At 46.0% G+C, this 288,358-nt stretch overlaps 5 protein-coding genes across 5 annotated transcripts in view; 2 read left to right on the forward strand and 3 right to left on the reverse strand.

Moving 5' to 3' along the window:
- Positions 1 to 5,843: 5,843 nt before the first annotated feature.
- cfap100 (cilia and flagella associated protein 100) lies at positions 5,844 to 47,480 on the forward strand. Its single transcript, XM_078543104.1, has 14 exons — positions 5,844 to 5,908; positions 12,490 to 12,590; positions 13,808 to 14,000; positions 15,266 to 15,333; positions 21,843 to 22,006; positions 28,426 to 28,506; positions 29,615 to 29,808; positions 32,568 to 32,652; positions 35,941 to 35,998; positions 38,613 to 38,764; positions 44,375 to 44,510; positions 45,195 to 45,397; positions 46,690 to 46,783; positions 47,062 to 47,480. The coding sequence occupies exons 2-14, from the start codon at positions 12,498 to 12,500 to the stop codon at positions 47,176 to 47,178; spliced, it is 1,638 nt and encodes a 545-aa protein (XP_078399230.1). The 5' UTR covers positions 5,844 to 5,908; positions 12,490 to 12,497; the 3' UTR covers positions 47,179 to 47,480.
- Positions 47,481 to 51,025: 3,545 nt separating this feature from the next.
- LOC144681478 (zinc finger protein ZXDC) lies at positions 51,026 to 83,920 on the reverse strand. Its single transcript, XM_078543097.1, has 10 exons — positions 82,557 to 83,920; positions 81,340 to 81,492; positions 80,759 to 80,837; positions 79,996 to 80,126; positions 78,505 to 78,675; positions 76,472 to 77,142; positions 66,729 to 66,813; positions 62,938 to 63,107; positions 55,896 to 55,997; positions 51,026 to 52,803 (listed from the first exon to the last, which is right to left on the reverse strand). Exons 1-10 carry the CDS (start codon positions 83,893 to 83,895, stop codon positions 52,720 to 52,722), a joined length of 2,985 nt encoding a protein of 994 aa, XP_078399223.1. The 5' UTR covers positions 83,896 to 83,920; the 3' UTR covers positions 51,026 to 52,719.
- Positions 83,921 to 93,957: 10,037 nt separating this feature from the next.
- On the reverse strand, positions 93,958 to 204,519 carry uroc1 (urocanate hydratase 1). Its single transcript, XM_078543100.1, has 20 exons — positions 204,310 to 204,519; positions 198,597 to 198,727; positions 190,749 to 190,842; positions 189,166 to 189,225; positions 186,965 to 187,093; positions 185,584 to 185,645; positions 176,975 to 177,041; positions 163,770 to 163,913; positions 141,538 to 141,626; positions 136,913 to 136,975; positions 134,567 to 134,746; positions 133,472 to 133,569; positions 126,739 to 126,811; positions 121,818 to 121,939; positions 115,150 to 115,223; positions 112,289 to 112,387; positions 107,706 to 107,805; positions 105,615 to 105,696; positions 95,658 to 95,757; positions 93,958 to 94,160 (listed from the first exon to the last, which is right to left on the reverse strand). Exons 1-20 carry the CDS (start codon positions 204,433 to 204,435, stop codon positions 94,020 to 94,022), a joined length of 2,034 nt encoding a protein of 677 aa, XP_078399226.1. The 5' UTR covers positions 204,436 to 204,519; the 3' UTR covers positions 93,958 to 94,019.
- Positions 204,520 to 227,580: 23,061 nt separating this feature from the next.
- LOC144681481 (netrin-4-like) lies at positions 227,581 to 259,761 on the forward strand. Its single transcript, XM_078543101.1, has 10 exons — positions 227,581 to 228,144; positions 232,237 to 232,784; positions 236,992 to 237,267; positions 239,773 to 239,899; positions 241,690 to 241,878; positions 249,604 to 249,817; positions 252,052 to 252,185; positions 253,971 to 254,039; positions 256,797 to 256,967; positions 259,094 to 259,761. The coding sequence occupies exons 1-10, from the start codon at positions 228,078 to 228,080 to the stop codon at positions 259,228 to 259,230; spliced, it is 1,932 nt and encodes a 643-aa protein (XP_078399227.1). The 5' UTR covers positions 227,581 to 228,077; the 3' UTR covers positions 259,231 to 259,761.
- An 18,800-nt stretch (positions 259,762 to 278,561) lies between these two features.
- The window catches only part of LOC144682321 (mitochondrial intermembrane space import and assembly protein 40-like), an 11,210-nt gene continuing 1,413 nt past the window's right edge, over positions 278,562 to 288,358 (reverse strand). The window contains exons 2-3 of the mRNA XM_078544795.1: positions 285,841 to 285,939; positions 278,562 to 279,330 (exon numbers count right to left, since the gene is read on the reverse strand). Coding sequence (XP_078400921.1) covers positions 279,026 to 279,330; positions 285,841 to 285,939 — 404 coding nt within the window. The 3' untranslated portion in view covers positions 278,562 to 279,025. The remainder of the gene's footprint in view (positions 279,331 to 285,840; positions 285,940 to 288,358) is intronic.

Below are 288,358 nucleotides of genomic sequence, written 5' to 3' on the forward strand. Positions count from 1 at the left end.
CACTGATCACAGATTTTGATACAACCGAGTTGCTTGCTGGGCCATTTCAGAGCGCAGTTAAGAGTCAACCACATTGCTGTGGGTCTGGAGTCAGTCCAGTAAGGATGACAGATTTCCTTCCCTGAACAAATATTTTGTGTTTCCTATTGTGAAGACTGACACAAATTAGATTTCAAAATCTAGGCGTACCACAGAGAATCAAGAGAGTGGGCAGGAAAGTGGAGTTGAGGCAGAAGGTCAACCATGATCGTATTGAATGATGGAGAAGGCTTTAGGAGCCAAATGGTCTACTCCTATTTCTTAAGTTCTAAAGGACGCCAATGAACCAGATGGGGGTTTATATCAGTCATGATCACCATCACTCATACTAGCTCTTTGTTCCAGATTTACTTAATTAATTGAATTTAAATTCCCAGCAGCTGCTGTGGTGGAATTTGAACTGATATTTCTGGATCATTAGATCAAGCCTCAGGATTGCTTCAGTAACAATCACTATGCCATCCCTGTTGCCGTAGATGGCTGTATCCTGACGTTAATTAGACGTTAATTGCTGTTTCTGAGGGAAATTTGTCCTCGGACTGGCAGCTTCTCATAACCTTTCAGCTCTGTCCCTTTTGCCAAAGGCAAGTGTTGAAGATCAGCAGAAATCAGAGTAAATGATCAAGTGTCTTTTCTAAAAATGCTACTTATTCACTGACATGTTCGCATGCTGTTCTAGAACTGAGATATTCAAACCATTCAGGTGCAGGTGTGACTCATGTTGCTTTTGGGGGATCTTGCGGTATGCAAACTGGCTATGAGCCCTGCTACATTGTGTGGTTCTGAGTGGGTTCAGCATTGCTGGAGGTGCCATTTGAATAGACTGAGGCTCTAGTTTGGGCAGATGCCAAAGATCGGGAAACTTTTGTGGCCAACATTCATCCCTCAAACACCAGTGCTAAAAAAGCAAAATCCACTAATCGTTTATCTCGCTGCCATTTGTGGGATCTGGTGGGCGAGCCCCAGGCTCTAGAATTCCTCAACAAACCTCTCTTCCTTTAGAACAATCCTTAAAACCTACATTTCAGCAATGACTACACTTCAGCAAGTACTCAATTGGTCTTAAAATGCTTTGTGATGCCATTAGGTGGTGAAAGGCACTATATAAATGCCAGACTTGTATTCTTTCTTTTTCCAAGCTTTTGGCCGCCTGCCCTAATATCTCCTTATGTGGCTTGGTGCCAAAGATTGTCTGATTTACACTCAGGTGAAGTATTCGGAATGTTCCTACTATATTAAAGGTGCTATTTCAATGCAAATTATTGTTGTATTTCTCGGTTTAATATTTGAAGTTTGTTTTTGTTGCTACCCGTACAAAATGGGGCCTGGGTACCTAATTGGAAAAGGAGCTGTGTTTTTATAGCGCCTTTCACAATCATAGGAACATAGGAAATAGGAGGAGTAGGCCATTCAGTCCCTCAAGTCTGCTTCCCCCATTCAACTAGCTCATGGCTGATCTACCTCATTTTCCTGCATTATTCCCATTTCCCTCGATATATTTAATACCTAAAAATCTACCGATCTTGAACATACTCAATGACTGAGCCTCCACAGCCCTCTGGGTTGAAGACTTTCAAAGGTTTGCCACCCTCTGAGTCAAGAAATTCCTTCTCATCTCATTCATAAATGGCCTAGCTCTTATTCTGAGAGATTGTGTCTCCTGGTTCTAGACACCCCCCACCCTGCACAGCCAAGGGAAACATCTTTTCCCCCATCTACCCTGTTGAGCCCTTTAAGGATGTCCACCAAAAGATGTTCAAAAGCATTTTACAGACAATAAAGTACTTTACTGAAATGTAGTGATTGTCGTAATATAGGAAATGCAGCACGATTTGCATATGGTAAGATCCCACAAACAGCAATGCGATAATGACCAGATCTGCTGTTTTTGCAATGTTGATTCAGGGATAAATATCGGCCCGGACACTGGGGAGAACTTCCCTGCTCTTCTTCTAAATAACATCATGGGAACTTCTACAGTCAACCAAGAGTGTAGGCAGGGCCTCAGTTTAAGGTATCGTCCAAAAGACAGCACCTCCAAGGTGCAGCTCTGTCTCAGTACTACACTAGGAGTTGCAGCCACTCTCAGGAGTGGCCTTGAGCCAGATGACTTTCTGACTCCACTGAGAATGCAGCGTGAGCAACTGTCCCTTATTTTGGCTGTTTATTCCGTGTTCTTTAAAGGATACCTTTTGCCCCATATTTCTAAGACAGCCTGTGGGGGACTGAGCCTGGGGGTCTCAGTTGAGTGATTTGAGCGGGTCTGAGTCAGCCAACAGAGGGATGATAATCTTGTAACTCCTCAACGAAGATAAATTGTAACTTTTGACAGCTTTAAATGACCTCCCACTGATGCTCTTAAGGTTGTCAACCCTCCAGGATTTGAAGATCAATCTCCAAGAGACTGCTGTGTGCAACCCTGGAGAAAAATCATTGGGACGTTAAAAGTGATTTTTTTTTTAGCCATTTTCTCAGAACATTTCTCTTTAGCAGATATAAAAATATTGAAAAGAGCAGAACGAAAGGCCGTTTGGCCTTCAGTCAAGCATCATCCAACTGGGTAACGGGTCGTCTTGTTGTCCAGTGGGTGTAGGGAGGCAGGATGTCACAAGGATGGGTCAGTTGGCTGGAGAGTGGGGGTGAGTCATGTGATTTATAGTTGGCAACACGAATGGTCAGCAGCACTCCCCTTCCCCCAGGCCCACCACCTGGCTGAGAGGCGCCTGAGGCTCTGGCTGGCAGCAGCACATCTCCGGCTGGATGATAAACTGAGAGGGCTTGAGGCCTGAGGCCTAGTTTCCCACAAGAGGCACCTAAACTGAGGGAAAATAAACAAGTTCAAAATTCCACTGCCGTCTTCCCAGATTCAACATTTCAGGAGCATTAAATAATGTTCATTTCATTTCCCTTTCCAAGTAAAATTTAAATCTTTTTAACCGAATGGGCTAAAACCGTTAAACAGCCAAACGCCCATACAGACCTTTGACCTCACCCCCCGCCGTGACGCAATGGCCGTGACGTCACACACGTCATATTACGTCAAGTCGACGCGTCGTCCATCGACGTCATGTGCGCTCGGCGCCGAGGCGCAAGGGCCACGTGACACGCGGGTGGGTGGGAACTCTTTCCCTGTGCGCAATTAATTTCTTTATCGATAAGGGATGGGATTTGTCATAAGTCTGGAGAGATGCCGAGGCATGAAATATGTAAAAATAAAATGGTTTCCGGCGCGAGGGAACCTGGCGTTGCTAGGCAGCGAAACAATCCACGGTGGCCATGGTAACCAGACAAGGACGCTTCTTCCACCCGGAAGAGAGGCACGTGCTCAGCTCCTGGTCCAGGCATTGTGGCTACGGATCTCTCACTCTGCCCTGAGTTAACACCGTGTGCATCACTCTTTAACTTTCCTCTACATAACTTTTCCACTAATATTTGCAGTACCTCTGAATGCAAACTGCCCTGATCATCGGCACTGCAGCCCCGTTAAACTGGAGTAACTTCCTCTGCCCATCCCCAGGTATGTATTCACGCGAATGGTGCTAATGAAACCACGTTGAGGGGGGTAGGTGGTGGCAGAGTGATCATAATGTCGCTGGACCAGTAATACAGAGGTCCAGGGTAATGCTCTGGGAACACAGTTTCGCATCCCACCAAGTCAGGATGGTGTGTGGCCTTGGAGGGGAACTTGCAGGTGGTCGTGTTCCCATGTGCTTGCTGCCCCTGATGTCCCTTAATGCTAGAGATTGTTCATGTGGGTGATGCTGCTAAAGAAGCCCTGGTGAGTTGCTGCCTGTACCTGTGGATGGTACACGCTGCTGCCAGTGTGTCGGTGGTGGAGGGGGGGAATGTTGAAGGAATGTTGAATGTTGATGGGCTGCTTTGTTGTGGATGATGTCGAGCCTCTTGAGTATTGTTGGAGCTGCTGTAGGCAAATGGAGAATATTCCATCACACTCGTGACTCATGCCATGTAGATAGTAGACAGGCTTTGGGGAGTCAGGAGATGCATTACTCACCACAGTATTCCCAGTTACTGACCTACTCTAGTTGAGTCTGTGAAGCTAATTACCACACTGTAGGAGGCTGCTCAGTGTGATCACCAAACTGAGCTACTGGCGGAGCTCGTGCCTTATCCTTTAGTTACATTCCCCTGCCAGCATGGGTTTTTGTTTATGTTATCGAATGTTTCTGCATCTCAGTCTCTGTTTGTTCCATTTAGATAAACAGTTATGGAGGAAACTTCACCAACCAAGGCCTCTGATTCACACGGTCTCTCCTTACAGCCTCTTGAGACACAGAACATTTCAGGTAAGAATGTGAATGTATTTTACTTAACTGTTTTGGTTTTTCTTCTGCCAACCAATGAATTTAATTATTTTATTAAGCTCCCTCTACACTGTCCCCATCAAACACTCCCAGGACAGGGACAGCATGGATACAGTTAGATACAGGGTAAAACTCCCACTACACTGTCCCCATCAAACACTCCCAGGACAGGTGCAGCATGGGGTTAGATACAGAGTAAAGCTCCCTCTACACTGTCTCATGAAACACTCCCAGGACAGGTACAGCACAGGGTTAGATACAGAGTAAAACTCCCTCTACACTGTCCCCATCAAACACTCCCAGGGCAGGTACAGTACGGGGTTAGATACAGAGTAAAGCTCCCTCTACACTGTCCCCATCAAACACTCCCAGGACAGGTACAGCACGGGGTTAGATAGCAAGTAAAGCTCCCTCTACCCTGTCCCCATCAAACACTCCCAGGACAGGTACAACATGGGGTTTGATACAGAGTAAAGCTCCCTCTACACTGTCCCCATCAAACACTCCCAGGACAGGTACAGCACAGGGTTAGATACAGAGTAAAGCTCCCTCTACACTGTCCCCATCAAACACTCCCAGGACAGGTACAGCACAGGGTTAGATACAGAGTAAAGCTCCCTCTACACTGTCCCCATCAAACACTCCCAGGACAGGTACAGCACGGGGTTAGATACAGAGTAAAGCTCCCTCTACACTGTCCCCATCAAACACTCCCAGGACAGGTACAGCACGGGGTTAGATAGCAAGTAAAGCTCCCTCTACTCTGTCCCCATCAAACACTCCCAGGACAGGTACAACATGGGGTTTGATACAGAATAAAGCTCCCTCTACACTGTCCCCATCAAACACTCCCAGGACAGGTACAGCACGGGGTTAGATAGCAAGTAAAGCTCCCTCTACCCTGTCCCCATCAAACACTCCCAGGACAGGTACAGCACGGGGTTAGATAGCAAGTAAAGCTCCCTCTACTCTGTCCCCATCAAACACTCCCAGGACAGGTACAACATGGGGTTTGATACAGAATAAAGCTCCCTCTACACTGTCCCCATCAAACACTCCCAGGACAGGTACAGCACGGGGTTAGATACAGAGTAAAGCTCCCTCTACACTGTCCCCATCAAACACTCCCAGGACAGGTACAGCACGGGGTTAGATACAGAGTAAAGCTCCCTCTACACTGTCCCCATCAAACACTCCCAGGACAGGTACAACATGGCGTTTGATACAGAGTAAAGTTCGTTCTGCAATATCGAAAGTACCTCGGCTGTTAGCTCAGACAAGCTCCCCACTCTGTGCTGAGTGGCAGTCGCCAACATGTGGTTTCTGCTAATAACCTGTGTGGTTGGACTGTGGCTGTGTAAAAGCATTTCATGTGGTTTTGTAAAAAAAATGCAATATTTCCTTACAGAGAGTGATGAACCTGACCTGTATTTTCAGCATTTTCTTTCTCACGATCATTATCTTTGTTACTTATTCAGGGTCACAGATTGACTTTCAACATTCTGTGGACCAAACTGCTGAGCCCGAGAAGTCTGTAGTTTCAGGTAAATATAAGCTCCCTGTTCTCTCTGATGGCAAGTGTCATGAAGATTTGTCCTTAATACCTTAGATTTTATTGGGAATGACAAATTTGCATTATTATGGGGAAGGAGCTCTTTGATGGAGCTGGCCTGGCTCCCATGCTGTATCATTCTCTGTGAGTCATTTAATTACTAAGATTCTGCTTCAGTGTCAAAACTAGTCACAGGTGGGGAGGTGAGCACGTGTGCCACATGCTAGTGAGATCAAGAATAGGAGAATAGATTAGATCAGTGTGAGGCTGGAGGGAGGGATTTAGATTCCTGAGGTATCGAGACCAATTCTGGGGAAGATGGGACCTGTACAAGCTGGACAGGTTGCACCCCAGCAGGACCGGGACCAATATCCTCGCAGGGGTATTCACTAGAACTGTCGGGGAGGGTTTAAACTAGAACGGCAGGGGAATGGGAATATGAGTGGGGAGGCACAAGACGGGGAAACGAAGATAGAAATGAAACTCAGGAAAGTCGAAAGCAAAAGTGGAAGGCAGAGGAAACGAGGGCCAGCAGCAAGTAGGGTCAAAGTAGAAAAAAATGTTAAAAAGACAAGACTAAAGGCACTGTATCTGAATGCATGGAGCATTCACAATAAGGTAGGTGAATTAACAGTGCAAATAGATGTAAACAGGTATGATATGTTTGCGATTACAGAGACATGGCTGCAGGGTGACCAAGGCTCGGAACTGAATATCCCAGGGTATTCAATATTTAGGACAGACAGGCAAAAAGGAAATGGAGGAGGTGGGGCGGCGTTGTTAGTTAAGGATGAAATCAGTGCAATAGTGAGAGAGGACATTGGCTCAGAAAATCTAGATGTAGAGTCAGTCTGGTTGGAGCTAAGAAGCAACAAGGGGAGGAAAACATTAGTGGGAGTTGTCTATAGGCCTCCAAACTGTAGTGGTAAGGTAGGGGACAGTATTAAACAGGAAATTAGAGATGTGTGTAACAAGGGTGCTACAGTAATCATGGGTGACTTTAATCTACATATAAACTGGGCAAATCAAATTAGCGATAATACTGTAGTGGATGAATTCCTAGAGTGTGTACGAGATGGTTTTTTAGACCAGTATGTCAAGAAACCAACTAGGGAACAGGAGTATCCTAGATTTGGTATTGTTCCAAGACAAGGGTTTAATTAATAATCTTGTTGTGCAGGGTCCTTGAGGGAAGAGTGACCATAACATGATGGAATTCTTCATTAGGTTGGAAAGTGAAGTAGTCCAATCTGAAACCAGGGTTCTAAATCTAAAGGAAAACTACGAAGGTATGGGGTGTGAGTTGGCTAAGATAGATTGGGGAACTTCATTAAAAGGCATGACAATGGATAGGCAATGGTTAATATCTGAGGAACGAATGTCCGCATTGCTACAGTTACACATTCCTTTCTGGTGCAAAAACACAACAGGAAGAGCAGCCCAACCATGGCTAACAAAATAAATTAAGGGTAGTATTAGATCCAAAGAGGAGTCATATAAGGTTGCTAGAAAAAGTAGCAAGCCTAAGGATTGGGAGCAGTTTAGAATTCAGCAAAGGAGGACCAAGAGATTAATTAAGAGGGGAAAAATAGAATATGATAGTAAACTTACAAGGAACATAAAAGCAGACTGTAAAAGCTTCTACAAGTACTAAAAAGAAAAAGATCAGTGAAGACAAATGTAGGTCCCTTACAGTCTGAAACGGGATAATTTATAATAGAGAACAAGGAAATGGCAGAGCAATTAAACAACTACTTGAGGTCTGTCTTCACAGAAGAAGACACAAATAACTTCCCAGAAATACTAGGGAACCAAGGGCCGAGTGAGAAGGAGGAATCGAAGGAAATTAGCATTAATAAAAAAATAGTGCTGGAGAAACTAATGGGCCTGAAAGTTGATAAATCCCCAGGGCCTGATAATCTACATCCTAGGATACTAAAGAAGGTGACCATGGAAATAGTGGATGCGTTGGTTGTCATCTTCCAAAATTCTGTAGATTCTGGAACAGTCCCGGCAGATTGGAGGGTGGCAAATGTAATCCCACTATTTAAAAAAAGGAGGAAGGGAGAAAACAACGAATTACAGACCAAGTAGCCTAATATCAATAGTAGTGAAAGTACTGGAGACTACAATAAAAGATCTGATAACAGGACACTTAGAAAATATCAACGGGATTAGACAAAGTCAACATGGATTTATAAAAGGAAGATCATGTTTGACTAACTTTCTGGAGGTCTTTGAGGACGTCACTAATAGAATAGATAAGGGAGAACCGGTAGATGTGGTGTATTTGGATTTTCAGAAAGTTTTTGATAAAGTCCCACAGAAGAGGTTAGTCAGCAAAATTAAAGCAGATGGAATTGGGGGTAATATATTGGCATGGATTGAGAATTGGTTGGTGGATAGGAAACAGAGAGCAGGAATAAATGGGTCTCTTTCGGAGTGGCAGGTGGTGACTAGTGGGGTACCGCAGGGATCAGTGCTTGGGCCCCAGCTATTCACAAATATATCAATGATTTGGATGAAGGAACCAAATGTAATATTTCCAAGTTTGCTGACGACACAAGACTAGCTGGGAATGTGAGTGGTGAGGAGGATGTAAAGAGGCTTCAAGGTGATTTAGACAAGTTGAGTGAGTGGGCAAATACATAACAAAAACAGAATTACCTGGAAAAACTCAGCAGGTCTGGCAGCATCGGTGGAGAAGAAATCAGTCAACGTTTCGCGTCTTCATGACCCTTCGGCAGAACAAATACATGACAGTTGCAGTATAATGTGGATAAGTGTGAAATTATCCACTTTGGTAGGAAAAACAGAATGGCAAGGTATTATTTAAATGATGATAGATTGGGGAATGTTGATGTACAAAGAGACCTGGGTGTCCTTGTACACCAATCACTGAAAGCAAGCATGCAGTTAGGAAGGCAAATGGTATGTTGGCCTCCATTGCGAGAGGACTTGAGTACAGGAACAAGAATGTCTTGCTGCAGCTGTACAGGGCCTTGGTGAGACCACACCTGGAGTATCGCCTGCAGTTTTGGTCTCCCTACCTAAGAAAGGATATACTTGCCATAGAGGGAGTGCAGCGAAGGTTCACCAGACTGATTCCTGGGATGGCAGGATTGTCATATGCGGAGAGATTGGGTCGACTAGACCTATATTCACTGGAGTTTAGAAGAATGAGAGGGGATCTCATTAAAATGTATGAAGTTCTGACGGGACTGGGCAGACTGGAGGCAGGGATGATGTTTCCTCTAGCTGGGGGGGGTCTAGAACAAGGGGTCACAGTTTCAGGATATGGGGCAGGCCACTTAAGACTGAAATGAGCAGAAACATCTTCACTCAGAGGGTGGTGAACCTGTGGAATTCTCTACCACAGAGGCTGTGGAAGCCAAGTCACTGAATATATTTAAGAAGAAAATAGAATAGATTTCTAGACTCCAAAAGCGTCAAGGGATATGGGGAGAGAGCGGTAATATGGCATTGAGATAGAGGATCAGCCATGATCATATTGAATGACGGAGCAGGCTCGAAGGGCCAAATGGCCCACCCCTCCTATTTTCTATGTTTCTGTAATGGCTGTCGGCAAAATTGCATTCAATATATTATAATTTCAGAATGAAAATCATGATTGAAATTTCCACTTATCAGTATGTTTCTTTTATTCTTTCATTGGATGTAGGTGTCACTGGTAATGTCAGTATTTGTTGCCCATCCCTAATTGCCCTTGAGAAGGTGATAATGAGCCACCTTCTTCAGCTACTGCAGTCCGTGAAATGTAGGTACACCCACAGTGCTGTTAGGAAGGACATTCCAGGATTTTGACCCAGCAACAATGAAGGAACGGTGATATATTTCCATGTCAGGATGGTGTGTGACTTGGAGGAGAACTGGCACATTGTGCTGTTCCCATGCGTCTGCTCTCCTTGTCCTTCTAGGTGGTAGAGGTCACAGGTTTAGAAGGTGCTGTCGAAGAAGCCTTGGTGAGTTCCTGCAGTGTATCTTGTAAATGGTACACACTACTGCTGCTGTGGTGGTGGAGCGACTAAATGGTTAAGGTGGTGCGTGGGTGTCAGCCAAGCGGGCTGCTTTGTCCTGGATAGTGTTCAGTTACTTGAGTGTTGTTGGAGCTGCACTTATCCCGGCAAGTGGGGAGTATTCCATCACACTCCTGACTTGTGCCTTGTCAATGGTGGACAGGCTTTGGGGAGTCAGAAGGTGAGTTACTCACTGCAGAATTCCCAGCCTCTGACCTGCTCTTGTAGCCACAGTATTTATATGGCTAGTCAAATTCAGTTTCTAGACAATGGTAACCCCCAGGATGTTGATAGTGGGCGATTCAGCGATGGTAATGCCATTGAACATCAAGGGCCGATGGTTGGATTCTGTCTTGTTGGAGATGGTCATTGCCTGACACTCGTGAGGCGCGAATGTTACATGTCACTTATCAGCCCAAGCCTTAATGTTGCTATTGAGGAACAGAAAATTAGGCACGCAATCATGATGATTTGGATTTTCTTCCAATATTTTGATTATACTTTCAGTGCAAAGAGGCAGCTCAGCACAAGAAAACTGAGGAGGAACCTAATGCTCACCTTGAGGCAAGTTTGGAGGTGGGGCGGGCATTTAATCGGTGGGGACAGAGGCACGTGGTGACCCTACTGCCCTCCTGCATCTGCCCCGAGTAAGCCCAGGTCAGGAAGACGCATGGACAGCTTTCCGGCTCTGTCACCAACGGAGGCCCTTATGTGGGTAATTCAGGTTCACCAAAGGGCCTGGTCCTATTGCTGCTTGTAACCACCCAGCAGTGGCTGGGGGACATGTCAAACGAAAAGCCTGAAAAATATACCCTGTTGGGGGGTTGTCTGCTGGCTCCCTGGGGTCCCTCGGCCAAAGACGCTCAGTGTCTGATCAAGAGACCCGGCATCAGGAGTGGGGAGACCCCACTGAAAGCCACCTCTGCCCTTGCTGCTGATCCACCTCCCTCTTCCCACCTTCTCATCCACCATCACTCACCTGTATCTGGGACCCACACTCATCCTGGGCCTCTGGCTAATGTATTATTAGCTGCAGCCACTGCCTCAGCCCCCACCCCCACCCCCACCCCCACCGCAAACTGGTGATGGCAGCAGCGGTGGCAATGAAGAGCTGCCAGCCTCTGAGTGACTGGTACCTCTGGGCAGGTGGGACCTCCGCCTCGGGGTTCCTGGATGCCAGGGACGTCTGCTGCTTCTGCCCAGTTGTGCGCCTGAGGTGAAGGATGCGGTGGGCCTTCCCGGAAAGAGGTGAGGTGGGGTCTCCAGTCAGCGGGCGAGACCCCTGTCGCCTACATTAATTTCTGCCCTTAGAACCCAAACTAACAAAAATTTGCAAATTCATGCAGGCATTGACGTTTTCTGTCTGACCTAAGGGACAGAAAACCTTCATGAGTGCTCCCCCCTTGTTCTACTGTATCATGTGACATGGACACTGCTTCACTGTTTTCCAAAACGTCATAATACTGAGTAACACTCCCTCCACACTGTCCCCATCAAACACTCCCAGGACAGGTACAGCACGGGGTTAGATACAGAGTAAAGCTCCCTCTACACTGTCCCAATCAAACACTCCCAGGACAGGTACCGCACGGGGTTAGATACAGAGTAAAGCTCTCTCTACACCGTCCCCATCAAACACTCCCAGGACAGGTACAGCACGGAGTTAGATACAGAGTAAAGCTCCCTCTATACTGTCCCCATCAAACACTCCCAGGGCAGGTACAGCCCGGGGTTAGATACAGAGTAAAGCTCCCTCTACACTGTCCCCATCAAACACTCCCAGGGCAGGTACAGCACGGGGTTAGATACAGAGTAAAGCTCCCTCTACACTGTCCCATCAAAGACTCCTGTCACTTTAAGAGACAGGTTAAGCTCTGTCTAACTTTCCAGCCCTGAACAAGCATCCTGACTGTACTTTTCCAGTTCCTGCAAAATGCCTCCTGAGGTCCCCTTGAACAAAACCCCCTGGGGGCCAAGGTAGAAGTCTGATATAGCCTACTTCAACAGATAGAGCACATTCATCCAATCAATTGACAACCTTGACCAAGTGGCATCTGTTGTTTACCCCAGACCCCACAATGGTGACGTGACTGGGAAGAAGACATCAAAGCTTGCGTTGATGATACTCCCAGTGCAGTACTTGGGGAGTGCTGCACCGCCAGAGGTGCCGTCTTTCATTTGAGACAGTGACCTGCAGCCCTGTCAGGTGGAAGTTACAGAAATCAAAGCCACTGTTTTCAAGAAGAGTCGAGTATTTTTCCCTGGTGTCCTGTCTGGTAGTCACCTCGCAATTCACATCATTGTTTGGACATTATCAGATTGGTGTTTGAGGGGGAGGCTGCTGCTGCAATTCCCTACATTATCACGGGATTCACTTCACTCTGGTGCTAAAGCGCTTGGGACATCCTGCGGCTGGGAAAGCTGCTGTAGAAATGCAAATTCTTTCTTTCATGGCTACAGAAGAAGGGATAGGGAAAAAAAAGGAACTTCAATAATGTTCCAACCAAAACAAAACAATTTTTATTCTTCTCTGCAGCATGTTCTATGATGCAGGATCATCGAGTAAATCCTTTCAAGATACCTCGGAATTGTGATATCTTCGTGCTTCGAGATATTGAGAGGGAGCGGAAGAAAAAGGTAACATTTTAATCTTTCCTGCAAGGCAAGTTCTTGCTAAACAATTTAGAAAACAATAAACTCTGGTATTGCTGGAGATATATCACAGATCAGTCAGCATTTCAACAGACAAGTGGAGGATTAGAATAAACATGTGGAAGTAGACCATTTGGTCCATTGATTCTGTGCTGCCTCTTTATTAGATCAATCCCAAATTTATCCCACTGCCCCACTCTCTCCCCATAGCCCTGTATCAATCCTCAAACAAATCACACTGCCCTGCTCTCCCCATAGCCCTGTATCAATCCCAAACTAATCCCACTGCCCCACTCTCTCCCCATAGCCCTGTATCAATCCAAAACTAATCCCACTACCTCGCGCTCTCCCCTTAGTCTTGTATCAATCCCCAAATTAATCCCACTGCCCAGCTCTCTCTCCTCAGCCCCTGTATCAATCCCAAATTGATTCCACTGCCCTGCTCTCTGCCAATACTGTCATGGACAGATGCATCTGGGACAGGTAGATTGATTAGGGGGAGGTCATGTATGTTTTTTCTTCTTGCTGGTTCTGTTACCACCTGTGGCAGACCCAGTCTAGCAGCTATATCCTTTAGGACTCGGCCAGCTTGGTCAGGAGTAGTGCTACCGAGCCACTCTTGGTGATGGATATTGAAGTCCCCCACCCAGAATACATTCGGAGTCTTTGCCACCCTCAGTGCTTCTTCCCAATGGTGTTCAACATGGAGGAGCACTGATTCATTAACCGAGGGAATGTGGTAGGTGGTAATCAGCAGGAGGTTTGACCTGATGCCATGAGACATCATGGAGTTTGGAGTCAAAGTTGAGGGCCCCCAGGGCCACTCCCTTCCGACTGTTCCCACTCTGGAACTGCCTCTGGTTAGTCTGTCCTCCCAACTTTAGCAGGGAAGGTGATGGAGAGATCTGGGATATTCTGGGTATGGGAGTAGAATGGGAAAGTGGAGTTGAGATAGAAGGTCAGCTATGATCTTTTTGACTGGTCTACTCCTGGCCCAATTTCTTATGAGCTTGCGAATGTTCTCCGGTGTCTAATTGGATAACTCTACCAAAGAACTGGCATTCGCATGAGGGGCTGAATGGCCTGTGACATTTAATGATTCTATGAATTGGCTCATGGGGCCTACAAAAGTCATGAATTAAATAATTAATTTCTCTTCCTCCCATCTTTCCATGCTCAAACATTTTGCTTCCGGTCTCCAGGAACAAAACGAACAAAAGAAACTCAAGATTCATGAGAAGGCCACATATGCAGCTCGCATTAATAGAAAATATGGCAGCCAACAAAAGCTGGTGGAAGAACCAGAGAAAGACGCAGAGGGAGAACATCAAGCCAATGTGAAAAAACTCTCTGCTCTCAAAAGTGACCCATCGTGGAAGGTCAAAGTCACAAGAGGTGCTGCCAATTCCTCCCAATTACATGAATTCTGTGCTTATAATTTTCAGGATCTGGTTCAAACACTACCAGGACAGGTACAGCATGGGGTTAGATACAGAGTAAAGCTCCCTCTACACTGTCCCCGTCAAACACTGCCAGGACAGCTACAGCGCGGGATTAGATACAGAGTAAAGCTCCCTCTACACTGTCCCCATCAAACACTCCCAGGACAGGTACAGCACGGGGTTAGATACAGAGTAAAGCTCCCTCTACACTGTCCCCATCAAACACTCCCAGGACAGGTACAGCACGGGGTTAGATAGAGAGTAAAGCTCCCTCTACACTGTCCCCATCAAACTCTCCCAGGACAGGTACAGCACGGGGTTAGATACAGAGTAAAGCTCCCTCTACACTGTCCCCATCAAACACTCCCAGGATAGGTACAGCACGGGGTTAGATACAAAGTAAAGCTCCCTCTACACCGTCCCCATCAAACACTCCCAGGGCAGGTACAGCGTGGGATTAGATACAGAGTAAAGCTCCCTCTACACTGTCCCCATCAAACACTCCCAGGACAGGTACAGCATGGGGTTTGATACAGAGTAAAGCTCCCTCTACACTGTCCCCATCAAACACTCCCAGGTGTTGGCGATCTGGAAGGATAGACTGGGGCAGGTTTTCAGAGTATATTCTGGTGAAGCAGAGAGAATGGGACAAAGAAACAATCCATTTGTGGAAACCAAGACTGTGCAGCAATATAGAGCCAGTCATGGATTTGAAAACAATCTTAACAATGACTTGTGGCTGCTTGTACAAGTTCCAAGAGGGATTGTGTTGCCTGGGGAATGTGACCCTGTGTTGGAGTCTGCCTTTTCAAAGGGAGTGCTCACATTTTGACTGCCCTTAAAACACCCTTCAGACAACCCAGAGTGCTCCATATCCAATGAATGTATGTTTACAGGACAGGGGGAAACAGCAGGGAGAGTGGGATTAATTGGATTGCTCTACAGAAGAGCAGGCATAGGCATGATTGGCTGAATGGCCTCCTCCTGTGCTGCACCATGGTCTGAAGTGTAGTTAATATATATTCAGGAGAGGCAGCTGGAGGTTTACAAAGAGCAGAACAGATTATGCAGTGAACTGAAGTAAAGTGAGATGTTAATTGGCCTCTCTCTCTCAATGTCTCTCCCTCTGTCTCTCTCTCACTTTGTTTTTCCACCCCTCTCTCTTTCTGTCTCTCTCTCTCTTGTTGTAGATCAGTTTATAATTTTCTTTCATTACAGATCGTCATGTTGAGAAAGAAACCTTGAATGATTATATTAGCAAGAAAAGAGAGATGTTTATCTTGCAGGTAACTTTCTAGTTATTATAGAAATAATAATATTTATTTTACTTGAAGGCTTCCTGCTCAGCCTCTGTTTTGTCTGTTTATTCTTTTCCATCTCTCACTCTTGACCCCTTGCCCTTGTCACCAGTTGTGACCATCTTCCATCTCTTGTTGTTGACATCTCTCTCTCCCTCTTTGTTGGCTCTTTAATCAATCATGCTTTGCTCTTGGTTCCTTGCAAACTACAACCATTCTTGTCCTACAGTATCTTCCCCTTCCAGGCATCTCCACTGCATTCAAATCAACACTCATCGTCCTCATAAAATGTTAAAGCACAGAAGGAGACCATTTGGCCCATCGTGTCTGTGCCAGCTTCTTGAAAGCTATCCAGTTGGTTCCACTCCCCTTGCTCTTCCCTTGTAGCCTTACCATTTTTTTTCCTGCTCAAGTATTTATCCAAATTCCATTTTGAAAGTTATTATTGCCGAATTGATAATCTTAAACTGGTTGTTAGTGTAATTCTTAACACACTCAGGATTGTTCATAAAGTGTTGTCCAATCACTGATTCACATCTAATGTTAGACACCATGGGCCGGATCTTTAGGTCGGCTAGCGGGGGGTTCAGGGGCCCACTCGCCGACGCGTAAAATGACCCCCGACGTCATCCCGAGTCATCTCCATTTTCAGGTCGGCGGGGGCGCAGCCGAATCAGCTGTGTGCCCACTGACCTGTCAATGGCCAACTGAGGCCATTTAAAAAGCCATTAACCTAATTGATGGACCTGCCCATCCAACCTGGCGGGCTTCAGAAAAAGCATGAAACCTCATCCACGGGCCGGATGAGGTTTCATGAGGGTTTTAAAATTTTTAATAAAGGTTTGAGTTTAAATGATGGACACGTCCCAACTCGTGTGACAGTGTCAGATGAGGGGACATGTCAGGGAAATTTTTCAAACATGTACGTTAAAAGTTTTAGTTCTGAGCCGGTCTCCCTGAGGCAGCACTTAGCCTCAGGGGGATCAGTGTGCTCTGTCGCGCACGTGTGGGAAAGAGCGCACTGTCGACTGAGGGAATCCACCCCCCACCCTGTCCACACAGGCAGCGCGTAGCACTTCCTGGCGGACGTCACGCTGGGCGGGCCTTAATTGGCCCGTGCACGTAAAATGGCGGCGCCCCCCCGCAATCAATTGGGGGCACAGATCGGAGGCACGCCCGCCCGCGCCAGCTCCTGCACTCCCCCCCCCCCCCCCCTCCAATGGGGGGAAAATTCTCCCCCACGTTCTGAGTTTTGAAAGCACAGGCCGGTTGAGTACGGTAAGCACTCTGCCTATTGCGGACAGCCAAAGCGAGGTGCTGTTTGATACAATCTGTGAGTCGTTGGGTACATATGGTCAACGTACCAGCATCACATAGGCAGCGAAATTCAGATCCCAGCAGATGTTGATAATGGGCAAGTCTGAAAATTGCCTTGATAGATCTCCTGACTTATTTTTTTTAGAAACCGTGGAGGTTAGTTACTGAACAAATTCACAGAGTCTGCTGATGAATTTTTAACACAAAGCATAAAACGTTTATTAAACAAGAAAAAGTGAACGATGCGACACTAGATTAAAAGACTGGAAAGATTTCAATACAAATATAAGTAAATAATTCAAATCATACTATTCCTTCAGCCCAGCTACACTGTTACAGCTATATACAAAGATAACACAACTTACAATGTTTATCTTACTCGCTAACATTCAGGGTCAGTACGCGGTACATGTGAATTAACTGGTGAACAGTGTTGGACACACCAGCCCCAAAACAAGTGACAGATGCCACCAAAGCAGATTCCATGGATTTCTCAGCAAGACTCCCAGACACTCGTCAGTGTGTGAGCCAAACAAGCTCACTGAAACTTCGTCTTTCACACGAGGGCTTCCAAACTCCACGTTCAAACTCGCCTGGAAATTCTCTCCCAAATGTCGCTCTCACTTGGAGGGATTCACCCCGAGGGTTTCAATCTCGCCTTCTGAGATGCTTTTCTCCTAGATCTCTGTATACACTCAAGCTTCGCCTTCCAAGCAAAAGTTCACATCTTTGACTGTGCCAGGGAGAACAGCACTGGGTACCTCTGCCCTTACGGCCCGCAGCATGGAGTCACCAACCTTTGGCTGCCCTCTTGCATCTTCTAGGCTTCTCTCGAACCCACTTTGCATCAAGTCTGCTCCCTGCAGCGCTCTCTCTCTAATTCTTTTCTTTAAATTAATTCATGGGATGTGGGTGTCGCTGGCTAGGCCAGCATTTATTGCCCATTGCCCTTGTTCAGAGGGCATTTAAGAGCCAACCACATTGTCTGTGGGTCTGGAGTCACATGTAGGCCAGACCAGGTAAGGATGGCAGATTTCCTGAAGGACATTGGTGAACCAGATTGGGTTTTACAACAATCGGCAATGCTTTCATGGTCATCATTAGACTTCAAATTCCACTATCTACCGTGGTGGGATTCAAACCTGGGTCCCCAGAGCATTTCCCTGGGTCTCTGGTTTACTAGTCCAGCGACAATATCACTATGCCATCACCTCCCCCATTCGAAGTCTCACGTTCTGCTCCTTTCTTTCAGCTTTGTTTAACAGGATTTATTCCTGATCTCTCTGTCCTTGTCCTTCACTTAGGACTGTCTTCTGGGATCTGTTTCTGTCCCACTCCCTTGTTTGGGACCTTCTCCCTGTCCTGCTCCCTGTGTCCTGCTACCTGGGACACCTCTGCAATGATGCTCCTCTTCAGATCACTTGAGATGCAGTTTCTACTTTTTCTCCTGCGCAGTTCCCAGGCTAAAGCTGTAAAAGCAATGAACTGTGCATGTGTGCAGGGCCAGTTCCCGGCCTGAAGGCGTGAAAGACACCAACTGCCCATGTGCAGCCCTTTCCCGGCTGACGCATGCGCAGAAGTCCTGAGGCCTGCTGGGAAATATAGTTCCCAAAACTCAAACCCCTGATTAAGGTGAGTTTTTTCTCTCTCTTGAGTCAGAAGAACACTACAGTGAAGATTTCTTTACAATGGCTTTACACTTTCTTTACAAGATCTTAACATCATAATCTTCTAACAAAAAGCTTATTTACATTGTATAGGAATAAACTTATCCTTTTGTTCCACAACTACACATGCCGTATCATATAATTACAAAGATTAACCAAAACAAAAGTCAACACATACAACAAGTAGGATTAACAGAATCTAAACATCATAGAATTATCATAACTCAATACTTCTTTTCTTCTTCCCAGTCTTTAACTCGGCAAAGAATGTCTCATTTAAGTCCACAGACCAAATGTCATTCTTTTTGTTTGCTGTAGGCATAATTCCATCATCAAGCTAATTTTCCAGACTCAAGTGTAGCAAATTCTCATTTGGAGACTATAAGGTCAAATGGCATAATTGTGCATTAACAAATCCTTTATCCTCTGATTAAAATCTCTTTTAGCCCTTTCAATGATGTTATTGAGATGCTTTTTATGCTCAGACAAATTTCATACTCCTGCTTGGTTTGATCTTTGAACATTTTAAGATCTTGTGGTTTCTCATGGATCATTTCAAATGGGTCTTATTTAATTCTCTTCGAGCAACATCAACCATTTCCTCCCTCTGGAGTTTTATGGTTCGTCCCAATACTTCAATCTGTTTCATAATTCACAAACCATATCATTCCACTCCTCTGCAGGTTTTAAATGGTCGTTTGTGGACAGTCCCTTTGCCTGGATTCTGGCTGCTGTACCTTGTGTGTCAACACTGGCAAGCATTTGTAATTCAGTGTCTCTGGACATTCACCCTTCCATACCAAACATTTCATCTTTCATTTTCTCCAAATTCCAATGAGGTTCAAGAATCTCATTGCTCTTTTCATGACAAAGTCCTAACAGTTCATTAGTCCTTGTTTTTAATTCTGCGTTCAACTAACTGTTCTGATTCACAGTAATTCCTTTATTTGTTCAAGGCATTTTTCGCTTCGTAGAGGCTTCTGATGCTTGAAGTTCATCAAGTTTTAACTGAAGATCTATCTTTGTTAAATTTACTTCTACAAATTTATCACTTAGACCTTTCAACTCCTGAGTCAAGTGTTATACTTCCTGTGACTGATGCTGAATTATTCTCACCAATTCTCGTTTTTCATTAGCAAACTCATCCTTTGCGTGTGAAAGTTGGTTCTTGGCACTGATCAGGTTTTCCTTCAAAGAATAAAACATTTATTAAACAAGAAAAGATGAACTATTTTACAATACTCCTTCACCCACAACTATACCTTTACGGATATATACAGATTCGTAAGGATCACACAAGTTACAAAAGCTATCTTAAACTCTAACACTCACAGTAAGTACACAGTCCATGTAAACCAATATGCGATTCAGACACGCCATTCTCTGAAACCAAGTAACAGATGCTATGGATCTCTCATCATCTCCCCCCAGCGCTTGTCACACTGTGAACCAACTGGACTCGCTGAATTCCATATTTTACATGAGGGTTTCCAATCTCCACTCTCAAAGATCCCGCTTTGGAATCTTCTCCCAAGTGATGCTTTCTCTTGGACACCTTTCACAAGGGTCCACCTCCAGGATTTTCAACTCTCCTTCCGACGTTTCTCTCCCCCTGGATCGCCACATGCATTCAATTTGCCTTCCACACACTCTCTCTCAGATACTCAGCCGTGCCAACAGAACACGCTGCTTCACAGGCCCGTAGTAAGAGTTACAGACCTTCAGCTATCTCCTTGGATCTTCTGGCTTCTCGCAAGCCTATTTTGCTTTAAGTCTGCATCCTGCAGCTTTCTCCCTTTAAGCTTGGAGCCTTCCGCTCTGCTCCATACTTTTAACTTCACTTAACAGGACCTTTTCCAGATTCCTGTCCTTTCCCTTTGACTAGAAGGTCTTCTTGGGACCCCCTTCTTCTGTTCTTTGGGGAACCTTGCTTCCTGCAGCTCCCTCCTATCCAGCTTTTCCTAGCCACTGTTCCCAAGTTTTGTTTGGGAATTGCTATCTGTCCCTCTCATATGCTGCTTTCTGCTGGCAGCTGCTTTCAACTGAACTGAAACTACTTTTTCTGTCTCTGTGGGCCCGTGTGTGGGCCTCCTGTTGCTAGGCAACAGCCCAGCTTTTCCTACCTTGTGTCTGTTTTAAGTCCCCTTCAAGTGTGGTAAAATCTCATTAAAATGCAGGCATGTTTTAAAGTGAAACTAAAACTCAAGTTCCCCTTTCTTAATACACCAATACAGAATCACAAATCAAACTTAAACTTAAAGCTAAAAGTCATCCCTAACACCCACAAGTACAAATATAACTTGCTTAAACTATCTCTAATTCCTAACACAAGCTGTATAAAATGTTGTGATCATTTGAAATTTGCACCTGTCCTGATGAGTGCAAGATGAAAAGCTTCAACAACATGTCTGTTCTTTCAGCAATATTCAAGTTCTGTACCACCAAGCGATTATCTGTATACCCGAGACCAGAAAGCTTACAGTGACTTCATTCACTAGTGACTGACCATATGAATGAAGGACTTGCATTTATATAGTACCTTTCATGATTGCAGGATATCCAAAGCCACTGTTGTTTTTTTTTATTCATTCATGGGATGTGGGCTTCGCTGGCTGGGCCAGCATTTATTACCCATCCCTAGTAGCCCTTGAGAAGGTGGTGGTGAGCTGCCTTCTTGAACCACTACAGTCCATTTGGTGTAGGTATACCCACAGTGCTGTTAGAGAGGAAGTTCCAGGGTTTTGACCCAGCGACAGTGAAGGAACGACGATATATTGCAGGTGGTGGTGTTCCCATCTATCTGCTGCCTTTGTCGTAGATGGTAGTGGTCGTGGGTTTAGAAGATGCTGTCTATGGAGCCTTGGTGAATTCCTGCAGTGTATCTTGTAGATTGTACACACTGCTGTCACAGTGAATGTTTGTGGATGGGGTGCCAATTAAGCAAGTTGCTTTGTCCTGGATGGTGTCAAGCTTCTTGAGTGTTTTGGGAGCTGCACTCATCCAGGCAAGTGGGGAGTATTCCATCACACTCCTGACATGTACCTCGTAGATGGTGGATGGGCTTTGGGGAGTAATGTAGAAAAAGCAGCAGACAATTTGTGGAAGATCCCTCAAAGAACAATATGATAATGACTAGTTAATCTGTTTGAGTGATGTTGGTTGAGGAATAAATATTGGCCAGGACATGGGGGAGAACTCCCCTGCTCTTAAAAATAGTGACCTGGGATCTTTTATGTTTACCTGAGACAGACGGTTTAACATCTCATCCAAAATACGGCACCTGCACCCGTACAGCACTCCCTCAGTACTAGCACTGGGAGTATCAGCCTGGATTGTTGGGATCAGGCTTAAACCTTCACCTTTCTGACTCACGGATGAGAGGGAGGGACTGAGACTCCTGAGTGCCTTGGGGAAAAACTGGAAAGCTGAAAGGAAATATGGGAATGGGTGTTGGAGATAGATGTATTTTGTTGCTGGTTTCCTAATGCCTCTTGGTTGGTTGTTTCTGTCCAGTACTCACTGACCATGAAGAAGGATGAGATGAGGAAACTGGATGAAGTGGCTGCAGAAGAGGAGATGAAGCTGGAGAAGGCTGAGCAGTACCTTGAGGAAGATGCAGCCATGTTTGACGAGTTCCTGAAAGAAAACGACAAGAATTCTGCAGAAGCGATGCGAATGTAAAAATTGAACTATTTTTTACTACCTGACAAGAGACTAAAGATTCATGACGAATTAGAGAAATATCTAGTTGTAGCCACAGGGTAATGGGTTTGTTATTGATTAATAGGGATTTTTTCAATCAGAAAGCATCGCTTTGTTGCTACACAGATCACTGGTCAGACTGTACCTGGTTTTGATCCCATCCCACGATGGATGATATTGCGATCTTGGGGACAGTCCAGAAGAGAGATAAAAGAATGATTCCTATTTTTAAAGGACCTCAGCTATTCAGGGACCTTCTAGGTTACTTTAGAGTAGCCTTAGAGATGACCAACTGGGAGTTTCAGGATTTTGACCCAGCTACAGTGCAGGAACGTCATTATAGGTCCAAGAAAAGATGGTCTGTGGCTTGGAAGGGATATAGCTGCTGTATCCTGTATTGTAGCTTCACCAGGTTGAAATCTCATTTTTAGGTGTGCCTGGTGCTGCTGCTGACATGATCTCCTGCACTTCTCACTGAAGCAGGATTGATTTTCCTGACTTAATGATAATGATGGAGTGGGGAAAGAGCTGGATTCTGAGGTTACAGACTGTGATTGAGTACAATTCAGCTGCAGCTCATGATGACTCACACAGCACCTCATCTTCTGACTAGGTACTTTACAGTCTTCCAGACTTAATATTGAGTTCAACAATTTCAGATCATGAACTCTCTCCTCCATCCCCACCCCCTTTCCGATCCCCCTTTTTCCAATAATTTATAATTTTTTATAAATATATATTTTTTTTCCCTCCTATTTTTAAATTTATTTAGATCTATTGTTTTATCTCCATCTTTTAGCCCATTTTGATCCCTTCTCCCCACCCCACCCCACCCCCACTAGGGCCATCTGCCACTAGCTTGTCCTGCTTGCTACCCTTAATGTCCCCATTAGCACATCCTTTAGATAATATCACCACCGTCAACACCCCTTTGTCCTTTTGTCTATGACATCTTTAGCAATCTCTTCTTGGCCTCCACCTATCACTGGCCCCCTATCGAGCTCTACCTGCCCCACTCCCCTCTACCAGCTTATATTTCATCTCATTTCTATATGTCTTAGTTTTGATGAAGGGTCATACGGACTCGAAACGTCAACTGTATCTGTCTCCACAGATGCTGTCAGACCTGCTGAGTTTTTCCAGGTATTTTTGTTTTTGTTCTAAATTTCCAGCATCCGCAGTATTTTGCTTTTACTTCATGGAGGCCCAGTTTCAATCAGTTAGATCTATCTTGTATCTACCCCATTTAGCATGGTGGGAGTGCCACACAACACAATGGAGGGTATACTCAGTGTGAAGACAGGACTTTAACCTCCAGGTTGATAAACTATTTCAGTTTAACAGCCTGGGGAGGAGCAGGGGATAGAGTTTAAACGATGTAAGTGTTTGAATAGACTGATTATCGGGTGATTCATCTCTTTCCAGAGAGTAGTGAGCCTCTGGAATGTGTTGCTGGATAGTGTTCTGGGTGCTGATTCTCAGTCTTTAAGAGGGAGCTCGAGTGGTTCCTGACTGGAGTTTGTCTGATCTCCTGGACTGGTTTTCATTGCCTGAGGGGTTGGGGTGAAATTTCTCAGGGTATTTTATCACACATGATCTTGGGGTATGTCTTTATCAGAAGATGACATGGCTGCAGGGGGATAGGGGATTGGAGATGGAAAGGCAGCTCTCAAAGAAACATAGAAACTAGGAGCAGGAGTAGGCCATTCGGCCCTTCGAGCCTGCTCCGCCATTCATTATGATCATGGCTGATCCTCTATCTCAACGCCATATTCGCGCTTTCTCTCCATACCCCTTGATGCCCCTAATATCCAAAAATTTATCAATTTCTTTCTTGAATATACTCAGTGACCCGCTCTCCACAGCCGTCTCTGTGGGAGAGAATTCCACAGGTTGACCACCCTCTGAGTGAAGAAATTTTTCCTTATGTCAGTCTTAAATGGCCTGTCCCGTATCCTGAGACTGTGGCCCCTGGTTCTAGACTCCCCAACCAGGGGAAACATCCTCCCTGCATCCAGTCTGTCCAGCCCTGTTAGAATTTTATATGTTTCAATCAGATCCCCCCTCATTCTTCTAAACTCTAGTGAATACAGGCCCAGTCAAACCAATCTCTCCTCATACAACAGTCCTGCCATCCCCGGTATCAGCCTAGTGAACCTTCACCGCACTCCCTCTATGGCAAGTATATCCTTTCTTAGGTAGGGAGACCAAAACTGCACGCAATACTCCAGGTGTGGTCTCACCAAGGCCCTGTATAACTGCAGTAAGACATCCCTACTTCTGAACTCAAATCCTCTTGCAATGAAGGCCAACAGACCATTTGCCTTCCTAATTGCTGGCTGCACCTGCCTGTTTACTTTCATTGACTGGTGTACAAGGACACCCAGATCCCTTTGTACATCCACATTTCCCAATACATCATCATTTAAATAATACTCTGCCTTTCTGTTTTTCATACCGAAGTGTATAACTTCACACTTATCCATGTTATACTGCATCTGCCATGTGTTTGCCCACACACACAACTTGTCTAAATCGCCCTGAAGCCCACTTGCATCCTCCTCACAACTCACAACCCCATCCAGTTTTGTGTCGTCAGCAAACTTGGAAATATTGCAGATAAAAGCAAAAAACTGCGGATGCTGGAAATCCAAAACAAAAACAAAAATAACTGGAAAAACTCAGCAGGTCTGGCAGCATCTGCGGAGAGGAACACAGTTAACGTTTCGAGTCCGAATGACTCTTCAACAGAACTAAGTAAAAATAGATGAGAGGTGAAATATAAGCTGGTTTAAGGGGGGGTTGGGACAAGTAGAGCTGGATAGAGGGCCAGTGATAGGTGGAGATAACCAAAAGATGTCACAGACAAAGGGACAAAGAGGTGTTGAAGGTGGTGATATTATCTAAGGAATGTGCTAATGGTGACATTAAGGGTAGAAAGCAGGACAAGCAAGGTACAGATAGCCCTAGTGGGGTGGGGTGAAGGAATCAAAAAAGGCTAAAAGGTAGAAATAAAACAATGGATGGAAATACATTTAAAAATAATGGAGTAGATTATCAGGCCCTGGGGATTTTTCAGCCTTTAACCCCATTAATTTCTCTAGCACCATTTTTTTACTAATACTGATTTTCTTCAATTCCTCCCTCTCACTAGACCCTTGGTTCCCTAACATTTCTGGGAAATTACTTGTGTCCTCTTTTGTGAAGACAGAAGCAAAATATGTTCAATTCTTCTGCCATTTCTTTGTTCCCCATTATAATTTCCCCCATTTCTGACTGTAAGGGACCTACATTTGTCTTTGTTAATCTTTTTCTCTTCACATATTTATAGGAGCTTTTACAGTCAGTTTTTATGTTCCCTGTAAGTTTACTCTCAAACTCCATTTTCCCCTTCTTAATCTTTTTGTCCACTTTTGCTGAATTCTAAACTGCTCCCAATCTTCAGGCTTACTGCTTTTTCTGGCAATTTTATATGTCTCCTCTTTGGATCTAATACTATCCCTAATTTCTTTTGTAAGCCGTGATTGAGCCACCTTTCCTGTTTTACTTTTGCGCCAGACAGGAATGAATAATTGTTGTAATTCATGCATACGTTCCTTAAATATTAGCCATTGCCTATCAGCCCTTTAAGTAAGTTTCCCCAATCCATCATTGCCAACTCGCACCTCATACCCTCATAGTTGCCTTTATTTAGATTCAAGACCCTAGTTTTGGATTCAACTTCTTCACTCTCCATCCTAATGAACAATTCTATCATTTTATGGTCGCTCTTCCCCAAGGGACAACAAGATTGTTAATCAATCCGTTCTCATTGCACAATACCCAGCCTAGGATAGCCTGCTCTCTAGTTGGTTCCTCGATGAATTGGTCTAAAAAACCATCACGTACACACTCCAGGAAATCCTCCTCCACAGTATTATTGGTAGTTTGGTTTCTCCAATCTATATGTAGATTAAAGTCACCCATGATTACAGCTGTACTCTTACTGCACGTGTCTCTAATTTCCTGTTTAATGCCTTCCCTTACATCTCCGTTACTGTTTGGGGGCCTATAGACAACCCCCACCAATGTTTTCTGCCCCTTGGTGTTTCTTATCTCCACCCAAACAGGTTCCACATCATGATTTTCCAAGCCAGTATCCTTCCTCACTATTGCATTGATTTCCTCCTTTACTAACAATGTTACCCCACCTCCTTTCCCTATTTGTCTGTCCTTCCTAAATATTGAATACCCCTGGATGTTCAGTTCCGACCCTTGGTCACCCTGCAGCCATGTCTCTGTAATTGCAACTATATCATAACCATTTATATCTATTTCCACTGTTAATTCATCTACCTTATTGTGAATGCTCCGTGCATTAAGATACGATGTCTTTAGACTTGTCTCTTTAACCTTGTTAGTCACCTTAGCTTTATTTTGCACTATGACCCCATTTGTTTTTTGCCCTTGTTTTTTCTGCTTTCCACTTTCGCTTCTTACTTTTCTGTCTTTTGTTTCTATCCTAGTTTCCCCCTCCTCCTGTCTCCCTGCTCAGGTTCCCACCCTCCTGCCATTTTAGTTTAAACCCTCCCCGACCGCACTAGCAAACACCACCCCCCCCACCGAGGACATTGGTCCCGGTCCTGCCACCACCACCTTCTCAAGGGCAATTAGGGATGGGCAATAAATGCCGTCCCAGCCAGCGAAGCCCACATCCCGTGAATGAATATATTTAAAAAAATGTCCTGTCTCAATGCTCCAGCCATCATGGTTTGTGGGGCAAAATTAATGCATCAGCTGGTCTTTTCCTACCTGTGTATTTTATATGTTTGTCGAGGAGCTGGAATTGTTTAACTTAGAACAGGAAAGATTAAGTGGAAATTTAACTGTGGTGTTCAAATCTAGGTCAATCAAATTAAGGTAACTGGCACAGGCACAAGAGGGCAAAAGAGGACACAATCATATCGAAACTCTCAGCAAGTCCCATTTATCCATCATCCCCCAAGCTCGCTGACCTAAACTGGCTCCCAGTCCGGCAACACCTCAATTTTAAAATTCTCACTCTTGTTTTCAAATCTCTCCATGGCCTCACCCTTCCCTATCTCTGTAACCCCTTTCAGCCCTTCGGCTCTCCGAGATCTCTCTTCTTCCCTAATTTTGGCTTCTTGAGCATCTCGGATTTTAATTGCTCCACCATTGGTGGCCGTGCCTTCAGCTGCCTGGACCCTAAGCTCTGGAATTCCCGATCGAAAGCTCTCCACCTCTCTCTCTCCACCTTTTAAGATGCTCCTTAAAATCTGTCTCTTAGACCAAGTTTCTATTTATCTACTTGATGTCTCCTTACATCACTCAGTGTCCAGTTGTGCTTGATAACCGCTCCTGTGAAGCGCCTTAGGAAAGTTCATCACATTAAAGGCGCTATATAAATACAAGTTGTTGTGTTGTGTGGTTTGGTGTCTTTTTTTTGATAGCTCCTGTAATGTGTATTTGGATGTTTCACTTCACTAAAGACATTTTATAGATGCAAGTTATTGTTGGCGATAATCCAAGTCCTATTCCTTTTAATCTAACTTCTGATACCCGGAGTGGTTTTACTTTGGACTGGGTTCCACTGTTCCCCATGTTAGAATATCATTTTTAAAAATTCATTCTCTTGCTGCTGGTGAGGCCGGCAGTTATTGCCCATCAGAGCCCCAAAGGAGAGTCGTATTGGACTCGATACACCAACTCTGTTTATCTCCACAGGTGCTGCCAGACCTGCTGAGGTTTTTCCAATGTTTTCTGTTTTTAGTTCTGATTTCCAGCGTCTGCAGTATTTTGCTTTTGTTATTATTTTATTGCCCGTCTCCAGTTCTCTTGAGAAGGTGGTGGTGAGCTGCCTTCTTGAACACACTGGTAGCGGTTTTTGCTACAACCTTGTAGCTCACTGTCAACTTCAGGGGGCAGTTGACAATCAACCGTGTTGGTGTGGGTACTGGAGTCACATATAAGCCCAGACTGGGTAAGGACAACAGGTTTTCTCCCCCAAGGGACATTAGGGAAGTGGGTTTATACAGCAATCACACACCTTCAAGGTCACATTTACTGAACCCAAATCTTTTTACAATTGGGTTTTCTTTTTCAAACTGCCTCCGTGGGATTTGAACTTTTTTTTTCACTCACAGGATGTGGGCTTCACTAGCTGGGCCCAGCATTTCTTGCCCACCCCTAATTGCCCCTTGAGAAGGTGGGGGTGAGCTGCCTTCTTGAACCGCTGCAGTCCCTGTGGTGTAGGTACACCCACAGTGCTGTTAGGAAGGGAGTTCACTGTTCTCTGGAATATTCTATATTTAGACCTATAATGCCTGTGACATACCACTGGAAAGGAGTATCTTTGCTCTGTAAGTTCCTGGTTTGATTGTGTTTCTGTTTACAGAGCTGAACAGGAAACAAAACTGAAGCTGGAAAGAGTGGCTGAAATAAAGAAACTGACAACGCAAATGATGGCGGTAAAAAAGTGAGATATAAACGAAAGGTTTTTATACACGATAGAGAAACCGTTTCCATTGGCCGGGAGGGAGTGTTGGCAACCAGAGGACACTGATTTAAGATAATTGGCAAAGAATCCATAGTGGGGGAGATGAGGATCAGAATATTTAGGCAGCGTGTTGCTGTGATCTGGAATGTGCTGCCTGAAAGGGCAGTGGGAGTGGATTCAATAATAACTGACTTAAAGATGTCCTATTTGCATGTCCGTGGGGAAGAGCAGAAGGAATGGGAATAACACAGAAGCTCTTTCAAAGAGCGGGCACATGCATGATGGGCTCCTTGTGTCCTGTAATATTCATTAATGTATAGAAACTCATCTGAAAAATTCAAATGTCCACCAGCGATTGGCTCCTCCCCTCACCAGACTTGAGTGGTTTTTGAGTCTTCATTATTTTTTTTCATTCATGGTCAGCATTTATTGCCCATCATTAATTGCCCCTTGTTCAGGGGACAGTTAGAAGTCATCCGCATTGCTGTGGGTCTGGAGTCACATGTAGGCCAGACAAGGGCGGCAGATTTCCTTCCCTAAAGGGGCATTAGTGAACCAGGCAGGTTTTTACAACAATGGTCATCATTAGACTTTTATTGAATTCAAATTCCACCATGTCCAGGTTTCGAACCCGGGTCCCCCAGAGCATTCCCCTGGGTCTCTGGATTACTAGCCCAGTGACAACACCACTACGCCATTGTCTCCCCTGTGTGGAGTGTGGTTTCTATTCACTGATTTCCATCATGCCAGCTGAAGAGACCTGAGGGAAGGGTTTATGATATTGACTTTAGGATTAGAGAGTGGGTGGAAAAGTAAAATCCACATGGGCTTTAGCTCACAAGCCAGCGACTCCTGAGAAACGTCAGCGTCGGGATAGAGGCAAAGATTTAGGGAACTGTGGACAGGATTGAGCTGGGCTATGCTGCCTTCCTTTGCCAAATAGCATGCATGGTCTATCTACGTTCATCTTCCCACTCCCACTCCCCCCCCACCCCCCCCTTCCCTCCAGCACCTTCTGAGAGAGAGGAACTGGCCCCAATCTAAAAGCATTAATTTATGTTTTTCTTGTCCTCATTTAACCTGCTAGTGATATTGTCAAGTTTGAGGAGACACTGAAGGATTACCAGATTTACAGGGACTTTCTGGTCAAACTCTCCCCCAAGGATTGGAAAGAAGAAAGGGAGAAAAGAAGGCAGGGAAGGAGGCTGTCAAAAAAAACCGCGAAGGTAAAACCCAGGGAGTTAGTCGTTAAAGCATCTCTGCATTCGTCCATCACAAGGCGTGAGTATTCGGCATTTGTCAAAGGGATATTGTATTGGATCAACCTGCTAAAGTTTTTTGAGGATGTAACTAGTAGGGTGGATAAGGCAGAATCAGTAGATGTAGTGTATTTGGATTTTCAAAAACGTTTTTTTTATTTTTTTGTGGGGTGTGGGTGTCCCTGGTGAGGCCAGCGTTTGTTGCCTGTCCCTAATGGCCCTTGAACTGAGCAGCTTGCTGGGCTATTTCAGAGGGGCAGCTAAGAGTCAACCACATTGCTGTCTCTCTGGAGTCACATGTAGGCCGGACCGGGTAAGGAGGGCAGATTTCTCTCTCTAAAGGGCACTAGTGAACCAGGTGGGGTGGGATTTTACAACGATCAACGATAGTTTCACGGTCACCGTTACTGAGATTTCAATTCCAGATTTTTAAAATGTATTAATTGAATTTAAATTCAATTAGCTGCTGTGCTGAGATTTGAACTCGTGTCACCAGGGCATTAGGCTGGGTCTCTGGACTATAAGTTTAGCGACATTACCATTACACCAGCACCTCCCCAAATTCAAGGTTTATTCAAGACTCTCACAATTCCATAAGGTGCCATACAAGAGATTATTAAACAAATTAGGACTCCATATAATTGGGGGTAATATATGAGCGTGGATTGGGCACCAAGGGGGCTGGGTGCATCACTGACCTCGAGAACAACATTTTACTTTGATTTTGATAAGTTTCCTTGAAGATTTTTGTTTCTAGTTACGACGTCCCTTATTCAATTTGTTAACTTGTTTTATTTATTCAATGTGTTAGGTTGATATACTCATAAAAGATTCAGTGTTTGGGTTTCAGCAATTTGCAATCTGTATCAATGACTGAGGTGAGGGGACAAGTGTAATGTATCTGAGTTTACTGATGTTATGATCCTTGACCAGACCCCAAGTCGTTGCTAAGGTCCGGTTTGGGGTCAATAACGTTTTGTTTAAAGTAGACAAAGCTTGAGATTCAGGACACTTGCTCAGTGAAGAAAGCCACAAGATTTCACGGGTTTTGAACAAACAAGATAAACTTTACTATACAAGATCAGGAAGATAAAACAATTTACAATGTCTATCCTGATCTTATCAGACAGACACTGTTGACAGTGCAGCACTCCCTCACTGACCCTCTGACAGTGCAGCACTCCCTCACTGACCCTCTGACAGTGCAGCACTCCCTCAGTACTCACCCTCCGACAGTGCAGTGCTCCCTCAGTACTGACCCTCTGACAGTGCAGCACTCCCTCAGTACTGACCCTCTGACAGTGCAGCACTCCCTCAGTACTAACCCTCTGACAGTGCAGCACTCCCTCAGTACTGACCCTCTGACAGTGCAGCGCTCCCTCAGTACTGACCCTCTGACAGTGCAGCGCTCCCTCAGTACTGACCCTCTGACAGTGCAGCACTCCCTCAGTACTAACCCTCTGACAGTGCAGCACTCCCTCAGTACTGACCCTCTGACAGTGCAGCACTCCCTCAGTACTAACCCTCTGACAGTGCAGCACTCCCTCAGTACTGACCCTCTGACTGTGCAGCACTCCCTCAGTACTGACCCTCTGACTGTGCAGCATTCCCTCAGTACTGACCCTCTGACAGTGCAGCACTCCCTCAGTACTGACCCTCTGACTGTGCAGCACTCCCTCAGTACTGACCCTCTGACAGTGCAGCACTCCCTCAGTACTGACCCTCTGACAGTGCAGCACTCCCTCAGTACTGACCCTCTGACAGTGCAGCACTCCCTCAGTACTGACCCTCTGACTGTGCAGCACTCCCTCAGTACTGACCCTCTGACAGTGCAGCACTCCCTCAGTACTGACCCTCTGACAGTGCAGCACTCCCTCAGTACTACACTGGGGAGTGTCAGCCTGGATTATGGATCTCTGGATTGTGACTTCTGCTACCCCCTGACCCAGGAGGGTCTGAGCAATGTTCACTGAGGAAATGATGACACATCTGAGCCACAGGGCAATGCAATCAGTGGGCTGCAAAAATATTTCCTAAGGCAGTAAATAAGATGTTTGACAGGAAGTCTGCAACAAAAATTGACTCCTGCCGTATGAAAAGGAAATGTAGCAGCAAGGTTAGAAAGTTGGTTAATGGGCAAGAAAGAGTTGAAGGGTTAATTGACGATGTTTGGATTTGAGGGAGTTTGTAAGTGGGGGTGCCCTTGGAGTCAGTGTTTTTAATCTTGAGTTTAGGTATATAGCTGGTTAAGACACAATATTGCAATTTGTTAATGAACACTTGAGTGGGTTTGTGAGTGGGGTTTGTGAGTGGGGTTTGTGAGTGGGGTTTGTGAGTGGGGTTTGTGAGTGGGGTTTGTGAGTGGGGTTTGTGAGTGGGGTTTGTGAGTGGGGTTTGTGAGTGGGGTTTGTGAGTGGGGTTTGTGAGTGGGGTTTGTGAGTGGGGTTTGTGAGTGGGGTTTGTGAGTGGGGTTTGTGAGTGGGGTTTGTGAGTGGGGTTTGTGAGTGGGGTTTGTGAGTGGGTTTGTGAGTGGGTTTGTGCTTTGTTCAATCATTGCTCCATTGCTGATGAGGTCAGCATTTATTGCCCATCCTAAGTTGCCCCCTGAAGGTGAGGGGAAATGGTCACTTGGCATATGCGGCCTTTGAGACCACATATTGTGAGAGAGAGGGAGAATTTATTCTTTAATGTTTGTTGGGCTGAATGGCCTCCTGCATGAATCTGTGATTCCGTAAGAAGAGTTTTCAATGTATTTAACACTTTGTTCCTCCTCCCATCCAGGGCAGATCAGCAAGAGCAGCATCCAATCCGGCCAAGACCTTCAAAGTGTAAAGTTGGGCGCAAAGTCCGGCTTAGACCGGAGGAAGTAAGTTCCGCGTTTGATTCGACAACGTCAATATCGATGAGTGAGCGAGGGAGACACAGGTGGAAGAGGGAATGTAATAGAGAGCAGAGAAATTTGGTTAACGGACAGGAAACAAAGGGTTAATGGGTGTTTTTGGGATTAGCAATGAGGTACCCCAGGGGTCAGTTCTATATCCACAGATATACAATGATATAAGGCATTAAATTAAAAATGATGATAACACAAAGTGGGATTGGGATCAGGCTGAGAAACAACAGGACAACAAAAGTTCCATTTCCATTAATCTAAATCCTCTCCACATCTCGCTCCATAAAATGTGGGTCCCACAGGCACTGTGGCCACTCACTCACTGCTCAGAGTGCCGGAGGTCAGTTCTTGCAGGACCGAGTGGGTCCGTGCGGAACCGGGTGAGGGACTTGGACGGTTACTGCAGGACTGGGTGTGTCAGTGTGGGTCAGTGTGGGAGTGGGCGGGTCTGGGCCAGTCAGCGTGGGTCTGGGCCGGTCAGTGCGGCTCCTGGCGGGTCAGTGCGGGAGTGGGTGTGTCAGTGCGGAGTGGGCGGGTCAGTGCGGGAGTGGGTGGGTCAGTGTGGGTCAGTGCGGGAGTGGGCGGGTCGGTGCGGGAGTGGGTGGGTCATTGTGGGCCTGGGTTTGGCTGTGCCTGGGTGGGTCCGTGCTGGACTTGGAGGGGGTGCCAGATCAGGTGAGGCAGTGCAGGACCGGGTGGGTCAGTGGGGGACAGGGTTTGGCAGTGCTGGGCTGGGAGGGTCAGTGGGGGACTGGGTGGGTCAGTGGAGGACTGGGTGGGTCAGCGGGGGACCGGGTGGGTCAGCGGCGGTCTGGGTGGGTCAGCGGCGGTCTGGGCGGGTCAACGGCAGTCCGGTGGGTCAGCGGCGGTCCGGGTGGGTCGGTGGGGGACCGGGTGGGTCGGCGGCGGTCCGGGTGGGTCAGCGGAGGACCGGGTGGGTCAGCGGGGGACCGGGTGGGTCAGCGGCGGTCCGGGTGGGTCAGCGGCGGTCCGGGTGGGTCAGCGGGGGACTGGCTGGGTCAGCGGCGGTCCGAGTGGGTCAGCGGCGGACCGGGTGGGTCGGTGGGGGACCGGGTGGGTCGGCGGCGGTCCGGGTGGGTCAGCGGCGGTCCGGGTGGGTCAGCGGCGGTCCAGGTGGGTCAGCGGGGGACCGAGCTGGTCAGCGGCGGTCTGGGCGGGTCAGCGGCGGACCGGTGGGTCAGCGGCGGTCCGGGTGGGTCAGCGGGGGACTGGCTGGGTCAGCGGCGGTCCGAGTGGGTCAGCGGCGGTCCGGGTGGGTCAGCGGCGGTCCAGGTGGGTCAGTGGGGGACGGGGTGGTCAAGGTGGTGATTGTCTGAAATTTTTCTTTCTCCCAGCTTTAAAACAGAGCGATAGGAATAAATCTTCTCTGATTATAAACCAGAAACCAATCACTGATGTGGCATTTTCTTTATTCATTCAAGGAATACCGGCATTGCTGACCAGGCCAGCATTTATTGCCCATCCCTAATTGCCTCTTGAGAATGTGGCGGTGAGCTGCCTTCTTGAACCGCTGCAGTCCATGTGGTGTAGGTACATCCACAGTGCTGTTAGGGAGGGAGTTCCAGGATTTTGACCCAGCGACAGTGAAGGAACAGCGATATATTTCCAAGTCAGGATAGTGAGTGGCTAAGAGGGGAACTTCCAGGTGGTGGTGTTCCCATCTATCTGCTGCCCTTATCCTTCTAGATGGCAGTGGTCGTGGGTTTGGAAGGTGCTGTCGAAGGAGCCTTTGTGAATTCCTGCAGTGCATCTTGTAGATGGTACACACACTGCTGCTACTGTGCGTCGTTGGTGGAGGGAGTGAATGTTTGTGGATGGGACCAATCAAGCGGGCTGCTTTGTCCTGGATGGTGTCAAGCTTCTTGAGTGTTGTTGGAGCTGCACTCATCCAGGCAAGTGGAGAGTATTCCATCACACTCCTGACTTGTGCCATGTAGATGGTGGACAGGCTTTGGGGAGTCAGGAGGTGAGTTATTCGCTCCAGGATTCCCAGCTTCTGACCTGCTCTTGTAGCCGCAGCATTTATATGGCTAGTCCAGTTCACTTTCTGGTTAATGGTAATCCCCAGGATGTTGATAGTGGTATGAAGTCCCTGTCTTGGGAGTGTTTGATGGGGACAGTGTAGAGGGAGCTTTACCCTGTATCTAACCCTGTGCTGTACCTGTCCCTGGAGTGTTTGATGGGGACAGTGTAGAGGGAGCTTTACCCTATATCTAACCCCGTGCTGTACCTGTCCTGGGAGTATTTGATGGGGACAGTGTAGAGGGAGCTTTACTCTGTATCTAACCCCGTGCGGTACCTGTCCTGGGAGTGTTTGATGGGGACAGTGTAGAGGGAGCTTTACTCTGTATCTAACCCCGTGCGGTACCTGTCCTGGGAGTGTTTGACGGGGACAGTGTAGAGGGAGCTTTACTCTGTATCTAACCCCGTGCTGTACCTGTCCTGGGAGTGTTTGATGGGGACAGTGTAGAGGGAGCTTTACTCTGTATCTAACCCCGTGCTGTACCTGTCCTGGGAGTGTTTGATGGGGACAGTGTAGAAGGAGCTTTACTCTGTATCTAACCCCGTGCTGTACCTGTCCTGGGAGTGTTTGATGGGGACAGTGTAGACGGAGCTTTACTCTGTATCTAACCCCGTGCTGTACCTGTCCTGGGAGTGTTTGATGGGGACAGTGTAGAAGGAGCTTTACTCTGTATCTAACCCCGTGCTGTACCTGTCCTGGGGGTGTTTGATGGGGACAGTGTAGAGGGAGCTTTACTCTGTATCTAACCCCGTGCTGTACCTGTGCTGAGAGTGTTTGATGTGGACACTGTAGAAGGAGCTTTACTCGGTATCTTTACTCTGAATCTACTCAAGAAGTGTGTTGGGGGATTTTTTACATCCACCTGAGTGGGTAGACCGGTCCTCTATTTAACCTATGAACTAATAGATGGCACTGCCACAGTGCAGCACTCCCTCAGTACTGCACTGGGAGTATCAGCCTGGTTTATGGAGTCAAATCTCTGGAGTGGGACTCAAACCCACAATCTCTGATCCAGGAGCCAGATGTGCTGCCCATAGAGCCATAGCTGACACTAAAGTTAAAGGTGTTTAACTCGGAGAAATGGACTGGTTTTTGTTGATGTTTGTCCAGGATAACTGAGAGGCCAGGGTGGTTAGATGCAGAGATGGGGAGTTGGGAGATTTTGAACCCTGCGGTTCGTTTCTCTGTTAACCCTTTATATCCTGTTCCCTTTAAAGGAGTGCCGCTGTTCCTGCAACAAGAGATGCTGAGTCCGACTGGTCTGACAGCGATGAGGTTTGTACTGCGTACGATTCCCGCGGCCATTAAAAGGCTCTTTTACCAATGGGTTGTATATTTTCCATCCACCTCCCTTGGCAGAATACCTCTACTGGGATTTGCCCCTCCTAATTGGCCCAAGATTCAATGAGTTGTTGCACCTTATTGGACCCTTGCTATGCCTGCATCTTCACACGTACTCTGGCAAGAGCAACCCTGGCTGATGTTTTCTTTTTGTTCCCTAAAGGTGGACGCTAAGCCCAATTCACAATATCGTACAATAGAGAAGGAGGCCATTCAGCCCATCATGCCTGTGCCAGCTCTTTGAAAGAGCAATCCAATTAATCCCACTCCTCTGCTATTTCTCCTATAGCCCAGCAAATCTCTCCTTGTCAAGCATTCATTCAATCCCTTTTGAAAGTTATTCTTGAATCTGCTTCCACCGCCCTTTCAGACAGCGTCTTCCAAATCACAGTTTGGTGCATAAAGGAATTTTCTTCAATGGCAAAAGAAGCAATAGCGACACAAAGAGAAACCTTTCACGCAGCGAGTGGTTAGGATCTGGACTGCGCTGCCTGAGAGTGTGGTGGAGGCAGATTCATCATGGCTTTCAAGACTAAATTGGATAATTGTCTGGAAAGAAAAGGTTTGCAGGACTATAGGGAAAGGGCGGTGGGTGTGGGACGAGGTGAATTGTACTTGCAGAGAGCTGGCACAGACTCGGGCCAAATGCCAGCCTCCTGTGTTGAAACCATTCCGTGATCCGTCTCACCTCTGGTTCTTTAGCCAAGTATCTTCAATCTGTGTCCCTCTGGCTCCCCACCCACCTGCACTAAAAACATTGTCTCCTTATTTACTCTGTCAAAACTGTTTGAGGAGCTGGAACCTGAAGCCCCACTAGGATCATTGCCATTCGAAATTTATATAACAGTTCAGACTTTGGAATCTAAAGTACAATTTCTAAATTTGTGAATGACACCAAATTTGGAGGATGCTCCACACTGAGGATAACAAATTACAGGAAGACATTAATAAACTTGGAACAAAGAACGGGCAAACAATTATAAATGAATTTCAATTAAATGTGCATAATTACATTTTGATAAGAAAAATAAGGAGGTCACATATTACATAGAAAATAGGAATCAAAATGGAGAAACAAAGGGTGTACGCATACACCCAGTAACTAGAAGTTGTGTCACTGATTAGCAAGGCCATTAACAAAATCAAACCAAGCACCAGGGTTTATTCCTAGAGGAACAGAGTTGGTAAGTTATGTTAAGCTTTAATTGAGCCTTGGTTAAATCACACTTGGATTATTGCTGAAAAAATGAGACATTTTGTCTTGCACTCATCAGGACACTTCACAAGAATACCAATAATGGGGAAAACAACAACTTATCCTGCATGAGAAGAGAGTGCTGATTGGTCGGCATGTAGCCTCTGAGTCCACTTGCCAACCAATCAGCACTCTCTTCTCAGACAGTATAAATTGTTGTTTTCCTCATTATTGGTATTTTTGCGAAGTGTCCTGATGAGTGCAATTTGAAAAGCTTCAACATGTCTCATTTTTCAACAATACTCAAGTTCTGTCCTACCGAATGACTACTTGGATTACTATGCAAAGTTCTGGTCTCCACATTACAAAAAGGACAGAGGCATTGGAAAATGTGTAAAAAACAAAAAAGTCACAAGGATGATATCAGAAATGTGTGGGTAGACATTTCAGAAAAGGATTGACAGGCTGTGTCTCTTCTCTCTTTAAAAGAAAGAGGGGTGATCTAATAGTGACCTTTACAATTCTGGAATGTTTTGATTGAGTGGATACAGAGAGATTGTTTCTTCTCCTGGGGAAGAACAGAACTCGAGTTCATCAATATAAGATGGTCGCCAAGAAATCCAATAAGGAATTCAGAAGAAATTTCTTTACCCAAAGAGTGGTGAGAATGTGGAACTCGCTACCACTAGCAGTAGCTGAGGTGAATAGTATAGATAATATATAATAACATGGATACATTTAAGGGGCAATTAGAAAAGCAGAGGAGGCAGAAAGGAACATAAGTACATGTTGATAGTTGAGGGAGGATGTGAGGAGGCTTAAGTGGAGCATGTCTGCCAGGAGTGGATGGGCCAAATAGCCTGTTTCAGTGCTGTACATTCAGTGTAATTCTATGTAATTACAATTCCATGGCCAATGACTCTCACAGAGGTGGAGGTTCCAGCAATTACAGGTGAGAAGAGAGGGAGGGACAGAGAGGGAGAGAAGCAGCATCTGCGGAGAGAGAAACACAGTTAATGTTTCAGGTTGATTACCTTTCATCAGAACTACCCCTAATTGCCCTTGAGAAGGTGGTGTTGATCCGCGTTCTTAACCCACTGCAGTCCACATGGTGTAGGTATATCTACCGTGCTGTAACGGAGAGAGTTCCAGCATTTTGATTGAGGAAAGGTCATTGACCTGAATTGGTCACTCTGTTTTTCCCTCTCCACAGATGCTGCCTGCCCTGTTTTTATTTCAGTTTTCCAGCCTCTGCAATATTTTGCCTTTGCCTTGAGAGAAACTGAAGAGTGTTGTGCACCAGGTTCTGGTGCTGACTTTGATTCAGCGAGTTTGTGTTTTGATGTTCTGCAGGAGCATGAACTTTACTTCACAGATCCCAAGCAGCTGCTGAACATCTACACTGAGCTGGAGGAACAGAACCTGTCGCTCATCCTCAACTCACAGGAAACTGAGGAGGCTGTGGAGGAAATCAAACAAGCCATGGCCAACGCCCAGCATAAGATGTAAGAAATGCAATCAATCAGCGTCCGTCAGTCGCTCAGTCCCCATCCCCGCCCTGTCATAGAAACACTAGAACTGAGGAATCGAAACAGATGCAAGACTTTGGTGGACGTTGTCTGGGACCTCTCGATTTTTTTTTTAGTTATTTGTTGATAGAATTTGAGGATCCTGGGCAAGGCCAGGAATTTAATGGGGGTGTCGCAGACTAGGCCAGCATTTGTTGCCTGTCCCTAATTGCCCCCGAGAAGCTGGTGGTCGCTACCATCTATGCGGTGTAGGTACATCCGCTGTGCTTTTAGAGAGGGAGTTCCAGGATTTTGACCCAGCAACAGTGAACGGACAAAAGCTGAGTTAAACGAGCAGAGCCATAATCATAAAGATCTGAGAAGTTTGTCGCCAAAACAGAGTCTTTATTAATGAGTGATTTTAATTTTGACAAACTGGAAGATGCAAAACTGCTTGAGTCCTAAAGTTAGCAAATTTTATGAATTTTTTTCTGAAACAATATGTTCTTGAACAACAAGGGGACAGTCTGTACTAGGTTTAGATGCGTTAACAACCTCTGTTATTCAGTATGGATTTCAAAAGGGAAAATCTTGCTTGGCCAACCTTATTGAACTTTTTGAGGAGGTAACAGAGAGAGTAGACAATGGTAATGCAGTAGATGTAATTTATCCAGATTTTCAAAAGGCCTGTAGCAAAGAGCGAGCGTCTGTGTTGCCTGCCCAGGGCCAGGGTTCGGGACATCAGCTCAGGGCTGGAGAGGAACTTGTAGTGGGAGGGGGGAGGATCCAGTGGTCATGGTCTATGTAGGTACCAATGACATAGGCAGGATGAAGAAGGAGGCTCTGCATAGTTAATATGATGAGCTAGGCACCAAATTAAGAAGCAGAACCTCAAAGGTAATAATTTCTGGATTATTACCCGAGCCATATGAAAATTGGCATAGGACAAATAAGATTAGGGAAATTAATGCGTGGCTCAAAGCCTGATGTGGGAGAAGTGGGTTCCAGTTTGTGGGGCACTGGCACCAGTATTGGGGAAAGTGGGATCTGTACCGTTGGGACAGGCTACACCTGAACCGTGCTGGGGCTGGTGTCCTCATGAGCCGCCTAACTACGGAAGTAGAGGCGGTTTTAAACTGAATAATGGGAGCAAGGGATCAAATTTGGGAAGATATGGTAAACCAAAGAGTAGAGACAAGACAAGAGAGACAGGTATTAATATGGGAAACAATAAACAGACTGTGACAATAAGGGACAGAGAGTACAAATCTAAGAGTAAATCAGCAGATAAGGATAGACGCTACAAAAATAATAAAAGGACAAAACTAAAGGCTCTGTATCTAAACGCACATAGCATTCAAAACAAACAGGTCAACTAATAGTGCAAATAGAAATAAATAAATATGATCTGATAGCCATTACAGAGATATGGCTACAGGATGACAAAGATTGGGATCTGAACATTGAAGGGTACGTGACATTTAGCAAGGTCAGGAAATTAGGAAAAGGTGGAGTGTTATTTAATGATGGTATTAACACATTAGAGAGGGATGACCTAAGTTCAGGAAACCGGAATGTAGAAGTAGTTTGGTTTGAGATGAGGAATGATAAAGGCAAGAAGCCACTTGTGGGAGTGGTGTACAGTCCCCCTAATTGTAACTACACAATAGGACAGAGTATAAAAGAAGAGATGCCAGAAAGGTAGTGCAATAATCATGGGGGATTTTAATCTACATATAGACTGGAAAAATCAGATGGGCAAAGGTAACGTAGATGAGGAGATCATAGAATGTTTTCGGGATAGTTTCTTAGAACAGCACATTCTGGAGCCAACCAGGGAGCAGGCTATACTAGACCTGATATCGAGCAATGAGATAGGATTAACTGATACTTTATAGTGAAGGCACCCCTAGGTAGCAGCGATTGAATTTTACATTCATTTTGAGGGAGAAACGAGTACGACCAGTATTTTAAACATAAATAAGGGCAATTGTGAGGGCATGAAAGCTGAGCCAGCTAAATTGAACTGGCAAAGGAGGTTGGGGGATAGGTCAGTAGAAGTTCAGTAGCAGACATTTAAAGGGATATTTCATATTACACAGAATTGGTACATTCTAATGAGAAAGAAAAATTCCAAGGGGAGGGTCTACCATCAGTGGTTAACTAAAAAAGTTAAAGACAGTGTCAAACTTAAAGAAAAAGCATATAATTACACAAACACTGATCGCAGGTCAGAAGATTGGAAAGAATATAAAGAACAGAAAGAATAACAAAAAGATTAATGAGGGAAAAATTAGAGTATGAGAGAAAGCCAGCTAGTACTATAAAGACGGGATAGTTTGAGCTTCGGTAGATATTTAAGTAAGAGTTAACAAAGTAAGCGTTGGTCCTATAGAGAGTGCTTCTGGGGAATTGATAATGGAAAGTAGGGAGATAGCGGATGAATTAAACAGGTATTTGCTTTGGTCTTCACTATAGAGTAACACAAGTAACATCCCAGAAATAGCTGTAAATCAGGAAATGGAAGGGAGGGAGGAACTCAGGAAAATTACAATCACCAGGGAAGTGGTATTGTGCAAATTGTTGGGGCTGGGGACTGACAAATCCCCAGGTCCTGATGGACTTCACCCTAAGGCCTTGAAAGAAGTGGCTAGTGAGACAGTTGATGCATTGGTTTTAATTTTCCAAAATTCGCTAGATTCAGGGAAGGTTCTGCTAGATTGGAAAGTAGCAAATGTAACTCCTTTATTCAAAAATGGAGGGAGACAGAAAGCAGGAAACTACAGGCCAGTTAGCTTAACATCTGTCTTAGGGGAAATATTAGAAGCTGTTATTAAAGATGTTGTAGCAGGGCACTTAGATAAATTCAAGGCAGTCAGGCAGAGTCAACATGGTTTTGTAAAAGGGGACATCAGGTTTAACCAATTTGTTGCAGTTCTTTGAAGGAGTCACATGTGCTGTGGATAAAGGGGAACAGGTAGATGTACTGTACTTAGATTTCCAGAAGGCATTTGATAAAATGCCACATCAAAGGTTATCACAGAAAATAAAAGCTCATGGTGTAGGGGTTACCTTATTGGTATGGATAGAAGATTGGCTGGCTAACAGGAAACAGAGTTGGCATAAATGGGTCTTTTTCTGGTTGACAGGATGTGACAAGTGGTGTGCCACAGGGATCAGTGCTGGGGCCTCAACTTTTTATAATTTATATAAATGACTTGGATGAAGTGACTGAAAGAATGATGGCCAAATTTGCTGATGATACAAAGCTTAGTAGGAAAGGGGGCTATAAAGTGACATAGATTAAGTGAGAGGGAAAAGATCTGGCAAATGGAGTATAATGTGAGAGAATGTGAAATTGTTCATTTTGGCAGGAAGAATAAAAAAGCTTATTATCTAAATGGAGAGAGATTGCAGAGCTCTGAGATGCAGAGGGATCTGGGTGTCCTAGTGCATGAATCACAAAAGGCTAGAATGCAGGTACAGCAAGTAGTTAGGAAATCTAGTAGAATGTTACCATTTAATGTGAGGGGAATTGATTACAAAAGTAGGGAGGTTATGCTTCAGTTATACAGGGCACTGGTGAGACCACATCTGGGGTATTGTGTATAGTACTGGTCTCTTTTAAAGAAAGATGTAAATGCATTAGAAGCAGTTCAGAGGTTTACTAGACTAATACCAGGAATGGGCGGATTGTCTTATGAGAAAAGGCTGGATGGTTAGACTGGAATTTAGAAGAGTAAGAGGTGACTTGATTGAAACCTTTAAGATCCCGAGGGGTCTTGACAGGGTGGATGTGGAGAGGATGTTTCCTCTTGTGAGAGAATCTAGAACTAGGGGTCACTGTTTAAAAATAAGGTACATTCATTTAAGACAGAGATGAGGAGAAATTTTTTCTCTGAGGGTTGTGAGTCTTTGGAACTCTCTTCCTCATGCGGCAGTAGAAGGAGAGCCTTTGGATATTTTTAAGGCAGAGCTGGATAGATTCTTGATTAACAAGGGGGTGATAGGTTATCAGAGGTAGGCAGGAATGTGGGTTTGAGGTTACAATCAGATCAGCCAAGATCTTATTGAATGGCGAAGCAGGCTCGAGGAGCTGAGTGGGCCGCTCCTGCCCCATATTTGTATGTTCGTAGGCCTTCGATAAGGTGCATCATGATAGACTAATGAATAAGGTCAGAGAATGTGAAGTCAGGGGACAAGTGGCAGGATGGATTGCTCGCTGGCTTCAAGACAGAAAGCAGAGGCTGGGAATAAAGGGTAGTTATTCAGATTGGCAGAAGGTGGGAAGTGGTGGTCCACAAGGATCAGTGCTGGGCTCACTGCTGTTCACAATTTATATTAACAATACAATTTCAAAGTTTGAGAATGACACCAAATTGGGGGAATAGTCAATACCAAGGAGGACTGCAACAAATTACAGAAGAACATTAATAAACTTGTAGAATGGGAAATAATTGGCAAATGAAGTTCAACACAGATAAATGTGAGGTTGTACATTTTGTTAGGGAGAATAGGGAGGTCACTCATTACTCAGAAGGTAAGAGTCTGGGGTAGAGGAACAAAGCGATCTCGGGGTATAAATATACCAATCACTAAAAGTTACTCCACAGTTTAGCAAGGTCATTAAAAAACAAACAAACCAAGCACTGGGTTTTATTTCTAGAGGATAGAATTAAAAAGTAGGGGACTTAAACTGAACCTGTTTTGAACCTTGGTTAAACTTAAAAGTTCCGTGTGTAGTTCTGGTCACCATAATATAAAAAGGATATAGAGGCATTGGAGAAGGTGCATAAAAAATTTACAGGGATGATCCCAGAAATGTGTGGGTTTACAGATCAGGAAAGGATTGACAGACTGGGTCTCTTCTCTTGAAAAAACAGGCCTGGGGGGTGGTGGTGGTGGTGACCTAATAGAGATCTTTAAAATGATGAAAGGTTTTGATTAAGAGGATAGAGAGAGAATGTTTCCTCTTGTGGAGAAGAGTATAACTAGAGGCTGTCAATATGAGATAGTCCCCAAGAAATCCAGTCAGGAATTCAGAAGAAACTCCTTTACCCAGAGAGTGGGGAGAATGTGGAATTCACTACTACAGGGAGTGGTTAAAGTGAATAGGATAGGGATACTTAGGGGGACGTTAGACGAGCATATCAGGGAGAAGGGAATAAAGGGTTACGATGGAAGGTTTACATGAGAAAAGATGGGAGGAGGCTCAACTGGAACATAAACACTGGCATGGACAGGATGGGCCGAATAGCCTGTTTCTGAGCCATATTCTTCTATGTAGTCCTATGTAACTAGATGGCAGAACAGGTACTGGGGACATATGGCCTCCTCCTGTTTCTATATTACAGACTCTAGGGGCTGAATGGTCTCTTTCTCTGCTCCACTATTGCCATCCAAACAGATCACAACAATCTCAGAACATCCCAGTGACAGGAATCTAAAGTTTTTCTGGTCCCACAGCAAGCACTGAGTTTGCCGACAGAGTTTCTTGAAAGAGTTTCTATAATAATTTTATTGGGGGAGGGGGGGCTGTTGGGTAAATAATTCTATTTTTTTTATTGTGGAACTGTGACCGGTAACTTTGCTGTTTGTGTTTGGCAGGAACTGTGAGACCGATTTTCTAAAGCAGCAGCTGAACCTGCTGAATGAAGCTGTAGCCAAGGAGGAGAGCAAGGCTGCGGAACTCGAACTCAAAGCCAAGATGTTCTCATTCAGCCAGAGTACCATTGAAGATCAGGTACCAGCAGCTGCCCTCTGGGCATGGGCATTTTCTTTCACATTCCTGGGTACAGTTAGTAGGACATCCCCTACATTAAATACCCGTTCCCATACTCTCCATTTGTCTGGACGAGTGCTGCTCCAACAATATTCAGTAAGTTCAACACCATCTAGGACAAAGCAGCCCACTTGATTGGCATCCCATTCACCCCCTTCAACATCCACTACCTCCACCATTGAGGCAGCAGTGTGTAGCATCTACAAGATGCACTGCAGCAACTCACCAAGACTCCTTCAGCAGCACCTTCCAAACCCATGACCACTACCATCTAGAAGGACAAGGGCAGCAGACACAAGGGAACACCACCACCTGAAAGTTCCCCTCCGAATCAAACACCATTCTAACATGGAACTATATCACCATTGCTTCATTACCTTTAGTCTCAGACTAAGGGTTCAGCCATTTAGGGCTGAGATGAGAAATTTCTTCATGCAGAGTGTTGTGAATCCTTGAAATTCTCTACCTCGGAGAGCTGTGATGCTCAATCAACGAAGATATTCAAGACTGAGATCAATAGATTTTTGGACACTAAGAGAATCAAAGGATATAGCGGGGTGGGCCCAAGGGCTTGTCATTGTACTGCTGTTCCTATTTGTTACATTAACTGCAGTTTATTTCCCACCAAAATCCCCCTTGCTCCAGGATAAAATGCTGGAAGTTCTTGATCAGAAGGTGGGAGAGGTTTACCGCGCCTGTATCGGTGAGAACGAGGCCAACATGAGCACACTACAGATGCTGACCAGCATCGAGAACTACCTGGAAGACTTGTTTGAGAATCTGGAGAAGCTGCCTCGGGAGAAAGTGGAATTGGCCCAACGGAACAAAGAGAAGGAAAAGAGATTGAGGTAGAGATGGTTCAGCAGAGATTGTACCTGATGTGATTCCAAAACACCCGGCATTTAGCAGAAAACTTATAAAGTTATGTGGGAACGTAAGCTGTGAGGAGGATGCAAAGAAATGTGTCTTTATTGTCTCCTTATTGAAGGAAGGATATACTTGCCTTAGCGAGGGTGCAGTAAAGGTTCACTAGCTGATTCCTGGAACGATAGGGCTTGTCCTCTGAGGAGAGATTGAACAGAGGACCTTTATTCTCTGGAATTTTGAAGAAGAAGTGATCTCATTGAAATATACAGGGTTTGATAGATCGATGCTGAGATGATGTCCCCCCCCACCACCGGTTGAAGAATCTAGAACTAGGGGTCTGAGTGATGAGCCACATGCTTGTGTTGTCATTTCCTACTGCAGGAATCACACAGCCAGTTACAATCAGGAGTCACTAAGGATGCAAAGCTAAGTCAGCTATGGATTTATGAAGAGGGCGGATGGGGAGAGAGGTCGCTGTGAATGCTCTGCCAAGCGCAATCTGGAGAACACAGGGGGATCCTCTGCTTAATTCCTGGTGTGAGCTGGCTTTCTGTTGACAGTACAGTAACACAGGCCGGGGGTTTTCCAGCCCCACCGTGGGCGAGGCGGTGCCCCAGCCATAAGTCCATTGACTTGCGGTGGAACTGGAAGACCCTGGTGGTGGGCGGGTGTGGAAAATCCCACCCATAGTGTTCATGTTACTGGACTAGTAATTCTGAGGTCTGGACTAACACGAGTCTAAATTGCACCACAGCAACTGAGGAATTTGAATTCAATGAATTGAATAAATCTGGAATAAAAAGCCAGTATCAGTAATGGTGGTCATGGAACTATCAGATTGTTGTAAAAACACAGCTGGTTCACTAATGTCCTTTAGGGAAGGAAATCTGCCGTCCTTACCTGGTCTGGCCTACATGTGACTCCAGACTCTGGCATATAGCTGCCTCTTAACTGTCTTCTGCAGTGGCCCAGCAAGCCACAATTGTACTCAAGAATGCAGCTCACCACCAGCTTCTGAAGGGTAGTTAGGGATGGGCAATAAATGCTGGCCTAGCCATTGTTGCCCGCATCCTGTAAATGAATTAAAGCCAGCAGGGTGTTAGAGCGCTCTCCTTCCAGGCTACAAACCACTAACTCTGCATTGAGCAAGGACGTGAACCTGGGACAGCTGTCACCAGCCCCATGGAGCAGGCAGGGGACCATCTAAAGCTCAGGAGCAACCACTGTTACTGAATCGTGTGGAGATATCACTGTGATGCTGTTTGTTCCACAGGGTAAGGGAGGCGCGACTGATGGAAGAGAAGCTTCACCAGGAGGAGCGAATCCACCGGGCAATTATCAGATCACAGGCTGAACACCAGAAAAAGGTATAGCTCACAATCACGGAACTCCTTTCACCCACCCCGCGCTGACTATATTGAGCTCATCTTAAACCCTGCTGCCCATTTAGCATCTCATCTGTGAGATGGCCCTTCCAACAGTGCTGGCACTGGGACTGGCAGGCAGGATTTGGTGCTCAGGTTTCTGGTGTGGGGTTTGAACCCACAACCTTCAAACTGAGAGGTGCAGATATGCACCGAGTGGCATTGCAGGGCTGGGCGAAGTCTTTGTGGATTCAGACACTAATTTCTGCTCATCTTCACAGACTGTGAGGAAGCTCGTGTATCGATCAAACCCACCTTTAATGAAGGAGCTGGAGAAGGAGAGCCAAGTCACCACTGACAAGGAGAAGGAGGAGACTGAGTATTACTTTAGCTATTAAATGTACAATTTATGAATGAATGAAATCCATGTGCACACACATCATTATGTTAAAAGGTTCTGCTTCGATCACTGCTTTGTGCAGTTTGGCCACAGCTCAGGGTTTACCATGTTTTATTTCAAGCAGCCACCATTGACTTGCTTCCTTCCAACCTGCACCAACCCACCAAGGCTCAATCTGCGGCCATGAGCATCCAAAACAAGTCTGAGCAGTTTTAGCTGTTTTGTTTGTATAGCAGTGTAAGTTTGTATTCACAGAAATGGTATGAATTATTGAAATAAATATGACTATTTACCTTCCTCTTTCATGAAGTGATGCAAGTTAGTGCTGTGAGCAGTCTGACAGAAAACATTCATTTGAAACCAGGTTAAACAATACAAGACGACCAGATTACCCGCACTACAACAGTAACTTATTGCACCATTAATTTAATAGACACCTTTCCAGCCAGTGAGAGGCTTGGATCGGCATTGATTTTACTGTAGCACATTTAAAAAAAACAATTTTCTGCCAACAATTTATCCCAGGTCCCAATCTGTGATAGGATACCAACATCAATGCTATTTTATGTGAGTGCTGCCTCCTTAAGATGACATAAGGCTTTGTCCAGGGAATTTCTACACACCCCAGGTAGCTCAGTTGGTAGATAATGGGACTCTAATTCCAGGGTCAATATTTTTTTTCTTAAATATTAGTCAAAACCCTTGATTTTTTTACCAAAAAGTGTCCTTAATCTAAATATTACAAACAATTCTCCCCTTTGGAAGTTGAGAATCTCATTGACTAAAATTTCCTGATTATATATTTATTATGTACTGAGTCGTTATCAGCATGCTTTACAGAGGAAACAGTTAATAAATGATAGATGGACTAGATACAAGACCTTGCAATTGGTTAAGGACTGCACCAATGTAAAAGTGCGTAACTTGAACTTTGTTAGCCTGTGTCAAGCCAATTTGTTTATTTGAATGCATACAGCTGGCACACTGAGTCTGCAATGGCGCATGTATAAGAAATGCTCCCTCTAGTGTTACAGCACAAATAAACACAGCCTTTAGTAAGGTACTTCATAGGAGCATAAATCAAAAAACTGACATTGAGCCACATGAAGAGATCGGGATAGGTGACCAAGGCTTGATCAAAGAGACAGGTTTTAAGGAGAGTCTTAAAAGAATGAGAGAGGGAAGACAGTATATCCTTTATGATAATTTTTCAGGATCCTCTCTTCTACCTGACACAGCTAACATTTACTGGAGATAGCTGCCTTTACACAACACTGCAGAACTGTCAGAGAGGTCATGCCCAACTGTACGTCAGTGCACTGGATGTGCCATCAAGCTCGGTCAGTGAACTACAGGCTGCAATTACATTGAAGTTAAATACCTTCCCTACTCAACATCTAACTTCTATTATCTTAATTCATCCCATATCCTCTCCATCACCAAGGTAGTGATGGGCCTTCTTGAACCCTTGGTACTGGTTTTGATACAAACAGAATACATTGCTAGGTCACTTCAGGGGACAGTTAAGAGTGAACCACATTGGTGTGGGACTGGAGTCACATATATGCTCTGACCTGGTAAAAGGACATTAGGATCAAGAGTAGGTTATTCAACCCCTCAATCCTGTTCTGCCATTAAATGAGATCATAATGCCATGGCTCCATATCTTTTCAGAACAAAAATCTATATGTTTAAAATGATTAATTGAGCCCCAGCATCTGTTGTTTTTAGCAGGAGGGTTCCACACTTCTACCATTCTTTGCTTGAACAAGTGTTTCCTACCATCTCAACTAAGTAGCCTGGCTCTGATTTTAAGGTTCTCCTTGTACCTTTGTCTTTCCCCCTCCCCGATTTCGCACCCCCCCTCCGCCCGCCCCAAGATGTGGTCTAACCAGGCTGTGTAGATGCAGCAAAGCTTCCTGCTTTAATAGGCTAGCCCTCTAGTCATAAAGGCTAACATTACATCAGCCTTGATTCCTCTTTTTGTACCTAATACATTTTAGTGATCAGTGTACCCCTAAATCTCTTTGAACCTCCACTGTCTCTAGCTTTTCACTCCAGATCTGTCTTTTAGTCCAAAACGGATGATTACCTGTATTGAAGTCCATCTTCCAGTTTTACCCAATTACTTAATCAATGCTTCCTTGTAATTTTATGTTCCCACCTACAATACTTCCAACGTCATCAATCTCTGTCACTGGCAAACTTAGATATACAGCTCTCTGTGCCATTGACAAATATAGTGAATAATCGAGGCTGTAGCATAGACACTCACGGGATACCACTCCAATTCAAGTGGCTTCTGCCCACTAACCAATCATCTAACTTGGTCAATAATTTGCCTTCAATTCCATGAGCTTTAATTTTGGCTAACAGTCTCTTCTGTGGTGCGTTAGCACAAGTCTTGTGGAAGCCCATACAATCTACCTCCATAGCCATTCCCATCTGCCATCTTAATTATTTCTTCAGAAAATTCAGTTAGGTTTGTTAGACATGACGTACCCTTTACAGATCCATTTTGGCTTACACGCTTCAGCTCCAATTTCTCTAAGTGCTCAGTCACTTTGTCCTGAACTATAGATTCCAATAATTTTCCTATAAGATGTTAGACGAACGAGTCTATAATTTCCTAGCTTCCCTTCCGCCTTTCTTAAGGAGTTACATTTGCAATTTGCCAATCTAAGGGACAATTCCTGAATTGAGAGAACTTTGGAAGATTCTGACTGAAGCAGCTGGAATTTCTTCAGCTACTTTCTTTAGAACTCTGGGTGCAAACCATCAGGTCCTGGGGATTTGTTAGTCTTTATTGCCCCAATGTTTCTCTAAAGCTGTTTTCCTGCTTACATTAACTTCAGTGAGTTCCAGTCCTTGTTACATTCTTAGTTTCCCCGGACTGTCTGGTATATTATCCCCTTCAACTGTGAAAACTGACAGTTATTTAACAAGTCTGCCATTTCCTTATTTCCATTTGCAACATTACCTGCATCTGTTTTTAAAGGGCCCACATTATCCTTTCTTTTCTAATATAACAGTAAAAATTGTGTTAATCTTGACATTCCTTTTTTTAAATCACGCATGCTGTCCATTGGCTCTCTCCCAGTCCACAGAAACTACTGTTCTTTATGCTTTGCTATACACTTTCCTTGAGTTATGCTATCTTGTCAAGTGTGGCTGTTGTATTTGGTTACTAGAGCTTTTGCCGCTTAGGGATTAAACAAAGGCCGGGATTTTCCCTCCCTGTTGCGGGTGGGACCTGCCGTGGGCGAGGTGGTGCCCCAGCCAGAAGTCCACGGACTTGCAGTGGGACCGGAAGATCGCGGCACCCACCGATAGTCTTGTATTAAACCAAAATGTTTTCAAATACTCAAATACCTATAGTTTTACTCAATCACAGCATGTCTGTGTTTCCATTGTGTTAAAGTTAGCATTACTGAAATCTAGTAACTGTGGTAAGTTTCTCCCCTCTGTAAATGATGATTGAATTCAATCATATTCTGATCACTGTTTTCCCTCACTGTTATAATGATTAACCAAGTCTGACTTGCTACTATAAACATTAGGTGAACTAGTTGGAGTTTTTAACAATCCGCCAGTTTCACAATACAAGCTTATTTCCAGGTTTTGAATAAAAACTGAATTAAAATTCTCAAACTGTATTACTTTAGACTATTCCCATTACACTAAATACTTAGTTTTGCTATTGGAAAAGCAAAATCAAAGGACAGACAGGGTGGAAAAAAACAGGAATAATTAAAACAAGATAAAGGCTTATTTTGCAATAAACGCTTGCTACTGTTAAAAAGGTTAAACTGCCAAGGAAAGGTCAATAACTGGAGACAAATGCCAAAATTCCATTTTTTTTTAATATAAATCTGCTGCCTTGCATGAGCTTGGGCCAGACTGCTCAACCCATAACGCGGACAAACAAATTATAGGAAGTTTTAAGTTTCAAAATCTTAAGCATTAACCAGGCCATTAAGTAGTTTTAACACTTGCAGTTGTACACAGAACATACAGGGTCTGTGTAGGAACTGGTTTCATCAAAGCAAGAAATGGAGCAGTATTTTCCCCTCCCTCTCCCAACAGTTTTAATTGTGAAAATTAAAAGTTGTCAAGAGTCCATTTCTATCCTCACCGAGATTTAATGCTCAGTAAATGCACAAACCCACCCCCCCACCCCGACCCCACCGAATTTCACTGCCTTCATGGTGTGTAATTTATGCAAAGGCAGTAGAAATGAGTGCAAATTCAACCATATCTGCTCACTCAAAATCTCCTCCCACAACAAATATTCTTTAGAAATGTACAAAAGAATAAATAAATATACATACTGTACAATATAAAAACATTTAAAATATACATATTTAAACTTCTGTTAAGGAGGCAAGGTTTGTGGTGACAAGCCACCACAGCAGAAAGTTCACATTCCCTGACAAAGTGTCCAGACAGCAGAGAATGATGAGATGGACTTTATACACACTCCCCAGACTTACTCACCCAGAACGAGACAGACTTTAGACACGCTCCACAGACTCACTCACCCATCGTAGCTTGTGATCCAAGCATCTCAGCTAATCTGCAGTCATTCTTACACAATCTCACGCCAGCCAGCACTGGGAGGCCAAATAAGGTGCATTAATGGCCGCCAGTGATCTCCAGAGCCAGGCGACAGTTACTCACTGACGTCTATGCCACTCCATTTTTAGAATGCAACACAGGGCTCCTCGTGATTGGACCTGGGAGGAGGCTTAATAGATTTTTAGTTTCAAAATCTCAGCAGTGATCTTAAGAAATGAGGCTCTGTATCCCGTGCACACTGTGGTATAGTTCAGTCATTTAGAGATTTGACAGCTCAGATCGGAACAGCAGGAATTGGACACTATCCAGTAAGTTTTATTGAGATGCTATATTCCATCCCCAGCTGAACCCAGGCCACCTCTTTAAGGCAGATGTAGAAAGAAATGTAAAAGTCCAATGCACACCTCTCAGAGATCAGTTAAGCTTTGTTGCCTTGATAGCTACATATGTTTAGAAACCATCCGTGTTTGAAAAAGGAGAGAAAAAGTACGTAAATGAAGGGCGGTAATGATTTACAGAAGCGCTCTCTCCACCTCTCTGAGGGAAAAGAATCTAAATTACACAGCCCTCATGTTAACTTTAGAATTGCAGCCTTTTCCCACAAGTTACCATTGCAAAAGTGGAAGCTTAAACCCAGACTCGACATGCCAGGTTTTCCTCGTTCCTCCAGCAGCAGACAGCCCCCAAAGCTGCAAACTCCAGGAGCCTGAAATTCAAAGCTCAGGTTTCAGTTGGTCCCCAGATTCTGGGTATGGAATCGCAGCCTGTGGTCTTGAGGAGATTGCACTTTCAGCAGCACAGTTAAACCATTATATGATTTTGTGATTTCCAACATTGGGCCACCCAACATGTCCCAGAACCACAGTCTGAACCTCCCAGTTCCTGGGCTGTGTCTGGCTCTGTAGGAAGTGCAAATTTCATCAGCTGGACCTGAATCCCACTGTCAGCTTTTCTGATTATGTTACTCCAAGTCCTGAAGATTTATAGTGCTTCCAGTAAACTGGGAATTGCCAGTACTGTCATCTTCAACTGACGGGTGAGGCTCCTGTAAGGATCAAATTAAGCATCAGTTACCAACACTAATCCTACACCTAAAGCAAGACACACATTTATACAACACCTTAAACTAAACAGGCCAGAGCTTCTTTTGCAAGAAGAACCCTTTTAGGTTATGGGGAGAAGGCAGGGGAATGGCACTAGGTGCATTGCTCATTTGGAGAGCCGCTGCAGACACGCTAGGCCGAACAATAGTTCTGTGCTGTAACCATTCAGTGACTGTGGAGAGAAGGCTAAGGAAATCTCTCTACTTCCAGCATGTCGAAAATTAGGGGCTATAAATGTAAGATGGTCATTAATAAATGCAAGAGGGAATTCAGCAGAAACTTTTTTTTATGCAGAATGTGGAACTCACTACCTATGGGGCGATTGAGGTGAATAGCACAGATACATTTAAGGGGGAAGCTAGATTAGCAGATGATGTTAATAGACAGGAATAGAAGGATATAGTGATAGTGTGTGATGAAGTGGGATAGGAGGAGGCTCATATGGAGCTTAAACACCAGCACGGACAAACCAGGCTGAATGCCCTGTTCCTGTGTTGTAGATTCTTTGTAATTCTAACATTGAAATATCTTAAAAGTGCTTCCCCCACCATAAAATAGTAGGGAAACAATAACCCATTAAGTGAAATGACCGGTTAACCTACTTTTTGGTGTTGGCAAAGGATGTATGCTGGACATAGGACTGCAAGAACTTGCTATCCTTTAAATCACGGCATGAGATCCTGAAGGCCACACCAGCAGCCAATGCCTTCAAGATCTCATCCAAAGGACGGAGGTTCCATCAGTGACAGTCTAGATTACCAACCAAACCACCCCCAGTGGAGCCCAAACCCAAATAACCTTCTGACATAGAGGCCAGCGGGTCCCACTAAATCCACCTGGATCCCTCAAGCAAGAAGGGAGCAGTAGTATAACGGTTCTGTTATTGGACTTGTAATCCAGAGGCTTGGACAAATGACCCAGAGACCCGAGTTCCAATCCCACCATGGCAGCTGAGCAAGTTAAATTCAACTAATTAACTAAACCTGGAATAAAAAGCTGGTCTCAGTAACGGTGATCATGAAACTACCAGATTGACATAAAAGCCCATCTAGTTCACGAACGTCCTTCAGGGAAAGAAATCTGCTATCCGATGTGATTCCAGTCCCAGATCAGTGGGGTTGATTCTTAGCTTCCCTCTAAAGTGGCCTAGCAAGCCAAGCATGGGGGAAATGGCGATGTAGTGACTAGTAACCCAGAGGCCCAAACGGACACGGGTTCAAATCTTACCACAGCAGGTGAATTTTAAATTCAATTAATTAATCTGGAATAAAAAGCTAGTATAGTAATGGTGACCATGAAATCATTGTCGATTGTAAAAACTTTGTCTGGTTCCCTAATGACCTTTAGGGAAGGAAATCTGCCGTCCTTACCCAGTCCGGCCTACATGTGACTCCAGACCCACAGCAGTGTGGTTGACTTTTAACTGCCCTCTAAATGGCCTAGCAAGCCACTTAGTTCAAGGGCTATTAGGGATGGGCATCAAATGCTGGTCTTCCAGTGACACCCACATCCCATGGAAAATTTTTTTAAAAAACCATTCAGCTGTACCAAATAAAACGGGACAGATCAGATGGCATCAGACATGACAAAGGGATACCCAGAACTATCATCCCTGCAACTTCTTCCACCTCATGGAGACTGTTCCATGAATATCCTGTCCTCAATGATGGGGGAGCCCAGCATATCAGAGCAAAGGCTAAAGCCAAAACACTTGCAAGCATCTTCATCCAGAAGAGCCAAATGGATGATCCACTGTGGCCTCCTCCTGAGGTCCCCAGCATTAGAGATGCCAGTCTTCAGTCAATCTGGTTCACTTCACGGGATATCAAGGAATGGCTAAATGCACTGAATATAGCAAAGGCTATGGGCCATGACACCATGCTGGCTGTAATGCAGAACAGCTGTGCTCCAGAACTAGCTAAGCTGTTCAAGTATAGCACCCTCGCCTTTGAATCAGAAGGTTGTGGGTTCATGTCCCACTCCCGGAAACCAAGAACTGTGAATGTACTCGAAAGAGTTACATGCGATCTGTTGATAACTCGAAAGAGTTACAATACTGGCATTGATCCAACAATGTGGAAAATTGCCCAGTTATGTCTTGCCCACAAAAAGAAAAACAGAACAAATCCAATCCAACCAATTACTTCCTCATCAAAATGTTGGAAGGTGTCATTGATAGTGCTATAAAGCTGCTCAAACTCATCAAGAAGCTGCCATTCATGCTCTGCTTGGGTTCCTACAGGGACGCTCCAGACCTCATTACAGCCTTGTTCCAGAACATGGACCAAAGAGCTGAATTCCAGAGGTGAGGCAAGGGTGACTGTCCTTGAAATCACAGCAGCATTTGACAGTCTGGCATCAAGGAGCCCTAGCAAAATTGAAGTCATTGGGAATAAGGGGGACATGTAGCATAGCTCAGTGATATAAGTATAGCGATGGGTTTCCATGGGCAACAGAAACAGTTATAACACGTTGATCAGAGTGTCATCTGGTTGCAACTCCTAAAGCTATTTCAAGAGTATGAAAGGAAAGTATGAAAGGGAACAACAGACAAGGCTTTAGATTAATGGGCCAAGACGATGACCTATTTCAAAATCAAGATCTGATAGCACAGGAGACCATTTGGCCCTGTGTGTCTGTTCTGGCTCTTTGAATGAGCTACTTGATCAGTCCCACTCCTCTGCTCTTTCCTCTTAGCCCTGCATATTTTTCCCCTTGAGTATTTATTCAATCCCCATTGAATGTTACTATTGAATATGTTTTTACTGACTGTCCTTTCAGATGGAGCATTTCCGATCACAACTCTTTGCATAATTCTTTCCTCCTCTCTAGTTGCTTTGCCAATTACCTTCAATCTGTGTTTTGCTGGTTACTGGTCCTCCTGTCACTGGAAACAACTTCTCCTTATTCTATCAAAACCCTCATGATTTTCAGCACTAAATCTCCCCCATTAACTCTTCTGTTAATCTCTTTGCTCTAAAGGAGAGCAATCCAAGAGAAGGCTTTATGAAGTAACATCTCTGCAGGGTGGTACCTGTAGAATATTGACAGGAAGATCAACAGTGAGCTGTGAATGAGACGTCGTAGACTGTGCTGTGAGCTGGAAGGCCAGATCCCCATCTCCCGATGGATCATCCTAAAACAAAATGTTTAATAACATACATCAGAAGTAGAAGCTGATGGAAGGTGGCCTTTCGGCCCATTTATCAAAAACAATCCCTACAATCCACATCAAAGCAGTCAACCACTTCTGAAATGATGGCAGAGTTTTTGCTTCCACAACCCTACACGTGATCATAGTCAGTGGAGAGTCCCGACACCAGCCTTAGAATTGTCCACCCTCAGTTTGAAATGGTGTCCCATCTGTTAAGTAAAAGGGCACCGAAGGCAACAGCAACTCTTCAAGTCCAAACACACAGGCTCCAAAGTCATGATCAGACTTAACCTGTCAACATCATATCCCCCAGTCTGTGCCCTACTGATTGTTTCTACTGGCCAGCCAATCTTTCACTGTTTACTCTCTCAAAGCCTTTCGTAAAGTTGAAACCCTCCCATTCCATCTCCCTTGACAATAAAGTAATTAAGTCCCCATTTTAAAAGCCTCCCTTCACTGCTGCCTTTCCACGGTTTCAGTATCCTACTAACGTGGCAACTGATATAAATAAACTGATAATTTTCAACTGAAACGGCCAAGCATCAAGCAGCAACTGACTGAAATTAGTCATTCAAGAATTTCCAGGGAGAGATTCCAAACAACATCATCAAAAATAACACACAAAACATTCAAAAGAATTACCCCCCACTGTCAGCAAACTTCCAAAAGCCCATGAGAAATCCATTGCAGACAGGAGCCAGCATTAGGCTATGATGAGCCTGTCGGATTGTGAATTTAAGGCACTGCAATAATATATATTTTCACCCTAGGTTAAGAAAGGTGAATTGAATTTTCAACATTACAGCTGCCTTATAAAAACGGTGCCAGTTCCAGAGACACATCCTGATGTTTTATTTAGTCTACTCTGGAGGTGAGACACTCCCTCAGGCTCACATCTCTGATATTCAAACTGGAGCACACTCTGTTCCTCAGGGTAGTGTCCTCGGCACAACCATCTTCAGCTGCTTCATCAATGACCTTCCTTCCATCATAAAGTCAGAAGTGGGGATGTTCACTGATGACTGCACAATGTTCATTCGCAACTCCTCAGATACTGAAGCAGTCCATGTCCAAATGCAGCAAAACCTGGAAAATATCCAGGCTTGGGCTGACAAGTGGCAAGTAACATTCATGCCACACAAGTACCAGGCAATGACCATCTCCAACAAGAGAGAATCTAACTATCACCCCTTGACATTCAATGGCATTACCATCACTGAATCCCCCGCTATCAACATCCTGGGGGTTGCCATTGACCAGAAGCGGAACTGGAATAGTCATATAAATACTGTGGCTACAAGAGCAGGTCAGAGACTTGGAATCCTGCGGTGAGTAACAGCTCCTGACTCCCAAAAGCCTGTCCACCATCTACAAGGCACAAATCAGGAGTGTGATGGAATACCCTCCACTTGCCTGGATGAGTGCAGCTGCCACAACACTCAATAAACTTGACATCATCCAGGATAAAGCAGCCTGCTTGATTGACACCACATCCACAAACATTCATTTCCTCCACCACCGACGAACAACACGGGCAGCAGTATGTACCATCTATAAGATGTACTGCAGGAATTCACCAAGGCTCTTTCAATAGCACTTTCCAAACCCATTATCACTACCATCTAGAAAGACAAGGGTAGCAGACACATGGGAACACCAACACCTGGGAGATCCCCTCCAAGCCACTCACCATCCTGACTTGGAAATATATCACCATTCCTTCACTGTCACTGGGTCAAAATCCTGGAACTCCCTAACAGCACTGTGGGTGTACCTACACCACATGGACTGCAGCAGTTCAAGGCGGCAGCTCACCACCACCTTCTCAAGGGCAATTAGGGATGGGCAATAAATGCTGGCCTAGCTAGCGACACCCACATCCCATAAATGAATAAAAAAAATAAAATGACTGAGCTGGACATCACTAATGGATCTGGCTGGACCATCTCAAGTGACACCACTTCTTCCTGTAACTAAATCCTCCTAACCCAGGATTTCCCCAAAGTAGTCAATCCCAAAGTACAGGTCTCAAACTGCCTCTTGCAATCCTCTTCTGCTCCATCACAGCTCCAGGTATGAGAAGCCCACTGGTTTAAGACCATCTGTCCAGCCGCCTAGGCCCTCCTGTTCTAAATCCATGCAATTCTGTAACTTCTCTATCTCCCCATCATCCCTGTCGTGTTTAATCCTTTGTCGAGGTCCCCTCCTGTTCCCTCACAGCCATCTTTCCTTGTCCTTTTTCTCACAAACAATTCACATGCGCAACTAACGTTCCCCTCTCCTTCACAATTGCCATCACCCACCTCCTAAAAAAAAAATCTTTAACTGCCTCAGTCTTCAAAAGTTACTGCCCATCCCTCACTTTCTCTAGGGTCCTCAGACATAGCTCCAAACAGCTCCATGTTTATACCATAGCCACCACTCCTTCAAATCTCTCAGTCCATTTTCCATGCAATCTGCAGGTATTATCAAAGTTTACAGAGAGCAGAATTACCCCCATAAATGTCTGGGAGAATGAAAACACACACTGTGACCCCAAAAGCAAGTTCCATATTATTTGTAATACGAAAATTAATAAATTAACACCAGGCCATTAATACGAGCATGTAGCTAGCCAGCGCATGGAAAGGTGAAGGGTAGAACTACAGGAGGACAACAATCCTTACAATTCTTAGATGATTCTTGTGAAGAATGCACCAGGTCCAATGTTAAAACCTGAAACCATAAGGATGGTAGGCTGCACTGCCTGTGACCGGTCTCATCCACGTACTGGGAGGGGGCTGAGTCATTGGTGCCGGTCCCTCAGAATCGAGGATGGCGTCCGTCAGGCTTGGTGAAACTTCAGATGAAGGAAGAGCCCAATTCTGGATCCACATGTTCTTCTGCAGTGGGGGCACGTTGTTGCACAGAGGAATGGAAATTGCAGCCCCAGGGTTGGCTTCCTTCTTCCCCTGTCGCCGCCACTCCGCCTCGCTGTCGAGTCGCTGAGCCTCAAAGTGGCTTGTGCCTTGATGGCCCAGGTGGTGCCATGCTGAGCGATCGGCAGCATTGTCCTCCCAGTCAGTGTTATTAATGCCTCCGTGCTTAAGGGCGACCTTGAGCGTATTCCTTATAACTTTTCCTTGGCTGCCCTTTTAACATTGGCCAATGGAGAGCTGTGAGGAGAGAACCTGCCGAGGGAAGCAGCTTTCGGGCATCTGGGCGCAATGGCCTGTCCATCGGAGTTGATTTTGCAGGGGCAGGGTTTCAATACTGGTAGACACAGCTTCATGGAGGACGTTCGCATTAGTCTGGCAGTCCTCCCATTTGATCCCCAGGATTCAATGCAAGCTGAGTAACCAGCCCAACTCCAAAATGTGCTAATAGTTTGGGGTGGATGAGACCCTGGAGGAGGACAGCAGGAACCTCAGTGAAGGAAACAGCTTCTAAACGATCAGACAATCAGCCTCCACAAATTGTAAACTGTGACCCAACCGCAGTAAACAACTGGAGTCCATCTTGCAATAAGGGCCAACATTCCACTTGCCTTCCTAATGACTTGCTGACCCTGCAGGTCTTTCTGGACCACAACATTCTGCAGTCTCTCAATTTAAATAATATTCTGCGTTACTATTCTTCCAGCCAAAACGGACAACCTCACATTTTCCCACATTATAAGCCATCTGCCATTTTTTACCCCACTTATATTCCGTCTATATATCCCTTTGTGAGGAGGATACAAAGAGTCTGCAACTTCTTTCCTACCTATCTTTGTATCTTCAGGAAATTTGGCTACAATATAGTCCCTTTACTCAAGTCATTAAGATAATGCATAAATAGCTGAGGCCCCAGCACTGATCTCTGCAGCACTCCACTATTTGACAGTCTGCCAACCTGAAAATGACCCATTTATTCCCAATCTCTGCTTCCTGTTAGTCAATCCTCTACCCATGCTAATATATCACCTCCATGAACTCTTATCTTGCACAATAACCTTTTATGTGGCACCTTATTGAATACCTTCTGGAAATATATTCATCAACTGAGCATCCATAACTCTCTGGAGTAGAGAATTCCAAAGATTCACAATATCCTGAGTGGAGAAATTTCTGCTCATCCCAGTCCTAAACAATTGACCCCTTATCACGAGGTTGTGCCCGTGTTCTAGATTGCTCAGCTAGGGGAAGCAAGCTTTCAGTGTCTACCCTGTCAAGCCCCTTCAGAATCACGTACCTTTCAATGGGATCACTTCTCATTCTTCCAAACACCACAGAATATAGGCCCCATGTACACAGCCTCTCATCATAGCACTACCTTTCATCCTATGAACCAATTCAGTGAATCTTTGCTGTACTGTCTCCAAAGGCAAGTTTATCCTCCTTTGATATGGAGACCAAAACCGTGTTGAGCACTCTCCAAAATCCTATACAATTGTAGCAAGACTTCCTTACTCTTGTACTCCAATCTCCTTGCAATAAAGGCCAATGTTAAGTTTTACTTTTAAAGAAACATACAGCAGTGGTGTTTAGGAGTTCCAAAAATGAAGCTTTTTAAAAATTCATTCACAGGATGTGGGCTTTGTTGGCTGGGCCAGCATTTATTTCCCAACTCTAGTTGCCCTTGAGAAGGGGGTGGTGAGCTGCCTTCTTGAACCACTGCAGTCCATGCAGCCCACAGTGCTGTTAGGAAGGGAGTTGCAGGATTTTGACCCAGCAACAGTGAAGGGACAGCAATATATTTCCAAATCAGGATGGTGAGTGGCTTGGAGGGGAACTTCCAGGTGGTGGTGTTCCCATCTACCTTCTGCCCTTGTCCTTCCAGATGGTAGAGATCATGGGTTTGGAAGGTGCTGTCTCAGGAGCCTTGATGAATTCCTGCAGTGCATCTTGTAGATGTACACATTGCTACTACTGGTGTCAGTAGTGGAGGGAGTGAATGTTTGTGGATGGGGTGCCAATCAAGTAGGCTGTTTTGTCCTGGACGGTGTCAAGATTCTTGTGTGTTGGTGGAGCTGCACTCATCCAGGCAAATGGGGAGTATTCCATCACACTCCTGACTTGTGCTTTGTAGATTGTGGACAGACTTTGGGGAGTCAGGAGGTGAGTTACTTGTCACAAGATTCCTAGCCTCTGACCTGCTCTTGTAGCCACAGTATTTATATGGCTAGTCCAGTTCAGTTTCTGGTCAATGGTAACCCCCCCAGGATATTGATAGTGGGGGATTCAGTGATGGTAATGCCATTGAATATCATGGGGTGATGGTTAGATCCTCTCTTGTTGGAGATGGTCATTGCCTGGCACTTGTGTGGCACGAATGTTACTTGCCGCCTGTCAGTCCAAGTCTGGATATTGTCCAAGTCTTGCTGCATTTGGACATGGACTGCTTCAGTATCTGAGGAGTCACGAATGGTGCTGAACATTGTGCAATCATAAGTGAACATCCCCACTTCTGACCTTATGATGGAAGGAAGGTCTTTGATGAAACAGCTGAAGGTGGTTGGGCCGAGGACACTACCCCAATGAACTCCTGCAGTGATGTCCTGGAGCTGAGATGACTGACCACTAACAACCACAACCATCTTCCTTTGTGCAAGGTATGACTCCAAACAGTGGAGACTTTTCCCCCGATTCCCATTGACTCCAGTTTTGCTAGGGCTCCTTGATGCCACTCATCAAATGTGGCCTTGATGTTGGGGGCAGTCAATCTCACCTCACCTCGGGAATTCAGCTCTTTTGTCCAAGTTTGGACCAAAGCTGTACTGAGGTCAGGAGCTGAGTGGCCCTGGCAGAACCCATGGCGTCAGTGAGCAGGTTATTGCTAAGCAAGTGCCTCTTGAAAGCACTGTTGATGACCCCTTCTATTACTTTACTGATGATGGAGAGTAGACTGATGAGGCGATAATTGGCCAGGTTAGACTTGTCCTGCTTTTTGTGTACAAGACATACCTGGACAATTTTCCACATAGCCGGGTGTATGCCACTGTTGTAATTGTACTGGAACAGCTTGGCTAGGGGCGTGGCAAGTTCTGGAGCACAAGTTTTCAATACTATTGCCAGAATATTGTTAGGGCTCACAGCCTTTGCAATATCCATTGCCTTCAGCTGTTTCCAGATCTCACATGAAGTGAATCGAATTGGCTGAAGACTGGCATCTGTGATGCTGGGGACATCTGGAAGAAGCCAAGATGGACCATCCACTCAGCACTTCTGGCTGAAGATTGTAGCAAATGCTTCAGCTTTATAAGACCATAAGACATAGGAGCAGAAATTAGGCCATTCGGCCCATCGAGTCTGCTCCGCCATTCAATCATGGCTGATAAGTTTCTCAACCCCATTCTCCCGCCTTCTCCCCGTATCTTTTGCACTGATGTGCTGGGCTCCCCCATCATTGTGGATGGGGATATTTGTGGAGCCTCCTCCTCCAGTGAGTTGTTTAATTGTCCACCAGCATTCACAACTGGATGTGGCAGGACTGCAGAGCTTAGATCTGATCCGTTGGTTGTGGAATCGCTTAGCTCTGTCTATCACTTGCTGCTTCTGCTGTTTGCCACGCAAGTAGTCCTGTGTTATAGCTTCACTGGGTTGACACCTCATTTTTAGGTATGCCTGGTGCTGCTCCTGGCATACCCTCCTGCGCTCTTCATTGAACCAGGGTTGATCCCCTGGCTTGATGGTAATGGCAGAGTGGGGGATATGCCGGACAATGAGGTTACAGATTGTGTTCGAGTACAATTCTGCTGCTGCTGATGGCCCACAGCACCTCATGGATGCCCAGTCTTGAGTTGTTGGACCTATCCCATTTAGCACAGTGGTGGTGCCGCACAACACGTTGGGTATTACTGAATGCCATTGCTGAAAGTAGACTTTAGACAAAGCTGAGACACCAGTTGTTCTATTGTACTATGCTGCCACCTCTTATGTTTTGAGCCATCGGGAAATCCTACCTGCAATAGCTGGGTCTGGACGTAAGGAGCTCCCGTAGTTGGGTCACGGATCGTCAGGCCACCAGCGGGCATTATAACATTACCGAAGCGACAGTTCTGGCTCACAGCAGTGGATGGCGTGGACTGTCCCCTGTTGGCTTTCTTCCTTTGTCCGGCACTGTTGGCATTCTCTTAAAATGGGGCAAAAAAAAACTATTGTGAGCTAGCACCTAGGGAGCAGAAAACTGGTAGATGGGGGAGCATGCAGTGGGAAAGAGGAAAGAAAAAGTGGCCCTTGCACATTTTCTCACAGAATTACACCATTCCTCTCACTTGTAACTCCCAACCCAGCATGTTTCTGACGATGGCTACTCCACAAAGGCATTTCCACAGGAGGATAATGAACAACGTGTTGGTCGTGCTTTATCCGAATCAAAAGATTGTGGGGTCAAGTCCCAAACCAGAGACTCAAGAGTCATTCACACTACAGAAGGAGGCCATTCAGCCCATTGAGTCCATGCTGGCTTCCCATGGAGCAACCCAGTCAGTCCCACTCCTCCATTCGATCCCTGCAAGTTTATTCCCTGCTTCCATCACCTTCATGGGCAGTGAGTTCCAGGTCATTGCCACTTGCTGTGTAAAAGAAGTTCTTCCTCACATCCCCTGGTATTTGTTGCCCAAACTCTAAATCTGGGTCCCCTAATCCTTGTACCACCACCTAATGGAAGGAGTTTTTCCTTGTCTTCCTTATCTAAGCCTGTCATAATCATGCACACCTCTTATCAAATCTCTCCTTAATCTCCTTTGTTCTAAGGAGAACTACCCTAGCTTCTCCAACCAAACCTTGTAACAAAACCCCCCACCCCCAATTCCTGGAACCATTCTATTAAATCTCCTCTGGACCCTCTCAGGGATCTTCACCACTTTCCTAAAGTGTGGTGACCAGAACTTCCCTGCTTGTGTACTCAATGCCTGCATTTATGAAGACCAAGAACCCATATGCTTTGCTAACCACTCTTGCATTTATGTCCTACCGCTTCCAAAGATTGATACCCATGCATGCCTAGGTCTCTCTGTTCCCGCACTCTTCAGAACTGTGCCATTAAGTCTATATTGCCTCTCCCTATTCCTTTGCTAAAATACATCACTGAACACTTCTGTATTAAATTCCACTTGTCTGCCCATTCTGCTAGCCTCTGTCCCATTGCAGAAACTTCTGTGTCATCCTCACAGTTTGTCACTCCTCCAAGTTTGGTAGCATCATCAAATTTTGAAATTCTACTCTATATCCCAAGATCCAAGTCATCTACACATAGCAAAAAAAAAAAGTGGTCCCAGCACTGAGCCTTGGGGAACACCACAGTCGACCAGCTCACTGCTTTCTGTCCTTCAGTCAATTTTCTACTCAATTGGACTTCAGCACCATACGCAGGCTGACAATCTCAGGGCAGGACCGAGGGGGGCGCCGCATGGTCAGAGGGGAGGGACCGAGGGGGGCGCCGCACGGTCAGAGGGGAGGGACCGAGGGGGGCGCCACACGGTCAGAGGGGAGGGACCGAGGGGGGCGCCGCACGGTCAGAGGGACTGAGGGGGGCGCCGCATGGTCAGAGGGACCGAGGGGGGCGCCGCACGATCAGAGGGACCGAGGGGGGCGCCGCACGGTCAGAGGGACCGAGGGGGGGCCGCACGGTCAGAGGGACCGAGGGGGGGCCGCACGGTCAGAGGGACCGAGGGGGCGCTGCACGGTCAGAGGGACCGAGGGGGTGCCGCACGGTCAGAGGGACCGCTGCACGGTCAGAGGGACCAGACTGAGGGGGGTGCCGCATGGTCAGAGGGGCCAGACTGAGGGGGGCGCCGCATGGTCAGAGGGGCCAGAATGAGGGGGGCGCCGCACGGTCAGAGGGGAGGAACCGAGGGGGCGCCACACGGTCAGAGGGGCCAGAATGAGGGGGGCGCCGCACGGTCAGAGGGGAGGAACCGAGGGGGCGCCACACGGTCAGAGGGGCCAGACTGATGGGGGCGCTGCACGGTCAGAGGGGCCAGACTGAGGGGGCGCTGATGACACAAAACTAGGTGGGAACGTGAGTTTTGAGGAGGATGCAAAAAAGACTTTAAGGGGATTTGAGCAGGTTCTGTCAGTGGACAAGAACATGGCAGGTGGAATATAATGTGAAAAAAATGCGAAGTTATCCACTTTGGAAGGAAAAACAGAAATGTAGAATATTTCTTAAATGCTGAGTGTGGAAAGTGTTGATGTGGAAAGGGATCTGGGTGTCCTTGATCATAAATCAGTGAAAGCTAAAATGCAGGTACAGCAAGAAATTGGGAAGGCAAATGGTAAGTTGGCCTTTATCGCAAGAGGATTTGAGTACAGGAGTAAAGATGTTTTGCTGCAGTTGTATAGAGTCTTGTTGAGACTGCACCTGGAGTATTGTGTACAGTTTTGGTCTCCTTATCTAAGGAAGGATACACTTGCCATAGAGGGGATGCAATGAAGGTTCACCAGACTGATCCCTGGGAAGGCAGGATTGTCCTATGAGGAGAGATTGAGGAGACTGGGCCTGTATTCTCTAGAGTTTAGAAGAATGAGAGGTGATCTCATTGAAGCTTTCAAAATTCTTACAGGGCTCGACAGGGTAGTTGCAGGAAGGATGTTTCTCCTGGCTCGGGGGTGGTGGTGGGGGGGGCAGTCTCGAATCAGGGGACACAGCGGCAGAATAAAAGCTAAGCCAGGAGATGAGGATGAATTTTTTCACTCAGAGGGTGGTGTATCTCTACCCCAGAGGGCTGTGGAGCTCAATTATTGAGCACGTTTTAAGACAGAGATCGATAGATTTCTAGATATTAAAGGGGTCAAAGGATATGGGGATAGTGTGGGACAATGGCGCTGAGGTAGATCAGCCATGATCTAGTTGAATGATGAGGGGCCAAATGGCCTACCCCTATTTCCTATGTCGGAGGGGCTGTACTGAGGGAGCGAAACGTTAAAACGAAGCCTCATCTGCCCTCACTGTTGCTAGTTAAGGAACGCCTTGATTTTAAAATCCCCATGCTTATTTTCAAATCGCTCCATGACCTCGTCCCTCTCTATCTCTGTAACCTTCTCCAGCCCACAGCCCTCTAAGATATCTACACCTATCAAATTTTGACCGTAATATCTATCACCACCCTTGGTGGCCGTGCCTTCACCTATCAGGACCCTAAGCTCTGGAATCCCTCCCTAAACAACTCCGCCTTTTTCCTTCTTTAAGACGCCCCTTAAAACATACTACTTTGACCAAGCTTTTGGTAATCTGCCCTAGTATCTCCTTATGTGGCTGAGCGTCAGATTTTATTCGCTAAAGCAACATGCTGTAGTAAACGATCCCATGACTGTAATTCAAAGTAGTTCAGGGGAGTTATCCCTAATGTCCTGGCTAATATTTATCTGTCAATCTACATCACTGAATGTCATTTACTCAATGCTGTTTGCGGGAGTTTGCTTTGTATAAATTGACTGCCACATTTCCTACATTACAATAGTGACGGATATTAAGGATTTAAGGACATCCTAAGGGTGTGAAAGGCACTGTATAAATGCAAGTCTTTCTTTCTAAAGGTGAAACTCGACTCACCTCACGCAGCCGCTTAATCGGCAGCGCGAGTAGTGTTCCCAAACCACCTTCCTACCAGGTGATGGGTGTGTGGCTCAGGGAGATGACAAATGGAAAGGAAAAAAAAGCTGTAAACACACCTGGTAGACATAGAACTGGAGCCAGAGAACGCATCGCTCCTCATTTCCTCACAGTCAACTTTGAAAGAGTGTCCCTTACCTGTGCTGCCTCCAACTCCTTTCTGTTTCCTCTTCTTAGCAAGCTGTATAGCTCTGTAATCTGTCCTAGCCGATCCCCCGCTTTCCTAGATAACATTTCATTAATTAGCAACAGTTTAAAGCAAATGGAACAGCACACGCAGGTAGTCATAATAAACAATGACCGAAAAGATAAACTTTGTGCTGAAAAGCTGTTTCTAATAATACAGTACCATAATTTCATGCTTCTTCTGTCACTCTTGCATGTGAATCCTAATGTTGAGTTCAAGCCCCACTACAGACACAAAGCATAGGAACAGGAGAAGGCCATTTATCTCCTTAAGCCTGCTCTGCCATTCAGTGAGATTGTGGCTGATCTACGACCTAACTCCATATAACCACATTTGCCCCATATCCCTCAATGCCTTTGGCTAACAAATATCTACCAATCTCAATTTTTGAATTTATAACTGATCTAGCATCCATTACCCTTTGAAGAAAGTTCCAAACTTAAGGAAATAAACTTGCAGGGCTACAGGGATAATGCAGGGAATGCGACTGAGTAGACTGCATTGGAGAGCCAGCATGGACCCGATGGGCTGAATGGCCTCCTTGTGTCATAGTATCTTTATGAGAATAACTCACTGCATGAAATAACTTCTCTTCTCCTCTTTTGTGATTTTGCCAGTTACCTTAAATCTGTCTCCTCCTGCCAGTGGAAACAGTTTCACCCCATGTACTCATCAAAGCCTCTCAATTTTGCCAGTAAATCGCCACACAATCTTCTCCACTCCACGGAGAGCAATCACATCTTCTCCAGTCTCTGTATCTACCCAAATTACCTCATCCTTGGTAAAATCATTCTGGTAAAAATGGCTGCTGCAATGTTGCATATCCAAGCCTCTAATGATATAAGACAGCGGTTCACACCCAAGGATTTGCTGTGGATTCACCGCTGTTACATAGTGAAACCCAGCCGACAACTCTCCAGCAAACCTGCTTTCCTGAATTTATTATGGACGATGCCCATCAGGTAAACAACTCCCTTCCCCTGTGCACCTGTTTAAATAATTCTACCAGATCTTTCACATTCACTTGAACAGGTCGATGGGAGCACTTAATATCTGAAATACTAAAGATGAGAGGGTGCCAAGTTAAGCCCCCAACCCTCTCCTTAACAGTGCAGACTGAATGGGAGATTCCCCCTGCCCAGTCCAATGTCCAAATGGCTGATCCTCCCAAGCGTTTGAGGGAGAATATCATTGAGCTTTGGGGTTGAAATTGACCTAAACAGGCTCAAGTGAACCGGCAGCCTGGGTTCTTTCTCCACTGAAGTCAACTTTTGCTGTGAGTTCTTTCGTGCCACAGGCATTGACTGGATTCACTCATCTATTTGGCCACAGGATGCACCACAACTGATCCAGATTCCACCCTTGCTAGGCAGGAGCATTTCCCGGCAGTGTTATCTTGTGACCATCTCCTGCAACCCTGAATGTGATAGGCTCAGCATAGAATGGGAAGCTATCCTGGTGCCTAGATTCATCGAACGCAGGAAGCCAGCATTCAGTCCATCATGCCTATGCTGGCTCTTGCAAAGAGCTATCCAATTAGTCCCACTGCCCTGCTCTTTCCTACAGCACTGCAAATTTTTCCCCTTTTTAAGCATATATGCAATTCCCCTTTTTAAAGTTACTACTGAATCTGTTTCCAACAGCCTTTTGGGGGCACATTCCAGATCGTAACAACTCGCCTCAACTATAGTTGGGAATTTGGTTCAGGTGGGAATTTGGTGCAGAGGGGGCAGTAAGAGGTGCTCCTTTATCTATTTTTTTTTCAGCCTCCAGTATTTGGTGAGTATCCTTCCTTGTCTCCAAACTAGGTGAATCCAACTTTCTATTACTATAGCTGTGTAAATTATTAATTAATTAAATAAATAAGGTTGGAGAGAAATGGCAGGGCAGGCGGTGCCATGGTTGCAGCATGTGGGAATCTGTGGAATGCACTGCAGTCCGGGACACCCATATCTACAGAAAGTGTCTGCAGCTTAGGCAACTTCAGCTCCAAGTTGCTGAGCTGTATTCACAGCTGTGGAGATTGCGGGGCATCAGGGAGGGGGGAGAGCTACCTGGACACGTTGTTCCAGGAAACAGTGCCACCTCTTAACTTAAGCAGAGCTTGAGAGCTGGTCAGTCGTCAAGGAGGGTGTGACTGCAAGTCAGGCAGGTAAGGGGAACCAGCATGTAGTGATGGAGAAGCCTCAGCCACTGACTTTGTTCAACAGGTACCAGATGCTTGCTACCTGTGTGGGTGAGGACTGCAAGGTTGATGAGCAGTCTAAGCATGGCACCATGGTAAAGGATGCCATTCAAGTGGGGAGAGCGAAGAAGAATGTGGCAATAATCAGAGACAGCATAGTCAGGGGGATAAATACTGTTCTCTGCAATCGAGAGCACGAGTCCAGATGGCTGTGTTGCCTGCCCAGTTCCAGGGTTTGGGATATCTGCTCAGGGATGGAGAGGAGCTTGCAGTGGGTGGGAAAGGATCCAATGGTCATGGTCCACCTAAATACCAAGGAAAGAGGTTCTGCAATGGATAGTGTGAGGAGTTAGGCACTAAATTAAAAAAACAGAATCTCAAAGGTAATAATCTCTGGATAAGGGTAAATAAAATTAGAGAGATGAATGCGTGGCACAAAGATGGTGTGGGAAAAGCTGGTTCTGGTTCATGGGGCACTGGCACCAGTACTGGAGGAAGTGAGGGCTGTACCATTGGGATGGTTTACTCCTGAACCATGCTGGGGCCAGTGTTCTAGCAAGCCATACACCTAGGGAACTAGACAGGGTTTTAAATTGTGGGAACAAGGGATCAAATTTGGGAAGATGTGGTCAATCAAAAAGTAGAGGCAAGGCAATGGAGAAAGGTATTAATGTGGGAAAGGATAAACAGACTGTGACTGGAACGGACAGAGTAAAAATCTAACAGTAAATCAGCAGATAAGTCTAGAGGTTGCAAAAATAATAAAAGGAAAAAACTAAAGGCTCTGTACCTGAATGTACATAACATTGGAAACAAAACAGATCAACTGATAGCTCAAATAAAAATGAACAAGTACGATCTGATAGCCATTGCAGAGACACGGCTGCAGGATGACACAGGTTGGGCCCTGAATATTGAAGGGTACATGACATTTAGGAAGGATAGGAAACTAGGAAAGATGGAGGTGTGTCTCTGTTAATTAATTATGGTATTAGCACATTAGAGACGGATGACCCAAGTTCAGGAAACCAAGATGTAGAAATGGTTTGGGTAGCGATGCGAAATGATAAAGGCAAGAAGTCACTGTGGGAATGGTGTACAGGCTCCCTAACAGTGCCCACACGGTAGGACAGAGTATAAAGTAAGAAATAATGGGAGCCTGTTGGAAAGGTACGGTGAAAATCATGGGGGATTTTAATCTACATATAGACTGGGAAAATCAGATGGGCAAAGGTAGCCCAGATGAGGAATTCATAGAATGTTTTCAGGATAGTTTCTTAGAACAGCACATTCTGGCACCAACCAGAGAGCAGGATATACTGAACCTGGTATGGTGCAACGAAATAGGATTAATTAATGACCTTATAGTGAAGGTGCCCCTAGGTAGCAGCGATCATAATATGATTGAATTTTACATTCAGTTTGAGGGAGAGAACAGCGGGTCTAAGACTAATATTTTAAACTTAAATAAGGGCAATTATGAGGGCAAGAAAGCAGAGCTAGCTAAAGTGAACTAGCAAATTAGGTTAAAGGATAAGTTAGAGATGCAGTGGAGCACAGGTAAGGGGATATTTCAAAATAACAGAATAGATACATTCCAACGAGAAAAAAAAATTCCAAGGGAAGGACCCACCATTCATGCTTAACTAGAAAAATTAAAGATAGTATCAAACTTAAATAAGCATATTATTGCGCGAGAATGGGTGGCAGCTCAGAACATTGGACAGAATAAAAAAAGCAGCAAAGAATTATTTATTTTTATTCATTCATGGGATGTGGGCTTCGCTGGCTGGGCCAGCATTTATTATCTATCCCTAGATGCCCTTGAGGTGGTGGTGGTGAGCTGCCTTCTTGAACTGCTGCAGTCCATGTGGTGTAGGTACACCAACAGTGGTGATAGGGAGTTCCAGGATTTTGACCCAGCGACAGTGGAAGAACAGCAATATATTTCCAAGTCAGGATGGTGAATGACTTGGAGATCTTCCAGGTGGTGGCATTCCCATCTATCTGCTGCCCTTGTCCTTCTAGACGATAGTGATCGTGGGTTTGGAAGGCGCTGTTGAAGGAGCCTTGGTGAATTCCTGCAGTACATCTTGTAACTCTTGTAGAGTTAAAACAATTAACTAAATTAACAATAACAAGGGAGAAATCAAGCACAGCCCCTAAGTCAGGTATGTACATCTTGTAGATGTACACACTGCTGCTACTGTGCATTGGTGGTGGAGGGAGTGAACGTTTGTGGATGTGGTGCCAATTAAGTGGGCTGCTTTGTCCTGGATGGTGTCAAGCTACTCGAGTGCTGTGGCAGCTGCACTCATCCAGGCAAGTGCGGAGTATTCCATCACATTCCTGACTTGTGCCATGTAGATGGTGGACAGGCTTTGGGGAGTCAGGAGGTGAGCTACCTGTCGCAGGATTCCTAGCCTTTGACCTGCTCTTGTAGCCACAGAATTTATATGGCTAGCCCAGTTCAGTTTCTGGTCAAGGGTGTTGATAGTGGGGAATTCAGTGATGGCAAATGCCATTGAACGTCATGGGGCAATGGTTAGACTCTCTCTTATTGGAGATAGTCATTGCCTGGCACTTGTGTGGAGAAAATGTTACTTGCCACTTGTCAGCCCAAGCCTGAACATTGTCCAGGTCTTGCTGCATTTGGACATGGACTGCTTCAGTATCTGAGGAGTCACGAATGCTGCTGAACACAGTGCAATCATCAGTGAACATCCCCACTTCTGACCTTATGATGGAAGGAAGGTCATTGATGAAGCAGCTGAAGATGGTTGGGCCGAAGACACTACCCTGGGGAACTCCTGCAGTGATGTCCTGGAGCTGAGATGACTGACCTCCAACAACCACAGCCATCTTCCTTTGTGCTAGGTATGACACCAACCAGTGGAGTTTTCTCCCCCTGATTCCCATTGACTCGAGTTTTACTTGAGCTCTTTGATGCCACACTCAGTCAAATGCTGCCTTGATGTTAAGGGCAGTCACTCTCACCTCACCTCAGGAGTTCAGCTCTTTTGTCCATATTTGAACCAAGGCTGTAATGTGGTCAGGAGCTGAGTGGCCCTGGCAGAACCCAAACTGGGCGTCAGTGAGCAGGTTATGGCTAAGCAAGTGCCACTTGATAGCACTGTTCATGGCCCGATTACTTTACTGATAACAGAGAGTAGACTGATGGGGTGGTAATTGGCCAGGTTGGATTTGTCCTGCTTTTTGTGTACAGGACATAGCTGGGCAATTTTCCACATTGCCAGGCAGATGCCAGTGTTGTAGCAGTACTGGAACAGCTTGGCTAGGGGCACGGCACCGTTCTGGAGCACAAGTCTTCAGTACTATTGTGGGAACATTATCAGGGCTCACAGCCTTTGCACTACCCAATGCCTTCAGCTGTTTCTTGATATCACATGGAGTGAATCGAATTGGCTGAAGACTGGCATCTGTGATGCTGGGGGTCTCCAAAGGAGGCCAAGGTGGGTCATCCACACAGCACTTCTGACTAAGGAATGTAGCAAATGCTCCAGCCTTATCTTTTGCATTGATGTGCTGGGCTCCTCCATCATTGAGGATGGGGATATTTGTGGAGCCTCCTCCTCCAGTGAGTTGTTTAATTGTCCACCACCATTCACGACTGGATGTGACAGGGCTGCAGAGCTTAGATCTGACCCGTTGGTCGTGGGATCACTTAGCTCTGTCTATCACTTGCTGCTTATGCTGTCTGGCATGCAAGTAGTCCTGTGTTGTAGCTTCACCAGGCTGATACCTTATTTTTAAGTATGCCTGGTACTGCTCCCTAGCATGCCCTCCTGCACTCTTAATCGAACCAGAGTTGATCACCTGGCTTGATGGGTATGCTGGACTATGAGGTTACAGATTGTGTTCGAGTACAATTCTGCTGCTGCTGAGGGCCCACAGCGCCTCATGGATGCCCAGTCTTGAGTTGCTAGATCTGTTCAAAATCTACCCCATTTAGCATGGTGGTAGTGCCACACAACACGATGGAGGGTATCCTCAATGTGAAGGCGGGTCACTCCTACCTATATTGTCAGATATCAGGACAGATGTATCTGCGACAAGCAGGCTGGTGAGGATGAGGTCAAGAATGTTTTCCCTCTTGTTGGTTCCCCCACCACCTGCTGCAGACCCAGTCAAGCAGCTATGTCCTTTAGGACAAAAATAAAAATACCTGGAAAAACTCAGCAGGTCTGACAGCATCTGCGGAGAGGAACACAGTTAACGTTTCAAGTCCCGTATGACTCTTCAACAGAACAGTTCTGATGAAGAGTCATACAGACTCGAAACGTTAACTGTGTTCCTCTCCGCAGATGCTGTCAGACCTGCTGAGTTTTTCCAGGTATTTTTATTTTTGTTTTGGATTTCCAGCATCCACAGTTTTTTGCTTTTATCTATGTCCTTTAGGACTTGGCCAGCTCGGTCAGTAGTGGTGCTACAGAGCTACGCTTGGTGATGGACATTGAGGTCCGCCACCCAGAGTACATTCTACGCCCATGCCACCTTCAGCGTTTCCTGCAAGTGGTGTTCAACACGGAGGAGCACTGATTCATTAGCTGAGGAAGGGCGGTACCTGGTAATCAGCAGGTTTCCTTGCCCATGTTTGACCTGATACCATGAGACTTCATGGGGTCCAGAGTCGATGTTGAGAACTCCCAAGGCAACTCCCTCCTGACAGTATTCCACTATGCTGCCACCTCTGCTAGGTCTGTCCTGGCAGTGGGGACAGGACACACCCTGGGATGGTGATGTCTGGGACCTTATCTGTGAGATATGATTCCATGAGGATGACTATGTCAGGCTGTTGCTTGACTAGTCTGAGAGACAGCTCTCCCAATTTTGTCACAAGCCCCCAGAGAAAGGAAAAATTACAGCATGGGAGAAAGCTAGCTAGAAATATAATGGCGAATAGTAAGAGTTTCTATAGATATTTAAAAAAAGTAAAAGTGAGCATTGGTCCTATAGAAAATGAGTCTGGGGAGTTAATAATGGAAAATAAGGAGATGGCAGGCGAGTTGAACAGGTATTTTTCATTGGTCTTCACCATAGAGGAAACAAGTAACATCCCAGAAATAGCTGTAAATCAGGAAATGGAAGAGAGGGAGGAACTTGTTGGAGCTGCGGGCTGACAAGTACCCAGGTCCTGATGGACTTCATCCTAGGGTCTTAAAAGTGGCTAGAGATAGTTGATGCGTTGGTTTTAATTTTCCAAAATCCCCTAGATTCGGGGAAGGTTCCATTAAATTGGAAAATAGCAAATATAACTCCTTAATTCAAAAAAAAAGGGGGGGGTGGACACAGGGAGCAGGAAACTACAGGCCAGTTCGCTTAACATCTGTCATAGGGAAAATGTTAGAAGCTATTATTAAAGATATTATAGCAGGGCACTTAGATAAATTCAAGGTATTCAAGCAGAGTCAACATGATTTTGTAAAAGGGAAATCATGTTTAACCAATTTGTTGCAGTTCTTTGAAGGAGTCACATGTGCTGTGGATAAAGGGGAACCGGTGGATGTACTGTATTAGATTTCCAGAAGGCATTTGATAAGGTGCCACATCAAAGGTTATTGCAGGAAATAAAAGCTCATGGTGTACGGGGTAACATATTGGCATGGGTAGAAGATTGGCTGGCTAACAGGAGCTAGTTCGCATAAATGGGTCTTTTTCTGGTTGGCAGGATGTGATGAGTGGTGTGCCACAGGGATCAGTGCTGGGGCCTCAACTTTTTGCAATTTATATAAATAACTTGGATGAAGGGACCAAGGTATGGTTGCTAAATTTGCTGATGATACAAATATAGGTAGGAAAGTAAGTTGTGAAGAGGACATAAGTAGACTACAGAGGGATATAGATAACAGGTTAAGTGAATGGGCAAAGATCTGGCAAATGGAGTAAAATGTGAGAAGATGTGAAATTGTCCATTTTGGCAGGAAGAATAAAAAAGCAGCTATTATCTAAATGGTGAGAGATTGCAGAGCTCTGAGATGCAGAGGGATCTGGGTGTCCTAGTGCATGGATTGCAAAAGGTTAGTATGAGGGTACAGCAAGTAATTAGGAAAACTAATAGAATATTATAATTTATTGCAAAGGGAATTGAATACAAAAGTAGGGAGATTATGCTTCAGTTATACGGGCATTGGTGAGACCACATCTGGAATACCATGTACAGTATTGGTCTCCTTATTTAAGGAAGTAATTGCGTTGGAAGCAGTTCAGAGAAGGTGTACTGATATCTGAAATGTGCGGGTTGTCTTACGAGGAAAGGTTGGACAGGCTAGACTTGTATCCTCTGGCGTTTAGAAGACTAAGAGGCAATTTGCTTGAAACATAAGATCCTGAGGGGTCTTGACAGTGTGGATGTGGAAAGGATGTTTCTTCTTGAGGGAGAATCTAGAACTAGTTTAAAAATAAGGGGTCACCCATTTAAGACAGAGATGAGGAGAATTTTTTTCTTTCAGGTCGCTGAGAGTCTTTGGAACTCTCTTCCTCAAACAGCAGTGGAATCAGTGTCTGTGAATATTTTTAAGGCAGAGGTAAATAGATTCTTGATAAACAAGGGGGTAAAAGATTATTGGGGGTAGGCAGGAATTAGAGTTGAGGTTACATTAGATCAGCCATGGTCTTATTGAATGGCGGAGCAGGTTTAAGGGGCCAAGTGGCCTACTCCTGCTCCTAATTCGTATGTTGGTACGTATGTAGTATATATATTCGTTCATGGTATGTGGGCGTCGCTGATAGGCCAGCATTTATAGCCTATCCCTAATTGCCCTTGAGGTGGAGGTGAGCTGCCTTCTTGACCGCTGCAGTTCCTGTGGTGTAGGTACACCCACAGTGCTGTCAGGAAGGGAACTCCAGAATTTTGACCCAGTGACAGTGAAGGAACAGCGATATATTTCCAAGTCAGGATGGTGAGTGGCTTGGAGGGGAATTTGTAGGTGGTGATGTTCCCATGTATCTGCTGCCTTTGTCCTTCTAGAGGGAAGTGGTCATGGGTTTGGAAGGTGTTGTCAAAGGAGCCTTGGTGAGTTCCTGCAGTGCATCTTCTGGATGGCACACACTGCTGCCACTGTGCGTCAATGGTGGAGGGAGGGCCTGTTTGTTGGTAGTGTACCAATCAAGTGGGCCACTTTGTCCTGTTGGTTCAAGCTTCTTGAGTGTTGTTGGATCTGCATTCATCCAGGCAAGTGAGGGGCAGTCCATCACACTCCTGACTTGCAACTTGTAGATGGTGGACAGGCTTTGGGGTTAGTCAACTGGTAAGTTACTTGCCACAGGATTCGTAGTCTCTGACTTATTCATCCACTGAACTCTTAAACCTTCAATTTCAATTAAACCTGAATTACACAGAACTTTGCAGCACAGAAACAGGCCATTCAGCTTGATTAGTCTATGCTGGTGCTGATACTCTTCACAAGCATCTTCCCACCCTTACTCAATCTCACCCCATCAGCATAACTGTCTAAGTGATTGGAAGTCTGCAACACAATCAATACCTACCAGAAAGGGGCAGCAGGGCACCATGTTTAACTCTAGTTCTTTCTGTGCGCTGAAGTTGCCAGTCGGAGGGTTTAAACTGGAGAAGACAAACTGAGTGACCACCTTGCCCGTCTCCTGCTGGCTCATCATATCGGACACACTCAGCACGTGCCGTTCCACTTTAGTTGGAGTCAACAGTTCTGGGACGTGGCTTCCCCCCAGGCTGCAGGAAGGGGTCAGGGCTCCACTGGATGACAGTCCCTGCAGCTCCTGACAGGTCCCCGCAGACCGCATTGACAGGGAGCTCAGGGACCCCAGCGCCTCCGTACTGACCGGCTGCACACCTTCTAAATTCAAGCTATTTTGCTGCAAGACGCCAGCAGTGAGGCCCAGAGTGCTGTCTATGGTGTGTGACATGTCCGTGGTGGCTACTATAAGAGGGTCTGAGGCTTGCGCCATGGCGTTGCTGCTAACAGAAACCGCCCCTCCAAGAGTGGATCCCACAGAGGCAGCGTCAATTGTCAGGATTCCAGAGCTCACGAGCGATATGTCCGGTGAGATGTTGACTGGATTGACAGGGACAGTGGTGAAGAGCGATGCAATGTCCACGTTGCTGAGGTCGCCTTGGCTTGGACTGGTCAGCTCACTGCTTGGGGTCAAGGAGCCCGTCATCTCCAACTGGGAGAACAAATCTGAAACAGAGACGTTTGGCAAATCTATCAGTTCAGAGTAGACACTACCAATTCTATTTAAAATTGCAGAAACAGTATGAAAGGAGGCTATTTCAGCCCATCTTTGGTAAAGTTACCCAATTTGTCCCACTCTCCTGATCTTTCCCCAGAGCCCTGCAACTGTCTCCTTTCAAGTATTTATCGAACTCCCTTTTAAAAGTTTCTACTGAATCTGCTCCCACCGTCTGTCCAGGCAGTGAATTCTAGATCTCTCTGAATAAAAAATATTCTGTATCCCACCCTGGTTCTCTTCCTAATTGCCTTAGGCTTGTATCCTTTGGTTACTGACCCTTCTGCTACTGGAAATAGTCTCTCTTTATTTGCTCGAACAAACCCTTTATAATTTTGAACATCTCTATTAAATTAATTAAATCCAGATCGTGACATGTCACGGACAATAACTATGTTCAACAAAATAAAATATCCCAAAGTGCTTCACAGGAGAGTTCAAACAGGTAGCCAAAAACTTGGTCAAAGAGCAAGTTTTGAGAGATTTAAAGGAGTAGAATGAAGAGGGTTAGCAGGCGAGACGAGACAAAGGAGGGATTTGAAGAGAGAATGAGAATTTTAAAACTGAACATTGCCTGACTAGTCAACGCAAGTCAGCAAGCACAGGGGTGACTGATGAACTGGACTTAAGATATCAGCAGAATTTTGAATAAAATGCGGTTAAGGCCAGTGGAAGACGGGGGGCCAGCAAGATAATTGTTGGAATAGTCAAGTCTAGAGGTAACAAGGTCACGGATGAGGGTTTTAGCAGCAGCTGAACTGAGACAGAAGCAGAGTCAGGCCATGTTTTGGAGATGGACTTAGGTGGTCTTGGTAATGAAGTGTATATAGGGTCAGAAGCTTATCTTGGGGTCATACATGACACCAAAGTTGTGAATGGTCTGATTCAGACTCAGCCCCAGAAAGGGATAGATTGGGTGGCTAAATCAATAGAATGAACACTAAACGGGCCCAACGGCCTCTCACATTCTCATATGTAACGACACAGAGCAGAAGCTAATTCCAGGTGTTATGTTCTAGCCAACACTGACAGGTGTAACCACAACTGTGCACAGCGTGAACATTCAGAACGACCATGGAGGAACATTGCTTCTGAATCTTTCCTCAAGGGCAGAAAACATCGCTGACATAGAGGGGGACAGGGGCTCAAACCTCTTTAAAATCAGCTCATTTCAACAGCCCATTGTTAGGGTGTCCATTGAAACAGGCCAGTGGGAGGGTACAGTTCCTGGAATCCTGCACTGCCCAGTAGCCAAGGCCAGGAAACACTACCACAATTAGAAGTAGAGGCCCAGCGAGTCAAGGTGACCATACCAGGGCTGATATTGTGCTGCTTCATCATGTGGGTCTTGATGCTGTGCTTAGAGTTGAAGAGCTTGCTGCAGTTGGAGAGAGGGCAGCGTGTTTTCACCTTGTCCGCATCTTCCAGGTGTTTCTTGGAGTGGATGTACAAGCTGCTACGCGCAGAGAATCGAGCTTCACAACCTGAGGACATGGGAAACTCGCATTATGTAAAGACAATTCATTCTAGAAAAACGACCCAGGCCTCCAATACCTTCATCTGAACAAATAAAAAATACAGAATGTATACAGATAGAAAATGTACACTTATATAAATACAAAAAATATAGAAGGTACAGCACAGAAACAGGCCTTTTCCTCAACTTGTCTATGCCAATGTTTATACTCACCATGAGTGTCCCCCAATCCCTCTTCATCTCACCCTTTCATTCCTTTCTCCCTCGTGTTTATATCCAGCTTCCCCTTAAATGCTACTACACTAGTCACCTCAACCACTCCCTGGGGTAATGAGTCACATATTCTCCCCACTCTCTGGGTTAAAGAAGTTTCTCCTGAATACCCTATTGGATTTATTAGTGACCAGATTATGTTTACACTCCCACCACCCACAGCTGGAAACATCTTTTGTAGATCCACTATACCAAACCTTTCATAGTCTTAAAGACCTCGAATCAGGTCACCCCTCAGCCTTCCCGTTTCTAGAGTAAGAGACCCAGCCTGTTCATTTTTTTCCTGCATGGTAAAACCCTCAGTGCTGACACCATTTTTGTAAATCTTTTCTCCAAAACTTCTATCTCATTTTTGTAATTCAACTCAAGTGATTTGTTTTGTGTAAATATTAATTCTAAAGTACTTTGGTGGCAGAGAAGAGATGGGAACATGACGGTACAACCAATATGTTGTGCTACAATGTATGACCCAATTCAATTGATACATAAAAATGGGACTTGAATCCCAAAAATCTGATATAAAATTGGGGGAATGGCAGAGAACGATCTGTGTTTATGTAGCACCAAGCATAAGTGCCATTTCACATATAATCAATTACTTTGAAGTCCATTGACTGCTACATAGGCCAACATTAGGAGACAGCTGTGACTCAGGAGGGAACAGTCTCACCCCAATCAGAAGATTGAGTTAGAGTCCCACTCCAGAGACTTAAGCCCATAACTTACTGAGGGAACACTGCACTGTTAGAGATGCTGTTGTTTGGATGAGACGTGAAATCAAGGCCTTGTCTGACCTCTCCGGCGGATATAAAAGATTCCACAGCACATGCAGGATAATTCTCCCCAATATCCTAGCCAATACTTACCTCAGCAGCTTTACCCATCCACGCAAGTGGAGAGAATTCCATCATACACCTGCTTCAAGTCACGCATCTACACTCACATGACTCGTGGGCTTTTCTTTCTGTCCACTGAGCACTCAGTCGCTCTTCTAATTTCAAGGAACTTTGACAAAGTACAGCTCCTGTACCCACACAGACTAGCTAGGACGCACCTTCAACAGGACAAACAAACGGCCTCGTGCCGAGGTGAGTGATGCTGTGCCCTTTCAGGTGCTCCGCCCTCGTGAATGATTTTCCACAGCCATCCACAGGACAGACAAACCTCCGATCATCTTCGTGGGTCCTAGAGAAAAAAAACCAAACTTTAGAGCTCATCGCATTGCAACTTCAGGCTGTGAAAGGACTGCACCGGAAACTTGGTGCAATTTATTCTGAGACCTGGGTGGAGTACTAAAGGTCACACACGAGGAATGCACCAGGGCTGTAAAGGGGAAAAGAGAAGATGGGAAATAAGGATATTGACTAGCTAACACCAGGCTAGTTTTAGAAGCAGGGGGCCAGTCAGCTCAGAAACCTGTTCGCCATTCATTATATCATGGTTGATCTGAATAACATTTTAAAATGTTTTAGCTTATAAGAGAAGACTGAGGCATTTCGAGATCCTGGGAATGAAATGAGATGTTTAAAGCATACAAGTGGGGGCCATCTGCCCCCATCATGTGTCAGCCACAGCTCAGTGGGCAGCACTGTTTTGAAAAGCAGGGCAATTTCCCGATGTCTTCAGCAATAAACAAATCATCACACTGCTGTTTCTGGGCCCTGGTTATGTACAAATGGGCCTCTGCGTCTCTTACGCTACAACAGTGACGACGCTGTATTACACTTCAATTAATAAAATTCAGCTTCGCACATGCGGCCTGATGTAAATTAAATCCCTACGAAAACTAACACTGATTTTTGGGCTTTTCAATTTACCTTTTGTGTCGTAGTAATTTTGACATGCAGGTGAATGACCAGCCACAACCATCGAAGTCACATATAAAGGGTCTTTCACCTGCACAAGAAAGATTGTCCTTTTAAAAATCTGCGGTGACATTTATTCCAGTTGAGCTAAAATATTTTACAGCATTCCAACCAAGCTAAAATTTTAACATCCAGCAATGATGATACGACACTGAGAAAATATTCTCATAGCATTAAACGCACCAAGCCCATAAGACTTAGGAATTGTATGCATTTAGCATCTGTCTGTGACTACAGTACAGAGCCAACAAACAGTAGAATAACAATAACTGACACCAGGCTGCAGCTGGAAAAGGCCAATCAAATTTAAGGAAACTGTTAATGTGATGGCAGTGTCCACACAAGGGGGGTGAGTGCCAACGCTTTCAGTCACTGAAAACAAGAGTTGTTTTGACAGTGAACACCGACTCCACAATGACAGCCAGTTTTAAACAGTACAGTCCTGTCATCAACAGTTACCCAGAGTGAGATCCCTTTAAGAGCTTTAGTGAATAAGTCTTGGCTGAACGAGACCGCTCCGCTTATCACCGTACCCGTGTGGCTTCTCAGGTGAATCTTCAAGCGGCAGGCTTTGTCATAACGTTTGTCACAGCCTGGGAAAGAACAGGTGAAGTGCTCCTGATCCCGGAAGTGGGAACGGTTGTGAGATCCGAGGGCACTGATGGTGATGAACGTCTTCTCGCAACCTGCAACAGAGAATGAGTTTTGCCAACTTTAAAACAAAACACACATGCCATATCTTCCACCTCGAGATGTTGGTCCACATTTACAATACAAAACAAACAAAAAAAAAAGCATCCACTTGAATGTCTCAGTCAAACTGCCCATAGAGCTGCAATAAAATCCTACAGACATGCACCTGCACGAGAACTCCCACAGCACTATCCATGGGTAGCCTCGTGTCTGAATCACAGTAATGATATTTGTGTCTCTCCTCCTTAAAACCTATCACTTTAACCAAGCTCTGAGTCAAATTCATGTTCCCTTGCAGTGCCACGGAACAACGGTCACATTGTTGTTGAGAAACTAGCCTGTCTGGTAAACTAAAGCCGCCAATCGAGTGGGCCTACTGCTCTCTTAACATCATTCACAGCGAGGCTGAATGGCCTCATGTCATAAAAACTGATATGTTGCAAAACACTCAAAAGGTCAGGCAGCGCCTACAAAGAGAGAAACAGAGTCCAATGTCCAAGGTTGACGACTTTTTGTCCTGATGGAAGGTCATTGACCTGAAACGTTAACTGTTTCTCTCTGTACAGGTGCTGCCTGACCTGCTGAGTATTTCCAGCATCTACAGTATTTTTGATTTTGGTCCCTTTCTGTGATTTACGATTCTAGTGCACCGTTGCAGGCCACTCAACACAACTGGTTTATGGCTTTGTCTACGCTGTGCACAATGCAGCCTTTGTGTCATCAGCAAAACATCAACACGTGCTTTCCCATCCCATTATTCTAACAAAGAAGGCGAAGACCCGACACAGACCCTTGCGAGACACCGACAGTCACATCCCACCCACACCCTCATTCCACCTTCCGTTCAACCAGGTCAATTCCACAGGCTTAGTTAACAAGTCTCTCATGGGGAACTTTATCAAATGCCTTCCGGGAGGTCGCTTGCTGACCGTCCCTCACTATCTCCGGCCGACCCCCCAGTGTGTCCCTTTGGGCTGCCGCTGTTTGGTGGTGGTTGTTTCCCCCCGCCCGCCAACCCCCCACCAACTCCCCGCCCGGGAATGTGGCTCCGGCTTACCCGGGACGTCGCACTTGAAGGGGCGCTGGGGCTCGAAGTGGCTGCGGCGGTGCCCGCTGAGCTTGAGGGCGGTGGCGAAGGGCTGCGAGCAGACCTCGCAGACGAAGGCCAGCTCCTGGACGTGGGCCTTCATGTGGGCCTTGAGGTTGTAGACGGTGGTGAAGCGCTTGCCGCAGCGCTCGGCCTGGCAGCCGAAGGGCCGCAGCTTGCCGTGGGAGTGCAGGTGGCGCTTGAGCTTGTAGGAGGTGGTGAAGGCCCACTCGCAGCCGGGCACCGAGCAGCGGAAGGGCCGCGGGCTGTGCGACAGCAGGTGCACCTTCAGCCGGTGCTTCTTGTCGAAGGCCTCCCGGCAGTCGTGCTCGGGGCAGGGGTAAAGCGAGCCCGGGGCCTTGCCGCGGCCCAGCCCCAGGCCCTCCGACAGCTTCATCAGCACATCCCCGCTCTCGGTTAGGATCAGGTCCCCGTACGAGGCGCCAACCGCCGGCCCGGCCCCGCACTCCAGCCCCAGGCCGCCCTCCTCCTCCTCCTCTAGGCCCGGCGGCGGCTGCTCGAGCCGCGGGGTGGCCTGGTCGGTGTAGGCCGCGGCCGGCGGCTGGATTTGGGCCTGGGCCTGGGTGGGCTCCTCCCCGGCCGGGCCTCCCCCCGCGGCCTCCCCGTCCCCCGGGCCCGGCCCCGCCACGATCAGGAGGCCGTTCTCGATCCGCACCACCAGGTTGCGGTTGTTGATGGTGATGGTGCCGGACAGGCCGCCAGGAGAGGCCGAGGCCCCGGCTCCGGCCCCGGGGAGGCCGGGCGGGTTCTCGGCCGGGCTGAGGAGAGGGGCCGGGGGCGGCTCCAGGAGGAGCCCGGGGCCCTCGGGAGGGAGAGGCGGCGGCGGCGGCTCCTCCGCCTCCAGGCTGTGGTGGGCGGGCGGGCGGCCCGCCGGAGCCACTCGAGGCCGCGGCTCGGCCTCCAGGCCCGGGCCCAGGTGGATCCCCGGGCCGGCCTCGCCCTCCCGGCCCAGCTCCAGCTCCGCCTCTCCCGCCAGGTTAAAGACGACGAAGATCTCGGGCTCGGCCCGCCCGGCGCCCTCTCCGCCCGCCGCCCGGCACTCGGCCGCCTGGTTCAGGAACAGCGAATATTGGGCGCCCGGCCCGCCCTCGCCTGGAAGCGGCGGGGCCTCGGCCTCCAGGGCCCGGCCTCCCGCCTCCTCTGCTCCGTGTGGCTGTGTGTGCGGCAGCTGCTGGTACTCGAGGCCCAGGCTCGGGCCCGGGCCCAGCCCCTGCTGCTCCATCCCCGGTCTCCCCGCGGCTCCCAGCGCGGGGGCGGCGGAGAAATCCCGGAACGGATTGTAGCCCATCCGGATCCGGATCAGCAACCGGGCAGTGATAAATCCCGGAGCGGATCAGAGCCCATCCGGATCCGGACTAGTAACCGGGCAGTGATAAATCCCGGAGCGGATCAGAGCCCATCTGGATCCGGATCAGTAACCGGGCATTGGTAAATCCAGGAGCGGATCAGAGCCTTTCCGGATCAGGAACCAGGCATTGAAAAAGCCCGGAGTGGTTTACAGGATCTGAATGACTTTGCATTTTAATATTCAAGTGAATTCTTATATATATTTGGTGGCGGCACATGTTAAGAGGAGCGGTTAATAAAGCAGGACAACACCCTCTGGTTTTATTCATGGAGTACAAGAAAAAGGAGATTAAGTTGAATTTGTGTAAGACACTCGTTCAGCCTTTGCTGGAATATTGCATTCTGTTCTGGCTGCTACATTTTAGGAAGGATGTGAAGCCCTTGGAGAGGATGCGTAAAAGAATCGCGAGAATGGTTTCAGGGATGAGTATCTCCAGTTAATGAACTTAGATTGAAGAAGTTGGAACCGCTTCCCTCGGAGATAAGAAAGCTGAGATGAGGCTTTCGTAACCATGAGGGGTGGGACAAAGCGAATAGGAAGAAAGTGTTCCCGTTCGAGAGAGAGAATTGAGAATGAGAGGCAGCAGATTTAAAGTAATCAGCAGAAGTAAGCAAGAGTGAGATGAGAAAAGGCGTTTCCACACAGCAAGCGGTTCAGGTCTGGAATGCACTGCCTGAGAGTGCGGTGGGGGCAGGTTCAATCGAAATGGAAGAACGTACAGGGTTATGGGAAGAAGGTGGGAGAATAGCACTAAGGAAATCGCTCATTTGGAGAGCTGGTGCAGACACAATGGGCCAAATGGCCTCCTTCTGCGATATAACATTTGTGATTTTCAAATATATTCTGTATTCAAATCCTGTACTTGTTTTTTTTTATCTGATTGTTTCCTATCTTCACACACTTTCCCCCCACAGCTCTGGGGAATAGTGGGGAAATGCCGGAGGGATTAGTTAGAAGGAAATCTGCCATCCTCACCTGGCCTGGCCTACATGTGACTCCAGACCCACAGCAATGTGGTTGACTCTTAACTACCCTCTGAACAAGGCAATAAATGCTGGCCTAGCCAGTGACACCCACATCCCATGAACGAATAAAAAATAAAATTCACAATCTTCTGAAGTAGAGAATTCAAAAGATTCACAACTCGTTGAGTGAAGTGATTTCTCCTCAATTCAGTCCTAAATGATCGGCCCCTTATCCTGAGACGGTGCCCCTGTGTTCTAGATTCCCCAGCCAGGGGAAACAACCTCTCAGCATCCACCAACATGCCATTTGCCTTCCTAATTGCTCGCTGTACCTGCATGCTGTTGCAAATATATGGTTCATCGTTCATGGTCATTTTTAGTCTGGAAAGATTAAAGTTGTAACGTTAAGGTCATTAAAATGCTGAGCTTTAAAGATTGCCAAAGCATCTCAAGAAATGGCAATTCAAAAGGTGACCCACGCTTGTTTAATAGAGAAGAGATAGAGTTATAAAACAGCGAGTGGGTTTACTTAGCTAAAGACCTTGCGAGAAGGGCATTCCACAAAAGTGTTTTTGTTTTGGGAGGTAGAGCTAAGTTAATTTTAGAACATTTAGTAAACCCTGAAAGACTATAAAACACATTAGCTTGATCAGAGCAAAAAAAAAATGAGGGATAATTAATCTAAAGGTTGGTTTGAGGACAACCCCAGAGCAGGCAATGTTGTCATGGAAATGGGTGGAGATTAGAGAGATTTTCTGGTTTCAATTTATCAGGGTGTTTGCTGAGAGAGTTAGTTGCAATTTGGACCTCGTGTGGTTTGCTGATCACTAAAAGAAGATGGCCAAAGTAAATGACAGTAAGATAGACCTGTGCTGTAAGCAGAGTGAAAAAAAACTAACTTCACCATTGAATGTGTGGAATGTGGATGAGGCTTAATGTCATTTAGAATTTTGTGAGGGACCAGAAGCTTGAAGATTTCCTATTTTGAAACTAGTGAGAGAATCTGCAGTGGTCCTCAGTGTCTTGTGGCAAAGAAAGCAACAAGCAGATTAGCTCGGACGTATTGAAAAGTAACCAGAACGAGGGACTGAGGCCTCCACAGTCAAGAGATGGGAAATGCAAGTTTTAACTCTGACAATAGATGGAGCCGAGGAGAATTCTCCAGAAGACTGGCATACTTATGGTGGTCCTTATGGAAGTAAATAACTTCAAGATTGTTGTGTATTATAAGAGAATTCTTGAGGGAAATGAGAAGTAAACCCAAGTGCATAACATAGGTAGTTATAAACCATATTGTTAAGTTAATAGTGATTGTTTTGTTTAATTTTATATACAATGAAATTTGCTTTGTTTAAAAAAAAGTGAAATCTTGTGATGTGGCTCTATTGGTTAAACGCAGTATTCAAATTTCTCTTTAAATGTTCATGGTCCCTAACCAGATCGTAATGGTGTTAACATTGTTAATTTTTTGTGCTCCTTGTACAAGCACGTCCCGGTTCTCTGAATGCCAACATTTACAAGCTTTACTCCTTTGTGAAGATGGACTTTTAAAAAATATATTTTTGGGAATATGGTGTTATTCTGTAAAGAAGGTTGTGGTGTGTGTGTTTCCATGATTAATTAACCTGGGGGGAGGTTAGTAAAGACAGCTTGTCTGTGGGAACTGAGAAATGAAAGGTAAAGGAGCTAGATGCATGCATTTGTAATGAGAGGCTCTGGAGAAGTTGGATTTCAAATAAATAGGCTGGGGTTTGAAAATTTACATTAGGTGATAGGTGGGGATAGGTTATTAAATTTTATTTGACCTGAACAGGGAGGCAATAGGAAAACATGAAAGATTTTTATATTTTGGAAAATTTGAGTTCAAGGAGGTGCTGAGGACAGTTGGAATCAAAGATGAAAGGGGGAAAGGGATATTTGAGGAAAGATGTTGAGCTGAGTTGTGGTGGCTGCATGGGGGAGATGTCCTGGGACCAGCTCTGTGCTGAGAGATCGGAAACAGCCATACAGAAACCAAAAATAGTCTTTGCTTTAGAAAGCAGACTTGTCTCTGAATATTCCTGGATTTCCACAGCAGAGTGGAAGAGATTGAGAAGTCATAGAACCATAGAAAAGTTACAGCATGTGGTACACCATTACTAAAGTGACAGCAGTTTTGCCTTGGGTAATATTCCTGGATTTTTAAAGCTGAAAAAATCTATAAGGGAGTGTCGCCAAGAAGGTATTTACTTGTGTGTTTTGACCAAGTGGGTTCTTTTGGGGATGTTTTGTAAAACTGTTTTAACTTTAATCTTGTGTGCTTAAATTATCTTCTTGTTAATAAATCTTTTAGTTTTAAAATCACCGAAGCATTACTGGAATTCTATGCTTCTGGGATCGGTAGAATTTTTAAAAAAAGATTATAATCAGTAAGACAAGTTTCCCTCTGGGATTTTGCTTGCTCAGCGACTAACACCAGCTGGGGTTGTAACAGCCTGTTCAAATATACTCTGCTTTTCTATTCCTATGACCAAAATGAATAACACTCCCCACATTATGCTCCATCTGCCATGTTGTTACCAAACTCACTTAATTTGGCCAAATCACTTTTCCGCCCTCTTGTAACTTCCTCATAGCTTCATCATCAGCAAACTTAAATATATTATTTGTGTTTTCATCTAAACCATTAATATAAATTGTAAATAGCTGAGGACCCGACACTGATCCTTGCAGCATTCCACTATTCACTGCCTGCCAACTTGAAAATGTCCCATTTATCCCTACTCTCTGCTTCCTGTCTGTTAATCAATGCTCTATCTGTGCTAATATATCACCACAAACTCTATGAGCCCTTATTTTGTGTATGAACTTTTTGTTTGGTATCTTGACAAATACCTTTGGAAATCCAAGTTTACTACATCTACTGGTTCCCCTTTATCTATCCCACTAGTTAAATCCTCAAAAAACTCAAATAAATTTGTCAAATAGGATTTCCCTTTGATAAAATCATGTTGACTTGTTTTAATCATTCTATGCTTTTCTAAGGGCATTATTAAGACTTCCATAATAAAAGATTCCAGCATTTTCTCAATGACTGATGTCAGGCTAACTGGTCTGTAGTTACCTGTTTCCTCTCTCCTTCCTTTTTTCATTAGCGGTGCCACATTTGCTAACTTCCAATCTTTTGGGACCGTTCTAGAATTTGAGAATTTTTTACTCTGGCAGTGCAGCACTCCCTCAGTACTGACCCTCCGACAGTGCAGCACTCCCTCAGTACTGACCCTCCGACAGTGCAGCACTCCCTCAGTACTGACCCTCTGACAGTGCAGCACTCCCTCAGTACTGACCCTCCGACAGTGCAGCACTCCCTCAGTACTGACCCTCTGACAGTGCAGCTCTCCCTCAGTACTGACCCTCTGACAGTGCAGCACTCCCTCAGTACTGACCCTCCGACAGTGCAGCGCTCCCTCAGTACTGACCCTCTGACAGTGCAGCACTCCCTCAGTACTGACCCTCCGACAGTGCAGCACTCCCTCAGTACTGACCCTCCGACAGTGCAGCGCTCCCTCAGTACTGACCCTCTGACAGTGCAGCACTCCCTCAGTACTGACCCTCTGACAGTGCAGCACTCCCTCAGTACTGACCCTCTGACAGTGCAGCACTCCCTCTGTACTGACCCTTCAACAGAGCAGCGCTCCTTCAGCACTGAGCCTCCGACAGTGTAGCACTCCCTCAGTACTGCACTGAGAGTGTCACCATCATTTGGTGTGCAAGTCACTGGACTGGGTTGCAATAACAACTTGAATATGGAACATATTTCATTATGTAAAACTTCCCAAGGCACTTTATAAGGGTGTTAGTAATCAAATTTTGATACCAAGCCACACATGGAGATATTGTTTAGTCAAAGGGTTAGTTTTTTAGGAGAGTCTTAAGGGAAGAGAGAATGGTAGAGACTAGAGAAGTGGAGAGGTTTGGGGAGGGAATTCTGAAATTTAGGGCCCAGGCAGCTGAAGGCACAGCTGCCAATGAAGGCCCCAGCATTGATCCTTGTGACAGTCCATTGATCACATCCTTCCCACTTGAAAATACCCCATTCATCCCTGCTTTCTGCTCCCAGTCTATTAATCAATGCTCTATCCATGCTAATATATCGCCACCAACTCCGTGAGCCCATATTTTGTGTATGAACCCTTTCTGTGGTATCTTAACAAATACCTTTGGAAATCCAAGTTTACAACATCTACTGGTTCCCGTTTAATCTACCCTACTAGACAAATCCTCAGAACACTCAAACAAATTTGGATTTCCCTTTCGTAAAATCATGTTGACTTGTTCTGATCTTTCCAAGTGCGTTGTTAATGGAACGATTATAATTGAATATGTGCAAGAGGTCAGAATTGGAGATCTTGGGAGGGTTTTAGGGTGATTTCAGAGAGAGGCCATGAAGCAGTTTGTAAAGGTGAAAACGCTAATGTCAGACCATCATTGAGCCAAGATCCTATGTATGTTAGTGAGCACAGGGCTGGTAGGTGAATGAGACTTGGTGTGAGTTACGGTGAAAGTGCTGCCCCCCTGTGTTGCAGCAGGCAATAGCAGGGGGAAATGGGCAATGTTACTGAGGTCTTGGTTACTGTGGTAAGGTCCAACAACATGGAGGAGAGAGCAGGAGCAAGGGGGTTAGTGACCATTCTGTAATGAGGCAGCCTCAACCTATTCTTCGTCACAACTGAAGGGAAACCTGGAGTCTGTCCCAGCTGGAGGATCCGGATCAAGCTTATCACACATGGCGCAGCTGTGCAAACATGGACCGGATTCGGGCAGCTGAGCGAATCAGAATAAGCCCGGTCAGACTCTCCTGCTGGCACTGTGCAGGAATGAAAACATGGGATGGCCATTGAGGAGGTTTGGATTCGTTTCCTTGGTAACGATCTCCAAAATCAGTCTAGGAAGAAAAGGGTGCCACAGAGAGGAACATCTTGATGGATCCACTGGAGAAGGTGCAAAAGAGATTTACAAGGATGCTATCAAAACGCAGAGGTTATAACCATCAGGAAAGACTGAACAGGCTCAGACTCTTTCAAAAAGAGAAGGCTGAGGGGGTGATGTGATAGAGACCCTTAAAAATTATGAAGGGGGTCCATAGGGGATGTGTAAAGACGTTTCCACTTGTAGGGGAGACCAGAAATAAGGAGCCACCGATATAAGACGGTCACCAATAAATCCAATCGGGAACTCAGGAGAAACTTCTTTACCAAAGAGTGAGAAGAATGTGGAACTCACTCCCACAGGGAGTGGTTGAGGTGAATCGTGTTGATCCATTTAAGGGGAACTAGATAAATATGAGCAAGAAAAGAATAGAAGGATATATTGATATGGGGGAGGTGAACTGGAGTGGAAAAAAGCAATGGGGAAAGGTCACTGTCTAAGGACTTTCAGCTATAGTGCAAGGAGGGGCTGGAAATGATGCAGAACCACACAGGCTATGTGACTGACATGGGATGTATATTGTAAATATCAAGAGTGTTACACTTATATTGAGGCACTGCAGAGTGGGACATGCTGTATGGAGAATTGTTGAACTTTATTGCACTTTAGTAATATTCAATTAATACTGTTAATATTCAATTTGAAATGTTTTGTAATGTACTTTTATAAATTTTATGACTGAAGTATACCGTTGGAAAAAAGTATTGTAATCAGGAGTGCTGAAGAGGCTAGAATTGGAGGAGCGCAGAGATCTTGGGCTGTTATAGGTCAGGGGGAAATTACAGAGATAGGGAGGGTTGTAGGGGCTGGAGGAGGTTACAGAGATAGGGAGGGTTGTAGGCCAGGGAAAGGTTACAGGGGTAGGGAGGGTTGTAGGGGCTGGAGGAGGTTACAGAGATAGGGAGGGTTGTAGGGGCTGGAGGAGGTTACAGAGATAGGGAGGGTTGTAGGGGCTGGAGGAGGTTACAGAGATAGGGAGGGTTGTAGGGGCTGGAGGAGGTTACAGAGGTAGGGAGGGTTGTAGGGACTGGAGGAGGTTAGAGAGATAGGGAGGGTTGTAGGGGCTGGAGGAGGTTACAGAGATAGGGAGGGTTGTAGGGGCTGGAGGAGGTTACAGAGATAGGGAGGGTTGTAGGGCAGGGGAAGGTTACAGAGATTGGGAGGGGTGTAGGGGCTGGAGGAGGTTACAGAGATAGGGAGGGTTGTAGGGGCTGGAGGAGGTTACAGAGGTAGGGAGGGTTGTAGGGACTGGAGGAGGTTACAGAGATAGGGAGGGTTGTAGGGGCTGGAGGAGGTTACAGAGATAGGGAGGGTTGTAGGGGCTGGAGGAGGTTACAGAGATAGGGAGGGTTGTAGGGCAGGGGAAGGTTACAGAGATTGGGAGGGGTGTAGGGGCTGGAGGAGGTTACAGAGATAGGGAGGGTTGTAGGAGCTGGAGGAGGTTACAGAGGTAGGGAGGGTTGTAGGGGCTGGAGGAGGTTACAGAGATAGGGAGGGTTGTAGGGGCTGGAGGAGGTTACAGGGATAGGGAGGGTTGTAGGGCAGGGGAAGGTTACAGAGATAGGGAGGGTTGTAGGGCTGGAGAAGGTTACAGAGATAGGGAGGGTTGTAGGGCAGGGGAAGGTTACAGTGATAGGGAGGGTTGTAGGGGCTGGAGGAGGTTACAGAGATAGGGAGGGTTGTAGGGCAGGGGAAGGTTACAGAGATAGGGAGGGTTTTAGGGGCTGGAGGAGGTTACAGAGATAGGGAGGGTTGTAGGGCAGGGGAAGGTTACAGAGATTGGGAGGGGTGTAGGGGCTGGAGGAGGTTACAGAGATAGGGAGGGTTGTAGGGGCTGGAGGAGGTTACAGAGGTAGGGAGGGTTGTAGGGGCTGGAGGAGGTTACAGAGATAGGGAGGGTTGTAGGGGCTGGAGGAGGTTACAGGGATAGGGAGGGTTGTAGGGCAGGGGAAGGTTACAGAGATAGGGAGGGTTGTAGGGCTGGAGAAGGTTACAGAGATAGGGAGGGTTGTAGGGCAGGGGAAGGTTACAGTGATAGGGAGGGTTGTAGGGGCTGGAGGAGGTTACAGAGATAGGGAGGGTTGTAGGGCAGGGGAAGGTTACAGAGATAGGGAGGGTTGTAGGGGCTGGAGGAGGTTACAGAGATAGGGAGGGTTGTAGGGGCTGGAGGTTACAGAGATAGGGAGGGGTGTAGGGGCTGGAGGAGGTTACAGAGATAGGGAGGGTTGTAGGGACTGGAGGAGGTTACAGAGATAGGGAGGGTTGTAGGGCAGGGGAAGGTTACAGAGATAGGGAGGGCTGTAGGGGCTGGAGGAGGTTACAGAGATAGGGAGGGGTGTAGGGGCTGGAGGAGGTTACAGAGGTAGGGAGGGTTGTAGGGGCTGGAGGAGGTTACAGAGGTAGGGAGGGTTGTAGGGCAGGGGAAGGTTACAGAGGTAGGGAGGGTTGGGGCTGTAGAGTTACTTCTCCTCATTCACCAGCAAGTGGCAGCAAAGCACAATGAAGGGACAAATTCCAAACGCAGAAAACTGGGATGAGTGTAACTATCTCCCCAGAGCGCGCTCCCAGAGGATGAGGATCTGCCTCTGGTTTGCATGTTTGGAAACTCCGCCCATCGGGACTATTGCAAGGGAAGGTCACAAAAATACCTCATTAGCTGTAAAATCCTTTGGGCTGTCCTGAGGTCAGGAAAAGTGCTATACAAATACAACTCATTCACCTTTTGGGGGCCTCTTCTAGTCCTGGCTTCCCTGCACTTTGGGTTTGTCCTGACAGGAAAAACACTGACTCCAGTTGGTTAAAATAGGAACTGGGCCTGAAATTGGGGCAGAACACCCTGAGCTGGAGATTCAAAGCCGCACCTCACTCTTTCCAGCCCGGTTTCATTGAGCCCACTCTCAGACGAGAGGGTTAAGAGGGAAGACCACAGTCAGCACCAGTCCTTTCAAACCTCTGTCCCCCTGACATGGACACATGAAACACACCATCAGTTTGAGACAAATGTAAAACAAATGCTTCCCAGGTCAAAACAGATGTTAAAATTCTCGCAGAGCAATTTGTTAACAGACAAAACCATTAGTTACCTTTCGAACCCGCCCCCTTGGTGCTTGGTGTATATTACCCACGTTTAAAGAGACTATCACTGAGCCCATCGCACTGATCTGAAACAGTCGGCCTGACATGTGTGGTTTAAAACAGTGAAACAAGGCAGTCTTATGTAGTTAGAACAAGACCAATGGTGGCTGCACTGTGCAGTCATCATTCAAGGTCATTTACCCCGGCAGTTACCATACCGATCAGTCAGAATGCAACATCCCACAAAGCACTGCAATTACTCCAATATCCTGTGATAAATGGCACCTTAGAGAGAGGCAGATTCAGAAAAATAAAGATGGTAACAGAAGCTGTTGTGAACAATGTCTTGTTTATTCTCAGACCATTACACACTTTTGACTCCAGATAATTCACATTTATCTCAGTCAAGTTCAGAGATTGTTTGGATCTGACAGGGCGGCAGGGGGGGTGGGGGAGAGGGAGAGCGGGAGGGGGAGAGGGGAGAGGGGAGAGGGGAGGGGGGGAGAGGGGAGAGGGGAGGGGGGAGAGGGGAGGGGGGAGAGAGGGGAGAGGGGAGGAGGGGAGGGGGGGAGAGGGGAGGGGGGAGGGGAGGGGAGGGGGGAGAGGGGAGGGGAGGGGGGAGAGGGGAGGGGGGGGAGAGGGGAGGAGGGGAGGGGAGGAGGGGAGGAGGGGAGAGGGGAGGGGGGAGGGGAGGGGAGGGGGGAGAGGGGAGGGGAGGGGGGAGAGGGGAGGGGGGAGGGGAGGGGGGAGGGGAGGGGGGAGGGGGGGAGAGGGGAGAGGGGAGGGGGGGAGAGGGGAGGGGGGGGAGAGGGGAGAGGGGAGGAGGGGAGGGGGGGAGAGGGGAGGGGGGAGGGGAGGGGAGGGGGGAGGGGAGGGGAGGGGGGAGGGGGGAGAGGGGAGGGGGGAGGGGAGGGGAGGGGGGAGGGGAGGGGAGGGGGAGAGGTGGGGGGAGAGGAGGGGGAGAGGTGGGGGGAGGGGGAGAGGTGTGGGGAGGGGAGGGGGAGAGGTGGCGGGGGGAGGCGGGTGCACAGTCAGTTTGTGCGGTGGTCCTGCTTCCTACTTTCTCAGTGCTTTGTCCAGGATCCCATCATCTTCGACATGGTGAGGGAGCGTTACCCTCAGGGCACTCTGCTCCTTCATTGTTCTGCAAATCGCCTCGTGGGCCTTGCGACTGCCGGACCAGCAGCGACGAGCAACCTGCAGCACAAAGACATTGCATTTCTATAGCACCTTTCAGAACCTCAGTCCTGTCTCCCCCCCCCGCCCCTCTCTCTCTTGGGCATGTGAAAAATTCCTTGGCACTTTTTCAAAGAAGATCAGGGGAATTCTCTCCAGTGGCCTGGACAATATTTATCCTCAACCGACATCATGAATAACAGATTATCTTGTCGTCATTATTTAATTGCTGTTTGTGGACACGTGTTGGAAGGATTTGATAATCAGCCTGTGCTGTTAACACACCTTCCTGGACTATCAAATCCCGGGGTGGGAATTGAACCCTGAGCTTCTGACTCTGAGACAGGGAGAGTTCCCACTGCACCTCAGGACCTCCCTCTGGGCAGTTACTAGATCACAGACAATGGGATTAGTCCTCTTACATCAAAGAAGGTTAAGATGAGATTTAATTTTGAGGAGTTTGGATAGAGTAAATAAGGAGAAACCGTTTCCACTGGCAGTACGGTCAGTAACCAGAGGACACGGGTCAAAGGAATCAGCAAGAACCAGAAGTCAGTTCAGATGGTTTTTATGTAGCAAACTATTATGATATGGAATTCCCTTCCCGGGTGTCATATTTGACCCCGAAATGAGCTTCCGACCACATGTCTGTGCCATCACTAAGACCATATATTCCCATCTCCATAGCGATGCCTGACCCCGCCTCGGCCTCAGCCCATCTACTGCCCATTCACGCTTCTATTACCTCCAGACATGACTATTCCAGCACATTCCCTCTAGTCCCTAACTTTGAGGTCATCCAACAATCTGCTTTCCCACGTCCTAACTCACACCTTGTCCAGTTCAGCCGTCACCTCCGTGCTCACTGACCTGCACTGGCTGCTGGTTAAACAAAGCCTCGATTTTAAAATTATTATCCCTTTTCCCCAATTCCCCCTTGGCCTTGGCCCCCTCCCTAGCTTTCTATCCTCCCCCCAAACCTACAGCCCTGTGCACTCCTCCTCTTGTGGCCTCTAGTGCATCCCTGATTTTAATCGTTCCACCATTTTCTTCAGTTTTCTTCAGTTCCCTGGGCCTCGAAGTTCTGGAATTTCCTCCCCAAACCTCTCCACCTCTCTTTCCTCCTTTAAACCTACCTCTTTGACCAAGGTTTTGGTCATCTGACCTAATATCTCCTAATGTGGCTCAGGGTCAGATTTTACTTCATAACACTTATGTGTGGGATGCACTGGGATGGTTTACACGTTGAGGGTCCTATCGAAGTTGTTTTGAAAGTAAACACAACGGTAATAAAAGATATATACTTGAAAAGGAGGAATTCGGAGGACTTTAGGGAGAAAGCAAGGGAGTGGAGGTAATCAAATAGCTCTTTCAAAGAGCCAGCACATGCACAATGGGCCGAATGTCCTCCTGTGCTGTACCATTTTATGATTTAACACACAAGCAAACATTTGCTGAATTAATATAATTTCAATAAAGGAGAAAGTAGAAGCAAAGTGGAAAAAATCTGTCACTCACCCCATTGGAGACATCCCAGTTTAGCATCATCTTAGCTCGTTCCTCAGCATCCAGAGAACCATCAAGGACCAGCCCAAAGCCACCATTTATCACCTCTCCCCTGCGTACCAACGAGAAACATTCCCAGTCAGTGGACAGCTCCCTCTACACTGTCACATCAAACACTCCCAGGACAGGTACAGCACGAGGTTAGATACAGAGTAAAGCTCCCTCTACACTGTCCCCATCAAACACTCCCAGGACAGGTACAGCACGAGGTTAGATACAGAGTAAAGCTCCCTCTACACTGTCCCCATCAAACACTCCCAGGACAGGTACAGCACGGGGTTAGATACAGAGTAAAGCTCCCTCTACACTGTCCCCATCAAACACTCCCAGGACAGGTACAGCACGAGGTTAGATACAGAGTAAAGCTCCCTCTACACTGTCCCCATCAAACACTCCCAGGACAGGTACAGCACGAGGTTAGATACAGAGTAAAGCTCCCTCTACACTGTCCCCATCAAACACTCCCAGGACAGGTACAGCACGGGGTTAGATACAGAGTAAAGCTCCCTCTACACTGTCCCCATCAAACACTCCCAGGACAGGTACAGCACGAGGTTAGATACAGAGTAAAGCTCCCTCTACACTGTCCCCATCAAACACTCCCAGGACAGGTACAGCACGGGGTTAGATACAGAGTAAAGCTCCCTCTACACTGTCCCCATCAAACACTTCCAGGACAGGTACAGCACGGGTTTAGATACAGAGTAAAGCTCCCTCTACACTGTCACCATCAAACACTCCCAGGACAGGTACAGCACGGGGTTAGATACAGAGTAAAGCTCCCTCTACACTGTCCCCATCAAACACTCCCAGGGCAGGTACAGCACGGGGTTAGATACAGAGTAAAGCTCCCTCTACACTGTCCCCATCAAACACTCCCAGGACAGGTACAGCACAGGGTTAGATACAGAGTAAAGCTCCCTCTACACTGTCCCCATCAAACACTCCCAGGACAGGTACAGCACAGGGTTAGATACAGAGTAAAGCTCCCTCTACACTGTCCCCATCAAACACTCCCAGCGCAGGTACAGCACGGGGTTAGATACAGAGTAAAGCTCCCTCTACACTGTCCCCATCAAACACTCCCAGGACAGCTACAGCACGGGGTTAGATACAGAGGAGAGCTCCCTCTACACTGTCTCATCAACAAGAAAGTGTTGCTGACTCTGGTTGGACAGGTCACTGGTCATCACATGGCCTCCTGCTCTCAGCCATGAGCCACAGTCACGCCATTGGTTGCCTGGCGTTAACCACCTTCTTTGTCCCAGCTTCCCAATTCGATTGGAAAGTGACCAGACTGTTAACTGATTGGTTGATTCTTGACTGTCAGTCAAACAGCTTTTTTTCGCTTCTGCAACACGTTTAGAAATGACAAAGCAACTTTATTCAAAGGAAATGCTCCTATAATATTTCTGCTGGATAATTCCCAGCATTGACTGGAGATTGATCTTCAATTCCTGGGGAGTTCCAGCAAATTCCAGAGGGTCTGTGACCTATCATTGGATGAAAGCAGCCTTGTGCATCAGGGAGACATTGGCCTGGATTTGCACGGAGTGGGATGACTCCAGAGCTCTTTAAGAATGGCGGCTAGGCCTCGATACCGGGATTGCGACCACATTCCCTGGGCTGTGCGATTTTCAAGAATGCCTTTTAAGGGTTCGGGTTCAGGTCGCGAGCCCTCACCCAGCTCTGCTGACCTGACTGGCTCCACTGGGGAGATAGGGATCCCCTCCTCCTTCACCATTTTAATGGAGTTGGGCCTGGTTTTAAAGGGCCCGTGGTTCATGGCACCTCAAAGGTGTCGTGAACCACAGTCTGCATGAGGTAACTTTCAAAAGGTAAGTTCAAAAGGTCCTCCTCATGCCCCCATGCCAAGATATGCCCCCCACCCACTCCCCATGGTCCCTGATGACCCCCATGCCAAGCCATGACACTGCCATACCCATTGATGTACTATGCACTATATAAAACCAATGCACCCTATAGCCAAGAATATATAATGAGGCTTGGCTGAAAGCCCAGACATCCACTACTCTGATGAAACACCTGAGCCCCAGGGAGGACATTGCTTGATTGACAGCTCTGACTCTCTGATCTCTGCTGTCAATTGCACTGTTTATTTGCTCAAAGTTAAGGGATTTCAAGTGCCTGCAGTTTCTGTTATAGGAACATAGGAACAGCAGAAGGCCATTCAGCCCATCAAGCCTGCTCCGCCATTCAGTATGATCATGGCTGATCGAACACTTCAATGTCTTTTACCCACACTATCCCCATAACCCTTTACGTTATTGTTAATCAGAAATCTATCAATCTCTACCTTAAACATACTCAATGACTGAGCTTCCACAGCCCTCTGGGGTAGAGAATTCCAAAGATTCACAACCCTCTGAGTTAATAAATTTCTCCTCATCTCATTCCTAAGTGGCTTCCTCCTTATTTTGAAATTCTAGACTCCCCAACCAGGGGAAACATCTTACCTGCATCTACCCTGTCTATTCCTGTAAGTATTTTGTAGGTTTCAATGAGGTCACCTCTCATTCTTCGAAACTCTAGAGAATACAGGCCCAGTTTCCCCAATCTTTCTTCATAAGACAGTCCCGCCATCCCCAGAATAAGTCTGGTGAACATTCGTTGCACTCCCTCTATGGCAATAATATCCTTTCTGAGGTAAAAACTGCACACAGTACTCCAGGTGCGGTCTAACCAAGCTTCTATACAATTGAAGCAAGACTTCACTACTCCTGTACTCAAATCCTCTTGTGATAAAGGCTAACATCCCATTAGCTTCCTAATCGCCTGTTGCACCTACATGTTAGCTTCCAGCGACTTATGGACAAGGACACCCAGGTCCCTTTGTACATCTACACTTTCTAATCTCTTACCATTTAGGAAATACTCTGCACATCTGTTCCTCCTACCAAAGTGGATAACCTCACATTTTTCCACATTATATTCCATCTGCCATGTTCTTGCCCACTCACTAAGTCTGTCCAAATCCTCTTGAAGCCACTTTGCATCTTCCTCACAACACACATTCCCAACTAGCTTTGTATCATCCACGAACCTGGAAATATTACACTTGGTCCCCACATCCAAATCATTGATATATATTGTGAACAGCTGGGGCCTGAGTACTGATCCTTGCCGTACCCAACTAGTCACAGCCAATGCGAGAATGACCCTTTTATTCCTACTCTCTGTTTTCTACCTGTTAGCCAATCCTTAATCCATGCAGTATATTGCCTCCTATCCCATGTGCTTTAATTTTGCTAATCAACCTCCTGTGGGGAGGTTAATCGAAAGCCTTCTGAAAATCCAAGTACACCAAGTCCATCAACTCTCCTTTATCAATTTTGTTAATAACATCCTCAAAAAACTCCAACAAGTTTGTCAAACATGATTTCCCATTCACAAATCCATGTTGACTCTGCCCAATCAGATCATTATTATCCAAGTGTCCATTTATCACATCCTTTATAATAGATTCTAGCATTTTCCCTACAACTGATGTGAGGCTAACAGGTCTGTAGTTCCCTGTTTTCTCTCTCCCTCCCTTCTTAAATAGTGGGGTGACATTTGCTACCTTCCAATCTTCAGGAACCACTCCAGGATCTATAGATTTATGGAAAATGATCACCAATGCATCCATTATCTCTATAGCAAATTTTTCAATACCCTGGCAGAATTTCAGGTTCCGGGGACTTATCAACTTTCAGACCCATTAATTTCCCCAATACAACCTTTTTACTTATATTAATTTCCTTCAACTTCTCATTCTCCCTAGTTCCTTGGATCTCTAAATCTGGGAGATTTCCTGTATCTTCCTCAGTGAAAACAGACACAAAATAATCATTTAGCTTCTCTGTCATTTCTCTGTTCCCCATTATCAATTCTCCTGACTCTGCCTGTAATGGACCCACATTTGTCTTAGTCAAAAGCTTCCTTTTACATTCCTATAGAAGCTTTTACAGTCTGTTTTTATGTTTTTTGCTAGATTACATTCATATTCTATTCTCCTTTTCTTTACCAGTTTCTTGGTCTTCCTTTGTTTTTTTCTAAAAAACCTCCCATCCTCAGGTTTACTACTACCTCAAGCAACTTTATAAGCCTTTTCTTTTAATCTTATACAATCCTTAACTTCCTTTGTCAGCCACGATTGATTGACTTTTTTGGGGTTTTGCACCTTGAAGGTATAGGTGCTGTAAACTATGTAATAGTTCTTTGAAAGCTATCCATTGCCTCTGTACAGTCAAACCTTTTAATATATTTTCCCAATCCACCTCAGCCAATTTGTCCCTCATACCTTCATAATTTCCTTTATTCAACTTTAATACCCTTGCTTCAGAGTGAACTACCTCATTTTCAAACATAATGTAAAATTCTATTGTATTGTGGTCACTCGTCCCTAAAGGTTCTTTTACAACAAGATTATTAATTAACCCTTTTTCATTACATAATACTAGATCTAAAGTAGCCTGTCCTCTAGTCAACTCCTCAACATACTGCTCTAGAAAACTATCCCTAACACACTCCAGAAACTTGGCTTCCACAACATTAGTGCTCATTAGGTTTACCCAGTCTATGTGCAGATTGAAGTCACCCATGTTTACTGTATTGCCCACGCTACATGCTTCTCTCATCTCCTGATTAATACCATACCCCATATTACCATTACTATTTGGTGGCCTATAAACAACTCCAACCAGTGTCTGCTGCCCTTTATTGTTTCTTAGCTCCACCCAAACATATTCCACACATTGTTCTTCTGATCTGAGATCCTCCCTTATTAATGATCTGATCCCATCCCTTATTATCAGCTCAACTCCACCTCCTTTCTCTTCTTGTCTGTCCTTCCTAAACATTGAATATTCGTGAATATTCAGTTCCCAGTCTTGGTCACCTTGCAGCCATGTTTCCGTAAGGGCAATTATATCATTCCCGCTTACCTCTATTTGTGTCTTTAGATCATCCACCTTATTGTGAATGCTGCACGCATTCAGGTAGAGAGTGTCCTTAACTTTGTTCCTTTGACATCATTCTGTCTTCAAAGGACACTCAATGATCTGCTTTATTTTTCCCGCCTTCTGGTCTCATTACTACTTCCCTTTGCCAAGGGGTGACTTTTTCAGTTGGCGGGTGAGCTGTTCGAGAGGGGGTGCAGGCGGGCGTGGAGACGATTGCCGCCCGCGATGGGCTGCGCGCCACCATTTTACGCAGGCGGGCCAATGAAGACCTGCCCAGTGTAATGTGCGGCCGGTAGCGCTCAGCGCTCCCTGTGTGGGTAGAGGAGGAGGGAGAGTATGCATGCGAAAGAGCACAGAGGTCTCCCTGAGGCACGGAGCTGCCGCAGGGAGATCCGGTTGATAATGAAACTTTGTTACAAATAAAGTAAAAAATTATTTAAACATGTCCCCTCATGTGACAATGTCTCGGGACATGTTTGTGAATGTGGGAAAAATTATTTAATTATTTAATAAAACCTTCAGGAGACCTCATCCCGCCCGTGGATGAGGTTTCCTGGAAAACGCGAAGGCCGCTTGGGCTATTCGCCTGCCGCCAACATTAAGGCTGGACGGGCAGCGTTGTTAATGAGCTTAATTATTTTTTTAATGGCCTTAATGCTGACAGTTCGGCAAGTGCGCAACCGACTCCGGTGTGCATCTGCTGAATGAAAGATCGAAATGACACGTGATGAATCGGGACGCACGCCCGACGTCATCTTACGTCATTTTACACGTCGGGCCCACTCCCACACGCCGATGACAATATTCTGGCCCAACTTTACTTTCTTCCAATTTGGGCTACCCTTCAGGTTCCCACCCCTCCCTGACAAGCTAGTTTAAATCCACCCCAACAGCATTCGCAAATCTCCCTGAGACTAGATCAGTCCCAGTCCTGTTAAGATGTAACCCATCCACCTGCCCCAGAACTGGTCCCAATGCCTCAGAAACCCTGATGCCCTCTCTCCTACACCAGTCCTCCAGTCACGTATTTAATCGATCAAGCCTCCTATTCCTATGCTCACTAGCACGTGGCACTGGGAGTAATCCTGAGATTACTGCTCTGAGGTCCTGCTTTTTAATTTCCTTCCTAACTCCCTGTAATCTGCTTTCAGGACCTCATCCCTCTTCCTACCTATGTCGTTGGTGCCAATGTGGACCACGACTTCTGGCTGATCCCCCTCCCCCCACAGGATGTCCTGCAGCTGCTCCATGACATCCTTGACCCTGGCACCAGGGAGGCAACACACCATCCTGGAGTCACATTTACTGCAGCAGAAACACCTGCCTGATCCCCTGACTATGGAATCCCCTATCACTATTGCCCGTCCATTCTTCTTCCTCCCCCACTGTACAGCTGAGCTGCCCGTGGTGCCACAGGCTTGGCTCTGGCTGCACTCCCCTGAGGAATCGTCACCCTCATCAGCGCCCAAAATGGAAAACCGATTAACCAGCAGGATAGACTCAGGGGATTCCTGCACTACCTGCCTGGTTCTCTTAGACTGCCTGGTGGTCACCCATTCCCTCTCTGGCTGTACCCTTCTGACCTGCGGTGTGACCACCTCCCTAAATGTGCTATCCCTGTAGTCCTCTGCCTCGCGGATGCACAATAGTGACTCCAGCCGCCACTCAAGTTCCGAAACCTGGAGCTCAAGCTTGTGTAGCTGGTGACACTTCCTACAGATGTGTTTGCCTGGGACACATGGTGCATCCACAACTGCACACATACCGCAGGATGCACACTCCACTTGGCCGAGCTGACCTGCCATCCTGTAACTCTAAAAACTATTTATTACACTTAGAGTAAGTAGAATGAGTAGAATAAATTACTAACAACTTAGATTTACTACACTGACACTAACTTTATCTTACTTTGGTTTACTTAATTACTCTACATCACTTTGACTTGATTTAACTTTACTTTCCTATTGCTAGCGTTCCTCACTGAAATCCAACTAGCTACTGCTTTATAAATGATACGTTTTTCTAGTTTTAGGCCTAACAGCAGCTTCTCACCAACCAATGAACTTACAGTCTTCCTGTGATGTCAGCACTTTTTTTCAAACTCAGCCCCCTGCCCAGGTAGAGGTGTCCCTCATAGCTCTGGCTGTCTCCACCCTGGAAGGTGAGTGAAGGCCCCGAGCCTCACCCTCTATTTATGCACTGGCCTGGATGATTGACACTTTTATTGGACAGTAGTGGAAGGATTTTTTTAACATGGTGGAAAGTAATGACTGAATGGTTATTTTTAAGGCCTATTTTTTTACACATCCTATTGTCACTATAGGGTTCATTGGTTCTATACTGTGTATAGTGGGTGAATAGGTATGGAAGTGACATAGGTTGACAAAGGGGACATGAGGGGCAATGGGGGTGAGTGGGGAGCACAATCTGGCATAGGAGGAATGACATGGATGGGCCATGGGGAGTGTGTGGAGGGTGAGGGGAGGGGTGTGAGGAGTGAGGGCTAGAGGGCCTTACGTTTTACATTATAACTGGGGCAAAGACCCACAGCACCAAGATGGGTCTTTTAACCAGCCGGCCTCCGCACCCTGTGTCTGCCTCCGGCCCCTTTCCTGATCTGGCTGGCCCGACTCCAGCCAGCACCCATCCTCCGCCAGCACCCCCCGCAACCCCCACAGCCCCCGGCGATGAAAATCTCGCCTTTGTGGGCACATTCTCCCGTGTTGCACAGGCTGAGCCGGGAATTTCCCCAAATTCCTGCTCCCCACCTCGGCGATGAAAATCCAGACCATTATCCCTAAATGTACACCAGCTGCCCCTCCCATGACAGCGCTGGGCTGCCTTTTTGTGCTGTTGCTGCTCTGCACCAGGAGCTGGGCTGAGATTACTCAAAAAGTAATTTCAGTTGGGTCCTTTCCTCCAGTAAGCTTTCCTTTCACTAACCTGGAGTTAATTGTTGGATATTCTTCACTCTTTTATCAAAACGACTTTGATCAGTGCTCCTCTGACCTTCCCTCTCATCCCTCCTCAGCTCTCTATACCCCACCCTCACAAGCTGCCCTGCATCTACATCGCACACCTTCCCGCTTTTAATTCTTGCTTTTCCAAGGCTCCGAAACCTCAGAATCCCTCACCTCTTCAATCTTCCTTTCCTTCACAGGTCTACAGGGCTTAAAATCCAAGCTTAACATCATTGAAGCACTAATGCTGCATTTACTTTGCCTTTTCAGTGTTAATCTTCTCAGCTTGGCTGGCAACCCGTGTTGGAGCCCTGGCTTTTTTATCTTAGCAGTGTTTAACGATGAATGTAAATGTGGGAGTGATCCAGTAAGGTTCATACTGAAACGTGCGGAGCATTGCACTCTACTTACAGTTCACTGTACATTAGGAATTGAATTAAGTCTTCAAGATTCAAATATTCACTGCTGTTGAGAGTTAGGGTAATTGAAGCCACAAGTGAAATAACATTTATGGACTATTATGGAGGATATTAAAAAGAATCCAACAGTATCTGATATCACCAAAGCTTTCAATGCCAGAACCCAAGTGTTGAACAGATGCTGGATATCTGCAGAGAGTTTTTCATCTTCATCTTCTCTGTGTGAGAAGTAATCCCTTTTGGGCCCTTCATAGAACCTGCCGGATTATCATCCACTGATATCCCCATACAAAGGAGTTTGAATTATGCTGGAGTTGTGCAGAGCACTGGTTCAGTTCAGGGTACCTCAGGGAGGAGATGTTGGCCTTTGCAGGGGTACAGTGCAGATTCACCAGAAAGAATGCTTTATCCTCCCCCAGATCTCTGCACATCTTTCCCATTACTCTGTGTTTGATTATTTCTAATCAGGTTTCCGCACTGTCACAGCACTGAGATAGCCTTACCAAAGTCACAGCTGACACCTTGTGTGACTGTGGCTAAGGTAAACCCTCCCTCCTTCCCTTCTCAATCTGTCTGCAGCCTTTGACACTGTTGACCACATCATCCTCCTCCAAACCCTCTCCATTGCTGTTCACACTTGAGTCACTCACTAGGCGAGGAGTAGCTCAGGTTGTTTCCCATTGCCTCCCCTATGGTTTTATTTTTGGAGCACCGTCTCTTTTGATGGACTACCACCAAAGCTAAAGAGGCCCACCTTTATGATATGGAGTGACCAGAGAGCCAGGCATATTGACCTGCAGTAAGTGCTGGACATTAACCAGTATTCAGAGTTGGCACACTGACCTCCACCAGTTGAAGATGTCTGATGGGGGCTCGAACCCAACTCCCATCCCTCCGACTCGGAGACGATGGTACAACCGCCTGATCCAGTGGGCAGTCGTCTGGATGTGAGTCCTCGTTGGACAGTCTGTTCCATATGCAGGGCTATGGGCAAAGTGTAGAACCCTCATGGCTTCACCGATTCCTATCTTTGTAACCTCCTCCAGTCCCACAGCTTTCCGAGGTCTCCTCTAATTCCGGCCTCTTGAGCATCCCCGGTTTTAATCTCTCCACCACTGGCTTGTGGTGCCACTTCAACTGCCTGGACCTCTGGAATTCCCTCCCTAAAACTCTCTGCCTCTGCCTCTCTATCTCACTCCCCTCCTTTGAGAATCTCTTTAAAACCCACCTCTTTGACCAAACTCTTGATCACCTGTCCTAATATCTCCTTGTGTGGCTCAGCATCAAATTTTGTTTTATAACGCTCCTGCGAAGCACCTTGGGACATTTTATTACGTTCGAGACTCTTATATACGGACAATTTGTTGTGGTCATTAGCTCTTTCAAAGGGCCAGTACCGGCACAATGGGCTGAGTGTCCTCCTCCTGTGCTGTATGATTCTACTGCAGTCTCTGCTCACCAGGGTTTGAACCTTTCACCTCCTCCCAAGGTGGGCAACTCTGTCACTCAGCTAAAGGTTCAATCCTGAAGGCAGTGGACCTTCAGCATGTTTCGTTTCACACTCACCATCCCACACCTCCACCGTTGTGCAAAGCTACCCAAGTTGCTCCTCGGAAAGAATCACCAACAAAGTTCTGCACCGCCATGTCTGGGAATAAAGAGGGGAAACACGGGCACTGTTAGTCGTACTGTTCAGAGCCAGTGGTGTTTTGGCTTCTGATTAGCAAACGCCATCCCATTTATCACCCTTTCCTCCTGTTGAGCCTTCTCCTGTTAGTTTTCCGCGGATGTGTTTGGGACGTTCCGGAATGCTGTCAGTGGAGCTGGTGCCTGGGCATTCCTCATGTTTGGAGCGGGCATGGTCACTGGGAAGTCCAGCAGTAAACTGAAGAGGAGCAACAATGACTTGCATTTATATAGCGCCTTTAATGTCCCCCAAGGAGCTTCACAGGAGCGATTATTAAACAGAAAACTTGACACCGAGTCATGTAAGGGCGTATTCAGGTAGGTGACCAAAAAAACTTGGTCCAAGAGTTTAAGTTATAAGGAAGTCTTAAAGGAAGAGAGAGGTGGAGTAGTTTAGGGAGGAAGTTACATGCATAGGACTGCATAGGATATACGACACAGAAACAGGCCATTCGGCCCAACCAGTCCATGCTGCTGTTTATGCTCCACTTGAGCCTCCTCCCACTTTTACTCATCCAACCTTTTTAGAATTCTAGAGCTTAGGCCTTAGCAGCTGAAAGCACGACCACCAATGGTGGAGCGATTCAAACTGGTGATGCTCAAGAAGCTGGAATTGGAGGAACACAGAGATCCCACCGGATTGTAGGGGCTGGAGGAAGTTCCAGGGATAGAGAGGGATTGTAGGGGCTAGAGGAACTTACAGGGAAAGGGAATGGGGAAACCATTGAACATGAGGATGAGAATCTTAAAACTGGGGCACTGCAGGACCGGGAGCCAATGTGGGTGAACAATCACACGGGGGGTAATGAGTGAGTGGGGCTTAGTGCAAAGGGTCTGCAGCAGAGCTTTGACTGAGCTGAAGTTGACTCAGGGTGGGAAGTGGGAGGCTAGCCTAGAGTGTGTTGAAATAGTCAGGTCCACAGGTAATAAAAGAAGGAATGAGGGTTTCAGCAGCTGATAATTGCTGCAATGGGTGATTTTTGAACCCCCCCCCATGCCCACAATGCACCAGCAGGATTTCTAGACCGTCTGTCTGTCAATCTCCAGCTGCCAGAAGTCCCCCCCCACCCAAACACGCCCCCCCTCCCCCCTCCCCCCTTCCAGTCTGAGTGGCCTGCCCACAGTCCCTGACAGAAGTGTCTGAGCCATGGTTATTCCTGGGCCAAGACAGTAGAGTCAGGCGTGGAGAGACCTTGACATTTACAACACATGTAACCTGTGGCTTGTTAAAGGCCCACAGGGAAGGTCTTGTGGTGCAGTGGGTAGCATCTCTGCCTCTGATCCTGGACCACTGGATTCACGTCCCATTCCAAGATTTGATGGCCAAAGAAGGTGCGTTTGCAACCTGGCCAAACAGGTTGAATATCAACTTGCAAATCTTTCCAACACATGCCAATGGCAGGCGGTAAGAGCGGGAGAGATCCCTGGTCAGCCATGTGATGGAAAGGATGTTGGAGCCTCTACCATCACTGTCCATATCTCCAGACTACAACTTGCATGTAAAAGTGTATGTTGCCACAGCAACGGGGATGCCTTGGGCAGCTGCTAGACTCAGTTGGCTGGACGGCCGGTGTGGATCAGATTGGTGCTAATAGCATGGGGTTCGATCCCTGTTCCGGCTGGGGTGGATTTGGGACCTGCCTCCTTGCCCTACACGCGGTACATTGGTGCTGTGGGTCAGACTGGGCTTCGGGCAGGGAACTGAAGAAGAAAAGGGAAAGAGTGGGCAGAGTGGCAGTAAGTTGGACAACTCTTTCAAAGAGTCAGCACGGGTCCATGGTTCAAGGTCAACTGAGATTGATAGGTTTTTTTTGTTAGGTAAGTGTGTTGAGTTACAGAACCACAGTGGGTAGATGGAGTTCAGTCATGACCTAATTGAATGGCAGACAGTACAGGCTCGAAGGGCTGAATGGCCTCTTCCCATTCCACTGATGCTTCTTTTATAGAGTCCATTGAGCGAATGACACCAACCTGCACAAAATGCTGATCCATCGTAAATGTTCGAGGTTTCTCTGTACGGGCTGTCGGTCCCACTGACATCGTGGTGGTCCCGGCTAATCACCACGGGAGCCTGTTGAGTTAAAAGAGATTCTGTTAAACTGGAATGAGATGACTTTGTGTAAAATTAAACTCTGAAAGCTTTTACCTATCAGGAAAAGTTGAACAGGCCGGAGCGCTTTTTGCTAGAAGGGAGAAGGCTGAGGGGTGACCTGATAGGGACCTTTAAAATTAATTTCTAATTTAAAATTAGAAAGGATTTTGACATGGTCAATGTGAATGGCCGACTTCAGCTTTGTGGAGAGGCTGGAGAAGTTGTTCTTTTAGAGCTGAGAAGGGCAATTTGATAGAGATGGTCAAAATTAAGAAAGGTTTCAATAGAGTAAGTGAGGAGAAACTGTTTCCAGTGACAGGAGAGTCAGTAACCAGAGGGACACAGATTTAACATATTTGGCAAAAAATCCCAGAGCAGAGATAAGGAGAATTTTTTCTGCAGCAAGATTGATCTGGAAGGCTCTGTCTGAAAAGGCAGTGGGAGCAGCTTCAATAATAACTTTCAAACAGAACTGAGATACATACTTGAAAAGGAGAAATTGCCAGGTTATGGGAAAAGAGCAGGGGTGTGTGGAACTAATCGGGTGGGTCTTTCAAAGAGCCAGCACAGGCATGATGGACCGAATGGCCTCTTTCTGTGCTGTAAGATTCTATGATTTTTTAAAAATGTAAACAACATTTACACCACACCATTAACCTCTGGCAGCCTCCTATTTCTCGCCTGCTGTCCCTGGGTGACATGTCAGTTTTCTGATGTACCCTGACACTGCCTAGCTTTACCTCATCATCATACCTTTCAATCTCTCCACTGTCCCTGCTAATCCAGCATCCAGCACTAGAGGGACCAACATTTCATCCAGTTCAATTTGGGGAAGATCGAAGCCAGATTGTTTTGCAACCTTTCTGGGTTTTGACCCCGAAATAAGCTTCTGACCATATTTTGGCGCCATTACTAAGGCCGCCCATTTCCATCTCTGTAACATCGCCCAACTCCATCCTGCCTCAGCTCATCTGCTGTTGAAACCACTGTCCGTGACTTTGCTACCCCCAGACACCATTATTCCAATGCACACCTGGCTGGCTTCTCATGTTATACCCTCTGTAACCTTGAATTTCTTCAAAACTCTCCTGCTCATGTCTTAATTCACACTGTGTACCATTCGCCCATTGTTAACTGGATCTAAGACACAGCAGCTTTCTTTGCTGGAGAGAGTTTATTGACTTAGTTCACAGCCAACACTAGCTCTAACCCACCAGTGTCCCAACTATCCCCATTTATAGGTATACAAATACCCATCGCCTGTTTAACAATATGATTGCCATTAAACTGTAACAATGTAATTAATTAGACATTGGCATCCATTACCCCTGTGCTTGCTGATTTACATTGGACCTGGTTAGGCATTGGCATCCTTCCATCTATGAAAGATGATGGACACACAGCAAACAATCCATCTCAGATGGTGGCGGGGGCGGGGGTGGTGGCTTTCATATGGCACACCTTTGCTGATGGCTGAAAAGGCCAATCCTTTGTCAATGTCTTATTAATTACTTTGTTAAGGTTTGTTAATATCAATGACATTGTTAAGGGAAACAGGTGATGTGTACTTGAGCACATATAAATAGGGAATAGCTGGGACACTGGGTGTGGGTAAGGAGTGTTGACACTGAACAAAGTTAATAAACTCTCTCAGCAAGGAAAGGTTCTGTGTCTTAGTTTTTGACTTCACCAACTGCCTTTTTTTATTCATTCATGGGATGTGGGCATTGCTGGCTGGGCCAGCATTTATTGCCCATCCCTAATTGCCCTTAACAAGGTGGTGGTGAGCCGCCTTCTTGGACCACTGCAGTTCATGTGGCGTAGGTTCCAAGCATTTAAGAGTCAACCACATTGCTGTGGGTCTGGAGTTGCATGTAGGCCAGACCAGGTAAGGACAGCAGATTCCCTTCCCTAAAGGGCATTAGTGAACCAGATGGGTTTTACAACATGTTTCATGGTCATTATTAGATTCTTAATTCCAGATTTTTATTGAATTCAAATCTCACCATCTGCTGTGGTGGAATTTGAACCCAGGTCCCCAGAGCATTACCCTTGGTCTCTGGATTATTAGCCCAGTGACAATACCACTATGCCATCGCCTCCTGTTAAACGTCCTTGAGAGACAGATTCTGCCACAAGTACCACACATGAAACTACCAGGTGTCATTGTGGGTTGGTGTTTTTGGCTTTGTTGTCAAGCTGCTGTAGCCAGTGGTCAATGTGGTGATGCATACCAGCTACAGGAGATGCCATCATTTTCCTTTGTTATCAGTCCAAGGTTCAATAATCAGTATTTAGGCCCTTCATGTCGTACCTGCAAGCATCCTTCAAACTGAGCTTTGGGCATCCCACTGCTCTTCTGGCTCCAGCTACCTCACCGTACAGAAAGTCCTTGGGTTTGTGACTGTCTCCCATCCTGCAAATCTGCCCGATCCAGTGAGGCTGCCTCTGTTTGATGAGTGCTAACAAACTAGGGAGCTCCACCTTCGAGAGGACTGCTGCATTTGTGAATTTGTCCTGCTAGGATGTACCCTCAATAGGCCGCAGATAGCCAAGATGGAAATTGTTGAGCTTCTTTTCCTTTTGGCTGTAAGTCATCTATGATTCACAGCCATACAGCAAGGTGCTGAGAACACAGGCCTTATAAACATCTCTATGACCTTCTCCTTCTCTGCTAGAAGGCAGGCTCCATTCCACAGGTGATGCACGATGCAAAAATGATCACACTATACAAAAACAAAGTGACATGGGAGACTGCAACAACTACAGGGGTATCTCACTCCTTAGCGTCTCGGGGAAGGCCTTTGCTAGGGTCATATTTAAAAGACTCCATCTACTTGTGGACCGAGTGTACCTGGAAGTGTGGTGTGGTTTCCTTGCTGACCGATCTACTGTGGACATGATCATCACCAACTCCAGTTACAAGAGAAGCGCAGGGAGAGGATATCTCTCTTTACCTTACTTTTGTATATCTCTCTAAAGCATTCAACAGTCAGCAGCGCAGGACTCAACAAGATTTTGGGAAAATTGGCTGTCCACTAAAACCCCTTAGTCTCATCCACTCCTTCTATACCAACTTGCGCTGCAACATACAGTTTGATGGCTCAACTCCAGAGAGTTTCAGGGTTAAGGATGGAGGGGAACAGGTCTGTGTCCTCACCCGCACTCTGTTTGGCATCATCTTCACCATGCTCCTGACCTTTGCCTTCCCTGTAGAAGAGGAAGGAGTATTTTTGCACACTAGGTCAGGCGGCAAACCTGACAATCTATCAAGGCTGAAAGTGAGGACAAAAGCATATTGTGTCCGGGTCTGAGAACTCCTCTACGCTAACGAAGCTGTGCTAGTCACCCACATGGAAACTCAGCTACAGAGACTCATGGACACACTCTCCCATCCTTGTAACTTGTTCTCCCTGACTATAAGCGTCAAGAAAACTGTGGTCATGGGACAAAATGTTATATCTCCATCCCTGATTACACTAAATAACACCCCGCTGGAAGTGGTTAGTAATTTCTGCTACATTGGGTCCATGTTGTCATACAATCTATCCCTTGATGCAGAACTTGATACATGTACAGGGAAGGGAGCTACCACCCCTTTCTTATTCTTTCATGGGATGTGAGCATCACTGGAAAGGCTAGCATTCGTTGCCCATCCATAATTGCCCTTGAACTGAGTGGCTTGCTAGGCCCTTTCAGAGGGCAGTTAAGAGTCAACCGCATTTCTGTGGGCCTGGAGTCACATGTAGGCCAGACCAGGCAAAGATGGCAGATTTCCTTCCCTAAAGAACATTGGTGAACCAGATAAGTTTTTGCAACAATCAATTCATGGTCACCCTCACTGAGGCTAGTTTTTCAATTCCAGATTTGTTAATTGTATTTAAATTCCAGTAACAGCTGTGGTGGGATTAACGCCTGTCCTCAGCACATTAGCCTGGTCACCTGGATTACTAGACCAGTGATTTTACCAGTGCTCCACCATCTCTCCGTACTCAGATAAAGTGCATGGAATGGGGTATCAAGCTGACCCTTAGGATAAAGCTGATCTGGTTAAGCAACGCCTCGATTTTAAAGTTCGAATCCTTGTTTCCAAATTCCTCCATGGCCTCATCCCTCCCTATCTCTATAATTTCCTCCTGCTCTACAACTCTCCAAGATCTCTGCGATCCTCTAATTCTGGCCTCTTGAGTATCCCTGATTTTAATTGGCCCATTATTGTCGGCCGTGCCTTCAGCTGCCTGGACCCTAAGCTCTGAAATTCCCTCCCTGAACCTCTCCGCCTCTTTATCCCACTTTCCTCTTCATAAATGTTCCTTAAAACCTATCTTTTTGACCAAGCTTTTGGTCATCTGCCCGAATATCCCCGTTGTGGCTCAGTGTCAAATGTTGCTTTATAATGCCCCTGTGGAATGTTTGATTGCATTAAAGGTGTTATATAAACACAAGTTGTTGTTGTTGTTACCTTGATCTTGCCTGCAGCAATTGCTCGGTTTATTGCAACCGCTATCCTCACTCGTCCTTTCTGGTCTGAGTACAGAATTCGAGCTTGAGACCCAACGACCTGAAAAATCAAGGCAAGAAATTTCAACTGAATTCAAAGCCAAGAAAATTCACTCTCTCCACATAGCTGAGTTCCCTCATCCCTGCAACCATTCTCACATATCTTCATCTGCACCCTCTCTAAAGCCTTCATAGAGAATAGCAGCCTCTGTGTATATTATAGAGAATAGCAGCCCCTGTGTATATTACAGGGAATAGCAGCTCCTGTGTAATTATAGAGAATAGCAGCCCCTGTGTATATTATAGAGAATAGCAGTCCCCGTGTATATTATAGAGAATAGCAGCCCCGGTGTATATTATAGAGAATAGCAGTCCCCATGTATATTATAGTGAATAGCAACCCCTGTATATATTACAGGGAATAGCAGCTCCTGTGTATATTACAAGGAATAGCAGTCCCTGTGTATAATATAGAGAATAGCAGCTCCTATGTATATTATAGGGAATAGCAGTCCCTGTGTATATTACAGAGAATAGCAGCCCCTGTGTGTATTATAGAGAATAGCAGTCCCTGTGTATATTACAGGGAATAGCAGCTCCTGTGTATATTATAGAGAATAGCAACCCCTGTGTATATTATAGAGAATATCAACCCCTGTGTATATAACAGAGAATAGCAGTCCCGATGTACATTATAGAGAATAGCAACCCCTGTGTGTATTATAGAGAATAGCAGTCACTGTGTATATTATAGAGAATAGCAATCACTGTGTATATTATAGAGAATAGCAGTCACTGTGTATATTATAGAGAATAGCAGTCACTGTGTATATTATAGAGAATAGCAGTCACTGTGTATATTATAGAGAATAGCAGTCACTGTGTATATTATAGAGAATAGCAGCCCCTGTGTATATTATACAGAATAACAGTCCTTGTGTATATTATGGAGAATAACAGCCCCTGTGCATATTATAGTGAATAGCAGCCCCTGTGTATATTGTAGAGAGTAACAGCCCCTGTGGTTATTATAGAGAAATACAGCCCCTGTGTATATTATAGAGAATAACAGCCCCTGTGTACAATATAGAGAATAACAGCCCCTGTGTATATTATGGAGAATAGCAACCCCTGTGTATATTACAGAGAATAGCAACCCCTGTGGTTATTATAGAGAATAACAGCCCCTGTGTATATTATAGAGAATAGCAGCCCCTGTGTGTTTCATAGAAAATAGCAGCCCCTGAGTATATTATAGAGAGTAATAGCTCCTGTGTATATTATAGAGAATAGCAGTCACTGTGTATATTATAGAGAATAGCAGTCACTGTGTATATTATAGAGAATAGCAGTTCCTGTGTATATTATAAAGAATAACAGTCCCTGAGTATATTATAGAGAATAGCAGTCACTGTGTATATTATAGAGAATAACAGTCCCTGTGTATATTGTAGAGAATAGCAGTCACTGTGTATATTATAGAGAATAACAGTCCCTGTGTATATTACAGAGCATAACAGCCCCTGTATATATAGAGAATAGCAGCCCCTGTGTATATTATAGAGAATAACAGCCTCTGTGTATATTATAGAGAATAGCAGCCCCTGTGTGTTTCATAGAGAATAGCAGCCCCTGAGTATATTATAGAGAGTAATAGCTCCTGTGTATATTATAGAGAATAGCAGTCACTGTGTATATTATAGAGAATAGCAGCCCCTGTGCATATTATAGAGAATAGCAGTCACTGTGTATATTATAGAGAATAGCAGTTCCTGTGTATATTATAAAGAATAACAGTCCCTGAGTATATTATAGAGAATAACAGTCCCTGAGTATATTATAGAGAATAACAGTCCCTGTGTATATTACAGAGAATAGCAGTTCCTGTGTATATTATAGGGAACAGCAGTCCCTGTGTATATTATAGAGAATAGCAGCTCCTGTGTCTATTATAGAGAATAGCAGCCCCTGTGTATATTATAGAGAATAGGAGTCCCTGTGCATATTATAGAGAATAGCAGCTCCTGTGTATATTATAGAGAATAGCAGTCCCTGTGTATATTGTAGAGAATAGCAGTCCCTGTGTATATTATAGAGAATAGCAGTCCCTGTGTATATTATAGAGAATAGCAGTCCCTGTGTATATTATAGGGAATAGCAATCCCTTAGTATCATCTTGAGAATAACTTCTTTTGCACACAAGTTCTTTTTAGATAATCAATGATTGGATCACTTCTGGAATGATGATTGGAATATCAAACTCAAACTCCAAACTGGGACCTCTGACTAGACTGAACACTATGCCACAGCTCAGAGCTCAGTACTGAGGCTCTATTGAGTCAGGGATTGCGAGTTCATTCACGGTGAATTCACTGTCAGTGAGCTGCGTTGGGTGCAATGTGCCAAGGTAAGGGAGTTGCAGGAGCTTCTCAAACTCCCTCCCCCCCAACCCAAGCTCCATCCAATACAGTCGTGACCTGCAGGAGTCAGGTCTGTGCTCAATTAACTCATCTCAGCCATGACCGAGATGCCCCCAGTTTGACTCTTACTGAAGTAAAGCTATTAGACAAGCTTCCTGCTCTTGGCCATCACCTGTGTTCACTGTTTCGGGGCAACCCACCTGCCCGCTGGGGTTTAACAGCCGACAGACACATAACACCTGGGACTACACATGGGCAATGGCCACTCCGGAAACAGTTCGGAGGCTGGGGTGAGGTTGGCGGGAGGATGAGAGGCATTTCTGGTTCCCATGGAGATGATCTCCAGCCATAGCTGACATCTGTTGGGGAGGAGCGGAAAAAGGTGATTTCAGGCTATACAAACCATGTTGTGTTTTGCGGCCTGTCTGATCCAGCGGATGTTGTCTGAGTATTGCTGCTTCACAAATCTGCTGGTCTCTGGAAAGTAGATCACAGGGACATCAATGTTATAAGGAGATCTACACAAAATGGAGGAGGATTCTCCTGGGTGATGGGACAGGGGGCCAATATCACGCCTGTCCAATTCAGAATTTCTTGATTCAATCCAGCATCTCACCAGTTGGAAGTTAATAGCAGTACGGACATCCCTGCTACAGAGAGAGCTTCACTGTTCCATAGTGTACCTGCCCTGGGAGTGTTTGATGGGGACAGTGTAGAGGGAGCTTTACTCTGTATCTAACCCCGTGCTGTACCTGCCCTGGGAGTGTTTGATGGGGACAGTGTAGAGGGAGCTTTACTCTGTATCTAACCCCATGCTGTAACTGTCCTGGGAGTGTTTGATGGGGACAGTGTAGAGGGAGCTTTACTCTGTATCTAACCCCGTGCTGTACCTGTCCTGGGAGTGTTTGATGGGGACAGTGTAGAGGGAGCTTTACTCTGTATCTAACCCCGTGCTGTAGCTGCCCTTGGAGTGTTTGATGGGGACAGTGTAGAGGGAGCTTTACTCTGTATCTAACCCCATGCTGTACCTGTCCTGGGAGTGTTTGATGGGGACAGTGTAGAGGGAGCTTTACTCTGTATCTAACTCCGTGCTGTACCTGTCCTGGGAGTGTTTGATGGGACAGTGTAGAGGGAGCTTTACTCTGTATCTAACCCTGTGCTGTACCTGCCCTGGGAGTGTTTGATGGGGACTATGAAGATGGAGCTTTATTCTGCAAAAACCTGCTCACTGATGCTCAGTTTGGGTTCTGCCAGGGTCACTCAGCTTTGACCTCATTACAACCTTGGTTCAAACATGGACAGAAGAGCTGACCTCCAGAGGTGAGGCATTGACATAAATAGAAAATTGGCTGGCTAACAGGAAACAGAGAGTAGCCATAAATGGGTCTTTTTCTGGTTGGCAGGATGTGACGAGTGGTGTCCCACAGGGATCAGTGCTGGGGCCTCAACTTTTTACAATTTATATAAATGATTTTGATGAAGGGACCCAAGGTATGGTTGCTAAATTTTCTGGCAACACAAAGATAGGTAGGAAAATAAATTGTGAAGAGGACATAGGGAGGCTACAAACAGATATAGATAGGCTAAGTGAGTGTGCAAAGATCTGGCAAATGGAGTATAATGTGGATGAATGTGAAATTGTCCATTTTGGCAGGAAGAATTAAAAAAGAGCATATTATCTAAATGGAGAGAGATTACAGAGCTCTGAGGTGCAGAGGGATCTGGGTGTCCTAGTGCATGAATCACAAAAGGCTAGTATGCAGGTACAGCAAGAAATTGGGAAAGCTAATAGAATGTTATCATTTATTGTGAGGGGAATTGAATACAAAAGGAGGGAGTTTATGCTTCAGTTATACAGAGCATTGGTGAGACCACACCTGGAGTACAGTGTACAGTGCTGGTCTCCTTATTTAAGGAAAGATGTAAATGCATTATAAGCAGTTCAGAGAAGGTTTACTAAACTAATACCAGGAATGGGTGGATTGTCTTATGTGGAAAGGTTGGACAGGTTAGGCTTGTATCCACTGGAGTTTAGAAGAGTAAGAGGTGACTTGATTGAGAGCTTTAGGATCCTGAGGGGTGTCGACAGGGTGGATGTGGAGAGGATGTTTCCTCTTGTGGGAGAGTCTAGAACTAGGGATCACTGTTTAAAAATAAGGAATCACCCATTTAAGACAGAGATGAGGAGAAATATTTTCTCGCAGAGGTTCATGAGTCTTTGGAAATCTCTCACTCAAAAGGCAGTAAAATCAGAGTCTTTGAATATTTTTAAGGCAGAACTGGATAGATTCGTGATTAACAAGGGGGTGAAAGGTTATTAGGGGTAGGTAGGAATGTGGGATTGATCAGCCATGATCATATTGAATCATTTCAGTGCCAGGACATCACTGCATGTGTCCCTCAGGGTAGTGTCCTAGGCCCAACCATCTTGAGCTGCTTCATCAATGACCTTCCTTCCATCATAAGGTCAGAAATGGGGATGTTCGCTGATGATTGCACAATGTTCAGCACCATTCGTGACTCCTCAGACACTGAAGCAGTCCATGTCCAAATGCAGCAAGACCTGAACAAAACAATATCCAGGCTTGGGCTGATAAGTGGCAAGTAACATTTGTGCCACACAAATGCCAGGTAATGACCATCTTCAAGGAGAGACAATCTAAGCATGGCTCATTGACATTCAATGGTATTACCACCGCTGAATCCCCTACTATCAACATCCTGGTGGTTACCATTGACCAGAAACTGAATTTGACTAGCCATATAAATACTGTGGCTACAAGAGCAGGTCAGAGGCTAGGAATCCTGCAGTGAGTAACTCACCTCCTGACTCCCCAAAGCCTGTCCACCATCTTCAAGGCACAAGTCAGGAGTGTGATGGAATACTCTGCACTTGCCTGGATGAGTGCAGCTTCAACAACACTCAAGAAGCTCAACACCATCCAGGACAAAGCAGTCTGCTTGATTGGCAAATCATCCACAAACATTTACTCCCTCCATCACCGAAGCACAGTGGCAACTGTGTGTACCATCTACGAGATGCACTGCAGGAACTCACCAAGGCTCCTTTGACAGCGCCTTCCAAACCCACGACCCCCTACCATCTAGAAGGACAAGGGTAGCGGACATATGGGAACATCACCACCTGGAATTTCCCCTCCAAGGCTCTTACCATCCTGACTTGGAAATATATCGCCGTTCCTTCACTGTCACTGGGTCAAAATCCTGGAACTCCCTCCTAACAGCACTGTGGGTGTACCTACACCACAGGGACTGCAGCGGTTCAAGAAGGCAGCTCACTAATTAGGGATGGGTAATAAATGCGACGCCCATAAATGAATTAAAAAAACAAACGCCATGCTGTACCTGTCCTGCAGGTATTTGATGGGACTTTGAACAATAAAGGTTGGCTGACAACCTGAGAATGAATTAAAAACACAACAGCCAACGCTGGTTCACCTAATCACTTCTACCTGATGGATCTCATTTGCCCTGCTCCCCTTTTCATCCTTGGCCATTCCCACTGGTCTTGACCCTTCAACTTGATTCTTCGGGAATTTAAAAATAAAAATCGCCTCAATGTGTCCGTGGTGCTGATTGTCTTAAGTTGTCTTAAGCTGTGGGTAAAATGTACCAACTTTGTCACTTCATTCTTCATTGATGTTAACATCTGGAACTGTTATTCTAAGATTTCGACTGACTCAAGCCAAAGATATTTCTGACTCCATTATGTATGAGGATTAAATGAGGCTTCATAAAGCAGTGACAAATTGTGTCTCGTTGTGAGTGTGCTATCAGGGGGTAGAGTAGATTAACGAGTATGTTTGAGTTTTAACTTTTCTATTTTACTTGACAGGAAATGAGAGAGAGGAATGTAGATTGAGAGCAAAGCCGGAATGTGATTAGAAGCAATTGGCGTTCAAATGTAACCTTTTCAGCTTTTAAATCCAACCTCTTGACATTTGAATGAGTTTTACAAGTATGAAGCATGTGGAAATGTATTAACTCTGCCAATAAAAGAGACCAACATTTTCTTAAAATTACAAAGATGCCATAAATCTTGCAAGGAGGTTTCAGCCGAATTAATTGCCCGATTCCTTTATTCACTCCAGCGGGCTTCTCCTTTCTCCTGTCGTGGAGCCCATGAACTCTGGAAAATGTGGCAGCATTGAATCTCTCTCTTGAATGGGGCTAAGGTTTTCATAGAATTGAAGAATCATGCAGCACTAAAGGAGGCCATTTGGCCCATTGTGTCTGTGCTGCCTCTTTGAAGTGAGCTATAGAATTTGTTCGTCACGTTTTTCCCATCAAGGGGTCATTGTTCAGGAAACACTAGCTGTTTCTTTTCCTTCTCTAGTATCAAGCCTGATAAGAGCAACTGTAGTATCCCTAAAAGCCCAAAAAGAGGTAACTCTGCCCAAACCAGGAAGGAACCAGGTGCCATCATTGAGCATTTGTAACCCTTCCAGTGACTCTGTAGGACTGGTTTCACTGTCATTGGGTGGGTTGCCAACTATATTTGGACACATTCCTGGAGATTTCATCACATGATCTCCCAAACCCAACTACCCCTCCTCCATGCTCTTGCCATTGGTCCCCCAACAAGGTACATGGTCTTCCCTTGACCAATTGGAAAGTGAACAGATAGCTTGTTGACCGATTTTTATCCCAGGTTTTTGCATGCAGCAGTGCCCTGGGTGTTTAATCCCCAATTCCTGGAGACTGCAGGCTTCGCCTGGATGGCTGGCATCTCAAGTTCCTGGGCACGAGCTCGCTGGAACTCATCCATACCCAGGTCATTTATTGAGGTCAGATTCATAAAGTAATAGAATAATAGAGTTATACAGCACAGGAACAGGCCCTTCAGCCCATCATGTCTGTGCTGGCCATCAAGCACCTATCTATTCTAATCTCATTTTCCAGCACTTGGCCCTTAGCCCTGTATGCTATGGTGTTTCAAATGCTCATCTCAATACTTCTTAAATGTTGTGAGGGTTTCTGCCTCTACCACCCCCTCAGGCAGTGTGTTCCAGATTCCCACCACCCTCTGAGTGAAAAAAAATTTCCTCAAATCCCCTCTAAACCTCCTGCCTCTTACCTTAAATCTATGCCCCCTGGTTATTGACATCTCTGCTAAGGGGAAAAGTTTCTTCCTATCTACTCTATCTATGCCCCTCATAATTTTGTTGACCTCTATCAGGTCTCCCTCAGCCTTCTCTGCTCTAAGGAAAACAACCCTAGTCTATACAGTCTCTCTTCATAGCTGAAACTCTCCAGCCCAGGCAACATCCTGGTGAATCTCCTCTGCACCCTCTCCACTGCAATCACATCGACCAGAACTGTACACAGTACTCCAGCTGTGGCCTAACAAGCGTTTTATACAGCTCCAATATAACCTCCCTGCTCTTATATTCTATGCCTCGGCTAATAAAGGCAAGTATCCCATATGCCTTCTTAACCACTTTATCTACCTGTGCTGCTGCCTTCAGGTATCTATGGATATGTGCACCAAGGTCCCTCTGATCCTCTGTACTTCCTAGGGTCCTACCATTCATTGTGTATTCCCTGGCCATGTTAGTCCTCCCAAAATGCATCACCTCACAGTTTTCAGGATTAAATTCCATTTGACACTGTTCTGCCCATCTTACCAGCCCATCTATATCGTCCTGTAATCTAAGGCTTTCCTCCTCATTATTTATAACACTACCAATTTTCATCTCATCTGCGAACTTACTGATCATACCTCCTATATTCACGTCTAAATCATTAATGTACACTACAGTCAGGGACCCAGCACCGATCCCTGCGGTACACCACTTGTCACAGGCTTCCAGTCATAAAAACAACCTCCGGCCATCACCCTCTGCCTCCTGCCACTAAGCCAATTTTGGATCCAATTTGCCAAATTGCTCTGGATCCCATGGGCTCTTACCTTCTTGACCAGTCTCTCATGTGAGACCTTGTCAAAAGCCTTACTGAAGTCCATGTAGATTACATCAACTGCACTACCCCCATCTACTGGGTCCAGATCCAGCTCCCAGCAGAGTCATCACTGGAAAACAACCGTCCTTACCAACCTGAGAGATCAGCAAGATGAGAAAGAATGGCCATATCATCAGCTCCGTCTGGTCACTGCCCAAAACCAACAGGTGGAAAGACTTTGGAATATCTCGGTACTGTGGAGGGGGCTTTAGGCTTGATCGTTCTCTCCAATTACTGAAAGAACGGGAGCACGTGTATTTTTCAAGAACCTTTCATGGCCTCACGTTGTCTTTGCAGCTAATGACATACTTTCGTAGTCACTGTTGTAATGTAAGAAGCCAATTTTACACAGCAAGCTCCCACAAACGGTAATATGATAATGATCAGATAATATATTTTTGTTATATTGATTGAGGAATATCTGTTGACCAGGGCATTAGGGAGAACTCCCTTGTTCTTCATCAAAATAATGCCATGGGATCTTTTACATCTGCCTGAGAGAGCAGACAGAGGACTCAGTTTGATGTCTCACCTGAAAGATAGCACCTCCAACAGTGCAGCACTCCCTCAGTCGTGCACTGGACTGCCAGCTTTGATTTTGGGACTTTAACTCACCACTGCGTGACTCAGAGGTGAGAGTGTTACCCACACTATTGACATGAGGTCACCTTCATTTCGTAGGCAAACACTGCAGTCAATTTGTACACAGCAGGATCCCACAAACAGCAATGAGATGAGTAGCCATATAAGGGCGAGATGTAATGGTGAAGGGAAAGAGGTACATGACAGGGAGTGAAAGGAAACGGATGTGGTGAGCCAGCTGAGCCCACATGACACCCTCGCTCTGTCCATTAGGGCTCCCTTGAGGCAGCAGTTAGGGTGGATTGGTGGAGTCAAAACCAGAGGCAGCTGTGGAGGTAAAGTCAAGGATGACTTTGTTTTTGCTGAAATTAAGCTGCAGGAAAATTCTGGGGCTATGGAGATCCCAGTGATGAACTGATAGTCAAGGGAAACAGAAAGAGAGGAGGAGCCAAAAGAAGCCGAAACCCATAGAAACTGTGAGTTAGAAACAAATGAGTTTTCCTTTACCTTTTTCATTTGTAATATCCTCCAGCACCGAGGTAGCGATGGTGTCTGTCTCGGCGAGGTCAGCAGGATCGGCTGAGGTGCAAACCCAACGAAATGGCCCGAACCCCAGAGAGAAAATATCTCTGCAGAGAAGAAAGAGAAAGAGAGCATTGGTTATACCGTCAGTCTCTGCGAGGATACTAGAGGGTTCTCGAGTTGGCAACAACTGTAGGATGCCCAGCAGGAACGTATAGGAACAGGAGGAGGCCATTCAGTTCCTTGAGTCTGTACCTCCATTCGATTCGATCATGGCTGATCTGTAACTCAATTCCAGTTATCCATCTTTGTTCCAGATCCTTTGGTATCCTTACTCAACAAAAAACCATCGACTTTGGCCTTGCAATCTCTATTGACCACCAACATGCACAGCTTTTTGGGGTCGATTTTTACTCCCCTTTGTGTGAGGAAGTGCTTCCTGACATCACCCCTGACAGGCCTGGCTTGAATTTCAGGATTTTCCCCCCACCCCCCCTCCACTTTTTCTTGATTCTCCCACCAGAGGGAATAGTTTTTCTCTATCTACCCATTACTCAAGGAGATACAAACCTGGCCTATGCAACCTGCTCTCATAATGTAACCCTTTTATCCCTGGTATTGTTTTGATATATGTCTGATATATTCTGGTAACACCTGTGCAATAGCTTAGTATAAATACAAGGTTTTCCTTTCTGGGATGGTTGTGTTGGGAAACAGAAATTCCAAACTAGTGCAGCCATCATGCTCTTAATTCCATTGTTCACCCTGGCTTATCTAACATCTGGACAACTCTCGATGTGGCACCATCTTTGCAGTGTGGCACAGTTGGAAAACTGGTTTGACTTGTTGTCATGTCAATACAGAAAGCCAAAAATAAGAGGTTAAAGAAAAGGTTGCTAAAGATGAAGGTTTATTGGCAGGGTTCATTGACCGCTGGGTTTGAATCCCATTCCAGACAGTCCTGGTGAGTGGTAACTGGAACCCTGCCTCGGAACTTTGGGATATGTGTGTGCGATGTGGTGGCCTCACCCATCATCATAGAAACATAGAAACTAGGAGCAGGAGTAGGCCATTCAGCCCTTCGAGCCTGCTCCACCATTCATTATGATCATCGTTGATCATCCAACTCAATAGCCTGCTCCCGCTTTCTCCCCATACCCTTTGATCCCTTTCGCCCCAAGAGCTATATCTAACTCCTTCTTGAAAACATACAATGTTTTGGTCTCAACTACTTTCTGTGGTAACGAATTCCACAGGCTCACCACTCTCTGGGTGAAGAAATTTCTCCTCATCTCAGTCCTAAATGGTCTACCCCATATCCTCAGACTGTGACCCCTGGTTCTGGACTCCCCCAGCATCGGGAACATTCTTCCTGAATCTACCCTGTCTAGTCCTGATAGAATTCTATAGGTTTCTATGAGATCCCCCCAAATTCTTCTGAACTCCAGCGAATATAATCTTTATTGACTCAATCTCTCCTCATATGTCAGTCCCGCCATCCCAGGAATCAGTCGGGTAAACCTTCGCTGCACTCCCTCTATAGCAAGTACATCCTTCCTCAAATAAGGAGACCAAAACTGCACACAATATTCCAGGTGTGGTCTCACCAAGGCCTTGTACAATTGCAGCAAGACATCCCTGTTCCTGTACTCGAATCCTCTGGCTATGAAGGCTAACATACCATTTGCCTTCTTTACCGCCTGCTGCACCTGCATGCTTACCTTCAGCGACTGGTGTACAAGGACACCCAGGTCTCGTTGCACATTCCACTCTCTCAATTTATAGCCATTCAGATAATAATCTGCCTTCCTGTTTTTGCTACCAAAATGGATAACCTCACATTTATCCACATTATACTGCATCTGCTATGCATTTGCCCACTCACTCAGCTTGTCCAAATCACACTGAAGCATCTCTGCCTCCTCCTCACAGCTCACACTCCCACCCAGCTTTGTGTCATCTTCAAATCTGGAGATATTACATTTAATTCTCTCATCTAAATCATTAATATATATTGTGAATAACTGGGGTCCCAGCACCGATCCCTGCGGTACCCCACTAGTCACTGCCTGCCATTCGGAAAAAGACCCATTTATTCCTACTCTTTGTTTCCTGTCTGCCAACCAGTTTTCTATCCATCTCAATACACTGCCCCCAATCCCATGCGCTTTAATTTTACACGCCAATCTCTTATGTGGGACTTTGTCGAAAGCCTTCTGAAAGTCCAAATAAACCACATCCACTGGCTCCCCCTCATCAACTCTACTAGTTACATCCTTGAAAAATTCCAGTAGATTTGTCTAGGGTTCGGGAGACTATAAAAACCGTCCTTCTCACTGTCTCTTATTGGTTGGTATACAGATGATTGCAGCCATGGAAGGAGTGTTCACATGGTGGCCTGTCAGACTGTTGATCAGCCTGCGAATCCTTCCCCTACTCTGCACTGTTCTCTGCAGGAAGAGTGTGAAGATTCCAAAGCAATAATAATTCCATCCTGTCCGATTGCCAATGGCATGCCCCTCTGTCACTTCAAACCATTCTCCAAGGAAAGAAAGCAAACATATGAAAAGAACAAAACAAAAATACCTGGAAAAACTCAGTGGGTCTGACACCATCTGTGGAGAGGAACACAGTTAACGTTTCGAGTCCGAACGACTCTTCATCAGAACTAAGGAAAATAGAAATGAGGTCAAATATAAGCTGGTTTAAGGGGGGGTGGGACAGGTAGAGCTGGATAGAGGGCCAGTGATAGGTGGAGATAACCAAAAGATGTCACAGACAAAAGGACAAAGAGGTGTTGAAGGTGGTGATATTATCTAAGGAATGTGCTAATTAAGGGTAGAAAGCAGGACAAGCAAGGTACAGATAGCCCTAGTGGGGGTGGGGTGGTGGGGGGGTCGAAATAGGCTAAAAGGTAGAGATAAAACAATGGTTTATCTCTACCTTTTAGCCTATTTCGATCCCTTCACCCCACCCCCACTAGGGCTATCTGTACCTTGCTTGTCCTGCTTTCTATCCTTAATGTCCCCATTATCACATTCCTTAGATAATATCACCACCGTCAACGCCTCTTTGGTCTTTTGTCTATGACATCTTTTGGTTATCTCCACCTATCACTGGCCCTCTATCCAGCTCTACCTGTCCCACCCCCCCTCCCCCCACCCCCCTTAAACCAGCTTATATTTCACCTCTTTTCTCTATTTCCTTAGTTCTGATGAAGAGTCATATGGACTCGAAACGTTAACTGTGTTCCTCTCCACAGATGCTGTCAGACCTGCTGAGTTTTTCCAGGTATTTTTTGTTTTTGTTCTAGATTTCCAGCATCCGCAGTTTTTTGCTTTTATATAAAAAAAGAACAACAAGCGTTCGTAGAATCATAGAATGATGCCGTATATAACAGGCTATTTGGCCCCTCAAGAACGTTCCTGCTCTTTGAGAAAGCTATCCAATTTGTCGCGATCCTCCTGCTCTTTCCCCTGGGTCATGTAACTCTTGTCCCCATTAAGTATTTCTCCAATTCCCTTTTGAAAGTTCCTATTGAATCTGTTTCCGCCGCCCTTTCAGGCAGCGCCTTCCAGATCACAACAACTCGCTGTGTGTTTCCTTGTGTTGTCTCTGGCTCTTTTACCAAACACCTTAAAAACCTGTGTCCCTCTGGTTACTGACCCTCCTGCCGCTGGAAACAGCTTTTTTTTTTAAAACGAAAGTAAAGTATAACAGATGGATTTTCAGACAAACTGTGAAAAATTGTGTGTCATTCCAAGAGGATGTATGTTTTGACATTGTTAAAAAATGCTTGTTTTGGGCAGAAGCCATCTGACTGAGAATCAAAACAAGCTACCATTCACTGATGCTGATAACATGCTGATGTTCACATGCCTATTAATAGGACCCAAAATCATCCGAATGGAACTTAAGAAATTTAAGAATGAGACTAAACAACTTCACCCATCATAGTTCAGCCTTCTCAGTCTGAACTCTTCCGTTCCCAGCAGCATTGTGAATACCCGATGGACCTGACCACCACTGGGACCGCATCGAGTCCCCCCAGAGTCTAAATGCTGGAGTCCCAGGACCAGGCAAGTGCAGGGGTCTCCCAACGAGGATAGGAGGGGAGATCCAGGGGTGGGGAGAGGGGCTGGATGTAGTGATGGGAAGGCTGAGGAAGAGAGATCACCTTGGTGGGGGCGGGGGTGAGGTACACGTTAGGGGTTCGGGCCTGCTTGTGGAATAGGGCCAGTGATGGAGGTGCCCTCCCCTTCCCACCCACAGCCAGAGCAGGCTTCCTGCCAGGCTTCGCTACTTCCCCCCCATCCTGTCCCTGACCTCCTCTTGCCGGCCTCACAATTGAGGCCAGGTGGGAAGCGACCCCTAAGTGGCTAATGATTGGTCACTGAAAGGCCTCAGTTGGGATGAAGTGATCTTGCAAAACCACAAGGTTGTATCAGAATCACTACCAGTGGTTTGAGAGAAAGGTTTGGTCCAACCTTTGCAGGGTAACAGGGAATGAGCATTATAAGTTGCCTTGACTGCAATGCCCACATCTCAAGAATGAATTACTGAAAATCAGAAAAGCAAAATCTCCCAGTTGGACTGGGAGCACACAGTAATAAAACTGGACCTTCGGCCCTGGCTCAGTGTGCAGTACTCTGGTGCCTGAGCTAGAAAGTTGTGGGTTCACCCCAGGAACATGAGCACAAAACAGCCAACATCACTTAACAGGTCATTATCAGATTTCTGTTTGTGGGATCTTGCTGTGTGAAAATTGGCTGCCACGTTACTCACATTGCAACAGTGACTATAATTCAAAAAGTACTTCATTGGCTGTAAAGTATTTGGAATGTCCTGAGACAGGCAAGGTGCTATAGAAATGCAAGCCTTTTGAAAGCTCTATCTCCCGACTCACCCCATAATATGTTGGACGTATGAGGGGAACTTGAATTCCAGGGACCCACCTCCAGCCTTCTCCACATTAGCACCTGAAAGAAATTTAAGAGAAAAACACTGAGTTTTGCATTTAAAGATTATCTGAGGGGAGATGTTTCAGTGCTGGAATATCAAAAATATTCCAATTCAGATACCCAAAGTCAGAATCAAACACTCCCAGGACAGGTACAGCACGGGGTTAGATACAGAGTAAAGCTCCCTCTACACTGTCCCCATCAAACACTCCCAGGACAGGTACAGCACGGGGTTAGATACAGAGTAAAGCTCCCTCTACACTGTCCCCATCAAACACTCCCAGGACAGGTACAGCACGGGGTTAGATACAGAGTAAAGCTCCCTCTACACTGTCCCCATCAAACACTCCCAGGACAGGTACAGCACGGGGTTAGATACAGAGTAAAGCTCCCTCTACACTGTCCCCATCAAACACTCCCAGGACAGGTACAGCACGGGGTTAGATACAGAGTAAAGCTCCCTCTACACTGTCAGAGAATTTGGTTGACTGGATGGTTTCTGTGGAATTGTACAGAGCCAGCAAGCTGAGAGGAGCATAAATGAAAATTAGAGGAGGAACTGTTTGATAAAGCAGCCTTAACTTGTCTGGTCTGACATGCACATATGTATTACATTTCCCACAAGACACAACAGAATTGCATCCATTTAAGTCAAGCCAGCGCAATGTGTACCATTTTCAAATTGGTGACAGATCACATTCCACTAGTTGGCTGTAAGCTTTGGAGAAGTCAGTAGATTAGGACTGGATCACTCATCTCTTCTCAGAACAGGGTGCCTTATAGGAACATAGGAATATAGGAGCAGGAGCAGGCCATTCAGCCCTTCAAGCCTGCTCTGCCAATCAAACAGATATTGGCTGATCATCTACCTCTACCCCATTTTTCCCCACTATCCCAATATCCCTGGATGTCATTAGTATGTTTTTGAACTTACTCAATGACTGAGCCTCCACAGCCCTCTGGGGTAGAGAATTCCAAAGATTCACCACCCTCTGAGTGAAGAAATTCCTTCTCATCTCAGACTTAATTGGTCTGCCCCGTATTCTGAAACTGTGCCCCCTGGCTCTAGACTCACCAGCCAGGGGAAATATCCTATCCACACCTACCCTGTCACGTCCTGTAAGAATTTTGTAAGTGTCAATGATATCACTCTTCATTCTTTGAAACTCTGGAGAATATAGGCTCAGTCTCCTCAATCCCTCCCCATAAGGCAATCCTGCCATCCCAGGGGTCAGTCTGGTAAACCTCTGTTGCACTTCCTCCATGGCAAAAAATCCTTCCTTAGATAAGAGGTCCAAAACTGTCTAGGTGCGGTCTCACCAAGGTTCTACACAATTGCAGCAAGACATCTTTACTCCTGTACTCAAATCCCCTCGTGATGATGGCTAACATACCACTTGCCTTCCTAATTGCTTCCTGTACCTGAATGCTAACATTTACTGACTGATGAACAAGGACACCCAGGTCCCTTTGGACATCAACACTTCCCAACCTCTCACCATTTAAGAAATATTCTGCCTTTCTGTTTTTCTACTAAAGTGAATAACTTCACACTGATTCACAATATATTCCATCTGCCATGTTCTTGCCCATTCACTTCACCTGTCCAAATTCCCTTGACGCCCCCTTGAATCCACCTCACACCTTTTGTATAATCAGCAAATTTGGAAATATTACATTTGGTCCCCTCATCCAAATCATTTCCATAAATTGTGAACAGCTGTAGTCCCAGCACTGACCCTTACGGTATCCCACTAGTCACAACCTGCCATCCTGAGAATGATCCATTTATTCCTACCCTGATTTTCGTCTGTTAACCAGTTCTCAGTCCATGCCAGTGTATTACCCCCAATCTCATGTGCTCTAATTTGGTTTCCTAACCTCTTGTGTGAGACCTTATCAAAAGCCTTATGAAAGTCAAAATACACCACATCCACTGGTTCTCCTTTAGCTAGGCTGTAGGTAACATCCTCAAAAAACTCCAAGAGGCATGTCAAACACGATTTCCCTTTCATAAATCCATGTTGACTCTATCAAATCATATCATTATTTTCTAAGTGTCTAGTTATCACATCCTTTATATTAGATTCTAACATTTTCCCTAGTACTGACATCAAACTAACAGCTCTGCAGTTTTCCATTCTCCCTCTTCCTCCTTTTTTAAATAACGAAGCTACATTTGCTACTTCCCAGTCTGCGGGAACTTTCCAGAATCTATAGCATTTTGAAAGATAACCACCATTGCATCCACTACCTCTACAGTCTCCTCCTTCAACACTGTGGGATGAAGCACATCAGGCCCAACGGATTTATCAACTTTCAATCCAATTAATTTTTTGAGTAATTTTTCTTTATTAATACTAATTTCTTTTAGTTGTTCATTTTCACAAGCCCCTTGGTACCCCAGTGTTTCTGGGAGATTTTCTGTGTCTACCTCCGTAAAGACAGACACAAAGTAATTATTTAGTTTCTCTGCCTTTTCCCTATTCTCCATTATAAATTTGCCTGCCCACATTTGCCTTGCTAATCTTTTCCTTTTCACATACCTAAAGAAGCTTTTACAGTCCATCGTTATGTTCCTCACTAGTTTGCATTCATATTCTCTTTTCCCTTTCTTTATCAGTTTTTTGGTCCTCCTGTGCTGGATTCCAAATTTCTCCCAATCCCCACATTTACCAATTTTTCTGATAACCTTATAAGCCACTTCGTTTGATCTAATGCAACCTTTAACTTCTTTCATTAGCTTGTTCTGTTTTTGTGGCTTAGGGAAATGTATATTTGTTGTGGGCTATGGGCAGGTTTTTTCCAGTTGGCGAGTGGAGGGCGGGGCCTGCTCGGGACACATAAAACGATGCAGGGATATGTCGGACGTGCATCCCGATGTCATTTAGATTTTCAGTTCAGCGGGCCCACTGAACTGTCAATGGCCTATTTAGGTCATTAAAAAACAAATTAACATGATTGATGGACCTGCCCGTCCAACCTTAAGGTTAGTGGGCAGGCCGGGAGCCCAGGCAGGCTTTGGAAAAAACATGAAACCTCCAAGGGTGGGAAGTGGTTTCATGAGGGTATTTAAATTTTTATTAAATGTTTAAATAAAGGTTATGGCCATGTCCCAACTTACGTGACAGTGTCACATGGGACATGGCAGGGAAAATTTTTAATCACCTTTACTGAAAGTTTTAAATCGGAGCCGATCTCCCTGAGGCGGCACTTAGCCTCAGGGAGATCTGTGAGCTATTTTCGCGCGCATGTGCGGAAGAGCACACTGCCGGCTGAAGGAAACCCCTCCCCCGCTTCCCTGCCCACACCAGGAGCACATAGCGCTTCCTGGCAGACGTCATGCTGGGCGGGCCTTAATTGGCCCGCACACGTAATATGGCGAATTTCCCCTGACTGGGGGCGCCGATCGGAAACCCGCTCACCTGCGCCCCCTCCCGCACTTCACCTCCCGATGGGGGGGATAATGTTGCCCTATGTAATATTTCTACCATCAAATCTGTTAATGCATTTTCCCAACTTGCCATAGTCAACTTGTCCCTCAGACCTTCATAGTTTCCTTTGTTCAGATTTAGGCCCCTAGTTTCAGAATGAAAGGTATCACTTTCAAACTTAATGTAAAAGTGGTCACAATTTCCTAAAAGCTCCTTTACAGCAAGGTTATTAATTAGCCCTTCCTCATCATCTAAAATAGCCCAATGCCTCGTTGGGTCTTCAATATGCTGCTCCAGAAACTCATCTTGTACATCCTCCAGGAGTTCATCGTCCACAGCATTAGTGCTACTCAGGTTTGCCCAGTCTATGCGTAAATTAAAGTCACCCGTTATTACTGTATCACCCATGTTAAATGCATCCCTAAATTCCTGATTTACACTATGCCCAAACTACAGTTTGGTTGCCTATAAATAACTCCCACCAATGTTTGCTGCCTCTTGCTGTTTCTTAGCTCTACCCAAACTGATTCTACTTCTCCATCTAAGATCCTCTCTCACTAATGTACTGATCTCGTCCCTCATTAATGGCGCTACCCTACCTCCTTTTCCTTTTTGCTTATCCTTTCTAAATGACGAATATCCTTGAACAGTAAACTCCCAGTCTCGGTCACTCTCTAACTGGTCTCTGTAATGGCAATTAAATCAAACCCATTAACTTTTATTTGTGCCTTCAAAATCATCTACGTAATTGTGAATGCTGCATGCATTCAGACAGAGTCCCCTTAACTTTGTCCTTTTAACATTATTCCACATTCCAATCCTATTTGATGCCTGCCTTCACTTTGTCTGTCTTCTAAATTTGCTTACTACTTTTCCAAATCCTGCTATCAGTTTTGCTTCCATCCAATCTAAGCTCCCTCTCAGGTTCCCATCCCCCTGCCAATCTACTTTAAACACTCCCCAACAGCATTATCGAATCTCCCTGGGAGGATGTTAGTCCCGGTCCTGCTAAGATGCAACCCGTCCATCTTGTACAGGTCCCACCTGCCCCAGAAATAGTCCCAATGCCTCAGAAATCTGATGCCCATCCTCCTACACCTGTTCTCCAGCCATGTGCTCAACTGCTCAATCCTCCTACTCCTATGCTCACTAGAACCGTGAGTAATCCTGAGATTACTGCTTTTGAGGTCATGCTTTTTAATTTCTTTCCTGACTCCCTAAACTATTCTTTCAGAACCTCATCCCTCTTCGTACCTATGTTTGGTACCAATATGGACCACGACTTCTGGCTGTTCACCTTCCCCCAGAAGAATGTCCTGCAGCCACTCAGTGACATCCTTGGCCCTGGCACCAGGGAGGCAACATACCATCCTGGAGTTATGTCTACAGACACAGAAATGTTTTTTTTTTTCCCCCTAACTAATGAATTCCCTGTCACTATTGCTCTTCCACTCTTCTTTCTCCGATCCTGTGCAGCTGAGCTACCTGTGGCACCACATTCTTGGCACTTGCTCCAGTCCCTCTGAGGAACTATTGCCCTCCCAGTATCCAAAATGGAAAACCAGTTAGCAAATGAGATTGACTCGGGGACTCCTGCACTACCTGCCTGGTTCTCTTAGACTGTCTGGCAGTCACCCATCCCCTCTCTGCCTGCATGCTCCTAACCTGCGGTGTGACCACCTCCCTAAATGTGCTATCCACGTAGTCCTCAGCCTTGCGGTTGCACCACAGTGACTCCAGCCGCCGTCCAAGTTCCGAAACCCGGAGCTCAAACTTCTGAAGCTGGCGACCCTTCCTGCAGCTGTGTTTGTCCAGGACATGTGGTGCGTCCATTACTTCCCACATACCACAGGATGCACATTCCACTCAGCCAAGCTGTCCTGCGATACCTTAATTTTTATAAACTATTTATTATAAGTAGAATAACTTACTGGTTACTTAAAATCAGCTTCTTCCCCTGTACTGAGGTTGGAATGAAACACTGGAGGCTGAAAAAGGTGCTGCAGACTGACTACAGGTCCTCTTTTCAGTATTCCTGTACGCATCACCTCTTACACTAAACTCTGAGAGCTGTCTGCAGCAGGTGGTTTTGTTCGATTAACAGTACAGATCTAATCTTTCCCTGTTGAGGGCAGATGTGTAGCTAGGACATGAGTGATTTTTAAAAAATCTTGCATTTATATAGCGCCTTTCGCAACATCAAGATGTTCCAAAGTGCCAGTGGAGTCTTTCTTTTTGAAGTATGGTCACTGATGTAATGTAGACAGCTGGGATGGGGGTAACAGAGGGAGTATGTGGGTGAGAAAAGTAACCCCAGCATATTCTGTCACCATCAGTCAAGGCAGTGGAAGCAGAGGACTTCAACTAAAGTTAATGAAAAAAAAATCTAAAACAGACTCAGAAAGAATTTTTTTAAATCAAAGAGTGATAAATGCTTGGAAAAATCTGTTAGGCACAGGCAGACAGACAATCAATAATGGGCTTTATGATATTTCTGGATTCTGGGCCGACAGAGTTATGGTTTGGAAAGACTGAGCTCTTGAAATGCTCAGATGAGCACTTGAAATGCCATAGCATACAGGGCTATGGGCCAAGTGCTGGAAAATAGGATTAGAATAGATAGGGGCTTGATGGCCGGCACGGACACGATGGGCCGAAGGGCCTGTTTCTGTGCTGTATAACTCTGTAACTAAAAAAACCATTGGCCTTTTCTCATCCTTAATTCTTATCTGTGTTCTTGACTGGTACAGGGATAAAAATCAAGTATTTGTAAAAGCAATTATAAAGCGAGCTATAAATCACCCTCAACACTGGATATGAGTCTCCCAAAGGGTTCTAATGAAAGGTCGCAGGCCTGAAGCATTAACGCTGTTTCTCTCTCCACAGATGCTGCCAAACCTGTTGAGTATTTACAATATTTTCTGTTTTTATCCCAAAGAATGGCACCTGTAGTATAAGGATCTGGCACACAAAGGGTTAATATGGAACTGATTACAGTACTGGCCACACGGTGATGTAAGAGGGCACATGACCCACACCCAGGGTCAGTGTAGTGTTGGACAGAGCCGTGTGTACCAGCAAGCATGGAGACAGTTCCTAACCTGTACGCTTTACTGTATATTTGTAAATAGTTCTAAGAGCCTATAAAGACTCACAGTTAACCTACGTATGACTATGAAGCTTTCTTCAGACCTACGAATGGTAACCAACACCCTACAACAGGTCCTGAATTCATGCCACTTACCTGCTCTTTTAGCTTCAAGTAGGAAAGCGTTCCCATAATCCCAGAAAAACATTCCCTTCTCCGATAGCTTGTTGATAGCCTTCACTTGTCGCTTTAAGCTAAAGAATAGGAACATGTTAAAAAATAAATCCTATACATCAAAGTCCACCATCTCTCAACCCCCACATCCCTAGACTCAACTTCATCTACAGCAAAGGAATCAAGAACTGGAAAAAAGGCCATTCAGCCCATCAAACCACTGCCAACCACATCCCCATGTACACTCTCCCCTATCACTGACTCTACCCACCCATTCACTCCCCTCCCACAGCCCCATGTACACTCTCCCCTATCACTGACTCTACCCACCCATTCACTCCCCTCCCACATCCCCATGTACACACTCCCCTATCACTGACTCTACCCACCCATTCACTCCCCTCCCACAGCCCCATGTACACTCTCCCGTTTCACTGACTCTACCCACCCATTCACTCCCCTCCCATATCCCCATGTACACTCTCCCCTATCACTGACTCTACCCACCCATTCACTCCCCTCCCACAGCCCCATGTACACTCTCCACTATCACTGACTCTACCCACCCATTCACTCCCCTCCCACATCCCCATGTACACTCTTCCCTATCACTGACTCTACCCACCCATTCACTCTCCTCCCACATCCCCATGTACACTCTCCCCTATCACTGACTCTACCCACCCATTCACTCCCCTCCCACATCCCCATGTACACTCTCCCCTATCACTGACTCTACCCACCCATTCATTCCCCTCCCACATCCCCATATACACTCTCCCCTATCACTGACTCTACCCACCCATTCACCCCCCTCCCACATCCCCATGTACACTCTCCCCTATCACTGACTCTACCCACCCATTCACTCCCCTCCCACATCCCCATGTACACTCTCCCCTATCACTGACTCTACCCACCCATTCACTCCCCCCCACATCCCCATGTACACTCTCCCCTATCACTGACTCTACCCACCCATTCACTCCCCTCCCACACCCCCATGTACACTCTCCCCTATCTCGACCTATCTCCTAGGTGATCAGTTAGATTCTATCACTTTCACACTCTCCTTACCTTTCCTGTACAAGCTTGCGGAAACTTTTTGGGTCAGTGTGCATCATCTGATTGGCTGCCTTGAAGGTCAGCTCTACAGGGTAGTATCCTCCGCTGAATGGGTTATGGCAGGAAGTCTGGTCTGAGCCCAGGTCCACCAATAGTTCTCCAGTCTGGTCATACTCTTGTACCAGCCTCTCCCTGTGGGTAGAATCTGGTTGTATTTTATAGATATAGATGGCATCTGCTCTTTTTGCATGTCCAAGGTGCCTTGGATCTCTCTTGGTCAGTGGCACTCAGCTTTGGGAGAATCCACCTCTTCTCTTTACCCTCCTGTTTCCCCCCCACCTCCCAAAACAACCCCAAACCTCTTTCCTGCTGCCAGCCTCACCCTTTCACCCAGCAGCTCCCCAACTCACTGATACCTGGAACTAATTCTCAATGAACACTTGGCTTCATTAGTTTGTTCCAGCCATGTAACCTTTACCAGATTCCCCACTTGTACAGTTATTAAATTCTATTTCATCTAACCACTTTCACAATAAAGTCAATGTCTGGCTTCCTCCATCTGACATTATCTGCTATTCACTGTATTCACTGTATAATATTGCTATAGAGATACATTGAAGTTACCAACATTGAGACAAGTCATTCGGCCCATCCAATCTGTGTCAGCCTTTACCCTCCGCATGAGCAAATAGTCCCAATCCCATTTACCCTTTTCCCATCTCCCTCCATCCCTTTACCCATCACCCCACCATCCCCCTCCTCCCCGTTCAATCCAATCCTCAATGTTGACACAGTTTCTGCCTCAATCACTAATCCTGGGAGTGAATCCACAGCCTCACAACTCTCCATGTGAAGAAGTTTCTCCTGCTCTCTGTTCGAAATCTCTGACATTTAATCCTGTGTCAATGGCCCCCTTGTTCCTGACCTCTCGACCACTCGAAACTGCATCGATCTATCTTGACCTGTCACTTTCATAGTTTTGTACACATCTATCATGTTGCCCGGTGATCTGTGTTCTAACGAAAACAGGCACAATTTTTCAAGTCTGTCTTTGTGTTTATATTTTCTCACACCAGGTAGCTTCTTAGTGAATCTGTGCTGTACCCTCTCCAAAGCCATCAACAACAACATATTTAGGTAGCATCTTTAACACAATGAAGGCACTCTCCAGAAGCATTATAAAACAAAGTATGACATCGAGACACAAGGAGATATTAGGTCAGGTGACCAAAAGCCTGGTCAAAGGGGTAGGTTTTAAGGAGTGGTATAAAGAAGGAAAGTGAGGTAGCGAGGCAGAGAGGTGTAGGGAGGGAATTCCAGAACTTAGGACTGAGGCAGCTGAAGACACAGCCACCAATGGTGGACAATAAAAATGAGAAATGAGAAAGAGGCCACAATTAGAGGAGCGCAGAGATCGTGGAGGGTTGTAGGCTTGGAGGAGATTACAGAGATGGGGAAGGACTAGGCGCTAGGCCATGGAGGACTTGAAAATAAGGATGAGAATTTTAAAGTCTTGACATTGCGACTAGGAGCACAGGGGTGATAGGGGAACTGGACTTGCTGCGAGTTAAGATACGGCCAGCTAAGTTTTGGATAACCTCCAGTTTACGTAGAGTAGAATGTGGAGACCAGCCATGAGAGTATTGGAATAGTTGAGGCTAGAGATAACAAATAAATGAATGAGGCTTTCAGCAGCAGATGAACTGAGACAGGGGAAAAGTCAGGTGATGTAACGGAGGAAATAGGGGTCTTAAAAATGGCACGGATGTGAGGACAGAAGCTCATCTCAGGATTAAGTGTGACACCAAGGTTGTGAACAGATTGGTTTAATCACAGACTGTTGCCAGGGAGAGAGATGGAGTCGGTAACTGGGTATATTCCTATATTGCTGTCACCAAGTCGGTTTTTGTGGTTCTGTATTTCCAGGCTCTCATGTTCTTTCAATTTGTAGCTCATAATGCAGGACAGCTTAATAGACCTGCATTTATATAGAGCCTTTCAGCACATCAAGATGTCCCAAAGAATTTGACAGCCAATGAATTATTTCTGAGGTGTAGTCACTGTTGTAATGTAGGGAATATGATAGCCAATTTGTGCACAGCAAGGCCCCGTAAGCCTTGAGAAGCCTCTCTGCAAGTAAGGAGCAGCGTAGAAATGCAGGTAGGTGCTGTTTTGAAAGGATTTAGAAGGGAGAATAAGGCTGGTGAAAAGGTTAGTGAGATCCTTGATTTTATAAATCAAGTGCAAAAGAAGGGGAGTTCACTAAACTTTTATGGATCAATTAGGAAGTGAAGAATGTAAATCACAATCTCTGGATTGAAGACTTCTAGTCCTCAGGATTTGATCGCTGTCACCTACCAAAGGTCCACCACGTTACCATGGTAACCAAGACTGAGGGTCGTTTTCTTTTGTCGAGCCTCCCTGAAATTCAGCAAAAGAACAGAGTTTAGTTCATCAGGTTCAAGAGTTTACATCTTTAACTTGTTTACTGGAATCAGCAAAAACGTCACGTTCAGACAGAGACAGGGCAGCCAATCAGGGATGTGTAAAGTAGGACATAGGTTACGACAGTTGGGTTGGCCTTGACTTTCAGTCCCACCCCCAACCCCTGAGAGGCTCAGGTGGGCATTAAAATATCGGGATCGAGCAACCCCTCATTCATGTCCATTTATATTTATTAAAAAGCTCATTGACAAGGCTGGCACACCAAAAAAATCCCTCCCCATCTCTGTGATCTCCTCTAACCCTACAACCCTCCGAGGTTCCTGCGCCTCCACTTCTGGACTCTTGCACATCCCTGCTTTCCATTCCTGCACTATTGGTGGCCATGCCTGCACTACCTGGGCCCCAGGCTCTGGAATTCCCACAATCAACTTCTCCACCCCTCTGCCTCCCTCCCCTCCTTTAAAATGCTCAAAAAACCTACCTCTTTGACCAAGCTGCCCTATTATCTCATTATGTGGCTCGGTCGTCAAAGGCTTGGCTGCCAACGGTGGGGCGATTAAAATTGGGGATGCGTGAGACTCCGGGGTTGGAGGAGGAGCAGGTCATAGAGATAAGGAGCGGTGAAGGCCATGGAGGGATTTGAACACAGCGGTGAGAATTGGAAAATGGAGGTGTTGCCGTACTGGGAGCCAATGGAGGTCAGCAGGCGCAGGGAGTGATGGGAGAATGGGACGTTGTGTGAGTTGGGATACAGGCAGCAGGGAAGTGGAGCTGAGGTCACAATCGTATCAGCCATGATCTTTCTGAATGGCGGAGCAGGCTGAAGGAGCCAAACAGCCCACTCCCACTCCTCTTTCCTGGGTTCTCGTGGAGTTTTGGATCAGCTGAAGTTTGTGAATGAGGGGAGGCCAGTCAGGAGAGCATTGGAATAGAGAGAACGATAGCAGCCAGGGAGAGACAGGCTGGGGACGGTGGCGGGGGGGGTGACATTAGTTTCCATCCGCTTCTTTTACATGGTGCCCCCGGCCAGTGAAGTGGAAACTAATTTCACTTCCAGAGAACAGTCAAAACAGAGAAGGAGCAAAACTCCTGAGACACAAGCAAATGAAATAAAAGGTGGGAAAAGGAAACAAGGAGATTGAGAGAGAGAGAAAGAGAAAGAGAGAGAGGGAGATGGATCGAAAGAGACAGAGAAAAAAGGGAAAAAAGACTGAGAGAGGCAGAGGGATAAAAGAGAGGCAGAAATTCATATTTCTGATCCAACTTTATGAAATGGCGAAAGGAAGTCTCGCACTGCAGACTCCGCCTTGTCTGACTGGAAATAATTAATGCAAAGAGAAACTTATAGGATTCCTTTCACAACTGACACGCAAAGGCAAGCTGAGGTTTCACAAATACATTCCATCTGCCTGATCAGCCTTTCCTTCACATCCAACATTAAAGGAGCTTTTCCGTCCAGTGCATCTATACCAGATGTTCTGTCGCCACTGTGACACTCCAAGGCTGGGTGGCAGGATTCGTTTACCCCAGTTACAGATGTTGATGCCGCTTTTGATCAGAACCAGTTGCACATCTGGAGTGCTGGGGCACACGCTACAGAATTGGAGCATTCAAACTGACGCGAGAAATTCTGCTGCTGTCAGATTGGAAACTCTTCCCTTCCGTTGCGTAAAGCAGGTAGAAAGAAAGAACTTGCATTTATGTAGCACCCCTCCCTTGAGCACGGGGTGTCTCAGGCCTACACTGCTGGGCAGCGTCAAAAGTTGAAGCAGCTCAGAAAGTAAGACATCATTGCCAGGCAATGTCAAGCTTGGGTTTTGAAGGGTGCAAGTTTGACAAGGAAGGGAGGGAGGGAGAGAGAGGTGATTGCTCCATCTGCGATTGTGGAAAGCAATGAGTTAGCGTGGGAGATGAGAAGATAGTGACAGGTGAGGAAGGCCATTTCAAAGAATCATAGGGTGCTACAGCACAGGAGGAGTACATTCGGCCCATCGTGCCTGTACTGGCTCCTTGAAAGAGCTATCCAGTTAGTTCCACTCCACCGTTCTTTTTGCAAAGCCCTAAAAATGTTTCCTTTTCAATTCCCTTTCGAAAGTTATTATTCAACCTGCTTCCACTGTCATTTCAAGCAGCGCATTCCAGATCAAACAACTCACTGCGTTAAAACAATTTCCTTCATCTTCTCCCACCAGCTTTAGCCAATTATCTTAAACCTCTGTCCTCTGGTTACTGACCCTCTCCCCAGTAGACACAGTTTCTCCTTATTTATTCACTCAAAGACCCTCACTGATTTTGAACACCTCTGTTAAATCTCCCCTTAATCTTCTCTGCTCTAAGGAGACCAATCCTAGCTTCTCCTGTCTCTCCATATTAATGAAGTCCCTCTTCACTGGTCCTGCCTGTCCATTATGTAGCTACTCCTACCAGGAGATCTGCTGTTATAGTATGTCACCCTCGTCTGTCTTGTGCCATCCTGTGGCTATAACTTTCCATGACTAACTGGGGCTTATACTGTGTGAGGTCCCAGACTTATCACAGATGAATGGCCATTTTCCTTTGTAAGCGTCATGACAGTGACCCGGATGTGTCACCGACCTCGCCTGGTCTCCACCTTCTGAGCCATTGTCTTACTAACTTGTTAGGATCGTCTGCCTCATCCATGTCTTCATGCAGATAGAAGGGGTGACCTCCCCACACCACACCAGCTGATGGGCCCGGCATTTAGTTATGCATGACTGCCAAGTTGGGTTCCCAGGGTATGAAGGCTGGTGCACACAAGCAGCTACCTGCAGTCATAAATGACAACTGGAGAGTTGCAGGATGCCGGTTTGCCCCAACCACATTCTTCCTGCCGTGGGTCTATGCTTAGCAGGGGCTCAAGGGTACAAACATCTCCCATACACCCCCTGGCAAAATTCTGGTAAATCAAGTTGATTAACTGATGTACTTGATCTCAACACACTGAGGATGAAAGTGGAGGGTGAGAGTGGAGGATGAGAGTGGAGGGTGAGAGTGGAGGATGAGAGTGGAGGATGAAAGGGGAGGAAGAGAGGGGAGGAAGAGAGGGGAGGATGAGGGATTCGGAGGTTAGGAGGAATTGGAGAGGGAAGTCGACAAATACAAAATGACTTTCTGCAAGTTGGCAGAAGATAGTCAAATGATCCTTTCTTCATGCTGATTCAAATCTAAATTAATTTCCAAGATTACAAAAGGAAAGGACAAAAGTTGACCCAGAATCTTGAGATTGATAGATTTTTGTTGGGAAAGTGTATCAAGGCTTACAGTAAGGTAGGTAAATGACATTAAGATGCAGATCAACTATGATCTAATTGAATGGCAGAGCAGTGACTGGCCTCCTTCTGTTCCTATGTCAGATTGTTCTCTATTGGGAAAGAGTTGGATCTCAGTGAAACACCAGGAAATTAGGAATGAGGAGAAATCAGGCAGAACTTTTATTTCAGCCCAAGGGAAGTTCAGGTGTAGAATAGTTCCCTATGGAAGTGCATTGAAGGAGCAACTGCAAGTTGGGTCGATTGATGGCCAGAGAGAGAAAGGGCTGAGAGATGAGGGAAGGGATAAATTTAAACTTGACCAGATTGGCTCTAGTGAGGCACTAATGGCCTTAAAGTAGAGTCAATTGACTCGTTAACAAGGGGACTCCGACTGTCGCCATTTTTTACAGAGGGCCCTCCATTGGGTGGTCCAAATACCTGTTTTGGGTGTTAGGCCTTTTTATTATCCAAATGAGGGACCATGTGACATAAGGAGGCCATTGGCTACCATTTTGCCATTGCGCTGTGCACTCTCCTGGCAGCACAGAGATAATTATCCTTGTGGGTCAACAGTGAACCTCTGGGGTTTAGAGAAATAACCCAGACTGTGGCTCTGATTGCAAACACACCCCCCACACCCTGACCCCAGGAATGACCCTGTGGCCAGCTGCTCAAGGCTGCACCAGCCCAAATCTGGACAGTCAGAGGGTTGTAATGAGTTGAGGGGATGTCTGCCTGGAGCACATTAGGACAAGGTGGGGAGATGAGGTCGAGGGATAGAGGGAAAAGATGGGTCGGTGGGGTTGGGAGATACGGGGAGAAGGTGGTATTGTGGGATTTGGGGAGAAGTTGGGATTGCAGGATAGGTGGAGAAATTGGGATTGGGGGATATGGGGAAAAGTCGGGACTGGGGATATGGGGAGAAGTTGGGATTGGGGATATGGGGAGAAGGTGAGATTGGGGATAGGGGTAGAAGGTAGTATTGAGGGATATGGGGAGAAGGTGAGATTGGGGATATGGGGAGAAGGTGGTATTGAGGGATATGGGGAGAAGGTGGGATTGGGGATGCAGGGAGAAGTTGGAATTGGGGATGTGGGGAGAAATCAGGATTGGGAATATGGGGAGAAGGTGGTAATGGGGAATATGGGGGGAAGTCAGGGTTGGGGATATGGGGAGAAGTTGGGATTGGGGATATAGGGAGAAGTTGGGACTGGGAGATTTGGGGAGGGATAATGGGCTTGGGGGATACTGAGAAGACAGTCATACCTGATTTGAGCTATGCATTGGTCCAGGTTGTTGGTGATCTGCATTAACCAGCCTTGCTGGTGTCGTTTTGTTAGAGCTGCCTCATCAACCTGAAAGGAAAGGGTTAATTGTATGGTTACTTTGTCAGATTACTTTCACCCAATCAAATTGATTCACTGGGTTCCCATGATTCCAACATTAAAGGGGAGACTCATTCCATTGATTTGTCCGAAACACCCAATCAGATGCAATTTCACAGTTCCTGATGTCTTTCAACCACCCCATCTTGTTGTGCTTTACATGTTAGAATAGCGGCAGCCTCCAAATCACAACTAAGATACTACAGATGCCGGAAATCTGAAATAAAGACTCAGCAGGCCTGGTAGCATCTGAGGAGAGAGAAACAAAGTCAACCAGCAGAAACTTCCAGTCCTGCAGCAGTAATGAGCTTGGTGGGCGAGGGAACTTAATTTGGTGAGAGGCCAAAAATCATTTTCCCACCGATGGGATGAACTGTCAGAATTCTGTCCTCTGGATTTTAAAGGTGAGTTAAAGGCAGGTCAAGCTTCCTGATGATCAATGTCGGGAATACCTTTTGCATGCATCAGCCTGTCAAGCATGTTCGTTAAGACAGCCAGTTCGCTGGAATTAAGTTTCCCTCCAAATTAATTACCGAGAAATTAAAACATTCACTTTTACAACTGTATATAAGTGGTGTGGACCTGGCAAGCTTGACTTCTTCCACCGCTTTGAGATGAGTGCATACTACTTTCACCTTCTTGGGAGCTGCTCAAAGCTTGACTAGGAACATAGGAGCAGGAGTAGGCCATTCAGCCCATCAAGCCTGCTCCGCCATTCAATAAGATCATGGCTGATCATCTACCTCCGCGCCATTTTTTCCCACTATTCCAATATTCCTTGATGTTTTTTGTATCTTCTTGAGCATGCTCACTGATTGAACTTCCACAGCCCTCGGGGTAGAGAATTCCAAAGATTCACCACCCTCTGAGTTAAGAAGTTCCTCTCATCTCAGTCCTAAATGGCCTGTCCCTTATTCTGAGACTGTGTCCCCTGGTTCTAGACTCACCAGCCAGGGGAACCATCCCATCCACATCCACCCTGTCACGCTCTGTAAAAATTTTGAAAATTTCAATGTGATCCCCTCTCATTCTTCGAAACTCTAGAGAATACAGGCCCAGTTTCCTCAATCTCTCCTCATAAGACAATCCTGCCATCCCAGGAGTCAGTCCGGTGAATCTCTGTTGCAGTCCCTCTATGGCAAGTATCTCCTTTCTTATATAAGGTGACCAAAACTGTACATAATACTCCAGGTGCGGTCTCACCTAGGCTCTATAAGAGCAGCAAGACATCTTTACTCCTGTACTCAAATCCCCTCGCGATGAAGGCCAACATACCATTTGCCTTCCTAATTGCTTGCTGCACCTGCCTGTTAGTTTTCAGTGACTCATGAACAAGGACACCCAGGTCCCTTTGGACATCAACACTTCCCAACCTCTGACCATTTAAGAAACACTCTGCCTTTCTGTTTTTTCTACTAAAGCGGGTAACCTTACATTTATTCACATTATATTCCAACTGCCATGTTCTTGCCCATTCACTTCACCTGTCCAAATCCCCTTGAAGCCCCCTTGCATCCTCCTCACAACTTACATTCCCATCTAGTTTTGTGTCATCAGCAAATTTGGAAATATTACATTTGATCCCCACATCCAAATCGTTTCCATAAGTTGTGACCAGCTGTGGCCCGAGCACTGATCCTTGTGGTACCCCACTAGTAACAGCCTGCCATCCTGAGAATGGCCCGTTTATTCATACTCTCTGCTTTCTGACAGTTAACCAATTCTCAATCTGTACCAGCATATTACCTCAATCTCAAGAGCTCTAATTTTGTTTACTAACCTCCTGAGTGGGACCTTATCAAAAGCCTTCTGAAAATCCAAATACACCACATCCACTGGTTCTCCCTTATCTATGCTTCAGGTAACATCCTCAAAAAACTCCAACAGGTTTATCAAACACGATTTCCCTTTCATAAATCAACGTTGACTCTGCCCAATTATATCATTATTTTCTAAGTGTCTAATTATTACATCCTTTAAAAAAAGATTCTAACACTTTCCCTACTACTGACGTCAAACTAACAGGTCTATAGTTCTCCGTTTTCTCTTTCCCTCCATTCTTAAATAGTGGGGTTACATTTGCTACTTTCCAGTCTGCAGGAACCTTTCCGGAATCTATAGAATTTTGAAAGATAATCACCAATACACCCATTATCTCTATAGTCACCTCTTTCAACACTCTGGGATGTAGCTCATCAGGTCCAGGGGATTTATCGACCTTCAATCCAATTAATTTTCGAGTACTACCTCTTTATTAATACTAATTTCTTTTATTTCCTCATTTTCACAAGCCCCTTGGTTTCCCCAGCATTTCTGGGAGATTTTCTGTGAAGACAGACACCAAGTAATTGCTTAGTTTCTCCACAGTTTCCCTATTCTCCATTAAAAAAATCCCCTGTTCCCACCTGAAATGGAGCCACATTTTTCCTTGCTAACCTTTCCTTTTCACACACCTCAATAAAATGTTATAGTCCGCCTTTGTGTTTCTCACCAGCTTGCACTCATATTTTTTTCCCCCCTTTTTTTAATCAGTTTCTTGGTCCTCCTTTGCCGGGTTCTAAATTGCTCCCAATCGTCGGGGTTACCACTTTTCCTGGAAACCTTAAAAGCCACTTCCTTTGATTTAACGCCATCTTTAATTTCTTTTTTTTTAGCCGCAGTTGATTTACCTTTCCTGTTGGGTTTTTGTGTCTTAGAGGAATGTACATTTGTTGTAGACCATATAATGTACACACTCCAGGGATTCATCCTCCACAGCATTAGTGCTAATTAGGTTTACCCAGTCTATATGTCATTTGAAATCACCCATTATTACTGTATATCCCATGTTCCATTCAGCTCTAACTTCCTGACTTACACCGTGCCCGACCCTAGCACTACTGTTTGGTGGTGTATTTTTTTTTTCATTCATTCACGGGATGTGGGCTTCGCTGGCTGGGCCAGTATTTATTGCCCATCCCTAGTTGCCTTTGAGAAGGTGGTGGTGAGCTGCCTTCTTGAACCGCTGCAGACCATGTGGTGTAGGTACACCCACAGTGCTGTTAGGAAGGGATTTTGACCCAGCGACAGTGAAGGAACGACGATATATTTCCAAGTCAGGATGGTGAGTGACTTGGAGGGGAACCTCTAGGTGGTGGTGTTCCCATCTATCTGCTACCCTTGTCCTTCTAGATGGTTGTGGTCATGGGTTTGGAAGGTGCTGTCAAAGGAGAACATCTTCATTGTGATCTAAGATCCTCTCTCACCAATGTACTGATCATCCCTTGTTTACAGGTCCAGCCCACCTCCTTTTCCTTTTTGCCTGTCTTTCCTAAATGACGAATATCCTTGAATAGTCAATTCCCAGTCCTGGTCACCCTGTAACCATGTCTCCATTATGGCAATTAAGTCAAACCCATTTACCTCTATTTGTGCCTTCAAATAATCTACACTGTGTGAATGCTGCATGCATTCAGATAGAGTGCCCTTAACTTTGCCTTTTGAATATTACTCCGCATTCTGACCCTATTTGATGCTTTTGTTTTGTCTGCCTTCTAAATGTCACTTGCTACCTTTCTACTTCCTGTTATCAGTTTTGCTTCCCTCCAATCTGAGCTCCCGCTCAGGTTCCCAACCCTCCCAACAGCACTAGCAAACCTCCCTGCAAGGATGTTAGTCCTGATCCTGCTAAGGTGCAGCCCGTCCATCTTGTACAGGTCCCACCTGCCCCAGAAATGGTCCCAATGCCTCAGAAATCTAATGCCATCCCTCCTACACCATTTCTCCAACCACATGTTCAACCACTGACTCCTTTTATTCCTATGCTCACTAGCACGTGGTACTGGGAGCAATCCTGAGTTTACAGCTTTTGAGGTTCTGCTTTTTAATTTCTTTCCTAATTCGCTAAAATCTGCTTTCAGGACCTCATCCCTCTTCGTACCTATGTTTGGTACCAATATGGACCACAACTTCTGACTGTGCACCCTCCCCCAGAAGAATTTCCTGCAGCCGCTCAGTGACATCCTTGGCCCTGGCACCAGGGAGGCAACAAGCCATCCTCGAGTCATGTCCATGGCCACAGAAATGTCTTTTTGTTCCCCTCACTAATGAATTCCCTATCATTATTGCTCTTCCACTTTCCTTTCTCCCCTCCTGTGCAGCTGAGCCACATGTGGTGCCACATTCTTGGCTCCTGCTACAGTCCCTCTGAGGAGCCCTCCCAGTATCCAAAATGGAAATCTGGTTAACAAGTGAGATTGACTCGGGGACTCCTGCACCGCCTGCTTGGTTCTCTTAGACTCCCTGGCAGTCACCCATTCTCTCTCTGTCTGCACACTCCTAACCTGTGGTGTGACCACCTCCCTAAACGTGCTATCCACGTGGTTCATAGCCTCGTGGTCACACCACAGTGACTCCAGCCGCCGCCAGAGTTCCAAAACCCGGAGCTCAAGCTCCTGCAGCCGGTGACCCTTCCTGCAGATGTGTTTGTCCAGGACACATGACTTCCCACATACCACAGGATGCACATCCCGCTGGGCCGAGCTGCCCCGCCATACCTTAACTTTTATAAACTATTTATTATATGTAGAATAACTTACCGGTTACTCACCAATCAGCTTCTTCCCCTGTACTGAAGTTAGAACCAAATACTGGAGGCTGAAAAAGGTAGATCTAGATTCAGTTGACAGCCTCTGTGTCCCCTTTACGCCCGCTCTATACCATATTGGATGCTGGTGGCACAAGTTGCACAAGGGCTGGAAGTGGGGGATATGGTGGATGGGTGGAATGGACACTGCACCTGGGAGGTAGGCTAAGGGGGGAATGGGAGGGAGGCTGTCTGTGTGCCCTTTAAATATGGCACCTGGATCTTCAACCCTATGAGGTAACGGCAGGGAGGGAGACCTCCTGACTGACCCTCTGCAAGAATTGTTGTGTTCCGCACTGATTCATAAGTAATGAGCTGAGCAGCACAAGGTCATGTGAGTTCTGCCCCCCCCAGCAGAAATCACCGCGACTTCTGCTCCTGCCACCGAACTTAGACTCCAGAATGGAAGATTCTCCCCAGCATTTCAGGTCAATGACGTCTTGCCAAAACAGAAAATTTGGTGATGTAACGGGAGTTTAAACAAGTGCAGAGACAGGGAAAGCAGGAAGGGGAAGAAAGAAATGTCTGTGGTAGGATAGAGTGCAGGAGAAATTAAATGACCAAAGGATGACGGGTGATTGCTGAAATGAGTGCTGAGGTTGACTGGTTGTAAGTGCTGAATCAAATGGAAACTCTAAGAGCTGCACCTCAGCTTTCCACAAGGTACTTTCCAGTTTTCTGGACCCAACACTGAGTTCAACAGTTTCAGATCATAACCAGAATAGACATGATGGGCTGAATGGCCTCCTTCTGTGCTTTAACCATCCCGTGAGTCTGTGAACCTCCTCCCCAAATTTCCTGGACAGCAGCCGCTGGTAATGATTCTGCTGTCGCTGAGTTACTAGAATCTGACATTAGGGTCAAAGTGACTGAGCCCTTCACCAATCAGCTGATGAGAGAGATTCTCTATATCGATGGCCATTAGTCTGCACATGCTTGTGGGGAGACACCAATACTAGGAGACATCAATATAAGATAGTTCCAACAAATCCCATCGGGAATTCAGAAGGAACTCCTTTACCCAAGGCAGTGGTGAGAATGTGGAACTTGTTCCCGCAGGGAGTGGTTGAGGTGAATAGTATTGAGACAATCACAGGATCACAGAATGGTTACAGCACAGAGGGAAGGCATTTGGTCCATCGTGTCTGTGCCCGCTCCCCATACAAACAGTCCACCTGGTGCCATTATCCCGCCTTCTTTCCAAAACCCTGCACGTTTCACCTTTCCAGATAATAGTCCAATTCCCTTTTGAACGCCTGGATTGAATCTGTCTCCACCACACTCTCAGGCAGCGCATTCCAGATCCTAACCACTTGCTGCATGAAAATAGCTACTCCTCGTTTCTCCATTGCTTCTTTTGCCAGTTATCTTAAACCTGTGCCCTCTCGTCCTTGATTCTTCCACCAAGGGGAGCTCGACAAACAGATGAGGGAGAGAGGAATAGAAGGATATGTTGATAGGGTGAGTTGATATAGAGTAGAAGGAGGCTCATGAGGGACATGAACAGCAGCACCAACCTTTTGGATGGAATGATTGTAGATTCTATGTAATTCTGTGTAATAATGGGCAAGGTTTTGTTAAAAGGCATTTCACAGCTGATTAGTTGAATATTTTGATGAGGTCACTAACGGAAAACAAAGTTAATTTTCTTCGTAACTTCAGAAACCGTAGGATCCAGGTACCTCATCCTCACACCCCCCAACCCCACCACCCCCAAATGCCAGAATTCTGCCCCTACCCCAGAGGATGGACAGTCTACTCTCTTGTCATTATTTAGAATTGATAAAGAAAGTCACAGAATTTTTAACTGGAAAATACCAACTTCCCCTGGCCCCTCCAACAACGATAATGGGGCACAAAAAAGCCCTTTACGCACACATGCAGGTTTCCACTAAGGTTACACTGGTTGTAGGAGCAAGAGGAGGCCATTCAGCCCTTCGAATCTGCTCCACCGTTCTACTAGACCCTGGCTGATCTGAACCTCAAGTCTATTCACCTGCCTTTGCTCCATACCCCTCAAAACCTTTAACCCAATTAAAATCGATCGGAAGCAAAATACTTTTGGATACTGGAATAAAAACAGAAAACGCTGGAAGTACTCAGCAGGCCAGGCAGCGCCCGAGACGGAGCTAATTGGCTGAATTTTGCCACTAACATGCCAATCCCGACGTTGGGATAAATTCCAGGTCGGGAATTTGGCTGTGGAGCCAGGCCAGATGTGTCCTTCCCAAAGGCGACCAGTTAAGGAGCCACAACCCAATTGGGAATAGCAGCTGGGTTCTGGCACCGGGGGTCTGATCAGTGTGGCCCTCGGGATAAGGGCCCCTGGTCACCCTCGCAGTGTAGGTGATGCCAACCAGAGTGGCAGTGTCACCATGGAGGGTCCTTGAGTGGGAGGGAAGTGGCTGCCATTGCAGCTAGGCAGCGTTAATGGAGACGTCAGTTGTGTGAAGTTGCAGCAAGGGCAGTGCCTGATATTTAGGGATAGATCCCCTTTGTCGATCACTGCAGGATATTAATGTAAACCCTGAACTGAGCTGCAGCTCAGAACTCCCACCATGAAGCCAGTTTTGATCCATTGTCGGGCTCCTGACACAGTGGGGATGGGGTGACACTGGGGTAGTTACAGCGCTGAAAGGAAAACTGCCCTTGATTGGGGATTTAGTTGACTTCATTGCCTGCACACCTTCATGGAGCGGGTTGCTGGCTCTGGCAATGTCACCCAGAAGCAGGACAGTGTCAAGGAACTACCCTGGCAGGGCTTTCCAGTAATTTCCCAGACACCCCCTCCCACCCCCCCACCCCCACCCCACCCCCCACCCCCCCACCTCTAAACCATCTCCAATTGGCCGGGAAAATTCAATCCAATGTTTCAGGTTGAAGCACTCTCGTCAGAACGGGAAGAAGTTAAACATTTAGCAGTTTATTATCAGTAAATCCATCCATCTCAGATTGAAAGCTCCAATTGTGCCCCAGCCACACAGCTTTTAAGGGGAGAGAGTTCCAGATATTCACAAACTTTTGTGTGAAAAAATGTTCCCTGATTTCACCCCTGAATATCCTGGATCTAAGTCTGAGTGTATGTATTAGTGTGTTCACTGCCCTGTGTGCGTGTATTAGTGTGTTCACTGCCCTGTGTGCGTGTATTAGTGTGTTCACTGCCCTGTGTGCGTTTATTAGTGTGTTCACTGCCCTGTGTGCGTTTATTAGTGTGTTCACTGCCCTGTGTGCGTGTATTAGTGTGTTCACTGCCCTGTGTGCGTGTATTAGTGTGTTCACTGCCCTGTGTGTGTGTATTAGTGTGTTCACTGCCCTGTGTGTGTGTATTAGTGTGTTCACTGCCCTGTGTGTATGTATTAGTGTGCTCACTGCCCTGTGTGTATGTATTAGTGTGTTCACTGCCCTGTGTGTGTGTATTAGTGTGTTCACTGCCCTGTGTGCGTGTATTAGTGTGTTCACTGCCCTGTGTGTGTGTATTAGTGTGTTCACTGCCCTGTGTGCGTGTATTAGTGTGTTCACTGCCCTGTGTGTGTGTATTAGTGTGTTCACTGCCCTGTGTGCGTGTATTAGTGTGTTCACTGCCCTGTGTGTGTGTATTAGTGTGTTCACTGCCCTGTGTGCGTGTATTAGTGTGTTCACTGCCCTGTGTGTATGTATTAGTGTGCTCACTGCCCTGTGTGTATGTATTAGTGTGTTCACTGCCCTGTGTGTGTGTATTAGTGTGTTCACTGCCCTGTGTGTGTGTATTAGTGTGTTCACTGCCCTGTGTGCGTGTATTAGTGTGTTCACTGCCCTGTGTGTGCGTATTAGTGTGTTCACTGCCCTGTGTGCGTGTATTAGTGTGTTCACTGCCCTGTGTGTATGTATTAGTGTGCTCACTGCCCTGTGTGTATGTATTAGTGTGTTCACTGCCCTGTGTGTGTGTATTAGTGTGTTCACTGCCCTGTGTGCGTGTATTAGTGTGTTCACTGCCCTGTGTGTGTGTATTAGTGTGTTCACTGCCCTGTGTGCGTGTATTAGTGTGTTCACTGCCCTGTGTGTATGTATTAGTGTGTTCACTGCCCTGTGTGTATGTATTAGTGTGCTCACTGCCCTGTGTATGTATTAGTGTGTTCACTGCCCTGTGTGTATGTATTAGTGTGCTCACTGCCCTGTGTGCGTGTATTAGTGTGCTCACTGCCCTGTGTATGTATTAGTGTGCTCACTGCCCTGTGTGCGTGTATTAGTGTGTTCACTGCCCTGTGTACACATGCTAGTGTGTTCACTGCCCTGTGTACATATGTTAGTATGTTCACTATCCTGTATTAGTGTGTTCACTGTCCCGTGTACGTGTATTATGCGTTCACTGAATGTGTACATGTATTAGTGCATTCACTGCCCTGCGTACACTTGTTAGTGTGTTCACTGCCCTATGCACGTGTATTATTGTGTTCACTGCCCTGTGTACATGTATTAGTGTCTTCACTGCCCTGTATACATATGTGAATGTGTTCACTGCCCTGTGTACTTGTATTAGTGTGTCCACTGCCCTGTATATATGTGCTAATGTGTTCACTGCCCTGTATACATATGTGAGTGTGTACACTGCCCTGTGTACATGTATTAGTGTGCTCACTGCCCTGTGTACATATGTGAGTGTGTACACTGCCCTGTGTACATGTATTAGTGTGCTCACTGCCCTGTATACATATGTGAATGTGTTCACTGCCCTGTGTACTTGTATTTGTGTGCCCACTGCCCTGTGTATATGTGCTAATGTGTTCACTGCCCTGTATACATATGTGAATGTGTTCACTGCCCTGTGTACTTGTATTAGTGTGCCCACTGCCCTGTGTATATGTGCTACTGTGTTCACTGCCCTGTGTACATATGTGAGTGTGTACACTGCCCTGTGTACATGTATTTGTGTGCTCACTGCCCTGTATACATATGTGAATGTGTTCACTGCCCTGTGTACTTGTATTTGTGTGTCCACTGCCCTGTGTATATGTGCTAATGTGTTCACTGCCCTGTATACATATGTGAATGTGTTCACTGCCCTGTGTACTTGTATTAGTGTGCCCACTGCCCTGTGTATATGTGCTACTGTGTTCACTGCCCTGTGTACATATGTGAGTGTGTACACTGCCCTGTGTACATGTATTAGTGTGCTCACTGCCCTGTGTTCATGTGCTAGTTTGTTTTATGAGGATTCCCTTCATCAGAGGCACTAAATTTTCATTATAAAGACCTCAATTACATCACCCCTCGACTTGCTATACTCAAGGGAGCAGAAGCCTAGCCTACTCAACCTGTCCTTATAAATTTACCCCTTAGCCCTAATGTCGTTCTGGTGAGTCTATGCTACTCCCTCTCCAGGGCCAATATCTCCTTTCTGAGGCACGGGGCCCAGAATTGAACCCAGTTGTTTCAGATGGGGCTGGACTAAGGCTTTGTACAAACTGGAGTTGATTCCACATTCTCACATTACTCCATCCCAGTATATTGCAGCTGCTCAATGTTAGAGGCCCTGCAATAAACCCATTTCTGATGGATGGGCAGATTTATTGCTTCACGTTGTGAAACAAAATGACCAGCCCAGGAGGACCATGTTTGAAAGTTTCAGTCAGCAGCCTGAGAGTGAATTTCCGAATGGCACTTAGCCTCGGAGAAGCAGCAGTTTCTGGAACCTTCACTGACTGAAGCCTTCCGTCACCCCCACCCCCCAACCTCCCAACAGTAACCAAAATTCACTGGCCAGATATGTTGCTAAGTAACGTGGTTTCCTGTGATTCCGTGTACTCTTTGTTTGAAAGCCCCATGATTAACACAAAGAGGACACAGCCCAGGGTCAACCACTATACGGTTGCTGTGTTGTTCTTATTGTAGAAGGGAGTTGGCCTCAATGAAAGAATCTGCATGTTGTTCATTTTCAGGCGAGCCAGGACATTGAGGGGAACTTGCTTGTATGGTCTTGTCCCAATGTTTTCTTCAAGACTGAATGAGCACCTTGTATCTTAATGCCAGGAGTTGCTCAATGATCTTTATCTTCCCATTCCAAAAGACAACTCAGCTCTGCTTCGGTTGAAGAGGAACATTCTCAAACTTTGCCAAATCTTTTCCTCTCTGCTGCCAAATACCTCTCTGCTCAACAACCAGTAACAGGAAAACCACACCTGGTAGCTGCAGAGATTATTAGCTTTAATTATTGTTTGTTTTTGGGTTGGGGCCACCACTGACAAGGTGAGCATTTATTGCCCATTGCGACAGTCCATGCGGTGTAGGTACACCCACAGTGCTGTTAGGGAGGGAGTTCCAGGATTTTGACCCAGCGACAGTGAAGGAACGGCGATATATTTCCAAGTCAGGATGGTGAGTGACTTGGAGGGGAACTTGCAGGTGGTGGTGTTCCCATCTATCTGCTGCCCTTGTCCTTTTAGATGGTAGTGGTCGTGGGTTAGGACAGTGCTGTCTAAGGAGCCTTGGTGAGTTGCTGCAATGCACCTGGTCTATGGTACGCACTGCTGCTACTGTGCGTCGGTGGTGGAGGGAGCAGGGCCTGGGAGAGGGGGCTGCACAGGGTGCTAATCACCAGGACACTTACGCTTAGTGGGGGCTGGGCTCATTGGCTGAGTAGCCTGTCAATCTGGATGGTCAATGTCCAAAAGCAGCCAATTTGGCGCGCAGACCATCTTGATTGACAGGCTACTTGGCCAATCACTACTGTTGTTCAGCAATCATTGGCCGAATAGGGCATGCCAGATTACCTCGCGTCAGGACTCACGTGAGGGATTGTTCTGTTTCTGTTCTGTTGGAGCTTTCTTCACTTCAGAACTAGCTGGAGGCTGCTGGGGTGCAAGGTAAGGTAAAGCGCATAGTGCCTCACCTCTACCCCCAGAAGGCATTTCCCAACCTCCTCCCTCAATGGCGTGTAGTCCAGGCCCCTGGGCCAGGCCCATCCCAAACTGACCTCCTCCCTCGATGGTATGCGGCCTGCCCCAGAGACACACCTTGTTTCAGTCCCTAGGTGAATGCAAGTGACCAGGGAAATGTTCTCCACTGTACCCAGGCCAACATTCAAGGTCATAGCGAGCAACAATATAATGAATCAGACTGCAACTCACTTGGACATATTTAATGTTGAAAGCTGTTAATTTGTTGGCTTTTCAAGGAACATAACCTTAACCCTTGTTGAGTTCACTTTAATCTTGGACATTAAATGGAATCCTGTCATAAGTAGAGCCTGGTTGATAAGTTATTGTGAAACATTAAACCTGTACTGATTTAAGCCCTAGCGATTAATCTTGATCTATCAAGTATTTAGTATACTGGGCTGGGCCCTTTCTGACCCGACCTCCTCCCTCTCAATAGTGTGGTCCTGCTTTCACTTTGCCTGTGAATTAGTTGATTGGTTGTGTGCAGCTTTGGTCTCCTTATCTGAGGAAGGATGTTCTTGCTATAGAGGGAGTGCAGCAAAGGTTTACCAGACTGATTCCTGGGATGCGGGACTGACGCATGATGAGAGATTGAGGCGGTCAGGATTATATTCGCTGGAGTTCAGAAGAATGAGGGGGGATCTCATAGAAACCTATAAGATTCTAACAGGACCAGACAGGGTAGATGCAGGAAGGATGTTCCCAATGGTGGGGGAGTCCAGAACCAGGGGTCACAGTCTGAGGATATGGGGTAGACCATTTAGGACTCAGATGAGGAGAAATTTATTCACCCAGAGAGTGGTGAGCCTGTGGAATTCACTACCACAGAAAGTAGTTGAGGCCAAAACATTGTATGTTTTCAAGAAGGAGTTAGATATAGTTCTTGGGGCGAAAGGGATCAAAGGGATCAAGGCAGAAAGGGGGAGCAGGATATTGAGTTGGACGATCAGCCATGATCATAATGAATGGCGGAGCAGGCTCGAAGGGCCGAATGGCCTACTCCTGCTCCTATTTTGTATGATTTCTATGTTTCTATGATAGGGTGCCCTTCACAACCTCACAAACGTGCTTCTCTCAGGTGTCTCAGCTATTGTGAAGTATTTCTGCGATCAATGTTGATATGTAGGGAATTCAGATGTCCAGTTAGCGCTGACCAAGATTCACAAACAGAAAGGACCAGATGCTGGGAATTGGGGGTGAAATTAGATTATTGGGTGCTGCTATGGGGTACCTTAAAGTTCTGAAATGGTAGTTTGCAGCACAAGCACATATTTCTGATGCAAATTGTGCTGACTGGTGGCTGATTGCCATATTGTTGAGGGGGTTTGTGCAAATGTTGTAATATATATGTTTAAGGGATTGCAGCATGACATCACCAGAAGGGCAGTGTGTCACGTGATCCAGTTTAAGTTTCACTTTTGCTTTGAGCAGAGTTCACACATGCAGCTCTGATGTCTTCAAGCTTTCTATCCATGTATATTTGTTCTCATGTACCTAGTTTAAATAAATGAACCCACAACGTGTTTACACAATGCCTTATGAGTGACTGGTGCCTTTATATTATTATAACACACGCGACATGGTGTGCAGCAGTGGTTCCTTCTAAACAACAGCAGCAATATTAAGTACAGGTACAACATGGTGAAGTCTTAGATCATGTTACATGGCATGAGATGACCCTCGATTCTTTGGTCAGACCGTAACAGAGTCACAGCATCAGAAAGCGTTGAAAACACAGCGTGGTGACTGCACAGCAAAGCTTTGAAGATACGGTGCTCAAATAAAAAGCTTGTAAGCAGACAGATATCTCGCAGTGAGATTGCAGCGCATAACCTGTCAGTTCAGTGTTGGGACAGCATGTTGAGAGGGCCAGCACTTTGAGAGGACCAGCAACAGCTTAGCTCAGTTAGAAAAGGTGAGTGACCAGGGTATGGGCCGGATCAATAGTGAGCGAGAAAGGGTCAAACAAAAAAAAAACACAAACAAAAAATCCTCAATAATCAGGCCAGAGAAGGCGGCAATTATAACAGGTGGAGATTCAGAAAAACATGCAAAAACAGCTACAGCGCCACTCATCCCAGGTACTATAGGAGAAGGAAGGTCAAAGGGATATTGTCAAAACCTTCACAAAAATCCCGCTGACCTGCTAACCAAATTCAAAATGTTTAAAGTGCATACAGAGCGATGCGGCAGAATCATCTGGTTCCGTCAGTGATGGGCATCATGGCGGGCTTGAGCAGACAATATAGCGAGAAGGCCAAAAATCAGTTTCATGCCATCGTGAAACCAGTTTGTGATTGTTCGCTCCGCCCAACAATGGTGCTCTGAGTTTCCCATTGCCGCACATCGGGAACCTAATTTCAATACTTTAACATCTCATTATAATCCCAGCTCCACCGGAATCATCCCTCTCCAACACTGGATCATCTGAGCACATCGATGTGATCCCACACTGACGTCTTTCACAACCGTACAGAAGTGGTGTGCACCTGGTGAGCTGCCCTTCACTCAGGACTTTGAGGTTTGTTTGCCCACCTTGTTTCGAGCAGCACTCGGGGTCTCAGCCCCAGGATTCACAGGCAGCACCACATCACTGCTAGGGGGACTCACGGGCAGGTCTCTACCCACCAGACCAGCTGTAAGGTCGGGGGGGGCTTTTCACCAGCTGCAGGGCTGGGGCTTTGGGGAAGGGGGAGAAGTGGCCTCAGGCAAGGGAAGAGGCTGCAGGGTGAGGGCTGTACTGGGGAAGGAGGGTATCCCAGGGTGTGTGTAGGGGGCACATGTTGATCTGTGCAAATGGCCTCATGATGGTGAGGGCTGAGGAGGCAGCCTCCAGAGGAGATGAGGCCAGATGGAGATGTGAGGGTGAGTGTGAGAGAGTGAGTGGTGATGTCCCTTGAGCTGGCAGTGAGTGAGATGCCAGTGAGTGTGTGATGGGTGTGTGTGTGTGTGTGAGTTTAGAGGATGAGATGGTTGCCGTACCCTGGCGATATGGATGAGATCATTCATCCTCTTTCTGCACTGGATGGCCAACCTCTTCTGTGCAGCATTGGCACTGACCCCCACTGCCATTGCCTCCCAAGCCGGAGTGGAGAGATTGCTGGACCTCCTGCGGCCAGAGTGGGGGTAGAGGACATCACAGCGGGCCTCTGAAAGGCATCCCAGTGACAGGTCACTGAACTCTCCCTGTCTTTCAGGGCCATGTCTTCACTGGAGCAGCCCTGGGCTCCAGGCATTGAGAACTGTGTGTGCGGCTGCAGTTTAGATATGGCCCCCGGAGTGAGGAAACAGTGAGGTAACGGTGTGGTGGGACATTCAGAGGCTGTCGGCCAGCGAGACGGCGTGTTTCCTGTGGCTACATAATTAATGAGACGGGAAGCGAGGATATGGCATGAAAATCCACCATTCGCCCACTACCGCACTTAGTGCAAATCTGGGACGATTCCACCCATGGGCCTGAAATATCACCCACCCCCACCCCCACCCAGCCGTCAGGCGTGTGTGATCGGTGGGCCTGGGAGCAGTCGGGAAATGGGCCACTCAACACGGTCGGCCTCCGATGATGATTTCACACTGACCAGCATGAAACGCGGGCTGAAAAGCTCAGCGCTGCTGGGGTGTGGGGGGTGGGTGACAACATCATCGGGGGCGCGGGGTGAGTGCTTTCACCGAGCTCCCTGAAGGCAGACAGCTGCCCCAGGGAGAGACAGGCCTGAAAATAATAACAAAAAAAGCTGCAAAAAAATGGTCCATGCGGCACAATCAGGCACCAGAAAGCAGACCCCATAAAAATGCTGTCCCAGACATTTCTTTTTATTTTATTTCCTCATGGAGATTTCATCCCGCCCTCGGATGAGGTTTCATCAAAGATGTAAAGGTTGCCTGGCCGATTGGCCCTTCTGCCAACCCTAAGGTTGGATGGGCCACGAGAAATCGCTGACAATTGCGCCGGTGGCTTCATTGTCGGCGGGCACGCCTCCAACTGCTGCACGCGCCTGCAAAGCGAAATATCGCTCGAGTGCGCGATGACATCAGGATACTCGCCCAACGTCAGCTTGCACAATTTTACACCTGTTTGGTTCAGGCACACCTGCCGAATGTAAAATTCTGTCCGTGGTTTCTTGTGTCTTGTTCCAGGTGTGTCTGAACCAGACAAGCAAGCCATAAGAATTCACCTAGCAATGGGGAATAAAGGTCTACACAGGCTGAACACGTCAGGATTAATAGCAGAAGAGCTAAAGGATCCCCAAAAGATATGGACTACATTGGAAGACCGGTTCAGAATCAGGTTAAACTTCGTATTCATCAACTGGAGTTCATGTCATTTCAAAAGCAGCCCACAGTATCCAGAGACCACTTCATCAGCAGATGCAGAGGGGTAGGTGCTGTCATTTTTCAATTGTGGAGCTGGCAAGCAGAATTGTTGAGTTGGTGATCACACCCAGACCCATGGAAATGTTCCAGAAAGATCTGCTTGACAAGACCAAAACGTAGCAATCTTCAAAGGTTGACAAAGGTTACGGCTCCTACGTACGACCCCAATTATTGACGCACTCACTAGAACACCTAAACCTAGCGAGACATGTGGAAGGTGTGGCCTCCTGTGTGCACCAAGGACATGCCCAGCTTTCCACCAATCCTACAAGGCATGTGGCAGAAAGGGGCCATTGGCAGCGGCAGTGCACTAGAGCAAAGGCTGGTGCAGCAACAAAGAGCCGTGCACTGATCCAAACAGACCGTACACAACGGGGACCTTCAAGTAATAAGAATGACCATCTGGTGTCCTGTCAGAAACATAAACATGAGGCGCTGGACAAACCAAAGCTTCACCATGATGTGCCCAATGAGGTGAGGAGCTGAGAACACATGTTTCACACCGTCAGTCACATGGAAAACACAGATACCATCACACCATCCGAAGCGTTTGCCAAGATTCAAATTATCTGTCCTAAGAAAGTTGGTAACTATTCGATATTGGCCAAGATTGACACAGGGGGAAGTGCCAACCTCCTACTTCTGTGGATTCTAAAAGACAAGAATCCACAGATGGAAGGCCAGGACAAAACCTGCTGCTGTGAAACTTTCAGCGTACAATGGTTCACTAATTCCATGTGCAGTTTCCATGGACCTGGGGGGCAAGTACAATCAGTCCAATTGGGTGTCACAGATGTTCTACTTCGTAGGAACTAAAGGCCCAGTGATTGCAGGTCTACTGGCATGTCGTGACCTCACACTAGTAACAATCCATGGAATCAATCAGACATCACAAGACAGATCAACCTCAGAAACTACCCCTATCACCTCAGTTCATGACCTAACATTGAAATATCCAGAATGTTTTCACAAAATTGGCAGTTTCAATGGAGCTGCAACATTACACTTGCAGCAGAATGCATGTCCATCAATTGATCCACCACCTAAGTGCAGCATCTACTTACAAGACAAATTTAAGATAGAACTAGACAAAATGGAGAAAGACTGAATAATTAGAAGAGTACAAGAGCACACTGATTGGTGCAGCTTAATCATGTGTCATAAAGAAAGACTTGAGAGTATGCCTCGATCCACAACATTTAAACACAGCTTTGAAATGTTATCCTTACAAAATCCCACATTTGAAGTGTTAAACTGAGATTTGAAGGGCAAAATTCTTCTTGAAGCTTAATGCCAAGCATGACTACAGGTCAGTATATCTTACAGAGAAGTCCCAAAAGCTTACTACATTCTGTACCCCGTTCGGACGATGCTGTTTTCAATGACTTCCTTTCGGGCTATCTTAACCAGGATCTCTTTCAAGCTCACATGGACCGCGTTACATGCACTGTGCCTGGATACACCTGTATCGCCGATGACATTGCTGTTGTGGGAAGAACGAAGCAAGAACATGACCATAACCTGCACTTGTTGATGCAAGCGGCACATAGGGCAGGAATTTTCTTTTCCCACTATTTCCATTATTTTTAAATCTATACCTTTTATGCCCTTTTAGTCTTATTTCACCCCACCCCCACTAGAGCTATCTGTACCTTGCTTGTCCTGCTATCCATTCTTAATTAGCACATTCTTTTAGATAATATCACCTCCTTCAACACCTCTTTGATCTTTTGTCTGTGACATCTTTTGGTTATCTGCTCCTATCACTTCTTGCTTGTTCCTACAACCACCCCCCCCATCCCCCACCTCTCCCCCCACCCCCCCACCTTAAACCAGCTTATATTTCACCCCTCTCCTATTTTTACTTAGTTCTGTTGAAGGGTCATGAGGACTCGAAATGTCAACTTTGTTCTGCTCCTCCGATGCTGCCAGACCTGCTGAGTTTTTCCAGGTAATTCTGTTTTTGTTTAGGATTTTTACCTTGCCGGGCAGGAACAGCGGGACGGTCCAAGAGTAGCTGTGAAGCCAACTGCCAGTTAAAGGCCAGCCAGTGTGTGAATTGCGTGCTGAAATGCTCAGCGCTGCCTGGGTGGTGTGGAGGGGGGGAAGGCGAGTGTGGTAGTCAGCACATACACGCGGGTGCGCTCAGCGCAAACTCCCTAAGGGCACAGAGCTGCCTCAGGGAGCTGAAGAATTTTAACATTAAAAATAAACAATCGAAAAATAAGGAAAACATGTCCCCTCATGTCACATGAGCAGGGGAATGTTAAAAGCGAGTTTTAAAAGTTTTTTTTCTAATCCACTGGTCGATACCTCATCCTGCCCCTGGATGGGGTTTCGCAAAAAACGCAAAAGCCGCTTGGCTAATCTGCCCACCTGCCAACCGTGAGGTTGGACGGGCAGGGAAAAATTCAATTTAATTAATTAATTAATGGGCTTAACAATTGTTGGTGGGCGCGCTGCTGACTCTCGCCCTCGCCAGCCGGACACTCGCCTGACATCATCATGCGTCATTTTACGCTCGAGCAGGTCAGGCGCATGCCCGCCCAACAAGGGAAACATTCTGCCCATAACGAAGGGTTGGTGCTCAACTGTCTGAAATGTGCCATCAACGGTCAGCAGATCAGCTTCTTCAGTTCTATTTATTCCAGTGCTGGCCAACATCCTGATCCAAGGGGATATTAAGGCCCTGCCAACTCCTCAAGATAAGGATGATCTTGGAAGATGTCTAGGTCTCATTAATTTCTTGTCTCCATACATTCCCAATTTTGCTGAAAAATCTCCATCGCTAAGGGAATTGCTAAGAAAGGATGTGCCTTTCCTGTGGCACAAAGACCAGGAAAACCCCTTCAAAACTCTGAAACCGTCTTTATCAGAAACATCGACATTGTAATTTTATAATCCCAAGGAGACAACTACTCTGACAGAAAGATCTGGGAGCATACATACCACAAAAAGACAAACTGATTGCATTTGCTTCAAAATCTCTGTCTGTAAGGCAACCCAACTACTCCAACATCGAGTGGGAAACATTAGCTTCAGTGTTTGGAAATGTGTGTTTCCATACCTATCTATTTGGTAAAAGGTTTGATGTAGAGACTGACCACAAGCCCCTGGAGATGATTTGGTGAAAACCATTGACCAGTGCATCGCCGAGATTGCAATGTCTCTTGATAAAGATTCAAGGTTATGACTGTGAGATTAGGTACAGGCCCGGTAACTCGATGGACATATTGGATACGCTTAGCAGATTGCCTAACCCAGTGGAAACAGAAGATAGATCCTTAGATCTACAAGTTGACTTCATTGACACTGAATTTGAAGATGTTCTCCAAATTGTTCTGGTACATTTTGCACAATACAAATGCCAGAAGCTACAAGGAGAAATTCCACACCACAGAAACTAGAAAACCATCATTGAAGGATGACCTGATTCAATTCAGCATGTCCACAAACACGTGAGATTATTTTGGCCTTATCCAGACAGCTAGGCATCTCACGGGGAGTCACTTTTAAAGGCAGCAGATCATCATGCTGGAATCTTTGTGACCTGATTTCCTTCAACAACTTCATCGTTTACATATAGATCGGATGGGAAGACTTACAAGAGAGACAGTCTATTGGCTGGGTATGAACAATAACTTTGAAGTTGTCCTCAAGAAGTGCGAGGCATGTCAAGAGCATATGTCAAGTCAGCACAAAGCACCACTCATTCCACATGAAGTTCCTACTCATCCTTTGTCCAAAATCACATCTGACTGCTTTCATGTCTATGTCGTTGTTGACTACTTTACCAAGGACCCCAAGCACACTTTAGGTGCCATTCAGGTGCGCATTAAATATAATTTATTTGGTGTGCCTAGAGAGATCATTACGGATAACAGTCCATAATTTATTAGTAAGCCATTTCAGGATATATGTGAAAAGTGGAATATCGATCACACTACTTCTTCCCCTCATTACCCTAGATCTAATGGCCTAGCTAATTAAATGATTCATACGGTGAAATCCCTAATTCTCAAATGTAGACAGACCAAGCAAGATCTATACATCGCAATGTTACATTTGAGAGCAACACCTTTAAGTACAACTATTCCATCACCTGCAGAGCTTATGTTTGGCAACCATTACATACCAATTCATGAACTCTTACCCATTCTACTCTCTCAAAAACTAGAGGGCAAATTTTAAAGCTGCAAGAGAAGATGACCAGCGTGCACGATAAAAACGCAGGTGCAGACTTGCCAAATTTACAGTTAGAACAACAAGTTCTCATCCAGGATCCCACAGAAGGTACATGACAACCAGCCGAGGTGACAAGGATTTGTTTGGAACCAAGGTCTTATGAAGCCATTACACACAAAGGTGCAATGATGAAGCATAACCAAAGACGAATCAGATCCATTCCAGTTCTTCAACTACCGTACAATCCTATTGTATCGAGACAAGTTCCCAAATGCAACCAGGAGCAACATCCAAGACTGACAATCCCACAGATCACTGTGAGCAATTAAAGAAACCTCCAGACAAGGTCACCATTACAAGATCTGGGAGTACCAGCAGGTTACCTCTAGGCTTTAGAGACTCATAGATTCATCGGTTCTATTCACTTATGTAATGGTAACTAAACATGAACATGGATTGTAAATAGTTATACTTCCTTGGAAGGGGGGAAATATCTTTAAAAAGAAAGGGGGATGTTGTAATATGCCTTTAAGGGATTGCAGCATGACATCACTAGAAAATCCAATTTTCGTTTCACTTTTGCTTTGAGCAAAGCACAAAGCACAGCTCTGATGTCTCAAGCTTTCTACCATTGTATTGTTCTCATGTGCCTAGTGTAAATAAATGAACCCACAACATGTTCACCCAATACCTTATGAGCGATTAGTGCCTTTACATAATTATATAAACACGACCACACACACCTAATGTTTCCCTGAAATATACAAAGCAGGCAGACCATGACATCAATCAGTGAGTAAATTGAACTGTAACCAGTGCTACCATTTCAGAACAACAGGGTTTAACCTGCGTCCTCGCTTAACCTCGCACAACTGAACACATGTTCAACATGTATGATTGAGGGAGAGGGTTAAAGGGGCCCAGAAACAGGAGAAACACCAGGACCCTTGATTTCTCTCCCTGCCCCTCTGGGGCAGTGATGGTTGAAGGTGGTGGATGAGGCACCAATCAAGTGGGCTGCTTTGTCCTGGATGGTGTCAGCCTTCTTGAGTGTTGTGGGAGCTGCACTCATCCAGGCAAGTGGGGAGTATTCCATCACACTCCTGGCTTCTGCCTTGTAGATGGTGGACAGGCTTTGGGGAGTCAGGGGGTGAGTTAATTGCTGCAGGATTCCCAGCCTCTGACCTGCTCTTGTAGTCACCGTATTTATACAGCTAGTCCATTTCACTGCAGAAATTCACCAAGCCTTCTTGGGCAGCACCTTCCAAACCCACGACCACTACCATCTAGAAGGATGGCAGCAAACACATGGGAACACCACCACCTGGAAATTCCCCTCCAAGTCACACACCATCCTGACTTGGAAATACATCGCTGTTCCTTCACTGTCGCTGGGTCAAAATCCTGGAACTCCCTCCCTAACAGCACTGTGGGTGTACCTACACCACATGGACTGCAACGGTTCAAGAAGGCAGCTCACCACCACCTTCTCAAGGGGCAATTAGGGATGGGCAATAAGTGCTGGCCTAGCCAGCGAAGCCCACATCCCATGAATGAATTTTTTAAAAAGTTCAGTTTCTGGTCAATGGTAACCTCCAGGGTGTTAATGTTGAGGGATTCAGTGATGGTAATGCCATTGAACATTAAGGGGAGATGGTTAAACTCTCTCTCTTGTTTGAGATGGTCATTGCCTGGCACTCGTGTGGCATAAATACAACTTGCCACGATGCAGCCAAAGCCTGAATGTTGTCCAGGTCTGGCTGAATCCTGGCATGGGCTGCTTCAGTATCTAAATAAGTTACGAATGGAACTGAACACTGCGCAATCATCAGCGATCAGCCCCCTTTCTAACTTAATGATGGAGGGTCATTGGAGGGAAGGCTATAGTAGAGAAGGTCACCCCTGGGTGTAAAGGAAAACTTCCCCTCATCTCCCTGTCCCTCCCAGTTTGTTGGTGTTTTCTCAGACCAGATGAGGCGATTTGTTGGTGGCACAGAGCGCAGGAAATGGACTCACCTCTGCTATCACTCCCACACAACCGATGATGGCCGCAGCCTTGGCCTGTGCTCCGCTCATTCCGCCCAGTCCTGATGTCACAAAGACCTTGCCGCTGAGGTTGTCTAAGCCCAGGTAGCGTCGGCCTGCGTTCAATACTGTCAGCTGAAACACAAACAGACATGGACTTGAACTCTTCAACACACTCAGTTTGAGTTTACAATGTGCCAATGCTTATTGTTCATGCCTTGTTGCAGGCAGACAGTGGTATAGTAGTAACTGGAAACCAAAGCTAAAGCTCTGGGGGCATAGATTTTTTTTTTATTCATGGATGAGATGTGGGCATCACTGGCTAGGCCAGCATTTATTGCCCATCCCTAATTGCCCTTGCTTGCTCAGAGAGCATTTAAGAGTCAACCACATTGCTGTGGGTCTATAGTCACATGTAGGCCAGACCAGGTAAGAACAGCAGATTTCCTTCTCTAAAGGACATTAGTGAACCAGATGGGTTTTTACAATAATCAACTATGGTTTCATGGTCATCATCAGACTTTTAATTCCAGATTTTTATTGGATTCAAATTCCACCATCTGCTGTGGTGGGATTCGAACCCGGGTCCCCAGAGCATTACCCTGGGTCTCTGCAATACAAGTCAGTGACAATACCACCTCCCCTAGTGGCACAAATCCCACTATTTAAATTCTATTAATTAATAAAAACTCAGTTAATAAAAAAAATCTGGAACTGAGTTAACCTCATTAATGGTAACCGTGAAGCCCGTTTGGTTTACTATTGCCTACATGTGACTTTAGACCCACAGCAATATGGTTTACTCTTAATTTCTCACAGGGTAATTCGAGGTGGGCAGCCGAATGCTGGCCTTGGCAGCGAGCCCACATCCCACAGAATTTTTAAACGGTCAGCCAGAGACATCCAGGTCACAAATAAAAGAAAGAACCGGCAATTATTTAGCACCTGTCATAACTTCAAGGCCTCCCAAAGCGCTTTACAGCCAATGAAGTTCTCTGTTCTGAGGGAAGGGCATTTAAGGAGACCAGGGTTCAAGAGGTAATTAAATGTGTTGCTGGCGAGGCAAGGGATTGAGTGATCTGGGTGGAGAGAGGGAGTGCTGCACTGTCAGAGGGTCAGTACTGAGGGAGTGCTGCACTGTCGGAGGGTCAGTACTGAGGGAGTGCTGCACTGTCAGAGGGTCAGTACTGAGGGAGTGCTGCAGTGTCAGAGGGTCAGTACTGAGGGAGTGCTGCACTGTCAGAGGGTCAGTACTGAGGGAGTGCTGCACTGTCAGAGGGTCAGTACTGAGGGAGTGCTGCACTGTCAGAGGGTGAGTACTGAGGGAGTGCTGCACTGTCAGAGGGTCAGTACTGAGGGAGTGCTGCACTGTCAGAGGCTCAGTACTGAGGGAGTTCTGCACTGTCAGAGGGTCAGTACTGAGGGAGTGCTGCACTGTCAGAGGGTCAGTAATGAGGGAGTGCTGCACTGTCAGATGGTCAGTAGTGAGGGAGTGCTGCACTGTCAGAGGGTCAGTACTGAGGGAGTGATGCACTGTCAGAGGGTGAGTACTGAGGGAATGCTGCACAGTCAGACAGTCAGTACTGAAGGAGTGCTGCACTCTAAGAGGGTCATTACTGAGGGAGTGTTGCACTGTTGAAGGTCAGTAATGAGGGAGTGCTGCACTGTCAGAGGGTCAGTACTGAGGGAGTGCTGCACTGTCAGAGGCTCAGTACTGAGGGAGTGCTGCACTGTCAGTGGGTCAGTACTGAGGGAGTGCTGCACTGTCAGAGGGGCAGTACTGAGGGAGCGCTGCACTGTCAGAGGGTCAGTACTGAGGGAGTGCTGCACTGTCAGAGGGTCAGTACTGAGGGAGTGCTGCACTGTCCGAGGGTCAGTTCTAAGGGAGTGCTGCACTGTCAGAGGGTCATTACTGAGGGAATGCTGCACTGTCAGAGGGTCAGTACTGAGGGAGTGATGCACTGTCAGAGGGTCAGTACTGAGGGAGTGATGCACTGTCAGAGGGTCTGTACTGAGGGAATGCTGCACAGTCAGACAGTCAGTACTGAAGGAGTGCTGCACTCTAAGAGGGTCATTACTGAGCAAGTGTTGCACTGTTGAGGGTCAGTAATGAGGGAGTGCTGCACTGTCAGAAGGTCAGTACTGAGGGAGTGCTGCACTGTCAGAGGGTCAATACTGAGGGAGTGCTGCACTGTCAGAGGGTCAGTACTGAGGGAGTGCTGCACAGTCAGAGGGTCAATACTGAGGGAGTGCTGCACTGTCAGAGGGTCAGTACTGATGGAGCACTGCACTGTCAGAGGGTGAGTACTGAGAGAGTGCTGTACTATCAGAGGGTCAGTACTGAGGGAGTGCTGCACTTTCAGAGGATCAGTACTGAGGGAGTGCTGTACTGTCAGAGGTGAGTACTGAGGGAGTGCTGTACTGTCAGAGGGTCAGTACTGAGGGAGTGCTGCACTGTCAAAGAGTGAGTACTGAGGGAGTGCTGTACTGCCAGAGGGTCAGTACTGAGGGAGCGCTGCACTGTCAGAGGGTCAGTACTGAGGGAGTGCTGCACTGTCAGAGGGTCAGTACTGAGGGAGTGCTGCACTGTCAGAGGGTCAGTACTGAGGGAGTGCTGCACTGTCAGAGGGTCAGTACTGAGGAACTGCTGCACTGTTGAAGGTGTTGTCTTTTGGATGAGACATTAACCTGCCTTCTGAGGAGGTTGTGAAAGATCCCATGTCCACGATCGGAAGAAGACCAGAGGCCTGACCAATGTTGGTCTCAGACAACATTCTGAAAACAGGTGACCTGGTAATTTATCTCACTGCTGTCCTTGGGATCTTGCTGTGTGAAAATGTGTGTGGCTGCTGTGTGACTACACTCCGAAAGTACTTCATTGGCTGTAAAGTGCTTTGTGACATCCCGAGGTCATGCATGACACCACAGAAATGCTGCTCTGCGCTGATTTTTAAAATGTGATCACCTCAATCTTTAGCCAGCACACCCAATTCACATTCACCTGTAGACAGCTTCCTTGTTGAAGTCTATCTACCTGAGCTCCAATGCATTTTCATCACAGAGTCTCTATCACCTCTCACTTTACTCTCAATGGGTGTCCATGTGAGTTCCATGGGGTTGATGACAAAAACAGCCCCTGGACACTGATGGAGCAGAAATGTATCAGTCAAAGTGATTCTGCAGCATGTGATGGTTATCTTTAATTCAATGAAACCTGTCTCTTTGATTGCACAGTGTAATAATCTCCATAATGGATAGTGCGTCACAAAAATAAAGATGAACAGATGTGACGACAACTTAGCAAAATCTGTCTCCAATAAAAAGCACCATAAATAATATCAACTCATCCCAATTATTTGAGGCAGATTCTAACTGTTCACATTGTGCAGTTTACACTTCGACCAACTGAGTTTGTATCCAACCCAGGGTGATAGGAAAATTGGATTATCTCACTGTTGACTGGAAAAGTCCAATAGAATTGAGTTTGGGATATTTTGAAACATATTCTGGAGTCCATGAATCAATGGCACAAAACTGGCCAATATTCCTCAGAGAATGAACTTGAGGCAAATAGAAAATCTCACCCTGGGTGCAACAAATGCTTTCACCGGGTGTTGGCTTTTAGATGTAGAGGGAGCTTTACTCTGTATCTAATCCCGTGCTGTACCTGTCCTGGGAGTGTTTGATGGGGACAGTGTAGAGGGAGCTTTACTCTGTATCTAATCCCGTGCTGTACCTGTCCTGGGAGTGTTTGATGGGGACAGTGTAGAGTGAGCTTTACTCTGTATCTAACCCCGTGCTGTACCTGTCCTGGGAGTGTTTGATGGGGACAGTGTAGAGGGAGCTTTACTCTGTATCTAACCCAGTGCTGTACCTGTCCTGGGAGTGTTTGATGGGGACAGTGTAGAGGGAGCTTTACTCTGTATCTAACCCCGTGCTGTACCTGTCCTGGGAGTGTTTGATGGGGACAATGTAGAGGGAGCTTTACTCTGTATCTAACCCCGTGCTGTACCTGTCCTGGGAGTGTTTGATGGGGACAGTGTAGAGGGAGCTTTATCCTGTATCTAACCCTGTGTACCAGCCCTGGGAGTGTTTGATGGGGACAGTGTAGAGGGATCTTTACTCTGTATCTAACCCTGTGCTGTACCTGTCCTGGGACTGTTTCACTGGACAGTGTAGAGGAAGATTTACTCTGTATCTAGCCCTGTGCTGTACCTGTCCTGGGAGTGTTTGATGGGGACAGTGTAGAGGGATCTTTACTCTGTATCTAACCCCTGGCTGTACCTGTCCTGGGAGTGTTTGATGGGGACAGTGTAGAGGGAGCTTTACTCTGTATCTAACCCCGTGCTGTACCTGCCCTGGGAGTGTTTCACTGGACAGTGTAGAGGGAGCTTTACTCTGTATCTAACCCCATGCTGTACCTGCCCTGGGAGTGTTTGATGGGGACAGTGTAGAGGGAGATTTACTCTGTATCTAACCCCGTGCTGTACCTGTCCTGGGAGTGTTTGATGGGGACTGTGTAGAGGGAGCTTTACTCTGTATCTAATCCCGTGCTGTACCTGTCCTGGGAGTGTTTGATGGGCACGGTGTAGAGGGAGCTTTACTCTGTATCTAACCCTGTGCTGTACCTGCCCTGGGAGTGTTTGATGGGGACAGTGTAGAGGGATCTTTACTCTGTATCTAACCCTGTGCTGTACCTGTCCTGGGAGTGTTTCACTGGACAGTGTAGAGGAAGATTTACTCTGTATCTAGCCCTGTGCTGTACCTGTCCTGGGAGTGTTTGATGGGGACAGTGCAGAGGGAGATTTATCCTACATCGAAACCCTGTGCTGTACCTGCCCTGGGAGTGTTTGATGGGGACAGTGTAGAGGGATCTTTACTCTGTATCTAACACCAGGCTGTACCTGTCCTGGGAGTGTTTGATGGGGACAGTGTAGAGGGAGCTTTACTCTGTATCTAACCCCGTGCTGTACCTGTCCTGGGAGTGTTTCACTGGACAGTGTAGAGGGAGCTTTACTCTGTATCTAACCCCATGCTGTACCTGCCCTGGGAGTGTTTGATGGGGACAGTGTAGAGGGAGCTTTATCCTGTATCTAACCCTGTGCTGTACGTGCCCTGGGAGTGTTTGATGGGGACAGTGTAGAGGGATCTTTACTCTGTATCTAACCCTGTGCTGTACCTGTCCTGGGAATGTTTCACTGGACAGTGTAGAGGAAGATTTACTCTGTATCTAACCCCGTGCTGTACCTGTCCTGGGAGTGTTTGATGGGGACAGTGTAGAGGGAGCTTTTTCTGTATCTAACCTCGTACTGTACCTGTCCTGGGAATGTTTCATTGGACAGTGTAGAGGAAGATTTACTCTGTATCTAGCCCTGTGCTGTACCTGTCCTGGGAGTGTTTGATGGGGACAGTGCAGAGGGAGCTTTATCCTACATCTAACCATGTGCTGTACCTGCCCTGGGAGTGTTTGATGGGGACAGTGTAGAGGGATCTTTACTCTGTATCTAAACCCGGGCTGTACCTGTCCTGGGAGTGTTTGATGGGGACAGTGTAGAGGGAGCTTTACTCTGTATCTAACCCTGTGCTGTACCTGTCCTGGGAGTGTTTCACTGGACAGTGTAGAGGGAGCTTTACTCTGTATCTAACCCCATGCTGTACCTGCCCTGGGAGTGTTTGATGGGGACAGTGTAGAGGGAGATTTACTCTGTATCAAACCCCGTGCTGTACCTGTCCTGGGAGTGTATGATGGGGACTGTGTAGAGGGAGCTTTACTCTGTATCTAATCCCGTGCTGTACCTGTCCTGGGAGTGTTTGATGGGGACGGTGTCGAGGGAGCTTTACTCTGTATCTAACCCCGTGCTGTACCTGTCCTGGGAGTGTTTGATGGGGACAGTGTAGAGGGTGCTTTATCCTGTATCTAACCCTGTGCTGTACCTGCCCTGGGAGTGTTTGATGGGAACAGTGTAGAGGGACCTTTACTCTGTATCTAACCCTGTGCTGTACCTGTCCTGGGAGTGTTTCACTGGACAGTGTAGAGGAAGATTTACTCTGTATCTAGCCCTGTGCTGTACCTGTCCTGGGAGTGTTTGATGGGGACAGTGCAGAGGGAGCTTTATCCTACATCTAACCCTGTGCTGTACCTGCCCTGGGAGTGTTTGATGGGGACAGTGTAGAGGGATCTTTACTCTGTATCTAACACCAGGCTGTACCTGTCCTGGGAGTGTTTGATGGGGACAGTGTAGAGGGAGCTTTACTCTGTATCTAACCCCGTGCTGTACCTGTCCTGGGAGTGTTTCACTGGACAGTGTAGAGGGAGCTTTACTCTGTATCTAACCCCATGCTGTACCTGCCCTGGGAGTGTTTGATGGGGACAGTGTAGAGGGAGATTTACTCTGTATCTAACCCCGTGCTGTACTTGTGCTGTGAGTGTTTGATGGGGACAGTGCAGAGGGAGCTTTACTCTGTATCTAATCCCATGCTGTCCCTGTCCTGGGAATGTTTGATAGGGACAGTGTAGAGGGAGCATTACTCTGTATCTAACCCTGTGGTGTACCTGTCCTGGGAGTGTTTGATGGGGACAGTGTAGAGGGAGCTTTACTCTGTATCTAACCCCGTGCTGTCCCTGTCCTGGGAGTGTTTGATGGGGACAGTGTAGAGGGATCTTTACTCTGTATCTAACCCTGTGCTGTACCTGTCCTGGGAATGTTTCACTGGACAGTGTAGAGGAAGATTTACTCTGTATCTAGCCCTGTGCTGTACCTGTCCTGGGAGTGTTTGATGGGGACAGTGCAGAGGGAGCTTTATCCTACATCTAACCCTGTGCTGTACCTGCCCTGGGAGTGTTTGATGGGGACAGTGTAGAGGGATCTTTACTCTGTATCTAACACCAGGCTGTACCTGTCCTGGGAGTGTTTGATGGGGACAGTGTAGAGGGAGCTTTACTCTGTATCTAACCCCGTGCTGTACCTGTCCTGGGAGTGTTTCACTGGACAGTGTAGAGGGAGCTTTACTCTGTATCTAACCCCATGCTGTACCTGCCCTGGGAGTGTTTGATGGGGACAGTGTAGAGGGAGATTTACTCTGTATCTAACCCCGTGCTGTACTTGTCCTGTGAGTGTTTGATGGGGACAGTGCAGAGGGAGCTTTACTCTGTATCTAATCCCATGCTGTACCTGTCCTGGGAATGTTTGATAGGGACAGTGTAGAGGGAGCTTTACTCTGTATCTAACCCTGTGGTGTACCTGTCCTGGGAGTGTTTGATGGGGACAGTGTAGAGGGAGCTTTACTCTGTATCTAACCCCGTGCTGTACCTGTCCTGGGAATGTTTGATGGGGACGGTGTAGAGGGAGCTTTACTCTGTATCTAACCCCGTGCTGTACCTGTCCTGGGAGCGTTTGATGGGGACAGTCTAGAGGGAGCTTTACTCTGTATCTAACCCCTTGCTGTACCTGTCCTGGGAGTGTTTGATGGGGACAGTGTAGAGGGAGCTTTACTCTGTATCTAACCCCGTGCTGTACCTGTCCTGGGAGTGTTTGATGGGGACAGTGTAGAGGGAGCTTTACTCTGTATCTAACCCTGTGCTGTACCTGTCCTGGGAGTGTTTGATGGGGACAATGTAGAGGGAGCTTTACTCTGTATCTAACCCCGTGCTGTACCTGTCCTGCAAGTGTTTGATGGGGACAGTGTAGAGGGAGCTTTATCCTGTATCTAACCCTGTGCTGTGCCTGCCCTGGGAGTGTTTGATGGGGACAGTGTAGAGGGATCTTTACTCTGTATCTAACCCTGTGCTGTACCTGTCCTGGGAATGTTTCATTGGACAGTGTAGAGGAAGATTTACTCTGTATCTAACCCCGTGCTGTACCTGTCCTGGGAGTGTTTGATGGGGACAGTGTAGAGGGAGCTTTTTCTGTATCTAACCCCGTGCTGTACCTGTCCTGGGAGTGTTTGATGGGGACAATGTAGAGGGAGCTTTACTCTGTATCTAACCCCGTGCTGTACCTGTCCTGGGAGTGTTTGATGGGGACAGTGTAGAGGGAGCTTTATCCTGTATCTAACCCTGTGCTGTACCTGCCCTGGGAGTGTTTGATGGGGACAGTGTAGAGGGATCTTTACTCTGTATCTAACCCTGTGCTGTACCTGTCCTGGGAATGTTTCACTGGACAGTGTAGAGGAAGATTTATTCTGTATCTAACCCCGTGCTGTACCTGTCCTGGGAGTGTTTGATGGGGACAGTGTAGAGGGAGCTTTTTCTGTATCTAACCTCGTGCTGTACCTGTCCTGGGAATGTTTCATTGGACAGTGTAGAGGAAGATTTACTCTGTATCTAACCCCGTGCTGTACCTGTCCTGGGAGTGTTTGATGGGGACAGTGTAGAGGGAGCTTTACTCTGTATCTAACCCCGTGCTGTACCTGTCCTGGGAGTGTTTGATGGGGACAATGTAGAGGGAGCTTTACTCTGTATCTAACCCCGTGCTGTACCTGTCCTGGGAGTGTTTGATGGGGACAGTGTAGAGGGAGCTTTATCCTGTATCTAACCCTGTGCTGTACCTGCCCTGGGAGTGTTTGATGGGGACAGTGTTGAGGGATCTTTACTCTGTATCTAACCCTGTGCTGTACCTGTCCTGGGAATGTTTCACTGGACAGTGTAGAGGAAGATTTACTCTGTATCTAGCCCTGTGCTGTACCTGTCCTGGGAGTGTTTGATGGGGACAGTGCAGAGGGAGCTTTATCCTACATCTAACCCTGTGCTGTACCTGCCCTGGGAGTGTTTGATGGGGACAGTGTAGAGGGATCTTTACTCTGTATCTAAACCCGGGCTGTACCTGTCCTGGGAGTGTTTGATGGGGACAGTGTAGAGGGAGCTTTACTCTGTATCTAACCCCGTGCTGTACCTGCCCTGGGAGTGTTTCACTGGACAGTGTAGAGGGAGCTTTACTCTGTATCTAACCCCATGCTGTACCTGCCCTGGGAGTGTTTGATGGGGACAGTGTAGAGGGAGATTTACTCTGTATCAAACCCCGTGCTGTACCTGTCCTGGGAGTGTATGATGGGGACTGTGTAGAGGGAGCTTTACTCTGTATCTAACCCCGTGCTGTACCTGTCCTGGGAGTGTTTGATGGGGACGGTGTCGAGGGAGCTTTACTCTGTATCTAACCCCGTGCTGTACCTGTCCTGGGAGTGTTTGATGGGGACAGTGTAGAGGGTGCTTTATCCTGTATCTAACCCTGTGCTGTACCTGCCCTGGGAGTGTTTGATGGGAACAGTGTAGAGGGATCTTTACTCTGTATCTAACCCTGTGCTGTACCTGTCCTGGGAGTGTTTCACTGGACAGTGTAGAGGAAGATTTACTCTGTATCTAGCCCTGTGCTGTACCTGTCCTGGGAGTGTTTGATGGGGACAGTGCAGAGGGAGCTTTATCCTACATCTAACCCTGTGCTGTACCTGCCCTGGGAGTGTTTGATGGGGACAGTGTAGAGGGATCTTTACTCTGTATCTAACACCAGGCTGTACCTGTCCTGGGAGTGTTTGATGGGGACAGTGTAGAGGGAGCTTTACTCTGTATCTAACCCCGTGCTGTACCTGTCCTGGGAGTGTTTCACTGGACAGTGTAGAGGGAGCTTTACTCTGTATCTAACCCCATGCTGTACCTGCCCTGGGAGTGTTTGATGGGGACAGTGTAGAGGGAGATTTACTCTGTATCTAACCCCGTGCTGTACTTGTGCTGTGAGTGTTTGATGGGGACAGTGCAGAGGGAGCTTTACTCTGTATCTAATCCCATGCTGTACCTGTCCTGGGAATGTTTGATAGGGACAGTGTAGAGGGAGCTTTACTCTGTATCTAACCCTGTGGTGTACCTGTCCTGGGAGTGTTTGATGGGGACAGTGTAGAGGGAGCTTTACTCTGTATCTAACCCCGTGCTGTACCTGTCCTGGGAGTGTTTGATGGGGACAGTGTAGAGGGATCTTTACTCTGTATCTAACCCTGTGCTGTACCTGTCCTGGGAATGTTTCACTGGACAGTGTAGAGGAAGATTTACTCTGTATCTAGCCCTGTGCTGTACCTGTCCTGGGAGTGTTTGATGGGGACAGTGCAGAGGGAGCTTTATCCTACATCTAACCCTGTGCTGTACCTGCCCTGGGAGTGTTTGATGGGGACAGTGTAGAGGGATCTTTACTCTGTATCTAACACCAGGCTGTACCTGTCCTGGGAGTGTTTGATGGGGACAGTGTAGAGGGAGCTTTACTCTGTATCTAACCCCGTGCTGTACCTGTCCTGGGAGTGTTTCACTGGACAGTGTAGAGGGAGCTTTACTCTGTATCTAACCCCATGCTGTACCTGCCCTGGGAGTGTTTGATGGGGACAGTGTAGAGGGAGCTTTACTCTGTATCTAACCCCGTGCTGTACTTGTCCTGTGAGTGTTTGATGGGGACAGTGCAGAGGGAGCTTTACTCTGTATCTAATCCCATGCTGTACCTGTCCTGGGAATGTTTGATAGGGACAGTGTAGAGGGAGCTTTACTCTGTATCTAACCCTGTGGTGTACCTGTCCTGGGAGTGTTTGATGGGGACAGTGTAGAGGGAGCTTTACTCTGTATCTAACCCCGTGCTGTCCCTGTCCTGGGAATGTTTGATGGGGACGGTGTAGAGGGAGCTTTACTCAGTATCTAACCCCGTGCTGTACCTGCCCTGGGAGTGTTTGATGGGGACGGTGTAGAGGGAGCTTTACTCTGTATCTAACCCCGTGCTGTACCTGTCCTGGGAGCGTTTGATGGGGACAGTGTAGAGGGAGCTTTACTCTGTTTCTAACCCCGTGCTGTACCTGTCCTGGGAGTGTTTGATGGGGACAGTGTAGAGCGAGCTTTACTCTGTTTCTGTAACAAATTACATTTTGAAAACTTGATGTGAGGTTTTGCTGGACCGAGTGAGGAGAGTTTCCAGACTGACCCATAATCGTCACCTCTCTGTGACACGACCCATGTTGTGTTGGGTTGTCTCTCAGCGAGAACGGGTCGATTGCAAAACTTCCAGTCTCCTAAAGACAGGAGGCAATGAACGTGTTCACCCATCTCAGCTGGATTGGAATGTAATTGGCAGAGACGAAGGGAGAAAAAAAATATTTCTGCTCATTCTCCGGATCTGGGCATCGCTGTCATGAAGGCTGGTTTTTATTTATCATCCTTAGACCCCTCTTGGATAGATGAAGCTAAGTATTCTTCCTGAATCACCGTTGGCAGATTGATATAAACTGAATGTCTTGCCTCAGCCATTTCTTAGGGCAGTTAAACGTCAAAGCCATTGATGCGGGTTCAGGAGTCACATAAAGACCCAGGCTCAGTGAGATCCCCCTCTAAAGGGTCATTAATGAACCAGTTTGGGTTTTTTACAGCAATCCAACAGCTTCATAGTCACTTTCACGTTTTTATTTCCAGACTTTGTTTTAAAATTGAGTTCAACTTCTAAAACTGTGCTGGTGTGACTTTAAATCAGTTTGTTTGGGGTTTCTGGTCTCGACCTGCCAGATTACTGGTTTAGAAACAAAATCACTGAACTGGAGTTTCCCTCAAAACATCCAACCCACATCACTGAGTCTCCTTGACTGGGAGGAAGAAAACAGTATAAACATTGTGAAGTTTCTCTGAAAGACAGAACATTAAACTGTTTGGGAAAAGATAACATGCACAGGGCCATTCAGCCCCTCTAGACAATTCTATTCCATCATGGCTGATCTTTATCTTAAATATATTTGACCACCTTTCTGCCAGGTCCCTCAAATCCTTACCTCAGCAGAAGTCTATCGATCTCATGGTGCTTCAGCCTCGACAACTGTTTCGTGGGAGAGAGTTCCAGATTTCCCCTCCTCTTTGTATGACTGAGTGCTTCCAGACATCACCCCTGGCTCTCATTTTAAATTTCGGCCTCCTTTATCTGGATTTGCAACCCACCCCCCTACCCCACCAGAGGAAATGGTTGCTCGAGTTGGGAGGTAGAGTGGTGGAGGGGGTTTTAATCAAAATAAGGGGTCATTTTGGGCTCAGTGGAGAGTTAAAGTCCTAAAAAAAATCAGAATCCCAACCCAAACCCACCCAATTCTGGCTTAAACTGAGGGGGGAATCTATGGAATTCATTGCCACAGAAGGCTGTGGAGGCCAGGTCATTGTATTTAAGACGGAGATAGATAGGTTCTTGATTGATAAGGGGGTCAAAGGTTACGGGGAGAAGGCGGGAGAATGGGGTTGAGAAACTTATCAGCCATGATTGAATGGCGGAGCTGACTCGATGGGCCGAATGGCCTAATTTCTGCTCCTATGTCTTATGGTCTTATGGTCTTATGGAAGGTGAGCGGTTGACCAATCTGCTCCAAGGAATGGGCTATTTAAATATGGTAATGAGGCTGTGTACCTCATTGTTCTTCAGCTTTCCAACTTTAACTCTGGTTGGACAAGGAGCAGGAATGCCGTCAGCTACACCCAGGTGAGGGCTTGGTTAGATTCAGGGGGGCAGATGAGGCCTTTACCTACCTCATGGAGCCTGCATGCCCATCTGAGTAAATCTGCATTCAGGATGCCCCTCCCCCAATCTTTCCTAGAGGCCTCCGACCTCCCCCCGAAGTCTCTGATTCCAACCCCCACCCCCCCATCATCACAACCCCATTCCCCCTACCCCGGCAGGCAAGATAAGTAAAAATCCAGGCCTCTGCACCTACCCTATCCAATCCTTTTGACATTTGCAATTACACGATCGGTTGATCTCTGAAACTTCTAAACTCAGGAATGCAAGGCAACCTGGCCTCATGATTTAACCCTTTCAGCTCGGATATCATTCTGGTGAATCTGTGCTCTACACCCCCTCCAAGGCCAGTCTCTCCTTCCTGAGGTGCGGTGCCCAGAACTGAACCCAGTTACTCCAGGTGGGGTCTGTCCAAGTCTCTGTACAACTGAATCATTGCTTCATTCCCCACTGAATTCCAAACCCATTGAGATAAAGGCCAACATTCCATTGGCCTCCTTGACTGGACACAGTGATATAAAACAACAACTACTTGTATTTATACATTTGCCTTTAAGGTAGGAAAAGGTTTCAAAGTGCTTCACAGGAGTGTTATCAAACAAAATTTGCCACCAAGCTGCTTAAGGAGATATTAGGACAGTTGACTAAACATTGACTAATGAGGTAGATTTTAAGGAGCATTAACATTACCACAGTGCCATGAACAATCCCCTGTGGCCCAATATAACAGTAGCTTCCTGCAGTCATCTGTCCATACCTGAGACAAAGAGCAAACAAAATCTCAAATTAGTTCAATTTTTCACATCGTCAGAGCTTGGGTGAGATCCTCTGCTGATAGCTGAAGGGTTATTAGGCCTCTCTGCTATAAGACAGGGGCACACAGCCCAGTCAGCTCCCCAGACTTATTCCCAGTTCCAATGTCAGGTCTGGTGTGAGGAGGGGAGTCATTGCCCATCATTCCCACTCCTGCAAGCTCCCAGTTGCCTCCTGCAGGAACATGCAAGTGTGGACTGTAACTGTGAAGCCCACCATGTGGAATAGCCTTCTGAAACTCAAAGACGGAGAAAGAAGCAGTGAAATACCTCCCTTGCAGCAACTTTGGGTGCTTGTGGTAATCTTGCTGGAAGTTTTATAGATTAATAATCTATTTTGGAATGTTGCCCGAAAGGGGTGTGTAGTTGGGAGTCTAGTTAAATATAAATCTTGTGGGAACTGTTATAAAACTAAATGTAACTGTGTAACTGAAATCTTGTGTGTTTCTTTTCTTTTGTTAATAAATGTTTTAATTTAATCTTTAAAATCTCTAAAGGTGGTAGTGGACTTGTTGCTTCTGACTTCAGTGCACAAACCTTCTCGTAATAAATACAAATTCCAAAACCATTGTGATAGCTTGGCCAAGTTTCCCTCTGGGATTTGGTCAGCCTGGCAAATACCACCTGTCATATCGTTTCTGGTCAATGGTAACCCCCAGGATGTTGATAGTGGGGGGGTTCAGTGATGGTGATGCCATTGAATGTCAAGGGGAAATGGTTGAATTCTCTCTTGTGGAAGATGGTCATTGCCTGGCACTTGTGTGGCATAAAGGTTACTTGCCACTTGTCAGCCTAAACCTGGACATTTTCCAGGTCTTGCTGCATTTGGACATGAACTGCTTTAGTATCTGAGGAGTCACGAATGGTGCTGAACATTGTGCAATCATCAGTGAACATCCCCAAATCTGACCTTATGATGGAAGGAAGGTCACCGATGAAGCAGTTGGGCCGAGGACACTACCCTGAGGAACTCCTGCAGTGATGTCCTAGAGCTGAGATGATTGACCTTCAACAACCACAACCACCTTCCCTTGTGCTAGGTATGATTCCAACAGCGGAGAGTTTCCCCCCTGATTCCCATTGACTCCAGTTTTGCTCGGGCTCCTTGACATCAAGGGCAGTCACTCTCACCTCACCTTGCTTCAAAAGTACTTCATTGGCTGTAAAGCACTTTGGGATATCGTGTGATCATGGAAAGTATTTTTTCTTTCAACTATCAGGGAAGCAATACATTTAATTTTTAACCAAATTATTTGGCATTCACCAAATAAAATGAATAATTTGATTTGAAGTTCAAGGCACTTTTATGGCACAGTTTAGGACAGTTGTGAAGAATTTGTTTAAACTGTCCCCAGTACCTTACAGCCAGGTCTATCTGTGAGCCATGTCTTCTGAATATGGTGCAGTGTCTATCGGTCTGGATGGTTCTTAAAACGTAAAGCTGAACATCACTAGTCACAGGACAACACAGCATAAAACCCCTTTAACCCAGCTTAATAAACCAGACCTTTGGAACTTTTTTTTTGAAGAACTTGAGGCTGCTTCAAAAGGTCCTGAGAGTCCGAGGCCAGAATTTTCCTGGCCCGAGTCAGAATGCGACAGAGACCGGAATGCAAATGCAATGACCGCTGAGATATGTGGCCAGAAATCTCACCTCCATTTCTGCTCTCTGCCATTTCCCAGAAGACAGGCGGAATGACTGTGGGAACCCACCCACTCCCATTATTGAGGGAAATTACATCATTGTAGGGTCATTAAGAAGCTGCCCCTGGTTATTTTTCCAGAAGATCATAAGACCATAAGACATAGGAGCATAAATTAGGCCATTCGGCCCATCAAGTCTGCTCCGCCATTCAATCATGGCTGATAAGTTTCTCTACCCCATTCTCCCGCATTCTCCCCATAACCTTAGATCCCCTTACCAATCAAGAACCTACCTAAGTGCTGATACTTGCTTAGGTTAAGGTTTATAAGATTTCCGCAGTGAATTGCAAAATACTGACTGAAAAGCAGATTGGCTTTGTCAATTGCTAAGACTTTTTTTGGAAAGGGAAGACTTATCCCTGAATGATTTGCAACAATCAACCAAGGTGAGGTTAATGACATTAGCACAAAAGTTAAAGTTAGTGTTAAAAGCAGGGGCTAAGAAAGCAGAAATAATTGAGTTAATGGCACAGCATCTGGGATTGGAAGAAGAAAAGGTGAATCCAGATAGCAATTCAGTTGAGTTAGCTAGAATTCAACTGCAAACAAAGCAGCTTTAAATAGAAAAAGAAACGGAAATGCAAAAGCCTGAACTTGAATTCCAGAGAGAGAAGTTAGCAAGGGAGGAAAGAGATAAGGACAAGGAGTCAAGTCAAAGAGTAGAAAGAAATTAGACAGCAAGAATTGGCTAGAGAAAAGCTTACATTACAGAGTGAAAGAGAGTCTAGTAGTTTGGATGAGGAGTCAAGTCCCATTCCGAGCTTTGATATAACTATTGCTCAAAATCATTGAAGACGGAGTTGAGATATTTTATCTCATTTGAAAAGATAACTAACCAACTAAAGTGGCCAAAGGACACATGGACTCTCATTTTGCAAAGTGCTTTGGCTGGGAAGCCTATGGATGTGTATTCTAGACTTTCAGAAGAACAGTCTTCAGATTATGAAACAATTAAAATTGCAGTACTTAATGCCTATGAGTTTGTCCCTGAAGCATTTCAGTTGAAATTTCACACTTTAAAGAAAAGACCAAATGAAGCATTTGTAGAGTTTGCAAGGGTAAACGAAGAGCTGCGGGATCGATAGTTTCAATCACTGAAGTTAGAACGAAATTTTAAGAATGTGAGGGAACTAATAATAATGGAAGAATTTTGAAAGAGCATCCCAATAGCTATTAGGTCACCCTTGTAAGGTTCCTAGGGTGTGGGTAGCAGTGGTTTAGGCAGATGGGTAGGATACATCATGTAGGCAGCTGGGGGGACAGTAGATCTCCATTTGTAAACCAACAGGGAAGCTGGAAGAACAGAAAGTGGTCTCGCTGTATGGAGGAGGTATAAAATGTTCCAGCCAAGAAAAATGATTGTGTAGAAGATAAAAGTGACGTAAAGATACTAGTATGCTTTTATTACTGTAGGACCGGCCATCTCAAATCCCATTGCTGGAAGCTGAATAGTAAACCGGTGGCAGTAATAAGAACAATTAAGGAGTCTTTAGAAAAAGTCATACCAGAAAGGGAAATGGATGTTAAAACAGTGGCACTGGTGCAAGTGACAGAGGCTTCCACAGAGAAAGTTACACCAGAAAGTGAAAATTGTGAGGAACCCAGTACTTCTAATGTTTTTATAGCAGGAGAATGGAACAACAGCCTGACATAGTCACACTCACGGAAACATATCTTACAGATAATGTCCCAGACACCACCATCACTCTCCCTGGGTATGTCCTGTCCCACTGGCAGGACAGCCCCAGCAGAGGTGGCAGCACAGTGGTATACAGTCGGGAGGGAATTGCTCTGGGAGTCCTCAATGAACCCCGTGAAGTCTCATGGCATCAGTTCAAACATGGGCAAGGAAACCTCCTGCTGATTACCACATACTGCCCTCCCTCAGCTGATGAATCAGTGCTCCACCATGTTGAACGCCATGTTGTTCTGGAGAGATTGTAGTGGAGATTTATAAAAATGTTGCCAGGGTTTGAAAATTGCAGCTATGAGGAGATATTAGATAGGCTAGTGTTGTTTTCCTTAGAACAGAGGAGACTAAGGGGTGACCTAACTGTGGTGTACAATATTAAGAGGGGCCTAGATAGGGTAGATAGGAAAGACTTGTTTCCCCTGGCTGTGGGGTCAATTACCAGGTGACATAGATTTAAGGTGATTGGTAGAAGGATTAGAGGGGACATGAGGAAAAACTTTTTCACCCAGAGGGTGGTGGGTGTCTGGAATTCACTGCCTAAGTTGGTGGTTGAGGCAGAAACGTTCTACTCATTTACAAGTTACCTGGATCTGCACCTGAAGCGCTGGAACCTGCAAGGTTACGGACCAGGGGCTGGAAAGTGGGATTAAAATCAGCGGCTAGTTTCTTTTTTCTCTTTTTGGCCAGTGCAGATACGATGGGCTGAATGGCCTCTTTCTGCTCTGTAACCTTTCTATGGTTCTATGCTTTAACCACTTGGAGGAAGCATTGAGGGTGGCAAGGGCACAGAATGTACTCTGGGTGGGGGACTTCAATGTCCATCATCAAGAGTGGCTCGGTAGCACCACTACTGACCAAGCTGGCCAGGTCCTAAGTGACTTAGCGTCTAGACTGGGTCTGCAGCAGGTGGTGAGGAAACCAACAGGAGGGAAAAATATACTTGATCTGATCCTCACCAACCTGCTTGCCGTAGATGCATCTGTCCATGACAGTATCGGTAGGACTGACCACTGCACAGTGGTCAACAAGAGAGAATCTAACTGTTGCCCCCTGACATTCAATGGCATTACCATCGCTGAATCCCCCGCTGTCAACATTCTGGGGGTTATCAGAAACTGAACTGGACTAGCCATAAAAATACCATGGCTACAAGAGCAGGTCAGAGACTAGATCCTGCGGCGAGTAACTCAGCTCTTGACTCCCCAAAGCCTGTCCACCATCTTCAAGGCACAAGTCAGGAGTGTAATGGAATACTCCCCACTTGCCTGGATGAGTGCAGCTCCAACAACACTCAAGAAGCTTGACACCATTCAGTGCAAAGCAGCCCCCGCTTGATTGGCACCCCATCCACAAACATTCACTCCCTCCACCACCGACTCACAGTAGCAGCAGTGTGTACCATCTACAAGGTGCACTGCAGGAACTCACCAAGGCTCCTTAGACAGCACCTTCCAAACTCACGACCACTACCATCTAGAAGGACAAGGGCATTGGATGCATAGGAACACCACCACCTGGAAGTTCCCCTCCAAGTCACTCACCAACCTGACTTGGAAATATATCGCCGTTCCTTCACTGTCACTGGGTCAAAATCCTGGAACTCCCTTCCTAACAGCACTGTGGGTGTACCTACACCACATGGACTGCAGCGGTTCAAGAAGGCAGCTCACCACCACCTTCTCAAGGGCAATTAGGGATGGGCAATAAATGCTGGCCCAGCCAGCGAAGCTCACATCCCATGAACGAATTTTAAAATCCTGAAAAATACAAGGGGTTTGTATTGGAAGGGGAAGTCCCTCTATTTTTGACAAGAAGAAACCCAGAAAAATTGTTATCCTGAGAGATACTGGTTCAGCTCAGAGCTTATTGTTAGCAAGGAATCTGGATCTTTATCCAGAAAAGTCACTGAATCGGAATGTATTATTACAGGGTATTGAGGGGACGTGTGTGTCTTACCCATTGCATAGAGCAAATTTAAGTTGAGCTCTGATGAAGGGACCTTATGTGGTTGGAATTGTTCCAAAGTTACCTATTGCAAATGTAGACTTTATATTGGGCAATGATATAGTGGGCAGTATAGATTTTCCACAACCTGGGATGGAGTGTCATAGTTCCAAAGTTGTTCCTGTGAATAAAAACTCCTTGCCTAATTGTGAGCCAGTTGAGTGAAGAATTGATCCAAGTACCAATACTGATGTATCATCCTCAGTAAGGGGCAGTACAGAGGGAACAGAAGTGCTCGCAGAATTGAAAACTAAGAATTGTCAATTGAAAAGATGGAAACCACAAGATGGTCTGGGAGGGTCAATGACCTTGGACACTGCAGTGCAAGTGCTTGCCAGTGTTGACACGTGGGGCACAGCAGCAGGAATCCAGGTAAGTGAACAGTTCACAAAAGACCATTACAAACCTGCAGATGAGCAGAATGATATGGTTCGTGAATTATGTAAAAGAGTTGAAATAATGGATCTAAAAGTAAAAATACAGGGTGAGGAAGTGACCGATGTTGCTTGAAGAGCATTAAGTAAGACCCATTTGGAATGGGATCAGGAGAAACTACAAGATCTTAACATTTTCAAAGATCAAACCAAGCAGGAGTATGAAGACCTTTTGTGTGAACATAAAAAGCATCTCAATAACATCCTTGAAACAGCTAAAAGAGATTTCGACCAAAGGAGAATTGTTAATGCACAATGAAACCATTTTGACTTTATTGTCTCAAAATGAGGATTTGCCATGTTTGAATTCAGACTATGAGCTTGAAGATAGAATTACACCTACGGCTAATGAAAAGGATGACAAATGGGCTGTGGACTTAAATGAAACACTCTTTGCCAGATTAAAGACTGGGAATAAGAGGGAGAAGAAACATAAACTCTGAGTTATGATAATTTGATGATGTTTAAATTCTGCTAATCTTTCTTGTCGCATGTTTTGCTTTTGTTTTGGTTAAACCTCTGTAACTTTATAATACGATATGTGTAATCGTGAAACAAAATGAAAAGTTTATCTGTATAATTTGTAAAAGCTATTTGTTAAAAGTTTATGATGCTGAGTATTCTTGTAAAGAAATTGTAACGCCATTGTGAAGAAACCTTCACTGTAGTGAAACTTTCTTTCTTTCGAGGGTTATGAAATCCATTCATTGTGTGCTATGTAAGTCTGTAGAGATTGTAACATTTAAAATATAAGATGTTCCAATACTTGTTACATTTGTTCCTGCCTAGTAACAAGGGCAGAACCCTTTTGGAGTGTTTTGATAGGTCACCAGATCAGTTCAAGGGTCAGTGAACAGCACTTCTTGAACAGCCAGTTGGAGTCAGTTTTTGGTCAGCTAGAAAATGTCCGAGAGGTAAGGGACAAACACAAGGACAGGAACAGGCCCCAGTTAAGTTCAAAACCATGAAAAGGGCTGCGGTTGTGTGAAGTGGGCTCGAGGGAAGCTTGGAAGATCCATCAAGGTAGCTGAAGGTTGGTGACTCTGTGCTGTGGGCCACTGGGGCAAAGGTACCCCTTTGGAGCAGTGGTGTTCTGTTCGGCACGGCCGAAGATCTGAAGCTGTGCTTGTGAGTTGATGCTTGAGTGTACTCAGAAATCCAGGGGAATGTAATCTCAGAAGGTGAGGTTGCAGCCTTTGAAGTGGGCTGTTGTTGAAGTCATCGGAGTTGGAGCGATTTTTTGGAGGGAATTCCAAGGCGAGATTTTCAAAGGTGGAGATTGGAAACCCTCGTGAGAAGGACAAAGTTTCAGTGAGAATGGTTGGCTCACGATGTGACAAACGCCCAACTGGGCTTTGAGAAATCCATGGAATCTGTTTTGGTCGCATTTGTCATTTATTGCATAATGTGGTGTGTGCGACCACAGTTTGCCTGTTAATTCATATGTACCTCATACTAACCCTGAATGTTAGAATATAACATACATATTGTAAATTGTTTTATCTTTCTGAACTTGTATAGTAAAGTTTGATTTTGTATGTTTAAAACCCGTGGTAAATTGAGGCTTTATTCAGTTAGTAAGTGTCTTGATTCTCAAGCTTTATCTCCTTGAAATAAAACATTTACATATCTACCTCTCTTCAGCTCTGAAGACGGATCATTCGGACTCGAAACATTAACTCTGTTTCTCTCTCCCCAGGTGTGCCAGACCTGCTGAGCTTTTTCAGCATTTTCTGTTTTTATTTCAGATTTCAAGCATCTGCAGTATTTTACTTTTATTAAACAAAACGTTATTGGTCCTTAAATAGATTTCCTCCCACGAACACAGCACTTACTCAATTCTGACCCTCCGACAGTGCAGCGTTCCCTCAGTACTGACCCTCCGACAGTGCAGCGCTCCCTCAGTACTGACCCTCTGACAGTGCAGCGCTCCCTCAGTACTGACCCTCCGACAGTGCAGCGCTCCCTCACTACAGATCTTCAGACAGTGCAGCGCTTCCTCACTACTGAACCTCAGACAGTGCAGCACTCCCTCAGTACTGACCCTCTGATAGTGCAGCACCCCCTCAGTGCTGACCCTCTGACAGTGCAGCACCCCCTCAGTACTGACCCTCTGACAGTGCAGCACCCCCTCAGTACTGACCCTCTGACAGTGCAGCACCCCCTCAGTACTGACCCTCTGACAGTGCAGCACCCCCTCAGTACTGACCCTCTGACAGTGCAGCACACCCTCAGTACTGACCCTCTGACTGTGCAGCACCCCCTCAGTACTGACCCTCTGACAGTGCAGCACTCCCTCAGTACTGACCCTCTGACAGTGCAGCACTCCCTCAGTACTGACCCTCTGACAGTGCAGCACCCCCTCAGTACTGACCCTCTGACAGTGCAGCACTCCCTCAGTACTGACCCTCTGACAGTGCAGCACTCCCTCAGTGCTGACCCTCTGACAGTGCAGCACTCCCTCAGTACTGACCCTCTGACAGTGCAGCACTCCTGCCGTATTCAAACCCACAACCTTCTGACTCAGAGACGGGAGACGGTGCTATTTAATGAGCCAAAGCTGACACATCACTTGCCCAGCTTACGTATATCAATACTCTGTTCATTTGCTTTGTAGCCAAATGTGAGGAAGACAGGTCAGGAGTCTCTTACATTGTCACGCCCATTGCAAACATCTTCTCGTACTCATCCCTCGAGGAATAGTTTGGGATAACCTGGAACACAGTGGAGGTGAAAAGAGAAACTGTCAGATTGATAAACAGCGGCAGCAGTCTCTCCGCACAATCCCTACAGATTGGGAAATGCAGCAACTGTGGGGAAAGCAACAGAGATTGGAAAAGGTGTGGCACGCTAGAATCCTGATGCTTTGCATAGTCCTCAGAATTCCATTCTGCACTGTTATACATAGGATTAGATGAGATATACTGCACAGAGACAGGCCATTCAGCCCAAACAGTCCGTGATGGTGTTTATGTTCCACTCAAGCCTCCTCCCATCTTTCTTCATCTAAATCTACCATCATAATCCTCTATTCCTTTCTCCCTCTCATATGCTTCTATCTATTATTTTAAGCAGGTTGATGCCTCCATGGAAGTAGCAGAGGGAAGAATTTCCAATACACAAAACAGACACTAAACTTGTACCCAGTGCTGTTGTTTCAGGAAGAAAGAGAGAGGGGCCCAAGTATAGAGAAAGAGAGATGAAAGGAGGCATGGTAGAGTGAGGGTTGGAGAGGATCAGATACAGTGAACCAGAGAAAAGAGAAAGAAATGGAAGGAAAGATAAAAAAGAGAGAAGAGAAAGTAGATTGCAATGAGGGGGAAGGAGAAAAATAGCGTGAAAGATATAGGGTGGCAAGAAAAGAGAATGAAAGAGAGAGGGAATAGTATCATAGAATGGTTACAGCACAGAAGGATGCCATTCGGCCCATCATGAAATGGTGCAAGTGAGACAGAGTGAGAGGGACAGAGACAGAAAGAAACATGAAAATAAACATAGAGAGATTGATAGAGAGGGGGAGAGAGGGGAAGCTCCGTGTTTAAATTCTTTCACAGGACGTGGGCAATGTTGGCTGGTCCAGCATTTATTGCCCATCCCTAATTGCCCTTGAGAAGGTGGTGGTGAGCTGCCTTCTTGAACCGCTGCAGTCCATGTGGTGTAGGTACACCCACAGTGCTGTTAGGGAGGGAGTTCCAGGATTTTGACCCAGTGACAGTGAAGGAACGGCCGATATATTTCCAAGTCAGGATGGTGAGTGGCTTGGAGGGGAACTTCCAGGCAGTGGTTTTCCCATGTGTCTGCTGCCCTTGTCCTTCTAGATGGTAGTGGTCGTGGGTTTGGGAAGTGCTGGCAATTGATAAAGGACAGCATGAAAGAGTGAGAGTGACAGCACAGCCTGAATGAAATGGAGCAGCAAAGTGAAGGGAAGCCGGGGAAAACAAAAAGGAAGAAAATACTTTTCCTACAAAGTGGAATCATCAGGAATCCTGAAGAACACAGGGTCCTGGGCAGTGAGAGAGGCCATTATTCTTACCATGCCATTTGTGATAACAACACGCGGTGCATTCCGGGGACTTGGGAACAAGCCCTGTGGGTGTCCACTGTACATGACCAGTGTCTGCTCCTCCGTCATCTCGGACAGATAATGCATCGCCAGTCTAAACTGTCAACAAGGAGATCCAAAAGGCACAATCGTCAGAGAGTCAGAGAGGAGGAAAATTCAGGCAATGACTTCCACAAAAGCACAAGTCACAGATTATGATTAATACACACACACACACAGGGCATGATTTGTCACATTAGCACTGTATCATTACAGTGCAGGGTTTCAGCACAGAGGATTTCTCTCGCCTCTGAGTCACAAGGTTTTCTGGCCAATATTATTCCTCAAGTATTATTCATCACGAAATACAGATTGCTCACACTGAGTTTGTGGGGTCTTGCTGTGCACAAATTGGCCGCCACGTTTCCTGCAGCAGCGATTTGTGACAACCACACTTCAAAAACTATTTCATTGGCTGCAAACTGCTTTGAGGGGGGGCGCCCTGAGATCATGTAAGGAGCTGTAGGAGTTTAAACTTATCTCTTTTATCAATTGTGGGAGCTGAGTTTGATCCCAACCCAGACTGCAAGTTACCACGGCTCACTGCACACAGCAATCCTAAATCAGTCTCGATCCTCTGCCTGGTGGGCATGGCTGAACTTCACAAAGGTGCCCTTGAATTGGGCACTCCTGGGTAAAACCTCCCATACCCTTGCTCCTGGCGCACCCCGGAACCCGGCTTTGCAAGCAGAGACTGCCCATTACCGCTGATTTTCAGTCCGTTCCTCTGAATCTAACCCCAGGAGCATCCCTCAAAACAAACTTCATCTCGGCCCCAACGGCACCATTCAGAGAGGAATCAAACACTCCCGGGACAGGTCCAGCATGGAGTTAGAGACAGGGTTTGACCATTGTCCACTGAAACCAGTCACTGTCTGAGTGAAGTCGTTAATCTGGTGTCAGTTTAAGCAGTCAGTTTTTGTGCCAAGCACTCCATAGCCTGGAGTGAGTCTGCTCTTCCTGAATTGCTGTCGGATCTGTAAAGGACCCAGTTGATCCAGTGGGCCTTCATTATGTTATTGCTGCCTGTGCACGTTTATGGAAAAAAATTCGCTTTGAACCAAACTACTGCCAATATATTTGTCGCTGAGTCAGGGACAGACATGCCCCTATTACTGAGTCTCCCCTGTTTGAAAACCCAATCAATTAAACAGTCATCAAAAAAATTCTTCCAGTATTCTCACTTTGTTTTATCTTTTTTACATTCCGAGACAGCACCTGGAATATATAAAAGTTGGAAACCATTCCACAGCTGCTGACTTTCGTTTTATTTTTACTTCAATTCCACATTAAACCCATTGGAAAGAAAACTCTTAATATCCGTCTTTTCCTGAGGAATGTGGAGCATGCAGCTACAGCATCTTAAAGGAGCAGCTCTTTAAAAGAAACTTGATCTCAGGGTGTGGCTGGTCTCCCTGCCAGACCGCTGCTTCCCCGTCAGCTGATTGGATCGCTCGACCACTTTAGAGTGTTAAACACTGACCGTGAGCTGTTTTATATCCAGCCTCCCACTTTCCACCCTCTGTAAACTTCAACTCGTCCAAAACTCTGCTGCTCGGCATCTGCGCTCCCACCAAGACCCATTCGCTCATAGCCCCCTGTGCTCTCTGACCCCAGTCCAGCAACGCCTTGATTTTACATTTCTCATTCTTATTTCCAGATCCCATCAATGTCTCACCTCTCCCTATCTCTCTAACCCCCCCCAGCCCCACTATCCTCCGCGATCTCTGAACTTCTCCAATTCTCTCAAGCGTCCTGATTTTCATCGCTCCACCATGGCTGGCCATGTCCTCACCTGCTGAGGCCCCAGCACATATTAGGCCACATCTTGGAATGAAGGCACATTGCTGTTCTCTCTACTCTCTGTCCCCTCCCTCCTAACCAATTCCCACCCTATGCAATCTGTTGCCTTCAATTCCACGCGCTCTCATTCTTGTCAACAGTCTTTTATGTGGAACTTTATGGAATGCCTTCTGGAAGTCCATTTAAACAACATCAACAGGCACTCCTTTCTATTGACAGGAAAACTTACAGGAAGGTGTGTTTTATACACAGGACACCAGTTGATATAAACAGCAAGATTCCATGACTGTGTCAGAATCGTCCCAATAACCACTGGGTGATAGGCTTACCTGGGCCCAGTTACTGAAGACTTGTCCATTCCCTCCGTACGTCACAAGCTCCTGGGGAAACTGAAACCAAAAAAAATTCAAGCAAGTTACCAAGAACCCCCAGTAACCTGTAGGACAAACTCCTCCAGAGTATAGTGGGCAGAGCAGGAAACTGGGGTTGACCCTTGGACTCTGTTGAGTCAGAAAATCTCACAGTGGGGAGGGAGGGTAGGAGTTGGACATTACCTTTAGCCTCAGTGAGAGAGGGCACAATTATTCAGGGCCCACGATCCTGGTGATTAAGCACTGAGCCCTCAGAGTGCCTGGACAATACCTAAGAAGAGGATGGGCTATGGGTGGAGCATCCTGCCTTTGTACACACATGAAGAACAGCTACTCGGTAATGGAGGACTGGCCCCATAGTGGAATATTTAACCATGAGCAGCATCACAATGAGGTTCAAAACCTGTCCTCCTCTGAAATCATAGGAACTTAAGAACATAAGAACAGGAGCAGCAGTACACACACTTGCTCCGCCATTCAATGTGATTGTGGCTGATTTTGGGCTTCAACTCCACTTTTCTGCCTACTCCCCATATCCCTTGATTCCCTGAGAGACCAAAAATGTATCGATTAGTTTTAAATTTATTCAATGATGGAGCATCCACAACCCTCATCTTTCATTCTTCACTTCTAAGTGAACATAGGCCCAATAAACTCAGCCCCTCATCATAGGACAACCCTCACATACCAACAGCAATAGTGATGGTGTGCCTCACCGTCAGAGGGTCAGTACTGAGGGAGTGCTGCACTGTCAGAGAGTCAGTACTGAGGCAATGCTGCATTGTCGGAGGGTCGGTATTGAGGGAGTGCTGCACTGTCAGAGGGTCAGTACTGAGGGAGTGCTGCACTGTCAGAGGGTCAGTACTGAGGGAGTGCTGCACTGTCAGAGAGTCAGCACTGAGGCAATGCTGCACTGTCGGAGGGTCAGTATTGAGGGAGTGCTGCACTGTCGGAGGGTCAGTGCTGAGGGAGTGCTGCACAGTCAGAGAGTCAGTACTGAGGGAGTGCTGCACTTTTGAAGGGTCAGGACTGAGGGAGCGTCACCATTCAGAGGAGATGCTAAACCAAGGCCCCATTTGGTTTCTCTGTTACATTTAAAAGATCCCATGGATTTATATTAAATGAGAACAGGGTAGTTATTCCTGGTGTCTGGTGCAAATATTTATCCCTTAACCCACATCAGTAAAACAGATTATCTGGTCATTTATCACATTTTTACTTATGGGATCTTGCTTTGCATAAATTGGCTGCCATCATCTTTCCTGCATTGCAACAGTGACCACATTCATTGTGTATTCAAATACACAAAGGGTATTCAAAGGTACCTCATTGGCTGTGAAGGGTTTTGGGACATCCTGTGGTTGTTAAAGGTGCAATAGAAATGCACATTCTACTGACCGTGAGGTATCTGGAAATGAATGGGAACCTGGGTTTAAACCTTACGTGCAGTTCCCTGAGGCTGCATCAATCTTAGACAAAGTTGGCTACATGTTACCCAAAAAAATGATGTCTTGTTGAAGAGATGATCATTGACAGTTTACCTGAGCAACTCGTGGGTCCAGGTTGTTCATAATCATGTGCATGATTGCTGCAGCTGCCTTTGTTTTGCAAGGATACTGAGTGATCGGATAAGCTCTGTAAGAAACAAGAATAAAATATGTTTGTTAACTGGCCCCACTAGTGTGCACAATTTGTCTTTCCATGAGACCCAGGAGTACACTCGTCTCCCCGGGTCATCTGGTTTTGTTTGACTTCCACTCAGCCTCTTTAATGCTGAAGTATACATTAGTATTAGAGTCAGAAATCCCACTCATGGTTTAAACATTCATTCCTTCACCACTGACACAGAGTGGCAGCAGTGTGTTGGAACCATATCATCAAGAACTGTATTGTTCTTTCAAAATTTGGAAGGGCAATTGCATTATTTGGACACTTGGATCTTTTTTTAAAAAGGTTGTAAGTTCACCTTGGTCGGGAAGCAAGCATGTCTTTTCCAAGAAATTACCTGACCAGCATGGTACCTGAGGAGGAGAGCTGTTAGCTTATTCAAACTGTAATTACTTTAATTGATGGGGGAAAAAAACTGGCTTAAAGGCAAAGGCCTGGTGATTTACTGGAAATCACCTGATGGGGAAGCTTTATGTTTTGAGCTTGTTTTTTTTTACTCAGTTGGGAATGAATTGAGAAAGTCAAAAGCTGCCCCGTTCACCCTCTCCTTGCCTTGTCTGAAATAGAGTGGTTATCAGCATCCGGCTAGGAATCCTCATTTCAATGGACTTGTCTGTCTTTGGAAACCTGGAGGCTGAGACAAGAAGGATTGATCCAGCTCTATTTTCCTCCATGCTAAAGCTCCGTTGGTGAGAACCTCCAGACATCTTCTGGGACTAGCGATTTGTCTTCACATGAGGGAGCACCAGATCGATGGCACCAGAACCCTGCAAACTTTATCCTTTGTTTTATGAGGTCTTTTCTTCAGCCGCCCATCCCTGCAGAGACCCGATCCGTTTATCCTTTGCGTGTTTGTGTGTGTGTGTGCATGTGTGCGTGTGCATGCATGTGTGTGCGTGTGCGTGTGCATGTGTGTGTGCGTGTGCATGTGTGTGTGCATGTGCGCGCACTGAGGGATTTTAAGGGATAGATAGCTACACTTCCAGTTTACAAATTGTGTGTTAACCAGTTCTTACAACCTGTTTTTAAAAAGTTTTGTTTTATAACAAATCAATCATTCTGAGTTTATTGAAAGAAGCCTGGTTAAAGTCTCTTTTATTCTGGGTCTAATGGTAGTGAAGGTAAACAATTGTCCATTTTGGTGAATGAATTAGACTTTTCAACTAATGGTGCAGCCTGTGGTGTAGTGGGGTTAGTCAAACTGCAGACTCCTCCCATCTCAGCCGTAACAAGAGTGTACCATCTACAAGATGCACTGCAGAAACTCACCAAGACTCCTTCAACAGTACCTTCCAAACCCATAACCTCCACCGCCTAGAAGGGCAAGAGCAGCAGATGCATAGGAACACCACCCCTTGGAAGTTGCCCTCCAAGTCACTCATATAGTAACATAGAAAATAGGAGCAGGAGTAGGCCATTCTGCCCTTTAAACCTGCTCCACCATTCAATATGAACGTGGCTGATCCTCTATCTCAACACCGTACTCCTGCACTCTCCCCATACCTCTTGATGCCTTCAGAGTCCAGAAATCTATCTATTTCCTTCTTAAATATATTCAATGACTTGGCCTCTACAGCCTCTGTGGTAGAGAATTCCACAGGTTCGCCACCCTCTGAGTGAAGAAGTTTTTCGTCATCTCAGTCCTAAATGGTCTACCCTGTATCCTGAGACTGTGACCCCTTGTTCTAGACCTCCCCAGCCAGAGGAGACATCATCCCTGTATCCAGTCTGTCCAGCCCTGTCAGAATTTTATATGTTTCCATGAGATCTCCTCTCATTCTTCTAAACTCCAGTGAATCCAGGCCTAGTCGACCCAATCTCTCCGCATATGACAATCCTGCCATCCCAGGAATCAGTCTGGTGAACCTTCGCTGCACTCCCTCTATGGCAAGTGTATCCTTTCTTAGGTAAGGAGACCAAAACTGCGCACAATACTCCAGGTGTGGTCTCACCAAGGCCCTGTACAGCTGCAGTAAGACATCCTTGCTCCTGTACTCAAGTCCTCTTGCAATGAAGGCCAACATACAATTTGCCTTTTTAACTGTTTGCTGCACCTGCATGCTTGCTTTCAGTGACTGGTGTACAAGGACACCCAGGTCCCTTTGTACATCAACATTTCCCAATCTATCACTATTTAAATAATACTCTGCCATTCTGTTTTTCCTAACAAATTCACCATCCTGACTTGGAAATATATCACCGTTCCTTCACTGTCGCTGGGTCAAAATCCTGGAACTCCCTCCCTAACAGCACTGTGGGTGTACCTACAGCACATGGACTGCAGCAGTTCAAGAAGGCAGCTCAGCACCACCTTCTCAATTAGGGATGGGCAACAAATGCTGGCCTCGCCAGCGACGCCCACATCCTAAGAATGATTTTTTAAAAATCACCTCAAATGCCGGCAAAATGATTTGTTTCTAGGATACTAACACAACTGAAATACCTGCAATATTAAAAAACAATCTTTCCATTGATCATAAGATTGTAAGAAATAGGAGCAGGAGTAGGCCATTCAGCCCATCGAGACTGCTCTGCCACTCAATAGGATCTTGACTGATCTGATTGTGGCTGCAACTATAATTTCCTGCCTGCCCCCATAACCCTTGGACTCTGTCCAACTCAGCCTTGAATATATTCAATGATCCAGCCTTCACCGCTCTCAGAGAAGAGAATTCTAAAGACTAACAACCCTTTAAGTTATAAAAATTTTCCTCATCTCCGTCTTAAATGGAAGATCCCTGATTTGTAAACTGTGTTCGAGATTCCCCCACGAGGGGAAATCTCCTCTCAGCATTCATCCTATCAAGCCCCCTCAGAATCCTATATGTTTCAATGAGGCCGCCTCTCATTCTTCTAAACTCCAATGAGTACAGTCCCAACCTATTCAACCTCTCCTCATAAGGTAAACCCTGAACCTTCTCTGAACTTTTTCCAATGCAAGTATATCCCTCCTTAAGAAAGGTGACCAAAACTGTACACTATGTTCTAGGTGTGGTCTCACCAATTCCCTGTACAATCGTAGTCCCTAGTTTTATACCCCACTCTCCTTGTAATAAAGGCCAAAATTCTGTATGCCTTCCTAATTACCTGCTGTATCTACTTGCTGACTTTTTGTGATTCATGTACAAGGACATCCAGATCCCTCTGTACTGCAGCATTCCGCTGTCTTCCTGCATTTAAATCATATACTGCTTTGCTATTCTTTCTGCCAAGCCCACAACCTAACACAGAGGGTGGTTAGGATCTGGAATGCAACGCCTGAGAGTGTGGTGAAGACAGGGTCAATCGAGTGGTTAGGGTCTGGAATGCACTGTCTGAGGGTATGGGGGAGGCTGGGTCAATCGAGCGGTTAGGATCTGGAATGGAGAGTGTGGTGGAGACAGGGTCAATCGAATGGTTAGAATCTGGAATGGAGAGTGTGGTGAAGACAGGGTCAATCGAGTGGTTAGGATCTGGAATGCACTGTCTGAGAGTGTGGGGGAGACAGGGTCAATCGAGTGGTTAGGGTCTGGAATGCCCTGTCTGAGAGTGTGGGGGAGACAGGGTCAATCGAGTGGTTAGGGTCTGGAATGCACTGCCTGAGAGTGTGGGGGAGACAGGGTCAATCGAGTGGTTAGGGTCTGGAATGCACTGCCTGAGAGTGTGGTGGAGACAGGGTCAATCGAATGGTTAGAATCTGGAATGCATTGTCTGAGAGTGTGGGGGAGGCTGGGTCAATCGAGTGGTTAGGATCTGGAATTCACTGTCTGAGAGTGTGGTGGAGACAGGGTCAATCGAGTGGTTAGGATGTGGAATGTACTGTGGTGGAGAGTGTGGAGGAGTCAGGGTCAATCGAGTGGTTAGGATGTGAAATGTACTGTGGTGGAGAGTGTGGTGGAGGCAAATTCAATTGTGGATTTCAAAAGAAGAGAGAAAAAAAGTTGCAGAGGTACAGGAAAGGATAGGGGTGTGGAATTAGCTAAATTGTTCTTACAAAGAGTTTGTACGGACATGACAGGCCAAATGGCCTCATTCTGTGCTGTAACCGTTTGAGGACAAAAAGAGCTGAAGGTCCTTCTGGGATAGTGAATAATTACTGGATGTGAAATGTTTCCCGAGCTGTGGGGAGAAACAGGGATATGGAACTAACTGATTAACTCTTTCCAAAAGCCAGCACAAATAGTGTGAAGAGGAAATGGTGGGGTAGTGGTAATGTCACTGGACTAGTGTAGGCCCAGCCTAATGCTCTGGGGACATGGGTTCAAATCCCACCACAGCACGTGGTGGAATTTAAATTCAGTTAGTAAATCTGGAATACAAAATTAATCTCAGTAATGGCAACCATGAAATTAGCATTGATTGTCATAAAAACCCATCTGTTTCACAAATGCCCTTTAGGGAAGGAAATATGCCATCCTTACCTGGTCTGGCCTCAATGTGGTTAACTCTTAACTGTCCCCTGAAATGGCCTAGCAAGCCACTCAGTTCAAGGGCAAATAAGGATGGGTAACAAATGTAGGCCTTGCCAGTAATGCCCCTATCCCATGAAAGAATTTAAAAAAAGACAATTTAGGCCAAATGGCCTCTCCTGTTGTGTTATTATAATTATATAATATCTTGGGCTTATTTACAGTATAAGATACAAGGCACCAATCGCTCATAAGGGATTGGGTAAACATGTTGTGGATTCATTTATTAAGACTGGGCACATGAGAACAGTTATACACAGTTTTATAGCTCGGAGATATTAGGAGCTGTGCATGTGTGCTGTGCTCAAAGCAAAAGTGAAACTGAGACTGGATCACGTGACATGTTTCCCTTCTGGTGAGATTGTGCTGCTTTCCCTTAAAGGTATATTACAACATCTGTCTCTGATTACTTTGTGTTGTTGTACCCACCTTTTTTTTAAATTCATTCATGGGATATGGGCGTTGCTGGCTGGGCCAGCATTTAATGTGTATTCCTAATTGCCCTTGAGAAGGTGGTGGTGAGCTGCCTTCTTGAACCGCTGCAGTCCGTGTGGTGTAGGTACACCCACAGTGCTGTTAGGGAGGGAGTTCCAGGATTTTGACCCAGCGACAGTGAAGGAACGGCGATATATTTCCAAGTCAGGATGGTGAGTAGCTTGGAGGGGAACTTCCAGGTGGTGGTGTTCCCATCTATCTGCTGCCCTTATCCCTTTAGATAGTAATGGCTGTGGGTTTGGAAGGTGCTGTCAAAGGAGCCTTGGTGAATTCCTGCAGTGCATCTTGTAGATGGTACACACTGCTGCTACTGTGCATTGTTGGTGGAGGGAGTGAATGTTTGTGGATGAGGTGCCAATCAAGCGGGTTGCTTTGTCCTGGACGGTGCTAAGCTTCTTGAGTGTTGTGGGAGCTGCACTCATCCAGGCAAGTGGGGATTATTCCATCACTGATTTGTGTCTTATAGGTGGTGGACAGGTTTTGGGGAGTCAGGAGGTGAGTTACTATCGGCAGGACCTGTTCTTGTAGCCACAGTATTTATATGGCTAGTCCAGTACAATTACTGGTCAATGGTAACCCCCAGGATGTTGATAGTGGGGGATTCAGTGATGGTAATGCCATTGAACATCAAGGGGAGATGCTTAGATTGTCTCTTATTCGTTGGTAAGATTTAGAGTCCATTATTAAGGATGAGATTTCAGAATACTTGGAAGTGCATGGTAAAATCGGGCAAAGTCAGCATGGTTTCATCAAGGGGAGGTCATGCCTGACAAATCTGTTAGAATTCTTTGAGGAGGTAATGAGTAGGTTAGACAAAGGAGAGCCAATGGATGTTATCTACTTGGACTTCCAGAAGGCCTTTGACAAGGTGCCGCACAGGAGGCTGCTCAGTAAGGTAAGACCCCATGGTGTTATAGGCAAGGTACTAGCATGGATAGAAGATTGGCTGTCTGGCAGGAGGCAGAGAGTGGGGATAAGGGGTCCTTCTCAGGATGGCGGCCGGTGATTAGTGGAGTTCCGCAGGGGTCAGTGTTGGGACCACAACTTTTCACTTTATACATTAATGATCTAGATGAAGGAACTGAGGGCATCCTGGCTAAGTTTGCAGATGATACAAAGATAGGTGGAGGGACAGGTAGTATTGAGGAGGCGGGGAGGCTGCAGAAGGATTTGGACAGGTTAGGAGAATGGACAAAGAAGTGGCAGATGGAATACAACGTGGGGAAGTGTGAGGTCATGCACTTTGGTAGGAAGAATAGAGGCATAGACTATTTTCTAAATGGGGAGAGAATTCAGAAGTCTGGAGTGCAAAGGGACTTGGGATTCCTAGTCCAGGATTCTCTTAAGGTTAACTTGCAGGTTGAGTCGGTAGTTAGGAAGGCAAATGCAATGTTGGCATTTATTTTGAGAGGACTAGAATATAAAAGCAGGGATGTGCTGCTGAGACTTTCTCAGGCTCTGGTCAGACCACATTTAGAATATTGTGAGCAATTTTGGGCCCCGTATCTCAGGAAGGATGTGCTGGCCCTGGAGAGGGTCCAGAGGAGGTTCACGAGAATGATCGCAGGAATGAAAGGCTTAACATATGAGGAACGTTTGAGGACTCTGGGTCTATACTCGATGGAGTTTAGAAGGATGAGGGGGGATCTGATTGAAACTTAAAGAATACTGAGAGGCCTGGATAGAGTGGTAGTGGGGAAGATGTTTCCATTAGTAGGAGAGACTAGGACCCGAGGGCACAGCCTCAGAGTAAAGGGAAGACCTTCTTTAGCCAGAGAGTGGTGAATCTATGGCATTCATTGCCACAGAAGGCTGTGGAGGCCAGGTCATTGAGTGTATTTAAGACTGAGATAGATAGGTTCTTGATTCGTAAGGGGATCAAAGGTTACGGGGAGAAGTCGGGAGAATGGGGTTGAGAAACTTATCAGCCATGATTGAATGGCGGAGCAGACTCGATGGGGCCGAATGGCCTAATTTCTGCTCCTATGTCTTATGGTCTTATGGTCTTATTGGAGATGGTCATTGCCTGACACTTGTGTGACGTGAATGTTCCTTTCCACTTGTCAGCTCAAGCCTGGATATTGTCCAGGTCTTGCTGCATTTGGACATGGACTGCTTCACCTTGGACTATTCAAAGTACAACTATTGATGAAAGAATCCTACAGCCAGTGACAGTATTGAGCTCTCCTTGATCACAGTGCCTACAAATTGTATTGTTCTTTTGTTGCTAGGAGAGACACCCCAATTAAACATTAAATCTATTTGGACATTTATCTTTCACCCCTGGAACCACATTCAAAATTCATCTCAGACTAATAAGGTGAAAACCTCCTCTGCTTAATGCCTGAAGGAAGCCTTGTGAACCGAGTTAAAGGTGATCACTATCAGTTACCCAACGCACCCACTACACCCAAAGGTGACCAATTCAGAGTCAGTTGGCAGTAAGTCAGCATTCTCACTCAGAGACACTACAGGGTGGCTGGTGTACAACAACCACTTGCATCTATTCAGCACCTTTAATGTAATAAAACATCACAGGCCACAGAAGTGAAAATCAGACACAACTTGACACTGAGCTACAAAAGTTGATATCAATACAGGTAAGGTCGGTTTTAAGGAGGGTCTTAAAGAATGAGAGAGAGAGGTGGAGAGGTTTAGGGAGATCATTACAGGTCTTAGGGCCCAGGCAGCTGAAGGCATGGCCGCCAATGGTGGAGCGAACGCTGATAGTTACTTTCTGCACGTGCTTCAGGTGTCGCGATATTTTCACCCACTCACCTCATGTCAATCTGTGGACAGAACCTGTACATGTAGATATGTCCAAACTCCTTGAGCTCACTGGCGAATTCTGGGGCCAGGTTACCATGTAGGTCTGAAGGAAAATAACGCAAGGCATTTCTCAAAGCCACCTATCAGATCAAAAGTAAAATACTTTTACCAGAACGTTCATATTTACCCTCCGCTGTCAACCACACAAATAAACTCATTTCTTTTGCTTTTTGTGCCAGTTTTCCTTACTCTGGCTCCAAAGATTCTCTCTACCTTCTGCTGCCTTGAGTTACACAGGCCCTCACCCTCTCTCACTGCTGCTGACTTGTCATCATTCACTGTTGTTTCTGAAGGCAGCTTGCTCATGGCTGGGGTACAGCCGCCTCGTGGTTATGTTATGGGTCTGGTAACCCAGAGGCCTGGTTTAGTCGCCGGTACACAAGTTAAAATGCCATTCATGGCAGCTGTGGGAATTTAAATTCGGCTAATTAAATAGTAACGGCGGCCATAAAGCAATTGGATTGTTGTTAAAAACCCATCTGGTTCACCATTGTCCTTGAGGGAAGGAATAGCCGCTGCCAAAGAATCATAGAAAGTTTACGGCACAGAAAGAGGCCATTTGGCCCATCGTGTCTGGACTGGCTGAAAAATGAGCCACCCAGCCTCATCCCACTTTCCAGCATTTGGTCCATAACCCTGCAGGTTATGGCACTGGAGGGGTGTATATGTCATTGCTTAGTCAGGCCGGTATGTGACTCCAGGTCCACAGCAATGTGGATCTCTAAACCACTCTCTGAAATGGCTTTGCAACACACTCAGTTGCATAGAGACGGCCTCGCCTGTGAAGACAACATCCCACGAGTGAACTTTAAAAGAAACTCCTTTTCCTCTAATTCCACCTTAGGAGGTCAGTTGTTCAAACATTATACACCGAACTCAAACACCTCCACCGGTGAACTCAAACACAAAAAAATGCTGGAAAAACTCAGCTGGTCTGACAGCATCTGTGGAGAGAGAGAGAGAGTTAATGTTTTGAGTCTGTATGACTCTTCTTCAGAGCTAAAGGGAAGTACAAACGTGGTGAAATATATACTGTTTCAGGGAGGGCGGAGCAGGTGAAACTGGATCGAAGGCCAGTGATAGGTGGAGGCAAAGGAGAGATTGCAAAAGATGTCAGAAACAAAAGGTCGAAGGGTTGTTAACAGTGGCAGTATTGACTAAAGAAGGTGTCAATGGCGACATTAAGAGTGGAAAGCAGAATGTGCTAATGGCCGGGCCTGGGTAAGCGCTCTGGAAAGTGACAGATGGCTCTAGCAGGGGTGGGGGTGAGGGGACGGAGGGTGGTGGAAAAGAAGATCGAAAAGGCTAAAAGCTGGGGATAAAACAATGAATAAAAATGGAATTAATTTTTTAGAAATAATAATAATGAAAATAAGTGGGGAGGGGGAAATAAATAAAAGCTAAAAAATAATAATGAATATCAAAGAAAGGGGATCACAAAGGGGGTGGGGATGGAGAAAGAGTTCATGGTCTGAAGTTGTTAAACTCAATGTTAAGTCCTGAAGGCTGTAAAGTAGCTCCGAAGAAGAGTCATGCGGACTCGAAACGTTAACTCTGTCTTTCTCTCCACAGATACTGTCAGACCTGCTGAGTTTTTCCAGCATTTTTTGTTTTTGTTTCAGATTTCCGGCACCCGCAGTGTTTTGCTTTTATCCACTGGTGAACTGCAGACTCTCTACCTTTTGTGTCTTGCTGCTCCTCCCATTTCATGAAAAGCCCCCCTCTAAACACGTGACTATTGCTCCGAAGGTGTCCTGTAAGCTGAGGTCTGTGAGGCTGATTCCCCACCCCTGGGATCTAGGGATTCGGCACGCAGAGAAGTGATTTAGACAGACAGGGCACAATTTCAAAAGCTTGCGGAGGGAACAAAAATCAGAAATGAAGGAAATATTGAGGAGGGTTGCAACAGATTTCTGGAAGATGCAGAGGCAGGTTGGTGAAATGGGCAAGACACGTGGCAGATGAAATTTAACCGAGAAATGTGAAGTGATACATTTTGGTAGGAAGAATAAGGAGAGGCATTAATAAATAAATACTATAATTCTAAAAGGAACTCAGGAACAGCTAAATCTGAAGATGTGTGCACACAATTCTTTGAAGCGCAAGTTAAGAAGATTGATGAGAAAAAGCATGCTGAGCCCATTGACTTTCTTCAAAAGCAGAGCGCAAAAACAAGGAGTTACTGCTAAAATTAAAGCAAAATACCACAGATGCTGGAAATCTGAAATAAAAACAGGAAATGCTGGAAAAACCTCAGCAGGTCCGACAGCGTCTGTGGAGAGAGAAACACAGAGTTAACGTTTTGAGCCCAATATGACTCCTTCGGAACTGAACCTCTTCTTTGGTTATGCCAAACCTTTATAAAACACTGGCACAGCCTCAGCTGGAATATTGTGTCCAATTCTGGACGCTGTACTTTAGGAAGGATCTCAGGCCTTGGACAGGCTGCAGAGGAGATTGACTAGAATGGTTTCAGGGATGTGAAACTTCAGTTAATGTGGAGAGACTGGAGAGGCTGGGAGTGTTCTCTGTAGAGGGGAGAAAATGAAGACGAGATTTGATAGAGGTGTTCAAAGTGATGGACAGCTTTATAGAGTAAATTGGGGAAAAGTATTTCAATTGGCAGGAGTGTCGGTAACCATTACAACCCGACAGTGCAGCACTCCCTCAGTACTGACCCTCCGACAGTGCAGCACTCCCTCAGTACTGACCCTCTGACAGTGCAGCACTCCCTCAGAGCTGACCCTCTGACAGTGCAGCACTCCCTCAGTACTGACCCTCTGACAGTGCAGCACACCCTCAGTGCTGACCCTCTGACAGTGCAGCACTCCCTCAGTACTGACCCTCTGACAGTGCAGCACTCCCTCAGTACTGACCTTCTGACATTACAGCACTCCTTCAGTACTGACCCTCTGACAGTGCAGCACCCCCTCAGTACTGACCCTCTGACAGTGCAGCACTCCCTCAGTACTGACCCTCTGATAGTGCAGCACTCCCTCATAACTGACCCTCTGACAGTGCAGCACTCCCTCAGTACTGACCCTCTGACAGTGCAGCACACCCTCAGTACTGACCCTCTGACAGTGCAGCACTCCCTCAGTACTGACCCTCTGACAGCGCAGCCCTCCCTCAGTACTGACCCTCTGACAGCGCAGCACTCCCTCAGTACTGACCCTCTGACAGTGCAGCACTCCCTCAGTACTGACCCTCTGACAGTGCAGCACCCCTCAGTACTGACCCTCTGACAGTGCAGCACTCCCTCAGTACTGACCCTCTGACAGTGCAGTGCTCCCTCATCCCTGCCTTTGATTGAGAATGTTGTGACTACACCCTTTTAACAGGGAGCCTCGAGAGACAGCGGACGGGATTGTTAACAGAATTTAATCCTTTAACCAGGAGAAACGCCGGTTGAAAACCTGCAAGTGAATGATTAACCAAATTTGATATGTTGTCATGGTAATCAAGAATCCCAAACTCGCAGACACTCTTGTGCACGGGCAATGATAAAGATTGGTTGTAGAAATTGTGAAACCATGCAAGCTCTTCGCACAGACAGGTATTTCAGTATCAGACAGTTTCGGAGGTTCCTCCCCAATGCCCTTCACCCCCCTCCCCTGCTCAATACACCAGCACAAGGATGGAGACGGGGAGCAGGTTTGTGGCTGTTTTTCCCCCCCTCCCTATCCCAGGGCCACAAAAGGAAATTGCACCATCCCTACTGCCACCCCAGCTGACATCTGTTAACTTGCCATATACCAGAGAAAGCATCAGAAGGAGGCCATTCGGCCCCTCGAGCCTGTTCCTCCATTCCATGAGATCATGGCCCTGCAGGTCTTGTGGTGCAGTGCATAGTGGGCCTTCCTCTAAGCCAGTAACTCTGGGTTTGAGTCACACCCCCAGTCTTGATGGTCCCAGAAGGTGAGTTTATAATGTGGCCAGGTTGATTAGCAACTTCTTGAATCTTTCTAGATATTCCAATGGTCGGCAGTGAGATTGGGACAGTCTCCTGGTCAGCCAGGACTGTGTGGGAGCAACAGCCTCCCCATGTTAAAATACTCCCCGTGCAAGCTCCTGCCACAGGCTCCGGATCAAGTGTCCTCCTCGCTTTGAGGGACAGGGAGAGATCCTGGCTGGCCCATTCCTCAACTCCATAGACCCACCTTTTCTCCATATCCCTAGGTACCCTTACCCAGCAAAACTCTATCGACCTCAGGCTTCAAAGCTCCAACATGCACAGCGTTTTGGGGGAGAGAGTTCCAGATTTCCTCTCCCCTTTGTGTGAGGGAGTGCTCCCTGACATCACCCCCTGAAAGGCCTGGCCCTCATTTTATGGTTCTGCCCCCTTATACTGGACCACACCCCCCACTCGACCCCCACCCCCACCCCCACCTCCGCTCACCCCCCACTCCACACCCGCTCCCCCCCACTCCACACCCGCTCCCCCCCACTCCACACCCGCTCCCCCCCACTCCACACCCGCTCCCCCCTACTCCCCCACACCCGCCCCCCACTCCCCCACCCCCGCCCCCACTCCCACCCCCACTCTCCCGCCCCCTCCTCCGCTCCCCCACCCCCACTCCCCCACCCCTGCCCCCACTCCCCCACCCCCACTCCCCCACCCCCACTCCCCCACCCCCGCCCCCACTCCCCCGCCCCCACCTCCGCTCCCCCACCACTCCACATCCGCTCCCCCGCCCCCACGCCCACTCCCCCACCCCCGCCCCCACTCCCACCCCCACTCCCACCCCCACTCCCCCACCCCCACCTACACTCCCTCACCACTCCACTCCCCCACCACTCCACTCCCCCGCCCCCACCCCCACCACTCCACACCCGCTCCCCCGCCCCCACCCCCACCCCCACTCCCCCACCCCCACTCCCCCACCCCCACCACTCCACACCCGCTCCCCCGCCCCCACCCCCACCCCCACTCCCCCACCCCCACTCCCCCACCCCCACTCCCCCACCCCCACTCCCCCACCCCTGCCCCCACTCCCACCCCCACTCCCACCCCCGCTCCCACACCCCTATTCCCACCCCCGCCCCCACTCCCCTGCCCCCAACCAGAGGAAATCATTTAACCTGAAAGTTTTTGAATTTGTGTACTACAGAAAATACAGGAAGGAGGGAAAACATTTCTATCATCCCTTTCATGACCTCAGCAAGTCCCAATGAAGCCCTTGTTAAAGTGTAGTCAGTGTTCTAACGTAGGGGGTTACAGCAGCTTATCCATGCACAGCAAGATCCCACAAACAGCAATGAGATAAATGATCAGTTCATCAGTCTTTTTCTAGTGATCTTGACTGGGGGTAAAATATTGACCAATAACACGAGGGAGAAGGGCACCTGCTGGCTTTGAAATTCCAACAGGGAGGGGAGGGTCTTTACATCCACCTGAGAGGGCAACTGGGTTTAACAGATGGGGCAATTTATACACTGGCTCCATCAGGATACATTGCTCCCCTGTCCTGCTTTTCCTCTGACATCACTTCAAAAAGACATCAGTCCAACATTTTCCTTGGAACAATGAAGGTTAATGCCCATTTAATTAAAATAAACACACACAGCAGTCAACACCCCCAGCCCAACCCCACCCCCCCACCCCACCGGCCAAGACAACGAATCACATGGGCTACAAACGCTTCCAAAAACCGTTAAGTACCTTCTGGTCCTCAGGAGTGAGGTGAGGGGTGCGGATGGGCGCGTGAGGCACGTTGCTGTCTCTCCCTCTGTTGAGGGGTAGGGGGTACAATAGGAGACCAGCGCACAGCTCGGTCAGACCGCTCATTCCTGCAGCTGATGGGATCCTTCCTGAGACTCGGAGACAGAGCACGTCACAGGCTGGGACTGAGTCCCTACAGGAGTCACTTTAAAATGGTTCATAGGTCCTTCCCCCACCCCGCTGCCACCCCCCATCTCCAATTGGACAGCAACCCTCCCCTGTGGATAAAAGATTAACACGGCTGACAGATAAACCAGCCCTGCAAATATCAGGCGTTCCGCAACCCAGCAAACATGCAGTTGTACAATTAAACATTAGTCTGTGTCATAGTGTGGTGAATAGTGAGTTTGGACAATCGAGGATTCACTTATGCCAATTCACTTCAATTCAGGTTTAATGAGGGGCTGGGTGGCCGTGAGTCAAAAACTTCTGGGCTCAATATTCCCCCCAGAGACTGGAGCCAATAATCCAGACCGACGCTCCCAGTGAGGGAATGTTTCACTGTCGGAGGGTCAGTACTGAGGGAGTGCTGCACTGTCGGAGGGTCAGTACTGAGGGAGTGCTGCACTGTTGGAGGGTCAGTACTGAGGGAGTGCTGCACTGTTGGAGGGTCAGTACTGAGGGAGTGCTGCACTGTCAGAGGGTCAGTACTGAGGGAGTGCTGCACTGTCGGAGGGTCAGTGCTGAGGGAGTGCTGCACTGTCAGAGGGTCAGTACTGAGGGAGTGCTGTTCTGTCAGAGGGTCAGTATGAGGGAGAGCTGCACTGTCAGAGGGTCAGTACTGAGGGAGTGCTGTACTGTTGGAAGTACCCTTATGTCAGATAAGGTGTTAAACCTAGGCCCCGTCTGCATCCTCAGTCAAAGGACCCAGGGCCACTATTTCAAAAAAGAGCAGGGAGTTCTCCCCAGTTTACTGGGGCCAATATTTATCCCTCAACCAATACCTCTAAAAACAGGTGATCTGTTTATTATCAGGTTGTTGTTTGTGGGAGCTTGCTGTGTAAATTGGTTTCACATTTCCTACATTACAACAGTAACTAAACTTCAGAAATACTTTATCGACTGTAAAACTTTGGAACATCCTGCGATTATGAAAGGCACTATAGAAATGCAAGACATTTCTTTCCTTGAGGGCATGATTTGTGCCGTAAAGGGGCAGAGTCTTTCCAAAGCATTATTCTGTGTTTACAACAGTGCCCTCACCTCCCCCAGCTCAAAATATGACAGGTCCAACATGAGAAAATGTTTTCAATTTAAAGAAAAAAATTAGTCAACCTTTAAGATGTGTTACGATCTCAGTTGAGGTTAGATCTGGACAAGCCTGATCCCGGAGTGGAACCTGGCTTGATAGATCCTAACTTTTATTTGTTTGTTTAGATACGTGGAGAAGGGCTACTGAACAGAGTTGCAGAAGTCAGCTAACGAACTTTTAAAGAAAGAATAAAACCTTTATTTAACATGAAAAGATGAATTATATTACAATACTCCTTCACCCACAACTCTACCTTTACAGAAATATACAGATTTGTAAGAGTAACACAAGTTACAAAAGCTATCTTATACTCTCATGTTCACACTAAGTACACAGTCCATGTACCAATAGGCACCCTGTGGTCAGACACCCCACACTCTGAAACCAAGTGACAGGTGCCACCTCAACCAGATGCTATGGGTCTCTCGTCAACTCCCCCCAGACGCTTGTCACACTGTGAGCCAACCAGTCTCCCTGACATCCATCCTTCACACGAGGGTTTCCAATCTCCACTCTCCAAGAACTCGCTTTGGAATCTTCTCCCAAACCGATGCTTTCTCTCAGATGCCTTCCGCAAGGGTTCACCTCCAGGATTTCAAACTCTCCTTCCAATGGTCTTGTCCTCTGGGTCACCACATGCATTCAAGCTGCCTTCCACTCACTCTCACCAACTCAGCTGTCAACAGTACACCACTGCTTCACATGCCCATAGCAAAGAGTTATAGACAATCAGCCGTCTCTTTGGGCATTCTTACCTCTTGCAAGCTGTTCTCGCTTTAAGTCTGCTTTCTGTAGCTTTTGTCTCTTTGAATATGAAGCTTGGAGCCTTTCTTTCTGCCCCTCTCTCTTAACTGCATTTAACAGGTCCTTTTCCAGATTCCTGTCCTCCCTTTGACTAGGAGGTCTGCTTGGGACTTTGCACTGATTTTGTCTCAATCCTTTGGGCCTGGAGACCTTTTAGTTCTTTTGGGAAATCTGCATCTCCCTCTCCCATTGTCCAGTCTCTCTGGAGTCCTGGCTTCAAACTGCTTAAAACTGTTGTTTCTTTAGTTTTTCTGTATGTGTCTGTGGGAGGGATCTGTCTCTCTGGACCCCTGTTGCTCAGCAACAGCCCACTTCTACTCTTGTTTGTTTACCTTAGCTGCAACAGTCATAAAAATCCTCATTAGAAATGCAGGCATCTTTTTGAAGTGAAACTAAAACTCAATTTGACCTTTTCCTAACACACAGATACAGAAATACAAATCAAACTTAACTTTTAAAGCTAAAACTCATTCCTAAAACGTACAAATACCAATATAACTTGCTTGAACTGTCCTAACAGATGATGAAAAGAGTTAATAGAATACATAGAGAGAAACTATTTGCTCTGGTTGGGGGGAGTCCAGAACAAGGGGGCATAACCTTAAAACGAGAGCCAGGCTGTTCAGGGGTGATGTCAGGAAGCGCTTCTTCACTTAAAGGCCAGGGAAACTCTTGAACTCTCTCCCTCGAGAAAGCTGTTGGGACAGGGAACTAAATTGAAAGTTTCAGAACTGAATTTGACGGATTTTTGTCAGGTAGGAAGGGAGACAGAAGCAAGATGGCTGAGGGGGTTAAGCCACAGATCAGTCATGATTTAATACCATAAGGCCTTAAGACATAGGAGCAGGAGTAGGCCATTCGGCCCATCGAGTCTGCTCCACCATTCAATGAGATCATGGCTGATCTGATAATCCTCAACTCCACTTTCCTGCCTTTTCCCCATAACCCTTGATTCCCTTCCTGATTAGAAATCTGTCTATCTCAGCCTTGAATACCCTGAATGACCCACCCTCTGCAACCCTCTGTGGTAAAGAGTTCCACAGATTCACTGCCCTCTGAGAGAAGAAATTCCTCCCCATCTCTGTCTTGCAACCCTTACTCTGAGATCATGTCCTCTGGTCCTAGACTCTCCCACGAGGGGAAACAACCTCTCAGCATCTACCCTGTCAAGCCCCCTAAGAGTCTTATATGCTTCAATAAGGTCGCTCTTCATTCTTCTAAATTCCAATGAGTACAGGCCCAACCTACTCAACCTCTCCTCATAAGAAAATCCCTCCATACCCGGGATCAACCTAATGGACCTTCTCTGGACTGCCTCCAAGGCCAGTATATCTTTCCTTAGATAAGGGGACCAAAACTGTTCACAGTATTCTAGGTGTGGTCTAACTAGTGCCTTGCATAGTTTTAGCAAAACTTCCCTATTTTTATACTCCATTCCCTTTGAAATAAAGGCCAACATTCCATTTGCCTTCCCTATTACCTGCTGAACGTGTATGCTAGCTTTTTGTGATTCATGCACAAGGACCCCCAAATCCCTCTTTCTCCATTTAAATAATATTCTGCTCCTCTATTCTTCCTGCCAAAATGCATAACCTCACATTTTCCCACATTATATTCCTTCTGCCAAGTTTTTGCCCACTCACTTAACCTGTCCATATCCCTCTGTAAACTCTTTGTGTCATCCTTACCACTTGCCTTCCCACCTATTTTTGTGTTATCTGCAAATTTGGTGATAGTACATTCACTTCCCTCATCCAAGTAAGTAATTTGGCCTCAGCACTGATCCCTGTGGGACTCCACTAGTTACAAGTTACCATCCTGAAAATGCCTCCCTTATCCCAACGCTCTGGGCAGAATATTTCTGTTGGTGAGTTGGGGGCGGGACCCACTCGCCGAGGGGAAAATGATGCGGGATGATGTCGGGAGGAACCCCCGACGTCATCTCGCCCCATTTAAATATTCAGGAAGGCGGGGGCACAGCGCGATCAGCTGTCCGCCCACCGACCTGTCAATGGCCAATTGAGGCCATTGACAGGGTAATTAAGCCAATTAAAGGCCCAGCCCATCCAACCTTAAGGCTGGTGGGTCGCCAGGAGCCCCAGTGGTTTCTGATAAAACATTAAACCTCATCCACCGGCGGGATGAGGTTTCATGTCTGTTTTAAAAATCTTCAATAAAGTTTCTGTGATATTTATTAAGATGTCCCATCTCGTGTGACATTGTCACATGAGGGGGACTTGTTAATAATTTTTTTATTTTTCTATTTTTACACTTTCAAACACTGTCATCGCTCTCTCTGAGGCAGCTCTTAGTCTCAGGGAGATGTGCGCACTCTGACAGTTAGGGAATCCCCCTCCCCCCACCCCAGCACAGGGAGCGCATAGCGCTTCCCATTGGGCAGCCCATTGGGTGGGCGTTAATTGGCCCGCCCACTTAAAATGGCAGCGGGGCCCGTTTCGGCGGCGGCGATTGGCTGCCCGCCCACCGCCGAGCCGGTGGGGCCCACCAACCCATCAAGGGCAAAATTCTGCCCTCTGTCTTCAATTAGTTAGCAAAGACCATCTCCAACAAGAGAGAATTCAACCATTGCCCCTTGACATTCAGTGGCATTACCATCACTGAATCCACCACTATCAACATCCTGGGGGTTACCATTGACCAGAAACTGAACTGGACTAGCCATATAAATACTGTGGCTACAAGAGCAGGTCAGCGGCTGGGAATCATGCAATGAGTAACCCACCTTCTGATTCCCTAAAGCCTGCCCACCATCTACAAGGCACAAGTCAGGAGTGTGATGGAATACTCTCCACTTGCCTGGATGAGTGCAGCTCCCACAACGCTCAAGAAGCTTGAAACCATCCAGGACAAAGCAGCCCGCTTGATTGGCACCTCATCCATGAACATTCACTCCCTCCACCACCGACGCACAGTAGCAGCTTTTTGTGTACCATCTACAAGATGCACTGCAGGAATTCACCAAGGCTCCTTTGACAGCGCCTTCTAAACCCACGACCACTACCACCTAGAAGGACAAGTGCAGCAGATAGATGGGAACACCACCACCTGGAAGTTCCCCTCCAAGTCACTCACCATCCTGACTTGGATATATATCACATTCCTTCACTGTTGCTGGTCAAAATCCTGGAACCCTCTTCCTAACAGCAATATGGGTGTACCTACACCACATGGACTGCAGCGGTTCAAGAAGGCAGCTCACCATCACCTTCTCAAGGGCAATTAGGGATAGGCAATAAATACTGGCCCAGCCAGCAAAGCCTACATCCCATAAATGAGTAAAAAAATCCTCTATCCATACTAATATACTACCCCCAACACCATGGTCTGTTATCTTATTAAGCAACCTTATGTGCAGTACCTTATCTAACATATTTTGGAAATCCAAATATATTACATTTACCAGTTCCCTTTTATCTATCCTGCTCCTTACTTCCTCAAAGAATCCTAATAAATTCATCAGGCAAGATTTCCCCTTCATGAAGCCATGCTGACTCTGCTTTATTATATTATGTATTTCTAAATGCTCTGATATTACATCCTTTATAATAGACTCTAGCATTTTCCCAATGACAGATGTTAAGCTAACTGGCCTATAGTTACCTAGTTTTTGTCTCCCTCCCTTTTTGAATAAGGGCGTTACATTGGCAGTTTTCCAATCCTCTGGGACTTTTCCAGAATCTAAGGATTCTTGGAAGATTACTACCAGTGCATCCACTATCTCTGTAGCTACTTCCTTTAATATCCTAGGATGCAACCCATCAGGTCCAGGTGACTTATCGGCCTTTAGCCCCATCAGTTTCCCTAGTACTTTTTATCTAGTGATAGTTATTGTATTTATTTCCTCCCACCTTTTGCCCCTTGATTATTTAGTATTTTTGGAATGCCATTAGTGTCTTCTACCGTGAAGACTGATGCAAAGTATTTATTCAACTCCTCTGCCATTTCCTGGTTCCCCATTATTATTTCCCCAGCCTCATTCTCTAAGGGGCCTATGTTCACTTTGGTCTCTCTCTTCCCCTTTATATATTTAAAGAAGCTCTTACTGTCCATTTTAATATTACTTGCTAGTTTACCCTTAAAGTTTATTGTCTCCCTCTTTATTTTTTTATTAGTCTTCTTTTGTTGGTTTTTAAAACTTTCCCAATCCTCTGGATTACCACTAATCATTACCACATTGTATGTTTTTCTTTCAAATTGATACTATCCTTAACTTCCTTGGTTAACCACGGTTGGTTTATCCCCTTCCTAGAATCCTCCTTCCTCACTGGGGTATATCTTTGTTGTGAGTCATGAACTATTTTTTTAAATGTCTACCATTGTTTATCAACTGTCTTTTCTGCTAAACTCCTTTCCCAGTCCACTCCAGCTGACCCTGCCCTCATTCCTTTGTAATTACCCTTATTTAAGTTCAGCACAGTTGTTTCCGACCCAAGTTTCTCACTCTCAAACTGAATGCTAAATTCTACTATGTTATGGTCTCTGTTTCCTAGGGGACCTTTTACTCTGAGATCATTTATTAAACCTGCCTCATTACATATTACCAGGTCAAAAAAAGTCTGATCCCTTGGATCCACAACATATTGCTTCAGGAAACTGTCCCTACTCTATGAATTCTTGCTCGTGTCTACCTCTGCCAATTTGATTAGCCAATCTACATGAAGATTAAAGTCACCCCTGATTAATGTACTGCCTTATTTACATGCCCCCATTGTCCCCTGATTTATTCTCTGTCCTGCAGTATGGCCACTGTTAGCGGGCCTTTAGAATACTCTCACCAGTGTCTTCTTCCCCTTGCTATGTCTTACCTCCACAAATATGGATTCTATATCTTCTGATCCAAGATAATTTCTTGCAATCATACTTATTCCATCTCGTAATAACAAAGCTACCCCACCACCCTTTCCTTCTGCCTATCCTTTGGAAAAGTCACATACCCCTGCATTTTTAGTTCCCAGCTTTGATCTCCTTGTAACCATGTCTCCGTAATGGCAATAAGATCATACCCATTAATCTCCATTTGTGCCATTAATTCATTTATTTTGTTCTGAATAATATGTGCATTTAAGTTAAGAGCCATTAATTTTGCCTTTTTACCATTTTTCTCTCTTTGACCCTATTTGCTGCTTTTTTTTTGTGTTTGTACACTCTGTCCCTTCCTGTCACACTCTGAGTATCATTACCTAAATAGCTGCCCTGCAATGCCGCCATATACTTTTGCTTTGTAAACTTGCATATCCCCTCTCCAGAATACCGCCCCCTACTTAGTTTAAAGCCCTCTCTACAGCCCTAGTTATTCGATTCTCCAGGACACTGGTCCCAGCACGGTTCAGGTGAAGCCCATCCCACCGGAACAGCTCCCTCCTACTCCAGTACTGATTCCAGTGCCCCATGAACTGAAACCCTTTCCTCCCACACCAATCCTTGAGCCATGCATTTAACTCCTTGACTTTATTTACCCTATGTCAGTTTGCCAGTGGCTCAGATAGCAATCCCAAGATTATTACCTTGGAGGTTCTGCTTTTAAATTTAGCTCCTAACTGTTCAAATTCTTTCAGCAGAACCTTCTTTCTCATCCTGTCAGCATCGTTGGTACCAACATGGACGACAACAACTGGATCCCTTCCCTCCCACTCCAAGTTCCTCTCCAGCCCTGAGGAGATGTCCTTAACTCTGGCACCAGGCAGGCAACACAGCCTTTGGGACTCATACTCACGACTGCAGAGAACAGTATTCATTCCCCTAATTATGTCGCCTCCTACCACTGCAATGTTCTTATTTCATCCCCCATTTGAATGGCTGCCTGTACCATGGTGCCATGGTCAGTTCGCACATCCTCCCTGCAGTTCCCACCCCGATCCACACAGCTTGCAAGAATCTCGTAACTGTTTGGACAATTGCGGGGGCCAAGGCTCCTCGAACGCTACCCCCTGGGTCCCCATAAGCGCCTCACCTGCAGTCACACCCTGATCACAGGCCAAATTTGAATGACCTAATCTGAGGGGGTGTGACTGCCTCCTGGAGCAAAGTGTCCAGGTAACTTTCCCCCTCCCTAATGTGGCGCAATGTCTGCAGCTTAGACTCCAGCTGCAAACACTTACTACAGATGTATTCACCTTGGATCACCTTGGTGTCCAGCAGATATGCTGTAGCAGCAACACATCACCCATCCTGCCATGACTACTGTATTTTATTTAATTAATTTCTCAAGTATCCCTGCTCTCTACAGTTGAAGAATCCCCTGCTCTTTACATTTTATTGTAATTAAATATTTTTACACCAGTATCGATCTTGTACTTAACAAGCTATTTTTAAGAAGAGAGAGAAAAATGTCCTGAACACAAACTACATACTCACTTTTACTTTGCAAAGAACAAAGAACAAAGAAAAGTACAGCACATGAACAGGCCCTTGCGCCGATCATATTGCCCGTCAACTAAAACATTTTGCACTTCCGGGGTCCGTATCCCTCTATTCCCATCCTATTCATGTATTTGTCAAGCTGCCTCTTAAACCCCACTATCGTACCTGCTTCCACCACCTCCTCTGGCAGCGAATTCCAGACACTCACTACCCTCTGCGTAAAAAACTTGCCCCGCACATCTCCTCTATGGTTTTCTCCTCTCACCTTAAGTCTATGTCCCCTAGTAATTGACTCTTCCACCCTGGGAAAAAGCTTCTGACTATCTACTCTGTCCATGCCACTCATAATTTTGTAAACTTCTATCAAGTCACCCCTCAATCTCCGTCGCTCTAGTGAGAACAATCCGAGTTTAAAGACTAGAAATACTCACCAATCTTACTCACCAATCAGCTGCTTTCCCAGTATTTGTGTCACGTTGTGGTCCGTGACATCACTCCGCCGCTGGTTTCATATGAAACTCTCTCCGCTCTTTCTTAAATGAAGTCTTCCCGCTCTCCTCGCTTTTTAAAAAATGAAGTCTCTCTGCTCTTTTTAAAAATGAAGTCACCTCAATTGCTGCACTCTTTTTAAAATAAAGTCTCCCTGCTCTCTGCACTCTTTTTAAAAAATTGAATAGCAGAACAGGCTTGAGGAGCTGACTGGCTTCGTCCTGCATAATCTTCAGGTACAGAGGGGTTAGAGGGTAGAGGATAAGGGGACCAGGATCCCCTAGGTGTTTCTCAGTTCCTCTTTTAAAGTGACATATACTGTCTTCGTTTTTATGTATACACAAGTGTAAATCCCTATTATATATTTATAATGGGAAGTTTCTATGTAAACAGGTCACGCTGTAATGACACACATTGCCAGTTAGTGGTAATAGAAATGTCCTGTTGCCAGACTCTGCTGTGTGTGCCCATCTTACTCGGGGAAACGCTGGAGCTACGACAGATATCGGAGCTCCTGAAGCAGGGTAATCCTAGAAAACATAGAGACGAGGAAACACAGAAAATAGGAGCAGGAGTAGGTCATTCGGCCCTTTGAGCCTGCTCCGCCATTTAATATAATCATGGCTGATCCCCCATCTCAACGCCATACTCCTGCTCTCTCCCCATACCCCTTGATGCCTTTAGAGTCCAGAAATCTATCTTATTTCATCTTAAATATATTCAGACTTGGCCTCCACAGCCTCTACAGGTTCATCACCCTCTGAGTGAAGAAGTTTCTCCTCATCTCAGTCTTAAATGGTCTACCCCATATCCTAAGATTGTGACCTCTTGTTTTAGACCCTCCCAGCCAGAGGAAAAATCATCCCTGCATCCAGTCTGTCCATCCCTGTCAGAATTTTATACATTTCCATAAGATCTCCTCTCATTCTTCTAAACTCCACTGAATACAGGCCTAGTTGGCCCAATCTCCTCATATGACAATCCTGCCATCCCAGGAATCAGTCTTGTGAACCTTCGCTGTACTCCCTCTAAGGCAAGTATATCCTTTATTAGGTAAGGGGGAGGCACTATCATTCCAGAGACCCCAGGGCAATTCTCCAGGGACCCAGATTCAAATCCCACCATAGCAGATGGTGAAATTTGAATCCAATAAAAATCTGGAATTAAAAATCTGATGATGACCAATGAAACCATTGTCAATTGTCATGAAAGCCCACCTGGTTCACTAATGTCCTTTAAGGAAGGAAATCTGCCATCGTTACCTGACCTGGCCTATATGTGACTCCAGACACCACAGCAATGTGGTTGACTCTTAAAAAAAAATGCCCTCTGAACTAGGACAATTAGGGATGGGCAATAAATGATGCGCACATCTCACAAACTAATTAAAAATAGAGACCAAAACTGCACACATTACTCCAGGTGTGGTCTCACCAAGGCCCTGTATAGCTGCTGTAAGACATCCTTGCTCCTGTACTCATCCTCTTGCAATAGAAGCCAATATACGGCTTGCCTTCCTAACTGCTTGCTGCACCTGCATGTTTGTTTTCAGTGATTGGTGTTCAAATACACCCTTTGTACATCAATATATCCCAATCTATCACCATTTAAACAATAATCTGCCATTCTGTTTTTCCTACAAAAGTGGATAACTACACACTTATCCACATTATACTGCATCTGTCATGTATTTGCCCACTCAATCAACTCGTCTAAATCGCCTTGAAGCCTCTTAACATCCTCCTCACCACTCACATTCCAACCTAGCTTTGTGTCATCAGCAAACTTGGGAATATTATATTTGGTTCCCTCATCCAAATCATTGATATATATTGTGAGTAGCTGGGGCCCAAGCTCTGATCCCTGCGGTACCCCACTAGTCACCACCTGCCACTCCGAAAGAGACCCATTTATTCCTACTCTCTGTTTCCTGTCTGCTAACCAATTCTCAATCTACGCCAATATATTACCCTCAATCCCTTGTGCTTTAATCTTACACACTAAGCTCTTGTGTGGGACTTTATCAAAAGCTTTCTGAAAATCCAAATACACCACATCCACTGGTTCTCCCTTATCTATTCTGCTAGTTACGTCCCCAAAAATCTCCAATAGGTTTGTCAAACATGATTTCCCTTTCATAAATCCAAGTTGACTTTGTCTAATCCTGTTGATATTTTCTAAGTGTCCATAAGAGGTTCGTTTGTAAAATTAAAGCACATGGGATTGGGGGTAATATATTGGCATGGATTGAGAATTGGTTAGCAGACAGGAAACAGAGAGCAGGAATAAATGGGTCTCTTTCGGAATGGTGGGCAGTGACTAGTGGGGTACCGCAGGGATCAGTGCTTGCCAATATATATCAATATATTATCACACCCTTTATAATAGACTCTAGCATTTTCCCTACTACTGATGTGTGGCTAACCGGCCTGTAATTCCCATTTCTCTCCCTCCAATCTGGGGTTACATTTGTCACCCTCCAATCTGTCGGGACTGTTCTAAAATCTACAGAATTTTGGAAGATGACAACCAACACATCCACTATTTCCGTGGCCACCCCCTTTAGCACCCTGGGATGTAGATTATCAGGCCCTGGGGATTTATTGGTTTTCAGTCCCATTAATTTCTGCAGCACTGTTTTTTTATTAATGCTAATTTCCTTCCATCCCTCCTTCTCACGAGACCCTTGGTTCCCTAGCATTTCTGGGAAGTTATTTGTGTCTTCATCCATGAAGACAGAACTAAAGTAGTTGTTTAATTGCTCTGCCATTTCCTTGTTCTCTATTATAAAGTCTCCCATTTCCGACTGTAAGGGACCTACATTTGTCTTCACAAATCTTTTTCTTCTTACATACTTATATGGTAGGGATATGGGCAGGGATAGGGGATAAGATCAGCCCCTGAGTGCACCACTTGTGATGCTCAACATGGTGGGATAGCTTCTAACACTTGCTGTCCGGGCTCGCATGTGAAGAACAATAAGATGGGTGAGGGGCTGGAGGGCCTTTGGCATCATGGAACTGACACCCCTCGCCCATGAGAGCCTTTGAGAGATGAGGGGAGGAAAGCCTGGGAGAATAAAAAATTACTGCAAGTGAGACTTGTTAGAAGAATGCAACGATTTCTGTTGCATGTGTGCGCGTGTGATGATTTACTCTGTTGTAAAGTTAATGTCTAACTGTAACATTCACTTGAACTCAAACCCCTTGGCTGTTAGTTGTCGGACTTAAATGTCGATTGCACAAGATATCAGCACTCAGCTCTGATCCAGAAGTTACAACACAGAGACAGGCCTTTTGGCACATTCTATCCCTGGGGGCCTGTACCCTTTACAAAAGCAAATAATTCGAATCATGACTACCCGCCCTGTTCCCATCTCTTTCTGACCCCTTATCCATCAACCCCCCCGCACCCCGCACTCCGCTCCCATTCAATCCAGTCCTCAATGTTGACACAGTTTCTGCCTCAACCAATAACCCTGGGAGTGAGTCCCACAGCCTCACAACTCTCCACGGGGAAGAAGTTTCTCATGGCCTCTAAAAAATTGATTATCTGCTCATCATCCCATTGCTGTAAGTGGGATCTCCCTGTGCACATTGTAATGACACACCTTGCAAGTAGTGGTTAAAAATAAGGGGCCGCCCATTTAAAATGGAGATAAGGCAAAATATTTTCTTTCAGAGGGTAATGAGTCTATGGAACTCTCTTCCTGTAAAGGCAGTGGAAGCAGGGTCACTGAATATTTTTAAGGCAAAGGTAGAGGGTAAACCAGCAAGTAGTTTAAAAACGGACAGTAAGAGATTCTCTAAATATATAAAGAGGAAGAGAGAGACCAGGACAGGTACAGCACGGGGTTAGATACAGAGTAAAGCTCCCTCTACACTGTCCCCATCAAACACTCCCAGGACAGGTACAGCATGGGGTTAGATACAGAGTAAAGCTCCCTCTACACTGTCCCCATCAAACACTCCCAGGGCAGGTACAGCACGGGGTTAGATACAGAGTAAAGCTCCCTCTACACTGTCCCCATCAAACACTCCCAGGGCAGGTACAGCACGGGGTTAGATACAGAGTAATAGGCCCCTTCAGCCTTAGAATGAGGCCGGGGAAATAATAATGGGGAACCAGGAAATGGCAGAGGAGTTGAATAAATACTTTGCTTCAGTCTTCATGGTAAAAGACACTAATAGCATTCCAAAAATACTAAATAATCAAGGGGCAAACGGCGGGCAGGAAATAAATACAATAACTATCACCACAGAAAAAGTAGTGGAAACTAATGGGGCTAAAGGCCGATAAGTCCCCTGGACCTGATGGGTTGCGTCCTAGGATATTAAAGGAAGTAGCTACAGAGATAGTGGATGCACTGGTAGTAATCTTCCAAGAATCCTTAGATTCTGGAGAAGCCCCAGAGGATTGGAAAACGGCCAATGTAACACCCTTATTCAAAAAAGGAGGGAGACAAAAAACAGGTAACTATAGGCCAGTTATCTTAACATCTGTCATTGGGAAAATGTTAAAGTCGATTATAAAGGATGTAATAACAGAACACTTAGAAATGCATAATATAATCAAGCAGAGTCAGCATGGCTTCATGAAGGAGAAATCATGTCTCACCAATTTATTAGAATTCTTTGAGGAGGTAACAAGCAGGATAGATAAAGGGGAATCAGTAGATGTAATATATTTGGATTTCCAAAAGGTGTCCGATAAGGTACCGCACATCAGGCTACTTAATAAGAGCCCATGGTGTTGGGGGTAGTATATTAGCATGGATAGAGGATTGGTTAACTAATAGAAGACAGAGAGTTGGGATAAGGGGGGCATTTTCAGGATGGCAACTTGTAACTAGTGGAGTGCCGCAGGGATCAGTGCTGGGGCCTCAATTATTTACAACATATATTAATGATTTGGATGAGGGAAGTGAATGTACTATTGCCAAGTTTGCGGATGACACAAAAATAGGTGGGAAGGCAAGTGGTGAGGATGACACAAAGAGTCTACAGAGGGATATAGACAGGTTAAGTGAGTGGGCAAAAACTTGGCAAATGGTGGATAATGTGGGAAAATGTGAGGTTATGCACTTTGGAAGGAAGAATAGAGGAGCAGAATATTATTTAAATGGAGAAAGTCTGCAGAAAGGTGTGGCACTGACAGGTTTGGGAGTCCTCGTGCATGAATCACAAGAAGCTAACATACAAGTTCAGCAGATAATAGGGAAGGCAAATGGAATATTGGCCTTTATTTCAAAGGGAATGGAGTATGAAAATAGGGAAGTCTTGCTATAACTATACAAAGCACTAGTTAGACTACACCTAGAATACTGTGAACAGTTTTGGTCCCCTTATCTAAGGTAAGATATACTGGCATTGGAGGCAGTCCAGAGAAGGTTCACGAGGTTGATCCCGGGTATGGAGGGATTTCCTTATGAGGAGAGGTTGAGTAGGTTGGGCCTGGTTGTACTCAATGTAGTTTAGAGGAATGAGAGGCGGCCTTATTGAAACATATAAGATTCTTAGGGGGCTTGACAGGGTAGATGCTGAGAGGCTGTTTCCCCTTCTGGGAGAGTCTAGGACCAGAGGGCATAATCTCAGAGTAAGAGGTCACCCATTTAAAATGGAGATGAGGAGGGATTTCCTCTCTCAGAGGGTAGTCAGTCTGTGGAATTCTTTACCACAGAGGGCTGTGGAAGCTGCGTCGTTAAGTATATTCAAGGCTGAGATAGACAGATTTTTAATCAGTAAGGAAAAGTGGAGTTGAGGATTATCAGATCAGCCATTATCTCATTGAATGGCAGAGCAGACCCGATGGACTGAATGGCCTACTTCTGCTCCTATGTCTTATGGTTTTATGGATAGATTCTTGGTAAGCGAAGAGGTGACAGGTTATCGGGGGTAGGCGGGATGCAGATTTGAGATTACTATCAGATCAGCCATGATCTTATTAAATGGCGGAGCAGGCTCGAGGCCTACTCCTGCTCCCTGTTCATATGTTCATATGTGTACCATAAAAACGTAAGTTCTGCCCTTTTCAGATGATTTTTAAAAAATCATTAGTTTTCCACTCCTGTTGTCCAATAGACAGACAAAGGGGTGTAGATAAATTGTTAATGAGCGGTAAGACCTGATCATTGCCTGCCTCTATCGAGAAGCTCTTTATTGTTCATAGAATCAATAATACTATGTTGCAGCATAGAGGCCATTCAGCCATTGTGATGTGCTGGCTGTTTGAAATAGATCTCCAATTAGACCCACTCCCCGTGCTCTTTTCCAATATCCCTGCAAATTTGTTGCCTTCAAGTATTTATCCGATTCCCTTTTGAAAGTTCCTATTGGATCTGCTTCCACCACCCTTTCAGGCAACACCTTCCGGATCACAACAACTCACAGAATCACAGAATCAGACTGTGCAGAAGAGGCCCTTCGGCCCATCGAGACTGCACTGACATGTGAGAAACACCTGACCTACCTACCTAATCCCACTTACCAGCACTTGGCCCATAGCTTTGAATTTTATGACGTGCCAAGTGCTCATCCAGGTGCTTTTTAAGCTGTGTAAAAAAATTCTTCTCATGTTGTTGCGTCTGGTTTTTTGCTAATTAACTCCAATCTATGTCCACTGGTTATTGACCCTTCTGCCATTCGAACAGTTTCTCCCTCTCTACTTAATCAAACCCTGTGTGACTTTGAATGCCTCAACTAAATCCCCCATTGTTGGATCTGGTGGATCCTCGCTGTGTGTTTGTTGTAAGTGGTGCCGAGTTTATACTATAGATAGAGTTGATCAGCAGACACTTCTTAGGTGGAAAACATTAAGTTTATTTACAAAGTTACTGAGCAGTAACTACGTGTGTGTTTTCACTTCAAACTCTATCTCCATACTACTGACCACTAACTACACAGGTAGCCCACGCTCCTCTTCTATTGGCTACTCAAGGTCATGTGATCTTCCTTAACAGCATTCTTCTTAAAGGTATATCACACATTAGATAAAACCATTATTACCACATCCCTCCCCCTTTACTGGGTAATACATTTCATATTTACAAGTACAATTTTCTCAAAATAACGAAATATTTACACTGGTAAGTAATTTACAAATTCAGTCTTTCTGGGGGTTTCTTTAGGCTTTTAGAATGTCTCAGATCTACAACTTCAGATGCCTCGTCAGGAATCTCGCTGGGTTTTCTCTTTTGTTTAAAAGTGAAAAGACTCTTTCCTTGCTCTGTCTCATTATGTGTCCATTTCTATGACAATAAAAGCATTCTATTTTTATAAACTGCCTATCGTTAAAAGACTGCTTGTTTCCACCTCTATTGAAATTATTCCTTGTTTTCGTTGCTAAGTCATTTTTTCTCATTTTTCTGGCTAGCGGGAGCTGTTTCCTGCCTCTCGGCTGAGTCTTGCATTTTCACGCCCTCTTTGGCTAAGGCCATGTTGCACTCCCTGTCTGGCTTTTGAATCCCTTGCTGCACTTTCCATAGCCAGTGCTATCTCTAGCGCCTTATTAAAATCCTAATTTGTCTCAGACAATAATCTCTTCTGAATTGAGTCCTTATTCATGCCGCACACTAAACGATCTCTGTGCATATCGTTTAGGGATGTACCAAACTCCCAGTGTTCTGTTAATTGCTTCAAACTTGCCACATAACAAGCAACTGTCTCCCCCGGGCCTCTATTTCTCTAGTTACATTTGGGCTGTTGCATCATGACTGAGGGATTTGGCTGATAATGATCCTTCACGAGGTCCACCAATTCATCAAAATTTTTCGAATCTGGGGCACTGGGTGCCGTCAAACTTCAAGTTAAGCCTTAGGCTTTATACTCACATGTACTTAAGAGGATCGCCTGCCTCTTCCCTTCCCCCATAATCTCGCTCTCTCGGAAAAAGAGCGCGAGGTGTTCAATGTAATGAGACCAATCGTCTGTGGCTGGATCGAAAGGATCAATTCTTCCCAATTGTGGCATTCTGAGAGGGAATTATTTCATCGATTTGAACAGAACTTCTACTTACAATTACCGTGCGAGGTACAGCCCGATTTCATTTCTCTTGATTTCTTCCGTTAACTTGTTTTATTCTCGCTTTATCCTCGTCACCGGTTTGTTGGAACTTGTGGATCCTCGCTGCAAGCTCGTTGTGAGTGGTGGCCGAGTTTATACTATAGATAGAGTTGATCAGCAGACACTTCTTAGGTGGAAAATATTATGTTTATTTACAAAGTTACTCATCAGCAACTACATGTGTGCTTTCACTTTAAATTAAACCCTATCTCCATACGACTGATGTGTTACACATTAGATAAAACCGTTAATTACCTCACCCTTAACCTTCTCCGCTCTAGGAAGAATAACTGCAGCTTCTCCAGGTCTCTGTGTCCTGAAGTCCACCATCCCTGGGACCGTTCTGGTAAATCACTTCCACATCTCCTCCAAATCCTTGACATCCTTCCTAAAATACTAATCAGGTTTTCTGTTCAGAGTTGGGAATTTTTATACAAACACTTTGAAACTTGGAATATATCTGTTTTATTCGCTTTGAGGAGAGCTTTATTACTGAGCTATGTCACCTATAGGGAAAGCATGTCGGTCACAATGTGAGCGAGATAGTTTTCATTCACGGGATGTGGGCGTCGCTGGCTAGGTCAGCATTTACTGCTCAAGCCTAATTTCCCTTGAGAAGGTGGTGGTGAGCTGCCTTCTTGAACCGCTGCAGTCCATGTGGTGTAGGTACACCCACATTGCTGTTAGGGAGGAAGTTCCAGGATTTTGACCCAGCAACAGTGAAGGAACGGCGATATATTTCTAAGTCAGGATGGTGAGTGACTTGGAGGGGAATTTCCAAGTGGTTGTGTTCCCATCTATCTGCTGCCCTTGTCCTTCTAAATGGTAGTGGTTGTGGGTTTGGAAGATGCTGTTGAAGGAGGCTTGGCAAGTTGCTGCAGTGCATCTTATATGTGGTGGACACTGCTGCCAACTGTGCATTGGTGTGGTGGAATGAATGTTTAAGGCGGTGAATGAGATGCCAATCAAGTGGGCTGCTTTGTCCTGGACGGTGTCGAGCTTCTTGAGTGTTGTTGGAGCTGCACTCATCCAGGCAAGTGGGGAGTATTCCATCAAACTCCTGACTTGTGCCTTGTAGATGGTGGACAGCCTCTGACCTGCTCTGACAGCCACAGTATTTATATGCCTGGCCCAGTTAAGTTTCTGTTCAAGTTCCTTGGGTTGTGAAATTCACAAGCCTTTGCACAAAGAGTGTAGGGCTCACTCTCTGAGGATAGTGCAGAGTGTCAACAGTGATTGGTTAGGATGCTCAAATCTGTACGAACAGGAAAGGTCAGCAAATCCAAACAAGCCAGTCAACTTTCATTGATTGCAACCTCACCCAGCCAGCTTCTCCTCGAATCCCTCATCCCCAACTCCCCATTCGCCCTACACCCCTCACCCAACCTCCCCATCCTCTCCCTATCCCTCACCCACTCTCCACATTCCCCCATCCCCCACCCCCAGAGCCCCATCCTCTCCCCACCTCTCACCCCCACCTCCCAATGCTGTCCCCACCCCTCACTCCCACCTCCCCATCCTCTCCCCACCCTTCACCCCTACCTCCAAATCCTCCCCCATCCCTCTCCCCACCCTTCACCCCTACCTCCACATCCTCCCCATCTCTAAGCCCCATCTCCCCATTCTCTTCCCATTCCTCCTCACTTTCCAATCCATTCCCATTCCTCAACCAATTCTACGCAACATCAGCCCATAACATTCAAGCCCACCCATCCATCCTCTCCAAAGCCCGACCCCACATCGTCTTTCCATTCCTCAACCATCAGTTGCTGATGGGGACAGTGTAGAGGGAGTTTTACTCTGTATCTAGCACCGTGCTGTACCTGTCCTGGGAGTGTTTGATGGGGACAGTATAGAGGGAGCTTTACTCTGTAGCTAACCCCGTGCTGTACCTGTCCTGGGAGTGTTTGATGAGGACAGTGTAGAGGGAGTTTTACTCTGTATCTAACCCCATGCTGAACCTGTCCTGGGAGTGTTTGATGGGGACAGTGTAGAGGGAGTTTTACTCTGTATCTAACCCCATGCTGTACTTGTCCTGTGAGTGTTGTTGGGACAGTGTAGAGGGGGATTTTTCTGATCCATATTCAGCCTGGAATTCATTTTCCATTTGTAGCTACACCTATTCTCCATTGTCATGTTGCTGAATGAATGAAGTCCTAGTGAAGACCCGGGTGCCCTGTGCCCACTGCTTCCAGGTTGGTTCTCATTCTCAGCAGCCACAGCATTGGTGCCAGCTCTCTGGTACCTACTCTGCTTTCAACATCCAACTCAGTGTAGCTGTGGCTCAGTGTGTGGCACTCTTGCCTGAGGCAGTAGGTGACGGGTTGAAGTTCCATCCCAGCTACTTAAGCACAAAATCTAGGCTGACATTCCCAGTGAAGTACTGAGGGAGTGCTGCACTGTTGGAAGTGACGTCTTTTGGATGTGACATTAAACGGAGGCCCAATCTGCCCTCTCAGGTGGACGTAAAAGAGTGAGTGGTCACTAATTCGGAGCAGAGCGGGTAAGCTCTCCCTGGTATTCTGGGCCAATATCAATCAATCAACATCACTAAAATACAGATTATGTAGACAGATTATCACATTGCTGCTTGTGGGATCTTGCTGTGCACAAGTTGGCTGCTGTGTTTCTTACATCACAACAGTACAGTTCACTTCATAAATTTATAAGATCAAGATGAAGGGGTGACTGGATTGAGCTGCTAAAAATAACAAAGGGAATCAGTTGGGTTGACGAGAGGGGAGCTATTTTGTTTGTGGGGGGGAGTACAAGAGCAAGGGAGCAGAATTTTAAAATGAGAGCCAGGCCATTCAGGGGTGATGACAGGAAACATTTCCTCACACAAAGAGGAGTTGAACTCTCTCCCTTGCCCCTGACCCCTCCACACACCCCCATCCCCCAGCCCCCAACCCCCATCTGCCAAAAAGCTGTTGATGCTGGGGGCTGAATTGGAAATTCCAGGACTGAGATGGATAGATTTGGAGCCAAGGTGGGAAAATGGAGTTGAGGTCCGGGTCAGCCATGATCTCTGAAAGGTAGAACAGGCTCGAGGGGCTGAATGGCCTCCTCATCTTCCCATGTTCCCTTGCTACATTTGCCTGAGATGAGTGAGGCTGAATGAGCAGACATCCCCATGGTCCAAAATAAACATCAGATACACCCAAAATGTCAGGGAAGTTCAATGCCTGTGGGAGAGGGAGATATATCGCCAGCTCCTGAATAAAAAAAGCGTCTTAGAACTGGAATTCTAACTTCAAACTGGAAACTCCATTCTAACATAAAAGGAAACCCAAAGTATTCTATAAGCACATCAATAGTAAGTGGGTGGTAAAAGGAGGAGGAGGACCGATTAGGGACCAAAGAGTGGATTTACACATAGAGGCAAGAGGCACGGCTGAGGTGTTAAATTAATACTTTGCATCTGTCTTTACCTACGAGGCAGATGCTGCCCAGGCCATGGGGACAGAGGAGGAAACTCAGTCATTAGAAGGGTTTAAAATTGATAAAGAGGCTGTATTGGATAAGCTGTCGGTACTTAAAGTTGATAAGGTGCTGGAACCAAATGAGATGCATCCAAGAATATTGAAGGAAGTGAGAGTGGAAATTGCAGAAGCACTGGCAATAATCTTTCAATGTTCCCTGGATTTGGGGGAGGTGTCGGAGCACTTTGAATCATTCTTCACAACAGAAAAGGACAACACAGATACAGACATCAGGGTGGAGGGCTGAGAAATATTAGAGGAAATTAACATAGAGAGAGAGGAGGTACTAGCGGGTTTAGCGGCCTTAAAAGTGAATAAATCCTCAGGCCCGGATGAGATGTATCCCAGGCTGTTGAGGGAGGCAAGGGAAGAGATATCAGGGGCCCTGGCAGTAATTTTCAAATCCTCTCTGGCCACAGGTGAGGTGCCGGAGAATTGGAGGACTGCTAACGTTGTCCCATTATTAAAAAAGGGAGGAAGGGATAGACCAGGAAATTACAGGCCAGTCAGTCTAACTTCAGTGGTGGGGAAGTTACTAGAAAGAATTCTGAGGGACAGAATATATCTGCACGTGGAGAGACGCGGATTAATCAGGGCTAGTCAGCATGGATTTGTTAAGGGAAGGTCGTGTTTGACAAATTTGATCGAATTTTTTGAAGAGGTAACCAGGAGTGTTGATGTGGGTAATGCATTTGATGTGTTCTACATGGACTTTGTCAAGGCTTTTGATAAGGTCCCTCATGGCAGACTGGTCAAGAAAGATCCATGGGATCCAAGGCAAAATGTCATGTTGGATCCAAAATTGGCTGAGAGGCAGGAAGCAGAGGGTGATGGTAGAGGGATGTTTCTGTGACTGGAAGTCTGTTTCCAGTGGGGTTCCACAGGGCTCGGTGCTGGGGCCCTTGCTGTTTGTGGTGCACATAAATGATTTGGACTTAAATGTAGGGGGTATGATTAAGAAGTTTGCGGATGACACGAAAATTGGTAGGGTGGTAAATAGTGAGGAGGATAGCCATACACTGCAGGAGGATATCATGGAGAGACACTATAAAATAAAGGATACTACACGATAGGGTGTGCAGGAGCAGAGAGACCTGGGTGTGCATGTACATAAGTCATTAAAGGTGGCAGGACAAGTAGAGAGAGCTGTTTCTAAAGCATACAGTATTCTAGGCTTCATTGATAAGGGCAAAGAGTACAAGAGCAGGGAGGTTATGCTGAATTTATATAAGACACTAGTTACATCCCAGCTGGAGTATTGTGTGCAGTTCTGGGGGCCACACTACAGGAAGGATGTGAATACATTGGAGAGAGTGCAGAAGAGGTTTACGAGAATGGTTCCAGGGATGAGACACTTCAGTTATGAGGAAAGGTTGGAGAAGTTTGAACTGTTTTCCTTGGAGAGGAGAAGGCTAAGAGGAGATTTGATAGAAGTTTTCAAAATAATGAGGGATTTGGACAAAGTAGATAGGGAGAAACTGTTCCCACTCGTAAACGGATCGAGAACCAGAGGGCACAGTTTTAAAGTGTTTTACAAACGAAGCAAACGCGAGGTGAGATAAAACTTTTTCACACAGCGAGTAGTCAGGGTTTGGAATACACGGCCTGGAAGTGTGGTGGAGACAGGTTCAATTGAGGCATTCAAGAGGGCATTGGATGGTTATTTAAATGGGAACAATGTGCAGGGTTACTGGGAAAAAGGTAGGAGATTGGCACTAAGTTAAAATGCTCAGAGAGCTGGGGCAGACATGATGGGCCGAATGGCCTCCTCCTACACTGTAACAATTCTGTGATTCTGTGATTCTTCATGGGGGGGAAGGGTCTGGTACATATTGGGAAGGAAAGGATGCTGAGGTTCTGGAAGGATTCGAAGGGAGGGAAATGTCCTGATTGGTTGGTTTCGAGAAATACGTCACATATTGGGGCGGGGCCTCCAGCCCGAGTGCCGTTTCCGGGTCTAATGTATCGATTTCATGAAATAGCAACAGACACGTGACCCATGAGGAAAACTAACACAAGGAGAGATAGAGAGGGTGAGATAGGGTGAGAGACAGTGAGAAATAGAGTGAGAGAGGCAGAGAGGGTGAGATAGGGTGAGAGACAGAGTGAGAAATAGAGTGAGGCAGAGAGGGTGAGAAACAGAGAGGGTGAGAGAGAGGGTGAGAGACAGAGTGAGAGGGAGAGAGAGAGGGTGAGAGACAGAGTGAGAGAGAGGGGGTGAGAGACAGAGAGGGAGAGAGAGAGGGTGAGAGACAGAGTGAGAGAGAGGCAGAGAGGGTGAGAGACAGAGTGAGAGAGAGGCAGAGAGGGTGAGAGACAGAGAGGGAGAGAGAGAGGGTGAGAGACAGAGTGAGAGAGAGGCAGAGAGGGTGAGATAGGGTGAGAGACAGTGAGAAATAGAGTGAGAGAGGGAGGCAGAGAGGGTGAGATAGGGTGAGAGACAGAGTGAGAAATAGAGTGAGGCAGAGAGGGTGAGAGACAGAGAGGGTGAGAGAGAGGGAGAGAGAGGGTGAGAGACAGAGTGAGAGAGAGTGAGAGAGAGAGGGTGAGAGACAGAGTGAGAGAGAGGGGGTGAGAGACAGAGAGGGAGAGAGAGAGGGTGCGAGACAGAGTGAGAGAGAGGCAGAGAGGGTGAGAGACAGAGTGAGAGAGAGGCAGAGAGGGTGAGAGACAGAGAGGGTGAGAGACAGAGTGAGAGAGAGGCAGAGAGGGTGAGAGACAGAGAGGGTGAGAGAGTGAGAGAGAGGCAGAGAGGGTGAGAGACAGAGAGGGTGAGAGACAGAGAGGGTGAGAAGCTCAGTAAGGGGAATGAAACAATTTAATAGCAGCCCCTATATAACAGTAACTCAATAACAGGGCAACAGGCAGGTTTACTGCAAAATATTTAATGATATTAACAGAAAAACAATGAGGGAATTTATTAAACGGGCAATGAAATGATCCGTTTTGTTTTTCTCACCTGACTGTTTTTTGCATTAATTGTTTTTAAATGTATTTATTAAATTATGTCCGAGCTCTCATCCCCTAGCGGTTTGGATGCATTTTCTCTTGGCAATTCCACCCCACCTCCCGCCCTCAAAGAATTCTTGATTTAGAAAAAACCTCATGAATAGAGAATGCAAGAAGGCGAGGCTGCTTGGGAGGCAGGGTTAGAGAGAGAGAGAGAGAGAGGGGGACACCTGAGGACAGAGTGCACTAGAACTGCCGCAATTTAAAGGGAAACCCGCCGAGCGAGCTGTCATGCAGATTAAAGCTGTCAAACTCCTCCTGTTCCTGGGGTGCATCGTCTGCCGGCCAGGGGTAGCAGGTAAGAGAGGGAGAGACTGTTAGCTCCATTCCGTTAGCATTTCATCTAGGTTTGCTGACCGGTTCTATGTTTGTCTGTATGTCCTGCCTCTATTTGTCTGTCTGCATCTATCTGTCAGTTTGCCTCTCTGTCTCTGTATCTATCAGCCTCTCTGTGTCAGTCTGTCTCTCTCTGTCTGAGTTTGTTTACATCTATCTGTCAGCCTGCCCCTCTCTCTCTCTCTCTCTCTATCTATCTATCTATCTATCTATCTATCTATCTGTCTATCTGTCTAACTATCTGTCTGTCTGTCTTTCTATTTACCTATCTGTCTGTCTATCTATCTATCTATCTATCTATCTATCTATCTATCTATCTATCTATCTATCTATCTATCTATCTATCTATCTATCTATCTATCTATCTATCTGTCTAACTATCTGTCTGTCTGTCTTTCTATTTACCTATCTGTCTGTCTATCTATCTATCTATCTATCTATCTATCTATCTATCTATCTATCTATCTATCTATCTATCTATCTATCTATCTATCTATCTATCTATCTGTCTATCTGTCTAACTATCTGTCTGTCTGTCTTTCTATTTACCTATCTGTCTGTCTGTCTATCTATCTATCTATCTATCTATCTATCTATCTATCTGTCTGTCTGTCTGTCTGTCTGTCTGTCTGTCTGTCTGTCTGTCTATCTATCTATCTATCTATCTATCTATCTATCTATCTATCTATCTATCTATCTATCTGTCTGTCTATCTATCTGTCTATCTGTCTGTCTGTCTGTCTGTCTGTCTGTCTGTCTACCTATCTATCTGTCTATCTATCTATCTAACTAACTATCTGTCTGTCTATCTATCTATCTATCTGTCTATCTATCTGTCTGTCTGTCTATCTATCTGTCTGTCTATCTGTCTGCCTGTCTATCTATCTGTCTGTCTATCTGTCTGTCTGTCTATCTATCTGTCTATCTATCTGTCTGTCTATCTACCTATCTATTTCTTATGTCGAAGTAATTTCCAATTATCCGTCAGAACTCCCTTTCCACTAAAATCTGCTTTTGATTTTTCCCCCCGTCTTGCTATCTCTCCGAGATTGAATCTATAATTAATTTAAAGATTCTTTGTTTGTTATACAGCCTGTCAATCTATGGAATTGCCACAGTCCCAGCCGGGGGATTTAAAACATCATTCTCCTGGATTCCGTTTCCTTTTAACTTTGATTTCTTTATATATATAAAAAAAAAATCCGTGTCTTTGTTTACCTCCAATATTTCACTGCTGGGTTTTGCTTAGTTCAGCTGTCTATTTGTTTCCCCCCGCCCCCCATGTCCTCCTGCACCTCCTCAATCCCCATATTTTGGTTTGAAGAATCTGGCTCCTGCAGCCCCATTGGCTGAGAGATTTAACACCGAGTGGACACAGCAAGGAAACAACTCCCACTGTAAATAATGATCCAAAACTGCTATCTTAATCATAGACACTGTTGCATGTTTCTCAGGCAGCACAGAGTCTGAATACCAGATTTCTATATTCCCATTTTACGTGCAGACAATAACATTCTGTGGATCCTATTGTTATCAAACATACAATCAATAATTATCACGAAATATGATTTCATATTGAGTGCAGTATTTTCGTAAATGTACTTACACTGGGTGTTAAATATCTTCCTTTATTCAATCTCTTGTTTTATATGAAAACATGTTTCGCTTATATTTGCATACTTGTGTGTTTCAGTTATATAACACATGGATATTTCATCTAATTCTCTAAATCCATGTGTGCATACACTTATCTGTTATAAGATAAGATTATCATTAATGGTAGGATGGAAATTGCAGGGACATTTGCGGTTTGAGCTTGTGTGTGTGTGTGTGTTTGTTGGGGGGCGGGGGTTAGGGATGGGTAAACACTTTGGGCTTTAGTCTCTGAGCTGCTGCTGACACACTCCCGAATTACTCCGATTCATTCTCAGCTCTGCATCCAACCGCTCAAACCTGGACCTTTCCCTCACACCCAATGTCATTCTTTCATCCTCAGGCAATCGGGTGAAATCTAACCATAATCTTTTATTCAATTATCATAAAATCATCCCCGGTCCCGAGTTTGATTTGAAAAGACTCGATGCCCTATTTAACCCCCACCCCACCCCCCGCAGACTGCTCCCCGTATTCGGCAGGAATCTGGTTTATAAATAATTAGTAAGCGCATGAATTAGGCTGTAAATATACCGGGAGGGGGTCGGTCAGAGTGAGGGCGCTGAGACATGAACCTGGAGAAAGAGAAGCTCTGAGAGAGAGAGAGAGAGAGAAAACTAACAAGACTCAGTCTGAAAGAGACGGGATGAACCCCTTCCCCAGGGGGGGAGTGAGAAAGGTCCAGCAAGAGAGAAACGCAGAGACTGTAACCCAGAGACACACACACAAGAGAGAGAGAGAGAGAGACACACACACAGAGAGACAGAAAGAGAAAAAGAGACTGAGAAAGAGACAGAGAGATGGACAGAGGGAGAAAGCGACAGAGACAGACACACATACAAACACAGAAAGAGAGACAGAGAGAGAGAAAGAAAGAGAGAGAGAGATTGGATGCAGTGAGATAGATCAGTGGGTTCAGAGCAGTGGAGGATTCTTTTTAGGACAGATATCTGGATATTGTCCTTCATACACTGACAGAGTGATCAACATGTGGGACACCTTCCAGACAGGGAGTGGAGGCAAAATCCCTGGAATAATTTAAGAAACAGCTGGAGGAGTTGGTGATTTCAGCATGGATGAACCAGGAGACACCAAATGGCTGTCGCCATCCAGAATTATCCTGGGAGCCCAGGAAGCGTTAGAGAGAGAGGAAGGAATTATGAGATTGGAAAGGAAGAGAGGGGAAGAGACAATAAAAGCAAAAAAAACACAGCCAGAATCCCCAAAGAATATTTCAGAAAAGGAGGAAAGAAGAAGAACTCTCTCTCCTGGATCTGACCAGCCTTTCTACAACCTTTGACATACTCCACAACATCCTTCCTCGACACTCCCTCCCCCATGCTTCAGTTCAATGGGATTGATTTCACCTCTACCCCTGATCAACTGGGTTGTGCTGTTTGAAAAGGCAGTGGAAGCAGATTCAATAGTAACTTTCAAAAGGGAATTGGAACTATCTGGTAAGTCTTTCAAAGAGTCAGCATAGGCATGAAGGGCTGAAAGGCCTGTCTGTGCTGTATCATTTTATGATCATGGTCAGTCTCCAGCAATGGCTACCCTTCCCTCCCCAACACCATTGCCTCTGGAGGATCTCTCCCTGACCTTATCCCCATGCTACCTCTTGGAGGTGTCGCCAGCAGACACGGTTGTACACTGACAACACCCAGCTCTACCTCACCACCACCGCTCTGAATCCCTCCACCATGTCTGCACCGTGGCATCACTTGTCCTTCATCCAGTCTTGGAGGAGCAGCAGTTTTCTCCCGTTAAACATTGGGAAAATAGGTAACCCTGCATCTGCCACAAACTCCATACTCTTGTTGGCAATTCCACCCCCTTTCTGAGACCACTGCCTTAGGTGAAACCAAACTCCTCATGGCCTTGACCTCCTATTTGACCCTGAGCTGACCTCCCGATTCGATACCCTCCCCATCAAAAGAATGCTTATTCCCACCTCTGTGATATTGCGCCTCTCTGTCCCTGTCTCAGTTCACCTGTTGCTGAAACCCTCATCCATTCTCTAATTACCTCTTCACTCAACTCTCCCAATGCTCTCCTGGCCGATCTCCCAACCACCATCCTCCATAAACCTCAACTCATCCAAAGCTCTATTTCCCATAACCCAACTCCCACTAAACCCATTCACCCATCACCCCTGACCTAGGCCCCGGGATCGGGAGAGGGAGAAGGGGGGGAGGGGTTGGGACTGGGAGGAGAGGCGAGATTGGTAGCTGGAGGCAAGAGATGAGAAGCTCCCCTTTTTCTTATATCCCCTTAAGGAATCCTGCAGATCTGGGAAGAACATTCCATACTCGTGCTTTGTGAGGAGTCTGTGCATGTTCTAACTGGAAATCTCCCATCATAAATCGACTCCATATTTTCAGTAACATTCCTTTCTCCTCAGTGTCGGACAGGGGGAAATCACAAACCTCTCGATGTGATGGCCAATCTTGCAATCCTCCCGTCGGTAACCTGGCAACAGGGAGGACCGTGCAGACCCTAACCACTTGCGGCGACAACGGTACGGAGTTATACTGCTCCTTCCCAGGCGGCGAGCATCCTGGAGACCTTGGCTCGGTCTGCAGGCGCGCTACGTGCGCAAAATGCAATTGTAACGAATCGGAATATTCCCACCCGGCCTCAGACATGATGGATGATTTCTTCCACCAACAGAGCAGTTGGTGGCAGTCTGCACAAGGGGCGTCTAGGGAAGTGATCAGACTAGACCTGGAGACAGAATTCTACCTGACACATGCCATCCTGGTCTTTAAGTCACCCAGACCAGCAGCCATGGTGCTGGAGCGGTCCCAGGACTATGGCCGGAGCTGGAGGCCCTACAAGTATTTTGCCAGGAATTGCACAGAGATGTTTGGGATGGTCGATGACACAGTGCAGGAGAGCTCACTCTGCACCTCCAGGTACTCTGATCCACTGCCCTGTTCCAAGGGAGAGGTAAGAGCTTAAAATTGTCAAGCAATTTTCATCACGTTTTCTTGGTTTAGTGTCAACCGTGGCTCAGTGAATGACTCGCTCACCTCGAGTCAGAAGGTTGTGGGTTTAAATCCCACTCCAGAGATCTGAGCACAAAACCCAGGCTGGCTCACCAAGTGCAGTGCTGAGGGAGTGCTGCATTGTCGGACGTGCTGTTTTTCAGGTAAGACATTAAACCAAGGTCCCATCAGCCCTCTCAAGCGGATGAAAAAGATCTCAAGGCATTAATTTGAAGAACGGAAAGGGAGTTCTCTCAGGTGTCATGAGACTAATATTTATCCCTTAACCAACATCAGTAGAGCAGGTTATCTGGTCATTAGCATATTGCTGTTTATGGGAGCTTGCTGTGTACAAATTGGCTGCTGCATCAAAACTGTGACTTCATTAGCTGGTAATTGCTTTGGGACATCCTAAGGATGAGAAAGGCGCTATAGAATACAAGTTTAGACACCTGGTATTACAGAACTGGAATATTGCTGAAAGGAGAGACATATTAAAGATTGTATTAGATCAAAGGAAGAGGTTTATAAAGTTCCCAAAAAAGTAATAAGTCTGAGGATTGGGACCATTTTAGAATTCAGCAAAGGAGGACCAAGGAAGTGATGAAGAAGGGGAGAATAGAATATGAAAGTAAACTGGCAAGAAACATAAAATCTTCTATTGGTATGTAAAAAGAAAAAGATCAACAAAAACAAACATGGGTTGCTTACAGGCGGAGACAGGACAATTTATAATGGGTAATGAACAAATGGCAGAGAAACTGAACAGGTACTTAGTCTCTGTCTTCAGGGAAGAAGACACAAAAAAACCTCCCAGCAATACCAGAGAATCAAGGGACAAACAAGAACGAGATAGAAAGAAATTAGAATTAGTAAAAAAGTAATACTGGAGAAATTAATGAGACTGAAAGTTGATAAATCCCTTGAGCTGATGATCTACATGCCAGAGTGTTGAAAGAAGTGGCGATCGATCTTGTGGATGTATTGGTGGACATCTTTCAAAATTCTATAGATTCTGGGACGGTTCCTGCAGACTGGAAGGTGGCAAATGTAACCCCATTATTTAAGAAGAGAGGGAAAGAGAAAATAGGGAACTACAGACCTGTTAGCCTGACATCATTAGTAGGGAAAATGCTAGAATCTATTCTAAAGGATAAGATAACTGAACACTTAGAAAATAATGATAGGATTGGGCAGAATCAACAAGGATTTATAAAAGGGAAATCATGTTTGACAAACCTATTGGAGTTTTTTTGAGGATGCAACTAGCAGAATAGATAAGGGGAAGCCAGTGGATGTGGTGAATTTGGATTTTCAGAAAGCTTTCGATAAGGTTCCACACAAGAGGTTAGTAAACAAAATTAGAGCACATGCGATTGGGGGCATGGATCGAGAATTGGTTTACAGACAGAACACAGAGAGTAGTAATAAATGGGTCATTCTCAGGGTGGCAGGCTGCGATTAGTGGGGTAATACAAGGATCAGTGGTTGGGCCACCGCTGTTCACCACCTATATCAATGATTTGGATGTGGGGACCAGATGTAATAGTTGCAAGTTTGCTGATGGCACAAAACTAGGTAGGAATGTGAATTTTGAGGAGGATGCAAAGAAGATTTAAGGTGATTTAGACAAGTTGAACGGGTGGGCAAATACATGGCAAATGCAGTATAACGTGGATAAATGTAAAGTTATCCATTTTGGTAGGACAAACAGAAAGGCAGAATATTTCTTAAATGGTGAGGGGTTGGGAAGTGTTGATGTCCAAAGGGACCTGGGTGTCCTTGTTCATAAGTCACTGAAAACTAACATGCTGGTGCAGCAAGCAATTAGGAAGCCAAATGGTATGTTTGTCTTTCTTGCAAGAGGATTTGAGTACAGATTAAAGATGTCTTGCTGCAATTGTATAGAGTCGTGGTGAGACTGCACCTGGAGTATTGTGTACAGTTTTGGTCTCCTTACCTAAGGAAGGATACACTTGCCATAGAGGGAGTGCAGCGAAGGTTCACCAGACTGATCCCTGGGATGGCAGGATTGTCTTGTGAGGAAAGATTGAGGAGACTGGGCTTGTATTCTCTGGAGTTTAGAGGATTGAGAAGTGATCTAATTCAAACATACAAACTTCTTACAGGGCTTGAAAGGGTAGATGCAGGAAGGATGTTTCCCCTGGCTGGGGGGGCGGGGTCTAGAACCAGGGGACACAGTCTCAGAATAAGGGGTAGGCCATTTAAGACGAGATGAAGAGAAATTTCTTCACCCAGAGGGTGGTGAATCTTTGGAATTCTCTACCCCAGAGGGCTGCGGAGGGTCAGTCACTGATCATGTTCAAGACAGAGATTGACAGATTTCTACACATTAAACACATCCAGGGATAGTGCAGGAAAATGGCATTTAGATAGAAGATCAGCCAAAATCTAGTTGAATGACAGAGCAGGCTCGAGGGACCAAATGGCCTCCTCCTGCTCCTATTTCCTACATGCCTATGTTGCCGAAGCTTTGGCAATACGTCTTTTTTTTCAAAGAAACAAGTTCTTTCTCACTTTTGTTCTATCTGTCTTTCTTCTCTCTTGACTTCACAGTCTTGACCCTCCTCCTGTACTTCATGGGTGGCCATTTCTAGACTGTGTGCTGGACAGAGTCACCGGTTGAATTCCCACCTCCAGTTAAAGTGTCACAGGTGTGAACCCCACACTGAATAGTCCCATTGCAGCTCCAGCCCAGAATTCTGGTCTGTCCAGTGGGTGTAGGTGACCCCCCTCCTCATCACTTAGAGTATGGGAACCCATAAACCCTCCCCCTTTATAGAATTAACCCACACTATTGGCTGGGATAAAAACGTGGCATTGGAAGGAGTGTTCAGGTAGCAGCCATGTTAAACAGCCTGCTGATCTATCCATGATTCACCCTGTTCTCTGGGGGAAGAGTGTGGAGATACCAAAACGAAAATATCTGTGAGACCAGACATTGAGGGCAGGATATTTGACATAGGTGGGCATCATCATCAGCCATGACTATAATTTTCTGATCTCTCCTGAAGGTGCTGAATTTTGCTGGAAAGAATCACCGCTGTGTTTAGTTCTGGACACCGAACCCCAGGGAAGATATATTAACCTCGGATGGGGCGCATTCATTAGAATGATACCAGGGCTTAAAGGGTTAAATTAGGAAGACATTCCATTCAGTTCTCTTGTATCCCCTTGGACTTAGAAGGCTGAGGGGTGATCTGATCTAGTGTTTAAAATAATAAAGAATTTGATAGGGTCAATAGAGATAAACTATTTCCTCTGGATGGGGGCGGTGGGAGTCCAGAACATGGGGACAGAATCTTAAAATGAGACACTGGCCATTCGGGGGTGGTGTCAGGAAGCTCTCCCTCACACAAAGGGTGGTAGAAGTTTGGAACTTCCTTCCACAAATGGCAATTGATGCTTGATCAGTTATTAAATTTAAAATTGAGATTGAGCAATTTTTGCTATTCAAATGTATTAAGAGATATGGGGCAAAGGCAAGTATATGGAGTTAGGTCACAGATCAGCCATTATCTCATTGAATGGCAGAACAGAATGGAGGGGCCGAATTGCCTCCTCCTGCTCCTGTTCTCCTGCATTTTCAACTTCTCACAAACTTTTCTGTACTTGACTATCATCAATCTTTCTGCTTCTAAAATCTGACTGACTGACTGTGTCTCTCCCTCTGTTCACAGCCAGAGAATTAAAAAAACCATTGAGCTCTCAGGAATGAGCAGCGGAGTGGGGACTCATTGGATAACTTTTTCAAAGAACTGGCACAGGCATGATTGGCCGAATGGCCTCCTTCTGTGCTGTATATTTCTGTGATTCATACAGAGGGACCCATTCCCTGCAAACTAAAGGAATATGTTCAAGCCTTGCACCTTTTTGAATTACCCGGGAGCTTGGGGAGCCCATAGTTCCCCGTTGTTTTCTCCACGGCAACGCCTCGGCCAATCAGAGTCGACTTGCCAACCAATCAGCGCCCTTTTCTCACGTAGAATAAATTATGGTGATCGTTTGAAATTTGGCACTCTTGTATTTGTCCTGATGGGTTCAAGATGAAAAGCTCCAGCGACATGTGGCTCTTTTCAGCGATATTCAGGTTCTGTGTTACCAAGTGACTGTGTCCATGATCCTTTACACTGTGGTTTGTGTTGCAGGTGATATTCCGTGCCTTATCCCCAGCCAACAGGATTGAAAACCCTTACAGTCCAGAGGCTCAGGACATCCTGAAGCTCACCAACCTCCGGCTACACTTACTGAAACAGCAGGAGTGCCCTTGCCAACACACGAGGCTGGTGGAGAAGCCCGAGAGATTTGCTCATTATGCAGTCTATGACTTGATTGTCCGGGGAAGCTGTTTTTGTAACGGACACGCTGAGGACTGTCAGCCGTTGGATGGGGCCGAGCAAGGGGACAGGAAGACGGGGGCCATGGTGAGTAAAGCCAGGTGCTAAACTCCCTGACCTCAGCATACAGTGGGCAGGTAACAGCTGTGGCTCAGTGGGTAGTGTTTTCACCGCTGGGTCAGAGAGTTGTGGGTTCAAGACCCTGTCCAGAGACTTGAGCACAAAATCCCAGGCTGACACTCCCAATGCAGTACTGAGGGAGTGCTGAACTGTCATAGGGGCCCTTTTTTTTTGGATGAAACATTAAACCAAAGTTCCATTTGGCCGCACAGGTGAATGTAAAGATCCCATTTTGAAGAAGGGCAGGGGAATCTCTCCCCGGCGTCCTGACCAATCTTTATTCCTCAATCAGCATCACTAAAAATAGGTTAACTGACTATTATCACATTGCTGTCTCTGGGATCTTGCTGTGCACAAATTGGCTGCTGTGTTTCCTACATTACAACATCAACTGGGCTGTCCCTTCACTTCCTTTCCTTCCTCCTTTCTTTCCTTCCTTCCGACATGCATAGAGATTTGAAGGAGCAATCCCCATAGCCTTATAAATTTTTCCTATTCAAGTATTTCTCCAATTCCCTTTTGAAAGTTATTATTGAATCTGCTTCTCCCGCCCTTCAGGCTGCGTGTTCCAGATCACAACCACTCACTGTGGTGATTCCTCATCTCCCTCTCGGGTTCTTCAGTCAATTATCTTCAACCTGTCTCCCTCAGGTTGCTGACCCTCCTGCCACTGGAAACAGTTTCTCCTTATTTGCTCTATCAAAACCCTTCATAATTTTGAACACCTCCATCAAATCTCTCCCTTAACCATCTCTGCTCTAAGGAGAACAATCCCAGCTTCTCAAGCACTCCTTTCTCAAGACTCTTTTCCCACTTGTAGTATCAAAACTTGAAGCTCATTTTGAAGTATCCCAGAGCATATAAAGAAAAAAGCCAAGCAAGAGATTAGAGACAAACATTAACAGGTAAAGTCAGAAGGAGGAGGAGAAGAAATAAATCAGAAACTTGAACATCTGAGCTTTAACTACAGAAATAAAAATGTAATTGAAAGTTGAGTCACATTTGTAAATAGTCTGAGGAATACTCTCTTTAAAAAGACCAGTGAGAGGGACAATGGGCTTAAATGTTTCAAATATCGAACATGACGTGGCAGAATCGATCTGTCTGAGCAAACCTCTTGGATCAGTCTTCTTAAATTTCACCCATGTATGGTCCCAGTTCTCGTCCTCATCTGTTGATGTGAGAGTTTCGAGGGTCTGGGTTCTGGTGTCTCACCAGCTATGGCGACCGGCGTGGAGGGAGGGTGGGAATTGGGGAAGTTTGCCGAAAGTGGGGAGAGGGAAGAGTCTGATAATGCTGACTGCTGTCCTATCACTGATGTGAGGAGATACTTAACCCTCGCGGGACAAAGGGCCTAAAATCAATCCCTCGTCTGTAAGCTAATCTCAAAGGAACAGGAGGAGGCCACACGCCACTCAATTGTTTCATGGTTGGTCAGTACTTTAATTCCATGTGAAAGAAGCAACTGCAGCATTGAAGAAAAGCTCTTTTTACAGAGCGAGTGGTTTGGATCTGGAACCGGAGAATGTAGTGGAGGCAGATTCAATCGAAGCTTTCAAGAGGAGATTGGATAATTATCTGAAGAAAGAAATTCACGGAGCTATGGAGAAAAGATGAGGGAGTGGGACTAGCAGAGTTGCTCTTGCAGAGAGCCAGCACAGAAATGATGGGCTGAATGGCCTCCTTCTGTGCTGTAACCATTCTATGATTCTATAAACCTGTATTGGTTTCTGACCCCTTTATCCCCTTACCCACTAAAAACTATCCATCTCAGTTTTGAAATTTCCAGCTGACTCAAGGCTTTTTTGGGGAGAGAGTTTCAGACTTCCACTCCCCTTTATGTGAAGGTTTGCTTCCTGGCATTACCCCTGAATGGCCTAGTTCTAATCTGAAGATTCTGCCCCCTTGTTCCAGGCTGTCCAGAGTGAGAAAAGGGAGCAAACAGACTGTGATTCTCCGCAGGGACAGATCTCCAGTGACTCACACCTGGGAAGTGCAGGTGATGCATTTAAGGGGGAGCTCGGGAGAATGGAATGGAAGGATATGTTGATGTGGCGAGATGAAGTCGGAGTGGGGAGAGGCATTGCAGGAACGTAAATCTAATTAAAAAGTTCCTTACATTGTTTCGTTCCAATCTTAACTTTCTATGGTGAGTTCAATGGTAATGAATGTACAAATACAGCAAATTGTTGGAGTTCGTGGGGAGGTTCAGGACAAGCACCCATTTTTTCAAGGCTAACAACGGAGTGGCACATGGTATCCATTAACTTGTGACGCTTCCCAAGACACTAGGTACCTCTTCGTCAGAGGATAGTTTACACACTAATAACAGCAAGTGCAATTAAACTCATCATTCTTTTGTCAGCAAATTCTGTCCTGGAGAAACATAACATTTCTAAAGTTGAACAGAAAATCTTTGACTTCTCCTTTGGAGACTATTCATTGTTTCTCTTAACTGTTGCTGTTGTTTAGGTGCATGGGAAGTGCGTCTGCAGGCACAACACAGCAGGGGACCACTGTGAGAGGTGTGCACCCCTCTACAATGACCAGCTGTGGAAACCAGGGGATGGAAAGACAGGGAGACCAAATCAATGTGCAAGTGAGAGACCTTTGTTCTGTTTCACAATTACTATGAAACCTCAATTCTCGAAATAGATTGGTTCCTCCTGGCTTGGGCTGGTCAGCAGGTCCGAAATCCCATCGATTGGACAATTTTTTTGAGAGGTCACAAAAGAGCTGGCCCGAAATTTGGAGTAGTGTAGAGGGAGCTTTACTCTGTATCTAACCCCGTGCTGTACCTGTCCTGAGAGTGTTTGATGGGGACAGTGTAGAGGGAGCTTTACTCTGTATCTAACCCCGTGCTGTACCTGTCCTGAGAGTGTTTGATGGGGACAGTGTAGAGGGAGCTTTACTCTGTATCTAACCTCGTGCTGTACCTGTCCTGGGAGTGTTTGATGGGGACAGTGTAGAGGGAGCTTTACTCTGTATCTAACCCCGTGCTGTACCTGTCCTGGGAGTGTTTGATGGGGACAGTGTAGAGGGAGCTTTACTCTGTATCTAATCCCGTGCTGTACCTGTCCTGGGAGCGTTTGATGGGGACAGTGTAGAGGGAGCTTTACTCTGTATCTAACCCCGTGCTGTACCTGTCCTGGGAGCGTTTGATGGGGACAGTGTAGAGGGAGCTTTACTCTGTATCTAACCCCGTGCTGTACCTGTCCTGGGAGTGTTTGATGGGGACAGTGTAGAGGGAGCTTTATTCTGTATCTAACCCTGTGCTGTACCTGTCCTGGGAGTGGTTGATAGGGACAGTGTAGAGGGAGCTTTACTCTGTATCTAACCCCGTGCTGTACCTGTCCTGGGAATGTTTGATGGGGACAGTGTAGAGGGAGCTTTACTCTGTATCTAACCCTGTGCTGTACCTGTCCTGGGAGTGTTTGATGGGGACAGTGTAGAGGGAGCTTTACTCTGTATCTAACCCTGTGCTGTACCTGTCCTGGGAGTGTTTGATGGGGACAGTGTAGAGGGAGCTTTACTCTGTATCTAACCCCGTGCTGTACCTGTCCTGGGAGTGTTTGATGGGGACAGTGTAGAGGGAGCTTTACTCTGTAAATAACCCCGTGCTGTACCTGGGAGTGTTTGATGGGGACGGTGTAGAGGGAGCTTTACTCTGTATCTAACACCGTGCTGTACCTGTCCTGGGAGTGTTTGATGGGGACAGTGTAGAGGGAGCTTTACTCTGTATCTAACCCCGTGCTGTACCTGGGAGTGTTTGATGGGGACGGTGTAGAGGGAGCTTTATGCTTTATCTAACTCAGTGGCATCCCTGCCCTGGGATTGTGCCTCTCTCTTTCTGACAATACAGAGGGGCTTCAATGTGGGTTGGCGCCAGAAGTAATGACCCTGAAACCTGCCATAAAGATCTCACTAATGTGAGGTTGCAGAACTTCATCCATTACCTGGTGTGGGCCAACATGTAACTCCAGTCCCCCGCTGGTGGGGATGACACTTTACACCATCTGAATTTCACCGAGCGAGCCAATCACCTTCTGCTTGAGCCCACAGTCCAGCACTTGCTGCGGGAGCTAACTCTGTGGCGATGAATGAGAGCAAATCCCAAGACCTTTAGAGGGGAGACGTCAGCCAGGGTTCCCTGATTTGATTGGTTCACAGGGCTTGTGCTCGTAGAGTGAAGGAATGCTTGAAGTCAGCTATAATGGCCTCCATTGTGGAATTGCCTCACTGTGCTGTCTACCCTTGCACCCTGGGCTGGGACCCGGTCAGTATCTGGCACTCGGGCCACTTGGCTCCCCAGGGGAAGTGGTTTAAAGACTAGCGAAGGTTTCCATATAAGGAAGGGGGTGGCTAATGTGACTGTTCCTGTGCTGACAGAATGCCAATGCCACGGCCACGCGGAGAGCTGTGGCTTTGATCCTAGAGTCTGGCTGGCATCAGGCAAGCGCAGCGGAGGAATCTGCCACTCCTGCCAGCACCATACAGAGGGCCGTCATTGCCAACGCTGCCAACCGGGTTATTACAAAGACCGCAAGAAGCCGATGTCAGCACCGGACGTCTGCAAACGTGAGTACACTGCCAGAGAGCCGGAGAGTGTTTGATCCACGCTCAGCTGTGGCTCAGAGGTCAGAAATGTCTCAAGCATCTGAGCCAGAAGGTTTGAGGTCAAATCCCACTCCAGAGACTTGAGCACAAAATCCAAGCTGACACACCCAATTCAATAACCAGAGAGCAGTGCACTGTCGGAGGGTCAGTACTCAGGGAGTGCTGCACTGTCGGAGGGTCAGTACTGAGGGAGTGCTGCACTGTCAGAGGGTCAGTACTGAGGGAGTGCTGCACTGCCAGAGGGTCAGTACTGAGGGAGTCCTGCACTGTCAGAGGGTCAGTACTGAGGGAGTGCTGCACTGTCAGAGGGTCAGTACTGAGGGAGTGCTGCACTGTCAGAGGGTCAGTACTGAGGGAGTGCTGCACTGTCAGAGGGTCAGTACTGAGGGAGTGCTGCACTGTCAGAGGGTCAGTATTGGGGGAGTGCTGCACTGTCAGAGGGTCAGTACTGGGGGAGTGCTGCACTGTCAGAGGGTCAGTACTGGGGGAGTGCTGCACTGTCAGAGGGTCATTACTGACAGAGTGCTGCACTGTTGGAGATGCCATCTTTCAACAGCCTCATCCGGTCTTGGCTGGATGAAAATATTGCAGGGCACCATTTTGAAGAGCCAGTGAGTTTTTCTTGACGTTCTGATTATATTAACATAATCTCTCACTGTGGTATGCAAACTGGTTTCCCCATTCCCTACATTGACTTCAATTTAATTGTCTGTGAAGCACTTGCCAAGGTCCTGAGTCATGAAAGGCGCAATGGAAATGCAGGTTCTGTCTTCTTTTTGGAGGCTTAGGCAAGATCATGCAAAACACAGCAAGTCAATGTGAAGTGGTCCTGACCAAGTTGTTTATTAACGTGGGGTTTATTGCCAATTGATCTGTGACTGGCACTGCCTCTCAAGCAGGAATGTTAGTTAAAGTGTTGGTGAAGGAAGTCTGCAGAGACACACAGTGGGCAAGCAGAAGCTTTCAGAACCCTCTGCGCTTCCCAAAGCATTTCACCACAAGCCAAGCTCTTTATTAAAGTGTAGTTGTTGTTGTAACGTAGGGGAGCACGGTATCCAGTTGATGCACAGCAAGATCCCACTAACTACAGAGAAGTAACAGCCAGATAATCTGTGCTTTAGGATATTGGCGTGGGGCTAAAAAAAACTACCTGAATAAAAGGGACGGTAGCAACATGGATACGGAATTGGCTGAGTGAGAGGAAACAGAGAGTCGTGGTTAATGGGTGTTTTTCATGCTGGAGGAAGGTTTATACTGGAGTTCCCCATGGGTCAATGTTGGGACCCTTGCTTTTTTTGATGTATATTAATGACCTGGACTGCGGTGTACAGATTTTAAAATTTGCAGATGATATGAAACTTGGAACCATTGTGAGCTGTGAGGATGACAGTGTAGAACTTCAAAGGGACATAGACAAGTTGGGTGGAGAGGTAGCAGATGAAGTTGAAATGACTCATTTTGGTAGGAAATACATGGAGAGACAATATAAAATAAATGATACAATTCTAAAGGGGGTGCAGGAGCAGAGGGACCTGGGTGTATATGTGAATAAATCATTGAAGGTGGCAGGACAGATTGAGAGCGGAGTTTTATAAAGAATACATAGAGCACAAGAGCAAGGAGGTTATGTTGAATTTATATAAGATACTATTTTGGCCTCAGCTGGAGTGTTGTGTCCAGTTCTAGGCACTGCGCTAGGAAGGATGTGAAGGCATTGGAAAGGGTGCAGAAAAGATTCACGGGAATGGTTTCAGGGATGAGGAACTTCAGTTATGAATCCTGGCAGGCAGTAAGGCTGCGAGGAGATTTGATAGAGGTATTCAAAATCATGAGGGGTCTGGACAGGATAGATGGGCAGAAACCATGAAAAGTTTAAGAACGAAAGGGCCCAGATTTAAAGTAATTGGCAAAAGTAACAAAAGCAATATAAAAAGCTTTTTCACACAGTAAGCGGTTAAGGTCTAGAATGCTCTTCCTGAGAGTGTGGTGGAGGCAGGTTCAATAGAAGCATTCTAGAGGGAATTAGACTGTTATCTGAAAAGGAAGAATGCACAGGGTTACGGGGAGAAGGTGGGAGAATGGCACTAAATAAATAGCTCGTTCGGAGAGTTGATGCAGTCGTGATGGGCCGAATGGCCTCCTTCAGTGCAATCCTGTGACGCTGGGGACATCTGGGCATGGAATCTATTCCATCCAATTAAGAGAACAGAAGAGGCCTCAGTTTAATGTTTTTACCACCAATCAATGCAGCGCTCCCTCAGTACTGACCCTCCGACAGTGCAGCACTCCCTCAGTACTGACCCTCTGACAGTGCAGCACTCCCTCAGTACTGACCCTCTGACAGTGCAGCACTCCCTCAGTACTGACCCTCTGACAGTGCAGCACTCCCTCAGTACTTACCCTCTGACAGTGCAGCACTCCCTCAGTACTGACCCTCTGACAGTGCAGCACTCCCTCAGTACTGACCTTCTGACAGTGCAGCGCTCCCTCAGTACTGACCCTCTGACAGTGCAGCACTCCCTCAGTACTGACCTTCCACCAGTGCCACATTCCCTTTGTCCTGCATTACAAGTGTCAGTCTGGATTATGGGCTTCAGTTCTTGGGTGACACTTGAACCCTAGACTTTCTAGCCAAGCCAAGAGAGTGCTTTCCACTGAGCCACACCCAGAACCTCTGCGAATTGTAAATTGACATAATCTGCCCTGTTTGTTTAGGAAATACTTATCCAGTTAGGACATTGCATTGCAGCATCAATATCCTGTTTTATCAAACAGCTCCAGTTCCTTCTCCCAAAGCTCATACTACAGGGAGGCAAATTCCTCTCCTGTTTTGGAATTGACATTTCCATTCCTTCTTTGGAAGCTTGTAGACCATCTCATCTCCATCAAGATTGGCGACTTCCATTCATGATTTTGGGCAGATGAATTCCACCAGGTGATTGGGTGAGGGAGTGTTCAGAGACTATGTGCTGGGCTGGGAACACGTGGTTCAAGAAGATGATGTGGCTTATGTAGGAAGGAAGATGGGTGGGAGAGTCACTTTATATTCCTCCTTTTCACATCTCCTCAGTTGGGTTTCAGAGGATCACTGCAAAGCTTAAGGATCAATGTTCGCTACCTGCTCTCTCAGGCTGGGCTGAGAGGGAGGGAGATAAAACCCCTCCAGAGTCACAGAATCACACAGAAGAGGCCCTTCGGCCCATCGAGTCTGCACCGACACAAGAAACACCTGACCTACCTACCTAATCCCATTGACCAGCACTTGGCCCATAGCCTTGAATGTTATGACGTGCCAAGTGCTCATCCAGGTACTTTTTAAAGGATGTGAGGCAACCCGCCTCCACCACCCTCCCAGGCAGTGCATTCCAGACCATCACCACCCTCTGGGTAAAAAGGTTTTTCCTCACATCCCCCCCCTAAACCTCCACCTTGAACAAAACCATGGAGAAGGACAGGAAAGAGGGGTTCCCCACACTGAATCAAATAAAACTGTGTTTTGTGCTTGTTAACCTCTCCTACTGCACGACTAAAAAAGATTTGCACAAAATGACTCAGAGTAACAGCAGCTCCTGAAAGGATCCCGTGGCTGTGCCATTTAACAGGGTGCCGAAGCACCCAATATGATGCAGGGTAGCAGACATGCTCTTACGCTGAATATGTGCTGCTGGCAATATTACTAAGGAAATATAGGAACAGGAGAAGACCATTCAGCCCCTCTAGGCTGTTCCACCATTCAAGTAGACCATGGCTGATCTGTGATTTAACTCCATCTACTCACTTTGGTTCCCTGGCACCGAGCACCCTGACCAACAAATAAATTGTCAAGCTCAGATTTTGAATTTCCAGCTGACCCTCATCATGCTGAGCATTGTCGCAGGGAGAGAGTTCCAGATTTCCACTCCCCTTTGTGTGAAGAAGCACTTCCTGATATTCCCTGAGTGGGCCTGCTTTGAATTTTAAGGTTTTGACCCCTTGTTCTGGACTCCTCCCACCTGAGGAAATCGTTCCCCTTGACCCAATCAACCTCTTTAATCATCTTAAAAGCCTCCATTAGATCAGCACCAGGAGGAGGCCATTCGGTCTATCATGCCTGAGGCAGCCCTTTGAAAGATCTATCCAATCCATCCCACTCGCCCTGACCTTTCCCCACAGCCCTACACATTTCTCCTTGTCAAATATTTCTCCAATTCCCGTCTGAAAGTTCCTATTGAATCTGCTTCCACCGCCCTTTCAGATCACAACAACTCGCTGGGTGATAAATTCTCCTCATCTCCCTCACCACCTTTTCTCATTGACCATGAATCTGTGTCCCTCTGGTTACTGACCCTCCGGCCGCTGGAAACAGTTTCTCTTTATTTACTCTATCGAAACCCTCCATGATTTTGAGCACCTCTATCAAATCTCCTGTTAGCCTTCTCTGCCCTAAGGAGAACAATCCCAGCTTCTCCAGTTTCTCCGCATTAACTGAAAGTCCCTCATCCCTGGTCTCATTCTAGTGAATCTCCACTGCCTCCTCCTCCCCCAAGGCTTTGAAATCCTTTCAAAAGTCTCAAGAAACTGGAGAGTAGGTTGATGATGATGATGATGAGTCAGTGAAAGGGTTAAAAAAAAGTTACCTTCTTAAAAACAAAAGGTGCTGGAAGTATTCAGCAGGGCAGGCAGCATCTGTGGAGAGGGAAACAGAGTTAACATTTCAGGTCAAGGATCTTTCGTTGCTCTGAGTGTTGGTTGTGAACACCTGGTTTTCACTGTTGCAGCTCTATAGGCTTTTTGTAAACACTTTTCCTGTGTTCCAGACTGATAGCTGGAGGCAAAGGGAAATTAACCGAGCGGAATACAGATGGTTTGTTGACCTGCCCTGCTTTGCTTGGTTAAATAGCACAGATCCTGTTTAGAAATATCCCTCCACTGGCCACTGTTTCCATCACAATATGTCCAGTGTTTTCAGTAAAGAGATGTTAATTTTTCGCATCTGCTTCAGGTTCATAAACATGTCAGGACAAAGCTTTTTAATATGAATTTCTGTTCAAAAGCCATGAAACCTTCAAAGGAGAAATAGATTTCTTTGTCTAACAATTAGAATAAATTACTTTTCAAACTGGTTGAGAATCTCTATATCTGGACCCTTGGTCCCCATCCCTCAGGAAATTGGTCCATCAGGAAGGAGGCACAGTCCCCAGTACCCATCGCAGGGTAGTCCCCAGTACCCCACTACCCATCACTGGATAGTCCCCACTACCCATCGCAGGATAGTCCCCACTACCCATCGCAGGATAGTCCCCAGTACCCATCGCTGGATGGTCCCCACTACCCATCGCTGGATAGTCCCCACTACCCATCGCAGGATAGTCCCCACTACCCATCGCAGGATAGTCCCCACTACCCATCGCTGGATAGTCCCCATAACTCCTTACCGGAAAATCGGACCTCTTGTCAATAAGGCACCTTGCAAGAGTCCTCTCCACACTTGTTTCTCGCTGATTTCGGACCCACTTACCTACCTTCTCAGCTCCCGCCCTTGAGACAGAGGGTTGTTGGTTCATGTCCCACTCCAGAAGCTTGTGCACAAAATCCAGGCTGGCACACCGGTGAGGGGGTGCTGCACTGTCAAGAGCACTACCTTTCAGGTGAGACAACATCTACCTTCACAGGTGGGCGTTCCAGAATCCATAGGCACATTTTGCAGAAGGGTACAGGAGCTCTCCCTGGTGTCCGGGCCAATATTTATCCTTCAACCAACATCACTAAAACAGGTTATCTGGTCATTATCAGATTGATGCTTGTGGGATCTTGCTGTGTGCAGTTGGTTGTCATGTTCCCCACCTTACCACAGTGACTACACTTGAAAGGCACTTTATTGGCTGTAATGAAGTTGTGAAAGATGCTACATAAATGTAAGCCTTTCTCACCATTTATTGCAACCCCACTTTCTGAATGAGAGAACTAGAATTTACATAATTCCTCCTCCTAATCCAATCCCTCCATCCCCTCATTCACCTTGGCTCAACTCTTCTGTATCCTTTCAATAGCTATAATATGTTTTGCACTGAGGTGACCAGAACTCCCTCCCTAACTCTGGGTGTACCTAAACCACATAGGAGGGGCAGTGGTGTAGTGGTATTGCCTTTGGACTGGTAATCCAGAGACCCAAGGTAATGTTCTGGGTACTGGGGTTCGAATCCGGCCATGGCAGATGGTGGAATTTGAATCCAAGAAAAATATGGGGAAAAACTAGTGCTTTTTAGGGAAGGAAATCTGCCATCCTTACATGTTGCTACATGTGACTCCAGACCCACAGCAATGTGGTTGACTCTTAAGTGGCCTAACAAGCCACTCAGTTCAATTAGGGATGGGCAATAAATGTTGGCCTAGCCAGTGATGCGAACAAGTATAAAAAAAAATGTCAATTGAGAGCTCTGGACACTGCGGGTGGGAGTTCTTGTGAGATCAGGAACTGTTTTCCAATTCATAGCGCATGGTCTGTCATAGCCGGAGTTCAGTTCAGTGGAGGGGCCTTAAAGATTGGATGGAAACGGAGCTCGGTTTGGTTGTGAATTTGAGAAATGGAAGAAACCGGAAAGCTTTGGTGGAAGAGTGGAGAAGCTGGGGTAATATCTTAGCGGAGAATAGGGGGCTCAGAAGCCATTGACTCATTTACGGCACAGAAGGATGCCATTGAGTCCATTCCGCCTCTCTGTAGAACAATCCAGTCAGTCCCATTCTATCCCCATAGCCCTGCTCAAGTGCCCATCCAATTTTCCTTTGAAATCATTCATCGTCTCTGCTTCCACCACCCTTGTGGAGTTCTAGGTCTTTACCACTCACTGTGTAAAAAAGTTCCTCCTCACATTCCCCCTACATCTCTTGCCCAAAACCTTAAATCTGTGTCCCCTGGTCCTTGGACCATCAGCCAATGAGAACAGCTTTTCTTTGTCTACCTTATCTAAACCTGTCATAATCTTGTCCACCTCTATCAAATCTCCCCTCAATCTCCTTCACTCCAAGGAGAACAACCCCAGATTCCACCCTAGGGTGGATAGGGAGCAGCTGTTCCCCTTAGTTGAAGGGTCAGTCACGAGGGGGCATAAGTTCAAGGTGAGGGGCAGGAGGTTTAGGGGGGATGTGAGGAAAAACTTTTTTACCCAGAGGGTGGTGAGGGTCTGGAATGCGCTGCCTGGGAGGGTGGTGGAGGCGGGTGGCCTCACATCCTTTAAAAAGTACCTGGATGAGCACTTGGCATGTCATAACATTCAAGGCTATGGGCCAAGTGCTGGTAAATGGGATTAGGTAGGTAGGTCAGGTGTTTCTCACATGTTGGCGCAGACTCAATGGGCCGAAGGGCCTCTTCTGCACTATGTGATTCTGTGATTCTCCAATCTAACCTTGTAATTAAAATCCCCTCATCCCTGGAATCATTCTGGTAAATCTCCTCCGCACCCTCTTAAGGACCCTCACATCCTTCCTAAAGTGTGGTGACCAGAACTGGATGCAATACTCTAGTTGGGGCCTAACCAGAGCTTTGTAAAGGTTCAGCATCACTTCCCTGCTTTTGGACTCAATATCTGGAGCTGCAAGTGGGGCTTTGGGGTAGGGAAAGGAATTAAATTTGTGATTGGTAGGTTGGGGAGAGAGGAAGTTTGGATTGGTGAGCACACCGTCACTTTAAACTTTGACCTTTGCCCTCAGCTTGTTCTTGCCACCCTGTGGGCTCGACAAACTCGACCTTCAACAGAAGCTGGAAGTGTGACCCAAAGAGTGGATACTGCTACTGCCAGCCTGGAGTGGGTGACCCACAATGTACCAGCTGCCTGATGGGCTACTGGGGTTTCGGAGAGTCAGGCTGTAAGCCGTGCAACTGCGCAAGAGCCTGCGATCCCCAAACTGGCCGATGTCTGGACAAGTGAGTATAACTCCTTTCCCCAATATTTCCTCCTCTCCAGAAAATGGTGACACTCAACTGGGGTGAAGTTTCACTTCCAATGGAGCCCTCACGAGAACACCATTCCTCCTGAAGAGCCCAAAGAGAGTGTCGGTGGGCAATTCGACTGTGGAAACCATCATGCACCACAAAGGATAATGTCCTCACCTGAAACCCTCACTTGCATATGCATACTGACATGCACAACAACAACTTGCATTGACATAGCACCTTTAACATAGTAAAACTCCCCAAGGTGCTTCGCAAGAGCAGTTATGAAACAAAGATTGATGTGAAGCCATGTGTGGAAATGTTTGGACAGGTAGCAAAAGGCTTGATCCGAGAAGTAGGTTTTAAGGAGCATTCAAAGGAGGAAAGTGAGATAGAGAGGTTTAGAGAGAGAATTCCAGAGCTCAGGGCCCAGGCAGCTGATGGCACAAAGCCAATGGGGGTGCGATTAAAAACGACGATGTGTAAGAAGCCAGAATGTAAGGGGTGCAGATATCTCAGAGGGATGTTGGGCAAGAGGAGATTAGAAAGTTAGGGATTGGAGGGATTTTAACAGGTGGGTGACAAAATTGAGGTGTTAGTGGATTGACAGCCATTGTACGTTAATGAGTACAGGAGGTGATGAGTCAGCAGGACCTGGATAAGTACAGCCACACACCCCACACTGTAGAGGAAGTTTTACTCTGTATCTAATCGCGTGCTGTACCCGCCCTGGGAGCTGCTTCATCAATGACCTTCATTCCATCATAAGGTCAGAAGTGGGGATGTTTGCTGATGATTACACAATGTTCAGCACCATTCGCGACTCCTCAGGTATTGAAGCAATATCCAGGCTAGGGCTGACAAGTGGCAAGTAACATTCGTGCCAAACAAGTGCCAGGCAATGACCGTCTCCAACAAGAGAGAATCTTACCATCGCCCCTTGGTATTCAGTGGCATTACGATTGCTGAATCCCCTATTCTCAACATCCTGGGTGTTGCCATTGACCAGAAACTGAACTGGACCAACTATATAAATACGATGGCTCCAAGAACAGGTCAGAGGCTGAGAATCCTGTGATGAGTAACTCACATCCTGACTCCCTAAAGCCTGTCCACCATCTACAAGGCACAAGTCAGGTGTGTGATGGAATACTCCCCATTTGCCTGGATGAGTGCAGCTCCAACAACACTCCAATAGCTCGACACCATCCAGGACAAAGCAGCCCACTTGATTGGCACCCCATCCACAAACATTCAGTCCCTCCGCCCGATGCACAGTAGCAGCAGTGTGTGTACCATCTACAAGACGCACTGCAGGAACTTACCAAGACTCATTAGACAGCACCTTCCAAACCCAAGACCAGAAGGACAAGGGCAGCAGATAGATGGGAACGCCACTACCTGGAAGTTCCCTTCCAAGCCACTCATCACCCTGACTTGGAAATATATCGCCATTCCTTCACTGTCGCTGGGTCAAAATCCTGGAACTCCCTCCCTAACAGCACTGTGGGTGTACCTACACCACATGGACTGTAGTGGTTCAAGAAGGCAGCTCACCACCACCTTCTCAAGGGCCATTAGGGATGGACAATAAATGTTGGCCCAGCCAGTGACGCCCACATCCCGTGAATGAATAAAAAAAAGGACAGTGTAGAGGGAGCTTTACTCTGTATCTAAGCCCGTGCTGTACCTGCCCTAGGAGTGTTTGATGGGGATAATGTAGAGGGATCTTTACTCTGTATCTAACCCCGTACTGTACCTGTCCTGAGAGTGTTTGATGGGTACAATGTGTAGGGAGCTTTACTCTGTATCTAACCCCGTGCTGTACCTGTCCCGGGAGTGTTTGATGGGGACAGTGTAGAGGGAGCTTTACTCTGTATCTAACCCTGTGCTGTACCTGCCCTGGGAGTGTTTGATGGGGACGGTGTAGAGGGAGCTTTACTCTGTATCTAACCCCGTGCTGTACCTGTCCTGGGAGTGTTTGATGGGGACAGTGTAGAGGGAGCTTTACTCTGTATCTCACCCCGTGCTGTACCTGTCCTGGGAGTGTCTGGTACTGAAACTGGGTGCCATATTGGGAATGTGACCCATCCTAGCACTAACATTGTGCACTTTGGATACAAAATTCATAAATTATCTCCTCGCAACACCTAATCTGTTTGTTTACTATTTGGTCCAGTTCTTATTTGTCCTAAATAGTTAGTTCCTATCTTTCTGCTTTGCAGCTTTGAAAATGAACAAATTTACAATATCCCCATTGGTGGTCGAATTCCGGACATGATCGACATTCCAAGCAATGAGAGCGGGCAGGATTGGAGCTGGGAAGATGAGCAGGGATTCTCAGCGCTTAGACATTCTGGTGGGTCACAACAACAGCTTGAATTGACATAGTACCTTTAACATAGCAAAACCTCGCAAGGCTTATGGGAGTGTTATCAGACAAAATCTGGCACCAAGCCAGATGTGAGGATCTTATGGCAGGCAGCCAAAAGCCAGATAGTGTTAGGGAGGAAATTCCAAAGCTTAGGGCCCAGGCAGCTGAAGACACGGCCGCCAATGGTGGAAAAATGGAAATCGGGGATGTGCAAGAGAATTGAAGGCATGTGGAGATGTTGGAGGATTTTAATGTTGGAGATTACAGAGATAGAGAGGGCCCAATGTAGGGAAGGTTTTTAAACCAGGTAAGGAAGGGAAAGGAAGGGAAAGGGAGGCAACATCACCTGGCCTAGACCCATCTAGTGTACTGGTCACCGTTCTAGTTTCCATACTCGAAAATATTTATAGAGGCACTGGAGAAGATGAAAAAAGACTTTCTAGGATGACACCAGAACTTACACTTTACACCAACCAGGAAGGATAGGCTGGGGCTCTTTCTCCAGAAAACAGGAGGCTGAGATGTGAAAGAAGTGTTTAAAATTATGAAAGGGTTCTATAGGGTAGACATAGAGAAGATGCTTCCACTCTTGGGAAAGATCAGAACTAGGGGGCCATCAATATAAGATAGTCACTAGTAAATCCAATTGGGAATTCAGGAGAAATTTCTTTACCCAGCAAGTGGTGAAATTTGGAACTTGCTGTCACAGGGAGCGGTTTGAGGTGAATAGTGTAGATACGTTTAAGGGGGAAGCTGGGTAAACGCATGAGGGAAAAGGGAATGGAAGGATATGTTGATAGTGTGAACTGAAGAGGGGTGGAAGGAGGCTCATGTGGAGTATAAACAATGGCATAGACTGGTTGGGTCAAATAGATGGGGAGGTGATGGCATAGTGGTATTGTCGCTGGACTAGTAATCCAGAGACCCAGGGTAATGTTCTGGGGACCTGGGTTCAAATCCTGCCAGATAGTGGAATTTGAATTTGATCTAGAATTTTAAAAGTCTTAATAACCCATCTGGTTCACTAATGCCCTTCAGGGAAGGAAATCTGCTTTCCTTACCTGGTCTGGCCTACCTGTGACTCCAGTCCCACAGCAATGTGGTTGACGCTCAGGGATGGGCAATAAATACTGACCTAGCCAGCTACACCCACATCCCCAAAAAAAAATTAGGAATTCTTCATAAAATGAAATAGGTGGCCCTTCAACATTTACTTCATGAGTTCAAGACCCAGGATGGTGTGAAATATAAAAGTGGGAACATGGGGATTTCTGGATGAGAGTGAAAAATGGTCAGTCTGATTCGCCTTGTAAAATCCTGGGCCTCACTGGATACAGGCAGGATGGAGTTATTAGCTAATCACAGTAATCAATCTCTATCAATGAGTCTATAACACTGATGGACCTGGAAATTAAACATTTCCATTAAAATAAAAAAATGGTGTGTGGAGGTTATCAATCCTAATCCCAGTGTCTGTTTAACAAACTGGTGCAAACAGATGATAATGAGACCTGTGGAGAGAGAAGGGAGACTGTTAGATCAAACCTCCTGTAAATCGATCAGAACGCAGACACAGACGAATGCAAACACAGGAGCTTCACGTTGACTATGTCAGGACACCTGGACTTAAGGTTGCCTCATATTGATATTCGCTGATGTTTGTCACTGCCTGTGTGAATGGGGTCTTGATGATACTGACTAGAATATCCTTATTCCGTTGCTTTGTGTTTATTTAATAATTTGTTGCTCCTGCCTTCTCTGTCACACTAGTGAAGTGCGTCTGCAAGGAGACTCTGTTGGGAGATGCCACATATTTTTGTCCAATAAAGTACGCGTATGGTAAGAGATTCTAAAACCTGTTGTCATCCAGATACAATGGGGCTACACACATTTTCTTCCCACATTCGAATACTGCAGAAACTTAATAACACCGATTGTTATCAACCTGTGCTCCATGTTGAGGTCATAGAGACATGATGCATCGAAGGCCATTCAGCCCATCATGCTTGTGCTGGCTCTTTGAAAGAGCTTTCAATGAGGCTCCCTCCCCTGATTTTTTCCCCCATATCCCTGCAATTATTTACCCTCAAGTACTTAACCAGTTCCCTTTTGAAAGTTACCATTGAATCTGCTTCCACCGCCCTTTCAGGCAGCACGTTCCAGATCACAACAACTCGCTATGTAAAAATATTCTCCTCCCCTTTCTTCTGGTTCTTTTGCCAATTATCTTAAATCTGTGTCTGGTGGTTTACCGACTTTCCTACCACTGGAAACTGTTTCTCCCTTTGACTCTATCAAAATTCCTCATCATTTTGAAAACCTATGCTAGATCTCCTCTTAATCTTATTCTCTACTCTAAGGAGAACAATCCCAGCTTCTCCAGTCTCTCCACATGACTGAAATCCCTCATCTCCGGTAGATCTCTCCTGGACACTCTCCAAGGCCTAAACATCCTTCCTAAATTGTAGTGCTCAGAATTAAACACAGTACTCCAGCTGCAGCCTAACCAGCGATTTTATAAAGGTTTAGCCCAACTTCTGTGTTTTTGTACTCTATTCCTGTATTAATAAAGACAAGGATCCCATATACTTATTAATTTATTATTGCAGGGAGACAGTGGCATACTGGTAATGTCACTGGACTAGTAACCCAGAGACCCAGGTTAATGCTCTGGGGACATGGGATCAAAGCCCACCATGGCAACTGGTGGAATTTAAATTCAATTAATAAATCTGGAATCAAAAGCCAGTCTTAATAATGATGACCACTATCAACGATTGTTGTAAAATCCCATCTGGTTCACTAATGCCCTTTAGGGAAGGAAATCTGTTGTCCTTACCTGGTCTGGCCTACATGTGACTCCAGACCCAGAACAATGTGGTTGACTCTTAACTGCTCTCTGAAAGGGTCTAGCAAGCCACTCAGTTCAAGTGTAATTAGGGATGGGCAACAAACGCTGGCCTTGCCAGCGACGCCCACATCCCATGAAAAGAATTTTAAAAATGCTTCTCAACTTGACATGCCAACTTTAAACATTTGTGTAAATGTATTTTTTTTTGCTCTGGAGTATCTTCTCCTTTATTTTATATTCACTACCCCCTCCCTCATTTCCCTTTCCTCTCTGTCTTACCAGAAGCAAAGTGACCAGGACAGGATTTATCTTGGTTGCTATTGGGAACATCTGCAGAGGTGTCACCTGTGGTTCAGTAAATAGAGCTCTCTCTCTCTCTCTCTCTCTCTATCTCTCTATCTATCTCTCTAGTTCTCTTCTCTGAGTAAGAAGGTCATGGGCTCAAAACCCACTCCAGAGACCTGAGCATAAAATTCAGACCAAGACTCCCAAGGCAGCATTGTTGGAGGTGCTATCTTTCAGATGAGGTATTAAAGGCCATCTGCCCCTTCAGGTTGATGTAAAAGATCCCAATGTCACTATTTTGAAGAAGAACAGGGGAAAGTTCTCCCTGGAGTCCTGGGCCAACATTTATCACTCCAGCAACACCAATCAAGGCAGATTATCAGATCATTTATCATATTGCTGTTTGTAGGATCTTGCTGTGCATAATTTGGCTATTACGTTTTCCACATTACAATGGTGATTACACTTCAAAAGTATTTCATTGAAGCGTTTGAGATGTCCTGAGATTATGAAAGAAGCTGAGATGTGGTGGACAATCCATCATCTCTGGAACAGGATGAGGCCAATCGACCCATCAACCTGTTCACCTATCCTATCAGATGCCTTTCACTTGAGTTGAGCAACCAGGGAACAGACCCATTAAAAACCTAAAGGATGAGGAGCCATTCTTCCAGGGGTCTTGCCAAAAATTTCATTGATCACATCCCTGGGAAGGGGGTTACGAAACCCAAACCCCTCAGTCAGGATTCTGTAAGGAACATCCAATGTCATGCTGGGAAATAAGAATAGATGCAGATTGACGAGAGCCGGGATAAAATTCCACGAATATCTGCCAACTATCTCACCCAACTGAATATCCTGAGCAACCTGGCATTAGTAAAATGACCATGAAACTGTCCGTTTGTCATAAAAACCCATCTGGTTCACTGATGCCCTTTAGGGAAGGAAGTCTGCCATCCTTACCCGGTCTGGCCTACATGTGACTCCAGACCCACAGTAATGTGGTATATTGGTCGGCAGCTCTCAGTAGGCGGGACTTCCAGCCCCAGGGGCTTGATTCCAGGGGAAGACCTGCTGCTGGCCTCGCCACTGCCTGATTGGCTCGTGGTTCAGCAGGCTTTCCCAAAAAGAGGCAGCACGGCTGTCTCGTCGGGTCTCCAGCCGGCAGGCAAGACCTCGACGCCTCAACAAGATTCCGCCCTATGTCTCAGTTTCACACCCAATGGCAGAGTTAGCTATCCCAACCAACAGTTACAGGCAGGAGATTTATTTATACGATGGAAAGAAGCTGAGAACCAAAAGCCCCTGACCAGCTGTGAGCCAGGTCCTGAATGACCATTCCACTTGACAATCCTAGAAGAGGTGGAAGGTCAGTGTGTTAACCGCAGGGTCTCTGAGTCTGTTTCCTTGTTGAACTGGGAATGAGTTTCTCTGTGTAAAAGTCTGTTCTTTCCCACCAGTCATCAAGGCGAGGGTTCTTTCTGCTCATGACAAAGGAACTCACGCTGAGGTGAATATCAAAGTAAAGAAGGTGATGAAAACTGGGAAAGTGAAAATCACCCGTGGCAACTGGAGCATCTATCCCGAATCCTGGACCAAGCGGGGATGTACATGTCCCTTACTCAACCCTGGTGAGTAGCTGAGGAGCTTGTAGGGACTGGGAACATGGGGAAGGGTTGAGTTCATTACAAGGAATGATAGACATGTTCTTGTTTGATCTGTGGACAGCATTTCCCTGGCCTTGCCTCCTTGCTCACCTTACAGCCTCCTCTGACTGGCCCTACAAACCCTCCGAGATCTCTGCGTCGCCCATCCTAACATCTCATTATTAAGCTCGATGTTAAATTTTCAAAACACTCTCTGAAGCGCCTTGGGAGCTTTTACTGTGTTAAAGATGCTATATAAATGCAAGTTGTTTTTGTAGTGGAACCGTAGAATTACACTGCAGTGTGGAGACTCTATTTGTAACACGCTATTTATACCAACTAACTCCTTGGCTCCTCAGTCCCACAGTTTATTCTTTCCCTCCTCTCCTGTGGCTAAAACACCACAAGTTCCACCTACCCTCGGGCTCCTCATCCCAATGGCCATTATTCGGATGTGAGGCTAGTCTGAGCATTTTGGAGTTTGAATTGGGAGGGGTGGAGGCATGCAGTGCACATTGACCAATGGAATGCCAGGGTTTACAGAGTTAAATTATGATGAGAGGTTCCTTAAAGGTAGTTTGTATTCCCTCGTCTGTAGAAGATTAAGGGACGTTGTGATTGGGATGTTTAAAACGATTCAAGTGGTTTGATAGGGCAGATGCAGTGAATCCTCTGGTGGGGGGGAGTCTAGAACAAGGGGCTGCAATCTCAAAATGAGAGGCAGGCTATTTGTGGGCGCTGTCAGAAGCAATTCTTCACAAAGAGGAGTGAAAATCTGGAACTCTTCCCCCCCCCCAAAAAGCTGTTGCAGTTGTGAGTCAAGTTTTCAAGACACATTGACAGATGCTTGTTGGGTAGGGGCTTCAAGGGGTATGGAGCTAAGGCAGGTAAATGGAGCTGAGATCAGCCAGGATCTCATTAAATGACAGAACAGACTCGAGGGGCTGAATGGGCTGCTTTTGTTCACAACTCTGAAGAATGGAGCTTTAGTGAGCAGATAGTCATCTCATTAAAGAGGGCAGCTCAAGGGCTTAAAAAGGACAAGTGAGTTCCTTGTTTTGTATCTTGAGATATGGAACTTGGAAAAAATTTTATGAGGTGGTGGGGTGGGGGGAGAATGTATTTCTCACCCCCTGGTAGAAAGGTCAGTCATGAGCCGACCGACTTTAAAAAAAGCTGCCCTACAGCAACAATACACTGAGAGCGGCCTTAACAAGGACATTGTGGGACTTCTGCCCTCAGGGAAAAGATGGGTTTAGGGGGCCAGAGGGGGAGTAACAAAGGAAGGGTAACAGCCTGGGGGGGGATGTCCCCGATGGGTACAGGGCAACCCCCAAAGTGGGTATCCCCCTTCCTTCCTGCCTTTTCACCTCAGACAGTGAAGAAGCAGACTGGCCTCCTTTGTTCCACCCTCCTAAGCCGCATGTATTATTGTGGAAACTGGCCTTTAACTGACCATTAATTAGCCAATTAGGGACCTCAGTAGGCAGACAGGCGGACGGACTCCCTGATTCCTGATTCCACTATTATTATTATGGGGAACAACTCGGGGCTGGACAGGAGAGCAGTAGGCTAGCCACCTGTCTTATTTTAAGTACACCACCCCCCACCACCATCTGCAAATACTTTGGCTGGGAGATTGTAAAACTGTTCCCAAAGTAATGTTGAGCCTCCACAAGACCCTAGTGTAGACCTCAGCTGGAGTATTGAGGTAAAGTTTCTCTATTATCCCCACGACCCTAACTTGGATGAAGCGGTTCTGGAAAAGTGATTGAGTGAGAGAGTTTCTGTATTATTTCTCCCCCATAAATCATTGTATTCTGGATGCTAAAGATAGTGTAATTTTAAACATGAGTGATGCCCATAACCATCTTATATTGGAGCATCCACGATCTGTTATGCAAGGGTCAAAAGTCCATTTGCCTGAAGCAGTCCAAACACAAAATTGGCCATGCCCCAACTGGCATGGTGAGTTTGCTGAAAGACGCTCCATGAGTTGATCGGTCTCTTGATCGGTCAACATTTTTGACTCCTAAGAGTTCCAAGTCCTTTCTCATATCTTACTGTCAGTCTGTCGGTCAAATACAGTTCCTGTTTCCTTTCTCTGATAGGCACAGATTACCTGATTGCCGGCCACGAAGCAGGCCAAACGGGCAGACTCCTGGTCAACATGGACAGCCTTGTCACGCCATGGCGCGCGGGCACAGCCAAATGGGTGGCGCACAACCTGCGCGTGAGCTGCAAGTGACTGCACCAAGTTAACACGGCATCAAGCTGAGTGGCATCCGGAGTCTCGCCATTCACTGTTGATGTGTGCAATCAGCCCTCATTCAACCGAGTTCCGGGGTGAAGTATAGAGGGAAACTACAAGGTGGCAACTGGCAAAATTCCTCCTTTAAGCCATCATAGACTCATGCACCTTGCTTAGAGCGAACGCTTCAACTGCCCCTGCCTCTTTGGTCTGTCTGTTACCTTGAAAGGTCATGAACTCTTAGCATCAAACAATATGATAACAGCATTTCTGATTCATGACTCTCTGACCCCTTCCATGTTGCTCATGTGGTCTGCACACTAAGTGCTCAGCCTGTGCTCTGGGTGGCTCTGTGCTTGGAGCTCAGATGTACAATGCTTTCCTCAGCCCAGCACTTTGTCTTGCTTTAAACCCAACCAGTAGATCAATTCAAATGATGTTTTTTAATGTTTATTTGTCAACGATTTCAGTACTTTGAGATGTTATTTTGTAAAAATAATTAAACAAGAGTAGTTATTGTTTTCTAAACTGTAACCTCAATCATGACTCTCTTGCATTGACCACAAGACATTGTGGCCCACCTCAAACTATAAGCTGTTCCCAAATTGAGTCACTGGTGGTTAGGGGTTGCCAACCCTCTAAGATTGTCCTGGAGTCTCCTGGACACTGACCATGAAGCAAAAGCCTGGGGAAAAATGTCATGGAGCCATTTAAGAAATGTGTTTTTCATTTACTTAAAACTCCCTTTTATGAAAATGTTGGTAAATGTGAGGCGGGGGGGGGTGGAAAGGAAAGATTCTTTGATCTGGCAGGATGGTGGGAGGTCATATGATAAACCTCCAGGAATGCACCCAACCAGAGTTGGCAACTCCTACTGGTGATGTCAGTCTAACGCTTTGATAGCAAAGGAACCCTGTCATATAAAGCACTTTGTGATGGTTTCAGTGAATAATGACTTGTCCACAACGCACACTTAAAATCCTGAAATTAAAAACAGAAAATGCTGGAAATAGTCAGCAGGGTCAGGCAGCGTCTGTGGAGAGAAACAGAGTTAATGTTTCTATTCACTTGCATTTCCCCTAACTTAGTCTACTGCATTCGTTGCTCCCAATGCGGTTTCCTCTACATTGGAGAGACCAAACGTAAACTGGGCGACCGCTTTGCAGAACACCTGCGGTCTGTCCGCAAGAATGACCCAGACCTCCCTGTCGCTTGCCATTTTAACACTCCACCCTGTTCTCTTGCCCACATGTCTGTCCTTGGCTTGCTGCATTGTTCCAGTGAAGCCCAACGCAAACTGGAGGAACAGCACCTCATCTTCCGACTAAGCACTTTACAGCCTTCCGGACTGAATATTGAATTCAACAACTTTAGATCTTGAACTCCCTCCTCCATCCCCACCCCCTTTCCGTTTCTTCCCCCTCCCTTTTGTTTTTTCCAATAATTTATATAGATTTTTCTTTTCCCACCTATTTCCATTATTTTTAAATCTATACCTGTAATGCCCTGTTAGTCTTTCCACCCCACCCCCACTAGAGCTGTACCTTGAGTGTCCTGCCATCCATTCTTAATTAGCACATTCGTTTAGATAATATCACCACCTTCAACACCTCTTTGTTCCTTTGTCTGTGACATCTTTTGATTATCTGCTCCTATCACTGCTTGCTTGTCCCTACAACCACCCCGCACCCCCCAACTTCTCTCCCCCCATCCCCCACCTTAAACCAGCTTATATTTCACCCCTCTCCTAATATTACTCAGTTCTGTTGAAGGGTCATGAGGACTCGAAACGTCAACTCTTTTCTTCTCCGCTGATGCTGCCAGACCTGCTGAGTTTTTCCAGGTAATTCCGTTTTTGTTAATGTTTCTATTGATGACCTTTCACCAAAACTGGGAAACATTTCGAGGTGTAACAGGTTTTGAGCAAGGGGTGGGCTGGACAAGGGACGAAAGGAAAGTCCTTGATGGAGTGGAAGTCTGGAAAGATTAGATGACAGAGGGTTGATGGTGGGAAGCCAAAGGGAGTGAGCGGTTTTAGACAAGTAAATAAACAAAAGGTGTTTCCCGAGGAGCTGTGAATGGCAGGATAATGAGTAGCTGCTGAGCAAAAACAGAAAAATAAAGAGCAAAACAAAGAGTAAAACTGAAACCAGCAAATAAAAGGAAACAAACTTGGAGGCAGAGATTAAAGTTTGATATAGATTACAAATCGATTATAAATTGTTGATCTCAATGTTGAGTCGGGAAAGCCTATAGAAACATAAAAACTAGGAGCAGGAGTAGGCCATTCGGCCCTTCGAGCCTGCTCCGCCATTCAATATGATCATGGCTGATCCTCTACCTCAACGCCATATTCCCGCTTTCTCTCCATACCCCTTTAGAGTCCAGAAATCTATCTATTTCCTTCTTAAATATATTCAGTGACTTGACCTCCACAGCCTCTGTGGTAGAGAATTCCACAGGTTCAGCACCCTCTGAGTGAAGAAGTTTCTCCTCATCTCAGTCCTAAAGGTCTACCCCCATATCCTGAGATTGTGGCCTCTTGTTCTTGACTCCCCCCAGCCAGAGGAAACATTATCCCTGCATCCAGTCTGTCCAGCCCTGTCAGAATTTCATATGTTCCAATGAGATCTCCTCTCATTCTTCTAAACTCCAGTGAATATAGGCCTAGTCGACCCAATCCCTCCTCAAACGACAATCCTGCCATTCCAGGAATCAGTCTGGTGAACCTTTGCTGCCTTGTAAAGTGCCATTGTGCCTGATCAACCTTTGGCTTACTGAAGAAAAGAGTATTTGAGGACCAAGGTCTCAAACCCGAGACTAAGGTTATGGTTTACTGGGCAGCAGTGATCTCCAAACTCCTATTTCCTTTGGAGACTTGGACAACCTTCAGCAGGTACCTCAAAGCCCTGGAGAAGGACCATGGCAAGATCCTCCAAATCCAGTGACAGTGGTAGTCCAACAGCAGCGTCCTCTCCCAAGACAACTCACCCATTAGCGAGGCGCTAATCACTCAAAACCAGCTCCGCTGGGCAGGACATGTCATTTGTATGTCTGACACCCAGGCTCCCGAGTCAAGGATTCGACTCGGAACTGGGTCACGGCAGGAGACCCCCAGGAGGAGAGCGGAAATGCTTTAGGGGTGTCCTCAAAGCCTCCCTGAAGAGATCAAACATCCCCGCCAACTCATGAGAGACCCTGGCTTGTGACCAACTAAAATGGAGAAGGTTCATTCAGGAAGGCACCGCGCACACCCAGAGACTTCATCGGGAATGTACAGAGACAAGGCCGAGGTGTCGGAGAGAGTGCACAAACCTCCCAACACCTCATCTATCCGGCCCTTCAAACACCGTCAGTTGCACATGTGGCAGAGCCTGCAGATCGTACATTGGACTTATCAGCCACCTCAGAACCCATCCAACCGGAGTGGAAGCAAGTCATCCTCGATCCCGAGGGACTGCCTGAGAAGAAGGAGTAAAGTGCCTAATCAAAAGATGAGGTGCTGTTCCTCGATCTTCTATTGAGCTAAAAACCTGAGCCTGATTTCATAATCCATTTCCTCATGTCATTCCCATTGATGCACTTTTAACCTTTAAACAATGCAAGTGATGAAAATAAACATGCAGGAAGAAATTAATCTTCATTTTCCAGTAACTGGTTGTTTAAAAGGTGCCTATCCCAGGAATCAAAAAACATGCATGATCCAGATTGGGAAGAGTTTCTAATTCAAACTTTGTAATTGTATGGGGACAAACATTGGCATCGATGTTAACATCATAGTCATAGAATCAGAGAGTGATACAGCAGAGAAGACTTGTATCTTTTTGGGTTTATCCCACACTCCTGTCTTATCCCCTTAGACTTGCAATTTTTACCTTTTCAAATGCTGTATTTATACTTTTTTTAATTCTTTCACGGGATGTGGGCTGTGCTGGCTGGGCCAGCATTTATTGCCCATCCCTAATTGCCCTTGAGAAGGTGGTGGTGAGCTGCCTTCTTGAACCGCTGCAGTCCATGTGGTGTAGGTACACCCACAGTGCGGTTAGGGAGGGAGTTCCAGGATTTTGACCCAGCAACAGTGAAGGAACAGCGATATATTTCCAAGTCAGGATGGTGAGTGACTTGGAGGGGAACTTCCAGGTTGTGGTGTTCCCATCTATCTGCTGCCCTTGTCCTTCTTGGTGGTAGAGGTCACGGGTTTGAAAGGTGTTGTCCAATTCCCTTTTCAAAATTATTATTGAATCTGCTTCCCCCGCCCTTCCAGACCACAGCAACTCGCTACAGAACAAAACTTCTCTTAATCTTCTCCAAGTTCTTTAGTCAATTATTTGTCAATCTGTGTCCTCTGGTTACTGAACCTGTTGTCACTGGAAACAGTTTCTTCTTATTTAGTCTAATAAGTGCCCCTCCTAATTTTGAACACATCTATTATATCTCCCTTGTGTGTTGAGCTGAATGTAGCTGAGAGGTGTGGAGAGACAATCCCTGTGAAGACACTGCCAATACCATCAAACTCTAATGCAGGAACCACATGGTTGTGACATCCACAGGGTTCCACAAACAGTAATGTGATCAGGGCCAAATAATCTCTTTTTAGTAATTGAGGGATAAACATTGGCCAGGACACTAGTAGAACTCCCCTGCTCCTCTTCAAGTAGCTGCCTCGGGATCTTTAACATCCATCTCGGAGAGCAGACGAGGCCTCGGATTAATGTCTTAATGGCCTTGCCAGCAACGTTGCCGTCCCAAGAATGAATGAAAAAGGCTGCGTTTTGCTGCCAACGCCGGGCATGCGCAGCCGATTCTGTTGCTCCCCAATGTCATGGTGAGCAACAGCATCAGCAGCGGCCAGGACCAAAAGTGGCACCGCTCAAATAGTCACAAACTTAAAAATACCAGCTGTGATTTATAAGACCTCACTGGAATTTGGAAAGATACCTGTTCCTGTCCCTAATTAATTAATAGATAGCTTTATCATTCTTCAGGCTAAACCTAAACTTCCAACCATATTCATTGCAGGCAATGTGTCCATACAGATATTTGCGCATGCACAGAGGTGTACTGGCAGGCTGGGCCACTCGGAATGACGTCATTGGTGTTCTGCGCACGCGCGGGCCAGTGGGCATGTGCAGACTGGCCGTCATGTGATGGCAGGGGTCAGAGTGAATGAAGAAAAGATGTCTCCATAATTCTCAAGACCATTTCTTAAAATCTATTGATTCAGCACCTTTGGGCGAGAATTAATCAAATTAACAGAAGTTCTTTGAAATTGCTAATCTTAAAGCAGCTTGTATCTTGACCGAGGTTATGCCAAAGGTGCTAAAAAGCTCAGTGGAAAGGTCATCGATCTGAAACCTTGCCAGACCTGTTGAGTATTCCAAGAATTTTCTGTTTTCATTACTATCGACCCCATGACCAGGAGATTCGGTGCACATTGGGTAATCGCTTTGCTGAATACCTCCGTTCAGTCCGCAAGCGTGACCCTGAGTTTCTGGTCCCCTGCCATGTTAATACTCGCCACCAATCCCAATCTGATCTCTCTGCCCTCTGCCTCTGACACTGTTCCAATGAAGCTCAATACAAGCTTGAGGAAACAACACTTCGTCTTTCAAATAGGCACTTTACAGCCGTCTGGACTCCACATTAGTTCAACAATTTCAGGTTATATCCATTGAACCCATTTTTTCATTCGGGAGCTGTTAATGATGATTCTGCTGCTGCCATTTACACTCCCTCTAGAACCATCTTTTGTTTCTTCATTTGTCTCATTATCATCTCCTTTAGTCTTACACCATCATCCTTTTGTCATTTAACCCCACTTTATCACAGACCTTCCCTTTTGCTCTTTCCTGTTTTCCCCTACTTCTGTTCTTCCTTAAAACCTGCAACATTTCTAACTATTTCCAGTTCTGTGGAAAGGTTATTGCCCTGAAATATTCACACTGTTTCTCTCCCCACAGATACCGCCTAACCTGCTGATTAAGACAGCTTGGGTCTTGGTCTGAACGCAGCTACAGTAAAGATGCTATATATGTGAACCCTGTTGTTTTACAGCCTAGTCACTGTAAAAACCCCAAAAAACAGTCCCAAAGGAAGCAATGTGAATAAGAGTTTATTCAGATTGAGGACCATTGGTGGGAAGTCTAACTGTGACCAGTCCTTAAATGAGAGTGGTTTTATTCCACAAGATTTCCTTGCACTCCTAAGTGTCTTCAGTACCAGGGTGAAAGCTGCCCATTGCTGCCAGGGGTGATATAGATCTTTGCAATCTGCGTGTTGTTTTATATCTCAACATGTTACCACAGGAGTGGGTCATTGCAAAAATATTTGTTACTCACATTGCCTAAGCTCTGGAGTTCCCTCGCTATACCTCTCTACCTTTCTCTCTTCCTTTCTGTTACCAAGTTTTTGATTGCCATGTTCTAATATCTCCTCACCTAGCTCGCTGTCAAAGTTTGTTTGGTAACGTTACTGTAAAGTGCCGGTGTTATATAAAGGCAAGCTGTAGTATGATACCCAGCTTGTCACTTGCACTGTCTGTTTTGCATGGTGATTTCTTTTGGCAATGCTATCCAGACTTAACTACCAGGGAAGCAATTAACTCAGCTCTACCTGTTGTGCCTTAGATCTTCAGAACATAAGGAAAAGATAGCCACTTGGACCACAGCCCCCCTGCCCCCCAACCCCACCTTCACTCCCCCCAGAGAGTGGAACTCATTACCAGAAGAATATGTTGTGACGGGAAACTAGATAAGCATATAGGGGGGAAAGGAATAAAAGGGTATGGTGATAGGGTGAGGTGAAGAGGGGCTGGGAGGAGGCTCTTGTGGAGCATAAGGACCAGCACAAAAACAGGCCATTTAGCCCGATTTTCGATGAAGTTTGCGTAGTTAAAAGGGTCTGAAATAGTAGCAATCAGCCACTTTGAGAAGGAGCAGGAGAAGAAACAAACATCAGCAAAAGATTTGAGAAAGCATCTGGAACAATTTCAAAAATAACATTTTTCTCAATGGCACCCCACTGATGAAGCTTTGCATGTCAATGTAATTTAAATATTACATTGTCTATTTATTTAGCAAAAACTGCCAAACATTGTTCCTCCAACCCAGAAATGAGTCAGCAATTTCAGGGGTCTCAGGAAGCAATCAAAAGGGAGATTTTGAACAAGGGGCAAAAATAAAGTGTTTTTCTTTCCTCATCGATTTTGCTTCAGATAGTTGTGAGACAGATGCACTTTATCTCACAGATTGCAACAGGTTCTATAGAAATCAGATTGAGATAAAGAACGGAACATGACTCATGGAATGCGAGTCACATAGCAGCTGATTTGTTTTTTTTACAGGATCAGACAAAAACAGAAAAATAAGGGATTGGGGGCAGAGCAAACAGTCCAAACAGAGCGAAGAGACAAAGGATGGTTGTTCAACCTCGGCTGTTGGGACTCAACTAGGGTAGAGGAGCAAAGGGATTGGGAGTACAGATTCACAAATTACTAAAAACAGCAATGCCTTCGTTAAAATAGAGAGTAAAGCAAGCCCCGGGGTTCAATTCTGGAAGGATAGAATTGAAAAGCAGAGAGATTATGTTAAACTTGTATCCAAACCTTGGTTAGACCACCCTCGGAGTAGCATGAACAGCTCTGATCTCCAAACTGGGAAAGGTGCAAAAAAAAAAGGTTATCAGGATAAAAGCAGAACTGAAGGATTATACTTATCAAGAAAGATTGAACGGGTTAGCAAAGAGAAGACTGAGGGGTGACCTGATAGAGGCCTTTAAAATGATTAAAGGGTTTGATGGGGCAGCCCGCATAGAGAAGGTGTTTCCACTTGTGGGGGAGACCAGAACTAGGGGCCATAAATATAAGCTAGTTACTAATAAATCCGATAAGGAATTCACGAGAGACCTCTTCATCCAGAGTGTGGTGAGAATGTGGAACTTACTGCCACGGAGGGGGTGGGGTGGGCTGGGGTGGGTTGCGGTTGAGGTGGATAGTGTAGGTACATTTTTAGGCAAGCTGGATAAACACATGAAGGAGAAAGGAACAGAAGAATGTGCTGGTAGGATGAGGAGAAGTAGGGTGGGATGGGGTTCATGTGGATATAATATAGAGACCAGTTGGACTGAATGGCTGGTTTCTGTGATGTAAATTTTATGCAGTTTGTGTAGTCAAGAGGATATGGGACAGTATCCCGGTAACAATCAGTCACATCAATAAAGAGAAAGTACAAACTGAAACAAACAACAAAACAAATTGGCAAAGCATCTGGAGCAATATCAAAAAGAACATTTTTCTCCATGGGAATGCACTCTAGTTACGCAACTTTGCATTTCAATGTGATTTAAACATCGCATTGTCTCTCTTATAAACAAAAACATTGCCAAACATTTTGTTTTGATCTCAGTGCTGTATCCTTTAATATGCCCGAAATATCTACACTGCTTCTTCCAATAACCTTTCGGCCGCCAGTCCAAGCAGGGTTCATTCAGTCTCCTTCCGACTGACTGCTATTTCTTTGGTGTTAAATCATGCCTGTGACACTGGAACAAACACTGATGTCCCAGTTAGATTCATTACTGGAATATTATCCCCATAAAACTAAAATATTTCCACTAGCCAATTTTTTAATGGAAGCTATGTTACAGTAACCCTTTCATTTTGTTACTCCTGCTGTTCCCAGTTGCATTTTAATTTGTTCCATTCTGCTATCATACCTGATCTACACTAACTCTACACAGTAACACACCCGGTCTCCAACCCTAACCTAAATAGTAACATATTCTAACTCTAACTCAACAGTAATATAACCCTAACCTAAAGAGTAGCATATTCTAAACCTAACTCGATAGCAACATAACCTAAATTTAACCTTACAGTAACATATCCTATCCCTAACTCTACAGTAACACACCCAATCCCTATCCCTACAGTAACGTACCCTAACCTTTACCCTAACTTTACAGGACTGTAATAAAAACAGAAAATGCTGGGAAAACTCAGCAGGTCTGACAGCATCTGTGAAGAGAGAAACAGAGTTAATGTTTCGAGTCTGTATGACTCTTCTTCAGTGCTCTAAAGACGGGTCATATGGACTCGAAACATTAACACTGTTTCTCTCTCCACAGATGCTGTCAGACCTGCTGGGTTTTTCCAGCATTTTCTGTTTTTACTTCAGATTTCCAGCTTCTGCAGTATTTTGCTTTTATTCACAGGGCTGTATCTTGTCCTTAATCCTAACCTAACAGTAATGTGTTCTACATCTACTGTAAGACATCCTAACCCAATCCAAACCCTAACGTTACGGTACTCTAAATCTAATTCTAATGTTAACCTACAAAAATGTATCCTAACCCAAACCTAACCCTGCACTAACATTGACTCTAACTCTGATCTTCCACAAACTCTAAGATAACCTAATCCTGTCCCTACCCTAACCTTACACCACCTGAATACTAGATGAAACCTTATCCTAACAGAATGATAACTCAATCCCTGCCTTAACACCACCATAATTAACCTCTATTCCTTGATACTGCTTCTTATCCTTTCTGTTTGTATGCTAGAGGTGGGGCAAGTGTAGAAAAAGTGGATCTAAACTTATATGTGTTGCTAAAACCCTCCACCATCCCTTTGTTATCTCTTGACATGACTGTCCCAATGCTTTCCTGGCCAATGTCCCATCTTCTGCCTTTATAAACTGGAGCTCATCCAAAGTTCTGTTGCCAGTATCCTAACTCATTTCAAGTCCCATTCACCCATCACTCCTGTGCTCAACTTATATTGGTTCCTGGTCCAGCAATGCCTCGATTTTGAAATTCTCGTCCTTGTTTTCAAATCCTTCTATGGCCTCACCTCTCCTTATTTCTGTAATCTGCACTCCTCTAATTCAGACATCTTGCACATTGTCTTATGAGGAATGGTGGAGCAGGTTGGGCCTACACTCATTGGAGTTTAGAAGAATGAGAGGTGACCTTTCTTGAAACATATAAGATCCTGAGGGGACTTGACAGGGTAGATGCTGAGAGGATGTTTCCCCTCATGGAGCAATCTAGCACTAGGGGACACAGTTTAAAAGAAAGGGGTCTTCCATTTAAGACGGAGATGTGGAGGAATTCCTTTTCTCAGAGGATCGTTAATCAGTTGGAGCACCGGGGTTGGGGGTGGCGTGGGAGCAAGGTGAACAGCCAGCAGTTGTAGTCCATATCAGTACCAATGACATAGGAAGAAAGAGGGATATGGTCCTGCAGTCTGAATTTAGGGAGTTAAATAGAAAATTAGCAAGCAGGACCTTAAAAGTAGTAATCTCTGATTACTCTCAGTGCAACGCACAAGTGAGTACAGAAATAAGAGGATAGGACAGATGAATGCATGACTGGAAAGATGGTGCAGGAGGGAAAGCTTTAGATTCTTCAGACATTGAGACTGGCTCTGGGGGAGATAGAACCCGTACAGACTGGGTGAGTTGCACCTGAGCAGAGCCAGAACTGAGTTCCTTGTGGGGTGTTTTGCTGGTGCTGTTGGGGAGGGTTTAAACTAACTTGGCAAGGGTGTGGGAAGCAAAAGATAATATTAGAGAGGCAAACCAAGGGGCACAGAATACCAGGAGAAATAGAGAGCACTAGAGTAGGGAATAATAAATTGATAGTTGGGAGCAGAGTAAAGAAAGTAATAGAATCTAAATCAGGGTGAGTTACAGGTGCAGATTGCATTGTGGAAATATGATGTTGTGGCGATAACAGAGACCTGGCTCAAGGAAGGGCAGGACTGAGTGTGAAATATCCCTGGATACAAGGTGTTCAGGAAAGATAGGAAAGGAAGGAAAGGAGGAGGGGTAGTGGTATTGGTTAAGGAGAGCATTGCAGTGCTGGAGAAAGAGGATGTCCCAGAGGTATCAAGGGCAGAATCTATTTGGCTAAAGCTAAGGAACAAAAACGGTTCAATTACATTGCTCAGTGTAGTCTATAGACCACCAACTAGTGGGGAGGATGTAGAAGGACAAATTTGCAAAGAAATTACAGAGAGGTGCAAAAATGATAAAGTACTTATAATGGGGAGACTCTAATTATACAAATATAGACTGGGACAGTGGTAATGTAAAGGGCAGAGAGGGGCAAGAGTTCCTAGAGCGTGTTCAGGAAAATTTTCTACAACAGTATGTGTCCAGTCCAATGGGGAAGGAGGCGCTGCTGGACCTGTTCTTGGAAAATGAGAAGCCAAGTAGATCAACTATCAGTGGGAGAACATTTAGGGGATGGTGATCATTGTATCGTACGTTTAGGCTGATTATGGAAAAGGACGATAAACAATCCAGAATAAAAATAATCAACTGGGGGAAAGGCAACTTCAATGGGGGTGAGAACGGATCTGGACCGAATAAATTGGAACCAAAAGTTGGCAGGAAAAACAGTAGCGGATCAATGGGCTACCTTCAAAGAAGAGATATCCCAGGAATGAAAGGCTTAACATATGAGGAAGGTTTGAGGACTCTGGGTCTCTACTCGATGGAGTTTAGAAGGATGAGGGGGGGATCTGATTGAAACTTACAGAATACTGAAAGGCCTGGATAGAGTGGATGTGGGGAAGATGTTTCCATTAGTAGGAGAGACCAGGACCCGAGGGCTCAGCCTCAGAGTAAAGGGAAGACCTTTTAGAACAGAGATGAGGAGAAACTTCTTTAGCCAGAGAGTGGTGAATCTATGGAATTCATTGCCACAGAAGGCTGTGGAGGCCAGGTCATTGAGTGTATTTAAGACCGTGATAGATAGGTTCTTGATTGGTAAGGGGATCAAAGGTTACGGGGAGAAGTCGGGAGAATGGGGTTGAGAAACTTATCAGCCATGATTGAATGGCGGAGCAGACTCGATGGGCCGAATGGCCTAATTTCTGCTCCTATGTCTTATGGTCTACAATTCAGGCACAGTCAAGGTATATTCCCTTGGAAGGGAAAGGGTAGGGCAAACAAATCCAGACATCCCTGGATGACAAAGTAGACAGAAATTCAGTTAAAGAAGAAAAAGTGTGCATATGACAGGTGTGAGGTTGAAAATACAACTGAAAACCAAGCTGAATACAGAAGCTGTTTGCCTGGAAGGAGGAGAAGTGAAGAAGCAAATAAGAGAATCAAAGAGAGAGTATGAACCGAGACTGGCAGGTAATATAAAAGGGAATCCCAAAGTCTTCTAGAGGCATATAAATAGTCAAAGAGTGGTAAAAGGAGAAGTGGGGCCAATTAGGAACCAAAAAGGGGATTTACACATGGAGGTAGAGGGTGTGGATGAGGTACTAAAGAATAATTTACATCTGTCTTTACGAAGGAAGATGTTACCCAGACCATGGTAAAAGATGAGGTAATTCAGACACTAGATGGGTTTAAAATTGAAAAGGACGAGGTATTGGATAGGTTATCTGTGCTTAAAGTTGATAAGGTACCAGGGTCGGATGAGCTGCATCCATGGATACTGAGGGAAGTGAGAGCGGCAATTGCGGAGACACTGGCCATAATTTTTCAGTCTTCCTTAGACTCACGTAGGGCGGTAGAGGCTGGAGAGTTGCAAATATTGCACCCCTGTTCAAAAAAGGGGCTAAAGATAAGCCCAGCAACTACAGGCCAATCAGTTTAACTTTGATGGTGGGGAAACTTCTAGAAACCATAATTCAAGACAAAATTAATAGTCACATGGACAAATGTGGGTTAATTAAGGTGACTTGATTGAAACATATAAGATCCTGAGGGGCCTTGAGAGTGGATGTGGAGAGGATGTTTCCTCTTGTGGAAAAATCTAGAACTAGGGGGTCACTGTTTAAAAATAAGGGATCGCCCATTTAAAACAGAGATGGAGAGTAATGTTTTCGCTCAGAGGGTTGTGAGTCTTTGGAACTCGCTTCCTGAAAAGGTGGTGGAAGCAAAGTCTTTGAATAGTTTTAAGGCAGAAGTGGATAAATTCTTCATAAGCATGAGGGTGATAGGTTATTGGGGGTAGGTGGGATGCAGATTTCAGGTTGCTATCAGATCAGCCATGATCTTATTAAATGGCGGAGCAGGCTCGAGGGGCCGAATGGCCTACTCCTGCTCCTTGTTCATATGTTTGTATGAAAGCCAGCATGGATTTCTTAATGGAAAATCATGTTTAACTAATTTAGTTGGAGTTTTATGAAGAGGTAACAGAGAGGGTTGATGAGGGAAATGCTGTTGATGTGGTGTACATGGACTTCCAAAAGGCATTTGATACAGTGCCACACGACAGACTTGTGAACAAAGTTATAGCCCATGGAATAAAAGGGACAGTAGCAACAGCGAAATGGAATTGGCTGAGCAACACAAAACAGAGCAGTGTTTAAAGGATGTTTTTTGTGCTTGAGGAAGGTTTGTAGTGAAGTTCCCCAATAGTCAGCGTTGGGACCCTTGCTTTTCCCAATATATATTAATGACCTAGACCTTAGTGCACAGGGCACAATTTCAAAGTTTGCGGATGATGCGACACTTGGAAGCATTGTGAAATGTGAGGAGGATAGTGTAGAACTTCAAAAGGACATAGACAAGTTGGTGGAATGGACGGACGGGTGGAAGATGAAGTTTAATGCAGAGAAATGTGAAGTAATTCATTTCGGTAGGAAGAACATGGATAGACAATGTAAAATAAGGGGTACAACTCTAAAGGGGGTGGAGGAGCAGAGGGACCTTGGGCTTATGTGCATAAATCATTGAAGGTGGCAGGACAGGTGGAGAGAGCAGCTAACAAAGCATACAGTATCCTGGGCTTTATTAATAGGGGCATAGAGTACAAGAGCAAGGAGGTTATGTTGAACTTGTATAAGACACTGGTTCAGTCTCAGCTGGAGTATTGTGTCCAGTTCTGAGCACCGCACTTTAGGAAGGATGTGAAGGCATTAGAAAGGGCGCAGAAAAGATTCACAAGAATGTTTCCAGGGATGGGGAACTTCAATAATGAAGATAGGCTGGAGAAGTTAGGATTGTATTCCTTAGAAAAAAGGTTGAAAGGAGATTTGATTGAGGTATTCAAAATAATGAGGGCTCTGGAGAGAGTAGATAGGGAGAAACTGTTCTCACTCGTGGAAGGATCAAGAACACAAAGACACAGATTTAAAACAATATGAGGAGAAACTTTTTTATGCAGAGTGGTTAGGGCTTGGAATTCACTGCCTGAAAGTGTGGTGGAGGCAGGTTCAACTGAAGCATTCAAAAAGGAATTAGACTGTTACCTGAAAAGGAAGAATGTGCAGGGTTATGGGGGGGAAGGTCGGGGGGATGGCTCTGGGTGAGTTGCTCATTCGGAGAACTAGTGCAGACACGATGGGCCAAACAGCCTCCTTCTGCCCTGTAACAATTCTGTGATTCTTTGGAATTCCCTTTCTCCGGGAATAGTGGAGGTTGGGTCATTGAATGTATTCAAGGCTGCGTTAGATAACTATTTTATGTACTAGGGAGTCAAGGGCTATGGTGAGGGTTGGGGGGCAGGGTTGTGGGCAGGCAGGAAAGTGGAGTTAAGGCCACAATAACCTCATCCATGACCTTAATATGTTGCAGAGCAGTGTCATGGGGTCAAATAGCCTACTCCTGCTCCTAATTTGTTTGTTCATTCAATCATTGCTAGGTTATGTTGATCCTCCACTGACCATGAAGGTCTCAGGATGTAAGTGTTCCCTCCCCTGAGAGCAATTCCCAGACAAGGGTATGTTGTTTGGGTCATGATATTTGTCAGGATGACATTGTGTGTAAGTGATGTAACGATGCATTGTTTTGTTGACAAAGGATGTTGTTCTGCCAAGTCAGTTCTCACGAAGATGTTCCCTCTTTAAGTTGCTTCTGCACATTGACCCTATGACATAGCTGCAATCCACTGCCTAGTATTTGTAAAGGTAACTTGTGTTGTGTACATGACGTCCTCAGATTGATATCTGTGATCTCCTCGGGGTTTTAGCTTGCCTCTGTCCCCGAAAACCCTGCAGTAGAGAGGGTGAGGGGAGAGCCGATTGATATCTTTATGTAAGGGTTCAATAGGGTAGAAGTGGAGAAGATGTTTCCACTTGTGTCAGGAAGCCAAAACCAGGGCCCATAAATATAAGCTAGTTACTAATAAACCAAATAAGAACCTAGGAAAAAACTTCTTTACCCAGAACGGTTAGAATGTGGAACTCACCAACACATGGAGTGGTTACATTACATCGAATTTTACAGCACAGAAACAGGTCAATTGGCCCAACTGGTCTGTGCTGGACTTTATGTTCCATTCGAGCCTCCTCCCACCCAAATAATCTCACCCTATCAGCATATCCTTCTACTCCTTTCTCCCTCACGTGTTTATCCAACTTCTCCATAAATACATCTATTACATTCACCTTAATCACTTCATGTAACACTCCGAGTTCCTCATTCTCACCACTCTCCGGGTAAAGGAGATTCCCCTGAATTCCTGATCGGATTTATTAGTGGCTGTTTTATAATTACGGCCCCTGGGTCTGGGGTCCTCACAAATATAAACACCTCCTGTGCATACTCGTTCAAAATTTTTCATCATTTTAAAGATCTCTATTAGGTCACCCGTCAGCCTTCTTTTCTTCCAAGGGAAAAGAGACCCTGCTTATCAATCCTTTCTTGATAAAAATAACGTTTCCATTCTGGTATCATCCTTGCACCCTCTCTGGTGCCTCTATAGCCTTTTTATAGTATGGAGATCAGATGTGCACAGTTATCCACCTAATTTTTAATATAGCTTCTCTACTTACCAATTCTATCCCTCTAGAAATAAGCCCTAGTGTTTGGTTTGATTTTATGGGCATATTGGCCTGCGCCACTACTTTTAGTCATTTATGTAATTGTACTCCCAGAATAGAAAAGCAGTATATTATTCAAATGGAGAGGGGTTGCAGGTGCAGAGGGATCTGGGTGTCCTGGTGCATGAATCACAAAAAGTTAGTATGCAGGTACAGAAAGTGATTAGGAAGGCAAATGGAATGTTGGTGTTTACTGCAAGGGGAATAGAACATAAAAGTAGAGAAGTTTTACTGCAACTGTACAGGGCCTTGGTGAGACCACATCTGGAGCACTGTGTATAGTTTTGGTCTCCTTATTTGAAAAAAGATATCATTGTGCTAGAAGCAGTTCAGAGAAGGTTCACTCAACTCATTCCTGGAATGAGATGCTTATCCTATGAAGAAAGGTTGAACAGGTTGTGCCGATGCCCGTTGGACTTTAGAAGAATAAACGGTCTTATTGAAACATACAAGATCCTGAGGGGATTTGACAGGGTGGATACTGGGAAGGTGTTCCCACTTGTGGGAGAGACTAGAACCAGGGGACGTGAATTCTTAAGATGGAGATGAAGGGATTTTTTTTTCTGTCAGAGGGTCATGAGTGTGTGGAATTCTCTTGCCCAGAAAGCAGTGGACATTGGGTCATTGAGTTTATTCAAGGCAAAGTTAGACAGATTTTTGATCCACAAGGGAGCAGATGCCAAAGTGGAGTTAAGACCACAACTAGATCTGCCACAATCAGAATGGTGGAGCGGGCTCGAGGGGCCAAATGGCCTACTCCTATTTCTAAGCCCGAAGTTCTGATCTCAGTGCTTCTTTATACTCCATTTAGACACTTATTTTCCAAATAATATGTGACCTCTTTATTTCTCTTACGAATGTAAGAGCTCACACTATTTCAATTTTAGGCGAATGGCATTGATGCATTTAAAGGGAAGTAAGATATGCATGAGGGAGAAAGGAATAGTAAGATATGGGGTGAGGCCAGGAAGGGATTTACAAACAAGGATGAGCAATTTAAAATTGAGGTGTTGCCGGACTGGGAGCCAATGTATGTCAATAAACACAGAGGTGATGGGTGAACAGGGATTTGGCACAAGTTGTGGGACAGCAGAGTTTCAGATGAGCTGTGTCATGTGAGTATTTCCAGAAACCAGGCTGTGTAAATGGAATTTAACCATAAAGTGGGAGGACCAATCTAAACTACAACAGATCTGATCACAGAAATGTGGAATATTTTCACATCCAGCATCTCTTCAACATTCCGCACTGGCTAACAAACCTCTCCTCACACTCACAACCTTAATCTGACTCAGTCACAGTTTTCATTTGTTCCCTTCAATAACTGAAGTCAGACATCACTATTGGATTCTCACAGCAAAGTTTCAGGTCAATTATTGCAATCAATTTTAGGGGATTATGATAGTAAAGTATTTTAAAAACTTTTCTGCTCCCAAATTCCCCCCATCTCTCCTGAAGGTGCTGACTCTCACTGGGATACGGGTCCCCCTCCTCTCCTGAAGGTGCTGACTCTCACTGGGATACGGGTCCCCCTCCTCTCCTGAAGGTGCTGACTCTCACTGGGGTACAGGTCCCCCTCCTCTCCTGAAGGTGCTGACTCTCACTGGGGTACAGGGTCCCCCTCCTCTCCTGAAGGTGCTGACTCTCACTGGGGTACAGGTCCCCCTCCTCTCCTGAAGGTGCTGATTCTCACTGGGGTACAGGGTCCCCCTCCTCTCCTGAAGGTGCTCTCACTGGGGTACAGGGTCCCCCTCCTCTCCTGAAGGTGCTGACTCTCACTGGGGTACGGGTCCCCCCCTCTCCTGAAGGTGCTGACTCTCAATGGGGTACAGGGTCCCCCTCCTCTCCTGAAGGTGCTGATTCTCACTGGGGTACAGGGTCCCCCTCCTCTCCTGAAGGTGCTCTCACTGGGGTATGGGGTCCACCTCCTCTCCTGAAGGTGCTGACTCTCACTGGGGTATGGGGTCCAGGCTCTAAATGCAGAAATTCTCTCGCTGAACCTCTCTCTCTTTCTTTATAGCATTCCTTAAAACCCACATCTTTAACCCAGTTTTGTCACCCATCCCAGCATCTCCTTATGTGGTTTGGTACTAACACCAGTTGGAATATAAAGATGCTATATAAATGGAGATTGTTGTTAATACCCTCTATGATTTTACTCCTGAGGTTCTATTAATAGCACCGCCCCAAGGGATTAATCTCAAATTCTCAAGAGAATCCAGGATAACTCTGGAGGGCTGACAGTGGCTGTCCAGTGGATGGATCATAGCTACAAGGAACCCAGCTAAACTACTGCTTCTGCTTAGACCCTCAATGTTGACACTTTCTCATGATTTAGGGAAAATCACTGCAACTTCTCTCTCACAGGGCTTCTGATAGCACTTCATATTTCACAGTTAAAAGTTGGCCCTGTCCAGGAAATGCAGAGCAAAAATCAGATGACAGCTGGGAATCTAGCAAGGAGGGGGCTGAAGAGTCATTTTGAAGACTGAATTTACTTTCACTTGTCATGTCGGGTAAGTTGTTGGTGAAACCTGTCATCAGGAGTTCAAACCAGGGTGTCAGGGGAAGATTGGCAAACTCAATCGGCCAAGATTTGGTTCAGGGCAGAACTCTAAGAATTAGTGTCTGTGCCCTGGATTAAACCTCAGCTCATCCAAGATTCTGCTGCATGTCTTCTAGCCTGGACTAAACCTTGTTCAATCACCACTCTGACCTCACAGGCTCCCAGTCCGGCAATGCTTTGAATTTTAAATTCCTCACGCCTCCCTCTCCCTATCTCAGTAATCTCCTCCAATCCTCTGAGATACCTCTGCTCTTCTAATTCTGGTCTCTTGAGCAACCCCAATTTTAATCATTCCACTATCGGCTGCCTTGCCTTCAGCTGCCTAAAAATGTCCCCCCTTCCTCAACCTCTCCAATGCTGTCTCCCTTAAAATGCCTTTTAAAACCTACCTCTCTGAACAGGCTTTTGACCATTTGGCCTAATATTCCCCGATGTGGCTCAGTGTCAAATTTTGTTTCAAAGTCCCTCCTGTGAAGCACTCTGGATGTTTTATTACATTAATGGGGCTACATAAATGAAAGTTGTTGCTGTGGGAGCTGGGGGCATGTGGGGAGATCAGCCAGGCTCCCTGCTCTTCATTATGTATCATCCCACTCCTGGAACCTGTTTGCTGACCAAGAAGATGAGTAGGACTCTACTATGATGCCCTCCCTGGTCAAACAGCCTGCTGGCATTCTCTTGGAGATGGCAGCTCAGTAAGGTGGCAGAGGAGTGCCCTGGTATATGAACCCATCGGGAATGGCACCATCCAAAAGGAAAAGAGCTGGAGTGGGGGCCAGCGTCTGCTGGAGAAGAGGGGAACTGGAGGGTAGAAGAGGGGGAAACCTGGGAGGGGAGAGCAAGAAGTGAACCTGGGGTGCGGGGTGTGGTGGGGGTGGTGAGGGGTCGAACCAGGGAACAAGGGGAGAAGGGAAAAAAATGTAAAGATAATTTAATCCTACTTCAAAAAGAACAAACAACTAGACAACAAAGTACAAGGTAAAAATATCTTTAATTTACTAGAATGTATTTGTTTTCTGTATTTTGTTAAGAGGAAAGTTGTTACACCGGGTAACAGCTCTCAGTGTGATCTGAGAATCAAACGCATCCCCCTCCACCCCCATCAGGGTCAGACACTTCATTCCCCTCCTTGCATAGCGACACAAAGCCTGGTCCCCACGGTGAACATTTGGAGCTAAGGTGCCGCTTAGCAAGTGAAGACCCTCATTATGAGACCACCCCACCCCGAAATCTGCTCCACTTCTTTCAACCACCACGGCAGCAGCAGCAAAAGAACCCCGTCCACATGCACAAATAACACATTTGGTAACAAAGGCTGGCTGCATCTTTCTGTTGTTTGATGCTGGCTTGAAGATTTGGAGACACGGTTGGGCGAAGTGGAGGGGGCGAAGGGAGGGTGGACGGGGGGAACAGGAGGACCCCCCACCATTCTCCGATTAGCTGGATCCCTGACCCTCAGAGGCTGGTATTTCTTGCGCTGGGAGATTGCTCTTTGCTTTGTCGCTCTCCTCCTCCTCCTCCTCCTCGTCCACCTCCTCGTCCTGTGGGTACAGGTCTGGGTAGCGCTGCATGCATTCCTGCATTGTTCGAAACTGGTCCAGGCAGTCTGAGCCTTTCACCTCTTCCTTGCTATAGTGGAAACAGGAGAAGGCGGATTTAAACTGCTCCCCACAGGGACCGCTCGCCATCCCTCCCAGGCAGGGACAGTTCCAGTTGATGTCACCATTTGGCAGGATCAGACCTGCAAACATATATTAAAAAGCGGATTAAAAAGGGGACGGAGTGTTGTGCAGAAGAGGTTTGCCAGAATGATCCCAGTGACCACCGGAGCAGCACAGGCATGATGGGCCGAATGGCATTGTTCCATGCTACATCCTGTCAGCTGTGAGGAGAGCCTTGGAAAGATGTGTATTTTCAGATGTGGTGTTAAACAAAGGCTGCTGTCTGCCCTCCCGGGTGGATATAAAAGATCTCACAGCCAGTATTTCAAAGGGCAGGAGGGGATTTTTCCTCAGGGCCCTGAGGCCAATATTTATCCCGCCACCATGATCATAAAAATCAGATTATCTGGTCATTACCATAATCACTGTTTGTGGGATCTGTCTGTGCACAAATTGGCTGTTGCATTTCTCACATTACAACAATGAGTACACTTAAAAAAGTATTTCATTGGCTGTCTAATACCTTGGGATGTCCTTTGGTTGCGAAAGGTGCTACAGAAATTAAATTCCTTCTTTTTGCTTTGTTTTTCTCCCTTGAACAGAGAAGGTTAAACTGAATTAATAGATGCTCAAAATAATGAGGGGTTTTGATAGAATAAAAAAAAGCGAAACTGATTTCAGTGCCAGGGAAAATTGGCAAAACGAACCAGAATCACAAACACTGAGAATTTTTTCTTTTGCACAGTAGGTGGCTGGGATCTGGAAGGCGCTGCCTGAAAGGGCGGTGGAAGCAGATTCAATCATTACTTTCAAAAGGGAATTGGGGAAATACTCAAAAACTTACAGGGCTATGGGGAAAGAGCAAAGGAGTGGGATTACTTGGACAGCTCTGTCAAAGGGTTAGCAGAGGCACGACGGGCCGAATGGCTTCCTCCTGTGCTGATAAACCACCGGCAAATCACATTCAGATGAAAGGCAAAGCTGGTGAAGCCAGAAAGCTGTCCACTTCTGTAAGGAACTCAGGAGGGGTGAATGGGACCCTCCGTCTAATTTGCAGATGGTGCTGAGTTAACTGGGGTGACAGAAAGGGATGACTACAATCAACCCAGTGTCCCTGAGAGGCGAGAATTGGTGGGTGTAGTGGGGGGGGAATCAGGGTTTTTATTCATTGCTCAAGTGCATTGAGGCTGGTCACCAAGATCAGGTTCAGCTGCGATGGCTTCCACAGTCCACTGGCCTGCTGACACTCCTTGCCCCTCGAGTTTGTTCTGCTTCTCAATTAGAGTGTGGCTAGTCAGTGCCTCAACTCCATTTATTCGCCTTGATGAGAAAGTGAGATAAAGAGAAAGACAAAGTGAGTGAGAAAGAAACGAGAATAGGGGAGAGAACAAAAATGAAGTGGAGCGGGAAGGAGGGGGCAGGGAAGAGGAATCAGTAGGGATGGACAACCTATGGTGGCCTTGCCAGTGACACCCACATCCTGCAAATGAATAAATGAAGAGGGAGGGTGGAAGAAAGGTTAGGGAGTTGGGTATAGGATGGAAGGGTGATAGGGATGGAGATAGAGACTGGTGAATGAGAGAGAGAATGGGAAAGCATAGTATGAAAGTATAGAGTATCAGATATATTACAATTAGGTAAACTGGGGCGAATTAGAGGGCTCTGAATCCAAGACACGTTTAAGATGAGAAGATGCTCAGGGACACTGTGATTAACCTGAGATAAATCAAAAAGGTAAACAGCACACATTCCAAGAATTTGAACAATCTCCTGCACTGCCTCCCTCCCTCTTAATGATTGTCACTGTAAATTACACACTGCAGATTCAGGTTGGGCGATAAGCACAGATGCACATGGAAGGTTAAATGGAGCAGCTTCTGTTTTGTGCTCCAGGAAGTCGCTCGTTCCCCTTTTACATTCCAGCCCGGAGTTTGGTCTTGGGAAGAAAGGCAGATAGAAACACGGAAAGCAGGGAGAATACAAGGAACCTTTAAACCGATTGCAGGAAGTGATTTTTCAGCTGGTCAGACCCCATCTGGAGTAACTGGGTTCAGTTCTGGGCCCCGCACCTCAGGAAGGAGCTATTGGCCCTGGAGGCGCAGCAGCGCAGACCCACCTGAATGATATCAGAGCTAAACGGGTTAAATGATGAAGGCAGGTTGCATAACTAGGCTTGTAATCGCTCGGGTATAGAATGCTGAGGGGTGATCTAATAGAGGTGCTAAAATGATAAAGGGTTGGACAGGGTAAATATAGAAAAAACTAATCCCTCTGTTGGGGGGAGTCCAGAACAAGGGGCATGACCTTAAAATTAGAGCCAAGTCATTGGGAAGTGAAATCAAGAAGCACTTCTTCACACAAAGGGTAATGGAAATCATTGCTGTTTGTGGGGTCTTGCTGTGTGCGAACTGTTTGCTGTGTTTCCTATAGTGACTACACTTAGAAAGAGTCACTGCACAACAGGAGGCCATTCGGCCCATCGTGTCAGTGCCAGTTGTAAAAAACGTTATCCAGCCTAATCCCGCTTTTGGCCCACTGCCCCTGGGACTTTGAGGTGCTGTTCACCAGTATTTTTCAATGTGAGGAGGGTATCTGCCTCTACAACCCTTCCAGACAGAGAGTTCTAAATCTCCACCATACTCTGGGTGAAAAATAATTTCTTCTCAACTCCCCTCTAATCCTTCCACCAATTACTTTAAATTACTGCCCCTGTTTACTGGCCTCTCTGCTAAGGGAAATAGGTCCTTCCTATCCACTCTACCTAGACCCCTCAATTTTACCCCAATTACATCTCCCTACAGCCTCCTCTATTACAAAGAAAACAACCCCAGCCTATTCAACTTTAATCATCATTAAAATTCCACACTCCTGGCAACATCTCCTCTGTATCCTCTCTAATGGGATCACATTATTCCTGTAATAGGATGACCAGAACTGTACACAGTATTCTAGCTGTGGTTGAACTGGTGTTGAAAACAGTTCTAGCATAACCTTAAGATAAAAGCAAAATACTGAGGATGCTGGAGGTCTGAAATAAAAACAGAAAATGCTGGCAAAACTTAGCAGCTCTGACTGGACAAAGGAGAGTCACGCAGACTCGAAATGTTAACTCTGTTTCTCTCCACAGATGCTGTCAGACCTGCTGAGCTTTTCCAGCATTTTCTGTTTTTACTTGAGCATAACATTTTCATTCGAGCATAACCTTCCTGCTCTTACATTCTAAGCTTTGGCTAATAAAGGAAAACATTCCGTATACCTTCTGAACCACCTTATCTACCTGTCCTGCTACTCCAGTTCCTCCAATGCTTCAATTTCAAATCCCTCCTGATCTCTGTAACCTCTTCCAGCCCCATGAGCCCCCTTCTATGCTCCCACTGAGATCTCTGCGCTTCTCCACTTGTGGCCACTTGACCACTGCCCCCGCTTCCATGGCTCCAACATTGGCAGCCATACCTTCAAGCTGCCTCCAATGTCTGGAACTCCTTCCCTAAACCTCTCCACCTCTCTCTCTTCTATTTTAAGATGTTCCTTAAAATCTACCTCATATGGCTCAGCAACATCTTTTGTCTGGTGACACTCCTGTGAGGAGCCTTGAAATGGTTTACTACATTAAAGGTGCTCTATAAATGCAATTTGTTGTTGTGCATTAGTACTAGAATTAGCATCTACATAGCACCTTTCACAACCTCAGGACACTGCAAAGTGCTTCACAGACAACCAGATCATTCTGAAGTACAGTCACTGTTAAAAGGCAGGAAGACACAGGCCCACGGAGGCAAGCACCCTCACTTCTGAGTCACAAGGTTCTGGGTTCAAGTTCCAATTCAGCATTGAGCACAAAACTCCAAGCTGACCCTCCCAGTGCAGTACTGAGGGGTTGCTGCACTGCCGGAGGTGCCGTCTTTTGGATGAGATGTTAAATAGAGAACGGAGACTCTGGCTACCCTCTCTAGTGGACACAAAAGATCCCTTGGTACTATTTTGAAGAAGAACAGGGGAGTTCTCCCCAGTGGTCAACATTTATCCCTCAATCAACATCACTAAAACATTATCATTATCACCTTGCTGTTTGTGGGGACTTGCTTTGTGAAAACTGGCTGCTGAGTTTCTTACATGACAAGAGTGTCTACACTGCAGAAGTACATTATTGGCTGTGAAGAGCTTTGAGACACTCTGAGGTGTGAAGGAGCTATAGAAATGCAAGTCTTTCTTTTTCTTTCAGGAAACACAGCTGCCAATTTGTGCACAGCAAACTCCCACAAAGAGCAATGGGATAATGACCAGATAATCTGTGCTTTAGTGATGTTGATTGAGGGATAAATATTGGCCAAGGACACCCTGGACTCTCCTTCGAAATAGCGCAATGGGATCTCTTATGGCCATCTCAGAGGCAGACAGGGCCTGGGTTTAATTTCTCATCCAAAAGGCGGACCTCTGACAGTGCTGCACTCCCTCCAGGCCGCACCAGGTATTTAAACCTCGATTACGGCTTCAAGTCTGTAGACTGGGACTCGAATCCGCAACCCGCTGAGCTACAGCTGACATGGCCCTTTTACAGACAGAATGAAAGGTGATCATTTCCACAATAAACATCAGTCTCAGCTCCAGATACAGGGCATGGATGGAAAGGAGCGGGGGTGGGAAGAAAACATGGCCTTTGTTGCCACCTTGTGGCCAGCAATATGTTGCAGCGTGCACACATTTAAAATAACTTCCAATTTACTTTTATTTACTGAACCAATGAGACTACATTCAGAAATCAGAGGATTAGCAGCCACTTCTGACAAAAGGTTATTGACCTGAAACGTTAGCTCTGTTTCTCCCTCCACAGATGCCGCCAGGCCTGTTGAGTATTTTCAGCATTTTATTTCAGATTTCTGGCACCCGCAGTATTTTGATTTTGTTTAAGAATTAAAGCCAATACTGTTTTGATTGTTTAGGCAAATTTAAATTGTCTTTGCCCCTTGAAAACTGCCATATCTAATCACCTCAATTACTGAATTACTCAATGTTACTCAATAACATTACTTCCTCATCAAGTGCAATGGCGTAGGGGTATCCAGAGACCCAGGGTAATGCTCTGGGGACCCGGGTTTGAATCCCATTATGGCAGATGGTGGACTTTTAATTCAATAAAAATCTGGAATTAAAAAGTCTAATGATGACTATCGATTGTTGTAAAAACCCATCTGGTTCACGAATGTCCTTTAGGGAAGGAAATCTGCCGTCCTTACCTGGTCTGGCCTATATGTGACTCCAGTCCCACAGCAATGTGGTTGACTCTTAAATGCCCCTCTGAGCAACGAGGGATGGGCAATAAATGCTGGCCTAGCCAGTGACGCCCACATCTCATGAATGAATTTTAAAAAAAAGAAACTGATTCCAGTGGCAGGAGAGTCGGTAACCGGAGGACACAGATTAAAGATAACAAGAGGATTTTTCTATGTTCTTTTTTTCCCCACCACAAGCTGCTTTGACCTGGAACACGCTACCTGAAAACATGGCTGAAGCAAATTCAATGGGACTTTCAAAAGGGAATTGGATATATACCTGAAAGGAAACATTTACCGGGCTATGGGGAAAGAGCAGGGGGAACGGGGCTAATTGGATCACACGGCACAAGCATGATGGGCTGAATAGCCTCCTTCTCTACTGTAAGATTCTATGAGCTGGGATGAGGACAATGTTGAGCCCACAAACAGCAATGACCAGATAATTGGTTTGTATTTTGTGATATTGGACATTGGGGATATCACCCTTGCTCTTATAGGCACAGTTCCCTGGGATCTTTTACATCCAACCGAGAGGGCAGACCGGGTTCCTCGGGATTGTGTCTTAGGCCCAATCATCTTCAGCTGAACAATGTCAAGGGTGGGGATGTTCACAGATGATTGCAGTGTCCTCATAACAAGGCAGTCCATGCCTGCCTAGAGCAGGTATGAGTACCATCCAGCTGGTGCATACCATTCGAAACTCATATGTCAGGCAAAGGCCAGCTACACAAGAGAAGGTCCAACTGCTTCCCTCACTTTCAATGGTATTAATGGAGATCTTGTGGCGCAATGGGTAGTGTCCCTACCTCTGGACCAGAAGCTCCGGTTTCAAGTTCCATACCAGGTCATCCTGGCCAAGGTAGGAGTGTTCATGATTCGGTTCACTGGACTGACAATTAGCTGGGAATCCTTCCACCACCTCCCCACAGGGAAAGAAGTTTGCGTGAGGTACACTTTAAAAATTGGTACCAACAACACACCTTGCATTTATATAGCACCTTTGATGTGGTAAAATGGCTCAAGGTACTCCACAGGAGTGTAAATCAGAAACTGAACCACATAAGGAGAGATCAGGACAGGCGATCGAAAGTTTGGTTAAAGAGGCAGCTTTTAAGAATATCCGTAAAGGAGGACAGAGAGCTGAGAAGTTTACAGAGGGAATTCTCGAGCTTAGGGCCCAGGCAGGTGAAGGTACAGCCGCCAAAAGCGGAGCGAAGGGGTGGAGGGATCCAGTCTGGGACACCGAACTGACTGATTGACCACTGCTGGAGCTCATAGAGATCCCATTATGAGCAGCCACTTAACAAATACACTCACCATGTTCTTCGTAAGGGTCATTGGGATCATCCGCTATTAACTCAGCACTGCTGGGAGCTTCATGGTCCTCCTTAGTGACGAAAATGACCTTGTCTTTGCCTGAAAGTCAAGAGGAAGCCATCAGACTTAGACATAAAGAGTCAGAAAGAAAGAACTTGCATTTCTACACATCCTCAGGTTGACATTAATTTAAAATAAATTATAAGACCATAAGACATAGGAGCAGAAATTAGGCCATTCAGCCCATTGAGTCTGCTCCGCCATTCAATCATGGCTGATAAGTTTCTCAACCCCATTCTCCCACCTTCTCCCCGTAACCTTTGAAAATTCTGGAATATAAAGCTATTCTCAGTAATGGCGACTATGAAACTATCACTGATTGTTGTAAAAACCCATCTGGTTCACTAATGACCTTTAGGGAAGGAAATCTGTTGTCTTTACCTGGTCTGGCCCTACATGTGACTCCAGACCCACAGCAATTTGGTTGACTTTTGAATGCTCTCAAGGACAATTAGGGGTGGGCAACAAATGCTGGCCTTGCCAGCAACGCCCAAACCCAGGAATGAAAAAAAATTCTATAGTTTCAACTTCCTTTCTATAATAGAGCACATAAAAGCACACAGTATACAAATTTCTCGATTATGCTCCTTTGAGGAGAGAGGCTAAAAGGAGATTTAATAGAGGTATTCAAACTAGAGGGTCTTGATAGTTTTTTTAAAAATTCATTTACGGGATGTGGGTTTCGCTGGCTAGACCAGCATTTATTGCCCATCCCCAGTTACCCTTGAGAAGGTGGTGGTGAGCTGCCTTCTTAAACCGCTGCAGTCCATGTGGTGTAGATACACCCATAGTGCTGTTAGGAAGGGAGTTCCAGGATTTTGACCCAGCGACAGTGATATATTTCCAAGTCAGGATGGCGAGTGACTTGGAGGGGAACTTCCAGGTTGTGGTGTTTCCAAGTGTCTGCTGCTCTTGTCCTTCTAGATGGTCGAGGTCGTGGGTTTGGAAGGTGCTGCATAAGGATCTTGGTGAATTCCTGCAGTGCATCTTGTAGATGGTACACACTGCTGCTACTGTGCGTCGGTGGTGGAGGGAATGAATGTTTGTGGATATGGTGCCAATCAAGTGGGCTGCTTTGTCCTGGATGGTGTCAAGCATCTTGAGTGTTGTAGAAGCTGCACTCATCTAGGCAAGTGGAGAGTATTCCATTACACTCCTGAATTGTGCCTTGTAGATGGTGGACAGGCTTTGGGGAGTCAGGAGGTGAGTTACTCGCCCCAGGATTCCTAGCCTCTGACCTGCTCTTGTAGCCACAATATTTACATGGCTGGTCCAGTTCAGTTTCTGGTCAATGGTAACCCCCAGGATGTTGATAGTGGGGATTTCAGCGATGGTAATGCCATTGAATGTCAATGAGCGATGATTGGATTCTCTCTTGTGGGAGATGATCATTGCCTGGCACTTGTGTGGTGTGACTGTTACTTGCCTCTTGTCAGCCAAAGCCTGGATATTGTCCAGGTCTTGCTGCATTTGGACATGCACTGTTTCAGTATCTGAGGAGTTGCACATGGTGCTGAACATTGTTAAACAGAAGCCCTTTCTGCCCTCTCAGGTGGGTGTAAAAGCTCCCATGGCCACAATTTCAAACAAAGATCAGGAGTTCTCTCCATTGCCCCGGCCAAAATTTATCCCTTAACCAGCATCACTGAAACAGACAATCTGATCATTTTCGCATTGCTGTTTGTGGGAGCTTGCTGTGCGCAAATTGGCTGCCACGTTTCCTACATTACAAAAGTGGCTACACTTCAAAACTGGTTGAAATAAACTTTGGGGTGCCCTGAGGTGGTGCGAGAAGTTACAGAAATGCAAGTCTTAATCTCTCTAATCCAACTAACGACAATTTGCCCCAATGACTTTGGTTCTTGTCCTAGAACCAACTTTTCAATGTCCCTTTTGGGAAGGAAACCTGGCGTCCTCACCCGGTCTGGACCTGTAGATGACTCCAGCCCCACAGCAACATGGTTGCCTCTTAATTCTGGCCTTGTGAAGACCTCAGCCTTATTAAACCTCTTGGGATAGTAGCAGTTCAAGGCTGTCCTCCACTGTTAGGAGCAATTAGGGATGGCCATTAAATACTGGCCTTGTCAGCGATGGCAACAATCCTGAAAAAGACTTTAAAAGAACACCCTCTATCCAAGTGCTACACTTCCTCCGAAATCTCCTGTCTGTATTCTTGTAACAAACTTCCACTGAGACAACTTATTGAAGAGATGTGCACTCATCCACAGTGTCTCCTTTATCTGTCGAAACAGACAATTGTTCAAAAATCTCTCTTAAATTTATAGAATCATAGGATCCTATAGCACAGGAGGTTATTCAGCCCATTAGGGGTGTGCCAGTTCTTTGAAAGTTATCTAGTTTAGCCCACACCCCTTGGTCTTTCTCCATAACCCTGAAAATTTATTCCGTGAATACTGCTGAAAAGAGAGACAAGTTACCGAACCCTTTCATCTTGCAC

This window comes from Cetorhinus maximus, chromosome 6 (assembly GCF_964194155.1).
Source record: "Cetorhinus maximus chromosome 6, sCetMax3.hap1.1, whole genome shotgun sequence".
Taxonomy (NCBI): domain Eukaryota; kingdom Metazoa; phylum Chordata; class Chondrichthyes; order Lamniformes; family Cetorhinidae; genus Cetorhinus; species Cetorhinus maximus.

Excerpts from the sequence above, each read along its gene's own strand:
- LOC144681478 (XM_078543097.1), bottom strand. The coding sequence starts at position 83,895 with ATGGGCTACAATCCGTTCCGGGATTTCTCCGCCGCCCCCGCGCTGGGA. Across the intron at positions 66,814-76,471 it reads TGCCCTGCTGCCCCTTTCTG|GAAAGCGGGGGATCGGCTAG; the intron begins GTAGGTATTGAT and ends AATGTTATCTAG. Across the intron at positions 55,998-62,937 it reads TCCAGACCCAGCTATTGCAG|GATGATCCATCGGGAGATGG; the intron begins GTAGGATTTCCC and ends ATTTTGTTTTAG.
- uroc1 (XM_078543100.1), bottom strand. The coding sequence starts at position 204,435 with ATGAGCGGTCTGACCGAGCTGTGCGCTGGTCTCCTATTGTACCCCCTA. Across the intron at positions 185,646-186,964 it reads TTGTTATCACAAATGGCATG|GTTATCCCAAACTATTCCTC; the intron begins GTAAGAATAATG and ends ACTGTGTTCCAG. Across the intron at positions 141,627-163,769 it reads GTGTGGGAGTGATAGCAGAG|GTTGATGAGGCAGCTCTAAC; the intron begins GTGAGTCCATTT and ends CTTTCCTTTCAG.
- LOC144681481 (XM_078543101.1), top strand. The coding sequence starts at position 228,078 with ATGCAGATTAAAGCTGTCAAACTCCTCCTGTTCCTGGGGTGCATCGTC. Across the intron at positions 228,145-232,236 it reads CTGCCGGCCAGGGGTAGCAG|TGTCGGACAGGGGGAAATCA; the intron begins GTAAGAGAGGGA and ends CTTTCTCCTCAG. Across the intron at positions 241,879-249,603 it reads AGCACCGGACGTCTGCAAAC|CTTGTTCTTGCCACCCTGTG; the intron begins GTGAGTACACTG and ends CTTTGCCCTCAG.
- cfap100 (XM_078543104.1), top strand. The coding sequence starts at position 12,498 with ATGATGCAGGATCATCGAGTAAATCCTTTCAAGATACCTCGGAATTGT. Across the intron at positions 12,591-13,807 it reads AGAGGGAGCGGAAGAAAAAG|GAACAAAACGAACAAAAGAA; the intron begins GTAACATTTTAA and ends TCCGGTCTCCAG. Across the intron at positions 45,398-46,689 it reads GAGAAGGAAAAGAGATTGAG|GGTAAGGGAGGCGCGACTGA; the intron begins GTAGAGATGGTT and ends TTTGTTCCACAG.